The sequence below is a fragment of the Myotis daubentonii genome, chromosome 1 (genome assembly GCF_963259705.1).
Source record: "Myotis daubentonii chromosome 1, mMyoDau2.1, whole genome shotgun sequence".
Lineage (NCBI taxonomy): Eukaryota > Metazoa > Chordata > Mammalia > Chiroptera > Vespertilionidae > Myotis > Myotis daubentonii.
The window spans coordinates 6,892,150-7,178,547 of NC_081840.1; the positions used below are offsets into that span (position 1 = coordinate 6,892,150).

General features: G+C 48.0%; 3 protein-coding genes, 2 long non-coding RNA genes, 1 other non-coding gene and 1 pseudogene across 19 annotated transcripts; 4 read left to right on the plus strand and 3 right to left on the minus strand.

Annotated features, from left to right (window-relative positions):
* The first annotated feature begins 28,974 nt into the window (after positions 1–28,974).
* Positions 28,975–31,234, plus strand: LOC132229997 (uncharacterized). Its single transcript, XR_009451783.1, has 3 exons — positions 28,975–29,051; positions 30,055–30,689; positions 30,994–31,234. It is a non-coding gene; the product is annotated as an uncharacterized LOC132229997 (long non-coding RNA).
* Positions 29,521–55,527, minus strand: LOC132229992 (uncharacterized). Of its 2 annotated transcripts, none has more exons than XR_009451778.1 (3): positions 55,370–55,527; positions 53,953–54,097; positions 29,521–30,013 (listed from the first exon to the last, which is right to left on the minus strand). It is a non-coding gene; the product is annotated as an uncharacterized LOC132229992 (long non-coding RNA). The 2 variants fall into 2 exon arrangements; XR_009451777.1 differs by lacking the exon at positions 29,521–30,013 and adding an exon at positions 30,519–30,628 and having other exon boundaries at positions 53,957–54,097.
* Positions 40,511–41,467, plus strand: LOC132214695 (S-phase kinase-associated protein 1-like; annotated as a pseudogene).
* On the minus strand, positions 48,986–50,747 carry LOC132227660 (eukaryotic translation initiation factor 5-like). The gene is given in 2 exon segments (XM_059683019.1): positions 48,986–50,003; positions 50,005–50,747. Coding segments are annotated over 2 exon segments (1,488 nt in total). The 5' UTR covers positions 50,475–50,747.
* A 206-nt stretch (positions 55,528–55,733) lies between the features above and the next one.
* Positions 55,734–196,079, plus strand: PPP2R5C (protein phosphatase 2 regulatory subunit B'gamma). 13 transcript variants are annotated; one of them, XM_059686663.1, is made up of 17 exons: positions 55,736–55,946; positions 56,856–56,921; positions 73,796–73,958; positions 145,858–146,057; positions 161,984–162,094; positions 163,074–163,166; positions 163,249–163,379; positions 168,367–168,426; positions 170,201–170,309; positions 171,947–172,000; positions 177,191–177,361; positions 179,875–180,002; positions 182,947–183,048; positions 184,295–184,367; positions 189,015–189,131; positions 191,951–192,009; positions 193,718–193,856. In XM_059686663.1, exons 1-16 carry the CDS (start codon positions 55,920–55,922, stop codon positions 191,996–191,998), a joined length of 1,653 nt encoding a protein of 550 aa, XP_059542646.1. In that variant the 5' UTR covers positions 55,736–55,919; the 3' UTR covers positions 191,999–192,009; positions 193,718–193,856. The 13 variants fall into 13 exon arrangements, with proteins under 13 accessions (XP_059542695.1, XP_059542685.1, XP_059542646.1 ...); XM_059686655.1 differs by having other exon boundaries at positions 191,951–192,022; positions 193,718–193,855; XM_059686733.1 differs by lacking the exon at positions 191,951–192,009 and adding an exon at positions 75,481–75,624 and having other exon boundaries at positions 55,738–55,946; positions 56,807–56,921; positions 193,718–196,079.
* Positions 196,080–208,208: 12,129 nt separating this feature from the next.
* On the plus strand, positions 208,209–277,779 carry DYNC1H1 (dynein cytoplasmic 1 heavy chain 1). Its single transcript, XM_059686784.1, has 78 exons — positions 208,209–208,612; positions 222,539–222,626; positions 224,388–224,561; positions 224,792–225,047; positions 225,374–225,560; positions 226,821–227,092; positions 227,183–227,410; positions 231,120–232,196; positions 232,857–233,036; positions 234,758–234,907; positions 236,377–236,523; positions 237,935–238,075; positions 238,605–238,781; positions 238,908–239,018; positions 239,095–239,214; positions 239,756–239,995; positions 241,492–241,647; positions 241,766–241,879; positions 242,092–242,202; positions 242,301–242,510; positions 242,679–242,825; positions 243,017–243,183; positions 243,265–243,438; positions 243,974–244,139; positions 244,220–244,408; positions 244,500–244,694; positions 245,270–245,552; positions 245,787–245,887; positions 246,702–246,861; positions 247,775–248,018; positions 248,180–248,363; positions 248,574–248,786; positions 250,338–250,576; positions 250,723–250,879; positions 252,536–252,763; positions 253,216–253,446; positions 253,572–253,712; positions 253,921–254,154; positions 254,233–254,439; positions 254,516–254,637; positions 255,319–255,484; positions 256,370–256,533; positions 259,021–259,150; positions 261,774–261,907; positions 262,345–262,459; positions 262,553–262,714; positions 262,799–263,013; positions 263,109–263,313; positions 264,324–264,497; positions 264,595–264,714; positions 264,923–265,043; positions 265,929–266,124; positions 266,521–266,638; positions 266,727–266,942; positions 267,474–267,686; positions 267,789–267,916; positions 269,396–269,549; positions 270,017–270,163; positions 270,255–270,405; positions 270,537–270,790; positions 270,868–271,002; positions 271,089–271,183; positions 271,293–271,467; positions 271,616–271,691; positions 272,238–272,398; positions 272,489–272,600; positions 272,696–272,756; positions 272,840–272,963; positions 273,062–273,175; positions 273,885–274,055; positions 274,234–274,451; positions 274,538–274,641; positions 275,222–275,433; positions 275,828–275,981; positions 276,520–276,662; positions 276,790–276,958; positions 277,092–277,219; positions 277,416–277,779. The coding sequence occupies exons 1-78, from the start codon at positions 208,360–208,362 to the stop codon at positions 277,542–277,544; spliced, it is 13,938 nt and encodes a 4,645-aa protein (XP_059542767.1). The 5' UTR covers positions 208,209–208,359; the 3' UTR covers positions 277,545–277,779.
* A 5,321-nt stretch (positions 277,780–283,100) lies between these two features.
* On the minus strand, positions 283,101–283,208 carry LOC132224295 (U6 spliceosomal RNA). Its single transcript, XR_009450641.1, has one exon. It is a non-coding gene; the product is annotated as a U6 spliceosomal RNA (small nuclear RNA).
* Positions 283,209–286,398: the final 3,190 nt, after the last annotated feature.

Below are 286,398 nucleotides of genomic sequence, written 5' to 3' on the forward strand. Positions count from 1 at the left end.
ACCTATTGAGGATTTTGATCATCATCTTAAGAGCAGTGGGAAGCCTGACATTGAAGAGTTTCAAGCAGGGCGGTGCGATCAGAAGTGCGGGGTCTAAACCGCGCTGTGTCTACACTGTGGACCAAGGGGCACCGCTCCGGGGACGTGGACCGGGGAGCGGCTGCCCCTCGGATCCCGCTGGGGCCCGAGGCGCGTGGAGTCCAGCGGGCAGAGGTTTGGGGACTTCAGCATGTCTGGTTTAGGATGTGCCACATCGGAGGTGGGGGTGTCCCCGAGGAGTGGTCATTGAGGCGTGTCCTCTGCGGTTGCTTTAAACTCCAATCCCAGCAGAGGCCGGGCACGATCACCGCTGCACAGAGGACAAGCCACAGCTAGAAGGGCAGCAGCAGCCCAGAGCCCATCAGGGTGAGGGGCGGAGCCGGGCCACAGGAGGGGCCCCTGGGAGGGGCCGTGAGGCCCTGGGAGGTGGGGCTCTCTTCCTAAGGCCTGTGGTCCTCATCCCATGTGGCCCTCAAGGCTGTCTCCTGTGCCTGAGTCCCCTACCCACCCACCTCTGAGTTCACATGAGGAATCCCACCCCTGCCCATCCTGCCAGCTCCCACGCCTGCCCGCTGCTCCAGCCACAGGGGCCGCTTGCTGCCCCTACCCACCAAGCAAGCGCCTTCCCTCCTCAGGACCTCTGCTCCCAGCTCACTGCCCCAGGACACTTCTCCCAGAGCCCACAGCGCTCCCTCCTGCCTCCTCCGGATCATGCCCAAACCGCCACCCTGAAGGTCCCATGCCCAGCAGCCTCCCACCACACCCTTCCCTCCTAGCAGGGGAGGGCTAGGCCTGGGAGCTAGTAGGTGCTCAGTAAACGTTTGTAGAATAAATGTAGACACACAGGGCAACAGATGGCGAGAGGGAGTGGGCGAGCCGACGGCCCACGCTGTTTTCAGCACTTCTCGCGGGGGACGGTGAGTAATTGTGTGTTCTAACCTATACACTGCAGCGCTCTCCAGATTTCCCAGGGAACTAGCATTTCTGTGGAGCCATGCGTTCTTCAGTCATTTGTTAGAATATGTGTTGAGCCCTGGCCGGTTTGGCTCACTGGATAGAGCGTCGGCCTGGGGACTGAGGGGTCCCAGGTTCGATTCCGGTCAGGGGCATGTACCTTGGTTGCGGGCACATCCCCAGTGGGGGGTGTGCAGGAGGCAGCTGATCGATGTTTCTCTCTCATCGATGTTTCTAGCTCTCTCTATCCCTCTCCCTTCCTCTCTGTAAAAAAATCAATAAAATATGTATTTTTTTAAAAAGAGCTGGCATGGTGCTGGCATACAATAAGCACTCAATAAGTGCTGGCTGTTGTTACCCTCACTGACGGTTTAGAGTAAAGCGGACAGAAGCGGATTCAGCACTGGCCCTCGCTTCCCCCTCAGCCCCCACCCTCAGGGCTGTGTGGGGGCCCGTCTGGAAATGCTTGGGGATAATGTACGTCCCGGGAAGGACAGCTGACAGGCTCTGAGCCGCCGTGACAAGTTAATGAATTCGGCCTCCGGTACCCAAGGCGCTGTCTGGGCCAGGCCCGCCTGCCCGCGCACTGACCTTTAAAGGTGAGCGCTCAGCCCACCCATCACTCACGGTCGGATGGAGCAGCGGGAGACGGCACCTGCCTGAGACGAGCCATCACTCTCCCCCGCCGCCCCCGCACCGCAACACTGTCACTCCCGTCTGAGTCATAACGAAACTTTCAGAGCTGTTTGGTTCTCTCCCCCGCCTTCGCCCTGAAAACCGGGGCACTTTCTGATGTGCCCCCTGGTGCGTGCCAGCCTGGCGGGCCTCCTTCACCCACCGGGACCCACACACACCGCCAGGGGGACAGGGAGGTCCAGGCCTCTCTGTAGAGCCATAGCTCGCATTCTGATCCCTTCATCACCTTCTCATTCCATTTCCCATCTACCTGTTGAGCAAACATTCACCGAGGAACACCTCAGTTCAGATTTCTTTGGCTGCAAGAAACAGAAAACAGCCCTAGCTGGTTTGGCTCAGTGGACAGAGCGTCAGCCTGCAGACTGGAGGGTCCCGGGTTTGATTCTGGTCAAGGGCACATGCCCGGGTCATGGGCTCAATCCCCAGTACGGGGTGCACAGGAGGCAACTGATTAAAGAGTCTCATCATTGATGTTTCTCTCTCTCTCTCTCTATCTCTATCTCTCTCTGTCTCTCTTCCTTTCTGGAATCAATAAAAATATTTTTAAAACAGAAACAGAAAACACCACCTCAAGCTGAAACACTGAGAGCAGCAGCATTCTTCGTGCAGCAGGAAGTCCGGAGGCCCCGTGGGTTTCAGGTGGGCCATTCAGCAGGTCGGTGCTGTCCTCAGAGACCCAGGTCCCGGTCACCTCTCTGCCCTGTGTCCCCACCCCTCTCCCCCTCAGCCTTGGTCTTGCCTGCAAACGGCAACCCAGGTGGCGGCTGCCCCGCGGTCATCCTCCCGGGACCCCCATCCCTTCCAGTGACGCCGTTTCTTAGGGAAGAATCCAGACCAGACAGCAGCTCCATAAACGTCCTCCCTGCGGCACGACCACCCTGGCACCTCACACCTCCGTGCAGCCCCTCCTCCGAGAGCACTCCTGGGCTTCACCCAGTGCCAGCGCCCTGACCTCCCCCATCATCCCAGACTCAGGTTACGACCTCAGTTGCCCACTGTTTATCAGTGAATTTCTTTGTTTTGCAAAGATTTAAAAATACTTACTTTTACTTTTGATTTGCTCTTATTTTGCACAATTTTCATTCTATCACCAGAAATGTATTTTTTTTTTCCTTTATCTCAGTGGGGATGAGTTTTGGCATTAGATGTTCCCAATAAGGCATAACTGGCTTTGTTAACTTTCCTGATTGCTTCTTCATTTTTTAATTTATTCTTTGTTTTTTTAATCCTCTCTAGAGGATATTTTTTTATCCCATTGATCTTTTTTAGAGAGAGTGGAAGGAAGGGGGGGGAGGAGAGAGAGAAAAACATAAATGTGAAATAAACATATGGATTGGTTGCCTCCCACATGAGTGAATGTGCCCTTGACTGGGAATCAAACCCGAAACCCTTTCCTGCTCAGGCCGGTCCTCTAACCACTGATCAACGCTGGCCAGGGCTTAATTTATTCTTAAAAACTGACTTTACAGTTAGCCAAAGTCTGATTCTTAATTAAATTTCATAATGAATTATTATTTGATTTTAGAAATTAAGAAACAATGCTTACATGTTTAAAAAATAATAATATAACATACTTGAAGCAAATTGGCTCTTTAATGTGGGCATTTACAGCACCAGGAAATTCCTTTTTGAAATGTATTTGTTATACATTGTGTGTAGGTAATAGTCACATGTTGTGAATTTCATTCCAGAGTTAAAAACAAACCAGCATTTTACTGCATCCTATTTTGTGCACCACATGCTTGAGTTTATTTTCATTTTTACTTGTATTTTTTAACATTTAATAATGCAGACAAACCTTTTTTTTAAACGCTTGAAACCAGATTTTCAGAATCTGCAAAGGCCTCAGGTCTTCCTAAGTACTGCATTGGACGGCCTTTTTTTACAGATATTTCTACTCCCTCCATAACGGATAACATTTTAATTAAAGCCAGAAAGTTATCATGGTCACAAAACAAGCAGTAATCCCCCCTGCCCCTCCCCCAGAAAAAAAAAATCTGAGTCGTTAATTAGGCAACAAAATGATAATTATTGCACATTGCGGGCCCTGTGCCCTGACAATTACCCCCCACACACACCTGCCTAAATGTGCTATTGGTTGGAAGAATTACCCAGCCCTGGCCAGCACCTGACCACGCCATGTTGTGCAGGAGGGCGGGGGGGCCTTGACCTCTTACCAGCATCCCCCAGCGCGAGTCAAGAAAGAAAGTTCTTTGCCGAGATCAATTGCCCCGGCACCTGATGGAGCCCAAGGAGCTAGTTCCAAGGTCGAGCAATTAAGAGCTAAAGCCGAAACGACTCCCATAATTGCGGAATCGCTCATTTTAACAGCCTGATTGGAAATTGTCAACACTGTGTCTGAGACTAATGAAGCAAAGGAAATGGAAAAGGTGACATTTTCGAATAATATTATTAGTAAACGAATTGACGACATGTCAGATAACAAAGACAATTCCAATCCAGGGGTTTATTAAGTCCCCAAAAGTTTTCATGGCAGATTGATGTGTCGAGATATTAACGCCTTCCTAATTGGGCTCCGTTAACAACGCTAATTAGAATCCCTAAAGGAAAGAGCCTGGGGAGGCCCTGTTTGCGCTTTAAAATAGTCCCTAAACAAATGACTGGGAATGAAACACTTAAACTGGCAAATTAATACGTGGAGAGGCAGAGCCCACCATGAAGGCCCTGCCACGGCGTGGACACGCGGCTGGGACGATGCGAGGTGTGGCAGCTCCACGTCCCGGGCATGTTCTGGGAAGCTCTGAGGTCTCGGTACCGCGTGGCGTTATTCACAGCCTCTCCCAGCGAAAGTCTGCGTGCAGAGCTGACATCCCCGGTGAATGACAAGATCAAACGGGTGACTAAGTCCGAGCTGTGACAGCACCATCTGTCTCCGCGTCATGTGGGTGGGAAAATGGCATCAGAATTGGGGGCTCGGGAGTTTCGCCCCCCAAGTGGCTGTCCAAGGAGTGATATTTGTCAGGAGTTTAAGAGTGAAGAGAAGAATCAGGGGGTGGAAAATCGTAAATGACTCACTTAGCCATCTCACGCGGCTTGAATAAATGGTGTACTTAACCTGACAGGGTAGGACACCTACCATGAATGAACGTCACTGAAAATTGCAAAGATGATCAGGCAGAGCGTTCCTTACCGCCCCCCCCCTCCCCCGCAGGCTATGAACACAGACTCCAGAGCGCAAGGACCCAGGGAGTATGCTCTCAAGCCCTTCCCTAGGGAAACTGCTAGAAAGCTGGGATGAGCATTACATACGTGTATTTAATTGTCGGTCTGGAAGAATAACAGGTAAATGTTACGTGCTCTCACAAAATAGGAGACAGGCGATCTGAAGCGGGGCGTCGCGAGAGGGAAAAGAGGAAATGGAATTAACTTGTGGCTTGTCACCTAGGTGTTAGGTGGAAGACAAGGATGTCCCTTAATGCCGACAAACCTATGATATCCGCTTGCACGGTCTGAAATTGACAATGTCTGATCATGTCCGACCTGCAAAAATGACGGTTCTATAGGACGCAAGCTAATTAAACATTATGAACGATACTGGAATAGAAACATCCAATGAAACAAAAACACAGTCGTCCCTAACTTGACAAAGAAATGCAAACACTAAAGCATGTCCCGATGTGGGAGGGCCTTGCCGTGAAGTGAGGCCGGCCGAAGGACAGACACTGCGAGATTCCGCTTGGCAGAGGTCCCCAGAGCAGTCCGGCATAGAGACAGGTTGCCAGGGGCCGGTGAAGTGGGGGGGGGGGGGGGCAGTTGGGGGGAGGTGGGTGTTCTTGCTTAGTAGGGGTAGCATTTATGTTTGGGTTGATGAAAAATGTTGGAAACAGTGGTGATGGTTGCATAACATTGTAAAGGAACTTCATGCTCTGCATTGTACACTTTTAAATGGTTAAAAAGGATAAATTTTACATTACATATATTTTTCTACAGTTTTTTAATTTGTCTTTTTCATTGATTTTTAGAGAGAGAAGAAGAGAAAGGGAGAGAGAAATAGAAACATCGATTACAGAGAAACATGGACTGGCTGCCTCCTGTACCCTCCCTCCCACTAGGGATTGAGCCCACCACCTGGGCATGTGCCTGGATCGGGAATCAAACCAGTGACCTCTTGATTCAGGGGTCAGTGCTCAACCATTGAGCCACACTGGCTAGGCTACAATTTTTTTTAATCTATTTATTTTTCATCCTCACCCGAGGACATGTTTTCATTGATTTGAGAGAGAGAGAGAAAGGAGAGAGAAACATTGGAGTGAGAGGGAGAGGGAGAAACACTACTCGGTCATCTTCTGAACCTGCCCTGACCAGGATGGAACCCAAAATCTTATGTGCCCTGACCGGGAATCACACCCGGGATCTTTCAGTGTGTGGGACAACGCTCCGATCAACTGAGCCACATCAGCCAGGCTGCAATTTTAAAAAAAAATAATTAATAATGTAATATGCCAAAACCCATTGAATTGCACACTTTAAATGCGTGAATTGTATGCTATTTGAACTAGATCGCAATAAAGCTGTTTACCGAAAAGAAAAGGGGGGGGAAAGCATGCTAAGTTATGCTTTAAAAAATAAGAACAAAGAAAACAGATCACCTAGAGAAAGAAATAGAATCACTGTAATGCAATGTACACCGTAAACATTATGCACAGTAAAACGGCAGCACGGAGACCAGCGTGTCAGTCATAGCAATGAATGCAAATAGGCTAAACTCATCTATTCAAAGAGAAAGATTCCCAATCAGCTCGGAGAGCAGCCAGCTCTAATCAGAGTGATTTAGGGAGACGGAGACTCCCGGGACGGGCGAAGGCAGAGCGGGCGATGGAAACCACGCACCCGCGGCGGCTGGACTCAGATATTAGACAAGGGAGAAGCCGGGCCAAAAGCATTTACTGCGACAAAGACGTTAAGTTATTAGGCCGACGGAGATTTAACGGTCAGGAATGCAGCACGTAGCCTTGGCCGAGACAGAGCTCAGGGGGTGTGGGGAGGAGGACAGAACCGCTCTCCGGGTGGGAGACAACGCCCTGCTCCTGGGCAAGTGAACAAAACCAAATCGGGAAGGCCATAAAATAATTGAACACAAGCAAGAAGGAAGGCCTGGCATTACAGCCAAAGGGTTGCCTTCTCCAACGAACGTGCAGCATCCACCGACACACACCACACACACACACACACACACACACACACACACACACACACATTGCCACAGTGCTCTGCGTTAAGCAGACCTGATACAGATCACCGCTGTTCATCACATCGTGGGTTAAAAGTGAGGATTCAAAACAAATTCAAAAAAGCCAGGTTTCTGCCTGGAATTTTGTATTTTTTTTTTTCTGCCTGGAAATGTAAAATGTCTCTCAACAACTCTCAGGTGAAAGGCAAAGTACAAATTGCAGCCGCAGGGTTTCTCTAAAAGCAGGGCGGGGCGGCATCTCGGGGAGAGAGTTAAGACAGTGAGCGGGGAAATCGTGACTTCCAATACCGCTGTCAGCCAACGCAAGCTAATGGAAATGCGTAAACTAAACTCCCAGCTCAGAAGAACTAGGAGCTGAACAACAAAGTCACCAGTAGACTGCACAATAAGGAAGCAGCGGAGACGGCGGACATTCATGAGGCGGGGGCCATGGCGACCCCGCAGCCACGCTAGGGGGGCAGTCCCGCAGGTGCTCGGACGTTACACCCAGAGTCACCCTGTGACTGAGCAATCCCACCCCGGGGATCCGGCCAAGAGAGATGAAAGCACGCCTCCACCCAGCAGCCTGGGCATGGATGTTTATAGCGGCATTATTCATACCAAGGGATGATGACAAATTTTGCATCTAAAGAGAGCGGTGTTTGCACACTATTGTGAATACTAAATACCACCGAATGGTACACCTGAAAGTGGTTAATTGAATGTGATGCGGCTTGCACCTCAATTTAAAAAAAAAAAATTAATGAGGTAGAAAGTAGAAAAAGCTATATAGAACTAATAAATCAAAATCTTGATCTTTTGGGGGGGAAAAAATAACACGCGAGAGAAGCCTTTCATTATCAGGGAGGAAGGGACAAAGCGCATGCATACTGATAGGCTGGGGGAGAAGGTTACGGACGGCTGGACAGGAGCTGTTAAACACCGTAATAGACCACTCTGCCCAGCTCTGTGAAAACAAATGAAAACTCCGATGAAATGGAGAGTTTTCTAGGACGGTGCCGTTTACCAAAATTGGTCCCAGCAAAGACAAGAAATTTAAGCAGCCTATTTTCGCAAGAGAAATAGAGAAAATTATGAAGGTCTGCAGAGAGAAATAGGAAGAAAAAAAGAAACGGCTGAAATTGGTTAGCTCTAAGAGCAGGAAACTTAAATCGATTTTCAAATGCTCAGATTCCCTCAATGTAAGGGAGAACGAGACGTCTTTGAATATACCTTTTCAAATGATTTTGGAGTTGAACCATCTTAATATATTACATATTCATCCAATTCAAGATTTGGGGGTTGGGGGGAAACTCTGAAATTGAATACAAACAGGAGCCCATGGATATAACTGCATATTAGTTTGATAGCATCGCCACGGAAAAGATGCAAGAATTAATCCAAATGCTTTTTCACCCCACGAATCTGCCTGTGTAAGGGTAAGAAGAACTGAAGGAGACCTGGAACTTTCCTGAGAAGTGTATGGCTGGCTGCTGCAACTCGTAAGCTGTTTTCCGTGGACTGCGGCACTGAGCAAACACTAAACATGTGCGTGTTACGGAAAACCAGGGTTCTTTGTAGGAGAAGGGGGTGCAAAGTCCAATAGAGATGGATGGGAAGCACACTGCCCCCCCGGGGGGGTGTTGGGGTGAAATTAGAAGGATTCCTCTGCACTTACTCTTAGTGTGTACTCTCTAGCTCTCTCCACTGAATCTACCCGTAGAGGTTGGTAACAGGCCTGGGACAAGGAAATTCCAAAGTATTTGTGCCAGGTAGTAAGAAAGCATCCAGAACTGATGGAGTCACGTGGAGATTTCACCAGCACCGGCGTGTTTCAGCGGTTCTCAACCTTCCTGAGGCCGCGACCCTTGAGTACAGTTCCTCATGCTGTGGTGACCCCCAACCATAAAATTATTTTCGTGGCTGCTTCATAACTGTGATTTTGCTACTGTTATGAATCGTCATGTAAATATCTGATATGCTATATGTGTTTTCCGATGGTCGTGACCCACAGGCTGAGAACCGCTGGCTTAGATCATTAACACTCAATACGGTGTGAGCTCAACCTGATCACTGTTTTCCGTTCCATCCGGTCTCTGTTCTCTTTATCCTCTTTCTCTGCCCTCCTCGGGGTTACTGAGTGTTTTCCATGGTTCTATTGTATCTCCTATTTGCCTTCTTCAATCCCTTCCTTGTTTTGGTGCTTCCTCGAAAGATCGCAGCACAGACCTTTACCTTACTGCGGTCTCCCCTGAATGATACGCCACTCTGTGTGTAGCAGAGGAAACCTACGACAGCAGCAGACTTCCATTTCTCTGGGCCTGACCTTTGTGCTGCTGCGGTCGTGCGCCGTTCCTTTATAAACGTATGAAGCCAACGGCATGTTGTTCCCCCTTTTCTTTTTAAGGGATTTAAATCATGTTTAAAATCCTATCTGTGTCCCAGTGCTGTTGCCATTTCAGACACATCATTCCTGCCGCGGAGCTGCGTCTCGACGCCTCCCCGTTTTCCTCCCGTTGACATTTCCTTCGCCGTTTCGCCGCAGCTCGGTTTTCGTTCTTCTGAAAAGGTCTTTATTTCACCGTCGTTTTTTGAAAGATATTTTCATTAGCCCTGGGAGTCTAGGTTTTTTTTCCTCTTCATGCTTCAAGGGTGTTGCTCCACTGTCTTCTTGCTTTGATTGTTTCTGATGAGGAATCTGCTGTCATGTTCAGTTTTGTTTCTCCGCAAATGTCTTTTTCCCCCTGCCTCTGGCTGCTTTCACAGTGTCCTCTTTATCACCGGCTTGGGGCAGTTTGATAACGATGTGCTTTCAGATGGTTTTACTCAGGTTTGTTGTGCTTGGAGCTCATTGAGTTTCTTAGGGGGACTGAGTTGATAGTTGTCATCAAATTTGGAAACAATTTTAGCTATTATTTCTTCAAATGCTTTTTTGTGTCTTCTCCCTTTCTCCTCTCCCTCCGGGATTCCAATTACCCGCATATCAGGCAACTTGGAATTGCCTTACCGCTCACTAATGTGCTTGTCATTTTTCATTGCCTTCTCCCTGGTTCCCTTTAGATTGTTTCTATTGCTATGATTTCAAGTCCCCTAATCTTTTCTTCCCCCAACGTCCAAACTTCTGCTAATACCATCCAGTGGGTTTTTCATCTCACAAATCGTGGTTCCATCTCGGAAAGTTTAACTTGAGCCATTTATTTCCTCCGTCTCTGTACTTAACTTTTGGAACATATGGAGCACGGTTATAATAGCTGCTTTAATATCTTTCTCTAACTCTAACATCTGTGTCAGTTTGGGGTTGGTTTCCACTGATGGATTTCTTTCTCCATGGCGGGCCGTACGTTTCTGCTTCTTTGAATGCTTGGTAAATTTTGCTTAAATATCACTCCTCAATTTTACCTTGGTTGGGTGTTGGATATTGTTGAATTCCTTAAATATTCTTTCCTTTATGTTTATTGATTTTGGAGAGAGATGGGAAGGGAGAGCGAGGGGGAGGGAGAGAGATCTGTCGTTCCACTTACTGGTGGAGGCATTGGTTGCTTCTGGTAGGTGTCCTGACCTGGGATCGAACCTGCAACCTTGCTGTCACCAACTGAGCCACCTGGCCAGGGATAGTCCTTAAATATTCTGGAGCTTTGTTCTTGGATGCTGTTAAGGTCCTCGGAAATGGTGTGATCCCTTTGGGTCTTCCTTTAAAAGCAGTGGTTCTCAACCTTCTGGCCCTTTAAATACAGTTCCTCATGTTGTGACCCAACCATAAAATTATTTTCGTTGCTACTTCATAACTGTAATGTTGCTACTGTGATGAATCGTCATATAAATATCTGATATGCAGGATGGTCTTAGGCAACGCCTGTGAAAGGGTCATTCGACCGCCAAAGGGGTCGCGAGCCACAGGTTGAGAACCGCTGCTTTCAAAGGGTTGCTAAGTAGACCAGGGCAGTGGTCAGTCTAGAATTAATTCTTTCCCACGACTGAGGCAAAGCCCTCTGTGTACCCTCCCCATGCCTCGTGAATCTCTGAGTATTCTGGTGTGGCTGCTTGGAGCGGGCTCTGTTCCCAGCCCCTCTGCCCTCTGGGTGGTCTCTCCAAGACTCAGGCAGTTTCTCCTCCGAGCACACGGATCGCTGCTGAGCTGAACACTCCGGAGGGAGACCGTGCTGACCTCTGGGGCTCTGTCTGAGCACGGCTCTCCCCTCTCAGGTCCCCTGACCTGAAGACACAAGGCGCCTTGTCCTCCTGGAGCTCTCCCTCCAGGACCCCACCAAGCTCCACCTCAGAAGCTGTCAAGGCAGCGAGCTGGGCGATAGCACAGCGCACCTCGTTTACTTCCATCGCTTAGGGGTCGCCGACCTTGTGTCCTGACTCTCCATGCCGTGAAAATCATGCTTCATAGTTTTGTCCATTCTTTGGTTGACTCAGGAGGCGGGACATAGCCAAGCCCTGCCATTCTGCGTTGGTTAGCAACAGAAGTCTCTAGCTGTCCAGGTGCCGTGTACCTATTCATCTATTCAGCTTTAAATACACATCATCACTGAGGTATTTGGGTTTAACAAGTCCTTTACACGATCCCACTTGATCTATATTCCTTTTTCTCGCTTTTACGATCTCCTTTCAATGAATTGTTTTTTTATTATTCCAATTTTTTTTGTACTCTATGAGCTTGGAAGTTATGCAGTCTTTTATTATTCTTTTAGTCGTTACCCTAGAGATTATAACGTGCTTCCTGAGTTCATAAAAATCTCACATTAAATGATGCTTTCATGAACAGTGCAAAAATCGTGGCGCATTTTAACTCTGTCTGCCCACGCGCAGATTACAGGCCCACGTGGCCACGCATTTCCAACCTGCCCATGTTTTTAACCCACCAGGGCATGATTGTTGTTCTACACTTTCACCTTTACCTTCTATTTGCCTGTAGATTTCCTGTGTTATTGTTCTCGACACCTCCCTTGCCCTGCTCACCTCCCTCCCCCTGCTCACCTCCCTCCTGAGTTCATCCTTTTGCCTGAAAAACCTTTCAGTATTTCCTCTAGTGTGGCTCTTCTCAAGCCAGACTCTCCCTGCTTCCGTCTGTCGGGAAACGTCTTTGTTTTACCTTCAGTCTTGAAGGCTATTTTCTTTGCATAGGAAACCCGGGTTTGGCAGCTATTTTTCTTGGAGGAGTTTAAAGATACCATTCGAATGCCTCTGACTCCCCTATTCCTGTTGAAAACCAGCTGGAAGACTAAGGAAAAGAGGTGGAACCCTGCCCCTTGCTTTGGTGGGGGCCAGTGGCTGGTGGAAGGGTAACCCAGAATCTGCATTCCAGCCTGTTGGGGTGGGGAAGGAAAATTCACCTTAGTCATCCTGCTCCCTAGGCCCAGTGAGGGCGACCGTGGAGTTCTGGCGCCCTCTGGTGCCTGGAGGGAGACTTACTCCCATGTCTAAGAACTTCGGTAATATGACAAACACAAGGTCTGTCCCCCAATAATCCTACAAAGAGACAAGACCAAATGGGTGGGAAAACAAAACAGTAACAAGACCACGGGCACCCAGGTACGGAAATGACCGTAAACTGTCACCCACGGGTCTGAAAGGAAATATGTTTACGGAGAGCAAAGACGAGATTGAGGATGTGGGCCGAGCTCCGAAAACTGTAGAAGTCGGATTGGACCCTAGGCCTCTCCAGACCAGCGCAGACTCTCAGTCTCGCTCAGCCCAGAGCCTCTGGCCATGCGTCTACTGCAGCGCCCACAACGATGGCTGGGCCCAGGGGGCTCCACCTGACTCCTACCCCAGGTCTTCCCAGTTACCACCCCAGGACTCACCCCGCACTCACATATGTGCAGCACAGGTGGGGTGATCAGCTTTCCCCCAGGGAGCCATTGATAAAGGGGTGGGGCTCTGACTGGTGGGTAAAGGCTTCCCCTCCTCCTGGGAGCGGATGCTGCTGAGACCCAGCCATGTCACAGCCTCTGGGAAGACGCTGCTGAGAGAGGGCGGCCATCACACCCGCCACCAGCCCCATGCCTGCCGGGCCTGGGCGCTCCAGCCCCTTCCCTCCTGATCGCTGATCCCCCTCCATGAGCCAGGGCCGCCCCCTCTCTCCCCAGCTTTGCTGGTTTCCTGCGGCTGCCATAGCCAAGGACCACGACCGACCGGGTGGCTGAAACCGCAGAAATTCACTCTCGCCGCTCTGAGGTCAGGAGTCGGGAACCGAGGTGTCAGCCAGGCTGGGCTTCCTCCAGAGCCTTCGGGGGAGCGTCTCTCCGGCTTCTTCCAACTTCTGTTGCCCCAGGCGTTCCTGGGCCGCCATGCCATCTCTGCTCCCTCTTCACGTGGAGTTGTCTCCTGCACCTTCCCACTGTGCTTGCCAGACTCTGTGTCCAAGTTTCCCCTTTTAATTTTTTTAAAAATATATTTTATTGATTTTTTACAGAGAGGAAGGGAAAGGGATAGAGAGTTAGAAACATTGATAAGAGAGAAACATCGATCAGCTGCCTCCTGCACACCCCCTACTGGGGATGTGCCCACAACCAAGGTACATGCCCTTGACTGGAATCGAACCTAGGACCCTTCAGTCCGCAGGCCGACGCTCTATCCACTGAGCCAAACCAGTTAGGGCCAAGTCTCCCCTTTTTATAAGGACACCAGTCATATTGGATTAGAAGATGTAACATACATATATACACACACACTAGGAAAGAAGACAATTTTGCTATTTGTGACAACATGGATGGACCTAGAGGGTATTGTGCTAAGTGTGATAACTCAGACAAAGAAAGACTAATACCTTATAATTTCACTTACATGTGGAATCTAAAAAAAGAAACACATGGAAACAGAGTTGGATAGTAGTTAGCAGGGACTTGGGGGTTGCGGGGGGTGGCGTGTTAGTCAAAGGGACACACACTTCCAGTTATAAGATGAGTACATTCTGAGGAATTAATGCACAGCATGGTGACTATATTAACAATTCTGTATTGTGTGCTTGAAAGTTGCTAAGATGGTAGATCTTAAATGTTCTCACCACAGAGGGGGAAATGGTAATTGTGTGAGGTGAAGGAAGTGTTAACTAACCCTATTTTGCTAATATTTCTATATATTATACACACACACACACACACATATATATATAATCATCACACTGTACACCTTAAACTTACACAATGCTCTATGCCAATTATATCTCAATAAAGCAGAGGGGAGAAGAGATGCAAAGAGGAATAGAGAGGTAGAAAGATCCACCATATATACACATATGTAAAGAAAACACATATGTAAAGAGGCAAAACCATAATTGAACAGTACTTTAGTGGAACAGAATAATAATTGAAGACATAGTGCCCCGGAATTTACCCAAACAGATGAAAGGGATCAAGCACAGATTTAAGAAAATTGTTAAACCCAAGCAAGAAAAATAAGAGGAAGCACACACCTGGACACATTGAGGTACAGCTGCAGGAAACTCAAGCAGAAGCGAAAATGTCCACTATAACCAGACTGTGAAAGACGTCTCACTTTCAAGGAGGGCACCCTTCCGTCTCTCAGTACCTCCCCCTGCCCAGAATTAGCATCCCCCCTGGGGATACAAGGCTCACCCCCAAAATGCAAGGCTCACCCCCCTGGTTTACGCTCCTGCCAGATTCTATTCTAGTCATTTTTCTCTGCCTCACTATGCCTCCGATACCTTCAAGTTGATTTTTTAAAAATCCAGCTCTTCTTGCTGTCACCCAAAGAAGGGTTGTTCCAAATTACCTGGATTTCAAGATTACCAGAAGCAAGATCCAAATGTTAATGTTTAAAATGTCTAAATGATGGTATCCCCCCCCCCCCCCCCGCAAAAAAAAAGCTAAAGGCCCTGGTGGGCTTACAAATGAGTGCCTGCTAACATTCTCATAGGGGTAATTTCTATGTCAGTCAAAGTATTCCGAGTCATAGGAAAAGTTAGGAAGTTCCTCAGTTAAATTTGTGAAATCAGTGTATCCGTGGCATCAAAGCTTTCTTAAGTTATTCTTTAAAAAGAAAGAAATGAACAATTTTTATTTCTTAAGATGGATGGACAAATAAGTAAAATCTTACAAAATTAAATAGAATTTATATTAAACAAATACAATATGAATTTATTTTTATTCCAGGGAAACAATAGATATTGTTATTAGGTATTAGGTAAATAATAGATATAATTCATTAAAACAACAAATTGAAGGGTTACAAACTAAATTGGAGTAGAGGGAAACTCCTATACTTAATAGACTATTTGCCAAAAGCCCACAGCAAACATCTGATTACACAGTGAAATTCTAAAGCCATTCCTATAAATATCAAGAATTCAGTATCTCCACTGTTATACAATAATGTCTTGGAGGTGGTAGCCACATTACAAAACATGCAAACTAAAACTCAAAACTCTTCTTTTGACATAAGCTTGCAGAACAAATTCTTTGAGGCATAACTGGCCTCACCAAAAACAGGGAGAGAAAGTAGCTATGAACTGAAGCCTGAGCATCAGGCAACCAGGAGGGGCAGGAGGGTTCCGAGGACAGAGAGTGGCAGTGCCCTAGGGATGCGGGCAGACAGGAGCTCAGCCTGGACATCCTACAATGATGGTGGGCCTTCAAGGGAGGGGTAGGTGACCCCAACTTGGAGCCATCCCTTGCCTGCCTGTAAGAGATGAAGAAAATCCTCTCATGAGGGAATGGTCCCCAGCTCATGCCCCAGACGATGATCAAGCCATAAGCTCATAGTCAAAGATCACCAAGCGTGGGGGGAGGCGAGTGGGTGAGTAGAAGAAAAACAAGCAGCACATTGGGACTCCCAGGATATTGGTGGTTATACCAGCAAATCCTATATAATAAAAGCTTAATATGCAAATCGACCTAATGGAGGAATGTCCAGTCGCTATGACGTGCACTGACCACCAGGGGGGCAGGCGCTCAATGCAGGAGCTTCCCCCAGCCCACAGGCCCCAGGCCAGCCAAGGCAGGTGCCAGCGGGGGGGGGGGGGGGGGGGCCTGATCGCCCCACTGGTCACCCCATAGATCAGCCCTGATTGCTGGCCAGGCCTAGGGACCCTACCCGTGCACGAATTTCATGCACCGGGCCTCTGGTAGAAAAATACACGCAAAATGAATAAAGGAATTCGGGCACCATCACAACTAACCAAGGGATAATTGGGACAATATCCACAAAAGAACCAGGGAAATGACGACAAGCAATGATGCCTCTGTGATAGTGAGCACAGCAAGCGTCCAGATTTTGGTTTCTAAATGCCATTTTCCTCCAAAGGGACTTCCTTTGAGAAATAACTGATTAGAGGTCTGGGTAAGGAATGACAAGGTGAGGCTGGGACAGCTGTGCTAAGATCAAGGAAATGCTCAAAAATTATTGTTATTGTCAAAAGATAGAAGCCAGCTGGTGCCGGGAGCCGGTCCATCCTTGCTGTTTCAAGGGACCTGGCATATATGGCATACAGTTCTTAATATGTTTGCTCACCTTCTTGGCGCTGTGTTTTAACCAAAGCCACCTCTCCAAGAAAGGTTGAATCCCCAGGTAGGGATTTTCCCCTGAAGTTAGGGAGGGAATAAAACCCCTCAACTAAGTGCCAGGCGGGTAATTAATCCCTTTAACTACGAACAATCATGCTTAAACTACATAATCTTTTCTCCCTGGAATGGAGATAAGAAACGCCCTAACCTTTGTAATAGAGATTGATAGGATTGAATCAACTGGTATAAATACAGTTGTAACAAGACAGAAACACTCAGAACTTAGAACAGAATCAAGAAGACAGAACCTACACGGAGCCTAGAGACAGAAGAACTTCGCTGGAGAGAGCATGCCGGAGGATCCTGGAGAGGGACTGGCCTCGGAGCCTAGAGACAGAGCCTAGTGGGAGAACATGGCAAGGGATCCTGGACTGAACCTGACTACAGAGATTGGCAGGAGAACCTGACTGGAACCTGGACACTGAACCTGACTGGAGAGCCTGGACAGAACCTGGCTGGAGAACCTAGCGAGGGAACATGGCTACAGAACCTCGCTGGAGATCCGAAGCAGAACCTCCCTGGAGATCCAGACCAGAACTTGGCTGGAGATCCGGGCTAGAGATCCTGGCTAGGCTGCTGATCAACTGAACGCTGTCTCCGTGTCCTTCCTTCTTCGCCGACTCCGTCCACACCTTTGGGGACCCCTGGACCCGCTGGGGCTAGACCCCGGCAAGCTGGCACTACACTGAATATGTTAGTAAATAAAAGTTCCTGTGTTTATATCAACATTCAGAAAAAGAGAGTAAAAGGAGAGGGAATTTCTTACAAAAGAATCCTAACGGGTTCATCTACAGGAAAGAATGGGTTTAGAATATCACAATTTTGAAACCACCAATGAGAGCCCTAGCCAGTTTGGCTCAGTGGATAGAGCAGGGGAGGGCAAACTTTTTGACTCGGGGGCCACAATGGGTTCTTAAACTGGACTGGAGGGCAGGAACAAAAGCATGGATGGAGTGTTTGTGTGAACTAATATAAATTCAAAGTAAACATCATTACATAAAAGGGTACGGTCTTTTTTCTTTTTAGTTTTATTCATTTCAAACGGGCCGGATCCAGCCCGCGGGCCGTAGTTTGCCCACGGCTGGGATAGAGTGTCGGCCTGTGGACCAAAGGGTCCCAGGTTCAATTACAGTCAAGGGCACGTACCTTGGTTGCAGGCTCCTCCCTGGCCTGAGCCCTGGTCAGGACTCGTGCAGGAGGCAACTAATCAATGTGTTTCTCTCACATCGATGTTTCTCTCTGTCTTTCCCTCTCTCTTAAAAAAAAAAACAACAACCAGGAAACTACCAATAAGAGATAGATGGTAGATATAGAAAGACAGATATCAAAAGACAGAGATAGATAGAGATAAAGGTAAAGATACAGGTATAGGTACAGATATAAAAGGAGATTGTTAGTGAGGAATTGGATCACGTGACTCTGGAGGCTGAGAAGTGCCATAATCTGCCATCGGCAAACTGGACCCAAAAAAGCCGGTGCTGTCATTCAGCCCGAGTCCGAGAGGAACACCGGAGCCGACAGTGTAACTGCTCCCGGTCCAAAGGCAGCAGGAGATGAGGTGAGATGTCTGACTCAAGCACTGAGGCAGAGAAAAGGGACAAATTCCTGCTTCCTCCACATTTCATTCTCTGCCCAGGCCCTGAACGGAGTGGATGCTGCCCACCCACACTTGGGAGGACCATCTACGCCACTCAAATGATAACCGTTCAAATGATAACCTGCTCTGGAAACACCCGGAAATGATGCTTCATCTGGGCTCCCCATGCCAGTCAAGTTGACACATAAATGAGCCATTACAGGTCTACCCTTTGTCAGCTTGGCAGCTGTATGAATCTCTAAAAGTATACTTCGTCTCCAAATAAAGAAGACCATAATTCTGCCTAGAAGAGGCAGAAGAGGAGAAAATAAAGACACACACGTATATGCGCACACACACACATATGCACACGCACACACACACATATACACATGCATATTCATCCTATATAATAAAAGCCTAATATGCTAAGTGTCTGGTCGACCGGTCAGCCATTCAACCAATCAAAGTGTAATATGCTAATGATATGCTAAGACCGCTCAACTGCTTGCTATGATGTGCACTGACCACCAGGGGGCAGACGCTCCGACCGGTAGGTTAGCTGCTGCTGGGGTCCAGCTGATGCGGACTGACTGAGACAGGCGGGACATACCCTGGAGCCCTCCCGCGGTTCCTACCCAGCTGGCCAGCCTCCTGCATCTCTCCCCAGCCCCAATCGTGCACCAGTGGGGTCCCTCGGCCTGGCCTGCACCCTCTCGCAATCCAGGACCCTTGGGGGGATGTCAGAGAGCCAGTTTCAGCCCAATACCACAGGCTAGGCCGAGGGACCTCACTGGTGCACGAATTCATGCACCGGACCTCTAGTAGCAAAATAAAGACAAAATACTCGTGTCAATTATAGTCCTCATTTCTGTAACTGGTCACATGGTCACAGCTGGTCACTGTCCCCAGGTAGGCATCTCTCTCAGCGTCCTGACTGCCAACCACCTGGGCAGAGGGGGCATGTCAGCCACCGAGAAGTGGGCATCTTAGCCAGTACCTCACTGAGGGAGACCTCCTACACCCACAAGGGGTTCACATCCCTGACCGGGACCCCTTGCCTGCACCTGCTCTCTTTCTGCTCCCACATGAGCCCCGATCCCCCTGGGTGCTCTTCTCTGCCCATCCCCACCCCAGGATTTGCTCTCTCCTTCTGGTCACACTGAAGTGGCCCCTTCCTGACTTCCCTGGGGCCCTGTGATTCAGCTAGGCCTTCCTGCCCCCATGGGCAGGGTCTGCAAGTCAGGAATGGAGAATCCCAGCCCACGTCAGCCTGGGGGTGACCTCCTAGGTCCAGAGGAACCCTTTGGGCCTGGGTCCATGTGGGAGATGTGGCTGCAGATGAGGCAGTGATTGCAGGGGGTCCCTGGGGAGCAAGGACACTCCCAAGTCACTCAGCACGTGTTCACTGACAACTCCTGGAAGCCAGGCTGGGGACACGGATGGAACCTGTCATTGAGGGGGGCAGAGACAGACTGGGCACAGACATTACCCATCCTTTCTGAAGGGCCCAGGGAAGGGCTGTCCTATAGGGAGATCAGGTAGGCCATCCTGGAGGAGGTGGCACCTGGCCAGACCTTGAAGGATAGGAGAGATTTCGCCATTATTATTGTGTTGCTGCTGTTGTTTGCCAGGCACCGGACAAAGGGCTTCCTCTCCCCTGCAAACAATAAGGGGGAAGGGATCTGCAGAGAATTTAAAAACTGTGACAAAACTGACTAAAAATCCTTCCAAATTCTAAGCATCCCTGATAAAATATTCCCCCAGCTCTCCGGCCACGGGATACGCGTGTCTGGCCAGAACCTGGCCTGTTCTCCTCGTCTCTGTCCTGTCACCTTTGATTCCTGGTGACGGACTGAGTCAGGAGGCCGCTGGGCCCAGTGGAGGAACACCCTGGCCGTGGCCTGGGCCTTTCTGGTCCGGCTCCTCCGTGGACGGGGCAGGGTGCTGCTGACGGCAGTCCTGGGGGCCTCGCAGGGCCTTGTGAGGACTCGGGGGGCCACCTGTGATGTAAGCAGCGTGGGCACGCACTGGGACGGCCACGGGGACATTCACAGCCACAGGGACCACGACAGAAATGGTCCAGGCCTCATCACGGGCCTGGTGACCGTGGAAACGCTGGTGGGAGGGAGTGGGACCTCTAACCCACCCTGGGGCCCGACCGAGCTCCTGGGCCCACACCCAGTGCTCCGATCCCAGCACAGGACAGAGACCCAGGGATGCCTCCATCCAGGGAGACCCCTGGATCAGGGCTTCAGCAGCCGTCTCCCCCTCCTGAACCAGAGCCCCACGTCCTTGCTGTCCCCCAGCACCCGGAGCAGCGCCTGGCACCCAGTAGGACTGCTGTCCAGGGCAGGGCCAGGGTGTAGGGAGCCCCCAGGAACACAGCAGAACCATGGGGATAGCAACAGCTGGGATTAAAAATCGGATGGAGAGCCTGCCGTTCACCCGGAAATGTGAGGGCTCACATACACCCATACACACACACACACACACACACACACACACAGTACTACGGGAGGGAGGGGCCTCACAGCAGACCCCATCTCCAATGCCCTTAACCGTCTGCGGGCCCCTCCCAGCTGCTGTGGGGACAGCTTTGGTAATCAGCCCTGTGAGGGTTCCCCAAGGCTTCGGGGACAGGAGTTCCCCAAAGAGTCCTCTGAAAGTCCAGGACCGGGTGGGAGGGAAGAGGCCTGTCCAGTCAAATCCTCCTCTTTCCTGAGGAGGCAGCGTCTTACAGCAGTGGTTCTCAACCTTGGCTGCACATTCTGTTTCTTTCCGGAGGATGAGGCCCAGAAATCAGGATTTTAAAAAGATTCCCAGGTGATTCTAAAGGATCAAGGCCACAAGTGCACAATTCTCTACCTGGGCACAACCTGGGGTGTAAGGATAGATTTGACCACCAGATGGCGGGCAATGATCATCTTTGCTTTCAGTATCTCAGAAAATGTATGGACCAATGATGGCGAACCTTTTGAGCTCAGCGTGTCAGCATTTTGAAAAACCCTAACTTAACTCTGGTGCCGTGTCACATATAGACATTTTTTGATATTTGAAACCATAGTAAAACAAAGATTTATATTTTTGATATTTATTTTATATATTCAAATGCCATTTAACAAAGAAAAATCAACCAAAAAAATGAGTTTGCGTGTCACCTCTGACACGCGTGTCATAGGTTCGCCATCACTGGTCTAGACTGAAGCAGAAGACAAGGCAAGGCAGGCTTATGTTGTTGGTCATTCCGTCCGTGCGAGACACGATCGCAAGTGCATTTCTGAGCTCATTTGGTCCTCACAAGCACCCTAGGAGTTATCCGTTGCCATTTTACCACATGAAGAGTCCAAGGCTCAGAGAGCTTGAGTAACCTGCCTGAAGTCACACAGCAGTGACCAGGGGCAGGATCTAACCTAGGCCTTGTCTGCCCTCTGCACTCACTATACTGTTTCCCATTTGCCCTGCATGATTGCTCATGCATTCAAGTTCATGTCCCAGCAAATTCTCTCCCCGTGATGCCAAAATAACTTGAAGTGTTAGAGGGGTGCCATGGTGCAACACAGAGAAAGGGCCACTGCGCTTTGGGGCACAAAGAACCCTCCGGGCTCCCTCATGCTGCCGGGGTTCTCAGGGTCCTGGTGGAAGGAAGGAGGGGGAGAGGTGGAGAGAGGGAGGGAGCGAGGCATGAGGCAGGGGGTCTCAGACGGGCAGCATGGTCCACTTAGGGACCTGTGTGTGCTTCCCAGAAGCTGGCATGAGGTGAGGGGGTATAACTGTGGCTGGCAAAGGGCCTCCCAGGAAGCTATGAAGGAGCCTGGTCCCCGCCCCCCACCCCCCACCCCCGCAGTCCTGGAGGGCCTGTCCCCCCTCGAGAGAGATGACTCACATATTCAGTAATTTCAAAGACTGGTTGTTAAGCACAGCCTTTGTTGAAAGTAATATATAATCTTATTAACCGGTGTCACCCCAATAAATTTAATTATTAAAAAGTAAATTATATAAACTTACGAGCAAATTCTATTAAAAACAAAGTTGTAAATATTTAAAACGTATCACCTCCTCACTGTGCTACGCTTTGCTGTCACCTCTGCTCTTGAGGTATTTCCCTCTGTCCACGTGTAGAGAGGAAACGCCTGACCATTGGCTACCTATACCTCTCCCCGCCCCTCTCCCCCTCAGCCTTGGTCTCGCCTGCAAACGGCAACCCAGGGGGCGGCTGCCCCGCGGTCATCCTCGCGGGACCCCCATCCCTTCCAGTGACGCCGTTTCTTAGGGAAGAATCCAGACCAGACAGCAGCTCCATAAACGTCCTCCCTGCGGCACGACCACCCTGGCACCTCACACCTCCGTGCAGCCCCTCCTCCCAGAGCACCCCTGGGCTTCACCCAGTGCCAGCGCCCTGACCTCCCCCATCATCCCAGGGTCAGGTTACAACCTCAGTTGCCCACTGTTTATCAGAGAATTTCTTTGTTTTGCAGAGATTTGACAATATTTACTTTTACTTTTGATTTGCTCTTATTTTGCACAATATTCATTCTATCACCAGAAATGTTTTTGTTTTTTTTTTAACTTTATCTCAGTGGGGATGAGTTTTGGTATTAGATGTTCCCAATAAGGCATAACTGGCTTTGTTAACTTTCCTGATTGCTTCTTCATTTTTTAATTTATTCTTTGTTTTTTATTCTTTGTTTTTTATTCTTTGTTTTTTTAATCCTCACCAGAGGATTTTTTTTTTTTTATCCCATTGATTTTTTTGGAGAGAGTGGAAGGAAGGGGGGAGGAGGAGGGAGAGAGAGAAATATCAATATGAAAGAAACATATGGGTTGGTTGCCTCCCACATGAGCCCCAGTGGGGGCCAGGGATCGAACCTGCAACCCAGGCATGTGCCCTTGACTGGGAATCAAACCCGAAACCCTTTCTTGCTCAGGCCGGTCCTCTAACCACTGATCAACGCTGGCCAGGGCTTAATTTATTCTTAAAAACTGACTTTACAGTTAGTCAAAATCTGATTCTTAATTAAATTTCATAATGAATTATTATTTGATTTTAGAAATTAAGAAACAATGCTTACATGTTTAAAAAATAATAATATAACATACTTGAAGCAAATTGGCTCTTTAATGTGGGCATTTACAGCACCAGGAAATTTCTTTTTGAAATGTATTTGTTATACATTGTGTGTAGGTAATAGTCACATGTTGTGAGTTTCATTCCAGGATTAAATACAAAATCGGGAACAAGAAAATTATATCCACAGACTCCACAAATATGAAAAGGATTATAAGGGAATAGTATGAACAACTTTATGCACATGAATTAGACAATTCAGATTAAATGCACAAATTCCTTGATTGACACAAATGATTAAAGTTCTCTCAAGAAAGAATAGATAAACTGAATTGGTTTATCTATTAACTGTTTATCTATTGATTATCTGTTCAGGGCCTTTGTCTGTTAAAGAAATAGCATTTACTTTGAAAAACCTTTCCTCAGAGAAAATTCCAGGCCCAGATGTCTTCAGTGTGAATTCTACCAAACACAAGAAGAAATAATATTCATCATTAAAAAAAAAAACTCTTCTAGATTATTGAGAAAGAGTGAATATTTCCCAACTTATATGAGATCAGTATTACCTTGATATTACTGAAAAGAAGAAAGGTAGAAAGAAAGAGAGAGGGGGGGGGGAAGGGAGGGAGAAAGGAAGGAAGGGAAAAGGAAGGAAGAAAACTACAGACCTCATGCACATAGACACAAAAACTCAAACAAAATTGTAGCAAATGGAATTCAACAACCTACAACCAAGGAGCATACACGCTGACCAGGGAGGCTTGTCCAGAATTCAAGGTTAAACTACTGATCAATGCTACAACACGGAGGAGCCTCAACATCACGGTGCTGAGTGAGAGAAAGCAACTGTAAAAGGAGTACACAGGGCATGACCCATTTATGGGAAATTCCACATAACACACAGTAATGGAGAGCAGGCCAGTGGTGGCCGGGGGTGGGCGCCAGGAGGACCCCCCACAGACACCAGGAATCCGGTGGGAAGGTGTTACCTTGTTACCTTGATGATGGTGCAGGTTTCCTAGGTGTGTGTCTCGGTCAAAATGTGTGGAATTGTACTCTAAATATGTGCAGTTCATTGCACCTCGTCAGTCGATTAGACCTCGATAAAGCTGTCTGCAAAGATAAGACAAACAATCCAGCACGTGAGCAGGTGCTCGCTCTTCTCTTGTCCAAACCTGCTTCCCTGACTCGGCCCTCGACTGTGGAAGGGCTGGGCAGGCTCAGAACTCCCGGGGCTGGTGCTGCGATTTGGTGTAAGAAGCCGGGAGCTGGTGCTGCGATTTGGTGTAAGAAGCCGGGAGAGGACAGGCCGGGGCAGCCCAGGGCCGGACACTGCTCCTCTGACTTGTGCACTTTCCCTGGGGCTCCCGGTGGCCATGCCCTTCCTCCCAGAGCAATGGGTTTAGTGTCCCCCCTTAAAGAACCCAGGCCCGGATCTTGATGCCATCAGTGATGGCTCCGACCAGGGTTCCCAGGCTTTGGTGACATCTGCATCAGAGGGGTGGCGGGGGGGGGGGGGGGGAGGACACTGACTGATAAAAGCTCCAGAGCAGACTCGGGCACCTGGCTTTTAACAAGCTCCCCCGAGAGATTCTGGCATCCACAATGCTTGCAAAGCCCTGGTTTGGGACCCGGGTGACCACACAGCGTTGTCCCCAGTGCAGTGTGCAAACGGCGGCTCCCGCCCCGTGGCTCAGAGGAGGAGCCGAGGGGGCCAGGGCCACAGTAAAAGGGAGAATTGCTTCCGTGGAGGCCTTTCAGGGGTGAGTCGGGCACAGGGCGTGGACCGGGCGTGTGGGAGGACGATGGGCTTTCCGGCACCCTGGGCGCCCAGCAGGGACCTGCCGCGCCACCCACAGGGCTCAGGACGCGTCCCACTGCCCCCTGCAGCCCCGCCTCACCGGGAATGCCACCTCCACAGTCTGGGCTCAGCCGCCCATCACACAGTCAGACCGTGGTCCTGCCGCAGAGAGACCTCGGACTTTGGGACTTTGCATGCCAGAGGCGGGTCACATTCCAGCGCTATCTGCTCGGCCTTATCACCATTTACAGGCTCCAAGGTGCATTGACTGGGGAGCTAGCAGAGCTGCCCCGCGGGACCCCCGCTCCTGGGCCTCCCTCGACCCTGACCCCCCTTTATCGTCTTCTTCCTTTTTAAAAAAAAAAATTTCTTTTTTAAACGTAGCCGGCAGCTAATATTCTGATTAATTTCAGACATCTCTTAATTAGGCTCCAGCGCATTGGGGGGAAGGATACTTCTTTTTAGATTTTATTCATTCCTGCAGCCTTGGCTGGTATCTTCAGCAAATGCTTAGAAAGTACCTCTTGTTCCCAGCATTTTGCCAGGAGGTGGGGAGAGAGCTTTGAACATCCCTGCACATGTGCAATGTATAGGCTAGTGGCGAGAGCTGGCTACCACTTAGAAAATGTCATCTGAGATTCGAGGAATTAAAACCTCAAAACATGACTTTTTGCTGTGACCATACGGAGAGGAGAAGGGAATTAGAGAAAACTGCTCAAGTGGCTCCTGGTTCCATGAGTAAAAGAGCAGCCTAATATTATACTATTTGTTTCAACAGGGGCTACTAGACGGAAGGGTTAATGGCTAAAGTGATTTGTCCAATTTGTTAAGTACCTTTATCTTCTAAAACAGTGGTTCTCAACCCCATAACAAAGAAACAGAATTTCCGGAGGATGAGGCCCAGAAATCAGGATTTTAAAAAGATGCCCAGGTGATTCTAATGTGCAGCCAAGGTTGAGAACCACTGATCTAAAAGGTGTTCTTTCCCTTTTGTGAAAGCCTCCTGGTGTGAAAGCTTCAGGGCTCAAACTGGACCCGCCCCCGAGGTCCCGGGCCACCTCCCCGGGGTGATCATTACATCCTGGAGGGCTGCTCTAGAATGAACAAGGCTGTGAGGAACCATCGTGTCCCCAGAAGGTGTGAGTGCCGGGGCCTGGTGTCCTCCGGGCACTGCAGCCCCTTGCCCAAGAGCTCCTGCGTCATTCGGGTTCCTCTCTCCACCAGGCGCTGAGAGGACAGTCAGGTGGCTCTGCCCGCACAGCGTAACAGCTTCCGAAGGAACATATTTCAATATTGAGACACCGGTTTTCTTATTGGCGGTGGGGTCCAAATACCAAACACTCAGCCCGCAAAGGGAGAAGACGAGAAATCAGCGGGTTTACTAGTCCACAGATCTCAGGTGAACATGCCCAATAATGCCCGCTTAGCTACATTATCTTTGGGGCCCCAGCTCCACCATGACCTGCATGTCTGTGCACCCCACACCTCCCACCTCAGAGAGTATCACTGTGAAGTGAGCGGGGCAGGTGCAGTTATGTGTCTAATATACAATGTTGCATGTGCGTGTTGAAGCATGTCACATGTCAACGACAATGAGCATTTCACAATAAGTATTGTATTGCATCACACACACACCACCGCCACCACCATTCTGGGGGGCTGACTGGGCTTAGCGGGTGGTCCCTGATCGGGCCCTCTCGTGTGGTTCAGTCAGTGGCCAGGGTTAGAATCATCTGATGACTTCCTCACTTACACGGCTGCTCTTGCTGCTGCTGGAACACCCACACTGGCCTCCTCATGGGCACTGGGCTTCCTTACAGCATGGAAGCTGCTGGGAGAAAGCCGTTTACGACCTAGTCTCAGCAGTCACATAGCTCTACACCCACCATAGTCACAGGCCTGCCGGGATCCAAGGGGAGGGAACATATGTCCCGCCTCTGGACGGGAGGAATGTCATTGTCACGTTGTAAAAAAGAGCGTGGGGGGTGGGAGACCTTGTTGTGGCCGCCTTTGACGCTCCATCTGACCTTCTGAGCACAGAGTAAATCATTACATTCTCCTTTATTTCATCTCTTCAAGGCCTGGTAGGTGGTTCTCTGAACCTGGTTGTCATTGCTGTCTGAAGTATGAACTTGCAGCTAATGAGCATGCATTTCCCTGGACAATCATCTAATTCTGACCTTTTGCTATTCGAAGTCATCTTCCCACTTTCCCCAGTAAACACGGTTCTGCCATTCTCCAAGGCGCGTTCGTCCCCCAGGCATGCTGGCTGCCCCTGAGGCTGGGGGTTTTGCACCACGTAAGAGGCAGTGCCCCAGTCACATGGGTTAGCGGTGGGGGCGGGTGTCTCTGTACGCAGGGAAACCGAACGCAGTTGGATGGAACTCAGTTGCAGTGGCCTGGGGCAGGGGCAGGGGCAGGATTCAGACTCAGCTCATAGGCCACGGCCCATGTGACAGGCAGGGGGTGGAGTGAAGAACGGGGTCTGAGGGAGCCCCAGGAAGTATGCCAGCCCGGGATGGAGAAGGAGAAGCCCCCAGAGTTAGCCAGACGGATGAGGGGCTGGGGAAGGCAAGGGTGGCCTCCGGGGCGGGTGGGGGCTTGTAGAAATCCGGGAAAGGGACTGTGGTGGTTTTATTAAGGCTGGAGTGAGGGTGTTGCGGGGGTGGGGGGAGCCAGGTGGGGGTGAGGGGTGAGACTGAAGAAGTCAGTGGAAGCCAGGCGGCCAAGTGCCTGGGAAGCTGCCAGGGGGCTGAGCTTCATCTTGAAGGCCCTAGTCCGCTTCTAAAGGATTTCAGGAGGAAAGTGACTCGATCAGATTTGAGTTTTTATGGGTGTTTCTGGCTGCTGGGCACAGCGGGATTGGAGGAGAGAGGAGTGAATTCTGGGGCCCTGTGATGGGCGCTGGGAAGCAGAGGGATCCTTAGTTTGAGAAGCCTCCCCCCACCCCATGTGCATCAGATAGGACGTTAACATACACTCACCGGCTACACTTGAAATGCAGTTCCGCCATGCTGTCAGGTGTGCGTGGTCCCCTTATCTGCTCTTTCAGTCCCCTGCAGTCAACCGCAGGCTGAAAATATCACATGGAAAATTCCAGAAGTAAACATTCCATAAGGCTTAAGGTGTGCGCTGTTCTAGGACCACTTAGCTCCATTCCCCCTCCCACTCCCCTCCCCCCCCTCCCCCTCCGCCAATGTGATTTCTCCCTGAGCCCAGGTCTCCGGGCTGCAGACAGCCCTGCGCTCTAGTCACTTAGGGGCCGTCTCAGACATCAGAGCGGCTGTGGGGATCGATCGCACACTTGTGTTCATCACCCCTCCTGTACTGAACAGAGGCCCCAAAGGGCAAGAATGATGGTGCTGGCAATGCAGACCATGCAGCCCGGCCAAAGAGAAGCCGGGAAGTGCTTCCTTTCCGTGAAAAGCTGAAAGTTCTCCACTTACTAAGGAAAGGGGAAAATCGCATGCCGAGGTTGCTAAGGTGTATGGTAAGAACGAACCTTCTGCTGAAACCGGTTTGGCTCAGTGGATGGAGTGTCGGCTTGCGGACTGAGGGGTCCCGGGTTCGATTCCGGTCGGGGGCATGTACCTGGGTTGCGGGCACATCCCCGGTGGGGAGTGTGCAGGAGGCAGCTGATCGATGTTTCTCTCTCATCGATGTTTCTAACTCTCTATCTCTCTCTCCCTTCCTCTCTGTAAAAAATCAATAAAATATATTTAAAAAAAAAAAAGAAAACATCTTAAAAAAAAAAAAAAAAAAAAAAAAGAACGAACCTTCTAACCATGAAATTGTGAGAAAGAATATGTGCAGGTCAATACGGTGTTTTGAGGAAGAGAGAGTGACCACATTCACATCACTTTTATTACAGTATATTGTTACAATTGTTCTGTTTTCTTATTAGTTACTGTTGTCTTTCTGTGCCTAATTTATAAATGAAACCACCATAGGTGTGTACGTAGAGGAAAAAAACTAGTATATGTAGGGCTTGGCAGTATTCGCAGTTTCCGACATCCACTGGAGGTCTTAGGACATATCATCAGTGGATAAGGGGGGCGGGAACTACTGTATTTGAAAGATATTTTAAAGTTTGTTTTTGAAATTCTTTGTTTCTGAGTAGCACATCTCATTGTCTCTGGGCTGTGACTTATTGTGTGTGCCTACAGAGCCCTTCCAGAACTCGCAACGTTGGAGATGTAGGGACTTACCTATTTTCTCATAAACTGCCCCACCTCCACCTTTGGACTCCTGGCCAGTCCCTCCCCACCTTTTCTCCCGCACGTTCACGCCCAACCCCCCCATCACGCATCTCACAGTCTGTTATCCCTGACAGACACCATTCCCACGACCTCAGCCTCAACATGAGCTGCCTCAGCATGTTGGGAGTGTCATGTTGACCCCACTACCTGGACCTCCCCTCCCTGAGGTTCACGCTTCCTCCAGCCTTGCCTCTGCCCCTCTGCCTAGTGTGGGTGGAGGGGCCTCAAGGGACAGTGGGAAAATCTCAGGGTCCCCAACCAAAAGACCCTGATGTAGGCTCATCATAGTCATATGATCTAGACAAGCTGTTAACTCTCTATGGCCCCTGGTCACAAGGTCCCCTCTCCTGCTGTGATTGCCACCCCCTACCCCCTACCCCCTCCCCCCCCCCAAAAAAAAGATGCATTGGAGTCCTGACCCCCAGGACCTCAGAATGTGAACTATTTCGAGATGGATCTTTACAGAGGTAATCAAATCAAAGTGAGGTCATCAGGGTGGGCGCTAATCCAGTATGACTGGTGTCCTCAAAAAGGAGAAATTGGGACCCACCCAAGGAAGACACTGTAGAGACACAGAGAGAAGACAGCCATCTACAAGCCAAGAGAGGCCTGGGACAGACCCTTCCCTGCCGACACTTTGATTGCAGACTTCCAGCCTCCAGAATCCTGGCTGGTGGCACTTGGTTACAGCAGCCCTGGGACACTAACTCCTCTGCCCTGCTGACTTCCTGAAATGAAATAACCTCGTGGAGGTGCTCTGTAGGGGGCAAAGGCTGATGACTCATTCATGCTGTGAGCAATCATTGAGCACTTACAGTGCGCAGGGGCCACGCCCGAGTGCTGGGGGTCAGCATGGCCAACTTGCATACGTCCTTTGTTTCCTTTACTCTCTTGGCCACCTTTTTTTTAAAAAAAAAATATATGTTTTTATTGATTTCAGAGAGAGGAAGGGAGAAGGAGAGAGTGGGTAGAAACATCAATAATGAGAGAGAATCCCTGCACACCCCCTACTGGGGATTGAGCCCACAACCCGGGCATGTGCCCCAACCAGGAATCAAACCGTGACCTTCTGGTTCATGGCTCAATGCTCAACCACTGAATCACACCGGCCAGGCTCGACCACCCTGTAAGTGGAATCCATCTCAAACTGTTACAGTTCTCGCACCTCCTAAATAATCATTACGTGCATAGTAGGTACATAAGAAATGCCTATAGAACTGATTGTGCTTAGGTTTGTAATCGCTGCAAAGGATCCAATGGACAAATCTGTACGTGGGCGTGCTGTCTATTGTCTAGTCTTCAGCAGCATCCAGAAAAACCAATCATAGTTTAGGCCCCAAGTGGCCTCATGTATTTTGCACCATGATGGCCTGTCTCCCTCTTTAGGGCACAGGATCTCAGGCCCTCAGTGACAGCTTCCATTTGCTTTCAGGGCTTCACCCCACCTTGCTGGGCACAGGTCATGGCTTTGGAGAGTGTTTTGAAGTCAAGTCCCATTTTCTTGGTGTCGCCGACTGCAGAGAAAAGGCATTTCATGCATGAAGCATGCAGAATCTTAATAATCCCAATAATCCTGTAAGTCGTTGTTAATTGACCTTTTGAGAGCTCTACTTTATTCTTCAGTAAGAAAGGAAGGGATGGAGGGAGGAAGAAAAAAAACTATTTGGGGCAAAAGCAGTCCCTGCAGTGTATGGACACCCAGTGATGCTGGGCAGCGGGTTTTCAGCATGAAGAGGATGAGAACACCAAGCACATAAGTTAGAATGCCATCTTCTTCCTGCAAACAGTGAGTCATTATAGATGCCAAGAGTCTCAGGGAAGATCTGCTGGGCATATGGTCCTTTTTGTGCCTCCGTGCCACTTTTCTTTGCCCCTTCAGGGTCCAAAGAAACCAGCATGAATTTGCAGCTGGTCACAGCATCCCAACCCATGAGAAATAAATGAGGAACCATCTTCAAGTTCCAGGGGAACATGCTCCCATGTTCAATCCAAAACACATTTACTGAGTGTATGGTGTAAGGAAGGGTCCTTCATGAAAGGAGTGTGCAGCCTTGCCTGACAGCCCAGTTCCACAATCATTTATTGAGTGATTACTGAAGACCAGGCACCGTGCTCAGTTGTGGGATGGGGAGGGGAGGGACCAAGAGGAATATGCCAAGATTCCTACCCCTAAAGGGGTTATAGATTCCTGAGGAATATTCACAGAGTCACATATTTTCTTTTTCATTCTCATAGCAACCTATAAAGGAGGCACAATCATCACACACATTTTACAGATGTGGCAACTGTGGCATGAGGGTCAATCACTTCCCTGTGTGGGGTCAGGAAGTAGATGAGGTGGAGTGTGGCTCTAGCCTGGCTCTACACGTTGGGCTAAAGTGGTAATCCCAAAAGATGTAAGAGATCACAGGGAAGAGAATGGGGGGGGGGGGGTAGAGAGATAAGCAGCCTGCAGGAGAGGACCAAGAAAATGCTTCCCTAGAGGTGCTGAGAGGGAGCCTTTGAAACCCAGAGAAGGAGTGACCCCAACAAGGAGACTGGGAGGCATTAGGAAGGGGGTAGATTCTGAGCTAAGTTTGAAAATTGATGAAGATTTTTTAAATATATTTTTATTGATTTTAGAGAGGAAGGGAGAGATAGAAACATCAATGATGAGAGAGAATCATTGATTGGCTGCCTCCCCTATGGGGATTGAGCCCACAACCCTGGGCATATGCCCTTGACTGGAATCAAACCTGGGACCCTTTGGTCTGCAGGCCGAAGCTCTATCCACTGAGCCAAACCAGCTAGGGCAAAAAAATTGATGAAGATTTTGATAGGCAAGGAGGCCAGGGGAGCCTAGCACAGTTGCAAGCAGGAGCAGAGGCAGGACCATGAGGGCTGGGGGTGCTGGGGAAGATGAGAGGGATGTGGATGGAGCAGAAGCATCACTAAAAATAGCACATTAAGAAAATTATACACCACAACCAACAGGAATTTATTCCTGGAATTCTAAGATGGTTCAGCATATGAAAATCCATTGATGAAATACACCACTTAACAGAATATGGGGAGTGGAGAAGCAAATGATTATTTCAATTGATGCCAAAAATCATCTGATAATATTTAACAACCCTTCATGATATAAACACTCAATAAACTAAGAATAGAAGGAAACTACCTCATCATAATAATGGCTATATGTAAAAAGCCTACAGCTAACATGCTTAATGATGAAAAACAAAGTTTTTCCTCTAATATCAGGAACAAGGAAAGGATGACTGTTTTCACTACTTCTATTCAACTTAATACTTGAAGTGCTAGCCAGAGCAATTTGGTAAGAAAATAAAAAAAAGGGAGGGAGCATCCAAGTTGAAAAGAAAGAAGTTATCTCTGTTTGCAGACAACATCATCTTATATGTAGAAGACCCTAATTATTCCCTTAAACAAGCAAACAAAAAAAAACTGTTAGAATTAATCAATGGATTCAGCAAAGTTGCAAACATCAACACTCAAAAATAAGTTGTTTCTATAGACTAATAATGAACATTGGAAAAAGGAAATTAAGAAAACAATTCTAGGGAGAACCAAGATGGCGGCGATATAGGCAGACGTGTCCCAGGTCGTGTCCCGGAGCAAATGGAAGCTGAAGCTAGTAACACTCACACCGAATTGGCGAAATTGCTCAGCTGGTGAGAGGGTTTGCAGCCTGGAAGAGCAGAACTCCCCTGGTAAGGTAAAAAAAAAACAGGGATTTGGGCAGGAAAGTTTGCCAGACCTCTGAGCCCAGAGAGTCGGAGGGAGACTGCGTGGCAGACAGCCGCGTCCCTTGGGACAGGCACAGCCCCTGACGGGGGAAAGGAGAACTGCGGGATTCCTGGCGCCGCCAGGGAAATTGAGAGCTGGGTTCTGTGATCACGGAGGACTGAGCCTAAAGGGGGCAGCCTGAAGAGCTGACCTGACCATGCAGTCCCGGTAAGAGAAGAAGCTTACAGAAACCAAGCCTTCCCCGTTTCCGCGGCCAGCATTTGTTTGTTTGTTTACACTGAATCCTGTTCATGGGACATTTCGGATACAGACACTCACCTGTGCTGAAGAGAGGGAGAGTGTGCTGAGGAGTGGAATCTGGGGAGAGACTGGGGAAAGAGGGGGAGCCGGGAGAGGTGGTAGTGAATTGAGTGCTGAGACACCCCTGAGGCCAGGACTGGGGCAGCCACCCGCTCCTGAGGGTGAGTCTCCTCCCCCCAGCCCCCAGGCAAGGAGCACAGCCACACCCAGATTCCACCCTGAACAAGATCAAGGATTAAGATAACCTGATCAGTCCCTGGGAGTTAACAGGGTCTGGCCTATAGGGGGATTTTCAATCCCAGCAACAACATAGCGCCGGTAACTAACTACTACGCAGTCAGCTCTGGGCAGTGAACTTCCACTCGACAGAGAGGCCCTATAGCCTCAGAGGCCAACCCCAGAACACTGCCACCCAGAGGCTGACCCACAAACTGACTCTTTGCTAAACACAAAATAAGGCAGTCTGGGAAATAAATGCGGCATGCTTTAAAATAAGGACTGTGGTTTACAACACAGAGGAACAGTATATCGCAGGGAATCTCAACACTCTCCTGAATACCTGGAAGGTCTAAGGCGAGCCACACTGAAGAATAGAAGAAACGAAGGACATTCACTACTGCAATTTTTTTTTCTTTTTTCACTTTTTAACTAAGAAACCAATTTTTTTTTTATTTTTTTTTTCTGTTCTTTTTTTTTTTTTTTCTTCTTTTTCCATCACCTGATTTTACCCTTTTAATTACTACCTTCTTATTTTTAACCAGTATTATTACTGCTACCATTTTACCATTTTTTAAAGTGCCATTTTATTTTTTCTTTATTTTATTTTGGGATTAGTGTTCACCATTCTATTTTCATCGTTATATTATTGGTTGTTTCTAGTTTGTATTCATATCCAGGGAGCTGTTGCTGGAATTTGTTGGGATTAATGGCTGTTCTATAGGAGTATTCTCCTCATATAAAAAGTCTCTTCCCCTCTTCCACTTCATTCTCTCTTTTCGCTCTTTTTCTTTTCTTTTCTTTTCTCGCTTTTATTTTCCCCCTTCCTTTTTCCCAATTTCATTTTTGCACTCCCTTTTTTTGGTCCCTACTTTTCTTTTCCTTTCTCTCTTTTATCTTTTTCTCTTCCTTCTTCCTTATCCCCTAATTCTCTTAATTCAGGTGGTCACCTTTACTTGGGGTTATTAATATCGTAAATATATTTGTGTATAGTGCCTGGTACGTGGTGCCTTGTTGTGTTGTATTTTGTGCCTTTAAATCAACGCAGCAGATCCAAGCAACAGCAACCTCCTGAGCACCACATCCTCTGCTGAGGAACAGCAGCTGTACGTGAAACCTCGCCCCACCAGCCAGAAGAGCCACCACAGCTGTGAACAGCACCCACCAGAGGAGCTGCTGACAACTGAAGAGCAGCTGCTACCGCAACCGCCCGAAGAGCAACCACAGACCAAGGAGTCACTGCCACCAAGGGAGCAACCACTGAACAACTCAACGTCTAGATATGTCATTGAGATCAAACATGGGTAGACAAAGAAACCCCCAAAGGAAAGAGAAGGAGGACTCTCCAGAAAAGCAGCTAAGTAATACAGAGGCATGCAACATGACAGATAAAGAATTCAGAATAAGGATCCTAGAGTGCATAAACCGGATGGAGGAAAAAATCGACAACCTCTTCAAGAAGCAAGAAGAAACAGATGAAAAAATCGATAACATATGGAAGAAGCTAGAAGAAACAGATGAAAAAATCGATAACATATGGAAGAAGCTAGAAGAAACAGATGAAAAAATCAACAACCTAAGTAAGACCCAAGAGGAAATGAAGAGTGATATAGCTGCAATGAAAAACTCCATTGAAAGTATCAACAGTAGACTAGGAGAAGCAGAGGACCGAATAAGTGAATTAGAAGACAAGGAAGCAAAACACACCCAAAATGTACTGCAATTGGAGAAAAAAATTAAAAGACAGGAGGAGAGCCTAAGGGAGCTTTGGGACAACATGAAACGAAACAACATACGAATAATAGGAGTACCAGAACAACAGAAGGATGAACAAGGATTAGAAAACCTACTCGAAGAAATAATATCAGAAAACTTTCCTGAGGTGGGGAAGAAAAAAGTCACACAAGCCCAGAGAGTCCCAAACAAGGTGAACCCGAAAAGACCCACACCAAGACACATCATAATCACCATGGCAAATGTTCAGGACAAAGAGAGAATCTTACAGGCTGCAAGAGAGAGACGGAAAGTTACATACAAGGGATCTCCCATTAGATTGTCAAATGACTTCTCAACAGAAACACATCAGGCAAGAAAAGAATGGACTGAAATTTACAAAGTGATGCAAAGCAAAGGACTGAATCCAAGAATACTCTATCCAGCAAGGCTATCATTCAAACTTGAAGGGGAAATAAGAAGCTTCACAGACAAAAAAAGGCTAAGGGAGTTTGTCACCACCAAGCCAGCATTGCAAGGAATGCTAAAGGGACTGATATAAAAATAAGAAATAAAAAGCTCAGAAAGAAAACAGCCACACAAAAAAAGAAATGGCTACAAACAAGTACCTTTCAATAATAACTTTAAACGTAAACGGACTAAATGCTCCAACCAAAAGACATCGAGTGGCTGAATGGATAAAAAAACATGACCCATACATCTGCTGTCTACAAGAAACCCACCTCATTAGAAGGGACTCACACAGACTGAAAGTGAAAGGATGGAAAAATATCTTTCAGGCAAATGGAAAGGAAAAGAAAGCTGGGGTAGCAATACTTATATCGGACAAAATAGACCTCAAAGTGAAGGCCTTAACAAGAGATAAGGAAGGCCACTTCATAATACTAAAGGGATCAATACAACAAGAAGATATAACCCTGGTAAACATATATGCACCCAATGTAGGAGCACCCAAATTCATAAAAAAACTCCTGGAAAATATCAAAGGAGAGATCGACAACAATACAATCATAGTAGGGGACTTTAATACACCATTGACAGCACTGGATAAGTCCTATAGACAAACAACCAGCAAAGATATAGCAATCCTAAATGATTCACTAGATCAGATGGACTTAATAGACATCTTCAGAACACTTCACCCCAAAGCCAGAGAATATACGTTCTTCTCAGGTGCTCATGGGACATATTCAAAAATAGACCACATACTGGGTCACAAGCAAAGTATCCCCAAATTCAAGAAGATTGAAATCATAAAAAGCGTCTTCGCAGACCACGATGGCATAATATTAGAAATAAACTACAATAAAAACAACCCAAAATACTCAAACACCTGGAAGCTGAATAGCATGCTATTAAATATTGATTGGGTTACCAATGAGATCAAAGAAGAAATTAAAAACATCCTGGAAACTAATGACAATGAAAACACAACAATCCAAAACCTTTGGGACACATTGAAAGCAGTCCTGAGAGGGAAGTTTATAGCTCTACAGGCCTATCTCAAAAAACAAGAAAAAATGGTAGTAAATCATCTAACTCTACAACTCAAAGAATTAGAAAGAGAGCAACAAGAAAACCCCAGAGTGAGCAGAAGGAAGGAGATAATAAAGGTTAGAGCAGAAATAAATGACATAGAGACCAAAAAAACAATACAGAAAATCAATGAAACCAAGAGCTGGTTCTTTGAAAGGATAAACAAGATTGATAAACCTCTAGCCAGACTCACCAAGAAGCAGAGAGAGAGGACCCAAATAAATAAAATCAGAAACGATAGAGGCGAAATAACAACAGACCCCACAGAAATACAAATGATTGTTAAAAAATACTATGGACAGCTTTACTCCAACAAACTAGACAACCTGGAGGAAATGGACAAATTCCTAGAAAAATACAACATTCCAAAACTCAATCAGGAAGAATCTAAAAATCTCAACAGGCCAATAACTATGGAAGAAATTGAAGCAGTCATCAAAAAGCTTCCATCAAACAAAAGCCCAGGACCAGATGGCTTCACAGGGGAGTTTTACCAAACATTCAAGGAAGAACTAAAACCTATCCTCCTCAGACTACTACAAAAAATTCAAGAGGAAGGAACACTTCCAAGCTCATTCTATGAAGCCAGCATCACCCTAATACCAAAACCAGGTAAAGACAACACAATGAAAGAGAATTACAGGCCAATATCCCTCATGAACATAGATGCCAAAATCCTCAACAAAATCTTAGCAAATCGGATCCAGCAGTACATCAGAAAGATCATACACCATGACCAAGTAGGATTTATCCCAGGGATGCAAGGATGGTACAATATCCGCAAATCAATAAACGTGATACATCACATAAACAAATTGAAAGAAAAAAACCACATGGTCATATCAATTGATGCAGAAAAAGCATTTGACAAAATTCAACACCCATTTTTGATAAAAACTCTCAGCAAGGTGGGAGTAGAAGGATCATACCTCAACATAATAAAAGCCATATATGACAGGCCCACAGCCAACATCATACTCAATGGACAAAAACTAACACCATTTCCCCTAAGAACAGGAACAAGACAGGGATGCCCCCTCTCACCACTCCTGTTCAACATAGTACTGGAAGTGTTAGCCATTGCAATTCGGCAAGAAGAAGAAATAAAAGGCATCCAAATTGGAAAAGAGGAAGTAAAACTGTCCTTATTTGCAGACGACATGATATTATACATACAAAACCCTAGAGATTCCATCAAAAAGCTACTAGACTTAATACATGAATTTGGCAATGTAGCAGGATACAAAATTAACCCCAAGAAATCTGAGGCATTTCTATATACCAATAGTGAACTTTCAGAAAGAGAGATTATAAAAACAATCCCGTTTACCATTGCACCAAAAAAATTAAGCTACCTAGGAATAAACTTAACTAAAGAGGTAAAAGACCTCTACTCAGAAAACTACAGGACGTTGAAAAAAGACATAGAGGAAGACATAAACAGATGGAAGAACATACCGTGTTCATGGATTGGTAGAATCAACATCATTAAAATGTCCATACTACCCAAAGCAATCTATAAATTCAACGCACTTCCCATTAAAATACCAACAGCATACTTCAGAGATCTAGAACGAACTTTCCAAAAATTCATCTGGAATAAAAAAAGACCCCGAATAGCTGCAGCAATCCTGAAAAAGAACAAAGTAGGTGGGATCTCAATACCAGATATCAAGTTGTATTACAAAGCCACTGTTCTCAAAACTGCCTGGTACTGGCACAAGAATAGGCATATAGATCAATGGAATAGAATAGAGAGCCCAGAAATCGGCCCGAACCAATATGCTCAATTAATATTTGACAAAGGAGGCAAGAACATACAATGGAGCCAAGATAGTCTCTTCAATAAATGGTGTTGGGAAAATTGGACAGATATATGCAAGAAAATGAAACTAGACCACCAACTTACACCATACACAAAAATAAACTCAAAATGGATAAAGGACTTAAATGTACGACAGGATACCATAAAAATTCTAGAAGAATCCAAAGGCAAGAAAATCTCAGACATATGCCGAAGCAATTTCTTCACTGATACAGCTCCTAGGGCACTTGAAACTAAAGAAAAAATGAACAAATGGGACTACATCAAAATAAAAAGCTTCTGCACAGCAAAAGAAACCATCAACAAAACAACGAGAAAACCCACTGTGTGGGAAAACATATTTGCCAATGACATATCTGATAAGGGCCTAATCTCCAAAATTTATAGGGAACTCATACAACTTAACAAAAGAAAGATAAACAATCCAATCAAAAAATGGGCAAAGGACCTAAATAGACACCTTTCAAAAGAGGACATCCAGAAAGCCAAGAGACATATGAAAACATGCTCAAAGTCACTAATCATCCGAGAGATGCAAATCAAAACAGCAATGAGGTACCATCTCACACCTGTCAGACTGGCTATCATCAACAAATCAACAAACGACAAGTGCTGGAGAGGATGTGGAGAAAAAGGAACACTTGTGCACTGCTGGTGGGAATGCAGACTGGTGCAGCCACTATGGAAGACAGTATGGAGTTTCCTTAAAAAACTGAAAATGGAACTCCCATTTGACCCTGTGATCCCACTTCTAGGAATATATCCCAAGAAACCAGAAACACCAATCAGAAAGGATATATGCACCCCTATGTTCATAGCAGCACAATTCACCATAGCTAAGATCTGGAAACAGCCTAAGTGCCCATCAGTAGATGAATGGATTAGAAAACTGTGGTACATCTACACGATGGAATACTATGCTGCTGTAAAAAGGAAGGAACTCTTACCATTTGCAACGTCATGGATGGAACTGGAGAGCATTATGCTAAGTGAAATAAGCCAGTCAATAAAGGAAAAATACCACATGATCTCACTCATTCGTGGACAATAGAGACCATTATAAACTTTTGAACAACTATAGATACAGAGGCAGAGCTGCCTCAAACAGATTGTCGAGCTGCAGCGGGAAGGCCGGGGAGGGTTGGGGGGCAGGAGGTAGGGGGGTAAGAGATCAACTAAAGGACTTGTATGCATGCATATAAGCATAACCAATGGATATAAGACACTGGGTGATAGGGGAGGCTAGGGGACTGTCTAGGGCGGGGGGATAAAATGGATACATATGTAATACCCTTTGTAATACTTTAAGCAATAAAAATTAAAAAAAAAAAAAAAAGAAAACAATTCTATTTACAATAGCATCAAAAAATAAAATAAAAAACTTAAACAAGGAGGTACAAAACTTGTATTACTGGAAACTGCAAAACATTGCTACAAGACATTTCTTTACTGGTGTCTTCAGACACCAATAAATTAATAGACATCCTGTGTTTGTGGATTGGAAGGCTTAATATTGTTCAGATGTCAAAACTACCTAAAGTAATTTACAGATTTAATGTAATCCTTATCAGAGTCTCAATGGCATTTTTTTTAAGAAATGGAAAAATGCATCTTAAAATTCATTTGAAATCTTAAGGGATCCTGAATAGTCAAAGCAATCTTTAAAAAGACAATGTTGGAGGTCTTCCACTTCCCAACTTCAAAACATATTACAAAACTAGAGTAATCAAAACAGCATGGTACTGGCATAAAGACAGACATTTAGAATCGCAGAGTAGGATAGAGAGCCCAGGAATAAACCCTCACACATACGGTCAAATGGTTTTCAACAAGGGTTCCAAGACCATTCATGGGGAAAGAACAATTTCTTCCAGAAATGGTTTGGAAAAACTGAAAATGCAAAAGACTAAAGTTGGACCCTTACCTTACACCATACACAAAAATTAACTCAAAGTGATCAAAGATCTAATAACGAGAGCTAAGACTATTAGCTCTTAGAGTAAAACACAGAGCTAAGGCTATTAACTCTTAGAGGAAAACAGAGAAAGAGCTTTATGACCTTAAATTTGTCAGTGATTTCTTATATACGACACCAAAAGCATAGGTAACAACAACAACAAAAAATGGATAACTTAGACTACATCAAAATTTAAAACTTCTTTGTATTAAAGGACACAATGAACAGAGTGAAAAGGTAACCTATGGGATGGGAGAAAATAAGTGCAAAAAAATATATATGGTAAGGGGTTCATATCCAGAATATGTAAGGAACTCCAACAACTCAACAACAAAACAACCTAATTAAAAGATGGGCAAAAGATTTTACTAGATATTTCTCCAAAGAGGATATACAAACGGGCATCAAGCTTATGAAAAGATGCTCAGTAAGTGGCCTTGTTCTCCACCTCTTTCTTTTGGTTCTGCTGACGCTACCCGGCTCTCGTCAGCCTCCGGCCCGCTCTCTCCTTGAGACCGAGCACCATGCCTTCAATTAAATTGCAGAGTTCTGATGAGAGATATTTGAAGTTGATGTTGAAATTGCCAAACAATCTGTGACTATCAAGGCCATGTTAGAAGATTTGGGAATGGATGATGAAGATGATGATGACCCAGTTCCTCTACCAAATGTTAATGCAGCAACATTAAAAAAGGTCATTCGTTGGTGCACCCACCACAAGGGTGACCCTCCTCCTCCTGAGGATGATGGGAACAAAGAGAATCGAACAGATGATATTCCTGTTTGGGACCAAGAATTTTTCAAAGTTGACCAAGGAACACTATTTGAACTAATTCTGGCTGCAAACTACTTAGACATCAAGGGTTTGCTTGACGTGACATGCAAGACTGTTGCCAATATGATCAAGGGGAAAACCCCTGAAGAGATTCGCAAGACCATCAACATAAAAAGTGACTTTCCTGAGGAAGAGGAAGCCCAGGTGCGCAAGGAGAGCCCGTGGTGCGAAGGGAAGTGAGAAGCTGTGCCCGACGCTGTAACCCTGTAGGGACTGTGCCAAATACTAGCTGCCCTGCTCTGTTTATAACTGTTACTATGAGGCAACCAGTAGACAAATGCAGCAGCCAATCAACTGTATGAGCAGAATACTGTCTTCATTGCATGTGTAGTTTGGGTACAGATTCCAAACCGATGGCTGAGTTTCTTCCAGTCTGATCAAAAGTATCTTTTCTCTTTGCTCTGAACAAAACTGAATTGTGGGTTCTCTATAAAAAGGAGGAAGAGGAGAAGGAGGAGGAGGGGGAGGAGGGGGAGGAGGAGGAGGAGGAGGAGGAGGAGGAGGAGGAGGAGGAGGAGGAGGAGGAGGGGGAGGAGGAGGAGGAGGAGGAAGGGGGGGAGAAAAGATGTCAGCATTACTACTAATTAGGAAAATGCAAAGCAAACCACAATGAGATATCACCTCACACCAGTTAGGTTGGCTATTATCAAAAAGAAAGAAAAAAAGTGCTAGAGAGGATGTGGGAACACTGGAACCCTGTGTACTGTTGGTGGGAATGTAAAACGGTGCAACCTCCGTGGTAAACAGTATGGCAGTTTCTCAAAAAGTTAAAAATAAAATGACCGTATGAGCCAGCAATTCCACTTCTGAGTATCTATCCAAAAGAACTAAGGGGTAGGGCCAGTGGCTCAATGGTAACCCTTCTGACTATGAATCAGAAGATTCCAGGTTCAACTCCTGGCTGGCTCGAGGTTTCCCTTCGCCATCTTTTCTGGGGAGATGGGGAGCTGTTATTGTATCCAAAGAATTGAAAGCAGGGTCTCAAAGAGATATCTGCATACCCATGCCCCTAACAGCAGTATCCACAACAGCAAAAGGCTGGAAGCAATCCAAGTGTCCCTCAAGGGATGAATGAGTAAATAAAATGTCATCTATCCCTATGATGAACTATTATTCAGCTTTAAAAAAAAGAAGGAAGTGGGTCAGTTGGGGGAAAGGGAGGCATATGTAATACTTCAAACAATAAAAGGGGAGAAGAGAAGGAAATTCAGGCACATGTTACAACATGGATGCACCTTAAGAACATTATGCTATGTGAAACAAGCCAGTCACAAAAAGACAAATACTATAGGATTCCACTTTTATGAGGTACCCCCAGGGGTCAAATTCAAAGAGACAGAAAGTAGAGTGGTGGGTGCCAGGGGCTTAGGAAGGGGAACATGGGAAGGCATTTCAGTTTCACACAACGAAAAATCTCTGGTTGTGAAAATGTGGATATACTTAACAGTATTGTACATTTTTTTAAAAAAATTTCTCTGTGAATAACATTTTCATGTGGATTTCAATCTATTGGAATTTTGGCACCAGACTCAACACCAGTCTATGCCAAAATTTTATTTAGTTTTTAGAAGCCCTAAACATAGTTTCCTTCAGGTTAAACGGAAAACAAAACAAAACAGAAGCTTCTATAACAGAATCTCATTAGCTTGACACTGGGTATGTTGAGTGCAACTTGGTCTGCGCCACCAGTATCTCCTATAGAATTTCAGATAATGAAAGCAACTAGCCAATGACAAAGAATTTGAAACCTAGGTGAGATGTGAATTTGCAAAACCCTTTTCTTTGGTGTGACAAAGCACATTCCCTCCAGATATAGTTTCTGCTTCACTCTCATCAAAATCTATCAAAAGGCAGCTGGAGACTAATTCATTCTCTCTCCAGTAAAATTACTAGATTTTAATTTCTTAAATTGCGGACAGATCACGAGAATTCTCGCTTCATATTACACAGTGCTCTAAGAGTATCATACTTTGATATTGAGGAGAACCAAGATGGCGGCATAGGTTAACGCCGGAGTTTGCTGCTTTGAACAACTACTTCAAAAGTGAAACCAAAAAACGGAAGGGACATCACCCAGAACCACAGGAACGCTGACTGAGTGGAAGTCCTACAACTAGGAGGAAAGAGAAACGCATACGGACACTCAGAGGAGGCGCAGTGCTGAAGTCAAATTCTGAGGTGCAGAGTGCGCGGAGCGGGCTGGCGGCGGAGGGCGCGGTTGTTGTTTTCAATCGGGAGGGAGTCGCAGACTCTGAGCACCAGATCCGGGCGAGCCTTTAGGGACCCAGACTCAAACGGGAGAAGCGGGACTGTCTGGCTTCGGTCAGAGCGAGTGCAGCTTTCTCTCCGAGCTTTGCAGCGGGTGCTGGGACTCAGAGAGGCAGAGCCCCTTGGGACAGGACTGAGAGCCGCCATAACTGCTCTCTCCGGCCCACCCTGTTGATCCTGTGCGACCCGCCCCGCCCAAGCCCTGCACAGAGGCATTTGCCGGATAGCCTCAGGCAAAGGCTAGATTAGCACCTCCCTAGAGGGCAGAAGTTCTCTCACTGCTGACACAGCTGATTCTCATAGCCACTTGGCCTGGAGGTCAAACCCTCCCTGGGATTAGCTACAACAATCAAGATTTATCTATAAGACTGCGAACAAAGACCACTAGGGGGTGCACCAAGGAAGCAGAACAAAATGCGGAGACAAAGAAACAGGACAAAATTGTCAATGGAAGAAATAGAGTTCAGAACCACACTTTTAAGGTCTCTCAAGAACTGTTTAGAAGCTGCCGATAAACTTAATGAGATCTACACAAAAACTAATAAGACCCTCGATCTTATATTGGGGAACCAAGTAGAAATTAAGCACACACGGACTGAAATAACGAATATTATACAGACTCCCGACAGCAGACCAGAGGAGCGCAAGAATCAAGTCAATGATTTGAAATGCGAGGAAGCAAAAAACATCCAACCGGAAAAGCAAATTGAAAAAAGAATCCAAAAATGCGAGGATAGTGTAAGGAGCCTCTGGGACAGCTTCAAGCGTACCAACATCAGAATTATAGGGGTGCCAGAAGATGAGAGAGAGCAAGATATTGAAAACCTATTTGAAGAAATAATGACAGAAAACTTCCCCCACCTGGTGAAAGAAATGGACTTACAGGTCCAAGAAGCGCGGAGAACCCCAAACAAAAGGAATCCAAAGAGGACCACAGCAAGACACATCATAATTAAAATGCCAAGAGCAAAAGATAAAGAGAGAATCTTAAAAACAGCAAGAGAAAGAAACTCAGTTACCTACAAGGGAATACCCATACGACTGTCAGCTGATTTCTCAACAGAAACTTTGCAGGCCAGAAGGGAGTGGCAAGAAATATTCAAAGTGATGAATACCAAGAACTTACAACCAAGATTACTTTATCCAGCAAAGCTATCATTCAGAATTGAAGGTCAGATAAAGAGCTTCACAGATAAGGAAAAGCTAAAGGAGTTCATCACCACCAAACCAGGATTATATGAAATGCTGAAAGGTATCCTTTAAGAAGAGGAAGAGGAAGAAAAAGGTAAAGATACAAATTATGAACAACAAATATGCATCTATCAACAAGTGAATCTAAGAATCAAGTGAATAAATAATCTGATGAACAGAATGAACTGTTGATTATAATAGAATCAGGGACATAGAAAGGGAATGGACTGACTATTCTTGGGGGGGGAAGGGGTGTGGGAGATGTGGGAAGAGACTGGACAAAAATCGTGCACCTATGGATGAGGACAGTGGGTGGGGAGTGAGGGCGGAGGGTGGGGTGGGAACTGGGAGGAGGGGAGTTATGGGGGGGGGGGAAGGAACAAATGTAATAATCTGAACAATAAAGGTTTAATTAAAAAATAAAAAAAAGAAAAAAAAAGAGTATCATACTTTAAAAAGATATTAGCTTGTAAGAACATATAATATGTAACTTTAAAATGCAATGGGTATTTAATTTTAAAGCGTGCCTTTAACATTTATGTAAAATGTTTTTTGTACTTGTTCAATAGAAACTTATCTGGCTACTAGCTAAAGCTAACAATAAAACTACTGGTCTGCAATGTGTTAAAATATCAAGCTAGCAAGATTTTATTATATCAAATGTTTGTATAATTTCAATGTGAAAAAATTTTTACATACATTTGTTAAGGTCTCATTATAATCAGAGGTGAATGAAGAAAGCCCATGTTCCACATAAAACGAATCCCATGATTCTGATTCCCTTAGAACACTTTTAATGGAAAGGAATAAATGCAACAAGTTCTCAAAACTCTTAACAAGTGCATTTAGATGATCTTTGGGGGGCAAAGAATTCACAAGAAGTTATTTCCAAATCTAAAGACCAGGATGGACTGGGCCAGCCCCTAATCACCTGTATTCAGTGGCCATCACCAGACTCATGAGTGTCTAACTATATTCAATGTGAAATAAAAGACACCCAAGTCTCCTGCCAAAATATAGGCTGACTTAGACGTACAATTTTAGTTTTCTTTTTAAATAAGACATTTCTTGGGGGGGGGGGGCGCAGGTAGAAGGGAATCAAGCTTGAGGCATAGCAACACTAATTTTAGCAAGATAGCAGCCAAAACCTATATGTCCAAATGTAAAAGGCATTAAAGAATAAGCCATAGTATTAGGGAAAATACACACTGAACAAAATATACAGTATATGTCTAAACATTTTGAAATTGTTGAAATTGTAATTTAAACCATAAAAGCTGTAAAATTATGCTGTTTTTTTTTGCTAGACATTAAGTGCACCTTTTTCTTCTTCCCCCAAATAAAATCATAGAACTTACTATTTAATCATACCTCAAAGCTTGAGCTTTCTGTCAGCACAAAGCAACAGCTACATAGACATAAAATGCTTATCTCTCTATATAAAAGCCTAATATGCAAATTGTCCCCTCAGGAGTGCCACCGGGAGACCCGGAGTTCGATTGATCACTATGATGTGCACTGACCACCAGGGGGCGGCAAAACAAAAGACAGCCTGAGCCGGTGGCCGGCGGCTGGCAGCCAGGGGAGGGAGGCCCCAGCTGGCAGCCCAAAGACCCTGACCGGCCCTGATCGCTGACCAGGCCTAGGGACCCTACCTGTGCATGAATTTCATGCACTGGGCCTCTAGTTTGTTAATAATTCTCCTGGCTTATCCAACTTGTAATGCATATGACTTCAAAGACTACAATTTGGGGCAAGGGTATGTAAACTGGAAAAAAAATTCAAGTTTTAAAACTTGCTCTTAAAATTATTTATCGGACACTCAGGTCATTTTTACTCTTCTATAATAATAAAAGCATAATATGCTAATTAGACTGGACATCCTTCTGGACAACCTTCTGGACGAAGCTGGGGCTGCGAGGGCCGAGGTGGCCACTGCCACGGTGGGGGCCAAGGCAGAGGCTGGCAGCCGCAGCAGCGGCCAAGCCCCTTGCACGAATTTTGTGCATCAGGCCTCTAGTAGTAAAATAAAGGTGTTGCACTGTCCACCTTGGCATGGTAAGACTCTACATTACCGGATGCCAATTTGAGGGACTAGAGATAAGACTTAAAAAGTACTGTATTTCTTAATGGCTGAATAAGGTAATCTACACTAATAAAAGAGAAAAATGGTAATTGGCGTACGACGATACCCTTTTCATTGGCTAATCAGGGCTATATGCAAATTAACTGCCAACTAAGATTGGCAGTTAACTGCCAACTAAGATTGGCAGTTAACTGCCAACAAGATGGCGGTTAATTTGCATATGTAGGCACAATGCAGGGAGGCGAAAGGGAAAGCAGGAAGAAGCCCCCTGCCACTGACAGTGATCGGAAACCCAGGGGGGAGCTAAGAGCTGGGGGGCAGCCATGATCAGAGAATCAGGTGCCTTTTCTGCCCTGGCCAGTGATAGCAGAAAGTAGGGGTGGAGCCAGCGATGGGAGCTGGGCACGGTCGAAGCTGGCAGTCCCGGGATCTAGGGGTCCCTTGCCTGGGCCTAAAGCGAAGCCCACGATCGCGGGGCCGCTGAAGCTGTGGGTCCCCGCTGCCCGGGCCGAACACCTCAACCAGAGGCATCCTGCAGGGGCAGGGGCGGAGCCCACGCGATCGCGGCGCCCCCCGCTGCCACTGCAGGTCCCCGCTACTCGGGCCGGACGCCTAGGCCAGAGGCGTCAGGCCTGGGCAAGGGGCCGATCCTGCGATTGGAGGGTGATGGGGGTCAACGCCTGAGGGCTCCCAGTATGTGAGAGGGGGCAGGCTGGGCTGAGGGACACTCCCCCCCCGCCCCACACCCAGTGCACGAATTTCGTGCACCGGGCCCCTAGTCCTATATAATAAAAGGCTAATATGCAAATAGACAGAATGGAAGAACAACCAAACAATTGGTTACTATGACATGTGCTGACCAACAGGGGGCGTGCGCAGAACATGGCAGCCATTGGCCACAGTGGGATGGTGGAGCAGGTGAGCAGGGGCACCAGACCAAGACAGGGTGCCAGTCGATGTCATCTGGGTGAGCCTCTGGTGGTTACTGAAAATTCTTTGCTCCCACACACCGCAGTCCCACCTGGCACTCACACCTGCTGCTGACGCCGACCCCGCTCGCACCCACTGCCGGTGCCTGGCACCAGTCCCAATCACTTGGCACCATCAGTGGGTGCGAGTGGCAGCCGCCAGCCCCCATTGCCCCTGAGGGCTTCTCCACCTCCCCCTGCTCCTGAGGGGTGATCGGGGCAGCAGCCACCTCTCGCACCCGCTGCTGGCACCAGCCCCAATTGCTCTGTGCCGTCAGAGCGTGGGAGCGGCGGCATCGGGAGCTGGGCTGCCAGCAGACAGGGGACCAGGGGCTGTGGCAGGAGGGACTGGGCGGGGTCAAGGAGGATGGGTTGAGACCAGCCCCTGTGCCTACCACAGCCTCATGGCCCTAGTGTATATACATAAAAGCCTAAACAACCATCTGACCATTCAACCACCCCACTGGTAGCTATGATGCACAATGACCACCAGGGGGCAGACGCTCAACCCAGGAGCTGTCAAGCTGCAGTGACTTGGCAGCTGCGGTTCTCTAGGTGACCCACCTGGAACCAGAAAGGAGGGAGCCTGATTCTAGGGTGCATCACCCAAGAACCACCCTCTCGCAATCCATGATCCCTCGGGGGATGTCAGAGAGCTAGTTTCGGCCTGATCCCCCACAGGCCAGGCCAAGGGACCTCTAGTTAAAAATAAGTTTATGCTCACATTCTGCTAAAGACCTGTTTATAGCCTCAGCACCTAATAGTGTCTAACCAGCTCCAAGAATCCCTATCAGGTTAAATGATGGTACAGTGTTTTTAAAAGGAGCCAATTGCCCTGACTGGTTTGGCTCAGTGGATAGAGCATGGGCCTGCGGCCTGAAGGGTCCCAGGTTCGATTCCAGTCAAGGGCATGTACCTCGGTTGCTGGCACATACCCAGTAGGGAGTGTGCAGGAGGCAGCTGATTGATGTTTCTCTCATCGATGTTTCTAACTGTCTATCCCTCACCCTTCTTCTCTGTAAAAAATCAATAAAATATATATATATTTTAAAAAGGAGCCAATTGCTTCCTTCAGCAGCTAAAGTCATTCAGAACCAAAAAATTTAAGAATGACCAAAATCAAATCTTTATTTTTATAACTGTATAAATGTGATCCAAATGTGTCCACCACTAACTTTTCGAAAAGAAACCCGCTATAAATAAGCAAACTACATCTGTTCACTGATGTGTGTATGGACTCCTGAGGTGTCTCGTTGGGGCTTAATTACAACAGACCACTCCCAGCAATACGTTTTGAGCAGAAAGTGTAGCACGATGTTAAGCCATTTTAGCTTTTGCACATACACGTTGCACCTCTGGCTGATGGTGCAAAGATTCTCAGCATAACAGATAAGGTGGGTTGCACCACCCCTTTCAATGGCCTCAATATCAAAGCCAGCGTCCTTGTCATCAGACTTCGCAGCTGCAACTTTCAGTACACTGGCAGTTTTCGAACACACCACCCCCATACTCTCATCTTCATCCTCTTCTTCACCACCTGAAGGCTCCTCCTCGGCTTCCTTCCACCACTTTACAAATGGTTCTGCTTTGGCACGACTCTCTTTGGTGAGTTCTTTTGAAACATCTTTCTTTGAGGCCTTTTCTGACCAGCTGATGATGACCTCTCCCTCCGAAAGGTCTGCGTCATACATTTCCTTCAAGAGATGTGGAATCTTGGAGAGGAGCTGAGCTTGACGCACGGCTGCCACACACTCCGAACCACGAAGAAGGCAATGTTGAGCTTTTCTATTGTTGTGACAAAATCGTAGGAAATGGCGCCTGTATTTTTTAATCTGTTCTCTAATCTCATTAGAGAGAACTTCAGTCAAAACAAGACGTCCCATAGCTTTTACATCCAGTCTTTCTGCTTCGGCAACAATTTCTTTGTCCGATGAGTCGATCATACCCCCTTCTTTCCTTTTCTTAACAAAATCAAACAGGATATGGACCCATTCTTCAACAGTTCTTTCCAAATCACCACTGAGTGTTAGAACGTTTGCATGGCCACTGATTTCATCCATTCTGTGCCTCTGAGCTTCCTCAGTGGTATCCTCCCCCCAGTCATCATCCTCTTCTTCTTCCACAGCATGTGGAGGAGGACTGATTTCATTTGATGGTGGTGGTGGTGGTGGTGTCTCTCTGCTGGGCACAGAGCCGTTTTCCTTATCTTTGCCCTTCCTATTTTTATTTTTCTTTCTTTCCTGTATTACTGTCACTGTTCTCAGGTGGGTTTTTGAGAATGAATGTGTGGAGTTTATGATGTGTGTCAAGCATGCCTCGATAACCACAGGCTTTACAATTGGCTATTGTTTGCTTCTTTGGTTTAACATGTAGCTCTGTCTCAGGATTCTCACACTCAGGACAAAGAACAAATTTTTTAATGAATCCGTCCAACATGCCTTGCAGCCTATTCGCCTCAGGAGATCCATTGACAATGAAACGGTCATTCTTAACATCAAACTGGGTCTGTGCTCCCAGCTCACAACCAAAATATTTGGTGGGATATGTTTGAGGACGGTTAAGTGCCTTTGCCACATCAACCATGTTGACCATAACTGTCTTGATTACATTGCCTTTGCCCTCAGCCTTGGCCATCAGGCGGGGCATGTTGTAGTAATAGAACTGGCCTGACACACTGTGGTTGATGTTGACAGACATTGTGGCTTATTGGTGGCTTTATCAATAAGATGAAGAGATCTTTGATTGCAACTTTTTGGTACCTTCCGTCTGGAGAAGAAGGGATGACATAACTGCAAGAGTTCTTGGTCTCTGACAGGAAAAAGTTTTTGCCACTGAGGCTGTAAGCTCCTTGCTTGTATGCGATATTCCCCCAATACAGGTACCAATGGCTGCACAACAGCTTGTTTTCGTCAAATAAAGACATAAACCCAACACTGCTCGCCCAGGACTGGAATGAAGTGAGGCAAGGGTGACCCGGAGTCCCAGGAGGGGCAGCGGAGGAGCACAGCGAGCAGTGGCCAAGCAGGCCCCGAGGAGCAGTGGGGAGGGGCTGCCCCAGCGACATCCCAGGTCCAAACCCATCAGCGCCCGGGGGCTGCCAATGGGTGCCTTCTACGCCAGCCAGCAGCAGGCACTGGGGAGGGGGGGATCAAGGGGGTGAGGAGGACTGGGGAGTGGGCGCGGGGTCGCCACCAAACTGTACATTTTTAAATGGTTAGCAATGGTAGTTTTTATGTTGTATTTTACCACCTAACATAACATAAACATTTGTTTAGCCCTGATCAGTGTGGCTCAGTTGCTTGGGCATCATCCCAGGCACCAAAAGCTCACTGGTTCAATTCCCAGTCAGGGTGTGTGCAGGAGGCAGCCAATCAATATTTCTCTGTCTCCTCTCCCTTCCTCTCTCTCTCTAAAATCAACAAACAACTTTTAAAAAATGAGTAGCATAAAGAAGTTGTTTTTTAAAAAAGTGGTCTTGGCCCTAACCGGTTTGGCTCAGTGGATAGAGCGTCGGCCTGTGGACTGAAGGGTCCCAGCCAGGTTCGATTCCAGTCAAGGGCATGTACCTTGGTTGCGGGCACATCCCCAGTAGGAAGTGTGCAGGAGGCAGCTGATCGATGTTTCTCTCTCATCGATGTTTCTAACTCTCTATCCCTCTCCCTTCTTCTCTGTAAAAAATCAATAAAATATATTTAAAAAAATTAAAAGGTGGTCTTGTTCCCTTGCAGTTATAACTTGGGTGGCAGTTCCTGCCAAAGGCGGTCTTTCCCATCTCCCAGGACAGACAGGATCTGATTATCTGGGAGGGGATTTCGCTCACTGGAGCCACGACCGCAGAGTTCCGTCCAGATGGACAATTCGGGGACTGCAGAGTTCCATCCAGATGGACAAGTCCTTCTTAAAGGAAGTCTGCAGACACAGCTCTGGCCTCACACCCACTCGCTTCTGCGGTGCTCACAGTCACAGAGCGGGCAGGGTGGTGTGTCACAGCATTTTGTACGGGTTTAGACTCAGGTTGCTCCACTCGGCACTGCTAATACCCGGGCAGGAGGATTCGTTGTCGGGGGGCTGTCCTGTGCACTGTTGGATGTTTAGCAGATCTAACCTCTAGATGCCAGTAGCAGCCCCCTCCCCCCCGCGCCCCAGCTGTGACAACCAAAATGTCTGCCGGGTGTCCCCTGGGAGAAAGCATGGCCTCCATTTGAGAACCATTGATTTACAGGGCCAAGGCCACAGAGTCTCCCATGCCTCTCCCATACAGACTTATCCTCCATTTAAGGTCCCCTGAGAGCCACCGCCACCCTTCTTGTCCCTGCTCCATGCCCTGGAGCAGAGCATCCAGGGAACATCACTGGCCTCCTGGCCCTCTGGCTCCAGGTGGCTGGGCCAGTGGGAGGCACAGGTGAGAGAGGAGAAGGGGAGAGAGGCCGGAGTATTTCCCCTCCCTCCCTCCCTCCCTCCCTCTCTCCTTCCTCCCTGCGCACTGGGTCCTGATGGTGACTCAGCCAGGTTCTGGGAGCACCAATGCCTCCCTCTGCCCAGTTAGGCAGAGGAATGGGGCCAGCTCCCAGGCTGTCAGCTCGGTGTACTGTACCCTCTGCAATCATTTGCTTGACCCCTGCATACCTCTGCGCATCGATTTGTCATTAATTACTTCCAGTTAGACCTTCTTGACTGGATCATCTATTTCCTGACTGTTAAAACCAATAACCCCAAGGACTTATATGCATGCATATAAGCATAACCAATGGACACAAGACACTGGGGGTGTGTGGAGTAAGGGCATGTGCTGGGGGGTAGGGGAGGCTTGGGGGGGGGAAAGGGAGACATATGTACTACTATTTATAATACTTTAAACAAGAAAATAAAACATAAATAAATAATCCAATAACCCCAAACTTAGGACAAGAACTCAAACTCAACACCTAGCAGGCTGCAGCTGTGTGTCCAGGCCTTGCTTCCAGCAAGTTTTCTGCCACCTGCCACCCAGGAATGTGCCCTCCCTCCTCGGAAACCTCCTGACCCTGAGTTGATAATGCTCTTATGCTATGTGCCTCCCCACCTCATCCTGCCTTATCCCTGCCCCTGGACATAAGGATTTAGGAGGAAAAGAAAGTAGTTGTATTTCACCCTGTACACATGGACATGGAATTATAGTCTGTGCTGCTTCTCATTTTCTTCAATTCTTGGATATAAGACTTCTTCAAATGTTTTTAAAACATTTTTTAGAACTTCCACAGGTTGTTTTAGAACAATCTATGACATTTCCGCTTTAGAACCTTCGTTTGGTTTTCATAGAGAAAGTACTCCAGGCTTGAGCTGTGGCGTTGGTGTTTATTCCCAATTGGTGGCATTTCTCGAAGCTCTTCGAGGGCCAGGCAAGAGGCTTGCCTTCATCTAATAGAGCTCTCTGGGTGCCCTTGTGCCTTGAGGTGGTGACTTTTGGGTGTTTCCTCAAAAGCGAATAGCACCTCTCATCAAATCTTTGTCCACTGAAGGGCCACGAAATGCACTGAGCACTTGCCGTGAGCCAGGCACTGTGGTCAGCACCCTTTACATGGACAGTTCTATTGGCATGTGGCAGACACAACTCAACTCAACTTGTCCCAGAAGTTGACATTTCCTCCAAAACTTGCTGTCTACTTGAATCCCTTTGTCATCAGTTTGTTGCCCAAACCACAAACATGGGCATTAGCTTTTTATCCTGCATTCTGGCTCTCTCCCGCCTGAGCAAGTCTCCCTCCTGGGCATTTGTGATCCTCTCTCTTCTTACTGCCAGTCTACCTCCTGGGTATTTGTGATCCTCTCTCTTCTTACTGCCAGTCTACCTCCTGGGTATTTGTGATCCTCTCTCTTCTTACTGCCAGAGTTGCCTCTCACACACACACACACACCGGGACCATAACCAGATCCTGGTTCTCTCCTGGCCTCCTACCTTCCCGAATCCCCACATTCCTGCCACTGATGTCTTCTAATGTGCAAATGTGAGTATGTCACTCCCAGTTTAATATCCTTCAATTACCCTTAATTACATTCAAAAAGAAGTCCAACTCCTTGGTAAGGCCTCCTAGAGTCTTAATCGGGAGCCTTTGTTCCTTCATTCTAACCTCCAGCCGTAACAAAACGCTCTTTCATGCTTCCAAGCCAGACCACCCTCACCCCAGTCCTCGGCGACTTACCACGTCATGTTCTTCTGATCCCTTGTTTTCTTGTTTCCTTCCACCCCAAGGACGTGGAATGCTTAAGGATAAGGGTAGTGCCTTGTTCACCACGGGATCCCTTGCACCGTGCTTTGCACATTGTGGGCATCCAACAAATGTCTGATAGGAAGGAAGGAAGGAAGGAAGGAAGGAAGGAAGGAAGGAAGGAAGGAAGGAAGGAAGGAAAGAAGGAAGGAAGGGCTGCATCAGGGGCTGTGATGCAAGAGTATTAGATGCATGGACTTGTCTCTGAGAAGCTCCCAGCCCCCTTAGAGCTTTGTGATCGTAGTTTTAGAACTACTTCTTTTTTATATGGATTTATACTGGGTTTATCATATTGATAGCATGCATCTTATTTTTAAATGAAATATTATTTAATTAACAAGGGCATTGCTCTGCATATCCTGTTTTTTAATTACTTGTTTTGGAGAAACTATTAACCCACTTAAAAGACTAATCAAAACCCATTTCTTCTGCGCATATAGCTGTTCGAGGTTGTGCAGTTTACCGGCAATTATTCCTCTGAAAGCCCACATTTAGACACCTGCAGGCAGAACTTTTACTTTCAGGACCTCCTACGCCACTCCTCACTTTAGGTCTCCTCCCCCGCCACCCCCCCAGCCCCGCCCCTTTTCTGCCTTTTAGCTTTCCCATCGCAGAGCAGCATAGAATAACCCAAAATGCTTTGCCTGGCAACTTTCAATAAAAAGCGAAAACCGGGACCTAAGAGAACGCAATGATTTTCCAAGTGCCCAGTTAAGACCCGGCTCCTTAATCATCGCGGGTGATGCTCCAATGCTTCCCAGAAGTGAAATCCGTTCACTGCTAGATCTTACTGCCTCGCGTGTTTCCTCAATCGCGATGCCTGTCATCAGGTCTCCAATAGGTTTGGCATTGGACAGAACGTGGAGGTACGCACAGCATAGTAAACTCATCTCCCCAGAGTTGTTATTAGCGAAGTAACAACTTAGTCTTGTGACTAAGGTTTCCTCGCATGGCTTATGATCAAGCCCATTAAAGAATAAAATAAAAGCCCACTGGTGCTGCTGAAGCCTGGGGGGGCTGGGGCATCGGTGGGCGGGGCCTAGGCTGGAGGAGGCGGGACCGGGGCTGGTAGGCGTGGCTTCCTCTGGAGGAGGCGGGGCGGATACCGGTGGGCGGGGCCTAACGGGGCCCGCGAAACCGCCGCTCCGGCGACTTCCGGGCCTCCCTGCCGCCCGGTGCACTCGCGCGGGCGCCTTCGAGTGCGGCGAGCACCACAGCGAGGGGGCGAAGCCAGGAGGCCGCCGTTCGCGCCGGTCCGCGCCCCGCCGACCGCGCTAGTTGTTGCCATCCGTTTCAAACGTGCTCTTTCCACGCCTTACTTGCCCCCCTGCTCTCTCCGTCCCGCACCTCCACCGTGAGCACCGGTCCGTCCCTGCAGCCGCAGCCCCACGTCCCCTCCTCTAACTCGGGTCGGCTCTCCGGGCCGGAACCTCGCTGCTGCCGCCGCCGCCACCCGGCCTGAGACTGACGTGAGCCGGAGCGCGACAGTGAAGAGTGAGATGAGGCCCCGCTCTAGGAGCAGGGATGCGGGAGAGCGTTAGGGCACGTGAGGGCGCCTCGGCCAATGGTCGGCCGCCTAGCGGGAGGGGGCGTGGCCTGGGCAGGGCGAGGTGGGCGGCCCGGGATCCACGGGCTGGGAAGGGGCGGGGCGGCCCGGGGGAGGGGAGGGGCGGGGCGGCCCGGGGAAGGGGCGGAGAGACGCCGCCGCCGCCGCCGCCGCGGCTGCCGCAGCCTCTGGGAGCCTGGAAAAGGGGAAGCGGGAGCGAGCGGACGGCTCAGTCCCCGGGGCGGCGGCGGCGGCGGCGGCGGCCGGGAGGGCGCGACGGCCGGGGCGGGGGCGCTACTGCTGCTGAGGGGCCGGCAGCAGGAGCGGCGGCGGCGGCGGCCCGCACCAGCCATGCCGAATAAAAACAAGAAGGAGAAAGTGAGTCGGGGCCCGGGTCACGGGACGGGCCGGCGGGAAGGGGAAGGGGCCGCGCGGAGGGCGGCAGGGAGCTGCCCGGGAGCGGGGCGCGGCGGGGCTCGGGGTCCTGCGCCTGGGACCCCCGACGCCGGAGTCCTGAGGGCTTTGGGGGCGCCGCTCTGCCCGCTCCCGGGGCGGGGGCGGGGGCGGGTCGCGCCGGGGCGGGGGGTCCTGACGGCCGGCGTGGGCACCCGGGGCGGCGCGCGCGGTGGGCGTGAGGGGGCAGGTGCGGTCGCGGAGGTGGTTGACCCAGCCTCGCGTACCTGGAAATGGGGTTTCGGGGTGCGGGCTGCGGGCGCCCGTGAGGGGCCCCGGCCGAGGCGAAGGGGAGCGAGCGGACCCCGGTTAGTGCTGCGGAAGAGCGGTCTGCTCTCCGGAGGGCCGCCCTGGACCCCGAAATGCTGTCATGATCGGGGTGGCGGCGGGGACGGCCGTGAGCGGGTGTGGGTGCTGCGTGTGCGTGGGGGTGGCGGGGTGCTTCTGCTTCAGGTGGAGCTCTATCTAGCGTTTCGGTGTCACCCCAGAAATGCCCGCTCCCGGGGCTTCGCTGGGAGGGAGGAGCGGGATGAGATGGGGATCTTTTCAAAATGCCGACAGCGCTGTGTACATGTGGGTTTACCTGTTTCCGCTTAAAGTTTTCAGCCCAAGTACGTACAATGGGGGTGGGGGGGGGGTGGGGGGCGGGAGGTACGGGGGGGGGGCGTCGCAATACTGTATTTCTAATTAAACTGTGATGGAGGATTTCTGGACGGTGTTGATTGAACCCATTGTAATTGGATGAGTCCGTTTTTAAACTGCGTTTTGATTTATCTGTTGTTCAGCCGTCCCAAACTTGGAGAAGCCTAATTAATTCTGCTTGACGTTTCCCAGGAAGTACCAAAAGCAGGAAAAAGTGGAAGAGGTTCAAAAGAAGCACAAGACACCATAGAACCAGAGGTAACTATTCTCAGATGCTCACTTTCTGCTTTTTCGTGAACAGCTTTGAGCTTAGGCTAGAAAAACCGAGGCTGAGAAAACGTAGGGTTTCGTAACGGTCCCCTATGTGAGATTTTTTTTTTTTCCTAGTGTCTTTCATCACCCTCGTTTTAAGTTACTTTGGTTTTTATTATTCTACGCTGGGTCAATAAGGCTGCTTCTATGACAGTGGGGCGAATTGGTGCTGCTAGTATTTTCAGCTTCGTTCCCCCCACCTCAAGCCTGGGAGCCATCCAGTGGACACTGGTGTCATGGCCTCTCTCCCGCCGGCGGTTGTTCGTGTTCCTTTCAGCTTTCATCCTGCCCCTTCCTTTGCAGGTGCCGGCCCCTCTCTCAGCAGCTCCTTCTCCTTCCACCGCCTTGCTGTGCCGGATGCTGCTGGTGTCCTGGGCCGGCTCTTTGATGTCTGATCCCCTTAGTCTCTTTCCCCAATAGTGTTGCTATATTTTGGTTTATCTGGTTTGGGTATCTATACTAATACAAGAGTTATATGCTAATTAGACCGGGAGACCTTCCGGACATCCTTCCAGACAAAGCCATGGTGGTGGGGCCGAGGCAGAGGCAGTTAGGGGCAAACATGCCGGCAGGGGCGGGGGCAGTTGGGGGTGAGCAGGCCGGCAGGGGGGGCAATTGGGGACAAGCTGACTGGCGGGGGAGGGGGGGCAGTTGGAGGTGATCAGGCCAGCAGGCAGAGTGGTTAGGGGTGATCAGGCAGTCAGGCAAGTGAGCAGTTAGGAGCTGGACATCCCCCAAGGGGTCCCAGATTGGAGAGGGTGCAGACTGGGCTGAGGGACACCCCCCCCCCCCGCCCCGCCCTGCATGAATTTCGTGCACCGGGCCACTAGTATTTATATAGTCTTCTATCTTTCATATTGTCTTTCTGTCTGTATTGGCCAATTCTGACTTCTTTTGCTTCCTGACTTTGGGATCCTTGTGGAACAGCTGAAATGCCCGGAGAAGGTTGTGTCCACCCAGCGAAGTCAATGTAGTCTCTGACACAGTTGTGCTTTGAGAGCATTTGCAGAGCCAGCCCCCGGCGTTGCCTTTTCTTCCTTGTGACTAGGCTCAGGGTCCAGGGAGCTGTCTGGAGCCAGGCAGAGCTAATAGGCCCTTTTGAATCATTGGGAGCAGAGAAGCTGCTTGATGCAGTGGCCTGGTTCTCCTCCAGAGCCGGATCCTGGAGGTCTCTGGTCTCATCACAGATGGCAGTAATTTGGCAGTGTCAGACCCCTTCCTGTAAGCCAAATTAGAGTGAGTTCAATTCTGCGTGGCCATTATTTGCAGTATCCTTTCTTTGAGCCCCAGGTTATCTTGGATGTATTCTAAGCATTCAGCAGGTGGTTTATTCCAGCAAATCTTTTGCCCTCCCCAAATCAAAACACAGAAATCCTAAAGATTCCTTAACTATCTGTAGTTAGGGATTGTCTGCGCCAGTCTTTTCCTGCCCTTTCCTTATAGCAGCCAATCAAGTTTTACTGTTCTCGCATTTGACTTGCTTACTTCCGTGTCACTCTTTTGACTGCATTGACTTAAATGGAATTTAGTGTCTCTGAGAGGGTGCTTTTTGTTTTCTTTTTATTAGTTTGTGGATCTTTCATCAAAACTGCTAAGACTTCCTAGTGCTCCCCAAGCCTTTCTTGCTCACATACCTGCTCCTCTCACTGTTCTCATCACAAAGAAGTATCAGTGGGTATGGTTCTTTTATTCCTATTTTAGTGGAAAGAACCTGGTTATAAGGATGGATAATATGAAGTTTGAGCCTGAAAAAGCCATTAGTAACTGAAAGATACCAAAGCCACTAATATGTAAAATGTTTTTAAGGTGGATTGAGTTCCCAGAATGTCAGGTGAGGAAGACACTTGAGGTGTGGCCTGCATTGTCTGATGTGATGCCCCAGTTGTCTTTTTTTGTATTTTTTCCTGGTGCTACTGTCTTGAGAGGTGGAGCTACAGAGCTTGAAATGACCCCTAAAAAATACTGACCCGCCAGGTCCTTCAATACTTCCTCATAAAGATACCAGAGGCAACATGGCATATTAAGCATGACACTAGCAGATGGCTGTGTGAATTATTTTTCAGGAATACAAATTGAGGCACTTAAGTTCATCTGAACTTTGGAGTCGAACCTTACTTTTTTATTGTTGTTTTCTCCTCTTAGTCTTCATCTCGCTTCTTCACATCGAGTTCCACCCACTTAGCAAATACGATTGACTCAGGCAGGTGAATTAAGCCATTACTGCACACTCTTTTGCTCTCCTGCCTCTCGGTATTACCCCTGAACTTGAATATTTTAACCTGAATGATTTAAATCAGTTTGCCGTTCCCATGTTGCTTTTCAAGCCTTTTTAATATCACATCCTCTTCATTCAGCCCTTTGCTCAGGTTACCCTGTGAACACACTTCTGTTAGGATGGCTACAACCTGAGAGTGTGCAGAACAGGTATCCAGCCAGGTCAGATTGGCCCGATTTGGGTATAACCCCCACAGAGAATATGCCCCAGAACGTGGCCTGTGGTGGAGTTATTACATGGATCTGAATGTGGGAAGATTGACACTATAGTCCTGGCTAGTTATAATCTAGCCTCACAGGAAGAGGAGCCAGTGGCTTACATTGCAGAACGTTTTTTGGTTCAAACAAGGAACATCTGATGGCCTGGGTTTTTAGTAAGGAAATGAAGTCCTAAGGTAAAGGATAGAGTGGTATAGGGAAAGCAGTTCAGCCTGGGGATTGGATGATGAAAATGCTGATCCCTGATGGTTGTAATCTGTGACCTAACTTCTGTGGCCCTGTTTTCCTCACCTCTAAAATGAGTTGGTGAGTTTCAGATTTGGCCATTTTTTTACTATACGGGACTAGGTGCGACCCCTCTTGAAACAAGTTTTCCCTGTAAAATGTGTGACAGGCTATATCTTTCAATGCAACAAAATACCGGTCATAACTACTGCTGTGCAGTTTTTGCCTATTTCTAGAAATTTCTGCTTCTTGAATAAGGTGTATTGGCACATTTTTCTTTTTTTCTCTCTTTCAAATAGAATGTTTACATTTGACTTGCTAGTTCAGCTGTGACCTGTCCTGGAAATAAAAATTTCTGCCCAGTACCTACTGCTGGTTCATTTCATGACACACTTTTAAGGAGTGACGCCACAAATGGGCTCACGGACCACTTGCAGTGGGGTACTCTGGAGGCTGACGGAGAAACTCATCTTTGAATAGCTGTTCTTGGTGTAACACTCACATCTGTGGAAACATAACTGGGGGCATCTTATGCATATTTAGAAACTTAATAAGTTGCCCAGAGAGTCTTAAAGGCCATTTTGGAATACTAGGCCATGCGATGGTGTTTTTGTTTTTTAATTTGTGTGCTGTGCCCAGAGTTATGATTTAAAGTGCTAATGCTTTGCCCAGCCGGCATGGCTCAGTGGTTGAGCATCATCCTATGAGCCAGGAGGTCACGGTTTGATTCCCTGTCAGGGCACATGCCTGGGTTGTGGGCTCTATCCCCGGTGTGGGGCGTGCATGAGTCAGCCAATCAATGATTCTCTCTCATCATTGATGTTTCTATCTCTTTCTCCCTCTCCCATCCTCTCTGAAATGAATAAAGATATATATTTAAAAATATATATAAATAAGCCCCGCTGGCATGGCTCAGTGGTTGAGCATTGACCCTTAAACCAGGAGGTCATGGTTCGATTCCCGGTCAGGGCACATACCCGGGTTGCGTGCTCGATCCTCAGTAGAGGGCGTGCAGGAGGCAGCCGATCAATGATTCTCTCCCACCATTGATGTTTCTATTTTCTATCTCTCTCCCTCTCCCTTCCTCTCTGAAATCAATAAAAATATATTTTAAAAGTATATATATTGTGTTAATGCTTTTTGTAAAGTGATTTGCTTTAAGTACATTAAAGGTTGTACAAGTGTTGTTCCCTAGTTGTGCATTTTACATATCCTGCCTCAGCTTAGTTTTTGTTTGAAAGTCTCTACAGCAACTCTTACATAATATGTGTTGCTGGAAAGAAAGCTGGGCAATCCATTCTCCAACTTGATAGCTCATTTTGACACCTACCTTTGGTAATAACTTCTTCCTCTTTATAATCTGTCTCTTTACATTCCCCTGCCACCCCTTGGTATCCCAGAGACAGGGAACCAGGCTAGCTTAGAGCCCATAGGTGCAGGGCGTGGAGCCATGTTTACAAACTAACAACTGAAATTTTGAAAATATGTATTAACTCATGTAACAATAATAACACCTGTTACATGTTAACATAAATAACATTTTTATGGAAAATACCTTTCCAAGAGAAAGTTTTTGACTTTCTAGTCACTTGTCTCTGTAGCAGGAATTTTAACCAGAGTTAGAAGAGGACAAGGAAAGCCGTTTTGTTGGCAGGTGTGTTTTCTGGGGAGGCAGCTATGACTGTCACCCTGGGAGAGCAGGGTCCCTGATTCCCCGCCCCAGAATACCAAAAGCCACTCTCTGTGGGCTCAGTTCTGAACTCGGGGTTCTGTTGGGGGCCTCCCACAGCACATTTTCAATCATTCTCTTCCCAACTTTTTCCCATACAACCCTAGATTGAACTGTAGAGTAACTCAGAGATGACCCAAGGAATAGTACTTTATATATATATATTTTTTAAGTCATGTGTAATTAATTCCCCATTTTTAATTGGTTCACTACCCCCGGCAGCTCCATTGAGGAAAGATGAGGCTCTGCGGAGAAGACGGTCAGGGATGGGAAGGTATTTGAGTTCGGCGGAGGGGAGCCAGGAGCTTTACCTCCATTGGGGCAATGGGGAAGCAGTTCTTCCCCGAGCTGTCCCCTTTCTAGTGCCCGCTCCTGTCCTGCTTCCAAGCTAGACGTTTGGTAGACCCTGGGTGTCCCTCTGTGAGCTCTGCTGCTCTGGGGCAGGCATCCCACCCTTGGTAACCTGTGTGGGGCCGGTGCTTCCCCGTAGTCCTGTGCTCTGTAGGAAGTTCGCCATTGCCCTTGGCCTTCTCCAGGAGATGCCAGTAGCCCCCCACCTCCTCCAGTAGGACAACCACAAGTGACTTCAAACTTTACCAGAAGCCTCCTGGAGGGCAGAATGGCCCGCTGTAGACATCACTGCTCTAGAGACCCCTCCACAGAGTACATTAGCTTGTAAGTCATGCGCAGCACGTATATGTCTAAGAATAATGTCTCCTTCCTTTCAAGCAGCAGTGCTCAGGCAGAAGGGGTGTCAGCACCTTTACAGTCTTAAAAGTTAGCAAGGACCCAAAGAGCCTTATTTAGTGGGTTATAGCTGTCTGATAGGTTGCATATTGAAATTAAAACAAATGTTAAATGTTCATTAATTCATCTAGTAATAATCTCACACCCATTACATGTTATCATAAATCACATATTTTTATGAGAAATAACTATAAAATTCACTGAGAAAGTGGCATTGCACTGTTTTTGCAAGTCTCTAATATCTGGTTTAATAGAAGAAGCTGGCTTCTCGAGTCTGCTCCTGCATTCAGTCTGTTTTGGTCAGTTGTCTTATAGCCAGTGAAAAATCGACATGATGGTTATAAAGGCAAATCGTGTCTTAGTACTGTCATAACAACAATTGACCCCAGAAGGGGCTCAAGGGGCCACTTTGAGAATCACTGTGGATCCTCTTCCAGTCCTTTGTTCTGAATCCTTTCATCCTCTTAGCTGCAACTCAAGTTCATTTATCCTGAGATTTAAGAGGGATTTTTCTCCCCATTTTGGGTCATATTTTTTTCCATCTTTTAAATATGAGTAGCAATTATTTGCTCTACTGATTATCATTTGTACTGCCTGGGATACCTTGATTTGCCTCCCTAACTAGATTAAGTCCTTGAAGACAGCATTTAACTTGATGCTTCTTAGCACTTGCCATTTTTGTTAGGGCCTGGAGGCAGGAGGTGTGTATAGTGGAGAGGCACCCTGCAGCATCTGTGAAAGCTGGGGGGTCAGTCTGCCACCAGCATGAGTCATTGTGACATTTTCCTAAGTCACAAGGAAATTTCATCTGAACGATTTCAGCTATAAAAAAGCTCCAAGATTCTCTAAAACATTGGGAACCCACCAAGGTCAGGGTACCAGGGTGTCTGCTTCGGCACATTATAGGTAATTGTCTTGCATTTTCTGGTCATTATCTCAGTTTTTGTTCAGCAAAGACTTCCCCGCTTTTTGGTCAGGTTGGAGAGCAGCCTGTGCAGAAGTGCTGCTTCCCAAAACCAAACCCATCTTTGTTTTCTCCACCTGGGGGAGCAAGAGAACAAGCCTAGAGGTTAAACTCTCCTAGAAAGTGCAGTATTGGTTGAGGACATTGGATATTTTGTTTGTTTGTTTTAAGATGAGATTTATTATGGCTCTAAAGGGGAGTTGCTCTGAGCTTGTGCTGTGTTTGCCATTGGGACTGTCAAAGTGTCTGGGAGCTCTGCTGTATTAGATCTGTGCTGTGCAAGACGTCAGCCTCTGGCATGTGTGTCTGTTGAAATCAATGAAAATTAAATGAACTTTAGAAACTCCGTTCCTTGGTCATAGTAGCCACAGTTCAAGTGCTCAGGAGCCACATGTGGCTAGTGGCTGCACTATTGGTCAGCAAATATAGAACATTTTCTGCTTCATAGAAAGGTCGATCAGACAGAGCTGCCTTACACCTAGCTGTGTTTTCCAAAATATTTATAATGTGAGTATATTTAACTTTGTTAGCTATCACTTTTTAAATATGAGATAGCAAATTTAAGATTAAATTTAAAGGAAAAGAAGACACATTGGCAAAGGAGAAGAAAGTGGATAAAATTAGGGAATGGAGGAAGGGGAGAAGAAAAGGGAATTCAGTGGTAAGATGCGAGGGAAGCCCTGTCATCACTTGGTCTGGAACCCCCTATGTCATGAGGCCCTGATACGCAGAAGAAGATCTGCTATTCCCATAGGAGTGGGTCTGGGGACCCAAGGGAAAGTGTCGTCCTCGACTTTCTGTTTAGACATTTTGTCTTTATCAAAACACAGGGTTAAAAAATGAAATAGTTTTGCCCTGCCTGGTTTAGCTCAGTGGTTGGAGTGTTGGCCTGTGGGCTGACAGGTTCTGGGTTCGGTTTCAGGTTCGATTCTGGTCAAGGGCACATACCTCGGTTACAGGCTTAATCCATGCCCCTGTCAGGGTGACACATTGATGTTTCTCCCTCTCTGTCTTTCCCCCTCCCTTCCACTCTGTCTAAAAAGCAATGGAAAAAATATCCTTGGGTGAGGATTAACAAATATATTTAAAAATTAAAAAAATATGAAAATCTATAGTTCCCATGTCACAATCCACTGTCAGCGTATGGCAGAGCAACTTCTTTCTACTGTTGTGCTGATTGGCCCTACATCCAAGACCTCCTCCTCTCCCGGGAAGCAGAGGTGTGTGGTAGAGGGTGGGCTCTCCAGCCAGACTCTCCTGCTCATGGGACTGGTCTTCCTTCTGCCTCTCTGTCACTCTCCCTTTATCTTGGCCTTTCTCTTTCATGTTGCAGATTGTGTGCTGAATGCCATTGTGGGTGCTGGGGATTCGGTGCAGGACAAGGCAGGGTGCCTGAACCCCGTGGTTACTTTCAGTGAGTGCTGTGTGCACTAGTTTTTCTCAGGGGCACTGGTGACATTTGGTGTGAGGGCATCTCACACTTTGCAGAGCAGTAGCTCCGGGGCTCTGGACACCAGTAGCTCCCTCTGGTCATTGTGTTATCAAAACTGTACTCACAAGTTTCCAGAAACCCCTGGTAGGGCAGGACCACCTCTGGCAGCCCCCTTGCTAGAGACCCAGGTGGTCAGAGATGGTCTCGCCAAGATGGTGATGGTGTTAAAGGTGGGAGCAGAATGTGAAGAAGAAGCCAGTGGTGCAAAAATCTGGGAAAGGGTGGTCCAGCAGTGGAAGCAGCTAGTGCAAAGGCTTTGCGGCACACGGGAGCTTGTGTGTCCTCCAGAAAGAAGGCTAACTTGGCTGAAGAGAAGCGAGGGTGGCTCAAGCAGGAGGGGTGAAGTCCAAGAGATGGACAAGGCAGGGTCCAGTAAGATCTTATCAGCAGGGTTTTGGATTTTTATTCTAAGAATGATAGGAAACCATTGAGGAATTTTGAGCAGGGAAGTGAGACAACCTGACTTAAGCATTTAAAAGACCTCTGCAACAGATCCTTTGTAGGAAATAGAGGGGCAAGAATTGAAGCAAGGAGACCACTAGATGACAAGGCCCGCTCAGATGCCTGCTATCTTGTCTGCACCTGCAAAGATGAGGCGCTGGTACCGCTGGCTGTGGGTTCTGGACTTGGATGGCTTGTCAGCTGACTGCTTGCTTTACAGGCCTGATTTGAGAGCTGGCTTTTGTGGCTTCTGACTTATAGAGACCAGAATGCAGAGCTTTGCTCAAAAGGAGTAACGCTCTGGCACTAGCAGCCTTAGTTTTCCCTAAACAGTCTCGTTTCTTTAAAGAATACCTTTTCTCTCTTCATAAACACCTGGTTCACCTGTTGTGCAAATGTTCAGTGGCTATGGACAGGCCATTATTCAAACCAAAGACTAAACTCCTTTTCTGCTCCGTGACTTACTCCATGACTTACTCCCTCCAGAGTTTCTGAGTCCTGAGCCTCTGGGGGCCTCTGTGTGGACAGATCACTTGCCTTCTACACCTCGCCACACCCACCTCTCCGTCTGCTTTCTACTCCCAGACATTTGTTGAATGCTCTTGTCCTGAGGTGCACCAACGACTCCCCATGCAGATTTTTCTTATTGGAGGTTTTAACTTCCCCATTCTTTCATTACCACTTGTAATGGGACTCACGTGGTTTGCTGATTGGTGTGCATGGTCAGTCTTGATCAGGAAAATCTCTGTCCTTCCCTTATTTTCACCTCTCAGCCAGGAATTGTTGGCTTAATGTAGGGGTCAGGAAACTTTTTCTGTAAAGGGTCAGATAATAAGTATTTTAGACTTTGAGTGTCATACAGTCTCTGTTGCAACTACTCAACTCTACTGTTGCAGCAAGTGAATAACCATAGACAACATGTAAACTAATAGCCATGGCTGTGTTCCAATGACACTTTATTCACAAAATAGGCAAGGGGCCAGATATGGCCCATGGGCTTTAGCTTGATGACCCCTGGCCTAGTGGAATCCAAATCAGGTTCAGTACTTAGAGGAACTTTGGCAGAAGCTGGACACTGTTGTTACTTTGTGGGTCTCTGCATGGACTCTTACCTGAGACCAGCAGTGGTTATGCTCTGTGAAAGAAGTATCCCTTTGTTTTGTTTTTTTTTTACTCCATTCACCATCTGGAAGCTATTGAGAGACCAGTGGTTTGACCTGCCTAATCTATATATATATAAAAGGTTAATATGCAGAGTGTCCCCTTGGGATTCCAACCTGGAGAATAGTTCGATCGCTTGCTATGATGTGCGCTGACCACCAGGGGGCGGCACAGAACATGGCGGGTGACCAGCAGTGGCCCTGGGGCACTGAGGGAAGGAGGAGACGGGGAGGCAGGGGGAACCTCTCAGTGGTGGCAGCGTGGGTGAAGGAAGGAGGAGGTGATGGGGGGGGGGGGTGCCTGATTGGCACTGATCTCCGGTCAAGCCTAGGGACCCTGTCCGTTTACAAATTTCATGCACCGGGCCTCTAGTTGAACAATAAATGTCTTACATCTCATTGTGAATATTAGACTTGCAGTGTTTGATTGAAAGGGAAGAGGTACTACTTAGTACAGTGATCCCGTTTATGGGAAAACATATAGAAATGAGGCTTTGTCACAATTACAGGTGCCTACTTTGTAGTTTGAAGGAAATATCTCTAAGTACAAAAAACCTCCCAAACACTTGGGGTGTTTTTTTTCCACTGTGAATTTATGGGGCTGCTATTGCCTGGCTGTATAGAAGGTTGGGGGGTGGGGGTGACTGCCAGGCACTGAGATGTGCAAGTTTGATGCATCTTTTTAGAAACTGCAGTGGGTCACTTTTTCCTGAGGGTGAAGGAAAGCTTCTAGAATCTTGTTCTCTCTGCCTACCAATGTGCAGCCATGCACACTGGCTGCTGTGGAAGAATTGGGAAGATGCCTGGCACCCCTTAAGCCAGAGATAGGGCGCGTCCAGCCTACAGGCTATATAATCATTTGATCTGGCCCTGCCGAGGCATCAGGGGTGAGTTAATTCAATGTTTGACCAAATCTAGCAGGGTTTATTATTATTATTATTGATTTCAGAGAAGAAGGGAGAGGGAGAGAGAGATAGAAACATCAATGATGAGAATCATTGATCGGCTGCCTCCTGCACACCCCCTACTGGGGATTGAGTCCACAACCCGGGCATGTGCCCTTGACCTGAATTGAACCTGGGACCCGTCAGTCCACAGGCCGACACTCTATCCACTGAGCCAAACTGGCTAGGGTAGGCTAATTTTTAAGTTGATAATTTTTTTTAATATATTTTATTGATTTTTTTTACAGAGAGGAAGGGAGAGGATGTAGGAGAGGGATAGAGAGCTAGAAACATCAATGAGAGAGAAACATCAATCAGCTGCCTCCTGCACACTCCCTACTGGGGTTGTGCCTGCAACCAAGGTACATGCCCTTGACCGGAATTGAACCTCAGAACCTTCAATTCCCAGGCGGACGCTCTATCCACTGAGCCAAACCGGTTAGGGCTAAGTTGATAATTTTGTATGGCCCACTAATGAAGTTATAAATATCCGTATGGCCTTTGGCAGAAAAAGGTTCTCCACCCCTGCCTTAGGCAGACAGTGCTTTTGCCTCTGCACCTCCCTGTGGGCCCAGCACTGTGCAAGTTAGTGTACAAGTTTTTGCTTGAACACCTGTTTTTAGTTCTTTTGGGTATTTACCTAGGAGTGGGATTGCTGGGTCCAGACCTGCCAGGGACTGGCCACTTCCCTTCCCCCTCCCCTAAGACCCCACTGCCAAAACTTCAAGGATCCCAGTGCTCCACATTGACAAACCCCTCTATGGAAGGGCAGAGCTCTCACTTCATTGGGATAGCTTCAGTTTGAGTCTCAAACAGTTTTTCAGAACATCCCAAAGCCCCCACATCCGGCCTAGAAAATGCAGTTGCTTCTGAATGTGGTGGGGAGCTGCATGCTTGCTCAGGAAGCCAGGAGCTGCGACTTGCAGTGACAGGAAAAGGTCAGCCATTGTGATTTGGGATTGATACGTAACACTGACTTCGGTAAATAATTCCCCATCACTGAGCCAAAAATAGAGGCTACAGTAGATTCTGAGCATCTGTCACTTCACCAAACGAGTAGGTAGAAACAAAACTGCCAAACGGTATCTCCATTCCAGGAGTGACCAAAAAAGGAAGATCGAAGTCTATTTTAGATTTTACCCAATTCAAGTAGCTAAACATGTTCATACTTTTTTGCAAAACTTTCTTGTCATTTCAGGATAAATAAGCCAGTGTCCATGCTGTGAGTAAACACCTAAACTGGAGCAGCACAGCTGTTGTTTATCATCACTTAGTGTCCCGCCAGCGATCATGCCTCCTCCAGGCTGGGCACATTCGGCCTTCGAAACAGGCATGCTCCTTGGCACCCAGGGCACCTGCCGTTTGCATCCGCCTCCAAGAATGAAGGGGGACAGCGGGTGGCACTGGTTAGCAATGGCAGGCTGGTGCTTCCGTCCTCCGGTGGTTCCTCCCTTGCTGTGTGCCTGGCACTGGCCTCAACACTGGGTTCCTAGTTGAGCTTTCAGCCTCCTGTCAGAGAGGAACCCGCCATCCCAATGTGAGAGAGAGCTAAGGCCACCCAGCTGGTGTGTCTCAGTGCTTGAACTTTGACCCATGAAGAACTGGGTTCTGGATTCCCAATAGGGGGCGTGCAAGAGGCAGTCGATTGATGTATCTCTTTCATTGATGTTTCTGTCTTTCTATCCCTCTCCGTTTCTCTCTTTCTAAAATTAATAAAAACATATTTTTAAAAAAATGGGGGAGTGGGGAATGCCTGGCTGGTGTGGCACAGTGGTTGAGCACTGACCTATGAACAAGGAGGTCGCAGTTGCAGGCTCGATCCCCAGTAGGGGGCGTGCAGGAGATAGCCAATCAATGATTCTCTCTCATCATTGATGTTTCTATCTCGCCCTATCCCTTTCTCTCTGAAAACAATAAAAATATATTTTTTAAAGAAAACAAAAAACGGAGAGAGAGAGAGAGAGCTAAGGCCAATTTAGAGGTCAGAGGGGTAACAGAAGAAGGAAGCTCTTAATTGTGCCTGGGGCAGAGCGAGGCCGGGTAGGCTGGGGGCTTTCCTGAACAAGCTGAGCTGGCACAGATGAAACACTTTCTTATATGCAGTGAAATACACATAACACAGCATTTACCATTAGTGGCATTTAGTATGTTTACAGTATTGTGTAACCATCCCCTCAGTCTGGTTCCAGGGCATTGTCCTCACCCCAAAAGGAAACCCTTACCCATTAAGCAGTAACTTTTCAAGTCCTTCCCCCAGCCCCTGGCAGCACTGACTCGCCTCTTCTCTTTGTGGAGTTGCTTGTTCTGGGCATTTCATGTCAGTGGATCATACATCGGGCTTGTTGTGTCTGGCTTCTTTCACTCAGTATCACATTATCAAGGATCACACACATAGCCTATGTGAGTACTTCACTCCTTTTTATGGCTGAATAATATTCCATTGTTTGGCTGTAACACAGTTGTTTCATCAGTTGATGGACATTTGAGTCATTTCCATCTTTGGTTATTTTAGTACTGCTACTATGAATATTAGCTAGTGTATGAGTTTTTGTTTGAACACCTGTTTTCAGTTCTTTGGGTACATACCTAGGAGTGGGATTGCTAGGTCCTCTGGTAGCTCTGTGTTAAACTACTGAGGAACTGCCTGTTTTCCACAGCAGTCACACCATTTTTCATTTCACCAGCAGTGTATTGGGTTCCAATTTCTCTCCATCCTCCCCATCACTTATCTTCCATTTAAAAAGTATATATTATAGCCACCCTAGTGGTTGCAAAGTAGTATGTCATTGTGGTTTTCATTTTCATTTCCCTGATGGCTAATGATGTCGAGCATCTTTCCATCTGCTTATTGACCATTTTACAACTCCTGAGTCACCATTCAGCATATTCAGACCCCTCTGCTCCCTAATGCACAGACAGCATCCTCTGCCTCTGCTTCCCCTGGTGTCCCGCCTGCTTCCTTCTCCCCACCACACTTTTCTAAATCCTCACGAGAGGATAATTTTTTCCATTGATTTCAAGAGAGAGTAGAAGGGAGGGGGAGGGAGGGAGGAAAGGAGGGAGGGAGGGAAGAGAGAGAGGAGAGAGGAGAGAGACTGATGTGAGTGAGACACATCGATCGGTTGCCTCCCGCATGTACCCCAACCAGGGCCAGGAGTTGAACCTGTAACCCAGGTACCTGCCCTTGACTGGGAATCGAACCCATGATCCTCCGGTCTACATGCTGATGCTCTAACCACTGACCACACCAGCCAGGGCCCTACCACACTTTTCAAAGGTGTTGTGAATACTCTGGGTCTTCCTGCTGCATCCTCCACTCCCTCACTCAGCCCCCACAACCTGTGAGATATGAGTCCAGCAGACATTGGGCGTCAGTGACATTCGGTGGAATTGACCTTCCTCCTTCCTGAGCAGCTCCTTCCCTTTGCCTTGTGATGCCCCACCTTCGTTTGCTTTGCCAACCGGGTCTCCGCAGCGCCCTCTGTCACTTCCTCCTTCACCCCTCTCTGCTCACTTCATGCTCTTGGACTAGGCGTTCTCATTCATTCCCTGACCTCAGTGACCAGGTAGAGAGTTGACTCCAGGTTGACATTTTGGCTCAGAGGATGGTTTCCTGAGTGCCAGCTGTGCAACACCCAAGGTGGAGAAGGTAGATGAAGGCAGGCCAGTCTTCCTGTCTCCAGAGCTGATGGGACAGACAGTACCAAGGAGAATGACACTTGGTATAACAGACAGAGGGGGAGAATGGTGTGGAGAAAGAGGCAGAGAGGTCACTGGAACTCCTCGTCCAGGACACTGGCATCGCCGTGGAAGTACCTCCGACTCAGCACATTCACAGCTTCTTTCCCCCCTTTTCTTTCCTATTTCAGTGGCTTGTCCCACGTCCCCATCCTGTGTCAGCCAGAGGTCTGGGAGGTCTCCCTGACTCCTCGTCCTCTTCATCCCCCACTTCCATTCCATCCTGTCAACTAGCACCTTGGTTTTCCCACTGATTCTCTGCTCTGCCCAGTGTTCCACTTGCCGTCCTCATCTCCTGAAAAACCTCCTGTGGCTCCTCTGCTTCCCTAACCATCGGACCGGATGCCACCTGGAGCCTTAGGGGCCTTTCAAAGGGAAAACGTGTTTGTGTCATTGCCCCACTCAGACCCTTTCACTTGGCTTCAAGTTTCCCTTTAACCTGGGCTGGTGGCTCTGAGGCCACCCCAGCCCCACTCTGTGCTGTGGCCTACGGCTGTGCTGAACCTCTCGGCTCTCAATGACACCTGCCTGGACACTGCTCCACGCATACGCACGCACACATGAGCACACGTGCACACGCTCTCAGAGAGGCTTTCCTGATCTTGCAAGTTCCTTGGACTCCTGTCATGTACTGGGCGGCCCTATGTTTTTCACAGAACTGGACAGTGTGGTGTCTAGGCCAGACAGGCCTGTGCCCCAGGAGCTGACAGTCCTCACTGGGGGAAAGACATCCACCTTGTAATCAGCAAGTGAGCGTAAAGTCAGCGCGTTGGTTACAAAGGAGAAGCCTGAGCTGAGAGCTCCAGGGCGCAGGAAGGCCTGGCCCCACCTAACAGAATGGGGGTCACGAGGGAGATGGGACCAGGTGGCCTTTTCTGGAAGTCACTCTGCCGGCCTTGAGGAGGAATGCTCAGGGGGGGAGACGCAGGAGGTGGGACCAGCAGGGCCTATGGGAGAGGAGATGTGTGGAGTCAGAAGGTCTTGGGGAGAACTTTGTTTTCTCAGGTAGTGGGAGCCTTTCCCAGTGTGTCCCACGATGGGCTGTGGATTCCACAGATTTCGTTCTGTTTTTATGACTTAGCCAGATTGCCACTTCTAGTGTGAAGGCCATTCTGTCCAGGGAGCAGCAGAGAGCTCACCTGTTCAGGTTTGACCCAGTCATCTTCCAAGGTTATGTTGGTAGCACTGGATTCGGCATTACAAAAAATAACAGTCCCATGTAAACTTCCATCTAGACACTTGTGTGTGTGTATCATTTAAAACAAGAACATCTCCTGGGAGGAGCTGTTTGTGACGGGAATAAGTAAATACTAGGCTTTTCTGGGGGCATGTAGAGAGAACCCAGCAGGAGAGTTTTAACCTGGGGAAGCCCGTGGAGGAGGAGAGTGATGGATGGGGTTTTCGAGGAGGAAAGACCCATGCTTTCATGATCATGTGAGAGAATGATAAATGTCAGATAGAGCCCAAGATGCCCGTATTGAGGAAGAAGCTCAGATGGGGGGAGGCAGGGAGCCCAGGCCCTCGTCCCTGTGCAGGTTCATCTGCATGTGGAGCTCTGACAGCTTGCAAGCATCCCGGGCCCAGCATTCTTAAGCACCTTAGTAAAAGGTAAACAGTGCTTACTTCTTAGTAAAACTTTCAGTCAAGGATGAGAGTAAATAGTTAGGGTCTGAGTCGGTAGGTCTGCTCTCCTTGGCCCTGAGTGATTGGAGGGGCTTGTGGGTTTGTGTTCCTAAGGTGAGTTTGATGGCTACAAAGTCCATTTCTCTAGCAGATTGCAGGGTGGGAGAGTAAGCACCTTCGCTGCACACATAACCTGGGTGGTCCATACTCACCAGTGCATCTGTCAGCTGTCATTGCCTTGGCCAAGCACAGATGAGCTCCACAGGGCTCCCTGTGCCAGCTGGTCCCCTTAGGCCTACCTGGAAGATAGAGGGCCCGTTCTGCTGTGTGTGCCCTCAGCATACATCCACCTCTGCTTGAGTATGTGTACTGCCCCTCACCTTGCAGGCGGGCTGCGTGTCATGGGACAGCCCAGCCATGGTGATGCAGTCTGGAGACAAGCACTGTCTCTGGAGCCCGGAGGTGAATGCGAGGTAAGAGCAGCTAGAAAGCATTTTCCGAGGCTCTCCTGTAGCCTCTCCTGAGTCCTGAGGCTGAGGGGTGAGCTGGCAGGGAAACTTGTCATTTATGAGCTGCTCAGCAAATTCGTTTCCTATTGCTGCTGCACCAATGACCACAAACTTACTGGCTTAAAGATCATCAATTTTCTCTCTTACAGTTCTAGAGGTCAGTAATCTGAAATGGGGCCAAAATTAAGGTGTCGGCATGGATAGTTCCTCTGGAAGCTCTAGAGAAGAATTTGTTTGCTTGCCTTTCCCAACTTTTAGAAGCTGCCTGCACTCCGTGACTCATGGTCCCTTCCTCCATCTTCAAAGCCAGCAGTGTGGCGCATGCCAGCCCCTCTCTGACCTCTGCTTTGTCATCTCATTGCCTTCTGTCTTATGAAGACCTGTGTGGTTTCCTGGAGTTCACCTGCTACCACAGGACCCTTCACCTCATCACATCTGCAGAGTTCATTTGCCCAAGTGAGGTCCCGGGATTAGGGTGTGGACATCTTTGGAGGGTCATTATCACCAGCCATTTCATACCAGTCTGTATGGTAAATATTTAAAAGTCAAAAGGAAGATAAAGGAAATTGGGTAGACCTGTGATCTCTCCAAATCGAGCATTGCCAGAGGTGGATGGAGCCTCACAGTCCAAAAACTGTGAGTGGAAGGCACTGTCCCCGAGTGGAACTTTTATACATCTTTTCCATAGTCTAATTGTGCTATAAAATAAAATCATTTGACATATTCATTTGTTTTTGTTTTTATTTTGTAAATAGATTTCCAGCAGGAAAAGCAGCGTTGGTTCTGTCTCGTCTACAGTATCTAGTAAAATTAAGGTGCCAGCCATTCAGCCCATAGTGAAGAAAGACAAACGGCAAAGTTCCTCCAGGTTTAGCGCCAGCAGTGATAGAGAACTTCAAAAACTACCATCTTTAAAAGGTAATTTTTATTGTTTGTTTTTTAAAATTAAATTTTGGCTATTTAGGGAGGAGTAATGTTTTGATAGTTTGCTAGCTTTTTATACCTTTACTGGGTTTATATTCTGTAGGGTCATCCTTTCTTCTTTATGGAGTTTTTGTTTAGATTGAATGCCATTAACTTATTTACCCAACCAATACTTTAAACTCCAGAGCTACTTAAGATAAAAATCTAACCATAAATGTATTGTAGGTATAATATACTAAAAAGTAACAGAGGAAAGACTTAAAAGCTTCTCATATTAATTATAATTAAGCTAGCCAATTTTTCTTTTAAGTAATTCTTCTCTTTCATCTGTCTCAGAACTCTACAGCTCATAAAGTAGCCACCCCAAGTCGAGTAATTGTGAAGACATTGGTAGAATCCCTTGGTTTTTCTGGTGGTGGAGGAATGAGGACTGGAATTATAGTCCTTGATGGACTTCTCCTATGAGTCACTGGGGATTACTCTACCCAGGGATTTCCTGTTTGAGAGGAGTCAGGGAATAGAGCTCTTTGCTCTGAATTTCCCCCAAATGGCACCGTTACCCCTTTCTACCTGAGGGTGTTCAGCCCTAAAAGTGGTCCTCCAGGAGATTCTGAGATTAAAGTCCATAAAACCTTATCAAAGAAAATAGGGTAAGAACCCCAAAGTCAAATGTGAACATCTGGAAATTTTGTATTTTCTAAATCTAAGACTAGTGTAATACATAAAGGAAACATCAGACATTTTTCATATCTCAAGTACATAATAATGGGTCTTTTACAATGAATTTTCATTTCTTATGAACTTAGGAGCTTGGTGCAGATGTGCGGGCCAGTGAGACTCAGAGAGGCAGGGAGGAAAGGAGGGAGTGAAAGGTTGGTGGAGGGAGGAACTTATGGATTCTTGGATGCACTTCCTGCTCCTGGGTTGCTAGGAATCCGCTCGGTGCAGTTTATAGAGCTTGTATCTGACTTTTGTTTGGTTTAGCTTTGTGGTAGATAATATACATCCTGTCATTTTTGAGGAGTCTTCCCCTCCCAAATAGTCCATGCCTTTCTGAGGTTATTCATTCATTTAGCAAGTACTGTATTGAGTAACTACAAAAACAGGCCTTGTTCTAGGTACTGGGGTACAGCATTAAATAAAAACCGGAGTCTGCTCTGCTGGAGCCAACATCCTGTCCCAAGGTGGGAAACAGCCAGTGAGAAAAGGAGGGTGTGCCCATGACTCCTTCCAGTACCCTTAGGACGCTGGCCACCATACATGAGATGTCTGGTGGAGAAGGTGTCCCATAACCATTATTGAGCCGTCTCTGTCCAAGCCCCATCCCTAATACCCATCATGAGCGTTAGGCCTGGCTTCTGTCATTAGGGCTTATGCTCGCCCTCAGGGCACCACGCAGAGGCCCAGCCCTGTGGCTTCCTTTGCTTCTTCCAAGGATTCTCTGCGCAACCCTCTTTCTCCAGGTCTCAGTTTGTGATTCTCAGCCTCCCTTTTCTCTGTTTTTCTTTATACCAAGTAAGAATGGCATGCAGTCTGCTTGCACTATTCCCAGAGGGATCAATTTTCTGTTGTATATCCACATATCCAGGGAATTCATACTGGTCAAGTCAGTTCCCTCCACTGATTGTGTTTGATTAGTCTTTCCTGGCTACTCTGAAACGTAAGTGCTTCTGCATATATGTTAAAATAATTTTGTCTAATTCAGAAAAATAGGAGTTGATTGGAATAACATTGAAGTTGTATGTTGATTTGGGGAAGATTGATTGACATTTTTATGATACTCTTTTCCCATTGAGGAAGATGATATATTGCTTCCATTTTTCTGGGTCTTATGATTTTCTTTTTTCAAACAAATATATTTTATTGACTATTTACAGAGAGGAAGGAAAAGGGATAGAGAGCTAGAAACATCGATGAGAGAGAAACATCAATCAGCTGCCTCCTGCACACCCCCTACTGGAGATGTGCCTGCAACTAAAGTACATGCCCCTGACTGGAATCAAACCTGGGACCCTTCAGTCCACAGGCTGACACTCTATCCACTGAGCCAGACCAGCCAGGGCTGTGATTTTCTTTTAAGTTGCTACCTTTTCATTAAATTTATTCATAAGTACTTTATAGTTTTTGTTACTCTTCTGACTGGGTTGTATTTTTTTCATTTCTGCCTCCAATTAGTTCTTACTAATCCAATGAAAGGCTGTTGGTTTTTTAACATTTTCTTACTTTATTATCTTACCAAATTTTCTTATTAATCTTAGTAATTTTTTTACTACAGTTTGCATATATAGTTCTGTCATTTATAGTTAGATACTTTTATCTTTCCTCCAATATTTATACCAATATATACTAGTTATTTTAACTTTAGCACCAGTAAAACATAGATATCAGAGATGAGAGCAGGCCTCCCTATGGGAGACGTTTTGGTAAAAGGTTTCAGCATTTCCTGGTTCCTTGTGAAAATGGCTCTTGGTTTCTGGTAAATGGCCCCAACCCAGAGTGTGGGTGGTCCGTGGTCTGCCTTCACATGGCTGTTACCGCCTGTGCTGGCTGGTGGGTGCCGTGCACTATTGCTGAGCTTTATCTGATGCCATATGATTTCTCGCCATAAGATGTTAACATAATAATTGTGTGGGGATAGATTTTCTGCTTTTGAACTATCCTTACATTACTGGGATAAACCTCAGTATTGCACAGTATATGGTGACTTTTATGTGGTTCAGTTTACTAAGTTTCTGCTTCTGTATTTATCACATGGAGCTGGCCTGTTTTGTATTACTGTATGTTATCCACGCTAAGATGTGCGGATACTGGCTCGTGTGATCTTTCCCAGAGGTGGCCTGCAGGTTTCCTGCATCTCTCTTACGCTGCTGTCCAATGGCAGGGACTGTTCTGCAGTAATCAGACGTGGAATGACGTGTGTGCTCTTAAAGTCCAGAATACAGGGTTGAAGGTCGACTTAGAACTCAGTGAGCCTAGTGCTTTTCTCAGTGATAAATCTGTATATTTCTTCCATCATTTTAGAGTGCATCATGTGTTAACTTGTTCATTATGTTCTTAACGAATCTTTTAATGTCCTCCACATCCGAGGTGGTAATGTCTCCTTCTGAGATCACTTGTTCTTTTGGTTATTTTGTTTTCAATATCATTCATTTTCACATTTATCTTTAATGATTCTATTTTGCTTTATTTTATTCTTTTCCTCATTTATTAAGTTAAGTACAGAGTTCACTTATTTTAGTTTGTTTTTAATAATAAAAGAATTTAAAGATGTATATTTCTCTGAATATAGCTTCAGCTGTATTCATAGATTATCTTTTTTTCCCAAATCATAGACTTTTTTTAGTCTTATTGAGGCATAATTTACATGCTGTAAAATTCACTCATTGCTATGCAACCATTACCACAATTTGTTTTAGTATATTTCCATCAAAAAAAGTCACCTTGTGCCATTTGCCATCAATCCCCACTCCTATACCCAGCTCCAAGCAACACTGATTGGCTTTCTCTATTGGGATTTGCCTTTTCTGGCCATTTCCTATCAATGAAATCATGCAGTATGTAGTCCTTTACATCTGGTTCTTTCTCTTGGTATTAAGTTTTTGAGGTTCCTCTATGTTGAGTAGTATTTCTTTTTTCTTTTTTAAATATTTGGGTGCTCCTGTATTGGGTGCATATATGTTTACCAGAGTTTTATCCTCTTGTTGTATCGATCCCTTTAGTATTATGAAGTGGCCTTCCTTATCTCTTGTTAAGGCCTTCACCTTGAGGTCTATTTTGTCAGATATAAGTATTGCTACCCCACTGTTTTTTTCATTTCTGTTTGCCTGAAAAATTTTTTTCCATCCCTTCACTTTCAGTCTGTTGAATCCTTTGTTCTGAGGTCATCTCTTGTAGACAGCATATATATGGGTCATGTTTTCTTATCCATTCAGCCACCCTAGAATAGTGTTTCTTTTTTAATGCTGAATAATATCCTATTATATGAACATCTCATCTTTTGTTTTTCCATTCACAAATTGATGGACATTTGAGTTGTTCTTTGTCTATAATAAATAATGCTGCTATGAACATTCATGTACAAATCTTTGTTTGAATATATATTTTCCTCTGTCTTGGGTTGATACCTAGGAGTGGAATTGCTGGCTTGTATGGTAAGTTTATGTTTCATTTTTTTAAGAAACTTGCCAAACTGTTTCCCAAAGTGGTTGCATCATTTTACATTCCTACCAGCCACATCTGAGGGTTCCAGTTTGTCCACATTCTTGCTAATACTTGTAATTGTCTGTCTTTTGGGTTATAGTCTTTCTTGTGGGTGTGTAGTGGTATCTTTTTCCTTATAGTTTAATTTGTATTTCTCTAATGATTGCTAATGTTACACACCTTTTCATGTACCTGTTAGCTATTTCTGTATCTTCTTTGCTGAAATGTCAATCACAGCTTTTAAATTGGATGTCCTCTTATTACTGAACTAGGAGCCCAGTGTACGAATTCGTGCACCTTGAAAGGAACTGTGGGCCGCGAGGCTGTGGTGGGCACAGGGGCGGGTCTCAGCCCATGCTCTGGGCCCCCACCTGGCCCCTCCCGTCGTGGTCCCCAGTCCCCTATCTGCCTGCAATCCTGCTCCCACTGCTGCTGTTGCCACATACTGACGGCACCAGCCCCACTTGCACCCACTGATGGTACAAATTGATTGGGGCCGGCACCAGCAGTGGGTGCAAGCAGTGGCTGCTGATTACAGTGCGATCGCCCCTCAGGAGCAGGGGGAGGTGGAGAAACACTCAGGGGTGATTGGGGCTGGCAGCCACCACTTATACCCACTGACAGCACTGAGCGATCGGGACCGGCGCCAGGCACCAGGAGCGGGTGCGAGCAATGGCTCCAGATCCAGTTGCAGGTGCGAGTGGGGCTGGCGCCGGCAGCAGGTGTGAGCACCGGGCAGGACTGTGGCACATGGGAGCAAAGAATTTTCAGTAACCACCAGAGGCTCGCCCCGATGACAGCGACTGGCGCCCTGCCTTGGTCTGGCGCCCCCGCTTACCTGCTCCACCATCCTGCCTGCTGCTGATGCCCACCATGTTCCATGTGCACCCCCTTGTGGTCAGCACACATTATAGCGACCGGTTGTTCAGTTGGTCTGCCGTTTGGTCTATTTGCATATTAGGGTTTTATATATATAGATTACAGTTGATCCTTAAACAATATGGGGGTTAGGTTTGCCAACCCCCTTGTGTAGTCGAAAATCCATGGACAACTTTCGACTCCCCAAAAACTTAATTACTAATAGCCTACTGTTGACTGGAAGGAAGCCTTACCAGTAATATAAAAAGTTAGTTAACATGTTATGTATTATATACTGCATTCTTACAATAAAGTAAGCTAAAGAAAATAAAATATTATTAAGAAAATCATAAGGAAGAGAAAATATAGTATTTATTGAAGAAAATTTGCATATAAGTAGATCCATGCAGTTCAAACCCATGTTGTTCAGGAGTCAACTATATAACAATTATTTATATATCCTTTATATGATTTACAAATATTTTATCCCATTTTGTGACTTGTCTTTTTGCACTCTTTTTTTAAAATTTTGTTTTATTGCTTAAAGTATTACAAAGAGTATTACCTATGTCTCTTTTTTTTCCCTTGACCTTCCCCTGGCCTCCCCTACCCCCCAGTGTCTTATGTCCCTTGGTTATGCTTATATGCATGCATACAAGTCCTTCAGTTGATCTCTTATTTTTCCACTATTTTGTGTGTCTTTGTAGCATAAAAGTTTTAAATTTTGATGAAGCCCAATTTATCATGATTTTCTTTTATAGATCTTGATTTTGCTGTTGTATATGAGAACTCTTTGCCTAACACAAGGATACAGAGTGTTTTTTCCTGTGTTTTCTTTAGAAGTTTTATAGTTTTATATTTAGGTCTGTGATCCACTTTCAGTATAATGTGAAGTAGAAGTACCATTTCATCTTACTGCCCGTGCAGCTCCAGTTGTCCCAGCACCATTTATTGCAAAAGCGACTCTTTCCCCATGGAGTTGTCTTGGCAGCTTGTCAGAAACCAAGTGACCATAAATGTAAAGGTTGATTTCTCCCCCTTCCCCTTTTTATGGTTTTGCTCTCTGCTCATTCTGGGCTCTTAGTTTTATTCCACGGATCTGTATGCCTGCTTTATATCAGTACCACACTATTTCATTGTGCCATCTCATTGTTTTAATTTGCATTTCAGTGATGAGGTCAGGTATCTTTTCAAATGTTATTTTCCACTGGGCTGCCTGACATTTTCTTAATTTTTTAAAAGAATTCTTTGTTTATTCTGGATATGAACTCTTTGTTGGTTATATGTTGCAAATACATTTTTCCACTATAGCTTGTCTTTTTCATTTTAGCCATTCCAGTGAGCTGGTTTCAGTATCTAGTTAATTGAAGATGGATGAAGTCCAACATCTCTTTAGGTGTATGGCCTCTTCAGTTAACTTCTTTTGTGAAGTACCTGTTTAAGTCTTTGGGCCTATCTTTCTATTAGGTTGTACCATTTCGTAAAAATTAGATCTGTAGGAATTTAGATATAGGTCCTTTGTAGATACAGGAATTTAAAATTTTCTTCTCTATTTTGAATTTTTACTCTCAAAGACATTATCACATTGAGAGAACTTTGTATGTCCTCTTTAATTAATCTTTGCTACAAAGTAATGAAGATGTCAGCCTGTGCCCCCCCCCCCCACCCCCGGCCTAAAACTTTATTTCACCTTTCACATTTAGCTGTACAGTCCATATAGAATTACTTTCGTATCTGTTGTGGTGTTAGAAGTCAGATTCCAGTTTTTCCAGGAGGCTCTCTGTTTGGCATAGCACCCTTGGGGGACAAGATCCTCCTTCACTCATTGCAGTGTTATCTTTGTCTTAACTTAAGTACCAACGGAGTGTGGATTCATTCCTGGGCTGTCTCATCTTGTGTCAGTACAACACTAACCATCCTAGTAAGTCTTTTTAAAAATATATATTTTTTTATTGATTTCAGAAAGGAAGGGAGAGGGAGAGAGAATCATTGATTGGCTGCCTCCTACACCCCCACTACTTGGATCGAGCCTGCAACCCAGGCATGTGCCCTTAACCAGAATCAAACCTGGGACCCTTCAGTCCACAGGCCGATGCTCTATCTCCTGAGCCAAACCAGCTAGGGCCCTAGTAGGTCTTGATATCTGGTAGTGTAATCCCTTCAGCTTTTTCTTCATAATTTCCTTGGCTCTTTTCATTTCCTTATAAATTTGAGAATCAGCCATTTCTCTAAGTCCCGTTTCTTCTAGTGGGGAATGATATTTCAAGACCACAGTAAAGGTGCTAGGATTCTTATTACTATTAGAATGGTCATTTTGTGCAGGTCTTTTATATCTTCTTTTAGCCACCCCAAGATTTCTGGTTCTCACGGACATCAATGATCATAGAACTTAAATATCAGATAATCATTTACTTAAATATCAGATAATCCCATATTACACACAAAATATTCTCAGTAAAATAAAACCAATATAACCAATGTGATGATTAAAAGGTTAAAATTTTTTGCATTTTTAAATTTTCTTACCCCTCCCCTTTTTATGGTTTTGCTCTCTGCTCATTGTCAGACACGTAGCCATTGCAGACTGTTCTCGCCCTCCCAGTCTGTGCAACCTTCATTCCCACCTGAGTGTATAGTTTGTGTTCCACACCAGGCTCGATGCCGACACTTCTCCTCTCGAGTAGGTTTCAACTTCAAACTTCAGAGAATGTCTGGCTAGGAAATCCCGGGCTGATTTTTTCTTTTTATGAGAGTCTTAGGGCTGTCCCTCCATTTCCTCTGTAAGAAAGCATTGCTGTCAGAAGCTAATGTCACTTTAATTTTCTGTCTCTTCCAGGTTACTTGGTCTTTTTGCTTTCATGCCTAAAGAGTCCAATTTCAGACTGTCTCATTCTGCGTTAGTTTCCCTCATGCATGTCATGTCTTTCTATATGTAGTAGCAGATCTTTTTCTTGGATTATTATTTTGAGGATTGGTTCTGTTTTCGTGCTTTCATTTCCTCCTGTGGCGACTCCTGTTGTATAGTGAATCTTCTTTGCCTCTTTTTATTTTTTTTTGTTTCTCTCTTTGTGCTTTTCATTTCTTTTTCCTTTAAATTATTTTTGTTTTTCATGTACTGTTCCTTGTAAGGCATTTTACATTGCGTTTATTGGCTCTTGTATTTCTTGCCGTTAATTTTCACTTCTGAAATTATTTATATTTTATTTTTAATTATTTACAGAGTTATATTACCTATTTCTGAGTTTTTCTATTAAAAATTCATGTTGTCCTTTCACACATTATATTATTCCGTTAATGTCTTTGGCTTGCCTTAAAGCATTAAGTTGTAGTTTTAATATCTTTTGTGGGATGTCTTTCTGACATGCTTTTACTGTCTGCAGAGATGTCAACCTGTTCCTTGTTCTTTTCCTTATAATCACTCTGTGTGGGACTTGACTTTGATCCCTCCTATTGAGAGCGGGGAGGGGATTGGAGAGGAGGGTTGGGTTCTAGAGCTCTAGCTTATGTTATTTTTGTGAAATTTTCAAAAATATGGCAGCTCACTTTCTTAGTGCCCTGATTCAGTCTTTTCTACCTGGACCTACTTTTCCCATTTCCTCTCTGCCCCTGCTGCTCAATTGGGATTCTCTTCCCAGCAGTTTCTCCCCAGTGTGGCCTAGTTCTGAAAGGGAACCTCGGCTGCTGAGTTTGAAGGGTTCCCGGGCTCAGACAGGTTCCGCCCCTTCAGGCTTAGCCACGGCCGTGTTGCTCTCACCCCTGGAGGGTACAGCCGCTTCTGTTTGCAGCTGCTGTTCTCAGTGGGCTCACCCAGCTCTCTGTGTGAGTGTTTTTGCGCTATCATTCCATAGGCCGGCCGGGCTCCTCTGCCATCTTCCTTGCAGGTGCCGATATCACGCAGGTCTTATAGCTGCTGGTAGTCTAGCCCCATATGCTCATTGTCAGCTAATTCTGTTATAGATGTTGACCACGGCCTTCTGGTTTTGCCATCTTAGTTGCTCTAGATGATTTTATGCAAGAATTTGGAGAAATTAAAAAACTATGCCATACTTTTTTCATAATTTCCAAAATTTGGAAGCCACCCTCCAAGATATCCTTCAGGTGTTGAAAGGATAAATAAGCTGTGGTCCATCCAGACAATGGAATGTTGTTCGGCAATAAAAAGAAATTAGCTATCAGGCCATGAAAAGACATGGAGGAATCTTAAACGCATATTACTAAGGGAAAGAAGCCAAGGCTGCATTCTGTATGATTCCAAGTCTATGACATTCTGGAAAAGGCAAAACTATGGAGACAGTAAAAAGATCAGTGGCTGCCCTGGCCAGTGTGATTCGGTTGGTTGGGGTTTTTATCCCATGTACCAAAAGGCTTTGGGTTTAATTCCCAGGTGTGTGTGCGCGGGGGGCGGGGGGGGGGGGCGCACTGAAGGCAAGCAATTGATGTTTTCTCTCACATCAGTGTTTCTCTCTCTGTTCCACTCCCCCTCCCCTCTTCCCCCTCCCTCCCTTTCTAAAATCAATGAGCATGTTCTTGGATAAGGATTTAAAAAAAGAGAAGACAATAGTGCAGGAGAGGTTTGGAGCAGTGAAACTTCCCTGTGATACTATAATGGTGACTACACGGATGGCATTTTGCATTTGTCAAAGCCCACAGAATGTACAACCCAGAGTGAACCCTAATGTAAATCATTTTTAGTTAATAAAAATGTTCATGAATTGTAATGAATGTACCACACTAATGCAAAAGGTTAATAATAAGGGAAACTGAAGAGACCACTTCTTTAAGTGACTTATGGGGGATTAAATTAATTATGGGCTCTATTTCTTGAGGCATTCTCCCTATTTTAGAAAAGAAAGGCCTGGGAGAAGTCAGAGTTATAATAGAACAAGGTAGGACTTAATAAAATTAACTGAAAACCATGGGGAAGAAATTTAGTTGCTAAGTATTTGGTGTTTTGGGAAACAAGTTGCCACATTGTTGGGAGAATTTACTAGAATTTTTTTAAATTGGCTTTTGAATGGCAGTAAAATTTTATGTCCCCCCCCCCTTTTGTGAAAATATAATACTTCAACATCCTTCAACACAACCTTTTTTCTTATATAGTTGAAAGTTTTGCCACCATGTAGATTGTTTTTCTGCCTAAAAATGGATTAGAAGAACTTGTCCTCTTGCCCATTAGTTGAAGAATAACAGAAATGAAGAGAGAAGTTCCCAGAGCTTTCATCAGTCTTTTCTCCTCTGGTCTAGTCGTGTCTTCTGTTGTGTTTTGATTTCTGTGTCTTCTGACACAGTAATGAAGGGAAGGAGCCTTGGGCCTGGTGACGCAGGTGCCAGTTCCCAGCAAATATTTACTGACCACCTGGGTTGTGTGGAACATGGGGTGGTGGTCAGGACAATAATGTACCTCATTCTGGCCCCTCTTGACTGCGTTCTGCCAGCAGCTGGGCAGCAGAGGTACAACCAGGGCTGCTCTTATGAGTAAGTGAGAGGTGGTCTCATGTCTGACAGCCTAGCCCAGCGGCAAGCCATAGCCAGCCCAGCCCATTCTTCTCGGGCCACAGATGTGGCTGTTACTCCAGGGTGAGTCTCAGGCCTCTGCTTGTCATACTCTGCAAGACCCTCTGGGCAGAACCTGGGGTTTGGTGTCAGCTGGCAGCTGTAATCACAAGTTGAATGTTTAACTCAGCCTTCCCTAAACCTCACCTGGATTTCTCCCAGCACCTTACATATTCTCATTCTCTCTCTCTCTCTCTCTCTCTCTCTCTCTCTCTCTCTCTCTCTCTCTCTCTCTCTCTCTCCCACACACACACACACACACACACACACACACACACACACTGTTCCTAGAATGATCCCATCCTCTTTCCAGCCCCTCTGGGACCCTGTGGCTCTGAGTTTCCTTGGTGCCCTGCCTTCCCCAAAGGTGGTCTCCCTGCCGCTGGTTCTGTCTCCTCCAGTAAATATACAAAGCATGATATGTATCATTTTTACCATTCTTAAGTGTTCAGTTTAGTAGCATTAAATATATTCACAATGCCCATCACTGTTGTCTACTCACCATCCTCACCAAAACCCTGTGCTATTTTTTAAAAATATTTTTATTGGGTTTTTTTACAGACAGGAAGGGAGAGGACTAGAGAGTTAGAAACATTGATAAGAGAGAAACATCAATCAGCTGCCTTCTGTACACCCCCCAACTGGGGATGTGCCCACAACCAAGGTACATGCCTTTGACCAGAATCGAACCTGGGACCTTTCAGTCCGCAGGCCAGCGCTGTATCCACTGAGCCAAACCGGTTAGGGCCCCTGTGCTATTAATCCATCACCCTAGCCCCTGGCATCCACCATCTGTCGCTGATTTTGACTTCCCTAGGTCTCTCATAAGTGGATCATACAGTGTTTGTCCTTTGGTGAATGACTTATTACACTGAGCATGATGTCCGCAAGGCTCATCCACATTGTAGCATACAGGGGTCCTCAAACTTTTTTTTTTTTTTCTCTATCCTTTTTTTTTTTTTTTTAATATATTTTATTGATTTTTTACAGAGAGGAAGGGAGAGAGATGGAGAGTCAGAAACATCGATGAGAGAGAAACATCGATCAGCTGCCTCCTGCACATCCCCCACTGGGGACGAGCCCGCAACCCAGGTACATGCCCTTGACCGGAATCGAACCTGGGACCTTTCAGTCCGCAGGCTGACGCTCTATCCACTGAGCCAAACCGGTTTCGGCAGGGGTCCTCAAACTTTTTAAACAGGGGGCCAGTTCACTGTCTCTCAGACCGTTGGAGGGCCGGACTATAGTTTAAAAAAAACTATGAACAAATTCCTATGCACACTGCACATATCTTTTTTTTTTAATATATTTTATTTATTTTTTACAGAGAGGATAGGAGAGAGATAGAGAGTTAGAAATATTGATGAGAGAGAAACATCGATTAGCTGCCTCCTGCACATCTCCCACTGGGGATATGCCCACAACCCAGGCACATGCCCTTGACCGGAATCAAACCCTGAACCTTTCAGTCCGCAGGCCGACTCTCTATCCACTGAGCCAAACCGGTTTCGGCCCATATCTTATTTTGAAGTAAAAAAAACAAAACGGGAACAATGTTTGTATTTGCATGTGGCCCGCGGGCCGTAGTTTGAGGACCCCTGTGTCAGAATCTCCTTCCTTTTTAAGGCTGAGTGGCATCCTCTGTGTGGATGGACCTCATTCATTATAGACACTCAGGTTGCAGAGCAATCTGCACACACGGCTTCGCCCACCACACGTCGTCTGGAGCATCCCCATGGGCAGAGGCTGTCTGCATGTTTGTTGTGGTGCCCACTCCAACATCCGCCAAGAGCCCCAGAAGCACGTTTGACAAAGGAATGGAAAGCACTTCAGGCCCCGTCTGTTCTTTTCCACAGAATTGCTGTGGTGTCCCCTCTCATAGGTCAACTAGAACCCATCCAAGTTCATCACTCCCCCTGCCTCAGGTTCTTTGTAAAACGGGTTTGTCATTGAGAGTTGACACGGAAGCCCTTCAGTCGGTCACGTGTTCTGTCTACTCTGTGTGGGTTTCCCGCCTCAAGACAAGGAAGGACTATAGGGACCTGCCTGACTTTGCAGGTTCCCCAGCCCAGGTCCCCTAACAGCGCTCAGGGAAACTTCTGTCCGTCCACTTCACTGCCTTCTGCCAGCCTGGCCTGGGGATGACCTGGTCCACCCTTCTAATCACTCACAAGACTTTCTCCCATCAACAGGACAAGTGTCTGTCCCTTTGTCCTTGCTGTTGGCATCAGAAAGTCCTGTGGCAACCTTTGAACACGGCTGAATGCCAGGTAGCTTTGACTTGTCTCAGGAAAAAGTCTATTTTAAACTATAAGTGAAGCCAAATTTTTTAGGTTAGATTCTTACCGACAAAACATACATCGCCACAGTCAGAGTTTCCAGTTAAAGCAGTTACAGTGCCAGTGCCTGCGGTTAAGATGCCTGTTGTCTAGGTCCAAAAAGACAGCTGCCTCCTAATGAAACAGCCGTAAAACTTCTCCACTAAAATGGAGCACATTTAATTTGCCTACAGAATTACTGGGGATGTGAAAAATAAAGCCTTTGCTGAATTTAGAAACGAAAATTTGAAAGTTTTATTCCAAAATGCTCCCTAGAAATAAAACCAGTGGGAGGTGTTTATAAGCCATTTGTTTTTTAAATAAAGACCAAAATGAAGTGACAGAGAATAAAGGATAATTCCTTTCTGAACCTTCATTTTGGAGCAGTACAGAGATGCTGTGTCTGTAATGTCCCGTGGGAACACATAATGTCCCATGAGACCTGGGACTGTTTGCCCACCTTCCTTTCTGGAAGGCGCACTGCCTGAGCCATAAGCCCCTGTCCTCAGCGTTAGCTCAAGCCCTTCCCAGTGCGCCTCGCTGAAGGAGGGGAGGGGCTGGTGTCACAGATAGGCGGTGAGGCCACAGAGGGCAAGGAGGGCCCATCAGGCAGCTCCAGTGCACGCTGAGAGACTGGCCCTGGCTTCTGTGTTGGGGGTGGTGGTGCTCAAGGTCATCAGGTAGCACATTTCTCTCAGTTCTGTGCTACAGGGAAGGCATTTAAGAGTAATAAGAGAGCTCTGTAGAGTTAGAATTGGGCATTATTGCTTGATCATTCACTTAGTAACTTTGGTTGCACACTTCTGTGCAGAGCACTGTCTAGGGCCCGGGTCCTCAAACTACGGCCCGCGGGCCACATGCAAATACAAATATTGTATTTGTTCCCATTTTGTTTTTTTACCTCAAAATAAGATATGTGCCGTGTGCATAGGAATTTGTTCATAGTTTTTTTTTTAACTATAGTCTGGTCCTCCAACGGTCTGAGGGACAGTGAACTGGCCCCCTGTTTAAAAAGTCTGAGGACCCCTGGTCTAGGGCCTGGGCAGGGAGGGGAGAGGAAGGCCTCCTGGAGGGGTTAGTCCAAGCCAAGAGCCCTTCGGTGGCTCTGCCACCCCCACCGCAGCCTAGGAGCTTCTAAAGCACACACACCAGTGTCCCCTGCTGCCTGCACTCGCCTGTCATAGCCGGAGTGGCCATGTGTGGTTGGATCCTGCATGCGTCACAGCTGCCTTTTTCTGAGCTCTCCATTTCGCCTCAGCAGAGTTGTATACTCCTAACAAGCGAGGAGTAGGGAGGTCACATAATGAGGAAGGACCTCCAGCCCCAGGGCTGTTCAAGTCGGCCTCTCCCAGTGCTGCGTTCATGCCTCTCCTAGGTGGCACTGCTGAATCTGCTTCATCAGGGAGGGACTGAGCCCTGATAGCCTAGATGAGCACGCAGATTCCAAGCGGCAGTGACAGCCTTGCAGTAAAAGAAGTTGTCCAGTACCTGATCCTTCAAGGCGGAGTTGACATCCTCTAACTTGTTGGTTCAGTTTGTCACACCTGATGAAGCTAATTTTTGTGTTTTTACATACAGGATCTCCTTTGTGCATTACAAAAGATCTTTTTATCCTGTTGCCTGGCTTCCCATCACAGTCCTTTCTCTATTATTAGCCTACTGCTGAGGGGCAGCGGTCAGTGAGGGAATCTCCCTGCTGTAACTTAATCTCTGTTTTTTCAAAAATAACTACTTTTCATTTTCATGAAAGTATTATATGCTTACTTTAGCAATACTGAAAAAATATAGAGGGGTTTCAGAAAGAAAAAAACATTTCTAGCTATAACATTCAACAGTGACTACTGTCGATATTTGGGGAGTATTTTTTATGATTATACTATTTCTGAAAAATTACACCTCACATTTTCATTTTAAAAATTTATAAATATTTTTTAAATATTTTTAGTGATTTCACAGAGGAAGGGAGAGGGAGAAAAAGATAGAAACATCAGTGATAAGAAAGAATCATCCATCAGCTGCCTCCTGCATGCCCCACACTGGGGATCGAGCCCGTATCCTGGACATGTGCCCTGACTGGGAATCGAACCATGACCTCCTGGTTCATGGGTCGGCACTCAACCACTGAGCCACGCTGGTCCCGCTAAAAATTTTTTATGGGTGTAGTTTTTTACTGTGATATAATCCCTTTGAATTAAGGTAGTTTCTGATATTTCAGAATCTTAAATAAAAGTGTGATGCTCTTAAAAAGAATAAAATACTTAGTAATTAACTTAACCAAAGAGGTGAAAGACTTGGACATTGAAACCTACACGATGTTGTGAAAGATATTAAAGAAGACACAAATAAGTAGAAAGACACCTGTGTCTGTGGGTCGGAAGATGAACATTGTTCAGATGTCAGTACTGTCCAAAGGAACCTACAGGCTCAATGCAATCCCTGTCAAAATTCTGACAGTATTTTTTTCCAAAAATAAGAAAATCCATCCTAAAATTCACATGGAATCTCACGGGACCCTGATAGCCAAAGCAGTCTTCAAAAAAGACGAACAAAGTAGGAGGTCTTACACTTTCTGATTTTAAAACTTGCACAGAGTTACAATAATAAAAACAGCATGCATGGTACTGACATAAAGACAGTCATGTAGAACAGCATAGTGGAATAGAGAACCCAGAAATAAACCTTCTGCTATATGGTCAAATGGTTTTCGGCAAGGGTGCCACTCATTCATGAGGAAAGGACAGTCTCTTCAAGAAATGGTCTTGAGCTCAGCTAGTGTGTCTCAAAGGTTGAGCATTGACCCATGAACCAGGAGATTACCGGTTCAATTCCCAGTCAGGGCACATGCCCGGGTTGCAGGTTCAGGAGGCAGCTGATCAGTGTTTCTCTTGTCATTGATGTTTTTATCTCTCTCTCCCTTTCTCTAAAATCAATAAAAGCATTTTTTTAAAGAAATGGTTTTTAGAAAATTGAGTATCCACATGCAAAAGAATAAAGTTGGGCCCTTACCTTACACCACACACAAACACTATTTCAAAGTGGATCAAAGACCTAAATGTAAAAGCTAAGACTATGAACTCTTGGTGGAAAACAGAGGAAAAACTTTAGACATTGGATTTGTCAATGATTTCTTGACTATGACACCAAAAACATAGGCAACAACAACCAAAAGGATAAATTAGACTACATCAAAATGTAAAACTTCTGTGCATCAAAGGACACAATCAACAAAGTGAAAAGGCAACCCACAGAATGGAAAAAATATTTGGAAATCATTTATCTGATAAGGGATTAATATCTAGAATTTATAGAGAACTCCTACAACTCAACAATAAAATAACAAATGATCCTACTTTAAAATGTGCAAAGGACTTGAATAGACATTTCTCCAAAGAAGAAATACAGATGGCCAATAAGCACATGAAAAATGATCAACATCACTAATCATTAGAAAAATGCAAATCAAAATCACAGTGAGATACTTCACACCCATTAGGTTGACTATGATAGATAGATAGATAGATAGATAGATAGATAGATAGATAGATAACTAAATAGTACATACCAGGTACATACATGCTTTGGCAAGGATGTGAAGAAATTTGAACCCTTGTGCACTGTTGGTGAGATTGTAAAATGCTGCTGTGGAAAACTACATGGTAATTCACCAGAAAATTAGAAATAGAATTACCATATGATCCAGCAATTCAGTTTCTCAGAATGTACCCAAAAGGATTGGAAGCAGGGACTTAAATAGTTTTTGTGTACCCAGGATATAACAGTATTATTTACATTAGCCAAAAGGTGGAAGCAAACGAATGTCCATCAAGGATGATTGGGACAAGACGGGGTCCGTCCATCTAAAGGCATATTATTTGGCCCTAAAAGGAAAGAAACTCTGAGAATGTGGATGAACCCTGAGGACATTGGGACATTGGGCTGAGGGAAATAATCCCATCACAGACGACCAATTCTGTCTGGTCCCACTCCAATGAGGTCCTTAGAATAATCAGACTTAGACAGTGAGATGGTGTGGGGGGCTGCGAGAGGGGGTGGGGAGGTAGTATTTATTGGGGGACCAAGTTTCAGTTTTTCAGGATGAAAGTATTCTGTGGATGGATGGTGGTGATGGTTACACAACAATGTGAATGTATTTAGTGCCACTGAACTGTGTACTTAAAAATGGTTAAGATGATAAATGTTATGTTTTGTGTATTTTAGCAAAATTTTTTAAAGTTAAAAAAATGTGGTGCTCACTCATGGCTACTGTATTTCTAGAATGAATTCCCAGAAGTAAAATTACTTAAGGAATCTTGACACATATTATCAAATTATTTTCCAGAACAATTTATAGATTTTTTGGCAGGGTTCAAGCTTGCTTTTCCCAGTATTGAGTAATTATAATTCTTAAAAATTATTGCTGATTTGATAGGTGAAGAATTACTTTTTCATACAATTCTTGATAATAGTTCTTTTGTGAACTAAGTCATTTAAACATTGAGGCCTCAGTTTTTTTCTAACCAGTTATAGTATATTGTTAACTCATTGCATTTGTAGCATTTATATTTCCTTTTGGTGTTCAGAGGAAACATACAGAAATTTGAAACTTTTTAATGTGAGCAATATCCCTTAGGGGTTCAGTGTTTTTAAATGTTCATTTCTGCTTGAAAATTGATGTTCACTTCCCTTTTCTTCTAAAAGCTATGGAGACTTGGGGTTGTCATTTCCATTTATTTAACTGCTTAACCCAACTCAGACCTTATTTTGGTATGAAATTAAGACTTAAGTTGATTTTCCCTCACATATAGCCAACCAGACATCCTTGATTTGAGATTAATTCTTTATCATAATATTACACTTGTATAAATATATTTATCAGTTTGGGGCTGTTGCTTCTGTCCCATCAACTTGCCTCCTAAGCCCATATCACACTGTCATTAATTTATACACTTTATAGTTGGTAGAACTGGCCTTTTCTATTAGAAGTGTCCTCATTCTTCTTGCTTCTTATTTTTCCTGGTGAACTTAAGGATTATTTTGTCAAGTTACCAGGAAAATAAAGAGACCCAGGTGAATTTTGACTATAAACCAATTTTAGGAAGAATTAACACCAGCCTATTTATAGTATTTACTAGAGGCCCAGTGCACAAAATTCATGCACTTGGGATGGGGGGGTCCCTCAGCCTGGTTTGTGCCCTTTTGCAGTCTGGGAGCCCTCTGGGGATGTCTGACTGATGGCAGGAGCAGGAGCGGGCCTAAGCTGTCAGTTGGACATCTTTAGTGCTGCTGCGGAGGCAGGAGAGGCTCCCACCACTGCCGCTGTGCTTGCCAGCCGTGAACCCGGCTTCTGGCTGAGCAGTGCTCCCCCTGTTGGAGTGCACTGACCACTAGGGGGCAGGTCTTGGCGTTGAGTGTCTGCCCCCTGTTGGTCAGTGTGCATCATAGCAACCAGTTATTCCACTGTCAGGCTGAAACCGGCTCTCCGACATCCCCTGAGGGATCCCAGGTTGCAAGAGGATGCAGGCCAGGCCGAGGGACCCCACCAGTGTACAATCGAGGACGGAGAGGGACGTAGGAGGTTGGCCAGCTGGGGAGGGACTGTGGGAGGGCTCCAGGGCATGTCCAGCCTGTCTCAGTCCCAATCAGCCGGACCCCAATAGCAAACTAACCTACCGGTCAGAGCACCTGTCTCCTCATGGTCAGTTTACGTCATAGCGATTGGTTGACTGTCTGCCCCCTGGTGGTCAGTGCACAGTCATAGCAAGCAGTTGAGCGGCCTTAGCATATCATTAGTATATTATGCTTTGATTGGTTGAATGGCCAACCAGACACTTAGCATATTATGTTTTTATTATTTAGGATGCTTCCAGTCCAGAAACATACCTTATCTTTACTTGTTCAGGGTTTTTTCCTTCCCCATATTATTGATTTTTTTGTTTCTCTTTTAGAGTGTGTTTCATTGGTGATTTCCAGATCACAGTCTTAGTTCTTTAAAGAACTTCATATGCATAAGGCTCAAAAGAGTCACTAAGAAAGTTGAGATCCTTTGATCTAAGACCATTAGGGAAAAATGCATCAGGAAATGTCTTCACTTTTTCTTTGACTTCTAATCTGAATGTTTTATATGAAGAGTAGGGGCCCAGTGCACAAATTCGTGCACCTTGAAAGGAACTGTGGGCCACAAGGCTGCGCTACCGGGCGGTTCTTGGCCCATCCTCCACACACCCACCTGGCACCTCCCACCTCGGTCACCTGTTCCCTGTCTGCCAGCAGCCCCACTCCCGCTGCTGCCACTTCCATGCGCTGATGGCGCAGAGTGATTGGGGCCAGCGCCTGCAGCAGGTGTTACTGGCAGCTGCTGCCCTGATCACCCCTCAGGAGCCGGAGGAGAAGGAGAAGCCCTCAGGGGAGATTGGGGCCAGCAGCTGCCGCTCACATCCACTGATGGCACCGAGCGATTGGCACTGGCACCAGGCACCAGCAGCAAGTGCGAGTGGGCCGGCTGTAAGTGTGAGCAGGGCCAGCCCCGGTATCGGGTGCGAGTGGGGCTGTCACCGATAGCGGGTATGAGAGGCGGTTGCCGGGCCCGATTGCCACTTAGGAGCAGGGGGAGGTGGAGAAGCCTTCAGGGGCAGCTGCCCATATCACACATAGACAGTGTGTGCTGCTTGGACCCCCGGATGGCACTGAGTGATCAGGGCTGGTGCCGGCAGCAGGTACAAGTGGGACTGGCGCTGGCAGCAGGTGTGTGCGACGGGTGGGACCATGGGGCACAGGAGCAAAGACTTTTCAGTAACCCCCAGAGTCTCACCCAGTTGACAGTGACCACTCCCCATCTTGGTCTGGCGCCCTGCTCACCTGCTCCACCATCCCATTGTGGCTGACGCCCGCCATGTTCCATGCTTGCCCCCTGGTGGTCAGTGCACATCATAGTGACCAGTTCCACCTTTCAGTCTATTTGCATATTAGAGTTTTATATAGAGAGATTCTAGGTGGTATTTCCCCCCATATTTTGCATTCTGATTCATTATCACAATCTTAGGACAGGTACTTGCCTCATCTTGTCTCAAGTGAAAAATTAAAGTATTTGAGGGCAGGTCTCTATCTTTTTAAAGTACAGACCTGCAGTAAGCATGTGCTTCTGGACCCATTACCAAGCCCCCTGTACCCCTCATTCCTAATTGTACTTAAGTCTGAGTTCATCTGGCATTACTCCGTGGTTGAGGGGGGTGAGGGGGAGCCATTTCACCCACCTCCAGCGAACCCAGAGGGTCAGCACCCAGAGTCTAAATTCACATCACCTGACTCCAAGCACAGGCTGTTTTTGTTAAGCCACGACTGCTGTTCAAATGGCAGAGGAGCCAGGCAGGTGTGAGGCTCCCTCGCCGGTGCCTGCTCCCTGTTGCTCGTTATAATTTCGTGGCCAGCTATAGACTCCAGCAGCATCCTCAGCTCTGTGGAAAGGGCAGGGGGGGTAGGGGGAGGATTTGGTGTGTTTTTACTTGTTTATTTGTTTTTAATTCTCACCCGAAGATACATTTTTATTGATTTTGAGAGAGAAAGAAACATTGATGTAACAGAGAAACATCCATCAGTTGCCTCCCATTCTCACCCGGACCAGGAATTGAACCCGAAATCTAGCTATATGTGCCCTGACTGGGAATTGATGTAACTGCCCACCCTAGTCGTGTTCCAGGTGTTTCTCCTTAATAATATATTTAAGAACCAAAGGGTTTTTACATTCTTGTTCATAAGTGAGCACGAGGGGTAGGGGGAGTTGTGTGAGAAATTATAAAAAGAGGTATGTGGTTCAGACAAACTTAGTTGTACATGTGAAGAAGTGAGGAATTTCTTAAGTCCTGCCTGCCAGAGAGATTATTCTTAGAGTTTACTTGTTTTTATTTGGTGTTCATATATTTCTTAGTGTAGGGAATCTGTTCAACCCTCCCCCACCCCACCCAGGATATTCCAATTTAGAAACTATGTCTTTCTCCTTGGAACAGCTTTTTCATTAGCCTTTTTTATAAATAAAAAAATTAAGATCTGAGCAATAACTTTTAATACTAGCCCCATAAAAATAATTTTAAAATATTTTTAATTTTAAATATAAACAAAATATCTAAAACGTAAAAGTATCTAATATGTTGACATCTTTACAATACAATAAATACTGCATTTTGTTTTGTCTTTTTTAACTCCCACTTTCTAGCTATTAAAGTTTTCCATATAATCTAATTTTTTTAAGTTTTAACTTAATTTTTCCAATAAAAATTAGAGCTCAAGAAGAACCAGTGTTTGATGATTATAAGTTTATAACTTGGTGGTAGGAGAGGTTGTCAAGAGTCCAAATTTATGAATTGGGACTGTGTAATATTTGAATAGCTGTTTGCTTTAAAAAAAAACACACCTGGATCGCCAAGATGCTAAATAAAATACAGACATTAAAGTCATTAGAACTAGAAAATAGAAGGCGGCCAGTGGGTATAAAATCCATTGACTTTGGGGTACCAATTAGGGGACTACTGAAATTTCAGGTTCCGGTACAGATACCCACACACACTGGTTTTGGTAGCTCTCAGTCATCTGTTTACAGTCTGGCGGGGTTATGGCCTCAATCCTGCCCCCTTAGAGATGGGATCTTTGCCTAAAAGTTATTGAAATGAATACTGCAGAAAGCCAAAAATGCCCTGGCTTCCCGTGCACGCTGACAGCCAAACTGAAGGCTCTTTCCATTTGCAGGTTTTTTTTAGTGTCATTTTAAGTTGCAGCTTCCGGCCAATCAGCGGGCTCCGTGCCTGCTGACATCACGCGGCAGCCAGTTCCCTCCAGCTGCAGAGCTTCAGTTTGTCTTTTTTTTAAAACTAAAATGGAGGCTGCTTTCTTGCCTTAAGGAGTCCATTGCCTTCCCCGCCGAGTCTAGATGTTGACATGTAATAAAGCGGGGGGCAGGATGGTGGTGGATGCGGCCAACTCCAATGGGCCTTTCCAGCCCGTGGCCCTTCTCCATATTCGAGGTAAGTTATTGTGCGTTTCACTGAGTCGGAACCTTCTGTGGCTAGTTAATAAATGGCTATTGTGCTTCAGATAAGACCAGCAGGAAGTCCTTTCCAGCAGAATTCACGGTTTCACTGCAGACTTAACCAGGGGCGGCTGGGCGTGTCCCTGCAGTTTGGCTTTTTACGGTCTACTCACAGAATTTGAGTCTTGAGAGAGGCCTTGCATGCATAGTTCAAAGCTGGTTTTTCTGCTTTCTGCTCGCTCTCCCATCCCCCTTTCCGAGCTGTGCTGATGTCAAAGGATGTGAAGTCACCGCCTGGGGAAGGTGTTGGGTGGGGGGAGGAAGGGGAGGCGGGTGGCAGTGCCTGGCCAAGTTGTCTGTCCGTCCGCAGAGTTTCTGTTACATCTGTGTTGCTTAATACTGCACAGGTTTCATCGGGGACACATCCCTGAATTAAAGATGAATTGCAGTCAGAAAATGTGCAGAAACCATTAGAAAAGAACTTCCTTTGAAAGGATTGTTTTCATTCTTGCTGTGGAGCCTAAAAGAGACATACACTCCTTCTCTGAAATATTCAAATCCATTGTGGGTCCTAATTTCTGAAATGTTATTGCTTTCGTAGACACTTAGGACATATTTTGCATTTAAATTGGCTCTGTCTTGCCATCTGACTTTAATATTTAACATGGCAACAAGTTTTCAATGTGTGTATAGGTTACTTTTAATAATTTCAGTTTGCCTCATAATTTATACAAAATTTGGCTTAAAAAACACAAACTTAGCTTAAAAGACAATTCCTATAGTAATTAATAATAGTAACATTAAAATGTGTCCGTGTAGTACTATGCTTATTCTTGGTATTTTAAAATATTTATTATGCAGATTTTTTGTTGGGGTGAAATAGAACATGGATGTCAAAAGCTTCTTACAAGCCTTTCAAAATGTATATCACAGCTGTGCCTGACAAGACCATTTGACCTGTCAGAATCCCCTTGAGGAAGGGTGGGGGCACGTTTTCTAGGTGACTAGTTTGTGTGACTAAAGTGCAGGGCAGGCTTTTTCAGAGCCCAGGGTGGACCCGGGGATGATAAACGCAATCAGTTGGAAGAAAATGGGTGTTGCTGTTCTCTCCAACCCTCTTTACTGAAGCTGGTGGGAATGAGTGTCCAGTGACCAACTTACAGGTCGGGCTGTGAATTCGCCGTTTTGCTGTGTGCCCAGGAAAGAGGGAACGCCGCCGAGCGTGGCATGTAGATAATTCAGCTGTAAGAGCCAAGTGGGCAAAAACAAATGCAATCGTGATTTAAGTTGGCAGTACTTATTTTGAAGTATCTTATAAATAATAGACATTTTTGATTTGTGAGGTTTCTGATTTTATTAGACACTTGTGTAGCAGTTATTTTTTGAACTATGAATTGATTCTGAAATGAAATAAATTTATTTTTTATCTTATACCACATTGATTTTGTTTTTTTAATTCCAAAACTTCGTTATGGCCTATTTGTACTTTCTGCTGTTGGGTGAGTGGTTGGTTGTTTGCTCTCTAACCTCAGAGGGAAAGGAGTGGAGTGCATTAACTTGAAGGGACTTGAGTTGTTAAGAAGGGGTCACCTTTAGGGACCGAAAACTAATTTCTAATTCAAACGGTGGGGGTACTTTCTAATTTCAAAACTTGAAGAATGCTTGATTTACTGGCAAGGACTTTTTAAGAAAAAGCATGTTAATGAGAGGTTTAGCGAAGTGTTTTATTTATATGGGCTTTGAGAGTCTTGATCAGTTTAACATCCGGTTAGCAGCTATGCTGTGTGTTCAGTGCCGAGGGTCATTAAACTTGACTGAGAGACAGCCCCACCGAAGAGGAGCCCAAGTTCAGTAGAGAAACCCAGCAAGGACCCTGGTGCAGGAGAGACACCTGAGGAGCCAGCTCTGGGCAGGTGCACTAGAGAGCGGGGCCTGAGGTAGTGATGCTGGGGAAGGGCCCAGGGGCAGCACTGAGGGGCTCCTCTCACCCTGGAGCACCATGGTTCCCACTTAGGGAGCAGGGTCTCCCACAGGGATGGGAAAAGAGCCTGCCCAAGGTCACACAGCCTGTAAGTGGCAGGGCCAGGCCTCACACCTGGCTACGTTTAGATCGTTAAAAAAAACTACCTCATTTAAAATTGAAATTTGGGCTGTTTGTAGAACCTTTGCCACAGGATTAATAGCAGTTCTTTCCAAGGCCTTATCAACATCCATCTGTTTCAGCAGCCTCTTTTGTATGACAGTTTTGTGCCCAGGACTCACTTCTTCATTTATTATACAAATATTTGTCCAGTCCCTGCCTCCTCCTGCCAAGCAGGACCCTATGAAGCAATGGCGATGGCCCAGCTTTCCTAGAGTTTACAAGAGGGGGCCGGGAGGGGGGAGCAGACAAGTAAACAAATCAGTACTATCACTACACTGATTAGTTGTCCCAATTGGCTTGGTGGTTTCCTTCTATTAGATAGTCTAGCATTTTCCATTAATATGGTGAATTAGCATATTCTAAAAAGTTCAAGTGTGAACGTGACATACTACTGAACACTTCTGCCTGTAGAAGGAGGGAGGTGCCTGGACCCCAATGGCTGGAAATTTAACTTGATGATTTAAATCCTGTACTTCTAGTGCTGTCCAAGAGAACTGCTCGGTGTCGGGAATGTTCTCTGTGCTATCTGTCCACTGCCGTGGCTCCTGGCCACATGTGACTGTTGAGCACTTAAAATGTGACTAGTGCAACTGAGCAATTGAATTTTAAATGGTATTTTATTTCAAATTTAAATAGGCACATGTGTCTAGTGACTGCTATATTGGACAGCACAGCTCTGGATGGGGATTGACAATGTTTTCAGTTTCTAGGCAGTCACTGTTTTGGCCGTGATGAAAGCAACCATAGACATAAGTAAACGAAGGGGCGTGACAGTGTTCCAGTAAAGCTCTATATACAAAAGCAGGGGGCAGGTTAGATTTGGCCTCTGGTTCGGGCTATTGCTTGAATTTTTTTACTAATCCTTACCCAAGGATGTGTTTTTATTGATTTGGGAGAGTGAGAGAGAAACATCAATATGAAAGGGAAACTAATCAGTTGCCTCCCGTACAGGCCCCAACTAGGGATCGAACCCTAAACCTTTTTGGTGTACAGGACCAAGCCACCCATCTAAGGCTATTGCTTGAATTTTTTTTTATATATATATTTTATTGATTTTTTTTTTTACAGAGAGGACAGGAGAGGGATAGAGAGTTAGAAACATCGACGAGAAAGAAACATCGATCAGCTGCCTCCTGCACACCCCCCACTGGGGATGTGCCTGCAACCAAGGTACATGCCCTTGACCGGAATTGAACCTGGGACCCTTCAGTCCGCAGACCGATGCTCTATCCACTGAGCCAAACCGGTCAGAGCTTGCTTGAATTTTTTAATTGCCTGTTAAGCATAGTAAAATAGCCCTGACCGGTTTGGCTCAGTGGATAGAGCATCGGCCTGTGGACTCAAGGGTCCCAGGTTCGATTACAGTCAAGGGCATGTGCCTTGGTTGCAGGCACGTCCCCAGTGGGGAGTGTGCAGGAGGCAGCTGATCGATGTTTCTAACTCTCTATCCCCCTCCCTTCCTCTCTGTAAAAACCCAATAAAATATGTTTAAAAAAAAAATAGTAAAATAGCCCTAACAGGTTTGGCTCAGTGGATAGAGCATCGGCCTGTGGACTCAAGGGTCCCAGGTTCGATTCCGGTCAAGGGCATGTACCTTGGTTGTGGGCACATCCCCAGTGGGGAGTGTGCAGGAGGCAGCTGATCGATGTTTCTCTCATCGATGTTTCTAACTCTCTATCCCTCTCCCTTCCTCTCTGTAAAAAATCAATAAAATATATTAAAAAAAAAAAAAAGAATAGTAAAATAGCCCGGCCAGCATGGCTCAGTGGTTGAGCATCAACCTATGAACCAGGAGGTCACGGTTCGATTCCTGGTCAGGGCATATGCCCAAGTTGCCAGCTCTATCCCCAGTAGGGGGCATGCAAGAGACAGCTGATCCATGATTGTCTCTCATTGTTGATGTTTCTCTCTCTCCCTCTCCCTTCTTCTCTGAAATAAATAAAGTCAATAAAAAAATATATTTTTTTAAAAAGGAATAATAAAACAGGTGTCATGTGGTCTTCCCTCTACTTGATGGCTTGGTGGGGTTTGGAGAACTGGGCCCTCCATAGATAGAACCCACACTTATGCCTAGAGCTGGGCTCAAAGCAGAAAGAGCCAAGCCAAAATGACATTCATGGCCAGAGAGGAAGAAAGCTATCTGATCCTTTTCCAGCTGGCTGTTATTCTGGCCTCAAGAAAGTTGTTAACTGCTCTAATCTTGTTCTAGTCCTTAGCAAGCTCACCCATCTATGAGTCTGTCTTTGAAAGACTGGTAGGGAGCCAGAGAGCAAATTACTCTTTTTGTGTAAGCCCATTCTTCCTGGGAAATGGAGGTCTGATGATAGAAAGGTTTAGTTTCTCACGGGTCTTCCTGGATCACCAATTAAATGGAAATCTTCACCTTAGAGAAGAGTGTGCAGGAGGGCTGTGTGGAAGTTGGATTCCCTGGTGTCATTTCCTGCTATACTCAATCTAATGGCTTAGCCGGTACTACTAGTAAAACCTGTACACACGCACGTGGGTTCCTAGATGGAGAACACACCTGCGTGATGTGCAGTCAGTAAATACTAGTGAGGACGTGCCTAGGATGATCCTCACTCCCCTAAATGAGGAAGGAAAAGTGTTTCGGTGATGACCAAAAATAAAAAACTCTCCAAAAGATCAAGCCAGTGACTCATTCCCTGAATAGTGCGGCAACTCAGGATTACCTCACAAACAGCTGTGTGTTGTGCAACTGTCGCACTCTGCCTTGACTTTTTAGAAATGTACCTTCGAAGCTCACTTGTAGTGACCCTCTATGTAAAGATGTTTGTGGTCCTCAGGTGTGGAATTTAACCAAAGTACCACAGGGGAGGGGGAGTGCATGTTTGTGTAAAGCCTGCGCATCATTGTTAATTGGTCTGCCCTTGAACTTGGGTACAGTGTCTGCTCAGGTTTCTGGTCATGATTCCTGCCTTGCAGCAAAAGCTAAACTCTTGGAATTTTTTAATTAGAATATGTTACTTGTGTTGAAGAATAAAAGAACAATAAGAGGAAAAGTTAGTAGTCAAGAAAAATGGGTACGTTTTTAATCCTAGGAAAAGGACAGATACCTCACAGGCAGCGTGGTTGGGATACATGCTACTTCTGGCTCCATGGCAGGTGGTTTCTCTAACGCAGTGATGGCGAACCTATGACACGTGTGTCAGAGGTGACACACGAACTCATTTTTTTGGTTGATTTTTCTTTGTTAAATGGCACTTAAATATATAAAATAAATGTCAAAAATATAAGTATTTGTTTTACTATGGTTGCAAATATCAAAAAATTTCTATATGTGACACGGCACCAGAGTTAAGTTAGGGTTTTTCAAAATGCTGACACACCAAGCTCAAAAGGTTCGCCATCACTGCTCTAACCCTACAACACAGCATACTGACAGGTGAGCAGGATGGGTCCTGCTCTCTCTCCCCCCAAGGTCACCAGCCTGTACAGACGAGTCCAGGCCCCAGCCCCCTGCCCCAGTGGTGTCCCAGGAGGAGAGGCAGTGTGTATGGAGCACTTCAATGTGCGGGGGCCAGGCCAGGCCTCCCCCTCTGTCCTATCACTGAGCTGCCTGCACTGTGAGACAGTGTTACTGGCCTGTTCTAGTAAAGCAGGGGCACCCTCTTTTGCCCAGGGCCACAGCGATGAATGAGTTGGAGTCAGCCCAGCTCCCTTGGCGCCAGGGCAGGGTGTTGAGGGGTGGCTATAAAAGCTCCCATCATGTGTACCTTCTGGTTGTTATGCTTTCTATACTGTAATATATTTCAGTATCTGGAGTTCAAACTCATCTCGGGTTTAAGGGAAAGTTGGTGAAGCTCCGAGCATCCATTCATTAAGTGAGGGGGAAGTTGAAGATGTCCTTCCCTGCTGTGCCATTTCACTTACCCAGTCGGCCAGGTATTCATCGCTGGTTTAATTTTATTTCCTCCATGAATCGTAAGTGTCCTAAGGAAGGTCGTGGTCAGCTGGTTGTTTTTCATGACGTCTGAGACCATCTCTGAGTGTAAGCACTGGTGGATTGAAAATAAAGAGTTGTTTCTCTGAATGACCACTCAGAGAATAGTTACTGGTGTGTTTCTTAGCTAATTACTTGGTCAGTCAAATAGTACTTGTCAGTCTCATGAGAAGCTGTATGAGGGACCTGGTTGAAAAAATTGACCACAGGTAACCACTCTGCCTCGCCCGCCTGATCTCCTCTTCCCTGTCAGATGGAAATAGCCCCACCAAGGCTGTGGAAACAGGAAAACTCTAAAACAGGGCACGTCGCTACTCTCGTGATGTACTTAAAAGTCTTTTGAATCTTGAAAACACATTGGCTCGAGCGCATGAGGACAGACTGCTGCTACAGCAAGTGAGGTCTAGTTTTGCTTCAAGCCCTTGAATTCATCATCCACAAATCGAAACCCCTTCAACTTAAACAACAAAAAAGATGTAATAGTGAAATACAGTGAGCAAATCTGTATAGGATCCTTGTTTTAGAAAGACAAAATCAAACCACAGAAGACCTTGCTGGGGCAGTCGGGGGATTGTGATCCTGTTCTCTGTGCAGGTGTGGCAGAGGCTGTGCTGCCAGGCTGTCCTGCTCTGGGGGCTTGCAGGAGGATCCTGGGAGGGCCCCTAGCATGATCTCTACAAGCACTTGAAACATCAGAGAAAAGTCACTGAGCCCAAGTGTGCTCAAATGCAGACACCTGCCAGTTCTAGGACAGTGGGTATACAGGTGTGTCCTGTAGGTTTTCTGTAATGTTTGAGAGAAATATCTTTAAAATGTTCTGCTTTAGAAAAAGTGTGCAAAGGAAATGGCATTGCTTAGAATTGTTTCCTTAATTGTGAGCAGCAGCCTTTTATGTTCAAGCTTCAGCCTTTCCTGTGTTTTCCTTTTTATTTTGATGTTGACAAATTAGCCATCTGGGTGGGCAAGGTTGAGACCCAGCCGATGCTGGCAGCCTCACAGCAGGGGTGCCCCCACCTGCTGGTACAATCTCCTCCTTGCTAACTCAGAGTGGCTGCATAGACCGCTACACCATCTTACCAAACAGTGTTGGGGGTGTACACCTTTTTTTAATGTTTATTGGCATTTTATTGGTCTTTTAAAGAGTAACAGCCTTTAAGGCACACTCTGAGAGAAAACCAAGGTTCCCTCTGAACTTGAGAAGCAGGGTGCTTGGTGGTTGAGGGTGGGGGAGGCGTTCTGAAACCACAAGACTGGGGTGAGCTTCCTCACCCACTCCACCCCTGCTCTAGTCTTGGGCAAGGGACTCAGATCTCTGGGCCTGAAAACAGGAATGACATGAGAACAAGGTGACCCACCTCTGGGTTCTGTGAAGTATAAATGAGTGTGTGTAATCCGTGTAGAAAATGGTGCCGGCCACTGTGTAAGACTCGGAGTGTTAGTGGTCGCCGAGGTCATCCCTTTTCTAGGTCACGTGTGGCACTTCAGAGCCCAGTGCCTTAACCACACTCACTCCATTTATTTGTATTTGTTCCTCTTGTCCTTCACCTCCTGAAGAAATTAGTGCCATCATAGTTCTGGAGTGTGTGCTGTGTGCTGCTGGTGGGTTGTGTATGGAATGTCCTCACAGGACGAGCCCAGACTCAGTCTCCAGGGCATCTCCAGAGTGTAGACTGCTCCCGTCAGTTCTCTGGGCCCATCTGTTAAGTAAAATAAGAGACCATATTTATACACATTCCTCCCCTCCCCATTTTAGCTCTTGTGAAAAAAAGAGTTTTCTCATTATATGAGAAAGAGACATTGTATGTGATTATCACAAATAGGATGACTTCACTTGTCACATCCCTTTAGTTGTTTTTAATACAGATGTTACTTTCTGTGCATTAGCAACTTGACTTCCCAAAACATACTGTCTTATTGTCAAATTAGAGGCCCAGCGCACGAAATTCATGCACTCGGGGCAAGGGGGCCTCAGCCCAGCCTGTGCCCTCTTGCAGTCCAGGAGCCCTCGGGGGATGTCTGACTTCTAAGTCAGCAGTCGGACATCCTTAGTGCTGTTGTGGAGGCAGGAGAGGCTCCCACCACCGCCACTGCACTCACCAGCTGTGAGCCTGGCTTCTGGTTGAGCGGCGCTCTCCTGGTGGGAATGCACTGACCACCAGGAGGCAGCTCCTGCATTGAGTGTCTGCCCCCTGGCCGTCAGTGCATGTCATAGCGACCTATCATTCCACAGTTCGGTCAATTGCATATTAGCCTTTTATTATATAGGGTCCCATAATATTAAACTCCTGAATTCCTTTTTTGTGTTAAAATTTTTTTAATTGGGATAGTATTTGAACTAAGTGGGATCTCAACTGTAACCTTAAATCTTACTGTTTTAAGTTTTAATGCTGCGGTATTTTTCATAGAATTTGAACTTAAACACTGTTTGGGTTGGTTTTTCCATCTCTGTCATTGATGTTTGTGAACTTTTAGTGCAACATTTGGATTCTTTTTTTTTTTTTTTAATTGATTTTAGAGAGAGAGGAAGGGAGAGAAAGAGAAACATTGATTTGTTGTTCCATTTGTTTATACATTCATTGGTTAATTCTTGTATGTGCCCTGACCAGGGATCGAACCCACAACCTTGGGGTATCGGGATGATGCTCTAACCAACTGAGCTACCCCGTCAGGGCACAGCATTTGGATTCTTGTCTGTGGTTGTGTTACTCATGAGCAGTATGCTCTAATTACAGTATTTTGACTTATAAAACTATGGAGAAGAGTAATGTTTTGCTCTGGGAACAAACTCAGTTCTTTCTATGTAGCTGGTCCCTAATTCTTGGTGGTGAGTGTGGCACATACTTGTGTGTTTGCGGTTGTCCATCATGTCTATACATACAAAACTGGAAGTTGTTTTCTTCACCTTTATGTATAACCTGAGCTTATCCAGGGGCAGCACTTGCTGGCCATGTTCCCAACTCAGAAGCTGTGAAGGGGTCCTCAGTCTTTACATAGGGCAGCGTTCACAGTTGAATCCCAGAGCCACTTTCCAGGGATCTGCAAGGCCACAACTGTCTTCATAAGAATACCAAGGCCTCAGCTGCCTTTTCACTGTGTGGCCATTTGCCTGCATGGTGCCAAGGCAGCAGTAGCTATGTAGGTTACCTCCTTACATAGAGCAAGGCAGGGTGTGCAATTAGCAGCCACTGTGTGCTCCACCAGGTGCATGCCGGTCTGACCTAAGAATTCTGGGTGAAGCATGAGGTGCTTGGTTTTATTAAATCTCGACCCTGCATACTTAGCTTTTCACATTGTATGATGACGGCAAAGTCCACATAAAGCCCTCAGTATGCCGGAGCACAGTGCTGTCTCCAGGGGAACTGTGCAGTTGTTTGAGTTGCAAGCTAAACTAGCCACTTTCTCAGGAACATCATTTTTACTGGAAAGAATGAAAGTCAGACAAACCGGGTATTAAGATTTGAATATTTGACAGCCATTTCCTTAAAAAGGAACGAAGTGAGGCTGTCAACTCAAGGGAAACAACAGTGACACCATCTGTTGCACGTGATAAAATTCAAGCTTGCAAGAAAAAAATGTGAATTTTGGAGAACTTGAATCTGCCAATGTGAGATTGACCACTGCCAGTGGTGAATGGGTGATGTGGACAAATGGGTTTCTTGACATGGACAGGAAGGAAAATCTGCCTGACTCCTCGCCAGCAACAGCCAAATGCTGCCACAAAACAGGCGTGGGCAGAGGAGACATTCAAGTGCAGGACACACCCAGGAGTTGACGTAACTGAAACACCCACCAGCACGGTTTCAGATTCCATACTGCAGCCAATCTTTGAGAAACTACCACTTGTCAAATCTTAATGTAGAACCAAAGAACATTACTTTTTTTTTTTTTTTAAGCCATTGAAATACCTTCCTTTTGTAACTAAACATGTCTGTATAAGGCTGGCTTTTTGCTCAGTAACTTCAACCAAAACAGCATATCAAACAGATATGCGAGTCTCATACAGAAGCAGAAATTCGAGTGTCCCTGTCTTCTGCCAAGCCAAACACTGAGAGATGTGCCACAATGCAAAAGAGTCCCATTCTTCCTATTTTTCAATAAAGTTATTTTCCTAATGTTACTTAAGTTAGCATGAAATGAGCCTCTTGTTATTTTTAATGAATTAGTAAGTAAATATTTTAAACATTCTCTAATCTGGTTAATGTCATAGGTATAACCCATGTAACCCAAGCTCTTCTGGCTCCTCCATACTTTTTTAGAGTACACATGGATCCTGACACCGAATACTTGAAAATCCTTGGCCCAGGAAATCTCTCTAGTGTGGGCAAGATGTGCCCCTGACCCTGTTTTCACAAGCCTCTGTATTTTTTCTCTTCCTCCCTCCAAAAAATTTTTTTTTGCCTAAATTCACTAGTCAGTTAATAATGAAAACAAGCCTCAGGGGCCACAGTGAGAGGCAGTACCTGCATCCGGCGCCTGTGGGGCAGGCAATAGAGTCACCTCAGGACCCTGAGCCGCCCCTTCTGTCTTAAGTCAGCTACCTTTTATCTTTTTACAAAAATCTGTATGTGAAGATAATCACTTTTAAATTTTTTAAAAATTACAAATTACTAAAATTCTCCCTGGCTTTATCCTCCAAATCAGTCTCCTGTCTTTCCTGGCCATCTCAAAGTGAATCATTGGGAGTTTGCTGTGTATCATCCCAGACGTGTGTGTGTGTGTGTGTGTTTTCACATATATATTATATACATGCATTTATTCAGAGGAAGTATATAGTAGTTTTTGTTTAAGAAAAAAATTGACAAGCGCAGTTTTCAAAACCTAAACATTTTACATATTTTTAGTATCCTGAGAGTGCTCTAAAATGATTCATGATGCTTGAGCTAATATATATTATATACATGCATTTATTCACAAAAAGTATATAGTAGCTTTTGTTTAAGAAAAAAATTGACAGCAGTTTTCAAAACCTAAACATTTTACATATATTTAGTATCCTGACAGTGCTCTAAAATGATTCGTGATGCTTGAGCTAAGTTGTTACATTGTGTCATCCTGTAATGTGCTATATATACATGGGCATGGCATCAACTCTTAGTGTGTCCTCCCAAGTCTGCTAACTTGATTTAAACTCTCAGACTACAGTAAGTGGGCATCTGGGAGGAGTGGCTAGTGGAGCACCTGCTCTTGTGGCGGGGATGGTCCTAGACACCTAACTTCCACAGCCTGGCACAAGAGAAGCTCCATGCTCAGTTTTACTGTTGTCTAAATGAGTGTCCACAAGTGGGCCTAACCAAACTGTGAGTGACGAGGCTAGCAGAAACCTGGTGCTATCTGGCTGAAATTTAGGCTTCCCCTGCTACTACACCAGGCTGTGGGGAACGTGGCGTTTTGTTTCCCTGTGCTTGAGACCTGGTCCTCAGGAGATTTTTTTACTTCAGATTAAATCAGTGACCCTTCTGTACCTGCTTTTAAAAATATTTTACTACTAGGGAATCTAATCTAATAAAAGACAAACATGCAAATTGATTGTACCTTCGCTATGCCTTATGCCACTCCCACCAGTCAATCAGAGCGATTATATGCAAATTAACCCAACCAAGATGGCAGCCGGCGGCCACGGAGCTGGAGCGAGCAGGAGGCTTGGTTGCTCCAGTGCTGGAGGAAGCCAAGCTTCCCGCCTGCCGCAGCCAGCTCTGAGCTCCACTGAAGGCAACAAAGTTTCAATTATAGAAGGTAAATAAATCCCAGAATAGAAAAAAAGGAGAGGCTGGGAGCTTCCGTCGCCGGGGGGCTTGGCCAGCCTGAAAACAGCCCTCAGCCCCTCACCACCCAGACTGGCCAGGCACCCCAGTGGGGACCCCCTACCCTAAAGGGGCTGTGGCCAGCCTGTAAACAGCCATCAGCCCCTCACCCAGGCTGGCCAGGCACCCCAGTGAGGACCCCCACCCAGAAGGGGGTGTGACCAGCCTGAAAACACCCATCAGCCCCTCACCCAGGCTGGCCAGGCACCCCAGTGGGACCCCCACCCTGATCTGGGACACCCTTCAGGGCAACCAGCCGGCCCCCACCCATGCATCAGGCCTCTATCCTATATAATAAAAGGGTAATATGCAAACTGACCCTAACAGCAGAAGGATTGGGAATGACTGGTCACTATGACACACTGACCATCAGGGGGCAGATGCTCAATGCAGAATCTGCCCCCTGGTGGTCAGTGTGCTCCCACAGGGGGAGCTCTGCTCAGCCACAAGCCAGGCTAACAGCTGCCAGTACAGCGGTGGTGGTGGGAGCCTCTCCCGCCTCCTCAGCAGCACTAAGGATGTCTGACTGCAGCTTAGGCCTGCTCCCCGCTGGGAAGTGGACATCCCCCAAGGGCTGCCGGGCTACCAGAGGGATGTCTGATTGCCAGCTTAGGCCCAATTCCCCCAGGGAGCGGGCCTAAGCCAGCAGGTGGTCATCCCCCAGGGGGTCCCAGACTGCAAGAGGGCACAGGCCAAGCTGAGGGACCCTCTTCCCTCCTCCCCCCCCCCCCCAGTGCACAAATTTTTGTGCACCGGGTTTCTAGTATAGTCAATAATAATGTAATTATTATGTAGGGTGTCAGGTGGATACTAGACTTATGGGATGATCACTTTGTAAGGTATATAATTTGAAATCACTGTGTTATACACCTGAAAGTAATATAATATTGTGCATCAACTATAATTGAAGAACAGATTTTAAAAATATATTTTACTAGATTTGAAAACATTGAGGTCTTGTTAATTTAGTGACCCACCTCTCCCCTCTTCCCACCCCCTACACATACCCCTTCCTAAATTAGATTCAGTCACACCACAATCTGGAGCTGTCAGATCTGGGTTTAAGGCCTACCTAACAGTGTCCCTTATTGGGGTCCTTGATTAAGTCTCCATCCCTTCCTGAACTTGTGGACATTTTAGTAAATGACTTATTTTCAACGGAATTGGAAGGAAGAAGCTTAGATTGCCATTCCTGGTGTCCCTAAGAACAAAAGGCACAGTGAGAATGCACAGATTTCTCCCTTTGTTTTATCCTTAGTTAAGAGAGAGAATGCCAATAGAAACCTGAAGTGACTGTCCAGTGAGTGAGGGTTTCTTTGTAAAACAAATAAATTCAAAAGTTTTTTTTCTTTGCAAATGAAGTCACAAGTGACATATTGGAAAAGTAAGAAGTAACCATCTTAAACAGAGGTTAACTTCAATTTACACTTTAAGCCACAGTTAAACTTATGATGTTCTGAAATGTTTTACTTCCTCTCTCTCTACTTCCTAAGCCCTTCTTTCTTATTTTATCTCATTTATTTTCTAGGTGAGGCCTTCAGGTATTGAAACTGACCATTTCTAAAACATGTGAACTCTCTTATTCAAATAGTGCAATGTCAGTGGTTATGAGACCTGCATTTTCATTAAGTTTTGTACATTCATTAAATGCATATTAATCTTGAATTTTTGCATTTCTTATATGAGTTGCAATTATAGGTATCTAATTAAACAAATATAGATTGTCCTGCCTCCATGGGTTAGAAAAATATATTTGGGGGCAGTACATGTGTGTGCATGTTGTGTTTATGTGAAGCCAGATACCAACTTATAAAAACCAGTTCAGTCTGTAGTCTTATTTAGTATAATTGATGGGCTTCAGCATGGTTTATTTGAGCCTTTTCTCTATTTAAAAAAAAAAAGAAGAAGAAGGAAAGTCTTTAAGTGTAATGTAAGATAGATTTGGAGTCCCTAAAATAATTTTTACACTGTACTTCACGTTTAAATGTTAAAAACAATAATAAAGAGAAATTTAAGAAGCATGTTCAGTAAAGCGTTCTTTGGCAGGAAACAGGAACTTACCAGCCTAATAGCTTTAACTGTGGCATCCATAGTAACTACAACATGCTGCCTGAGTAAATATTTACACAGCTCAGTGTGTGTGGAACTGAGGCGGGCAGCCCAAGAGCTGATCAGCTCAGTGTCTGCCATCTTGCAAGTCTGCTGCACCAAGCCTGGCTGTCACTCATTTCTCCCAGTTTTTTACGGTTGTTTGAGAAGAGCAGATTACTGAGGGCACTTTGGTACTCCCAGGCTTCCGCACAGTGGACGCCCAAAGGAGAATGCTTGGACGAGTTTGTCATTAGCACCCAGGAACCTTCCTAATCTTCAAAGCTCCTTGCAAGTGTTCATTAACCGTCCTCTTTCCTATGAGTTGCAAACAGGTATTGTTAGTCCCCTTTTTACAGTTGTGGAAACCAAAGCAGAGAGGCTCCCGACTTGCCTGAGGTCCCAGGAGGAATTGGTGACTGAGAGCAAGTGAGCACTGGGTTTTCTGACTCAGGCTGTGGGCTCACACCTCTGAGCGTGAGCACGCACCAGCTGCTCCTGCAGGTTCCTTTATCACAGAGATCTAGCCATGCAGTACTTTGTGCTCTCGGTTTATACAGCCGTGTAGAGTGCAGTGCAGCTGAAACCAGGCTAGTTGATCTTATGGTGTCATCTAGAACAACAAGAGATGCAGATTCTGGGTCACGAAGGTAAGGCTGTACCTTGGGGGTTCGTGGTTATGGATGAAATTAACTCAACTGAGCCTTACATTGTCTAGCAACCCGAAGGGCCCCCTTGTCCCTTAGCATAGCCCAGCAGCTCTGAAGACACACGGCCCTCATGACAGTGTTGCACTTGGGTTAAGGATTTTGGACATCTTGAGGGAGTCATGTTGAAGTTGCATTTTCAACATAGCCAAGGAGAGTATTTCAGTGCTAAACATAACCTGGCTGCTACTAAAGGTTCCTCATGAGTAATCTCAGTTTGGTTAGATATATTGCTCTGTTGGTGGGAGGCAGTAGAGAGCTCTTGGGGAGCCAGGGAGAGAGGCATTCTTTATCTAAAAACTGTCTGTTTTAAGAGAGGCATTTGTCCAAGGGGAGCCGGTACTAAACAGAACTATTTCTTGATGCTGTATACAACTGAAGGATTGTTTACACTGTAGTAAAAAAGGTCTATGATCCTGTTTCTGATTTACATAAAGCTTTACAAATGTTCCCCTTCCTCGTTCTTTGCTTCTGGGCACTCAGCATGTGTGCTCTTGCTGATTTAAGCCCTGATGGTATAGTAGCCCTACACTCTTTTTTGTGCCAGATAAGGTCAAAATTAAGACCCCAAATTTTTAGTTAAGCTGGTATGACTAAGTGGTTAGAGCGTCAGCCCTCAGACTGAAGAGTCCCGGGTTCCATTCCGGTAAGGGCATGTACCTAAGTTGTAGGCTCAATCCCCGGCCCCACCCGGGGAGCATGCTGGAGGCAACCAATCAATATGTCTCTCTTACGTCAATATTTCTCTCTCTGTCTCTCTCCCACCCTTCCACTCTCTCTAAAAATCAATGGGAAAAATATCCTCAGGTGAGGATGAACAAAAAAACACACAAAAACAAAAAATTTAGTTAACTGAATTCATCCAAAAGGCAGGAAAACTTTGTGGAATATACTGAACATAGAAAGGAGAACATAGTTTAGCTTTGACCTTCTGCCTTACAAACACCACCGAAAGCTTTGTTTCATTCCTTTAACACATATTTAGAAGTCACTGCCTTGGACGTTGGCTGTGTTCAGCGCTGAGCATCTGTGCCATCACAGACACTCCTGCCTCACAAGGCACAGGGGTGACAGCAGCTTGTGGGCAGGGGCGGGGCCTCCCAGGAGTCCCACTCAATCAGCTCAGTGGTGGGTCACCTCAGTGGTGGTCCCAGAGAGCAGTTGGGGACAGGGGTGACTCAGCAGGCTGGGGAGTGTGTAGTGTGGGTATGGCAAGAAGAAACCCTGGAAAAGGGTTTATATTGAGTAAACGATGACTCTTTATGGACTTGCAGCGTCAGGGAGCAACTGAGTGGAGCGGGTGGGGTGGGGGTGCGGAGTGGGGACATCTGGCCACCTCGTCACTACAGGGGCTGGAGGGACATGTGTTAAGGTTCTAAGTGAAACAAGACAAAAAAGAAATTAAAAGTGATCCTGGAGGTGGTGGGATGGAGGATTATCACTGCATGTATATTTGGCCGGGTGAACATATTTTCTATTCAAGAAATTAAATAAGAAGGGAGAGCACTCAAAGTCAAAGGCGTGACCTGATGGCTGGTCCTCAGTCAGAGCCATGGGCTGCTCTCTCTGCACATTTGAATTATCGCTGTGCTTTCAGTCAGTTGGCTGGCTAGAACACAGCATCGAAAGGCCGAGAGCTTGGGCTTGGATGTGAGACCTGGCCAAAGGTGAGCTCTGCCCCTTCTTACCCAGCACTGGCTCCCGCTCCTGCCCGGCCTGGTCAGGTGTTGCCTTCATTTAAGAGGGCGCCATACGCAGATGCAAGGGGACAGGGCAAGGCAGTCACCCCATAACATTATACTCAGGGCCTCACTCAGATGGGTATCATTCTGGTGAAGCTGACCTGTCATTGTGTGTCATTTAGTCGAATGAACCAGTTTTGCTATGTTTCAGACATTGTCACTCTACAGCAAGCATGTCAAACTCACGGCCCGCCAGCCGCCAGTTTGACATGCTTGCTTTACAGTCAGCCCTGTCCCTTTCTCATCTGTGAATTAAGGCTGTGAAAACCAGGTCTGCTGAAAACCAGAAAGTAGAGTGTCATCTTCAAAAGCCGAAAGGGTTTTCACAAGTTTCTGGGGCAGGAAGGGATTTAAAAAGAAAGTTGGTGAGGGTAGGGCCTAATTGATTTGTTTTCCTAGAGGGGAGGCCTGTGCAGAAAATTGAGGAGGGAGGTGAGATGGGAAGTATGGAAAACGAAGAGGGAGCTGACCAAAGACGGGGGAGTGTGGAGTGGCCTGAAGGGCATGATCAAGGGTGGCGATCGGGACATCGTCACAGCTAGTCGTCAGGGTGAGGCAAAAGTAGTTTACAGTTGTTTGTATAGAAAATGGTACAATAATTAATACTAATACAAGAATAAACTGTTTCATGTACTCACAGCTGTAAACCTAATTTTGCCCCACCCTGAATCTTGATGCCAGTCCCTTATAGATAAGCATAGAAAATATTTTCTCCAATCTGTGGGTTGGTTTTCACTTTCTTGATGGTATCATTTGCAGCACAAATGTTTTTAATTTGGATGAAGTCCAAGTTATCTAGTTTATCTTTTGTTGCTGTGTTTTTAGTGTCATATCTAAGAAACCATTGCCTAATCCGAAGTTTGCTCTTATGTTTTCTTTCAAGAGTTTTATAATCTTAGCTTTCATATTTGCTCTTCAATCCATCTTGAGTTAATTTTTGTATATGGTGTTAGGGACAGGTCCAAGTTCATTCTTTTGTATGTGGATATCCAGTTTTCCCAGCAGCATTTGTTGAAAAGACTCTTCTTTCCCCAGTGAATGGACTTAGCGCCTTGTGGGAAATCAGTGGGCCATAAATGTACAGATTTATTTCTGGACTCTTCTACTCCTTAGTCTGTATGCCTGCACCAGTCTTGATTACTATAGCTTGGTCAGAACTTTTAAAACTAGGCAATGTGAATTCTCCAGCTTTGTTCTTCATTTTCCAAATTGTTTTGGTGTTCACTTCCCTGGCATTTCCATGTGAATTTTAGAGCCAGTTTGTCAGCACTCCTGGCCTCTTTCTGGAGTCCCATATGCACTCAGATTGGGTAGATGGGGACATTGTGGCCCAGACTCTCCCTGGCAGAGGCTCTGACTGAGAGGAGAATCCTTCCTGTAGGGAGTCGGGGCCTTGGCCCTTTGTGGTCTGTTAAGAACCCCCAGAACCTGTGTTTCTGAAATCTCAGGATTTGTCATTAAAAGTGAATTGAGCCCTGGCCAGGTTTGCTCAGTTGTTAGAGCACCAGCGTGAGCACCAAAGGATCGTGGGTGCCATTCCTGGTCAAGGGCATGTACCTTGGTTTCAGGATTGATCCCTGGGCCCAGTTGGGGCAAGTGCAGGAGGCAACCGATTGATGTATCTCTCTCACATCGATGTTTCTCTCTCTTTCCCCACCTCTTCCCTACCTTTCATTGTATTTGAAAATCAATGGAAAAAACTATCTTTTGGTAAGGATTTTTTTTAAAGCGAATTGAATTTTGCATTCTATTTCATAACTATTATAGTTTAATGTAAAAATACTTAACATGATTGAACTGCATTGTAAAACTAGTATTCTAGGAAGTGTATCACGTTTACCCTATGGCTTTATGTAACCCCCAGATGCATGTTCTAATTTAAAATGCCCAACTGGGGAAACCTACCTCTGAGAGCTCTTGTCCTTGTAAAAGTAGGTTCTTTGACCATTGCCATCTTGCCTCTCCAGCCCCCAGGCGCACACATCCATACCGACAAGTAGTAAGTCCTGACTCACACACAGATGTTGGTATCTCTAGTGAAGCTGCTATCCTTTCTGTGGACTCAAGATAGGCTTAGATCCTGTCAGGCTTGGCCATCAAAAAGATTTCATTCTTATGGGATAAAGTCCATTTTGTTTCAAAGTTATCTTTTTTTGGAAAATCAAAGTTCTTGGCCAGGGAGCACACTTACTTAGCTTATCTACGTGCAGGTGTACCAAAGGTGGTCCAGGGTCAGACATCCCCAAACACCTGTGTGCTCTGTGGCAATGCTTTCACCCATCCACAGCAAACGTAGAGGTGATGTAGTGTGTTTTTTTCACAAAGCTGAATTTACTTCGTATATAGGACTACTTTTTATTCTAAGATTGTCCTTTTTATAAGTACCGCGCGCTAACCGATTGCGCCACTGGAGCTCCTAAGATTGTCCTTTTTAGTATTAAAATATCCTTGTGTGTTTTTTAAATGTTCTTATTTGTTAAGGTGGTAAACCAATGTCCATCTTTAAGATTCTTTACAAAATTTTACTATCTGTGAAATCCTAACTCCAGAACAAAATTTTAAACCACAAATACCAAATTTTTACCTTGTTTACATTTGGAATTACCACATAATATTTCAGACCTCTTATATAACTTAAAATCCCATTTTTTATTCCTTTTATATGAAATGTCCAAGATGGGCTAATTCATGGAGACAGAAAGCAGATTAGAGGTGCCAGGGCCTGAGGGGAGGGGAAGATGGGGAGTGATCACTTACAGGGTGTTATTCTGGGATAAAGAAAAAGTTTTGAAACTAGAGAGAGGTGGTGGTTACACAACATTGTGAATGCATTAAGTGCCACTGAATTGTGCACTTAAAATGGTTTATTGTGTATTATGTGAATTTCACCTTTTTTTTTCAAGCCCGCTTTATTCACTAGTATAATTATATATACTAGTATATATGGAGTGGGAGGGGGAGTGTTTTATTCAGGTTATATAAATCCAGGTGAGCACACGATATGTGCTTATACACACACTACACATACATTATTCACTTGTATCTCAAAGCATAACCATTAGAAGCTATTAGGTAGACAGACTTTCTGCTTTGGAATAGCAGGAAGATTTGTTTTAACATTCTACTGAGACTCAAAGATTTCCCTGTTCTCAACCTCAGAAACAATACACATCCACCAACATTTTCCAGCCTCTCACACTGGAAAGTTGAAGTTTTGAAATCACCTTTTGAAATCTGTAGTTTCTCTTCCCACTCTGTAGTGGATCTGTGCTCCTTGTTTACTGGGACGCTGGCCACCAAGCTGAGGGCAGGGAGCCAGCCAGCTCTGTTCTGTAAATGCTGAAAGGCAGCGTGAGCTCTTTCCTCCCCTCCCCCCAAAAAGAAAGGAAGGGAAAAGAAAAAGACCCTGCATTATGTGTGAGTAAAATCTTTATTATGAATTCTGAGGGGAGCATTTTTTAGACTTTCTCTCCCTGCTGCATCCAGAAGGAACCCATAAAGGGGAAATGCTGGGTTAGGGCCCCACCTGGATTTGGGGTTCAGGGCCGATCTGAACATTCATTACTGTTCAGGTTTCTGGCTAAAATAATTGAGCTTGTCACCTTAACTTCACCTAAAATACTGATTGTGTTTTACTTTCCGTAGAACATTAAGATCTCATAATATTTCATAAAGTTGGAATTTTTTCAAGAAAGATTTTTTTTTCACTTAACTTGGATAGCGTTTGTAAATGTGTTATGTGTTGTCTGTGTTCAGATGGTTTTCTGTGTATGGACCCTAATCACAGGACAGTCTTGCGTACCCTGGTCACACAGGGATGAATTCAGACAACACAGCTTCGCGTGCTGGCAATTCCTGGCTCCCAAGTCTCATCCCATCACCTTTAATTGTGCCTTCAAATTGCATTTCCTCAGGGGCAAGCAGTTCGGTCTACTTTTGTTGTTGTTTTCCTTTTTGCAGGATTGAAATTGTGCTCCTAGAAACCGAACACTGGTTTAGTGTCCATAGTGATAAACAAGAAAAGTTTTCTGAAGTTGTCTCTTCAGTCCCCTGCTGCCACAGCTGGTTGCTTGGCATTCTTGCCTCATAAGAGCTGGAACTGAAATTAGGACATGCATGGTATTATCTGAACCTCACAATCTGCGAGTAATAATTTTGTAAAGAACGCATCTGCGTTTTCAGGCCTGTCATTGAGACAGAAGATCTTAGTTAGATATATTTATGACAGAGAAGCACTGAAGTATAATTCCTAACAATGCCATAGTGTTCTCCCAGTGTTCTTTTTTCAAAAATATATTTTTATTGATTTCGGAGAGGAAAGGAGAGGGAGAGAGAAATAGAAACATCAGTGATGAGAGAATCATTGATCGGCTGCCTCCTGTAAGCCCCACACTGGGGATGGAGCCAGCAACCCAGGCATGTGCCCTTCCTGGGAATCAAACCATGATCTCCTGGTTCATAAGTGGGCACTCAGCCACTGAGCCATGCCGGCCACACTCTCCTATTGGTTCTTGAAGATTCGTTGTGCTTATTAGTCCGTAGGAGAGAGAATTTCCAAATCCATCAGCTCAGGTCGCTGTTACAACTCATATTCACAACCCCTGAAACACGTATTTCAATGCTGTCTTCAGTTATCACAGGGGAATTGCACAGACCTCTAACTTGACACTGCTCTCACCAGAACCAAAGGCAAGTCCTCAGTTGTGGCTTGAAGGTTCTGACCCGATTTGGCCCTGCTTTGAGGCTGACCGGGTCAGTGGAAGTTGGAGCAACAGAATGTTGCCCCAGCTGGGGTTCCTGATGGGGTGTGTCTGGAAGGGACCTGGCAGCAGTATGTCCAATGAGGTAGATCATTCTAGCAAAGGTGCTTAGTGAAAATTCAGCATATTTGTGTTATTCTGTTAAACACACGGTTTCTGTTAGGTTGGCTGAAATGATAGGTACTTGAGTTTAAAGGTGTAAAAGAAAAATTCAAGAACATAAAGTAAAAAATACAAATATAATTTAGAAAGCCTGTCCTCAGGAAGTTTGCAACCCAAGTGACTAGAACAGTGATGGCAAACCTATGACACGCGTGTCAGAGGTGACACGCGAACTCATTTTTTTGGTTGATTTTTCTTTGTTAAATGGCATTTAAATATATAAAATAAATATCAAAAATATAAATCTTTGTTTTAGTATGGTTGCAAATATCAAAAAATTCTATATGTGACATGGCACCAGAGTTAAGTTAGGGTTTTTCAAAATGCTGACACGCCAAGCTCAAAAGGTTCGCCATCACTGGACTAGAAGGACACAAATATCAATAGTGGAAAGTCAGATGGGACCAACTAGAGGGGCAAAGGATGGAGAAATGCTAAGTGTCCCTGCAGGATTGGGCGTCAGAGGACCAGGCAGGACAAACTGCGTGGACAGACAGGGTTCTAGTAGTGTGGCACATTGAGCCCTTGTTTAAGTGTGTTTGTTCCACGCATGTTTCTGAGCACTTGGTGTCTGATAGCTGTCACACAGGTGAAAAGTGTGAGGCCTACAATCCATGTGCGGAGAAGTGTGTGTGTGAGCACAAGAAGCAGCTTGTGCCAGGGTGTCAGCCGAGCCCGAGGAGGGCGCCACGCTCAGCTCTGCTCTGGGGGACGAAGTGCTGCTTCTTGTTTGTTTGTTTGTTTGTTTGTTTGTTTGTTTCACCACAATTGAAATACAGTTCTTGTTGGCACCTATGATGTCTTACTGTTTAACACATGCTATGCATTTATATAGGACATTATTTATATCTTGGCTACTTCCACAAAAGAATTTTGATATGGCCTAAAATGGTAGAATATATGCAACATATATTAAAAGAAAAAAGCTTACTAAAAACTAGTTTGGAGGGCCAGTTGGAGTTTCAACACAGTTTCAGAAAAAGTGTATGCTGCTCATGGGCCAGTGGACACAGCATCTTCTTGGCTCCCTTCTAGTTTGTGATGCTAAAACCATTGCGCAAAGGAAGATGCTCACCTCCTGTGTGACTTGGGATGGGACATGCTACCTTCATTGTACATTCTTATATAAGTGAGAGAATGAGCCTGTTAAAGTTCAGTTTAATTTGTCCAAAGATACCCTTAAATTAGCAGCAATATTACAATGTAAATATGAAGGCAAAACTGAAAAGAATGAATTGATAGCCTGAGATTGGTGGAGAGATTCCTACACTGGGTTTCTAAACAGTTTCATTTTATAGCCAGAGAAACAGAATGTACAATAAGGGGAGGATGATCTTGATCCTCTTTTAGGACAGGCGATGAAGACTCCAGATCCTGCACTGTGTCGACTGGTAATAGTCAACAGAGAAATCTACGAATTAGGGGAATTAGGGGTTCTTGTTCTTTATTCAGTGGGTGGCCCCAGATTCCCAAGGATGGGCGCTGCTCCCCACCAGGGGTACAGGAGATGATTTAGTGATCAGAGTTGAACATTGTTTTAATATTTTTCTATTGATGAATATAAATTATATAATTAGCAAATCAAAATCATGATTTCTTGGATTACTATTGCTTAGGTCAGAGCTTAGTAAAAAGTGTGTTCATTTAAAGAAAAGCACCAAGTAAATAATAGCACAACTGGTCACAGTTGTGGTAAAAATCAAGAAGCCATTGGTGAATGCCTAGTGTGGGGAGCCCTGCCCCCCGACCCCTTCACTCCTTGAAGACTGTTCTGAAGAGCCTCTCCAGTCTCGAATTTGGTTCCAAGCACAGGAGCCCTGCAGCTGCACTTGGAGGCTGACAGCCAGGATCCTGGCAGCCTGGGGGAGGGGCACTGGCAGCGCAACTCACAGCTCCCTCCCTCTTTGTGGCTCTATCCCTGCCCCTCCACCTCCTGGCAATTCATTCCCCTGGTAATTTCTCTGCCTGTCTCTTCACTTCTGCTCCACGGTATTATGGCTGGTGCCAGTTACTTAACCTGCTGAATACCTGCTTCTTCATTTGCAAAATGGGAATAATAATTCTCCCCATGGAATAGTTGTGTGTTTTTAATGAGATGAATGGGAGAGAACTTGGCACAGAGTCTGGAACACACTAAAATCCATAATGTTAGCAGTGACAATGGATGATTTGATCTGCCTGATTCTTTCCATGTTTCCAAATTCAGATTCCAGTTAGTGAAAACTGATGGTTGATAGCTTCAGTTTTCAGGAGAAAAGCTTCAATTTGGCCAAAACATTGCCCTCTAATCAAGTTGTTTGTTTACTCTTGGCCCAACCTGCCTGGTAGGGAGGTCCAGGTGGTGCAAAAACCTGCAGCTGGGCCTGCTCCTGTGCACAAGGTGGGCACCACTGCTAACTGGCTAGTGTTGGGGCTCTCATTAGCAATGGCAGGGAGGGGGACTCCTGCTCCAAGGCGGCCTCCATCCTTCTGGTGTGAGCAGTCTTGGCCAGCTTGGTCTGGCTGGAGCGATGTTTGAAGGAGACAGGTTACTGAAGGTCAGCTAGTAGATTCCTAGACTCAGAAAGTTTTGCACAAGTTGTTACGGGATCACCAAGTTGCCTAAAACAACTGATTTAATTATGTGGTTTATTAATTCTTCAGAAACTACCACAGTGCTAACCCACTGTGCTTAATTTTGCATTCATTCTTGGCTCTGGTCACCCAGCCCCAAAGCGCCCTCCTCCCTTACTTACATTTGGAGAGGACACAGTGTGATGGAGTGGGAGGACCTGAGTTTGAGCTCTGTCTCTCCCAACTATTGTCCAGTGAAGTAACTGTTCCAAAACGGCGTTTTCTCATGGGCTTGTGAGGAGCATCAGGCAGCATGATGTTTGTAAATATGCTGTCTAAAGCATTGAAGCACTACAAGTGGTTTTCTTTCAAATTTTCTAATACAGCTGGGAGTGCTTTGGCTTAACTTCTGTCTTCATTGATTCCAGAGTTTGAATGGTCTAGTCCTCTGATTAACCAAGTGGTGCAATCAGGACAGTTATGTCACACATGAGGCTAGAAGCAGTGACAGTGATACTGAGGCCAGTTTCAGGAAGAAGACGTAGTCTTTTAGATCTATACAAAAAATAGTCTTCACAGAAAAAGGAGATGAAGAAAGATTACGACATGAAATGATCCTGATAAGGCATCCAGGTGTAGCTGTTGACATCTGCGCCCACCAGTAATTTAACCTGGAGAGGTATTTTCCTCTGTGGTTCAGGCGACAGTTCCAGGACACATGGCTCAAGGGAAACACTCTTCCCAGACTCTTGTAAGTGAAACGTCAGTCCTGGCATCCAAGTCCCTTCAATTATGAGGTCATATAATGGCTGCTTAACCTCACAGGCTGTCAGGTTGCTTCGAGCATTTGTGCAAAGGATTTATGCATAAGATGCTAATTTGGTTTATCAGGAGTCTGAATGGGGATTAGAGGAGTGAATCTTGATTGTATGCTGGGAAAGTCAGAAATTAACACTCTAGTAGACTGCCACTAGCCTTTCCTCTTCCAGGGTGACTAGGCCAAAAAGCTCTGAGAAAAAGTCCTCAAATCTTGGAGATTCACTTTCTTAAATTCAGCTCCTGTGAGCACGTGATAAAAAAGCCTCAGAGAGCCCTGGCCAGTTTGGCTCGGTGGATAGAGTTGGCCTGCGGACTGAAGGGTCCCAGGTTCGATTCTGGTCAAGGGCACATGCCTGGGTTGCAGGCTCGATCCCCGAGGGCTTGCAGGAGGCAGCCGATCAATGATTCTCTCATCATTGATGTTTCTGTCTCTCTCTCCCTCTTCCTTCCTCTCTGAAATCAATAAAAATATTTTTTTTAAAAAAAGCCTCAGAGAAAGGTTAGGTCTGGCAGGGGCTTCTGTTTTGCTTCCCTTTCTTGCCAGGTTCCTGGAGAAGCGTGTTGCTCTCAGGAGTGTGTTCGACCATGTGAGCAGTGAGGAAAGCATGGCCTTTGTCCTTTAGGCTTGGGAATCTCTGATTCCGCCTGCTGATGGCCTGGATCTGTTCCTTACAGTCCAGGGACCGTGGCTCTTTGGCTGGGACCATCCAAGGGAGACTGCCTGGCACATGCAGGAATAGCGATGTTCTTAGCCCTTAAGACCAAAATCACAGCTTCTAGAATCTCACACACGTTCATAGCTAGTTTTTGTGACGTTCCATCCTTATTGTAAACTAGTGCCCCAGCACGTGGATTTATGCACATTGAAATAAAATTAATTAGAAGGTGGCCAGCAGGGTGGGACTGGGCAAGACAGGCTGGATACAGCCTGGAGCCAACCTCCCATGGTCCCTCCCCGGCCAGCTGCACCTGGGGCGGGGCTGTGGCTCAAAGGGTGTCTGTGGAGTGGGCGGGGTCCTTCCAGCAGGTGGGATCCCTCAGCCTGGCCTGTGGAGATCGGGCAGAAACTGGTTCTCCGACATCCCCCAAGGGGTCCCGGATTGCGAGAGGATGGTTCTCAGGTGATGCACCTCAGGTGACGCACCTCAGAATCGGGCTCCCTCCTCTCTGATTCCGGGGTGCGTCACCCAAGAACCGCCACTGCCAAGTCACCGCAGCTCGGCAGCTCCTGTGTTGAGCGTCTGCCCCCTGGTAGTCAGTGTGTATCATACCTATCAGACAGTCGGACAGTCACTTAGCCTTTTATATAGATAGATAGATGACTCATTCTGCAATTTGGAAATTTATATCTCAAGGATCTGAAGATCTTTTCAAAATGCTATGTAAACTGAATAAATTTATTTAAATATAATATCTAATGAAATATTAAATACATTTTTTAAAGGCTAGCAAAATTTAAGGATTACTTCCATAGATTTAAGTTAGGTTTATCCTTATATGTGCACTACTATATGTAACAAATTGAGTAAATGTGGTTCAGACTTTGGCCTTAAATCCTAAAATGAAGTGGGTAATATGCACAAGGGCATTAAAAAGAATATAGAATAAATATGGAAATGAAAAAGGAAGTATGCTAAGCATATTAACCTGAAAATAAAAGGCCTTTCATAGTGGGAGGCAACAAATATTTATTTGAGATCACGAAGAATAGCTTTTCCTAACACACTGACTCAGGCATAAGGCCAAATAGTGTTCTGATGAGGAGACAAAGGCAAAGGGAGGGAAAACAATTATATCCATAGAAGAAGGCATTTCTATTGGTGCAGATAAAGCTAACACAGTGATGCTAATTCTAAACAATTTAATTTTCTGTCCAGTTCTCATCAGTCCAGTAGTTGTAATATCTTTGCAAATGGTTCTTTGGGGCACAAAGTTGTTTTGGCCCAGTGCAAAGGTTATTTTGCCTGCTTTAACATCCTTCTGGCTTGGCAGCTCCGGCTCCATGTTAAAGTGGCCCCGTGGGCAAAAGAAAAGCAAAGGCCAAGACCTTCATTCTGGGCAAAGGTGAATTCAAAGCAGAAAAGATTCAGACAGTCAGGAATGCTTCCTCACACTAAAGCACAGTCCACAGGATGACAAAACAACCATGAACATATGTGGCCTACTGATTGAATGGCAAGAGCTGGAGGGACACAGTCCCTGAGGCCAGGGGTGGAGGGAGACATGCCCACTCCCAGAGCGGATGGTGACCAGGAGTTATTAAGTGAAATGGGGGACTTCCCCAAACAGATGCTCACCAGGGTTTTAACATACAATCGTTCACAGAGAAAGACTGCAGTTTCTCAAAATTTGAAATGAGTGGAAACCATATTCTCTCATGTAATGCAGTAAAAATAGGAATAAATGCAGAAGTAGAAGCAGGCCTGCTGGTGGGTGCTGGGCTGCCTGGCTGGAGCTTCACAGGCATGACCCTGCTGGTTCCTCTTTATCTTCCATGTTTCAACCAGACCCATCTTCAAGGACAGGCCCCTAGCCCCATCCAACCCATCCCTAGGATTTCTTCTTCCCTGAAATTGTTTTGTTGGTGTTTTGGTTTTGTTTTCACTTGCTTGTCTCCCCCCACTTGAGTATACCCTCCATGAAGGGTGGGACCTTTTCTGTTGGGTTGAAAACTTTATCCTCAAAGTCTAGATCACTCCCTGGCCCTCAGTAGACTGAACAATGTCATCAGATGAACAACAATTAGTAAACATTCACTCCAAAGGCGGCATGGCCAGTGTCCCCATTGTCCCATGTGGAGTCGAAGCCTAAGCACAGCCAACTACTCACAGAGTGACAGCAGGTGAGCCAGAGGACTGAGGTCTGAGCAGGGCTGCCTGACATGGGCTGTGCTCTCGGATCCCAGGCCAGCCCTGTCTCCGTGAGTGACTGTGAGTTAAGGTGACGTCTTACAAAGGTAACATGTAAAGATAGTCCTATCTAATAAAAGAGAAAAATGGTAATTGGCGTACGACGATACCCTTTTCATTGGCTAATCAGGGCTATATGCAAATTAACTGCCAACTATGATTGGCAGTTAACTGCCAACTATGATTGGCAGTTAACTGCCAACTATGATTGGCAGTTAACTGCCAACAAGATGGCGGTTAATTTGCATATGTAGGCACAATGCAAGGAGGTGAAAGGGAAAGCAGGAAGAAGCCCCCTGCCACTGACAGTGATTGGAAACCCAGGGGGGAGCTAAGAGCTGGGGGGCAGGGCAAAGGCGGCCCTGGGGCCGCCTTTGCCCTGCCCCCCAGCCATGATCGGAGAATCAGGCGCCTTTGCCGCCCTGGCCAGTGATAGCAGGAAGTAGGGGTGGAGCCAGCGATGGGAGCTGGGTACGGTCGAAGCTGGCAATCCCGGGAGCTAGGGGTCCCTTGCCTGGGCCTAAAGCGGAGCCCACGATCGCGGGGCCGCTGCAGCTGCGGGTCCCCGCTGCCGGGGCCGGACACCTAGGCCAGAGGCGTTAGGCCTGGGCAGGGGCGGAGCCTGCAACCGCGGGGAGCTGGGGGTCCCCTGCCCAGGCCTGACACCTCTGCCGGAGGCCTCAGTCCTGGTCAAGGGGCCGATCTGGTGATTGGTGATCGGAGGGTGATGAGGGTCAACTCCTCTGGCCGAGGCATCAGGCCTGGGTGGGGGGCAGAGCTGGGGATTGGGGGGATATGATGGTCCCCTTGCCCAGGCCTGAAGCCTGGGTCAGAGGCGTCAGGCTTGGGCGGGGGGTGGAGCAAGCGATCAGAGGGAGATGGGGGTCCCCTGCCCAGGCATGATTCCTGGGCCAGAGGCCTCAGGCCTGGGCGGGGGCCAGAGCCAGTGATCAGGGGGAGATGGGGCTCCCCTGTCCAAGCCTGACACCTCTGTCAGAGGCGTCAGGCCTGGGCAAGGGGCCGATCAGGCGATCGGAGGGTGATGGGGGTCAATGCCTGAGGGCTCCCAGTATGTGAGAGGGGGCAGGCTGGGCTGAGGGACACTCCCCTCCCCACACACACACCCAGTGCACGAATTTCGTGCACCGGGTCCCTAGTTATTAAATAAGGATGAGAAGAAATCATCTAAACACTTTTTTAAAAAGATAGGAAAGGACCAAAATAAGTTAAAGGATTTCTGTATTCTATAAAGACAGAAGGAGAAATAAATGAATTAGGAAACTGAAAACAAAAAAGGATAAAACCAAAGAACCAGTTTGGAAAGGGTGGGTGGTGGAGGAAGGGCAAAGGCAGGCACAGAAGCCCGTGGTGGAAGTCACCGCACAGTGTGTCACAGTTCAAAGGAAAGATGGAGGGAGCATCTCCATAGATCTGAAGGTGGCGTTTGGTAAAATTCAATGTCCATTCCTTAATTTTGAGGTATGATTGTTTTTAACTTTTTGAAATAATTTCAAATGTATGGAAAGTTGTTGAAAAGTACAAAAAAACTTTATCAAGTTTCACCCATTTGTCAGTGTTCTGCCACATTGATCCCAAATGGGACATTGGGGACGCTGGCCGTGCCTCCTTCTGCCACATTGTCGTTCTGCTCATGTACAGATCTACCTTCAGGGAGATTGGGGGTCCAAGCAGCCCCTTCAGCCTTCAAGGACCCTGGGTTCCTTTCTGCCTCAAGAAGGGCGGGGTGACCCCAGGGCTCACCCCCTTGGTTTCTGTTGTCTTTTCTTCTTGACCCTATGAATCCTCACTATTTTGTGAATTTATTGGTGCCTTTAAATACATTGTTTTAAAAATATTTTCTCAAGTTTTTCTCGCTGAGACAAGAGACCTTATTAGCCTTTGTAGTCATGGGGAGGGGATGGAAGCCAAGAGGTCTGCGGAGGATGGCTGTTAAGGACCTTTCCCCCAGTCTGCTGTCCACCCCCCTGCAGCCTGCTTTGTGGGGCCTGTGGTCATTCTTATCAGGGCCGTTGGGGCCTCACCAATGTGTTCCAAGTTGCTTCCCTGCCACCCACAGCCATACCGTGTCCTGTACCCCTCTCCCTGCTGGCCAGCCAGCCTCCCTCCCCCACCTGCTCTCCGGCCAGCAGTCCCATTGCCTGGAAAGTGTGAGCCCTTCAGCGTTCACTGTCCTTTTTAGTGAGGTTTTAGATGGGAGTAGTACAACTAGATAAGTGTGTTCCATCTTCCACCTGTAATTACAAATTAAAGCATTATTTGTAACCTTTTTTAAAAGAACACTGAAAAAACTAGTTTGACTTGTTAAATTATAGCACACATATACAGTGAAATTCCAAACAACGTTGGATGATGTTGGTCTAGTTATTGATCTACGGGACATTCTTGAAGCAGTTGAGGAAGGCAAAAATGGGGCGTTAGGACGCCTGATGCCCAATAGCTTGTTGACACAATTCAGCATGTGGTGGATGTGGAGACCAGGTAGGCGTTGTCAGTGGGCAACAGCCCTTCTCTGCATTTCCCTTTCTTTGTTGTTTGGATATTTTTTATCCTCACCAGAGGATATGTTTATTAATTTTAGAGAAAGAGGAAGAGGGGAGATAGAGAGAGGGAGGGAGGGAGAGAGAAACATCAATCGTTTGCCTCTGATATGCTCCCCAACTGGGATCGAACCCGCAGTCTTTTTTTTTTTTTTTTTTAATATATTTTATTGATTTTTTACAGAGAGGAAGGGAGAGAGATAGAGAGTCAGAAACATCGATGAGAGAGAAACATCGATCAGCTGCCTCCTGCACATCTCCTACTGGGGATGTGCCCGCAAGCCAGGTACATGCCCTTGACCGGAATCGAAACTGGGACCCTTCAGTCCGCAGGCCGACGCTCTATCCACTGAGCCAAACCGGTTTCGGCATACCCGCAGTCTTTTGATGTATGAGACAACACTCTAACCAACTGTTTAGATTTTTTTTAATTTCGCAGTGAACATGTATCATTTTTCTGAAAACAAAATTTTTCAAAAATATGTAATACATGTGAATATATCATATATTAGCAATTAAGTCCCAGTTTTATTGAAAGACCAGTTATCAACCATACGCAAAGAGAAAGATAGGTTTATGCCCTTGGCTTTTTATGTTTCCCGCTGTGTTACCCACTATCAGTTCCTGTCCTGGATTTAAAAAAGAAAAATCACACGGTTCTTGCCCTGTTCCTATCTGGAAACCCTGCTGTGTTTTTATCCTGACTGCTGCTGGCACTCTGGTCTCTGAGAGGAGCGCCTTCAATCTCCTGGAGACAGGCCCAGAAATCTCAAGGAGCTGGGCAACTGGGTCACCTCAGTGTCTCCTGCACCCTGGTCTGTTGGCCACTTTCCACACTTTCCAGTTTTATTGATCTTCTTATCCTGTTAGCTTCTAGCCCTATTCTCCTCCCCGCCCCCCCTCCAAAAAAAGCTCCACTATAATCCTTTTATAAGCCTATCAAACTTTAAGGATTTTTTCCATTCAAATCTAGTTATGCCACAAATGGATCGAATGGAAATGTCTGTGAACTGGCGGAGGATTGGCTCCTCGGTGACCAAGCAGACACGTGTGCTATAATTGGATTTGATTCGCTCAGTCTTTCGCCACGTTTAAGTAGCTGCCCTCGCGCTGCACCGCTCTAGAACCAGAAGAGCAAAGCGGGTGCCTATGGTCTGTGCCGACACAGCCACGTAATTGAGTTACGCACAGCCAGACACTGCCAAATCGAGAGCCCACCTTTCATTAGGGACGAGTTTAGTGGCTGAGTACAGTGCATTGGTGGCCTGTGTGGAAATGCCTGGGGAGGACAGATGGCGTTGCCTCCATAATGAACATTATTTTAAGGACAGAGCATAAACAGTATTGAGTAGAAGCTAAGAAGCTAAGAAGTCTCCTGATGCGCAAAAGCAAAAACCTGTAGTGTTTACTGCAGACATATTCTATCTGGGGCATTGCTCTGAGCACAGCACATTTGTTAATTCACAGGAACCCACTAGGGACCGCGAATCCATTTTCCAATTGAGGAAACAGGCCCCAAAAAAGTAAAGTACCATGCCCATGGTCACCAGAGTGGTAACAGGTGGAGCTGGGATTCCAACCCAGGTATCCCCACATTCCCACCCAAGTTCTGACCCCTTTGTTCTGCTGCCAGTGTCTCAGGGACTCTGTTAGTGTTTGTAAGTGAAGGAGTCGGCATCAGAAACCAAGGGGCAGTTATGGCCTCGGAGTGCCATGAGCATATGTTGTTTTGATTTAACTATAAATTGTGGGCTATAAAGAATAAGTTTTTCAAAATGCTTTTTACAGAGTCATAGAATTTATAGAGGACTAGACCATAGAGATTTCCTGAATAGGCACCAGCTTAGATCACCCTATTCAACAGGCAGCTTCAATGTAGAGCTCAGGGCAGCATCCTGCTCCAGATCCCATAAATGTGCTCTGTGTCTAGCCGGGCACTGCCACTGCTGGGTACACCAGCGTGGTGTTCCGTTTGTAATAAAACCCTCTGGTTTCAAACACAGAGAGCAGTCTGGAGTAAAGGTTTCAGGGGGGGCGGGGGGGGAGGGATCGTTGGCTGCCAAGGGGGGAAACTTTGAGACCAAGGGAGGCCGCAGGCCAGGCCAGGAGCAGTGCCTGAGATGGCCAGGTGACCCAGAGGCTGGTATTTCCCAGGAAGAGCACATTCAGTCGACCATCATGTTGTGCCCACCCTGTCTCAAAAACCATTGTGGCTACAAGCTCCCAGGGGAACGTCTTGTGTACGGTTCCTCTTGGCACTGCTAGAAGGTTGGCACTGCCTGTAGTGGCTGCCTCCTGCCATCCCCACAAGAGAGTGGACAGTGGAGCTCCTCTTCCCAGGACCAGCTCACATAGCCTGAGGCGGAGCCCCATTGTACCAGCTGACTTAACCCTTACCAAACCCTGCCTCCTCAAGAAAGGAGGAATTGAATGGAAGTGTGTACATATATGATTTGAAGTATAATTTCAATTTCTTTTGCAATTAAAAAAATTTTATTGAATTCATTGGATGACATTGGTTAATAAAATTTTATAGATTTCCGGTGTACAATTCAATAATACATCATCTGTATACTGTATTGAGTGTTCACCACCCAAAGTCGTTTCCTTCCATCACCATTCATTCCCCCTTTACCCTCTCCTACCTGCCCCTACCGCCTTTCAGTTTCTTGTGCAATTTGGGATAAAATACGCAGAAAAGGATTAGCTAAATGTCTTTCAACAGATACCAGAACACTAGAGTATTTCTTGTTTTAACTAATAATAAAAACATCAGATGTTAAAGTGGCATGTTCTTCTCCAGGGTAGTGGGCCCTGCGGTGATACACTAAATGGATTACAGTTGTGTGTGATTTGGGCGGCATGAATGTGCTCGGGCCCTTTTATAAAGTGGCGAGCGGTGGGTGTCTCCAAGGTCAGCTGGGGAGCCGCTGCTGGAGAGTTTCCTAAAAAATAGCAGTGAGCTTCGCTTTTGTCCTCTCTGTGTGCTCCATCCAAGGACCCACCTAGACTCGGCCTCAGAGCCATGACTCCCCCGTGACAGGAATGTCGGGGAGGGTTTCATCACAGAGCAGTGTCACCACTAATTACCCCTGCCATAAAGAGGCCTGCTTTGGGGGGTGCAGGTGGGAGTGAGCAAAGTGCTGGGTGTCTCTCCCAGGATTACCCTCCAGTTTCACAGACCTGGGACCAGGCCCTGGCTGGTCACACTTGCCCGGCATAGGAAGACCTGCTGTGGGCTTGTCTTCCTGCCAGGGCAGCCTTGCAGTGTTTCTGTCTACTGTATCCAAGCTCTGAGTTTAAAGCCTTCTCTTTATAATTTATGTATTGAGATAGTAAAGTGGCAGGCGTAAGCAGTGTGAAGTTTCCATTTAGTTTATGCCTCAGGATTCTTTCTTGCCCTCTACACTGGGCAAGGGGTGAGGGCGCCCTGTCTAAGAGGGATGCCTTATGCAGGAGTGTGGAAATCACTGGTTATGAACACCTGCAGTTTTGTCCCATCAGCATCATTAGTTTATGTGACACATTTGTTGAGCACCTGTCATTTGCTGGGATACAGAGGAGGTGGAGGATGCCATGCCCCCTCTGTTCCTCCTAGGATTACAGTGAGAGTCAGGAGGCCCCGGGGAAAGCTTGTCCAGTCCCCAGGAGGCCATAGGCCACTCCCCACCACCAGGAAGAACTATCATTTTTCTTTATTGGCTTGTATCTTTACACTGTTGGCCTCCTACCAGGATTAGTTGATGACCAGGTGAGGTATAGAGTGTAACCCAGCATAGGTTAATATTAACACTATTGCCCTAGCCGGTCTGGCTCAGTGGATAGAGCGTCAGCCTGCAGACTGAAGGGTTCTGGGTTCAGTTCCAGTCAAGGGCATATGCCCGGGTTATGGGCTAGAGCCCTAGTAGGGGGCATGCAGGAGGCAGCAGATCAATGATTCTCTCATCATTGATGTTTCTATCTCTCTCCCCCTCTCCCTTCCTCTCTGAAATCAATTTTTTTTAAAAAAAATGAGCACTGTTAACTAATACTAATCCCACAGGGGTGGAGATGAAGAGGTCAGCAGATGCTGGGAATGGGGACTAGAGGGATTTAGCACCGATTTTCATCTGCTCCACCTCCCCATGAGAACACATGTGCATACACATGGTCCCTGATTTTGTGGTTCCTTGTGCATGTCATGATGCGTGTATCGCTTTAGGGCCCTGAGTCCCAGGATTCTCTCCCAGGTCTTGGCACACAGGCCCTGAGGCTTATTTGACTGTGTTGTCCCTTGATTCCCCCCTGCTGCAGCCCTGGGTCAGACGTCATGTGTTAAGAGCCCAGAATTCATCATAAAAGAGCTTGTGTCCAGAAAGAACCCCTTGTATCTGTCTGAGACACAGAGAAAGGAAAAGGGGATATAACATAGGAACTGAGAAGAATGTGTGCATATTTCCAGCATGTCCTTCCCTCAGCTCTGCATTGTTGTGTCTGCTGGCAAACATATTCAAATTTTCAGAATCTTCCTTTGGCAGCTCCTTGTTCATCATATGTGATAAAATCAGCCATTTTTCCTGAAATGGTACCTGTCCTTATGCTTTAGATAATGAGCTATGTTGGTAACTGGTCACCATGTACATACAGTAAGATTAATATTTAGTGTTTCACCAAAAGTGCTAGTCTAAGTGGAAGATGAAGTGATATGGATCCACCCAACGTGTTCAACGCACTTGTCCTAATGGGGAGTGTCTAGCTGTTCCCATAAGGCATTCCAGAAGGAGGTCTAAGCAGGAAACAGGGTCCTTGTCAACAAGTCAGGCTGTTTGGGGATTTATATCTTTTTTAGAGGCCTGGTGAACTGATTCATGCATCAGTGGGGTTCCTCGGCCTGGCCTGTGGGGATCAGGCCGAAACTGGCTCTCTGACATCCCCCAAGGGGTCCCAGATTGTGAGAGGGCGGTTCTTGGGTGACACACCCCAGAATCGGGGTCCCTCCTCTCTGGTTCTAGGGTGTGTCACCCGAGAACTGCCGCTGCCAAGTCACTGCAGCTCAGCAGCTCCTGCGATGAGCACCTGTCCCCTGGTGGTCATTGCACATCATAGCTACTGGTCAGACAGTCGCTTAGGCTTTTATGTTCCTAGAAGTCTGACATATCTTCATCTTTACTTATAAAAAAGCCAAGGGTCCTAACCGGTTTGGCTCAGTGGATAGAGCGTTGGCCTGCAGACTCTAGGGTCCCAGGTTCGATTCCGGTCAAGGGCATGTACCTTGGTTGCGGGCACATCCCCAGTAGGGAGTGTGCGGGAGGCAGCTGATCGATGTTTCTCTCTCATCGATGTTTCTAACTCTCTATTCCTCTCCCTTCCTCTCTGTAAAAAAATCAATAAAATATATTTAAAAAAAAAAAAAGCCAAGGCTTCAAATTCAACTAAGATCACTTGAGTTTCTCTTACATGTCAGCTGTCCCAGGAGGTGAGGACATGTTTCTGAACATACATGTGGGTCCACAAGAGTCATATAGCTTCAGGAACCTGGGGCTTAGATTGCCATGACTTCACCCTCTTTTTACTATAGTGGAATCTAGACCAGAAATCATTTGTTTCTTCCAGGATACTTCTTCACTGAAAAATTCACTTGCCCTAAGAACTTTTCTGCGGAAACCAGTCTCTCCTGGCCTTCTCTTATCTCAGTGTGCCGCACTGCCTCCCCACCCAGTCCCTGGGGAGGATGCCAGTTCTCAGGGGCAAAGGGTGGGGCGAGCTAGACCTTGGCTCCAGTCACTGTTTTTTGAAATGGAAGTATCTGTCTTATAAAATTACACTATAATTTTTGAGAAAGGGACGGGGTGGGAGTTGGCGGGGGGGAAGTTGTGAGGAAAGTGAGTATCACTCCTTTCTATATGTACAAATAAAGGCGAGCTGAAGAATCACAGAAAAGCCGAAAGGGAGGGCAGATCTCTAATGTCCGAGGAGAGAGGAGAGAGCTTCAGGTTTGGGCAAACAACTTGGCTGTGGGATCTACACAAGATCTGCTCATCCTGAGCTGGTTTCCACCCCAAACTTGGCCCTTGATGGACTACAGAGTTGGGTTTAAAGGGAACACTCAGTGGATTTTTAGCTACTGGTTGTCTCTAAGAAAACATTATTTTAAGACGAAAGTATCCATGTAGAAACTGCTGGCCAGCCTTACATTGTTATCATGTTTCTATGCAAATTAGCTTAGTAGGCAGGACACCTGGGAAAGGGGCCAGAGTGCTGGGAACGGAGGAATGCTCCCTGCTTCTGACTCTCTTTTGGAACACTGGCTAACAGAAGCTCCATGCAGGTAGCCAGCAATGGCGTTCTTCAACAGTGAGCACTCCTGTCTGTTTTGAGTCACCACTGTCACTCCATCTCTTTGAAATTAGGTCCTGCAGACAGTGCTCAGGGGCTCAGTGTTTATGAAATAACTAGAGGCCTGATGCACGAAATTTGTGCAAGGGCCTTGGCCCCCCACCATTGAGCTTTGTCCTGAAGGAAGGACTTCCGGAAGGACATCAGGTTTAATTAGCATATTACACTTTCATTATTATAGACTAGAGGCCTGGTGCACAAAAATTTGTGCACTCGGGGGGGGGGGGGAGGGGGTCCCTCTGCCCGGCCTGTGCCCTCTCGCAGTCTGGGACCCCTCGGGAGATAACGACCTGCTGGCTTAGGCCTGTTTCTGGGTGGCAGAGGGCAGGCCCAATCCCTAGGTACAGCCTCTGGACGGGCTCAGAGCAGGGCTGATTGGGGAGTTGGGGCGCCGCCCCCTGTCATGCACAGAGCAGGGCGGGTCAGGCGGTTGTGGCGCCACCCCCTGTCACGTTCAGGGTAGGGCCAATTTGGGGGTTGGGGCACCGCCCCCTGTCATACTCAAGGCAGGGTCGATAGGGAGGTTGCGGCGCCACCCCCTGTCACGCACAGAGCAGGGCCCATCAGGGGGTTGGGGTGCTGCCCCCGTCACGCACAGAGCAGGGCCCATCAGGGGGGTTGGGGCTCCGTACCCTGTCACGCACAGAGCAGGGCCCATCAGGGGGGTTGGGGCTCCCCCCTGTCACGCACAGAGCAGTGCCGATCAGGGGGTTGAGGAGCTCCCCTGTCACTCACAGAGCAGGGCCGATAGGGGAGTTGGGGCACCGCCCCCTGTCACACACAGAGCAGGGTGGATCAGGGGGTTGGGGTGCCGCCCTCTATCACCCACAGAGCAGGGCCGATCAGGGGGTAGGAGCGCCGCCACTCTCACACTCAGGGCAGGGCCGATGGCGAGGTTATGGCTCTACCCCGTCACACGCAGAGCAGGGCCCATGGGGCGGGGGGGGGGGGGGGGTTGGGGTGCTGCACCCTGTCACACACAGAGCCGCAGGGCGATCAGGGGGTTGGGGAGCTCCCCCCTATCAGGCACAAAGCAGGGCTGATCAGGGGATTGGGGCGCCTTCCCCTGCCACGAACAGAGCAGGGCAGATAGGGAGATTGTGGCCCCTCCCCCTGTCACACACAGAGCCGCAGGGCAATCGGGGGGTTTGGGCGCTGCCCCCTGTCACACTGATCCCGGTGCTGGGAGGCATATTACCCTTTTACTATATAGGACAGTGAATGATGAATGGGTGGGGGCTGGCTGGTTTGCCCTAAAGGGTGTCCTGGATCAGGGTGGGGGTGCCCACTGGGGTGCCTGGCCAGCCTGGATGAGGGGATGATGGCTGTTTGCAGCTGGTCACACCCCCTTCAGGGTGGGGGTCCCTACTGGGGTGCCTGGCCAGCCTGGGTGAGGGGATGGTGGATGTTTGCAGCTGGTCACACACCCTTCAGGGTGGGGGTCCCCACTGGGGTGCCTGGCCAGTCTGGGTGAGGGGCTGAGGGCTGTTTTCAAGCTGGCGGGTGACTGAAGCTCCCAACCGCTCCTTTTTCTCTTTTTGTTTTTTTTTATTATGGGCCAGCTTTAGCTCTGGCTCCAGCTCTGAGACCTCTGCTGCTGAAAGCAGGTTTGTTTGGGTTCTATAATCTCGAAACACTGTATCAACTCCAGCTCTGAGATCCCAGCTGCTGAAAGCAGGTTTCTGGGGTTTTGTTTAGCTTCTATATTTGTAACTATGTTTCAAACTACAAGCTCAGAGGCCGGCAAGGCAGGCGGGGAACGTTGGTTTCCTCCGTCACTGAAGCAAGCAAGCCTCATGTTAGCTTCCAGCTGCTTGGCTGCCGGCCGCCATCTTTGCTGGCAGTTAATTTGCATATCTCGCTGATTAGCCAATGGAAAGGGTAGCGGTCGTACGCTAATTACCATGTTTCTCTTTTATTAGATAGGATAACTGCTGAAGCCCAACCACAGTGTCTCCTCAAGTCTAAGTGCTAACAAGCAGAGGTCAAACCATTCTAAGGGTTACTAAGAAGGAAGGAGACAACAGCTGTCAAATGAAAGACACAACTTGATTTGGGGGGCGTTCACTTGAAAAATGTGTGTTAGAACAGACAAACTGATACTTGCATTTTGACATTGAGAAGTTTATTGTCATTTTGCAGACCACTGAGTTAGGAATAGTTGAGTTAGGAATTAACTCAATTTTGAAATTATGTGGATACTAAGGGTCAGAGTAGAAGTTAGTCTTATTGCTTCAAATACATAAAGTGAATATTTCATTTAGTCATGTTCATCTTGCTTTCAAATTGTAGACGTTTAGATTTCTAAGGTAGGAGTTCGTTGTTACCACACCTGAGGAACCAGAGCCCAGGCATCATGGTTGCCTCCTAAAAAGACTGGGAAACTGGTTTCATGGACCAGCCTTCTCTTTTAAAGTAGCTCTTCACGCTTCCAGCATCTTAATTTCAGTCCCTCAGTCCCTTCGGAACAGATCTTTCTTATTCCCAGGTCAGGTTGTATTGCTCATCTGTTAGAAGCCCTCTGTGATTCGGATCTCTCTACCCCTGGTACTGCTCACATTTCTCTATCTAAGTGCCTCTAGCTGTGAGATCCAGTGCTAAAATGCCTGTCACCAGCAGTTTCTTTGAAGACCTTGGTTTTATCTTGAGTTTTTGTAGACTTTGCATTCTACTCTGATACTTGTGAATGTAAATAGGTTTTAAATTATGCGACCTCTTCTTCATTAAATTACCTGAATTTGTTTCCTTCAGATTGATTTGTTCATTCAACAAATATTTGAGGTCCCACTGTGCTCAGCCCGTGTTAGCTATGAAGGCTAAAGTGGTGAATAAGACAAAGACCCTCCTCTGTGAGAATTTCTGATTAAGGATCCTGTATTATTAATTTAGGCCTTGTGAAATAGAATCAGTAGTGTCCTAATTTAAGGTTCTGTCTTTTGGGGAGGAATCGATTTTCCAGGAAAAAGCACCCTATTTCATTTGTCCCATAACTCCAGGGCCCTCTGGTTTGAGAAGTGGGCTCCTATAGATAACATCTTACCCCTGAGGGGGCTTCCAGTGCCTCCACAGCAGGCCTCAGCCTCTTGAAGCTGATGTGGCTCCTGCTCACTCTCCTCCAAAGCCAAGCTCAAGGGACCCCAGGAAACGCTTCCCTCAACCTGTATCCCTGTCCCCCAGCCCCTGGATCCCTACTGTACCTCACATGTCTCGGTCATAGCACTTCTCACAGATTTTAGTTGTTTTCTTTTAGATCAAGTACAGTCATTCCTCCTTACCCACAGAGAGTATGTTCCAGTATCCCCAGTGGGTGCCTGAAACTGTGGCTAGTACTGAACCCTACCTATACTATGTTTTTCCTTACACCCTAAGAGATTAATACTAGTGAATAATAAAACCGAACAATAATAGTATACTGTAATAACTATGTGAATGTGTTCTCTCAAAATATTGGTATTGTACTTTTCTCACCCTCCTTGTGATGACATGAGATAGTATCTATGTGATGAGTAGAAGTGCGAGAATGATGTGACACTGTGGCATCATGTTAGACTACTGTAAAGCAGACGAACACCAGCTACCTCGACACCACAACAGTTCATTTGATAACTTAGACGGCGCCTAAGTGACCAATGGGCTGACAGCATATACAGCGTGAATATGCTGGACAAAGGGATCAGTCATGTCCTGGATGGGACAGAGTGGGACAGCGCAAGATTTTATCATACTACTCAGAGTGATGCACAATTTGAAACATGAATTGTTTTTTTTGTGTTTTTTTTTTTGTTTTTAAATATATATTTTATTGATTGATTTTTTACAGAGAGGAAAGGAAAGAAATAGAGAGTTAGAAACATCGATGAGAGAGAAACATCGATTCAGCTGCCTCTTGCACACTCCCTACTGGGGATGTGCCCGCAACCAAGGTACATGCCCTTGACCGGAATTGAACCTGGGACCCTTCAGTCTGCAGGCCGATGCTCTATCCACTGAGCCAAACCCGCTAGGGCTGAAGCATGAATTGTTTAATCTCCGGAATTTTCAACAATATTTTTGGACCTCAGTCAGTCACAGATAACTGAAACTGCAGATAAGGGGGACTACTATATCATGGTTTAATTTATCTCTGTGTTGTCAATGTCTAGTAACAGTGCCTGGCATGCATGTTGGATAAGTTTTTTAATTCCTTATGTTACAGGCTACATACTCAGGATTGGAGCCTACTCAGACCTGTTTTCATGTCTCAGTAGCTTCACACCAGATGCATTAGATCTGATAAGCAAATCATACCCCCAATTTATATTATACATTTGGGATCATAATTGCTTATCTTTTCTAAGAGAAAGAGGAAGAGGGAGAAACTTTATATAAATAGAAAATAATTAGAGATCACTTAGAACTTCACCTTGATTGGGAAATTTTTTTCACTTAAAAATAAAACACAACAATATCCAGAACTTAAATTCTTCAACATAAACACTAGGTAGAGGAAGGAACGTTAGAAAATGTGTTGGGAGTGCACATGTGTGCATGTGTTTCAAGGTTAGTTTGGAGGTTTTCAGTGTTGATTCATCTAGAGCAGTGGTTCTCAACCTTCCTAATGCACGACCCTTTAATACAGTTCCTCATGTTGTGGTAACCCCAATTTCATTGTTACGGATTGAACATAATTAAAGCATAGTGATTAATCACAAAAACAATATGTAATTATATATGTGTTTTCCGATGGTCTTAGGCGACCCCTGTGAAAGGGTCGTTCGACCCCCAAAGGGGTCGCGACCCACAGGTTGAGAACCGCTGATCTAGAACATTGTGGAAAAGGCTTACATGTACATACAGTATGCCTGGGCTGTGGCATGGAGCAGCTCTGGGAGGACACTAACTGGTGACAGTGGATGCCTTTGGGAGAAAAGAGGGTGTTTTGGGGGGTTTTTTTGTGATATGCACATATTATGTAGCTTTTTTAATTTGAAATATAACACATACAGAAGCATATAAAACAAGTACAATGAATAATTATAAAGTAAGTGCTCATGTAACCACCAGCCAGACCAGGCACCCAAAAGCCCCCTCTAGGTACTGTCGGTACTGTCACAATGTCCACGTCATTCTCGCACTTCATCTCATCACATAAACACTATCTCATGTCATCACAAGGAGGGTAAGAAAAGTACAATACCAATATTTCGAGAGAACACATTCACATCGTTATTATAGTATACTATCATTGTTCTGTTTTCAGGATGCCATTTTGATGCTTTATGTAAATGAAATCATACTGAGTTAATCCTTTTTATCTCCCCTCTTTCACTCAACAGTGTTTTGTAAGATTTATCCTTATTGTGTATAACTGTACTTTATTTATCTCCGTAGTTTTGGAATATTATAGGGTATCCACTACTGATGGACATGGGCTGCTGCGAACATTCTCTTACCTACGTTGTTGAGCACGTGTGTGTGAGCCTCATTGAGTGGGTTACGTGCCACAGAGCACGTGTCTGCCCTGCACTCCACCCGACCTGCAGCCGCTCAGCACTGTGTGAACTCCTGCTCAGCGCCTCCCAGCACTGTGCATCCTCAGACTGTTAAATGATTGTCGATCTGTTGGGTATCTAATGGCATCTCATTGTGGTTTCCATTTGCATTTCTCTAGTTATTAATGGGTGACGATCCTTTCATATGTGATTAGCCATTTGGGTACATTTTATGAAGTGCCTGGTTATGACTTTTGCCTACTTTTCTCTTGGTACTCTGGATTTTTCTTACTGATTTATTGGAAAAGTTAATATATTCTTCATATGAATTCGTTGGCTATATGTATTCAGGTAGTTCCCCTACTCTGTGGTTTGCCTTTTTATTCTTGGTGGTGTCTTGATGAAAAAAAAAAGTTTGATTTTTTTATAATTCAATTTAGCAATCTTTTAAATTTTCTGTTTTTATTCTTAAGTTCTTCTCTACCTCTTTTTTTACATAATGATTTCTCTATATTATTTTCTAAAAGCATTCAAGCTCTGTCTTTCAGATTTAAGTCCTAACCTTCCAGAAGCTTATATTTTATTTTTATATATAACTAGAGGCCCGGTGCACAAAATTCATGCACTGGAGGGAGGGGGGGTCCCTCAGCCCAGCCTGCGCCCTCTTGTAGTCCCGGACCCCTCGGGGGATGTCCGCCTACTGGATCCCCCTGAGGATCGGGCCTAAGCCGGCAGGCGGACATCTCTGTCACAGACCGGGGTCCCTCTCACAGTCTGAGACCACCTCGCACCTTACCGCCCGCCTGCTTACTGCTCCTTACCGCTCAGCTTGCTGTTCTTTAGCGCTGCTGCGGAGGCGGGAGAGGTTCCTGCCACCGCCACTGCGCTCACCAGCTGTGAGCCCAGCTTCTGGCTGAGCTGCGCTCCCCCTGTGGGAATGCACTGACCACCAGGGGGCAGCTCCTGAGTTGAGTGTCTGCCCTCTGGTTGTCATTACGCATCATAGCGACTGGTCATTCCGCCAGTCGGTCGATTTGCATATTAAGGTTTTATTATATAGGTTGTAATCCAACTTTTCTTTTCCTTCTCCCCCTCACCTCTCCTTTCCCCTTCCTTTTTCTCCCCTTATTTCTTTTCTTTCCCTTCCCCTTCCTTTCTCCTTTCTTTTCATCCCTGGGTACCTGCTTGTTCCAGCACCATATATTTAAAGACAGGCCTTTTTTCGCTGCTCTGTAATCCACTTGTCATAAGTCATGTATCCACATGCACACAGGCCTGTTCTGGACCCTGTTCTCTGTGGCATTTCAGGCTTGGCTGTTTTCATTAGTGAAGCTTTACAGTTAGCCTAGATTTCTGGAACAACAACCCCCCCCCCCCCACCACCACCACCACACACACACACACACACTGTTGTTCTTTTGCCAGAGTCCTGGCAAGTGTTGACCCTTTGCATTTCCATGTACATTTTAGAATCCACTTATCCAGTTGCATGGTCTCTGTTGAGATAGGGATTGGGATTGCACTGAATCTGTAGGTCAGTCCCTTCATCTGGAAAGTGTTAATCCACAGAGCCCTAGTGCACGCATCGAACTCAGTGTTGAAGCAGTAAGAGCTTCCCTGGAAATGGGCAAGAGGTGAGGATGCTGCTCTGGCCACTTCCTCATAGCTCAGGCAAGCAGCCAAACAGTGGTGGCATTTGCAGATGAAATGACAATATACACAGAAAATCAGAGGATTGACAGATACTTCTTAGGATTAAGGCTAAGCAAGCTAGCTGGATACAAAAGTGATAACCAAAATCATTTTTTTTATATTGCAGCAGCTAGAAAATTGTCTTTTTAAAGATACTCTATTTACAATAGCATCAGAACATAACAGATACCTAAGAATAAATCTAAAAAATTATGTGTTGTAGGAAATATAAAAGCCATGAATAGTTGAGACATGGAACAGAGCAAGGCAAAGGGCTGAGTCTAATAGGCAGTAAGTCTTATTCTAAGGCTCTGTGGTACAGGTGCGGGGAGCAGTGACCACTACCAAAGAGTGCCCACGCCTGCAGACATGTGTCTAGGCCAGAGGACACACAGGAAACGGGGAAGTGGTCAGTACATAAATGGTGGGTGAATTTTCTCTTTCATAAACAAAATCATATTGCCAAACATTGTTTTCCTAGTGGGGGAAACTTGCCATCTGCTAAGTTCCCTCATATAGGAAATGAAGTTAAGTGGAACTTAGTGCATTTTAATGAAGAATACCAAATTTACTCCAGACTGTTAGTAGTTGGATATAACTTTATTCCTGTTCACTTTGTACTAAGAATAAATGTATTAGAAAAACAAGATGACACACAGCTGAAGGTTTGGCTCTTTGCTTTGGAGAGATTGCTCGTTTGTTTTCCTTTACTGTCAGAGGCCCCACGCACTGAGCTCTTGGGAAGGCAGTGTGAACACTCAGATGGTTTGGTGACACGTGGTCTCCGTGAAAATCGAGCTGCTTCCGCTGCTTAGCCAATAGCATGTGGGTGAGCAGGCAGCGTACCTGTGGACATCTCCTGAGTTGGCATCCTCTAGGCCTGTAGTGTTTGCAGCTCTGTCTCTGTTTCATTGGGGTCATGGTTATTTGGGGAAAGCCATCATCTCTGTACCAGAACAGCCTGGTTCTGTTATCTTTGTGCAGCTGTCCTGCAGCGATCTGGTCCTTTTGTATCTTGGAGTGTTTCTTTTCATCACCAAAATTCATCATATGGAAGTGGGCGTGGCTTTTTTTTTTTTTTTTTAATTCTGTCACAAATGGAGTGCGCATGGTGTCTCTTCATATATACCGGCAGTTTGGTAATTCAGCCTTATCATATTACGGTGTCTTATGTCATGTCTGTCAGTCCCTCTGGAAGTGGTGTACACATTGCTTGCAGCACCTGTGCAGATGGTGTGATATGATTGGCCGTTTTGATTGCCGTGTACAAACTGTGAGGCTCCTTACTGCCTCTCATGGTCTCCAGACTCGATCGCACATGCTTGGCTGCAGAGCAGTCTCAAGCACATCCCTCCGGCATGTATCAGTTTATATTGTAAACTAGTGGCCCGGTGTCCACATAGTAAACTAGTGTGTTGTGGGGGCTGTCCCTCAGCCCAGCCTGCACCCTCTCCAATCTGGGATCCCTCTCGCAATCTGGGACCGCTGGCTCCTAACCGCTCACCTACCTGCCTGCCTGATGGCCCCTAAGTCCTCTGCCTGCCGGCCTGATCAACCCCAACTGCCCCCCCCGCCTTTGCTGGCCTGATCACCCCTAACTGCCTCTGCTTCTGCCCTGCCACCATGGCTTTGTCCAGAAGGTCTCCTGGTCTAATTAGCATATTACTCTTTTATTAGTACAGATGTTAGCACCTCTGACTTTATTTTTTGTAGCAGAAAAAAATAAAGTGGAAGTTTGTTGTCACCTTGGGTAACTGGAGCTTGCCCCCACCTTGGAGGTCAGAAGTCAGTGGAACAAGCCCACTCTGTGTAGCTTTCTCGGTGCTACGATGCACTGTGGGACGAGGAACACCTACCGAGCCAGAAATGGGTGCTCCCTTCTGCTCTAATGGTAACACCTTCATTAAGCATCCGTTCACCATTTGTTAACTACAGGATTCCCTTTAGTAAATATGTTTTTAAAAGAATATACGTGCATTCTTAAATCCACTTTGTGTTATCTCCAGTGCTATGGTCAGTCTTCTTCCCTTCCCACCCTGCAGTTTTTGCACAGGGATGCCCATACATTTTGCTCCTGGTATTAAGGATTGGCCTTGAAATAATTGGAAAGTATCCCAAGTTCACTGTAGCAAATCAGTGAAAATGCCAGGGGTGGGAGGGTAAAGAGACTTGTACAAACCTAAGATGCTTGTGGTAGTATTTGTGTAGAAGAATTTTACAACTCTTAACTTTAAAAATAATAAGAGGAAGTATTAATTAATATTGAGACTATTAGCCTAACTGTGATAGCCTCTTTTATGTTCCTCTTTCTGTAAAAGCAGTAATTTCAACACAGTGTTGGACTTTTGGTGGTGTCATGGGACTTTTCCTGGCAGGTGTCCTTTTTACACCCCTTTCTAGTTCAAGAACCTGTTTGTGAGCCACTCCAACAGGCTGCACTTGAGTATGTTTTGGAACAACTGTGTCAAGGTTATTACTCTGTGTACAATTTAAAATTAAAGTAAGCCACTATTATTCATGGGAAGAATTTAAAATTCATTTTTTAAATTCTGCTCCAAGAGGTAATTGGAAAAGTTGGGTCAAATCTTACGGTCATGATTGATTATATAAGAGTCAGGCAGTCTTGGATACCAAGCACAGAAGTGTAATATACCAAGTATCAGTCCTGGTTAGTTTCTCTCATTTGGTTCCCATAACATGGGTCATCAAAGGAGTCGAGTACAGGTTATATTCTGCCATACCTCTCTACCTCCTTCAAGATTAGCAGTGCTAACTTACAAAGCTTTGTTTTTTAATTACAGAAATAACTCATTTATACTGTTAAAACATCAGAATACATTAAGGCCGAAAGCCTATTCTTTCACCACCTGCACTGGTTTTTACTCCCCAGTGGTGCAGTCCTATTAACGCAGCAGAAAGTAAGACTTTTTCAATACACTGACCAATAAGAAGCTAAATTAAGTGGCATTCAGAACACATATGGAAATATCTAACAGGGATTAGGGATGTTATTATCGTTGTGCTCAATTTGATTATTGTGATACAGTTTTTTTTTAAATCGTGAAATTGTAAAAAATAGCCAAATGAGGTTTCAAAAAGTAAAGCGAGCCCATGAGATGATAATCACAAACTTTGATAAACTATAAACAAAAATAGTACAGTAACATCTTCACTGTTTGGAACCTTGGAAAAGTTTATATAATTTCTACAAATTTGATATTTTCTTGCCTTTTTTGAGGAATTTTAAATACAAATTTTATGGGGGACAGGAGGATTTTAATCTGCTCTATTTCTTAATTATAATGGATTTGTTTTAGTGTTTTGGTGACAACTGAGTCTCTTTTTGTGAATGTCGGTTACTGTCCTGTGTTTAAAAGTGGCTGATGCTTTCAGGACCTTTTAGTGCATGTAAGACTTAGATGTCTGAAATGACCCCAACATCATCTTGCCTTCCGATGCCCTTGTGTTAGAGTATATTGTACAGTCACGTCTGTGCTGTGCCACTTAGCGATGTGGTGGCCGTGAGCACGGCATTTGGGCTCTCAGTGTGTGTGTGCTCTCATCTCCACATGGTAAGCGGTGTCTGCCTGGCACTATCCTTATAAGGCCCATGGAGTGTGCTTAGAGGGCTCACCTGTCACTTCTTAGAAGCCACACTGAGAATGTCATGGGTGTCAGGGTGGCCCTTAGGGGTAAATACAGGCTTCCCTGCAGTGCCAAGAACGTGAGAATACCCAGAGGTTCCAAATATACCAGCTGTGACTACAAAATGAGCTCATAAGGTAATCCTGCAAACTGGAGACTGAACAAAGGGTATAAAAGTGAGTGAGGGTTGAAGTCAGGCAAGGACGCCATTCAGAAAATGAAAGCTTTTCATTGGAAAAGGCTGGATGTTTTAATGTTAAGAGACCAAAACAAACATTATAGTGACGTTACTCATTTAAAATGGTTAAATGGTTGCATAGTCACTGAGTAGTTACAGTATTTATGAATCAAGTTTTTATTCCCATGGTCTTCTAAGTATCCTGTAGGCCTCAATACCCTTGCCCTGCTGCACGCAGTACAGGAAGTAAGGGAGCCAGAGTTGCCCACAAAGTGGTTCGATTCAGGCTTGGGCATGAGGGGACAGAGCTGAAAAATATCATAACCTGGCACCTGCCCTCCAAAAGGGTCTAGTTGGGGAAGATAGCCACCTGTTTAGAGCACCAGGAAGTGCTGAGTGGCTAGCTCCGAGTAACACATCTGGTCTAACTTGGAAAGAAGGAGAGGCCTGTAGAAGAACCCTGAGCAGGAGGTGGACAGTTAAGGTTGGAAAGAGGAGCCAGAGGGCTCGGTGGGAAGAGGTGGTGATCCCAGCGATGGAAGCCCTGTGGGCATGCCCTGGGCGCAGGCTGGTGTGGGCCAGTGGTCTCAGCACCTTCCGTCTCAGGACCCCTTCACACTAGGGAAAAGTATATAGGATTCCAAAAAGCTTTTGTGATGTGGGTTTAGCTACCAATATTGACCACATTTGAAATTAAGCCACACAAAAAAAGTTTAAGCATTATTCATTAATTCATTACTAAAATAACTAACCTATTGCATGTGAACAGAAATAATATACTGTTATGAAAATAGCCATGTTTTCTAAAACAACTCTAATGAGAGGGCAGCAGTTTTTTTGTTTTTGTGGGGGTTTTTTTTTTCCAAATCTTTAATGTCTGGCTTCATAGGAGATAGCTGGATTCTCCTGGGTGCCTCTGAGTTCCATTTGGGTAGAAGTGTAGGAAGGCTTGACTGGGAAGAGGAGTATTTTAATAGCCTGTTCAGATTGTTGTGGATGTTTTCTTTGATATTACACCAAAGCTTAACAATAGGTAGTTTCTTGAAGGAACCTGCAATGTGGAATCTAAAACCATATTAATAAGCTATCTGTACATGTCATCACATTAAAATCCAGAGGACTATCTTGCACTTTGAATGGCTCTTTTGTCCTTGAATGATATTGAAACACCATTTATTGATCCCTTGGAAAATACTGGTCACTGAGTTACACAAATCTTCTAACAGTTGGCAAATCATGGATAGATTTCAGTGCCTGTATCAATAAACCCCATTGTTAGTATCCCCCTGATCTCATCCTCATCCCGGGAAGCTGTCAAACTCGCCCTGGCAGATAGCTTTCCAAGCTTCCCGGAATTCTGGAGACATACAGAGCTCCATTACTTTCCAACCCTACATTGACCCTCTAGACCAGGGGTGGGCAAACTTTTTGACTCGAGGGCCACAATGGGTTCTTAAACTGGACCGGAGGGCCGGAACAAAAGCATGGATGGAGTGTTTGTGTGAACTAATATAAATTCAAAGTAAACATCATTACATAAAAGGGTACAGTCTTTTTTTTTTTTAGTTTTATTCATTTCAAACGGGCCGAATCCAGCCCGCGGGCCGTAGTTTGCCCACGGCTGCTCTAGACCTATTTCTTAATCTTCTATCATCCTAAAGGATAAATAGAATCAATGTGTAAATACGTGGAAAGCTTTTAGATGGCACCTGACCCAGGTAAGCACTCAGTAAATAGTAGTGATTGTTGTTATTTGCACTTTTCTGTGTCGCTGTCATCATATGTAACATGTGTTGACCATAGCCCAAAAAGAGGAGTGGAAGGTGCTTTGTGGAGCACCAGGGTACAGGCTCCTGCTGGGTGTGTGCAACAGCTCATTTGGGCAAGCTTCAGACTTCCCCTGTAGGTCACAGCAGCAGCATACCTGAGGGAACGTCTTTTGTCTTTCGTGTGACCTTTTCTTACCTTGCCTGCACCTGTGATCAGTTGTCATGTTGGTGTGAATGTCCGTGCCCCTCACCGCCTCCTCCTCATTTGCCTCTTGTTCCATTGCTCACATGGTACTGGCATGTGGTGACTGGTGCTCAGATAATATTCAAATGAATGCATTTAGAGGGAATTGGTTTTGAACAGCAATCAATGTGGTTTTAGACTTAAGAAGTATAGAAATTTTATCATATGAAGCATATGATCTGAGCAGTGACTAGTGTGTTTTTTCTTCTTCTCATTTATTTAAGGAATATTTAACCTCTATTCACCGCATCCCATCTCTTTTTTTCTTGAATATCTATTCAGACTGAAAATAGTAAACAGCTTAAAGTGTTTCACAGTAATTTGGGGTTAAACACTTTTGTGATCAATATACCTTGCTTTCTGCTTTTCAGATGTTCCTCCTCCTGAACAAGAGAAGCTTTTTATCCAGAAGTTACGTCAGTGTTGTGTCCTCTTTGACTTTGTTTCCGATCCACTAAGTGACCTAAAGTGGAAGGAAGTAAAACGAGCTGCTTTAAGTGAGATGGTGGAATATATCACCCACAATCGGAATGTGATCACAGAGCCTATCTACCCAGAAGTGGTCCATATGGTAAGTGATTGCAGCCTAACCAGCGTGTCCCAACCCTGAGCTACGCCAGGACTCTGACATCTTAGAATAAGCTGAGATACTGGAGCCTAACACAGCACTTCCCACAAAGAAGTCCTCCTGTTCCAGAGTTTGTACTTGCACCTTGAAGAATGGAAATCTTTGCAATGTGCCCTGGATTATCGTGATGATAACAGTGAGGGAAATAGGGTGCCTTCTAGGGACCCATTGAAGAGTTCATTTATTTAATCCTCACAGTCACCAAATGGGGTAGAAATGTTAGAATTTTTATTTCTACTTACTATGTTATCCTCTTCAAATTTTTGTGTGTTTTAGCATATATAACCTTAGTATAATAATGCCCGTACATAATATAGAAGTAAACATGTTCTCCATACATGTACAGGAAAATTCTAGTGGTGGGTTCAGTGCAGATAGTGATAGGACCCAGCTGGTATCAGGATAGTCCATCCTGATTGGCTGAGCCGGCCTCCATCTGTCAGTGCCATGTCAAGACACACCCAACTCTGTCCTACAGTTAACGAATGGCTGGTTTCATTCAGCCCCCAAATCGCAGTCCTCTGCTGTCTCCTACTTTACAGCCTGTTTCAGGTTCTTTGCATTGTCTCACTGTGACCTCAGTGGGTACCACCTGGAAACATTTCATATGAGGCCTAAAGTTATTAAAACGTACTGTTTGGCACTGAACTCGTTTCTCATTCTTTTTGAATTATTGGTATTTTATCTGCCTTTGAAATTAGTCCTCAGTTATTAGGGAGTCCTTGTTGCTTAAGATAAAATTTTAAATTCTTATTTTCATTGAACTCCTTACATTCACTGATTCTCTCCCCCCTCCCCACACCCAAAGCTATATATTTCAGAATTGACTAGACTTGTTGACCTAAAATGTGTTTATTTCTCACTTTTGTATGTTTGCTTTGGAAAAGATGAAAGTAATGTTCTTTTTGTACTTCACAATCTATTATGTCAGGAATTGAGATCAACTTGATTATCCTATATAATAAAAGGGTAATACATAGGTCCTCGGGTTACGTCGGAGATCCATTCCTACGGCTCGACTTAACACGATTTTCGCCGTAAGTCGGAACCCACCTACATAAGCACCTACGTCACTCACATGGAGCACATACACAGCAGTAATGAAGTGAAACAGTAAAAAAAATGTAAAGGAAAGAACAATTCCTGACCTTTACTTGTAGTAAATAAATCATAAAAAACATAAAGCACATATGTACATACGTTGAAATGATGGAACTTTTTTTATTTTTATAAATAAATGGGAGATGGCGACGTAACCACAAAACGATATACGTCGGGTCGAACATAACCTGAAGACTGTATGCAAATCGAACGAACAGGGCAACGACCAGTAGTTATGATGTGCATGACCACCAGGGGGCAGACACTCAACACAGGAGCTGCACCCTAGTGGTCAGTGTGCTCCCATAGCGGGAGCACCGCTCAGCCACAAGCCGGGCTGATGGCTGGCAAGTGTAGCGGTGGGTGGTAGGAGCCTCTCCCGCCTCCGTGGAAGCGCTAAGGATGTCCAACTGATGGCTGCTAGACCGTGAAAGGGCGCAGGCTGGGCTGAGGGACCCGCCCCGGCCCCCCCACCCCTCCCCCCCCCCCCAGTGCACAAATGTCATGCACTAGGCTCTAGTTTTAATATATTATTGTTAACTCTTTAAAGTTCCAAATTTATCAGTGTATTCTGTGAAGGCCGAGTAGGTTCCTTCCCCAAACTCACACCTAAAGAATAGTCACAGGTACATATACTGAATGGTAAATACTCTAAAACCTTACCCATTTACATTAAGGAAAATTGGGGAATATCTTTTTCTCTTATTAATTTCAATTCTCAATTACTTTGGAAAGCCTCCTAAACTCCAGAATCACAAAGAAAAATCTCTGATATTTTCTACTCATACTGTTATATTTTCTTATTCACAATACACTTTATAATCCTCCTGGAATTTTTTTTTTTAGATAATACTGTGAGTTTTATTTATTTTTTTAACCTTTTTTTAAATTTTTTTTTTATTTTTTAATTGTTTTATTGCTTAAAGTATTACAAAGAGTATTACATATGTCTCCTTTTTTTCCCACCCTTGACAATCCCCTGGCCTCCCCTACCCCCCAGTGTCTTATGTCCATTGGTTATGCTTATATACATGCATACAAGTCCTTCGGTTGATCTCTTACCCTCCCCTCCTGCCCCCAACCCTCCCCGGCCTACCCGCTGTAGTTTGACAGTCTGTTCGAGGCTGCTTTATCTCTGTATCTATTTTTGTTCATCAGTCTATGTTCATTATATTCCACAGCTGAGTGAGATCATGTGATATTTGTCTTTCTCTGACTGGCTTATTTCACTTAGCATAATGCTCTCCATGTCCATCCATGCTGTTGCGAATGGCAAGAATTGTGAGTCTGATCCCTGGTGTGAGGCGTGCAGGAGGCAACTGATCAGTGTTTCTCGCTCTTGCTTCTCTCTTTCTAAAATCAATAAAAACATTTTTTTAAAAAGATAGAGATTAGTCATTACCATTCCAATAAAGTGCTATATGCTACTCCTTTGTAATCAGGCCTTCCCCTTCTCCATTATCCCTGACCACCACCCATCTGTCCTCCAGTCCTGTCATTTTGTCTTTTCCAAAATGTCATATAAATGGAGTCTGGCTTCTTTCACTTGGCATAATGTGTTTGAGAGTCATTCACGTTGTTGATGTATAAATAGTTCATTCCTTTTCATTGCTTGGTAGTATCTCATTTTATAGAAGTACCAGAGTTTATCCATTTTCTAGTTGAGGAAAAGTTGGATTATTTCGAGTTTTTGGCAATAAAACTATTATAAATATTCATGTATAAGTTTTAGACATAGGTTTTTATTTTACTTGGGTAAACAAGAAGGTGTGGGATTGTTGGTCATATTGTAAGTGTATGTTGAACTTTCTGAGACACCACCAAACTGTGTCACAACGTGGCTGTCCCGTCTTTGCACTCCCACCCGCAGTGTGTGAGTTCTGGTGGCTCCACAGCCTCGTCACCATTTGGTGTCATCAGTCCATTTGTTTCAACTTGGCTTTCATTTACATTTCCCGATTTATTATTGATGCTGGGCATTCTGTCCTGTGCTTATTTATCATTTGTTTATCTTCCTTGGTAAGGTGTCTATCCAGATCCTTTGCCGGGGTTTTAATTAGCTTGTTTTCTTTTTACTGAGTTTGAGACTTCTTTACATAGTCTGGGTAGAAATTGTTTGCTAGTTATGTGATTTGCAAATATTTTCTCCATCTGTGGGTTGTCTTTTTACTTTTAACAGTGTCTTTTACAGAGTTTTTCACTTAAATAAAGTCTAATTTATTATTTGTTTCTTTCACGAGTAGTACTTTTGTTATCACATCTAAGAAGTCTTTGTCTAACCCAAGTTCACAAAGATTTTCTTCTAAAAGTGTTACAGTTCTGTATTTCACATTTAGGTCCATGATCCACTTTGAGATTCATTTTTTTCGGTATGTGGATGTCCAGATATTCTGTTTGTGGAAAACTGTTGAAAAGTTTAACCATTCTCCTTTGAATTGCCTTTGCACCTCTCTCAACAATCATTTGACCATATTTGCAAGTTTTTATTCTGTTCCATTGATCTAGGAATCTACTCACTGATACTATATTGTCTTCATTATTGTTCTTTATAGTAAATATTGAGATCAGGTAGTATGAATTCTCCCACTCTCTTCCAAAAATGTTTGTCTATTCTAATTATTTTAACTTTACATAGAAATTTTAGAACCAACTTGTCATTGTCTACAAAATATCCATCAGGGGTTTTGATTGGATTGCACTGAATATGTAGATTTGGAGAGAATTGAAGCTTAACAATATTGAATCTTTCAGTCTATGAGCACAGTATATCTCCCCATTTTGCTCTTCTTTGTTTTATAGTTTTCAGCATGCAGATCTGACATGTATCTTTTTAGACTCATAAGTAAGTTTTTTTGTTTTTTGTTTTTTTTAAATATATTTTATTGATTTTTTACAGAGAAGAAGGGAGAGGGATAGAAAGTCAGAAACATCGATGAGAGAGATCGATCAGCTGCCTCCTGCACGCCCCCCAGTGGGGACGTGCCCGCAACCAAGGTACATGCCCCTGACCGGAATCGAACCCGGGACCCTTGAGTCCGCAGGCTGATGCTCTATCTGCTGAGCCAAACCGGTTCGGCCATAAGTAAGTTTTTTATTTTTGGGTACTGTTGTAATTGAGGCTGTTTATTTTCTATTTCTGATGGTTTATTGTCTATTTTTTCTTGAAGTCCTATCAGGTTTTACTTCATGTTATTTGGTATAAATATTAGTATTATTTATTAGTTGAATTAACTCTTTTATCATTATACAATGATCTTCTTTATCCCTGATAATATTATTTACTCCAAAATCTATTTTGTCAGATGTTACTATAGCCACTCCAGCGCTCTCCTGACTATTGTTAGTGTGATATGTCTTTTTCCACATTTATTTTTTTGGTTGGGTGTTGCTTTTTCATTCAGTCAGACAATCTCGACCTTTTGATAAGAGCGTTCAAGCCATTTACTTTCAGTGTGAGTATTGATGTGTTGAGTTGAAATCTGCCATCTTGCTATATTTTTTCTATTTGTCCCATCTGTTCTCTGTTCCCTTTTTCTTTTGTTCTGCTTCCTTTTAGGTCAGCTGAGTACTTCTTATGATTCCATTTTATCTCCTTTGTTGGCTTTTTAACTATAACTGTTATTGTTTGATCTCATTTATTTAACTTTTCTCGAATACATCTTTAACTTCCCTCAAGTCATAACATACTATTTCACATAGAATATAAGTTTATGACAACACACTTCCATTTCTTCTCTCCCAGCCTTTTTACTATTGTTGGCATACATTTTACTTCTTCATATGTTATAAACCCCACAATACATTAATTTTTATTTTTAAATAATTATCTTTTAAAGAGATTTAAGTAATTTTTAAAACGTATTATACTTCCCAGATACTTCCTTTTTCAGTGTTCTTTTACTTTTTAATATGTTTTTATTGATTTTAGAGAGAGAGGAAAGAAGAGGGAAAGAAATATCGGTGAGAGAGGGAAACATCAGTCGGCTGCCTCTTGTATTCCCCCTGCTGGGGATCCAGCCTGCACTCTGGGCATATGCTCTGACCAGAGATGAAACCCACAGCTCCGGGCATATTGAACCGGCCACCTCAATGCACAGGACGATGCTCAACCAACTGAGCAACACTGGCCAGGGCCATTTTCAGTGTTCTTCACTCCATTCTCTGAATCCAGAAACCCACCTGGGATTAGTTCTCCTTCTGACTGAACGACTTACTTCAATATGTTTGAAAGGTCTTTCTTTTGCTTTTGCTTTTGAAAGGTGTGCTTATCGAGTTGAGGGGGGCCTCTGCAATCTCAGTGTTCTCTCTCTGCAGCTCTTTTCTCTCTGGGCCTTTGCCTTGCAAGTTCTAATCACCGTTGTCTGCTGGGCTCTCCCTGGGTTCTTTCTCCCTGTGCTGCAACCTGGAAGTTCTATCCAGGCAGGAATCTGGGCAGTCGTAGGACTCACCTCACTGTTTCCCAGTTCTCAGGGTCTCTATCCTTCACCTGCAAACCAGGGTCTTGAAAGCCATAATTCCATATATTTTTCCCAGGTTTTTGGTCAGGAAGTAGGGTAAATCCCATCCTGTTACTCTTCAGTGTAAGTCTCTGCTTTATTTATAATAATCAACACAACTCCATGCAGCAATGATTCTAAAAAGATATACTGATCAAAGGCTACTTGTATCATTTGTAAGTCCATAACTATATACATATAGTATATGGTTAGGGACATAGCATGAAAATGGTTGGCTATACATATATGACTGGGTAATTAGTACTTGAGCTCTGAAACTTCCCTTTTCAGTTTATTTATATCATGTAGGCTACAGAATATATAGTTTTGCTATTCTAAAGTATTCTTAAACTTTCTCACATTTTACTGCAAAAAAAAGATCAGAATATGTGGAAAGCAAATACATTAGAGTGTAAATGTAAAATCTAACTGGTAGCTACATAGCTATTCTCTATAAGATTAAACTTTTTTGATTGGTATTTTTCATAACAAAATGTTGGGGAATATACATCATTCAGAATCTATGCAAAACTAACCTTTGGTCCTGAGTAAATCACCTAAGAGAAACTTCCAAATTCAGTGTTATCTTTAACACTAATTGAATTAAATTGAAAGTACCTTAAGTCCTCAATGTCATCAATAGGTTCCTGGAAACTGACCTTAGTGAAACAATGTAGTATAACAAAAGCAGTTGTACCCTAGGCTAATGATAAAAGCAAGAGTTAAGTTCCTGTGGCATATTTCTAGTCACAGAAACATCACCAGGTTTTTAAATGAAGACCCAAAACATTTCTAACATTACACATTGAAATAAATGTGAGCTATACAGACATCTAAGAATGGTGAATAAAAACAAGTAAGATAATTATTTTTTAACCTGCAAATTCCAGTTCAGGGCCACAGGTAGCTGGAGTTTATCCTGGCTGATCAGGGCACATAGACGGGTCCACTCTGGGTGCCCTCCCATCGCAGGTGACCTCACACCCACTCACACTATACTCACACTGGGACTGTGTAGACACACCATTCACCTCCCATGCACAGCTCTGTGATGCAGGAGGAAACTGGAGTTCCTGGAGAAAACCCATGCAGATCAGGAACACCAGGCACACTCCACAGACAGTGGCCCCGGACAGGAAACAGTGTTGTTGTTTTTACTCAAAAAAATTATAACAAAACAATGTGGGACAAAATGATGTTATTGAAGGAACTGCTATATTACAAGTCATTGCTTATCTTGTGCAAGTAATCTAAGTTTAAACTCAAAAATTAAAAATAAAGAATAAACATAAAAATAATTATAAATGACTAGCATATTTTCATGCTTATCTGAAGACCAGAGGCTCAGTGCACAGATTTGTGCACCAGTGGGGTCCTCCCTCAGCCTAGCCTGCAGGGATCGGGCCCAAACCGGCTCTCTGACATCCCCTGAGAGGTCCCAGATTGTGAGAGGGCGGTTCTTGGGTGACACACCCCAGAATCGGTCTCCCTCCTCTCTTCTCCCAATATTATGTCACTTTCTCTCTGTATCTGAGTTGCTTCTTTCATCTCACTTTACCCTAAGCTTAGCAGTAACTGACAACTTGTGGGCATTTAGCTGCAAAATGCAATTATTTAGCAAACAGGATTTACTTAGCCTAGAATCTAGTCAGCCTAGGGCAAGACCCTGCTCAGTGTCAGGTTCCCACCCAGACCTTCTACCCAGGCAGAGTCCTGTGGCAGTGGGAACCTCCTTCCCACCTGAGCTTCTCCTTCGTCTCCTTCCCCTCCCGGATTGCAAGAGGGCAGTTCTCTGGTGACGCCCCCCGGAATCGGGCTCCCTCCTCTGTTTCCGGGTGCATCACCTGAGATCCACAGCTGCCAAGTCACCACAGCTCAGCAGATCCTGCATTGAGCATCTGCCCCCTGGTGGTCAGTGCGCATCATAGCTACTGGTCGGATGGTCGAATGGTTGCTTAGGCTTTTATATATATAGGTGGTATTGTACATTTAGTTGTGAAGTAGTCATAAAATTAAAATATTCTTTGTTTTAAAAAAGATTAAATTTCCTTTAATAGGGTTTTAGGGTTTTTTATTTGTAGGCTTTTTATTTCTACAGTATCTTTTTATATATATATACTAGAGGCCCGGTGCACAAAAAATTGTGCACGGCGGGGGCGGGGGGGGTCCCCTCAGTCCCCTCAGCCCGGCCTGTGCCCTCTCGCAGTCTGGGACCCCTTGGGGGATGACCACCTGCTGGTTTAGGCCCGCTCCCCAGGGGGATTGGGCCTAAGCTGGCAATCAGACATTCCTCTGGCAGCCCGGCAGCCCTTGGGGGATGTCCACTTGCCAGCGGGGAGCAGGCCTAAACTGCAGTCAGACATCTTTAGCGCTTCTGAGGAGGCAGGAGAGGCTCCCACCACTACTGCTGTATTGGCAGCCATCAGCCTGGCTTGTGGCTGAGCAGAGCTCCTCCCATGTGAGAGCGCCCTGACCACCAGAGGGCAGCTCCTGCATTGAGCATCTGCCCCCTGATGGTCAGTGTGTGTCGTAGTGACCAGTCATTCCCAGTACTTCTGCTGTTAGGGTCAGTTTGCATATTACCCTTTTACTGTATAGGATAGAGCCCTGGTGCACGGGTGGGGGCCGGCTGGTTTGCCCTGAAGGGTGTCCCGGATCAGGGTGGGGGTCCCACTTGGGTGCCTGGCCAGCCTGGATGAGGGGATGATGGCTGTTTGCAGCTGGTCACACCCCCTTCAGGGTGGGGGTCCCCACTGGTGTGCCTGGCCAGTCTGGGTGAGTGGCTGAGGGCCATTTTCAGGCTGGCGGGCAACTGAAGCTCCCAGCCTCTCCTTTTTTTCTGTTTTTTTGTTTTGTTTTGTTTTTTTATTCTGGGATTTATTTACCTTCTATAGCTGTCACTGGAGCTGAGAGCCGGCTCCAGCTCTAAGGCCCAGCTCCAGCTCTGCGGCTGGCTGAAAGCAGGTATCTGGTTTGTTTAGCTTCTATAATTGAAACATTGTTGCCATCACTGCCGCTCTAAGCTCTGAGGCTGAAGCTGGCTGAAAGCAGGTATCTGGAGCTTGTTTAGCTTCTATAATTGCAACATTGTTTCTTAGAGTGCAGCTCAGAGGCCGGCAGCGGCAGGCGGGGAACATTGGCTTCCTCCATCACTGGAACAAGCAAGCCTCCTGTTCGCTTCAGCTGCCTGGCTGCCGGCCGCCATCTTGGTTGGCAATTAATTTGCATATCGCCCTGATTAACCAATGGGAAGGGTAGCAAAGTTACGGTTAATTACCATGTTTGTCTATTATTAGATAGGACTAGTGGCCCGGTGCACAAATTTGTGCATAAAAGAAATTAATTAGAAGATGTATTTTAATATCGCTATTTGCCCTTTCTCTATAATAGAAGTGTCAACCAAATTCACGATCAACAAGACAGATCAGCCGAACCGGTTTGGCTCAGTGGATAGAGCGTCGGCCTGCGGACTCAAGGGTCCCGGGTTCGATTCCGGTCAAGGGCATGTACCCTGGTTGCGGGCACATCCCCAGTGGGGGGCGTGCAGGAGGCAGCTGATCGATCTCTCTCATCGATGTTTCTAACTCTCTATCCCTCTCCCTTCTTATCTGTGGAAAATCAATAAAATATATATAAAAAAAAAAAAAACAAGACAGATCAAAACACACACGTGCAATTAACGCCAGTAAGAGCTTTATATATATATATATATATAAACTTGCTTAAATAGACCCACTTTCTGATTTAGCCCAGTGAAGCACCCCAACTTCTCTTTGAGGTAATTGTCAGCAACACAGCAGTAAATGTCAACATGAGGCAGATTATTATTGTAGATCACGCAGGGAGAACAAAGGGTAAAATATTTAACTGCAGCAGTGTTTGACTATATTCTGCGCAGTGAGAAAACCTGAAGTCATTTTCAAGGTCCACCATTTCTTACTTCTTTTCAGTTTGGTCAAGTTTCTAAGCTTTCTAAATCTCCATTTTCCCAGCTAATGAAAAGAAAATAGGATTCCATCGAGTCTCCTATCTACCTACTTCAGGACTTCTATGAGGATCAAATGAGATGAGGCATGGGAAAATGATTCACAGACATTTGGTTAAAGTGTAAAATGTTTCCACCTGGCTATAAAGCAAGTCGTGTTCCTGGACTGAAGAAACTGGAAGGAGGCTAGTTGCTAGGGAGAGGAAGCCGGGCGTTGGTATATGACGTCAATACCCAGTGCCCACAGCCACCATTTCCAGGCTGGACTGGGCTGTGGACCACATTTTGTGCCATGGGGTCTCAGCAGTGTTGGCTACGATTTGGTGGGGTGTTGCTTCAGGGTGGTGGCAGGTCCTGTGTCCCACTTGGGGGAAGCCAAGTGTTGCTTTGTGGGCGCCAGGTCCACAGTGCCATTTATTGTTAAATGGCCTATTGCTAGGGAGAAGAAGTCGGGGGTTGCTACGTGACATCATTACCCGGCACCCACAGCCATCGTTTCCAGGCTGGGCTAGGCTGGGCTGGGCTGTGGGCCGCATTTTGCACTATGGGGTCTCGGCAGCGTTGGCTGCGATTTGGTGGGCTATTGCTCTGGGGTGGTGGCAGGGCCTGGTTCCACTTGGGGGAGGCTGAGTGTTGTTTTGTGAGCACCAGGTCCGCAGTGCCATTTCTCTGTAAATGACCAGTGTGCATCACGGCAGCTCCTGTGTTGAGCGTCTGCCCCCCTGGTGGTCAGTGCATTTCATAGCGACTGGTCAGATGGTTGGACACTTAGCATATTAGCCTTTTATATAGAGAGAGAGAGAGAGAGATTTTTATTGATTTCAGAGAGGAAGGGAGAGGGAGAGAGAGACAGAAGATGAGAGAGAATCATTGATTGGCTGTCTCCTGCAAGCCTCCCACTGGGGATCAAGCTTGCAGCCTGGGCATGTGCCCTTGACCGGAATCGAACTGGGGACCCTTCAGTCTGCAGGCCGATACTCTATCCACTGAGCAAAACTGGCTAGGGCTCTACAATATCTTCAGCTGTTACTTAAGAACATAGTTGAATGATTATAAAAATAAGCTATTCAAAATAAGAATTTAATAATAGTTCTTTTCTTAAATATCACATTCTGGCATCTACTTGGAGATAAACTATGTGATTTGAAGGCTCTTGCCCAGTAATTTGTTATAAAACATACCAATCAGAAAGTGGCCATGTTGCTTTAGGAAAAGGGGGACCCTGCTTCACCCCCTGTATACTGAGTGCTCATCTGTGCCACTCAGGCAGTATGATGACCTGGAAGGTGGCACTGGAGAAAGACGTTAAACCAAGAATGACCCAGCCATCTGGTTATATTTGAGACAAATGTCAGGAAGAAAATGTACTGCCTGACAGGTGAGCTTAAAATCAGAGACGCAATTACATCTGGCTTGGGAAGGGCTCCCTGACAAGCGTTGCCTGCACCTGGGATCTTAGGTGTCAGCGGAAAGTGGTCACAGGTTTAGTAATTATGTGGCATTGCAGTTAATAAGGTGAGTGGCAGCAGGTATTTGAGGACCTCATAGGTGACGCCCTGCAGCAGTGAGTGAATTGTGGTGCGTGTCCTCAGGATGACAGCTGAACTCAGCCGGGAAAGCAGATTTGGACTAAGTTTACAACTAAGAAAGAGACAGTCTCTCTCTTTAAGATTGCTGCTAGGACTTTTATTATCCACCTAAAGTTTATATTACATCCATTGAGTTCATTAAAAAGCCTCAATAAGAATTGTGTTTAAGATTGTATTTGGTGTATGAGCTGCCTCGCGGAGAAGTGGCATCCCCCCACCCTAGAGAATGGCCAGTCCCTCCACCAGTTGGGGAGCTCTTCAGTGCCCATCGCTAGGCTTGGTAACTAACTGGCCATTGTAGTGGCTGTGTCCTTGGATACTCCTATCGGTTATGTTTTCATGTTGCTTATTAGAGGTGAGGTTGTTGCCATTAGGTTTGTATTTTTGGTTTTTGTTGAGTTTGCATCTGTGGCCCTGCTGAGATACTCTGTCTGTTGCCTCCCTCTGTTGGTTTTACACATACGTTGTACTATTTATAAGTAAATATAACTTTTTATTTAAAGAAATTGTAGATGGGCTTCCACTGCACCCCCCCCCCGCCCCAAATGTGTCTCTTAGCAACCTTACTTGGAGCTTAGAATTCCTACTACAGGAGGAAGTGTCTGGAGGAACTACAAGTTGGGCTTTGGTGAACTCACCTTTATAAATCCTACTCGCGTGCATAAAACAGCATCACTATCATAGCCCTGGTGGTTGTGAACGAAGAACTGAATAATCAACCTTCCCTTCCTCGTCACCTCTGAAATTAGATTAGCAGTGTTTTCTGGAGTGAATCCCTTTCTATCTCACACCTCCACGTGTGCCCTGTGCTGCAGTGACCTCTGATCTGAATGTGTGAGTACTCCCCCTGGTAGTGACTGTTACAGTGATAGAAAGGCTTCGTGACACTACAGAATCATGAGGAGTTTCCATAATTTGATTTGCATCTAATTCAGTAAATGTAGCAATTTGGTTCTGATTTTAAGTACTGCAAGTGGGAGTTTCAAGAAAGCTGTAAAAGCAGGTGCTTCCTCATATTACAGAGTGAGTCCACACCACCACAGTGGCCATGTGACCACAGGCGTGCGTCCACCCATGTGGTGACTCTTCATGCTTAGTTCTTTTCCACTTCACCTGTGCCCAGTGCAAAGAGAATTTACCCTCTTTCAGCAGATGAGGAAACTGAGGCTTGGAGGGCAGGATTTTCAGTCTTTGGTCCTGCTTCTGGGTGGGAGGAGGCCTGGGGGAAGCTCTCCCCCACGGCCATGCTGCTCTGTGTGACCTGACTAGCTGCAGCAAAGCCCCTCAGCTGAGCAGGACAGTGGACCTGTGTGATCCCATCAGACTCCCCAGACCAACAGTAGACACAAGGTTCCCTTTGGCTTCCATGGCATGACATTGACGAAGGTCACCTTCTGTGTTTCCCTCAGACAGAACTCTGTGCATCTGGACAGCACACTCCCTTCGAGCACATGGACATCAGCACCACGGCACTCAACAAATTTGACCCCCATAGCTTTTCTGCTAAGAAATGTTGCTAGGCTAGAAACCCAGAGTAACTCCAAGTGGCCTCCTGTTTTCCTTCTTCTCTCCTAACCTTTTCTAGAGATGAGCATTAAATTAATGCAGTGTAGTGTTGTCGGAAAGGGTGGAAATTACGGTGTGAGTGAGATTTGTTGCCTAAAATAAATAACTTTTTATCAATTAGAGTTGGCTAATAATGACACTTCATGGCTCTAGGGTGATCATCCTTCAAGAATACCAAAAAAGGGACTTCTACATTAAAAGCAATTTGGTCCATGTCCTCTTGCAGCCTCCTAGCTCAGCATCTAGAGCTCAGTGAAGGTACAGGTGCTGGGAATGGGCCAAGGTTCTCAGAACGCTGGGCGTGGGGCCTCACCCTGAAACTAGAGCCAGCCCACCGCTGAGTCTGTCAGAGTGCTGCCAGAGAGCAGACCAGCGGGGTAGAGACAGAGAGATTGATGGAGCATTCAGGGAACTGTCTTCCACCTGTGGAGGTGACGGGGCGAGGTGAACGCCGTGGGGCAGGGCCAGGCTGGACTAGGGCAGGGCTGACAGCTGTTCACGTGGGATTCCTTCTTCCTCGGGGACCACAGTGTCACTCCTAAGGCTTTTCAACTGGTGGGTGAGGCTCACCCATATTCATGAGGGTGATCTCCTTAAAGTCAGCTAATTGGATGCTAATTACTACCTCCCTCCACAGTGACGCTCACATTACTGCTTGATTGAATAACGGGGTACTCTAAAACTGACCATTGTCTTTAACCATGACTTGTGGAATCTTTTTTTCTGCCCCTTTTTTTCATCTTGGTTATAGCTGTTTTACCTAGTTTAACGCTTTAACCCTAGACTCCAGACTCATCTGTGCCCTCCGGTGAGCAACTTGGCAGGTGAGGCACCTAAAGTGGGTGAGGCAAGGAGCGGGATGTCTGTGCTCTGGAGACCCCTCCAGAGGGGCAGCCTTCTCCCCTTTTCTTCAGACCTCTAGCCCCCATCTGGGTGAACTGACCACTCCCTAGGCAGCTCCTGGGCATCCCCACTGCTCCTCTTATCCCTCCACCTGTGTTCCCGTCCAGGTGCAGTGCACCCCGGAGTCACGGGCTGCCCCAGCACATCCCCTGCCTCTGAAGGCTTTGAGAGGCAGGCAGTGTGTGTTCACAGACACCTCTGCCACCAGGGACACTGAGCCTGCGGCTGTCATCCACCAGCCCCCAATCTCTGGGTGACTCTCTTGGAGTCCCCCAATCATTTGGCTTTGAGGGAGAGGTTAGAAAACCCCAGATCACAAATGACACACGCCTCATAAAGGTCACAGCCTCTGCCTCTCCTCTGTGCTTTCTTAGCCCTAGAAGGCACCCCCTGGAGGTGACGGTGCCCACCCAGGGTGTGGCCTTTCCTTTGTGGGGGGGCAGGGGTGGAAGCTCTCCACGGCCCCTTATTGTCTTGTGCAGGCTTTGGGATCAGGGTGCCTAGAGGAGTACCCTGGGGCCAGTGATTGAGGATGTGCCCACTACCTGGTAACACCTGTCACAGCCTCTGTTCGTTAATCACCTGTTGTCTGGGAGGTCCTTCCTGAGCCCTGTACACAACCTGTTCACAGGTTCCAGACTTCTTTCTCTTTCTACTGTATCTTAGGAGCTTTACTCATTTTTTACTGCAGATGTGTGTGTTTTTGTTTTTAATATTTTTTATTGATTTTTTACAGAGAGGAAGGGAGAGGGATAGAGAGTTAGAAACATTGATGAGAGAGAAACATCGATCAGCTGCCTCCTGCACACCCCCTACTGGGGATGTGCCTGCAACCAAGGTACATGCCCTTGACTGGAATCGAACCTGGGACCCTTCAGTCCGCAGGACGATGCTCTATCCACTGAGCCAAACCAGTCAGGGCTACTGCAGATGTTTTACAACTATTAGTTTCTAGATTTCCAAACATTTTTTTCATCCCTCCCCTCACCCCCTGTCCTGTCTCTGTGCCCCATCATAGTTGCTCTGCCACAGCCCATCCTCCAGATGACACAGAGAACAAACTTGGTGCTCGGGGCTGTTATAGCAATGGCTAAATGAGCAGACATTTTTCTTCATGAAAAATGATGTTACCGTTTGGGGTTCAGAATCAGTAACAGTGAAGACAGGATGAGCTGGGTGGTGGCACGTGCTGGACTCTCCTCCACAGATACCTTCTAATTGTTGTCATGGAGTCGGACTCTGGCGTAAGGTCAAGTGTTTTGATTTTGTGCTTTGGGGAGTGGGGCCAGGGCTTTTTCTGATCACCTGTAAGAGCCCAACTCTGTAACTGGCAGGTGGTAGGTTCAGACTCCGTAAGGTAGCTGGTCACAAGTGTGTCAATTATGTTGTGCTTTATTTAGAGAACTAACTTTTCATATTAACCATACAGGCAGTAAAACACCTATGCTCCAAATAACCGTAGACTTAATACAGAAAACATCTGTTCTAACACACATTGATTCATTTTTATGAAGTTGAAAATAAACGAAGCCGGGATAGGGGACTGGTGAAGGGTGATATGAAGATGGGGATCCAAGAAAGGGGTTAGGAGTCCTATGAGGAAACCATCCAAACCCCAGAGAATTTTCTTCTTAACTGTCAGGTCTCTGGGCACTCAGCCAGGCTGTCCTGTGATGATTCTTGCAGCCTGCCTCTGGGAATGACTTTCTAGCCGCACACTCAGAAGTCCCCCGTCTTGACTGTCGCCATCAGTGTTGATTGCAGAGGGCTCTTCATCAGTCACAGGGCGTCCCAGCACAAAGTGGCATTTGCCATGTATCACTGTCTTCAGTTCTTAACCCCTGCTGCACGTGGTTTGTTGTTGTTGTTGTTGTTTTAATCCTCATTGATTTTTAGAGAGAGAGGGAAAGACAGAGAGGAATATCGATGTGAGAGAAACACATCGATTGGTTGCATCCTGCATGAGCCCTGACCAGAGCCTGGGCCCGGGAGGGGCCTGCAACTGAGGTAATGCCCTTTGGTCCTCAGACACTCTATCCACTGAGCCAAACTAGCTAGGGCTCCTGCTGCAGTTTTGACCAGAATCTCGTTGGGGGCCCACACTGCTTCTGAATTTTGAGAATTCCACTGGAATCAGCTCTCTTTAGAATTACTTACGATTTTTTTTTTAATGTTCTTTGTAAATATTTTTAATGTCCTGGTTATAATTATAGACTATGTGGATTTTAGTTTGCAGTTAATATGTTTCGAACATTACCACCTTCGTCCAATCCTACGGGAGCAGAATTTGACCCAGAGGAAGACGAACCAACGTTAGAAGCAGCCTGGCCTCACCTACAGGTACTGAACTGGGGAATGGGCCAGAAACGGGTGTAAATGAGATGTATATGTGCGTGGGGTCTTCCTCTGACGCAGGTGCGCTGGCCTGAGGGCCTCATCCAGCTGGTTGCAGGTGGACCTCTGATCATACTGGCATAGGCCTTGCACACCTATATGTACATGAAAATGTTTTAGCAGAAGAGAGAACGTTCAGTGGCTTTTCTTTGTGTAGATACTGTATATCAACTATAGAGATAGGGAGTTGTCAGCATGTCTTTGATGGAAATGATTACTTTGCTGACAGCCATTGAATTGAGACCTGGAGGACTCACATGGCATTTCCCAGTTTGGGGTACTTAGATTTAATGTGCTCCTGCTATGTGCCCCAAGGCTCACCTGCTGGCGAATGCTTTAACTGCTTTCATAGCTCTTGGGAGCATGCCTGTGGGAAGGCACTGAGCCCACTCTGAGCAGAGCACTGGATTGGGAGGTCTGGGCGGTCCTAGGAGGGGAGATGGGGAGATGAGAAACCCAGGAAGGAGCCAAGCGGGGAACAGACAGAAAAGGAGGGCTGTCTCAGCAGCAGAGCGTTCCCGCCTGTGGCATCTGGGACATCTGCTCACCAACGAGTCCCAGCTTCTGCCAGCCTGCCTCTCCCAGGGCACTTGGAGGTGATAGGCTACAAATCCCACCCAGAACTTGGTCCCAGCCCGGCTGTGGCTGCTGTGCATCGGGGTCTCTGAGCAGCGTAATTTAAGCACGGGTGACATCCTTTTGTTTAAATGCCATTTAAGGAGATAGTCTGTGGTTCTTAGCAAAAGAAAACAGTTACCATCATCAGTTACAATTAAATTAAGCCATGTAATTTAGCATTAAATCTACAGATACATGGCTTTTTTAAGGCTAATATACGAAGACAAGATTCAACTCATGGTGTATTTTTAATCTCCATTTAGTAAAATACCATGTTTTTTGACTCATTTTTGTTTTTCCCTCCTAGCTTGTTTATGAATTTTTCCTAAGATTTTTAGAGTCTCCAGATTTCCAACCTAATATAGCGAAGAAATATATTGATCAGAAGTTTGTATTGCAGGTAAGGCACAAATTAGCTGAAACCACAAACACCCTGCTTTACAGAGAACCCCAGGTTACTAAGTGTCTTTTTTTTCTTGAAGCTTTTAGAGCTCTTTGACAGTGAAGACCCTCGAGAGAGAGATTTTCTGAAAACGACCCTTCACAGGATCTACGGGAAGTTCTTAGGCTTGAGAGCGTACATCCGAAAGCAGATAAATAATATATTTTATAGGTAAGTCCGCACGGTGACAGTTCTCTCTTCGCAGGGTGATGTTTATTTGCATACTTAATGCCCCCACTTCATCATTCCTTTGACAAGTGACCAAAGAGCACTAGTGGCTGTTTCTGAGCAGCCAGCTGGTCGTGTCCAGGTGGCTCCAGCCTGCACCTGCATCTCCGTGCCAGGCTGGGGCTGGCCTGTCCCCCTTCTCCACCCCTCCCCCTGGCTCACTCCCAGCATCTCACCACACACCCTCCTTTATTTCAGTTTTTACTAAAACCAGTGGTTCCCTCTAGAGTGCGGATAGAGTGATCTGTCCAAAGCTGGCTGTGCCTTCCTCCTGCCCTTCCTTCATTCTTCCCCATTGCATCTCAGTGAAAGCAGGAGTGAGGAGTGGATCTTGAGGAAATCTGAGACTTACATTAGAGGTTTGGGAACTGCCCTGTGCACCCAGGGAAAAGGCAGCCCTGCTGAGAGCAGCGTGTGAAGACCTAGCAGCTTTTAGCGGTCACAGCCACCCCCATCTCTAGGCCTGCAGGACCATGGAAACTGGGAAGCTGGTCACAAGAGTTTATGAGGAGGAGGGCACAGCCCCGAGGCTCACAAGAGAATGTTCCAAGTACAGTGTTCACCTTGACCCCAGCCCTTCCCATCCCAGTTTCAACACCTTCGTCTCTGCTGCTGCTGCCTCTGAGTCATCTGCTGACCGACACCCTTTGGGTGAACAGGTGTTAAGTCCTGGGTGGGGCCCTGGGCGTCACAGGTCTGGCTCCTCATAGCTGGCTCCCTGCTCAGCTTCGGCTCCTTCCACACCACCACCTGGCAGCCTTGTTTGATCCTCCATGATGTTCTTTTCCACCAGCCCTTCTCAACCTGCCAGGCTTCTGGAAACATCTGCTTGCCAGGAAAGCCTCCCTGGCCTGGCGGATGGGTGCGGTCTCCCTGTGAGGGTAGGCTTTGTGTCAGCTGCTCTGTCACACACCCAGTGCCAGCTCGTGCCCAGCCATGGTGGCACCAAATAAATGTTGATGGATGAAATACTTAATGCAGTTTCTTATCTGGCCCTGGGAGGCTCACTAAATTAGTAGTTTATTCTGTGAATTGTGGCTTCTCAGGAAGACTTGCCCTAAGGCCCCCCCAACTCCAGGATGGCTCAGTGACAGGTCCTAGTGGGGACAGGCACAGTGTGCACATCCCTCAGTGAGACAGTCTAGCAGCAGTGCCAGAGTGAGAATGCCCACCCCGCCAGAGCACTGCCCAGGCCAGGCAGGTCCCTTAGACACCATGACCAAGCATTGGGGGAGAAAAGGGCCAAGGGGGATTGGACAGATGGAAACCAACAGTCTCTCTGGTGTTTCTGTCACCGGTTCCTCTCGTTCCGTCACCAGCCTGGCCCTAGTGTACCACCCAGTCCTTGAAGTCTCCGTGGCCTGCACTTCTGCGGTCATCAGGGTGTAATCCTCTCCCTTATCTTCACACTCAGTACGGCACTCCGAGGTCAGAGCTTCCAGCATGGGTGGGGCTGCCCTCTGAACTCCTTCCAGGTGCCCTGCGTCCATTTCTGTAGCAGCCCTGGGAACGGCGACGCACCCAGAGGGTGATGTGCTCTTGTGCATGTTCCTGGTTTATGTTCTTGGTGTCACACCTCCTTGTTAACAAGGTCGTTACTTGGCTAGTGTACTTATCTATCAACATAATAGCCATTATTTAAACAAGAGGTGCAATTTATAGTCCAGTCTTTTAGGTCTAAAAGTAAGCTTCACTGAAGTGGGTTTTTGTCCTTAAATGTAGGTTTTGTTTGAATAACAATCACAAATAACACCCACATTAAAGAAGTAAAAAATGTCTCATATCTTAAAGAGCTCTAATTTAGAACTGAAATACTTAAATAGGTTATTGAGCCCTAACCGGTTTGGCTCAGTGGATAGAGCGTCGGCCTGCGGACTGAAAGGTCCCAGGTTCGATTCTGGTCAAGGGCATGTACCTGGGTTGCGGGCACATCCCCAGTAGGAGGTGTGCTGGAGGCAGCTGATTAATGTTTCTCTCTCATCAATGTTTCTAACTCTCTATCCCTCTCCCTTCCTCTCTGTAAAAAATCAATAATATATATATATATATATAAAATAGGTTATTGAAAAGTTACTACATAGTTTAGTTCAGCTCTCACTAAATGCTCAGTGTGAGAGTGTGGTATTTTTTTTCAGTTATCTTTTCTATAACTATAATTATTAATACATGCAATCAAAAATAAGCATATCATGTAGATTCCATAATTGTTTGAGTCTCCACCCTCAATACCACTTCCTCATCATTTCATGTGAGAAAACAATTAGAAAGGACCACCTTGGGAGAGAGATTCAGCTCATCGAAGTTCTTCCTAGTATCTGATAAGAAAAAGAATATGTCAAACATATTTGCTTCAACTTACTCAAATGTGAAGTTCCTGCTTCTATGGTTTCTCATTCTCATCAGCATTTCGGAGATGTGGTTTAGAGAGAGCTGTAGATAGCGGTAACACCTGTTTGGGCAAACAGTGGACCCGGAAGGCTAGGTGTCTGTGGTGGGGCCAGGCTTCAGTCCCCGACTGCTAACAAACCACCCCACATCTGAGCGGCCAAAAACCACAATGTATTCTTTCTCACAATTCTTACACTGGGGCACATGGTGTCCTCGAGGGCTAGGATGGCCGCAGTGGCTCAGGGCAGTGCAACCTCAAGGCCCCAGCAGCTCTCAGGAGAGGGAGGGGGGCTGCCAGGGCTTGAGGGTGTGGCCGGAAGTGGTTCAGCCCTCCACCCTGTGTTTTGGTCCCAGCCGCTCGTGCCAGGACTGGACAGCACAGACTCAGGGGCAGGAAGTGGTTCCACCTCTTCACAAGAGGGCAGGACTTACCCTGCAGGGAGGAGAGGAACCCATGGGTTTAGAGAGTCCTAATCCCATTGTTGCTGAAAGAGTGGACAACCCCCGTACCCCCCTGCATGGATCTCCCTGGCTTCCCTCCTGTTTTACACCCTGTTTTTTGTCTCCCACTGGAAAAGTAAGAAGGAAAACTACTTTTCTATTTTTGATACCAATTTCAAACCAGGTTAAAGTAATGAGAAATTAAGAACTGACCAATAAGAAAATATTGTTGACTTAGGAAAACAAAATGGCTCATAACTAAAAGTCGTCCCTATTTAAACACTGAAGCTGGTGGAGCCAGATCAGAAGCGGTGCAGGGGCGAGGGGGTGGGCAGGCTCCTCTGTGTCTCGGGCGGGCTGGGGCTCCTCCCGGTCTAAGTGAGAGGAGTTGTATCAGAAGTTGCTAGGTGGTCCTATATGCAAAGCTGTAGCTTTGTGCATTTAAACTATTTTGAATATTTCAAACCAGTGACGCAGAGGGAGCTTCATGAGGTGGTGGCAGTGAAGGGATATATCTGCTGGTGGCTCAGCCGCTTCCTTCCCGCCCTCATTCCCGCCCAGGCTGCCACGTTCCATTCGTCACTTCCCTGCCCATCTTCATGCTGCCACTCGATCCACTTCCATCTGTGTCACTGTTCTGCTGACCCTGCCACTGTGGCCTCAGATCCGAGTGGGTCTGAGCTGGCCTCCAGTCTCCATGGACCCTGCCCACCTTCCTGCCAGTTGGCCGCTACCCGGTCCAAGTCACAAACCATTGTTCCAGCCAAATGAGTTCTCTCCCCACTCCATACCCCTATCTTTAAAAATCTGTGGGAAGCCTACCTCGGGGCTCAGTTCAAGAACTGACCCCTCAGTGGACTGGCCATCCAGTAGTATATGGGGTGGGCAAAAGTAGGTTTACAGTTGGTAAGGTGGAAAATAATACAATAATTAATACATAATACAAGGATAAATTGTTTTGCATACTCACAACTGTAAACCTACTTCTAAACACCCTGTAGATGTGTTAGGCCCATCCTGAAGGATATATTTACATCCTGTGGGTGTTCGGCCAAGTTTCCAAAGACAATAAAATTGGGAGTCACATTCTTTATAAATCACAAACTCATTTTTGGCTTAGAGCATATCTAAACTAAGTTTCCATCTGGTAGGCAGGAACCGTTTCTTAACTCCTCACTTCAGCCGAATCAGCCCGAATGTTGGTGGCAAACTTTTTTTCTGCCAGGGGCCATTTGGATATTTATAACATCATTTTGACCATACAAAATTATCAGCTTAAGTGTTAGACTGTTATTTTGGTCAAACATTTAACTCACCCCTAGTGCCTTGGCAGGGCCAGACCAAATGATTTCTCAGGGCCAGCCGTTCCCCATTCCTGGTTTTGACTGACTAACCCCAGGTGAACAGGTGTGAGTCAGGGGCCGGTGGTTCCTGAGCAGATCCTGTGGGGAAGAGACATCTTCCTGTTTTGTGTCCCTGTTCCCGCTCATTGCCCCAGTTTATTCGGTGACGTGTTTGAAGTATCGGATGGACGGATGGCAGGCTGGGTACCAGCAAGAGGATCGAGGTCTTCAGGTTGCCCTGTGCAGGAGGTGCTGCAGGGAAGCAGCGCAGGGGTGGGGCGGGGCAGTGTCAGAGGAAGCAGCAAGGCGGCCCAAGTGGTCAGGAAAGAGCTTCTACCTTTGTAGAGACTGAATATTGGAGGCATCGAGATTAAGATGTCCACTTATGTTGAAATGCAGCAAAAAAAAGAAATGAATTAATAGAGGTGTGAGTGGGTGGATCTGATAAGGCAAACATCAAAATGTTCATTGTAAAGTCTGGGTGGTTGAAACACGGGTGCTCACTGTAAAATTCTTCCAACTTTTTGATTGAAAACTTTCAGAATAAAATGTTGGGGGAATTTTTGAGTGGCAGGCTACAAGGAGTTTATTGATGACAAGAAACAGTGCCCCTGGGATGGTTTTATAAAATCGATGTGCTTATTGTTGCCTGGCTGCGTGATTTCCCCCCTAAAAGCACTGTTTTTTATTCAGAGGATTTTAGTCTTCCCAGCCGTTATTTCACTGTCTAATTCTACATGACAAATTGCCTTTTCCAGGTTTATTTATGAAACAGAGCATCACAATGGCATAGCAGAATTACTGGAAATACTGGGAAGGTAAGTTGTCTTTGTGTTATTGGTAGCGATTGGCTTTAGATGGAATTTATAGCAGAATGATCCAGTTCATTAAATTCAACCACCCACTCCCCAAAGCAAGAAAACTTAAACCATTCTCTAGAACTTAAACAAGATCTCACTTATGGAAGAGTTCAGGAGCTCTTGGATGAGAACAGCTAGGTGACAAGTGTCTTCCATTTGTGTGGTTCAGTATGTAGACTCCACCTCCTACACCTCGGGAGCATTCTGTGGAAACACAAGTTCAGTTGTTTCCTCAAAGGCAATGCTAAAAATAGTCACATTAAGGTTTATATTTGACAGAAGAATAGATCATTTATTATACATTTGAGGAACTGAGTAAATACTAATATTTCAGATTGTTTTTGGTTTATGAATTTTTCATATATACTTACAAAATAATTAACATTTTGTAAACTTTTATCTTAATGCAAGTAAAGTTCTTGCTTGCTGTCATTTTTTACGTTGTTGACTATACATTGTGTGGCAGGCCTCCTAACCCACCATTTCCCAGAGTCCTCAGGGTTCAGTGGCTCCTCTCTTGGGGATTCCATGCACATTGACAGGTAGAGGTTCTGAGGAGTCCTGCAGTGAAAAGTGCCTGTAGGTTTTTGTTTAATGGTTTCCAAAACTACTAAGAAACTTTTCTCAAAGAATGCTGGTCATCCTGTGGCTCTGTGGGCCTGCCCTATAGTTCTGAGAAAAATTATACTTGCTGTTGTAGATATAATTTGAAAAAAAATGTTAGTCCTCATGGAGATTTCTACTTCGACTAGTGTCAAACACTAGGTGGGTCTCTCTCCCTCGGTAGAGCATAGTGAGCGGTTAGGTGGGTGTCCCTTACAGGTTGTATGACCTTGGCAAGTTACTTACCACTCTGCATCTGTTTCCTCATCTGTGAAATGGGAAGATAAATTTTATTCACTTGCTGGGTCGAGAGGCAAGGTGAGCTGTCTGCGGTGTCTAGCGCAGCGCACACAGGCCTCCGTGCCCCCCACGGTTAGGCTTGACTACTCTATCCTTCCAGAGGAGGCATCTGATCTTGAGGGTCCCCCCAGGTGAAGAGCATATCGTCCTCGATGGCCACTTAAGACTAGCCCTGCCTGCAGGGCCCCTGTCCCTGAGGTTCATGAATGATGGGGGAACAATTTAGAAAATGCTTTAACTGCTTTCATAGCTCTTGGTAACATTTACCTGCAGCTGCGTAATTATAAAAACAAGTGGATAAACTACTTGATGTTAGAAACAGAAACTTTGGTTTGCAGGTTAAGAGTAAGACCCTCCTTTCTTTGCAGAAGGGAACGAGTTTCTTGCTGATTTTTAACCAAAACCGTTCTGTGCACTCAGCGTTAGAATAATGAGCCAGACTTTCTCCTGAAAGTGAATTCCTAAGTATGGGTGAAGGCGAAGGGAAGGTTCTGGGTGGGGGCACCCTGAAGCTGGGGGTGCCAGCTGAGCTGCCTGGTCTTCGTGGCCTAAGGAAGGAGGTTGTATCCCCAGAGACTCCCACTGTTCTGGGTAACACCCTGTAAATCCAGAAATTTAAAATTGCCCTGTAGTTACAGAGACAAAATTAACCTTGCAGGTATTTAATTTTATTTTAAATTTCTGCTGATACTCTCCTTTTTTCTGAAACGCATCTTTTTGCTTGCTGGTTTTCATGATAAAAACCAAAACGGGGGAAAAACAGCAAGGTACTTTTTTTAAATCTGGAATTTGTAAATATTCAAACTGTACATGAATTCTGTTTTCACAGTATAATTAATGGATTTGCCTTACCACTAAAAGAAGAGCACAAGATTTTCTTATTGAAGGTGTTACTACCTTTGCACAAAGTGAAATCTCTGAGTGTCTACCACCCCCAGGTAAGGGCCTCAGTCGTGCCAGGGGCTCGGTAACAGGCAGTCTTCCCAGAACATTACTGAGCCCTGAGACTGAGTCCATCCTGTTAATTGGGAGTGCTCCTTTCTTATATCACATTACTGACTCAGGTACCAAGGCTCTGGTGGTAAATGAAAGAACAAGGGGTAAAGAGATTCCTTTTAAGAAAATCAGAAAAATCTCAGGAGTAGAGAATTTCACAATGAGTTTTAAGCATAGGAAAGGGAGGAACAGGCTTGAAAAGAGTCGAAGAAGACTTCTCAGAGGAAATTTGTCTGTAGTATCATTTATAATCTAGCACCTTAAAGGAAAATATACCTGTACATAGCACCTGTACGCCGATAGCCACAACTTCGTAAAAATCTATTTACAGTTATACTGAAAAGTAGGTCCATATGTGGTTACTAACCACTGCAGGTACCCAGGAGATCTGGTTTTTCCTTCACTCTTATTCTTCTAAGGTCCGTGTAGACAGACCTCAGCGAGGCTGATGGCAGGGTGCTGGATTTGGGCACTCCCACCTTCAGTAGCCAGTGTGTTCCAGAAGCTCTGCTCTGCAGGGCCCCACTTAGGGAGTTTGCAGTGAGGGATAAATTGCAGAAAGAACTGTTGACCCCTGAACAACTCAGGCTTGAACTGTGGGGGTCCCTCGGCTTGGATTTTTTTCAATTGACTCACATAGTTCAGACCCATGTTTAAACTGCCACGCATCCAAAACAGAAACCATCCCCTCACACCACGATATTTTGAATTTAATTTTTAAAAAGTCAATTTGCAATGAATATTACAAAAATAAATATATATGACAATTCGGGTGTTCTTGAATATTTTCAGCTGAAAATTCTCATGAAAAATGATTTTAAGTTGGTCAGGGCTGCCACTTAGGGAAAACATTTTTTTTTATAGACGCACGGGCGTGTGAGGAAGGTCTGCCTCTTGCATCTACAGATGCTGATGGCAGACAGTGGGTAAGGGTCAACTGGCAGTAGGGAGCCCGCGTGTGCGGAGAATCCACGTGTGCGGGGGGCTGGCTTGAGTTACACGTGGATTTTTGTGTGCAGGCATTGGCCCCAGCCTCTGCGTTGTTCAAGGGTCAACTGTATATTCTTCAGGTGATTCTAATGACATTGGCCTCCTGGGAAATATTTTGCTTAGAGTTTTGTTTGTTTGTTACTAACTGGTAAGATCTTTACATTCAGCCCCGTTGATGTCATATTAATTGTCCTGTATTAGAAATCAATATACTTCAGAGATTGAAGGTGGAACCAGATTTTAATTTGGTTTTTCCCATTTGTCATATTACTTGTTCGTTAGTCTCCAAAAAACCACAGGAAAAATCCCCATCAGACTTGGGCTGACATATTGGTGTTAGCCCAAAAGACAGCTTCCTGATTTTCTCAGCTTTCCGTTGTACCCTCTGCAGTTGATGAGGGGGAAGAACCTATGCTGGCCTGCAGTGGGGCCCATCCCACCTGGTCGGGGACACCCTTGGGCAGCACCTGAGCGTGTCAGACCCTTGTCTCAGCAAAGGAAATGTTCACAGTGATGCTAGGATCCTAGAAACCTAGCGGCATTTCCATGTTAAAATGAAACGTTAATTCTTTTCTCCTTTACTTGTCAGCTGGCGTACTGTGTCGTGCAGTTTCTGGAGAAGGACAGCACCCTCACGGAACCAGTAAGTGGTCCTGCGCTACCCTGTCACCAAGCGCCCCCACACACACAGTGTACTCAGTGTCGACACCCCACTGTCTGCTCAGCACACAGCTGTTCAGCTCTTTCCTCTTCAGCTATAGGCCTAATGACACTGAGTTCACTCGGTGTTACGGGTTTTCCAGGTGTAGTCCTTTAGTGACAGGTCCCTGGACTGTAGGGGATTTATGCCACAATGTCACCTTGTCCCTCACTGTACTTGGAACTCAGAGTGCTGGGCAGTTGTCACCAGTAAGTTGTATGCAGCTTAACACTCCCCTCTTGGTTTAGCAGCACATGTAACTGACTTCAGTCAGAGGGACTATATGAGGGTTCTAGTGCTGTTGTACCGAAGAGGCTTTGCTGTCAGTAACAGTCTTTCCCCATAAGAGGGTAACTGTTTCCTGATCATTGCTTCATAAGTGAATGCACATTGCTGCCATTCATTGCTTAGATTTCTCAATTTCTTGGCATTTAATCTCTATTAAAAATACAAAAGCTATTGTAGCCTAGATTAACATAATCCGGCATGTCAGGTGTCAGGGGAAGCGTTTGAAGAAATTTTAACAGCTTTGTTGAGATATAATTCACATACCACATAATTCACCCATTTAATATATACAGTTAAGTAGGTTTTAGTACATTATGCTATTAATTTTATTTTATTTTATATATATATACTATAAGCCCGTTGCACGAAGATTCGCGCAATAGGCCTTCCTTCTCCTGGCTGCCGGCACTGGTTTTCCTCCAGCACCCAGGACCCAGGCCTTTCATCCGGCCGCAGCAGAGAAGCCAAGCCTCGAGGCTAGGCTTTTCCCCTCTAGCCGCAGCGAGGCTTGGCTTCTCCCTTCTGGCCGGAGCGGAGAAGCCAAGCCTCTTCAGTCTTCAGTCTTCAATCTTCACTCCTGCCGGAGCCTTCAGTCTTCGCTCTGCGCCTGTGTATGCAAATTAACTACCATCTTTGTTGGGTTAATTTGCATAGTCACTCTGATTGGCTGGTGGGCGTAGCAGTGTGACATCAATTTGCATGTTTCTCTTTTATTAGTGTAGATGTTCATAGTAGGAGCCTCGTGCACATAATTCATGCACTGGGGAAGGGGGCTACTCACCCTGGCCTGCGCCCTCTCACAGTCCAGGATCCCTGTCACAGTCTGGGGCTCTCGCAGTTCAGGACCCCTTGCTCCTTACGGCCTGCCTGCAGCAGAGGCAGGGAGGCTCCCGCCACCACCGCTGAGCTCGCCAGCCATGAGCCCAGCTTCTAACTGTTTTGAACGTCTGCCCCCTGGTGATTAGTGCAAGTCATAGTGACCAGTCGTTCCACCGTTTGGTTGATTTGTACATTAGGGTTTTATTATATAGGATTTTGTTTTTTCAGAAAAGAAAAGAGAGAGAAAGAGAGAAAGATAGAAACATCAATGATGAGAGGGAATCATTGATCAGCTGCATTCTATATGCCCCCTCCTGGGGATTGAGCCTGGCATGTATCCTGAGCAGGAATTGAACCATGACCTCCTAGTTCATAGGTTGACACTCAACCACTGAGCCACACCGGCCGGACTGTTACTAAGTTTTTATAAATTGAGATAAAATACATATAACATAAACTTTGCTGTTTTAATTGTATAATTCATTGGCATTAGTGACATTCACAAAGTTGTGCAATTTTCACCATTGTTTCCAAAACTTTGTCATTACCCCAAACAGAAACTCTGCACACGCTCAGTACTAACTCCCCATTCCCCTCCCCCAGCCTCTGGTGACCGCTGTTCTCCTTTTGTCTCTATGAATTCCCCACTACAGGATTTGTCCTTCTGTGAGGCGGTTTCTCTCAGCATAATGTCATCAGGGTCCATCCGTATTGTAGCAGGTGTCAGAATTCCATTTCTTATTATGGCTGAATAATATTCCATTGTGTGGATGGACCAGTTTTTGTCTATCATTCATCTTTCAGTGGCTACTGTGAATAATGCTGCTATGAACATGGGGCATACAAATAACTCTTTAAGTGCCTGCTTTCAGTGTCTGTGTGTGTACACCCAGAAGTGGAATTGCTGGATCTTATGGTAATTCTAGGGTTGGGTTTTTGAGGAACCACCAAACTGTGTTCTCCACAGCGGTACACCATGTTACAGTCCCATCAGCAGTTTCTCCACTGCCCATTCTTTTTTCTTTTTGGTTTTTTTTTAATAAGACAGACCCTGCTTTTTGTTGGGGTGGGGGTGGTTTCTATGTTTTTTTGTTATTATTAATCCTCACCTGAGGATACGTTTTCCATTGCTTTTCAAAGAGAATGGAAGGTGGGGGGGGGGGGGGGGGGAGAGAAACATCTATGTGAGATAGACACATCGACTGGTTGCCTCCCCAACTCATCCCTATCAGGGGCAGGGAGCAAACCCAAAACCCAGGTACGTGCCCTTGATCGGGAATTGAACCCTCGACTCTTTGATGCACCGGCCAATGCTCTAACCACTGAGTACACCAGCCAGGGCCATTGCCCATTCTTTATTTGGGTCGTTTTTTAATAGTGAGTAACAAAGTAAAAGGTATTAGGTGCAGTCTTTTAGTTTTCTTGTGAAAAGACATGAAGAAATCCTAATACTGTGTTCCTGTGTGAAACTGACTTCTGATCTCTGCTTTCTTTTAAGCTTCTAAATGCTGTGTGTAGACTCCCCTACCTCACCCACGAATTCAGGGCCAGCTCTGATCACGTCCCTCAGTTGCTGCCTGTAAAGGTGACAGACAGCCCCTTTCAGAGTGACTCGTCCCTGCACTGTCCTCCCTGGAGTCTTCTCACACCTCTGCCTCAGCTCTGAGATTCTGGAAGCTCCCAAGGAAATGTTCAGACTTCAGAATTTTTCTTTTCTTTTGTTTGTTTGGGGGCTCCAGAATTCATAAAGTACAACCCATTTAAAAGACATTTTTTGCTCCCATTTGTAATCTATAATAAATACTTTTTATTTGCAACCTATATACAGTGCTCAAAAGTGTTCTGGGCACGTCGAGCACGTACAGTATTGTAAGAAGAACAGAAACTCATCAGGAAGTAAAATCATGTTCTTGTTGCCCACCTGTCTCTTTAGGCCTCTACAACCTGGTGAGAGCTCTCTCTCTTTCCCTAATGTGCCAGGTCAGGAAGGGGACTCCCCAGGAAGCCAGGCAGGGGCCACTGGCACACACCCCAGGCTTGCCAGTCCTCTCCAGAGAGCCAGCAGCCCATTGAGTTTGCCAAGGAAAGCCCCGTTCTTGAAGTGTTCCCAGCAGCGAGCGGCCATTGTCGCCTGGTATTAGCATTCCCAGAGCAGACATCCTCTTCTGCAAAAGGCTGTTGCACTCTGAAACAGTTGGTTATTTATCTGCTCATAGGTGGATGCAAATAGTGTGAAAAGTCAGGGTGTGACTCTGATTCCAGAAATAATACCTTTCCAGCGACATGAGTAGCTACATCAGCTTTCCTGCAGCTCGAATATTAACGTGTTTCTCCCATAAAATTCCATTTGTCAAATGACTAGGAGCTGTGGGCTGCGCAGTGATGTGCATCTGCTATACTCTTAACAGTGGTTCCCATACATCCAGGCTGTAGTAGGTGCTTGATAAATGTCTGTTAAGTTATTTTGAGCAAAAAGTAGGAGGAAAATCATTAAGTGATGCATTTTTAAAAATAATTCCTTTTTAAGATAATTGTGTTGTAAATTATGTCAGACAGACCTCCAAACTAGGAGTGCTTTCTTTTTTATAAATTTTGGAGTTTTATAAAGTGCAATATCAAAGATTATCCAGAAACCTAAATGCCACAAGCATCAAAACAGAATTGTTCTATATGGATGCTGCTCAGAGGCCACCATGACTCTAACCATGGTGGTGAGTAAGGGGCTGGCTTGCTAAGCAGTGACTTGTGTGGTCTTCAGGCTGGAAATGACCAGAGGTGGGACCACCAGCCAGTACGCACGAGCCATGATGACTTAGCAGCAGTCCTAACGCTAGCGGCTGGCTGGTGGTTCAGAGGCTAAACAGAGCTTTCAGGTAGTAGGTTATAGTCATTCAAGGACGTGTGCTTACATGTAAATGCTGGCTCTGGGTTGTTGTGCTGTTTTAGACTTAAACTGGCTAACCTCCAGAAGCATTATTAATACTTACTGGTCTGATTGTGGTAGGAAATTTGGAAACTATAGGAATATGATAAAAGAAAGATTTCCCAGCAGAAACTCTACCTGTCTGACTTGGGCAAGGAATGGGACATGTAACATCCACAAATCAGGAAGCCACTGCCATGGGACTGAATGTGCCTTCAAGGGCGCTGTCTAGGTGGGGTTCTCACTACGGCCACACCGACGCACGCCTTCTACGGGCCAGCAGTCCCCAGGCAGCCGTGTGGATTTCAGGGTCTGCTCCCCACAGCGGCCCCAGGGCAGAGGTTGTTGTACCCCTCGTCTTTGATGAAGGCTCTGAGGCACCAAAGGATTGGTGACCAGTCCAAGGTCATGCACACAGAAGGCAGTGTGGGCCCCAGCTCAGATCCCTCTGCAGCCTCATGAAGCAGGAGCTAATAATACCAGCTCATTTTTATCTCTCTGATAACTTTGCACCACTGAAAACACCATACATAACCACACACATGTGTGTGTATAAATGTATATGAATAATCAATTAATTTGAGAAAGAAATGGATTCTGTACATGTGTATGTGTCACCAACAATTTTAGAACTGGCCACTTGGACACTGAGACATGTAGAATTCATGTGCTCTGAGTTTGTCCATTGGCCTTTTCTCTCTAAGCTCTCCTAACTGCCTCTTTGTTTGTTTTCACTTTTTTAAAGAAACTAACACTGAAATGTGTCAGTAAGAGTGAGTGGGTCACATACATTGAAATTGTGGTTCTAAAGTGTATAAAATTCAATAGAATGGCAAAGGTCTGGGGCGGGGTGGAACCGTGTGGAGGGGGCAGTGGAGGAAAAAAGAGGGACATCTGTAATACGCTCCACAATAAAGTGTATAAAATTTTACCTGTTTCTCTAATTATAAAAAACTCAGCTAGTAATCGACTGAATCACTGTTTCTCCTATAAGGAAAAAAGCACCACCTTATCTTGTTGCTGTGAACGGGGACTGAAAACCAACTTAATTAACGGATGTTGGAGCACCACGGACATCACACTGTGTGCTCTTTCTTCTGTAGGTGGTCATGGCACTGCTCAAATACTGGCCAAAGACTCACAGTCCAAAAGAAGTAATGTTCTTGAATGAGTTAGAAGAAATTTTAGATGTGATTGAACCATCGGAATTTGTCAAGGTCATGGAGCCGCTCTTCCGGCAGTTGGCCAAGTGCGTCTCCAGCCCCCACTTCCAGGTACGGACTCGGCGGAGGGTGCAGAGGGCGGTGAGCAGCTGCTGGGTGGGCTCCTGTGGGGGTGACAGATTTCTGGGTGTGGCTTCTCATGTTGTGCTTCTCATGTGATTTGAAAGTAAACTTCAAGTTTGCACTTTAATTGCACCTCAAAATAAGATGCTAAGACTTTAGTTCTGTAAAATATACTTTAGTATCTTCTTCCCATCACTGACAACATTTCTCAATAAGAACATTTTTTTAAAAAAAGAGCAATTAAAAATGGCTTTTCTGCCCTAGCCGGTTTGGCTCAGTGGATAGAGCGTCGGCCTGCAGACTGAAGGGTCCCAGGTTCGATTCCGGTCAAGGGCATGTACCTTGGTTGCGGGCACGTACCCAGTAGGGAATGTGCAGGAGGCGGCTAATCCATGTTTCTCTCTCATCGATGTTTCTGACTCTCTATCCCTCTCCCTTCCTCTCTGTAAAAAAATCAATAAAATATATTAAAAAAAAAAAAAAAAAAAAAAAAGGCTTCTCGCCCTGGCTGGGTGGCTCAGTTGATTGGAGCATCATACCAGTGTGCCAAGATTGCAGGTTCAATCCCCGGTCAGACACATACAGGAGTCAGCCAGTGAGCCCATAAACGGGTGGAACAGCAAATTAATATCTCTCTCTCCCTCCCCCTCCCCCTCTCCCTCCTCCTCCCTCTCTCCCTCTCCCTCTCCCTCCCTCCTCCCTCCCTTTCTCTTTCTCCCCCTCTCTCTCTAAAGTCAATAAAAGTTAAAAATAAATAAATAAATAAAATCAATAAAAGTTTTTAAATGGCTTCTCTGTAAAACTATCTTTGTGTTCAGCATGTTCCAAAATGCGTAAAACCCTATTTTCCATAATTGACTGAGTAATCGCTATCTATAGGTACTATGATGATAAAACCTTCAGCTCTGGATTCTTTCCATAAAGCTCTTTGTTTCTGACATCATATAAATTCATCTCCCTTCACCCTTTAGAAAAAATTAATAGTCCTGATTTTTGTCACTACAGAATTCTCAATCAAGTCACTTTCCGCTTTCTTTTCCTGATTTCCTTCTTAAACCCTTCAAGGCTCTCAAAGGTTTTCCCCAGTGGCTTTATTCGGCTTCTCTGCCACCCCATCCTTTTGTGTCGTTGAACAGACATTGTAAGTTCATCATGAACAGGGTAAAAATCTAGCCACAAAATGAGTAAAACCTCATGGTCTCCAGGGAGTTGGTAACCCAGCAGAGGAGGGAAAATGTGCCAGCACAGCTCCACGTGACCTGTGTCCATGTTGCCCCAGCCCCTCCCACCCCTCCATCTAATTACTCCCGCTGCCCTCAGCCAGTGCCCTCACCTCCCTGGGGGACCTGCTCCATGACCACGTCTCCCCACGCGCACACAGCACTCCATGTCCCCTGTCCCACCGCTGTTCACCACATGATGTATCGCTTCTAATGGATTAAATAATTCACCCACCAAATGCCTCATCCCTGCTGAGCTGTGTGTGCATGGGCGGCAGGTAGCAGAAGGATTCATTTGACGTGTGTCCCTCAGCATATAGCCCAGTGTCTGGCATGAATGTTGAGTAAGCTGTGCCAGTGTTCTTGGTGCCCAAGAAACCATCTGCCTCTTTGTTGAAGGCTCGTTAGGGTTACAGTCTAGAGCAGCAGTTTTCAACCTTTTTCATCTTGAGGCACATAAACTAATTGCCAGAATTCTGCAGCACACCAAACAATACAGTATTGCCTTAACTGGTTTGGCTCAGTGGATAGAGCGTCAGCCTGCGGACTGAAAGGTCCCGGGTTCGATTCCGGCCAAGGGCATGTACCTTGGTTGCGGGGACAACCCCAGTAGGAGGTGTGCAAGAGGCAGCTGATCGATGTTTCTCTCTCATCAATGTTTCTAAATCTTTATCCCTCTCCCTTCCTCTCTGTAAAAAAATCAATAAAATATATTTTTAAAAATATGGTGTTTGCTGATCTGACAAAAATTAGATATAATTTTAATTGATTTACAAAAATGATAGTAATAATAATAGTAATTGCCTACCCTTTTTGCTCCAAAGTGAGGTTTTTAAACAATCTGGTGCCTCTACTTGTATATAAGTATTTCTGGTACCAAGAATTAACCAATCAGATGTAACTTTTTTTATATTTTACAAATTGATGAGACCAGTAAGATGCAACCCTATAATATGACCTGTATATCAGTATTTATGGTTCAAGACAGGGCATTCACACTGGTGGCCACTGTGTGCTGGATGTTGTCTTTTTTTTTTTTTTACAATCTAAGGGAAAAGAGGTCAATGCCCCTGACTAAATAGTCAGGTATTACATGTTTTAAAAATTCTGGAGGCACAGTGGTTGACAATCGCTGTCTAAGGTTTTGTGAATTTGTAAAAATAATCATAATTTTCTAAGGCAGTATACCTCATTATCCTACTCACAGGTGTAGGATGGGGGATATTTGCTGAATGATTTCAGTCATGACCCGGAACAGAGCATGCACTTCCTGTCTTCCAGGTGGCAGAGCGAGCGCTGTATTACTGGAACAATGAGTACATTATGAGCCTCATCAGTGACAACGCAGCCAAGATCCTGCCCATCATGTTCCCGTCCTTGTACCGCAATTCAAAGACCCACTGGAATAAGTAAGCAGGCTGCCATCCTCACATCTACGTGTTTTTATTTATTTGTTTTTATTTTATTTCTCAATTGCAGTTTGCACTGAACATTATTTATATGAGTTTCAGGTGTAGTATCTATATATTTTTACATTTGTATATTATGCTCATACTTCAAACCAGTTAGAACTGAAATCTGCCGAAACCGGTTTGGCTCAGTGGATAGAGCGTCAGCCTGCGGACTGAGAGGTCCCGGGTTCGATTCCGGTCAAGGGCATGTACCTGGGTTGCGGGCACATCCCCGGTGGGGGATGTGCAGGAGGCAGCTGATCGATCTCATCGATGTTTCTGACTCTCTCTATCTCTCTCCCTTCCTCTCTGTGAAAAATCAATAAAATATATTAAAAAAAAAAAAAGTAGAGCTTGCATGTTGAAAGTTTAAAAAAAAAAAAATGAACTGAAATCCAAGTCTGAAGTATCAGTTAAGGAACGAGATATTGATGTCTTGTTGGACTAGTAGTTAAGTGGAAGTGTGTCTTTCATTTGCCTCCTTACCCCGGTCCAAGCCCACATGTTCACGGCTGCCATCCCTGGCCGTGTGAGGGGCAGCATCTTGTTAAGTTCCCGCCAGAGGAGTCAAAGGTCCCATTAGAGCTCCCGGGGCACAGCCCCGGCAGGATGGCCACTCCATCCTTGGGACCCTCGAGCTCTGCTGTCACACACCCTGGGAGTATTCCTCTGTGACCTAGAACCACCCACTGTGCTCCCTGCCTCTAGAGCAGGTGATCTAAACCCGCCTGAGGAACCTCACATTTGCTCTGCTTCTCCTGTCCATTCACGGAAGAGCAGGAATGGACTGATTTTCTCCAAAAAATAGAGAATATTGTCACCCAGCTGAGTGTTTTGTGATGACCAATCAAGACAATGTTAGTAAACAGGCACACCTTGCTTTACTGCACTTCACAACGTGTTTTTTACACATTGAAGGCAGGCCCTGGCCAGTGTTGCTCAGTTGTTGGATCATCAGCCCAAGCACTAAGGGGTGGCAGGTTTGATTCCTGGCCCAGGCACATATACTGGGTTGAGGATTCATCCCTGGCCCTGTTGGGGCACATGCAGGAAGCAACCAATCATCGATGTTTTTCTGTCTCTCTCCCTCTCCCTCTCGCCCTTCTTCCCTTCCACTTTTTCTAAAAATCAATGGAAAAAAATATCCTCGGTGAGGACTAACAACAAAAATGAAGGCAGGACCCTCCTCCCGCAAAAAGATGACTACTTGCTCTATGGTTGTGGTCTGGAACCAAACCCACCATATCACCTAGGTGTGCCCGTACACAAAACACCCTGCTTTGCAGGTGACCTTCACCTTGATGTGATGGTTAATTAAAGTGAAGTTAACAAGTCATAGTGCCTGACCACACCCATGACCGCTCACTGCAGTCTTGGGGCTGGAATTGTCCTTGAGTTGTCTAGTCATTGTTAATATGTTGACTTTTTTTTTTTATTATTATTGATTTTTTACAGAGAGGAAGGGAGAGAGATAGAGAGTCAGAAACATCGATGAGAGAGAAACATCGATCAGCTGCCTCCCGCACATCCCCCACTGGGGATGTGCCCGCAACCCAGGTACATGCCCCTGACTGGAACCGAACCTGGGACCTCTCAGTCCGCAGACCAACGCTCTATCCACTGAGCCAAACCGGTTTCGGCAATATGTTGACTTTTAACGACCTCTTTGTAGCATCTGTTTTTTTCTTCTTTTATTACTTTTTTTATATGTTTTTATTGATTTCAGAGAGATGGAGAGAGAGGTAGAAACATAAATGATGAGAGTCATTGATCAGCCACAACCTGCATGTCTGCTACTGGGGATCAAGCCACAACCTGGTCATGTGCCCTGACCAGGAAGTGAACCATGACCTCCTGGTTCCTATGTCAACACTGAACCATTGAGTTTAGCGGGTGGTAACAAAGTTCCTGTACATGATTGAGCATGATTCCTGCCCAGGGCCAAGGAAGAAAGGTTCTTCTAAGTGTTGTCTAATTATGATTTGGGTTTATTATAAAGTGAATTAAAAAGTAGTTGTGATTTGAAAGTTTAGTATTTGGCTTGGGTTTTGGTTTAACTCCTATTTTATTGTTTCTCGCAATTCCTTGGTTTGTAAGGCTCTGCTGCGCAGTTTCTCTGCCATCACTGGAGGGTCGCTTCTGTGGCTCCACAGATGGCAGCTGGGACTTGAGTCACGGGGCTCTGCTGGGACGCAGAGCAGCTGGGCTCCCCTTCTGTGTGTCAGAGCCTGCAGCTAAGTTTGACTAAGCAGCTCTGTGGTAGTTTTATGTTCTACCTACCAAAGCTCTACAGGCATTATTAAAATTAATTTTTCTGTCAGTGAATAAGATAGAAAGGAAACTAACATTTATAGGAAATAAAATGTTCACATTATTGTCTCCTATATAATTAAGCTTGTCTTAGTTACACTTGTTCAAGTTCCAACATTTTTATTCAGCTTGCGAGTAAGGTGGCTTTTGGTTCCCGAAGGATGTTACAGGCTGCATGGCAGACTGCAAGAAAAGGAAAGAAAAGGAACAAATGGCCTGGCTAGTGTGGCTCAGTGGTTGAGGGTCAACCCATGAACCAGGAGGTCACAGTTCAGGGCACATGTCCGGTGTGGGCTCGATCCCTAGTAGAGCGCATGCATGAGGCAGCTGATCAATGATTCTCATCATTGATGTTTCTATCCCACACTTTCTCTCCCTTCCTCTCTCTGAAATCAATTTTTAAAAATTTTTTTTAAAGAAAAGGAACAAATGAATCAAAAGCAGCAACTTCTTTACTTTAAAGTGCAGGAAACTTGTGAAATGAATATTGAAATAGCCTGATAAGTTTGGATGAAAATAGATTGTAGCCCAGGGGAGGGAGAGGGTAAAAAAGATCATGTATTCTGAGTTTCAACATGAGTTTTACATATAGGACAATACATGGCTTGATATACAACGCACTGAAACTCTTCATGGAAATGAACCAAAAACTATTCGATGACTGCACCCAACAGTTTAAAGCAGAGAAGCTGAAGTAAGTGGCTCTTTTCAAAAGTTACTCTTTCAAGGATTTTTCTCCTTAACCCTCAATAAACCTCTCCCATTAGTTTGTCCTAGCATGTTATCTTTCACGTCAAAGCAAATCAATCCTTTCATACTTGGAAAGCAAATAAAAACTTCATTATGAAAACTTATTTTCAGAGAACACATTTAAAGTTAGCTGTTTCCTCCATTCTACTAGTTTAATCATTTAACTTTCAGAATTTTTGCTTTTCTCAGGGACCCTTACCGGCTATAATGTGTAGTAATTTTTCATGTTTATAAGCCAGGCATTTGAATTACATTTTGTAAGGTTTGTATGAGAGAGCAAGAATCTTCATCTCCACAGGACTTTGTTCTAATGTGGTAACATCCGTGCTGTAGGCATTCTCTGGAGTCTCACCTGTGCCCGCAGAACCAGGGCCCTGCGCTCACACTGCCCAGGGAGAATCTAGTGACAAGGCACTGTCTCAGTGGTTAACTAGTTACACCCCCACTTCAGAGTCCAGTATGAACTGTTAGCAGAGTTTATTCTTGGCTTGTCACTTAAAACTGGCTCAGGCAGATAAACTTGACTGAATGTAATTCACATGCAGTCTATATAGCCAGTGGTCACGTTTGTTCTATATACAGCATGGAAGTGTTTACCTGTATGCCAGGCCCTGTCTTAGGTTCTGGCAACACAGCAGTGAGTAAAGCAAACAAGACCCTTGTCTTTGTGGGATCTGTGTTCAGGGCATTGTGGAAAGAGAAAGACCGCCAAGTATAAACACATGAGACGTGGAGTGTGAGACGATAGTAAACAGCAGGGCAAGGCACAGGGGCTTTCTTTACCCTTCAGGCTGCCTGGTCCCTTCTTAGCTCAGGTGAACGCAGTGTTCAGATGTGAAATATATAAACATCAGGCTTTTCTGATGGCACACCTTCTCCCATAGACTATCACAGTTTCTAAAAGGGAACCTAAAGATCTTTTTGCACATTTTGTGGATTTTCAGAAAAGTTGAGTTCAGTGATTGACTAAAGGTCATGCTGACTCATTGTCAGTGGACATGTTGAAGTTTTAGCATTTACTTTCATCTTTTTCCTCTAAGTCTTGTTGTTTTTGCATTTTTTCATGTCCCATGTATTGTAATCCCCACTGTGAATGAGACAGGACTATGTCACTGCCCATTCAGTGTTTTCCCCTTTAACTGTTTCTTGAATGTAATTCATTTCTCTAATTACATTTTACTGTTTTTCAGAGAGAAGCTAAAAATGAAAGAACGAGAAGAAGCATGGGTTAAAATAGAAAATCTAGCCAAAGCAAACCCCCAGGTACTACAAAGAGAGTAACGCTTCTTGAAACCGTCTAGGGTGTGACTGAAGGTTTTATGAGTTAGGCCTGTGGCTTCGTCATGGGAAGGAGGGGAATCCATTCACTAACATCGTTTATGAAAATATCCATGAAAGAAAAATACTTTCCAACTTTTGTATAGTACTTCATTTGCCCCAAAAAGTTTTTACCACAGGATTGACACGTTTTCTTCTGCTTTTAAAATAAGATATGAAATTGATGAATATACTGTGGTAAAAAGAAAACCAGGATACAGCCTTTATTTTGGACCAAGATTGTAATTTGCTTTCTCTTGCAAATATCATAGATGCTGTAACTCAAACTATATTTCCTTCTCTTTAGTATCAAATTCTAAAAGAAATTAGATTTGGAATAGATTAAGTATAAAGTTTATGTCCTCTTTCCTAAAATTAAGCCTTTTGTCCTTAAATTTGCCTGACTTCTACCATGTGAGCACCTGCTCTGAGCCAGGAGGGCCCTTGCACTCTGTTGGTGGGCACAGGTGCCCTGCCTTCCAGAGTGGCCAGCCATATCCTACGTAGCACTAACTCTTGGGCTGACTCCCAGGGTGCCAGGCTCTGGGGCTGGAGTTGTGGTCTCTGGTTTTCCGTCTGCGGGTCTGGATGACTGGAGCACTGTCTCTGCAGACATTCTCCTGTCAGCCATCACGGGGCTTGGCGGTCATCACAGGGTCTGCACTCCCTGAAAAGCGTTTGTGTGGGTCTTTGCCACGTTGAGAATTCTCAGGCTTTCTCCAACTGCCCAGAAAATAAAATAAAAGATTTTCCTTTATGAGGAGAGCTGCTCAGCTTATCTCCAAAATCCTAGTAGGTTCAGTAAAGTGAACTAAATGATAAGTCATCTATTCCCTCTGATGAGAGGGGCACATAAGTAATTATTATCCAAGTTGGTGTGTAGTTTTTAAATCTCTCACATTTAAAAAAAAGCAATACATGAATACAAAGTTACATTCTGTCACCTATAGAATCACATATTGATTTGTATTCCCTTTGCTAAAACTACAGTCAAAAAACCTGAGCCATATGAAAACTGACATTCTTAAGTGAATCCTGATTCTGCCTAATACCAGTAGCCAGCCTTATGCTACCAGCACATACCCCATGCTTCTGCAGCGAGTGCTATTTTAAGATTACTGTGGAACTGTGTGGTACTTAACTTAGGTAGATAGCTATGGGTATCTACTTTAAAGAATGGAATTTATGCCCTAGCCAGTTTGGCTCTGGATAGAGCGTCGACCTGCAGACTCAAGGGCCTCAGGTTCAGTTCTGGCCAAGGGCACATGTCCTGATTGCAGACTTGGTCCCCAGTAGGGGGCATGCAGGAGGCAGCCGATCAATTAATCTTCTCACTGATGTTTCTTTCTCTCGCTCCCTCTCCCTTCCTCTCTGAAATCAATAAAAATGCATTTTAAAAAAGAATGGAATTTATGTTGAAAGTAAGGTTAAAATACTGACATTTGTTTTAAAGCACAGGAAAACCATAAATCTGGGCAGGTGTAAGTGCAAAGGACAGTCAGCCCCGGCTGGACTGTCAGAACCTAACCCTGACCCTAACCTAACTGTCACATACTGGAAACCAGCACCCTGGAAACATATGACATGTACAGATCAGAGTGTCTGATCCAATTGGTTTTAGCTGGAATCTAGAAATAACCTCATGGGAAGTTGCATAAACTTGAGCATTACGAAGGGGGAGTGCAGGTGATTGTGTTACCAAGCTGTTTCACCTTGGAGCTGTAACAGATTTTCCTTCTGAAATATGGATTGTTCTGAACTCTCTGGGCTTTTTGACATCACATTTCTGTTCCCTGCTCTCTTTACAAATGTCTTGGTGACCAGGACCGTGCACGCACTGGGGACCCGCACTCTGGTCCGAGCACTGTCCTGACTCCTCATCTCTGTGTCTACACCATCTGTGACTCGACCCCAACAGACCTGTCTGTGTGCAAACGGAAAATACTTCATGACCAATCTCAGGGCTAGAAATCAGGCCTTCGAATTTGTTTTACTTCTAGAGAGAATACTTTTCTGAATTCTAATCACTGCTTGCCATTCACAGCAAAGAGTAAATAATTTATTTCTTATCTCTGTAACAAAAATAGTTGGGGTTTTGAAGTTTGGTTCTTGATCTCAAATCTGCCTTTTTGAGAATTGATTTAATAGCTTCCTTTTTTAAGGTGGATTCCCAGTAATTCACTGTCTGTTTACTGACGTGTATCAAGAAGTCTTCCGGACGGTCCCTGTTTTTTACAAACCGTGTATTTGGAGTTCTCACCAAAGTGTGCGCCGTGGGACCTGGGGAAGGGTTCTCAGCCTGTCGCCCTGGCAGTGGCAGCAACTTTGTGGGGGGTTTATTGCCATACATGATTCTGCTTTTTAAATCATGAGATGGTGAGGATTTCTAACATAAATGTGTCTTTCCTCATTTGACTCCTTATTTCTCCCTGACTTTCATGGGCCTCATGGGAAGTGACGACAACTCTGAATTCTTAGTGTAACTGGTGTGCGACCCTTCACCCTTTGTGCCTTGATGGGGGTGTCTGTCCCTAGTAAGGACCCTGTCCTGCCACGGGACATTGGTTTGGCTGTGAACGTTTCATAGCACCTGGTTGACACTTTTCTCTGCCTTGGGCCCAGCGAGGACCTTGCCAGGTTCTGTGGAGCACACTCCGTTTTCGCTCAGCGCAGGCCCTGCGCCGCCCGGGTGTTGCAGTTATTGTCACTTCTGTCTGGCCCAGCGGCTGCGAGCCCCGAGAGGACGAGGCCCTGTGCTGTGTCCCTAATCATGGAATTTCCCCAGTACAAAGATGAGAACAGGGCACAGCCCCCGGCTTCAAGGAGCTAACGGCCATGAGGGGGCCAGGCAGGGCCAGAGTTCAGTTCAGGCGGTCAGATGGTAACATGCCGAGTGATGATGGCGGGAGGCTGGATCCTGCCTTCAGCGGGAGGCACATGAAGAAAAGATGCAGGTGTGGGAGGCCATAGTCCTGGGCTTAACCATTCTGAATCCGGGAAAAACACTCAAGTCAGAGAGAGGACAGCAGGGAAGCCTATCTGTTCAACACAGGGGGCCTCTGGGCGATGGAGGAGGCGCTGACTGCTCCATTCCAGGGCCAAAGCTGGAGACGGAACAGAAGTGTGGGCTTTGTTCCCAAAAATGTGTGCAGGTGTTAGTGTCACGAAGAGCAAGGTGGCCCAGTCTGACTTGCAGTTCAGAAACTCGTCTGGTGGCAGTGGAGGGGCCTGGAGGGTTGGGCACTTAGGAGGGGCTCCGCTGGGCACCGAGGGGACCCGGGAACCCACTGGTGTTGAAGAAACAGCGAGGATGTGGTCCGAGGAGTGAGTGAGCGGCCATTACAAGGACAGGGTCTAGGCTAGGGGGACAAGGGAGGCACGGTGAACAAGGTGGGGTTGAGATCCCACAGGACGCGTGAGGCAGGCAAGCACTGGCATCCAGAGACAGCAGGAGGGGAAGCTTCGAGGATGGTGGTGGTCAGGTCCAGGAGGAGAGAAACGAAAAGCGGCTTAGCAACCAAGAGATGGCACCACTGACAGCCTGGTGACTAAGGTCCCATCACAGAGCTGAGGGCTCAAAGCAGGTGGTGAACTGGGGGGTGGGGGGGAGGAGAGAAATAAGGGGGGGGGCCCCGAACCTCATTCCTGGAAGTTCACTGAGGTGGGAGGGAGGAGATTAAAGGCCAGAGGGCAGGGGACCTCCCCTCCCTCCCCGGGCAAAGCGTTGGAGGGTGTGTGATGGAAGGGCAACAGCTGCCCCTCACTGCCCACTCAGAGCCTCAGTCCTCGTCAGATGGGCCATGGCACCCACTTTATGGGTCTGTCACAAGACATGGAAGCCCCTGAAATAGCACCACTCGGCAGACTCCTGGGTTTCCTCCCCGTGTCCTCACCCTCACAGAGAAAGTGGACACTAGATGCTCATGGTAATCTGGCTGTTTCAAGTCTCTTGGCTCAGTAACAACCCTCTGATCTTAGCCCCGTGTTACACTCAGATGAACAGTCTGAAAGACGTGTCTGCAGTTCATACCAAGCCCAGGGCCAGTGGGGAGGTGACAGGGGGGCCGCTGGACAGGAGGTCCTGAACTTGGGGGTGCACTGGTGCTTCCCTGCAGTGCCAGCTCAGGCAGCAGCTGTGCATTCTGGGTGTGGACAGAGGATGTGGTCCATGGCGGGGCTGAAGCAAGTTAGGAAAATGGAGTAAAAGATCCAGAAAGGAAGATGGGAAAGGGTGCACATCACCGATCAGCAGGTGGTGTGCAAAGGTTGGGAGGTTAGAGGTGGCGGTTTCAGTGTGAAACAGGCCCTGGTGACCAGTCCAGGTTGTGCCCTCACTGCTTATGTGGGATCAGGACAGCAAAGGCTGTAAGGCAGGTGTCGCCACCGGCCCCCAGTCCCAGGGTGACCACTGACACCAGCTCTGCCCTTCACCTGCGTGTCCCCAGAACTGTAGGCATTCCAGGTGGCCAGCGGCCGGTGGAGGCCGCAGAGGGCCCTGGGGAGTGTTGGTGGGAAGTTGTGCCCAGCCAGGAGGAGACCCTGGCGTCGGACCCCAGGCGCTAACAGAGAGTGATTCCACACTTTGCATTGCAGTATTCAGTACATAGTCAAGCGAGCACCATGAGCATCCCGGTTGCAATGGAGACAGATGGGCCCTTAATTGAAGATGTGCAGATGCTGAGAAAGACAGTGAACGAAGAGGCTCGCCAGGTAAAAGTGCGCAGAGCTCAGCGGAGAGGCGCTCGCTGTAGATTTGCTTTGAAATGCACATGATTGTGTAGGTGAGGTGCTGTCCAGCAGTCTTTGCGAGCCAGTTAAAAATTAAACTTTGGTAAACTTACAGGAGACATTTGTCTGTACATCTCAGTGATCCGTTTACTAGAAACAGTTTGTAAGAGTGAAATATGTGCCTGCAATTTGTCTATTCATTTATCTTAACAGTAATCCCCACCCTTAAATGTCTTTCAATGTTAACTTGAGCAAAAAGTCCAAAGCTTCGCAGTAACGCCTTGCCGCTTTTCCCTCTGCCTCCCTCCAGCTTCTCTTGGTCCCCGTTAGTCGTCGTTACGGCCGAGCTCAGCAGCCCGGACACCAGGGTGGAGCCTTGTCTCCCTCCCCTCGAAGAACCTCAGGGTCTGTGAGGCCTGTGCAGGGCCCGGGCTCTGTTGGGGTTCCCAGGGCTGTGGACTCTGTCAGAACCACCGCACGTACTGCCTCGCTCGAGTGGTTTTGTTTCCACTGTGGTGGGAATACCTACTTAGACTCTACTGGTCCAAATATACTCTTATTACTGAAGAGGGAATATATGCAGCGTGGGCGACTGAGGTAACGCACCCGCTCCCGCCTGCGTGCGAGGGCCTTGCGGTGCGTGCCTCTCTGTCCATGGAAGCTGATGTGGTCCTGGCCGGGCTGGGGATCTGGGCTGGCTCTGACTTTGAACTTTAATCCCCTCCGACCAGCAAAAGAGTTTCCAAAGACACCAGCACCGGGATTCTGACACGTGAAAATTGAGCGGCTGGAGTGACACCGTGCACTGTGTGCAAATGGCTCATAAGTGCGAGTGCCATTCCGAACACAGTTAAACAGAGGGGGGGGTGTTAATCTGTTTGATTTTAATTCAAGTAAATTGTATTTCCCACCTGGTCAGATAGGATCAGACGTTTCCCAGAGCGTACGGTCCAGATCATCTGACTGTGCTGTCCTACCCACAGCCACGTGGCTGCACACTGAAATGTGGCCATCAGCACTGCGTGTGCCGTCACTCAAGCTCAGGAATTCCCAGGCTTACTGTGAAGGAAAGAATGTAAAAACATTCCATTCGTCATTTTTTTTTTTATTGATTATTTGTTGAAATTATAATATTTTTAATATACTGGGTTACATAAAACATTAAAATTACTTTCACTATTACTATTGCTTTTTACTTTTTTGATGTGGCTACTAGAAAATTTAGAATTACATATGTAGGTGGCATTACCTTTCCATTGGGCAGCCCTGGTCTGGACTCCTTTTCTTGGTGCTGCAGAAGGAGGTGCCTGTGCTGACCACGGTCACGCCGCTTCTGCCAGCCAGCTCCTGGCTGTAGATTAAAATAAAAAGCAGGTGAATTCGTGCTTCTTTCAGCTCATCAAATCTTGGAAATACTAAAAGTACAGTGGTAAAATTCACTAAACCCCTAGTAACATTTTTTTACTTAATCTAATCGCATACCATAATTTCCTCACAATTAATATTTTTACCAATGAAATAGATTTAATAAAAAGCATAAAATTCTTATATTTTTCTCTATTTGTGGGAGTATTAATTTTCCTACTTGATTTTTTAACTTGTAATTTGAGGTCCTCTTTTTTATTACTATTTTGGTTCTACGGCTTAACGTGTGCTAAGGACAGGACAGCCAGCCTGTCACCTGCACACATCCAGAGGAAATCACGCCAGTCCCCTCCCTCAGGGAGCCTGCCTGTGAACTTGTAACCACATGTTCATTTGTAAGTCCATATAAAGTTGAGAAGGAAACTGGTTTAAAAGCCAGTTCTTTCACATTAAATTTTTAGGGTTGGAGAATTGTTCTTTTCAGTACATTCTCTGACTTGATAATTAAAGCTGGGAAAAGAGCAAACAGTGCCCTAAATGTAATGAACATAATACATAATTGTGTAAGTTACGGGCTTCTTTATGATTTAGGGCCTCCTCTGTAACATGTTTGTTTTCATGACCCTTGAAATTAGATTACATGACTCGGTGTTTTGTGTGATTGACATTCTTACAAAAATTATTCCCCCCACCCTTACCTTTAGGTTTCTATGGATCAGGTTGAAAGACTTAATACCATTAGGATGCCAGTTCTCCCCAAATTAACACAATCTCAGTCAGAATCCCAGCAGACTTTTTTTTTTAGAAATTGATGAGCTGATTCTAAAATTTATATGGTAATACAGAGGACCTAGAATAGCCAAATTAATGCCAATAAAAGAATAAGGTTGGAAGATTACCATTCCCCAATTTCAAGACTTACAAATGTGTATGGATCAATTGAAACCCCCTCCCAATCTCTATCTAGATGAAGATATTTTTTGTACAGTCTCTTAGGTATAATATTTGATATGATAGACTGTTCTTAATTTGAAAATGTTTACAGTCATATTCCTGAAATTCTCAAAAACACTGTTGTTAAAGCAAAGAGGAGATACCGAGATTCAAGGAAAAAATGTATGTGGGTGATTTGGATACCAAATTGACATAAGAAGCTTTAGCTAAAAATGACTCAAGTGCTGGTTTGGTGTGACACGTGAGGCAAATGACAGCACATTGCAGGAGGGGAGGGGGGGAGGTTCTAAGGCAGTGGAAGGTAGCTGGTTGGAATATTGTGGAGGAAGTCAACTGTATGCTTACCTGTCAGACTATATTCGCATTTCTTTTGAGAAACTTGTATAATTCTATATAGAGCATCCTAAGAAAACTAGTAAATTTCATGTGAATGACATTTCTACCAGAGACATTTAAAATGTTTACAATTCTCATTTTAACAGTCGGTCGGGAGAAAAGCAGTGCCAGCCATGCAATTCAGGAAGGTGTAGAAAGACGGAAGGTGGGAAGTGCAGGTACTCTTTACTCAATCTATAGAGTATTAAGGCCTTTCTGTTGAGGAAAAGGAGTGACAAGCTAATGTGTACATGAAGTATTTTCCCTGTCATTCCAAGAAATGTGCTCCTTAAGACATTTTTATTAGTTCTGCCCTCATTTGAGTAAAACCATGCGGTTATGTGCGCCCAGCCCCTGGTGCTCTGTGACCACTCACTATGTAAATGCAGCCCCTTAGCTCTGCCATATGCTGAGGAACAGGCCGTTTCCTCCAGCTGCACCCATAGCGGATGTCACAGTCATGCCTCTCCAACTGTCTGTCTGTTCTGTGTGTCTTGTATGTTCCATCCACAATCAACATGTCCGCCAGCATGTCCCCTTCGCCAAACGTTACTCACCTAGGTGACCCTCTGCATGGTGCCTCCTGCTCTCCTGCTCCTGTTCCTCTGACCTTTTCCCCGGGGGGGTTGTGAAGTTATTCTCTGCTTTACACACCAATTTACCAAGCCTGCGCGGAGCGGCCCGCTGCGCCAGCACACCTCTGCCCTTTCCTTTCAGAAGCCCAGGGTCTGTGTTCCCAGTTTGCACCTGCTGTTCCAGGCCACGGTTTTTGCTGTTGCCTTTTTCTCTCTGGAATGCCTTTCTCAGCAATCAGGAATACTTCAAGTATAGAAAGTCTTGGTTTTGTTTGGCTTTGCTTTGCGTTCTTTTACAGCTCACCCTGGAATGGACATAAAACTCAGGGTAGTTTCCCACAGTTCGAAGGCAAATCCACTTCACAAACAAAAGCACTCTTACAAGTACTGTGACCGTGACAGGCTGGTGCCCTCTGTCTCTGACGTGTGTGGCTTTCCTGAGCCATCTTACACAAGTTTCCAGGGGAAACCAAAACTCCTTCCTTTACCATGAATGAATATTAATATTCAGATAACATTTTAGAAATAATCTAAAATGATGTCACACAAAATTCTTTCTAAACTCTAACAGTATTGCTGTTTCCGTAGATAAATTTGCAAAGAGCTCTGAGACATTAGCTCTGCAAAAATGAACATTTCATGTATGACTTCTGCAGGTCCTTGAATTTTCATTTAAGTTAAGTATACTTTACAGGCTATACTGTAAGGTATCTAGAAACTATGAGAAGTTTTACCGTTATATTCTTTTTGTTGTCAAATTACTGACATAAAACATATTTCCTCTGGTAGACGCCTGTTCACCACCAAGTGACTTATCCTCTGTAAATACCGTCTTCTCTTTGATGGAGACACTTGATAGGAAGAAGGCTTGGTTCAGGTTCAAGTTTCTGACCGACAGTCCTCTGTATATACATACATGGTGTTTGGATGAGATGGTTTGTTGTCGTATTTCCAAAATACTGCTGTCAACGCAGTGGCCCTGGGCTTTTGACCAAAACTGGTGGATTTGCAAAACAGAGGTATTGAGTAATCTGTGCAAACCTATGCATTTTCAAAGACAGAACAGAATTGTGTGCACACCGTCCTTCACACTGGTCATGAGATTGTTTTTAATAGACGTGGCATTTTGGGGTAGTTGCCACAAGAGGAAATACTTGCCTCTTTGCCTGTCCCTTAGAGTGCAGAGGGGCCCTGGGTGTGTGCTGCCACCGCCGCACAGCTGTCCTCGGCTGATGAAGCGGATGTGCCGCTGTGGGGACAGTGTGGTTTATAGTCCACGCCCTGCGTTTGTCATTCCAGGCACAGAAGGACCTGAAGAAGGACCGGGCTCTGGTGCGCCGCAAGTCCGAGCTGCCTCAGGACCTCCTCACCAAGAGCGCCTTGGAGGCTCACTGCAGAGCCGACGAGCTGCTGTCCCAGGACGGCCGCTAGCTGCCCGCCTGCCAGCTCGGTCCCGGATTCTGTAGAAAACACATACTTTTGTGCCATACAAATCAGTTACACTCAGAGTCAGAGCTTTCTTCGCCCCCATCCTGTAGGCAGTAATGCACTCCGTCCCCAGCTCGAGATTAGGAGTTCAAACAATGGTGACTCAGACCCAGGCAGAGCCGGCCACGGTGTCCCCGCCACGGTCCCAAATATGACAGCGAACCAAATCAGCACCCTGGTCATCACCTTCACCTTCTACCCAAATGGAATTGGTGATTGTTTAAAATAAATAGTTCTAAGAGTATCAATGTTTTTCGAATCAAAGAAACACTTAAATATTTCATATTTTTAAGACTTAACAACCTTTGAAGTTGTTTCCATGTGATTGTTTACACCAGCAATGTCTTTCTGTTTTTGATGTGTTTTCTTTCAATTTCATTAAAATGATTTTTTGCTGTCATTGTTCTAACACAGGAAAAGTGACAATCCTCAGCCGCTGTTTCTTCCTGAGGTGTCCTTCACTTTGAGCAGCGACATGTACATCATGTCTGACTTCTTTCGTGTATTTCTAAAGCCATATTTGCCCGTTGGTGGTCCGGCACCAGGACTCCAGGAGTAAGCTCATAGGAGAAATTTATTTTACAAAGAGCTCTTTCTGCCTCCCGTGGCTAGAATTGGAATTTTTAAAACAATGTGTTCATTTTGGGGTTTGCAGATTTTCTTTTTCTGTACTTACACGTTGTTGTCCTTTAGCAAGGCTCTTGAATTAATAAAATTAGAGTCTCTAAGAATTCCACACTTGATAGAAGGCTAGAATGAGAACATTTTGCGTTAAGCCAGTTCTTGGCCGGCAGCTGCCTTTGGGCAAACGTAGCCACACCGTGCACGCCAGGCGCTAGCGTGACACTCATTATTGTGTGACGAGGTGCTGAGAGGCGAGGGGGGAACAGGCGGAGGGCTTCAGGTGAACCCCTGTGTGGAAACGAGCACACATTATATGCACTTCTAAGGAAAGGACCGTGTCTGAGTTTTCATCAAATGCTGCTATATATTTCCCAGACTTCCTTGCATGAGTTGAGCTTCTCGTTTTCGATGGAATAGCACGAGGAAAATTCTTTAAACTTAGTGCTTTGTATGTTTTATTTCTCTCAGGGTGGCCAGTATCTTGACTTATTTATCTGCTTGAAAGCTATTTGAGATGTGTACTGCTCTCCTAAACAAGTGATTCTAGGGTGTTTTCGTCTCCAGCATAAGATTATATAACTTAATGTTAAATGTCTTTATGCATAAAAGATGCAACGTGGCTTCTTTTAAGATTTGTCTTCTATTCGAGGTCTCGGTATCCACTCATTGTAAAAGCAGACTGTCGTTCCCTGCCACTTAAATCCACAGACTATGTATGTCCCGCGTGTTGGAGAAGACTCGTTTGGGGGGAGGGGACTTCCTGTGTGGAGCACGCGTGCTGGATTCAGAGTGGAAAGCCCGCTGCGTGAGCAGACACACTTCCTGAGAAACTTGACAAGTATCGATCCATTTTACCATTATGAAATTTGCGATTAAAAAAAAAGTTTAGATGCCTTCTCCTTTTGAGGGAAAAAGGGTGCTTTTTATTGTATAAAGCAGCATCTTATGTATTTTGATATACCATTGTTTGAACTTCCGTCTTTGGCTGACAGATGCTCAGATAGCCTTGATTTTGGATGTTCAGTATGTTCGTGAGAGAGCTTTCTGGAAGACTCCTTTGCCCTAAAAAATAGCAACATTTCAATGTTTGGGTGGTTGTGTAAAGCTCAAAGTATAAGAACATCTTTTGTCTAGGTTTTATTTCTGCTCTTTATTGAAGACAAACATTCACCAAAAAAAGGGAAAAAGCGTTTTGAGAGAAACTAATTTTCTTTGACAAGAGTATTATTTAATATTTTGGCCTATTAAAGTTTTCCTAGTTAGTATTCAGATGCCCTGTGCTAATTGTTCAACTTATATATTATTATATAGATACATTGTTTATTCTGTACCAACTGATTTCAAAAGTACTACATTGAAAATAAACTGGTGACTGTTTTTCTTCATAAAGTTCTGCGTTTGGCATCTTCACTCTTTCCCAAATGTCCCTGTACATCAGAAATGTCACTGTTCCGAGTGTCTTTTTAGTGTGGCTGTAGTATGGCTTCCTTTTAATATTGTACATACATTGTATCTTTGTTTTATGGTAATAATAAAAATGTAGACTTCATATTTTGTACAAAATGTCCTATGTACAGAATAAAAAAGTTCATAGAAACAGCAAAAATAGGTAAGTGGCACAATTATTTTTCTTTAGAAAATATCTGTACCTTTATGCTTTAGTGAAATGTTAAGTACCTACATATTTTTAAACATTTTGTAACTCAAAACTTTTTGTTTTGACATTGTTTATGAAGAGAAACTTCATACACTTGCCATTTAATATGCTCTTTTATCTAATTTTTAAAAACTCTAAAAATGGTGTATTATATGGACTAAATAAAGAACATGTGGATTTTAATGCTCATCATGAAACTAAATGTAGCCATGGTGTTGGGCCAGCTGCTTCTGACCATTAATCAAGTCACTGCCAGGGCCAGCCTAGCCCAGGACACTGGCTGGAAGGTGGGCAGGCGTCACTGGTGCCTGCTGTGCGGCCCATGATGGCAGGTCCTGCCCCAGCGTTCAGTAAACTCATTTTAACTTCTCTACGGGCAGAAGTAGAGGTGTTTTCATACCGACCACCTCTCTGAGCCAAATGTGAATTGGGACACAGTTTGTGGAAATGGATTATTCGAGCCCTGATCATGTTTAGAATGATTCTTGAAACGTCTTGGAGATAAGAGTAGACTCACCGAGAATAGGAATGCGGGGTCTTAGGTGACCCACCTCCTGTGTGGTGGAGCTCATGTCCTCACCGAGGCTGCTACTGAGAGGCCGTGAGAGGAGACATGGGGTGGAGGTTTCATCGCCTCCACAGTCGCGCCTGACCGACATTCCAGCAGGTGAGTTGTGCCTGTGACTCCTCCGCACAGTGGAAGAGGTCACGCTGGGAGCTGGGGTGCAGGAAAGGGACCGGGACCTCCCCGAGTGTCTGTGGCCTGAGCGCCTGGTGACCCGGTGGGGGAGTCTGGGAGCCGCACAGCCCCCGCTTCCACCGGGGAGCAGGGAGCGGTCTGCTGCAGCTCCCAAACGCCGTCTCCTCAGGTGCAGCCTCCTCGTCTCCCATCTTGGAATTGGAAGAAGCCGCAGTGTTTAGCAACTTCCTTCAGCTCAAGAAGAATTCTCCAGAAAACTTAGAACAGAGGCATGCTGCTGGTTAAGTCCAGCTTCTTGCTGCACTTGCTTTACGGTAGCAAGAGGCCTAAAAGCGAGGTTGAACCGGCTTTGTGTCTCCTTCCATGAAGATTGGTCTGACGCTCAACAGTAATGACAATAGCTGCTTCCTTACCGCCGCCTTTGTGCCGAGGCTGTTGTAGGCGCCTCATTTTCCTGTGTCGGTTCATTCTCACAGCGTGTTGACAAGTGAGGAAACTGAGGCACACAAGGGTTAAGTCCCTTTCCCAAGATCACACAAATACTGAATGCAGCCAGGTTTCAACCCAAGTGGCGTAGCCCTGGATTCCTCCCCTCACCACTGCAGACACTGTGGAAACACCTAGAGCATTTTAGGGGAAGGCCACACATGTGAGGCCCCAGGATCGCCAGAGAAACCTGCAGTGTCAGGGTGGCCATGAACACGGGAGGGCTTCTGACCTAGAACTAGAACCTCAGACACCATCTAGTCCAGTGGCCGCACCCACACTTCAGAAGCTGTTTTTATGTGAATTACATTCTGTAATATATTTTACTTTTAAAAAAAATTATGTGATATACCACATTTCAACACTTTGGAGACCAGCAACTCATTAGCTTCTGTTTTCATTTAACTTTGTTACTAATATGAACCTATAAAGTTTTCAAAAATTCAGCTCCTATTTGTTTAATAGACATGTGGTTTCTATAAGATTCATGGGGGGGGGGGGACAGAATGAGTTTCACTACCACAAAATTTAAAATCCACTAAGAACACTTTTTTAGAGAAAGAAGTGGTTCCTAGGGGTGAAGAGACGAGTGTCCCGTGCGCTCCCTCTCCCCCACTCTGACGTGCTGTCTCATGTTTTTCTGCTTTTTCCAAAAGTATTATATAAATTCCATAGACTGGGAATGGGGAGGGGAGTAAAGAAACTAATTCATCTTTTCTGTCCAAAGCTTTTCCTGACCACATCCAGGAAAGTGTAGGGTGAGCCGCAGAGCTGGGACAGCTCCCACTCCATAGGCATCTAGGATAGTCCGGTTGGCTCGGACATGCTGGTAAGTGTAGTGACTCAACATACACACCCTGAAGTGATTACTACAGTAAGTTTACTTAACTTCCATCTCATAATTGCCATAAAAGTAGTTCCTGCAATAAAAGCAGCCAGTCGCAGGCACTCTGGGTAACTCAGCACAGTTGGGATGGAAGGAGAGCAACATGGACTGTGAGGGGCTTTACCCCAGACTCGGGAGCCCCCATGGACCTCCTGGAATTATGTCTATATCTTTTCTGCAAGAATAGCTTTTATCAAATGGGTCTGTGTACCAGAAGTTTTGCTTCCCCATACACACACACCATGACCCACATGCACGCACAATAAGCATAGAATACGGATTTGAGAGGACAACGAGCAAAGTCGGGTGGATCCTCACACTAAATTGTGATAGCAATAAGTCTGGTCTCACCCTAGCTGCTTTGGCTCAGCCGATAGAGTGTAAGCCTGGGCACTGAAGGGTCCCAGGTTCCATTCAGGTCAAGGGCACATGCCCAGATTTCAGGCTCAATCCCCAGTAGGTGGCATGCAGGAGGCAATTAGTGATTCTCTCTCATCATTGATGTTTCTATCTCTCCCTCCTCCTCTCTGAAATCAATAAAAATATGTATTTTTTAAAAGGCTGATCTCTCAGGTGTGGTAGCTTCATTAGAGTCTACATTTCTGTCTCCTCAATGTGTCTTGTAGAAATTGGCCTCGAGGTAGCTGTAAAGGTCAGGGCACCAGGCCAGTGACCCTTTCCTCAGGGGTCTCCTGGAGCCCCAAGTTCCCCAGACAGGTGAGGGGAGCCCGGGGCACCTGTTCATCACACACTTGTTTAGAGGGTGTTTAGACCTTATTGAAAAGGGCTCTTCCATCCGAAGTTACCCAGAGCAAGCGTTATCACCAGAGGGGGGCCACCTCCTGAACAGAAACAGGGCCTTGCAAACCCCCATGTTGGGCACCGTGTGGACTTTGCCACAGACCCACACAATCCAGACCCCCCACGGCCATATCACTGGCTGGTCTTGAGCTGAAAGCAAATAATACACCAAGTATGACTATTGAATGAGTTGTTTTAATGCTTTTTCTCAGTGTTGTCAAAGTCCAGATGATTCTAGAGTGACAGTTCCTGCAAGGAAATCTAGAGGTTGCTTCCTCCAGAACTGATTCTTCGAGTTTCAAGACCGGAACAAAACGCCTACTGACCGAAGGAAACCAGTGAAGCACAAACACTGGAGTGGGCAGAGGAGAGACGCAGGCGCTCGAGGGGTGTCAGTGGGAACGGGGCTGCCTACTTCAGGATGCCCCCAAGGCCACCCTCAGGTTCAGTAATTCCCTAGGAAGCACATGCGGCTACGATGCAGGAGTGAACGGGTACAGATGAAGTCAGCAGCCAGAAAAGATGCACAGGGCAGGGGCAGGGTGACCAGTCCCAGAGCTTCCAGGTGTCCGCTCCCTGTGGAGTGCTGTCACCCAGGGAAGCACACCCAAGCCCTAGTGTCCGCAGTTTCATTGGAGGTCAGTCACATTTGCATGGCTGCCCTTAGTGTCCAACCCCTCCAAAGGGTGAGTGGATATTGTGCAGCCCAAGACCCAGTGGGTAAATCCCACTGTTGGTATTGACTTTCGAACATGGCCCAAGGCCCCAGGTACACAGACACTCCTATCAGGGTTCAGGGGCGACCTGCCAGGAGCTGGGAGCAAAGGGTGGCTCTCTCTGGGCTGAGTGAGTCCTTCACTGTCTAGCAATGAAGAACAGTGCCTGGGCTCGTGTGGTTCACTAGTCTCCAGTGTCTGGCGCTGTGCCCGACTCCTTCACCCCAAGCACATAGGCTCAATCGGTATTTGATGGAAGGACGAATGAATGAGCATTCCGGACCGAAAAGCACGACCCCCGTAGGGAGGCGTGCCATCAAGTTGCGTGCAGGTAATAGCAAGTATTCCTGCAGGAGCACGCTGAGGTGAGTGCAGTGTGCTTGGGAGAAATAACGTTAGCATGTTCTCCTCGGCCTAATAAGCACGTCTTCGAACACCTGTGCCAGGCCCTGCTCAAAACACAGACCTCGAGGGGCCCTCATAGTCCCGTGGGGGTTCTCAGCAGAGTCCCATGAAAGCCTCTCCCACCCCAAGCCCACAGCTGCACCTACACACCCTATTCTGCATATAATTTGAAGGGGTCACAGCCCCCGGAAGCCCAGCCAAGGACCACGGCTTAAATATCCCAAGTCTAGCTGCAACAAGAGCAATCCAGCGAGTGCTTGGAAGGCGAGCCAGCCCACGACAGACGTGAGGAAGGAACGGAGGGCTGCAGAAGCCGCGGGGACAGGGGCCTGGAGGCAGGAAAGGACGGCGGTGGGAGGCCCTCGCGTCCACGTTATGAAACTTGTCCCAATTTTCCATGCAATGGGAAGCCGAACCAAGGTTTCAGGACGACAAGCGCCATTAATTCAAGGCCGACTCAGAAAGATGACGCAAGCGGCGCGCGAGGCGGCCCAATACGCGCTGCCCCACCCCTTCCCGGTGCATTGTGGGGTTTAGAGTCACCAGCCGGGCCTCGGGTCTCGCGAGCGAGCGAGAGAGATTCACGCGGATGACAGCACTGGGCCGGGAGGGGCTGACTATGTTTACCCCTCCTCGGAGCAAAGCCCCGCCCCCTGGCAGGGATGGGCCAATCCTAAGGCCTCCCAGTCCTAGCCTTGGCGATTGGTCCGAGCGCTCACATGACCGAACGGGACACGTGACCAGGGTGGCGGCTTCCTTGAAACCGGTATCTATCTGTGGCGGGAGGGGACTGGAGAGACCTAGACCCCAAAGCGGGGCTCGGGACGGTGAAGCTCGCGGCTGCCCCCCGGCTCCGGCTTCCGCACGCGGCCGTCTGCAGGGCGGGTTCGTCCACTTACAAAGTAAGAAGCCCGCCCTCTGCGTCTGGACCTCGGTTCCCTCGGCTGTGCCGCGGGCCCAGTGTTGCCCGAAGAACAAGGTGGCCCGAGCCTACGTGAGGCAGGGTGCGTGGAAATGCGCTGCCGAGTGTGAGGCGGGGACCCGCGCCAGCTGCTCGGAAAGCCGACCGTGAACCAGGTGGTTGCGCAAGGCAGAGCCCCTGCCCTTGGCTGACTTCAGCGACCAATCGTCGATAGGTACGTGGCGGTCCCGCTCCCTCTGGGTGAGGCCCAGAGACTGGGAGAGACTTGGCTGAGGCCGCCCAGCCTGGAAGTGGAGGAGCCAGGGTTAGACCTGCTCACCCCGCAGACACTCCGCCAGAAGGCTCTTGCACCCTGAAAAGTGAGGGTGGGCGAACCACCTGGGAGCACACACGCCCTCTTTTCGTGCAGAATCACCCACGTCCCGATGACATACCCTTTCCCTACTGCTTCCTGTTCAAAATTTGGTGGCTGGAGGATGGAGCCAACAGCTTCCCAGTGTCCCCTCCCCACCGGGCAGAACTGGTGTCAGGCGCAGCAGAGGCAGCTGGGTGTCAGGCGGCTCCAGGAAAAGAAGCGGAAGGAGGGAGGAGCCCGGAAGCCAGAAGGGGAAAGAGGGGGGTGAGAAATGGGACAAGGCCCAAAGAGAAACAATGACCACAGCTTAGTTCATTCAATTCAACAAGTGCCTGTTAAACACCTCCTGGGGGCCAGGCACTTTTCTAGGCACTGCAGGTCTAGCTAAACAAGAGAAGTAGAAATCCCTGCCCTCAGAGAACTTACCTTCTACTGCAGGAAAAAGACAATAAGCAAGATCAACAACATTCATACTGTATTAGAAGTGGTAAGTGCCACCGGGAAAAACTAAAACTGGGGAGAGGAATAGGAAAGGTCTAGGACAGGGGTGGGCAAACTTTTTGACTCGAGGGCCACAATGGGTTCTTAAACTGGACCGGAGGGCCGGAACAAAAGCATGGAGTGTTTGTGTGAACTAATATAAATTCAAAGTAAACATCATTACATAAAAGGGTACCGTCTTTTTTTTTTTTTTAGTTTTATTCATTTCAAACGGCCGGCCCGTGGGCCGTAGTTTGCCCACGGCTGGTCTAGGAGGTGCGGACAAATTTACATAAGGGGCAGGTGAGGCCTTACTGAGAAGTTACTTGGAAGGAAGTGAGGGAAGAGCGTTCAGGCAGAAAAGCACAGCACATGCGAGGGCCCTGGGGTAGGAGGGAGCCCGCAGTGGAATGGGAGTTTGCACAGTAGGAAATAGAGATACAACTGGTGGCCACAAAAAGACTTGGAATTTAATTCTCAGTCAAATAAGGCCTTTGTAGGATTGTGAGACAGCCTTCCCACCACCATCCCCTGCAGCCTCTTTGCTGTGCTATTCTTAACCAAGCTAGACACACCCCATGCCAGGAAGGCAGTATGCCCTCTACTCCCCAACCCCACACCTCGCTGGCATCTCTGTCATCTTCACCCGGGGAAAGGGAGCAGCCCCTGCTCATGATCCCAGCACCCAGCCCTCATCCTTCCACTTTGGCTCTCCCATTGCTGATCCCCACCCCACCCTGTGGCATCTTCATGGGGGAAACCTGGCCCTGACTGGTGCGTCTTCACAGCCCAGGTCTCTGAGCTGCAGGCTGCCACACAGAGTTTCCTAGGTGCTGAGATGGCCAGTGGGGATACAGTCACAGCACTGCGTGTCCTAGTGGGGCTGCTGCACACAGGTGCCATTTTCACCGCACAGAGAGGGGCCTTCGGTTTTGCAGACGAGGCGCAGCCAGTTCGGAACTCCCTCTCCCCAAGTCCCAAAGCTACCTGCCCGCCCCATCAGCCCATCAGCATGTCTGGTCCTGAGGTTCCTGATCTGGCAAGTTCTTCATCAGGGGACAGAAGATGAAGTCTTTCCACCTGCACCTGCAACTTCTGCTACATTGTCAGAGGCACCCAGCAGATGAAGCTGTTGGCAGGTCTCGCGCATCTAATGACAAGACTGTATGCCACTTCAGCCCTGGCTAGTGTGGCTCAGTTGGTTGAGCGTCATCCCGTGCACCAAAAGGTTGCCAGTTGGATTCCCAGAGTCAGGGCACATAACCAGGTCAGGTTCGATCCCCAATTGGTAACCGATCAATGCTACTCTTTCACATTGATGTTTCTTTCTCTCTCTCTAAAATCAATAAAAACATTTTGAGGGGAAAAAAGACTATATGCTGCTTCAGTATAAAAGTGAGCCACATGATGCTGCATTAGAGCACTGAAGCCAGTGTGTTGCCGTTGCTCACACGAGGGATTTGCCGAAAGTTTATCTTTGTGCCACATCAGACGCATGGGTGTTTGGCCCACGGGTTAGCGGAGGACTTGCCAATGGAAGTCTGAGACAGCTTCATTTTCTGGCAGATGGGGTCTTAGTTCCCTTCCGCCCCAAAGTCCTGAAGCTTCCAGGGTGCAGGAGTTGGGGTGCTGGGCAAGTTACTAAGCCGTCTGTGGGACACCAGTACTTTCACCCTCCGGGTCTGCTGTAGTAAGTTACCCCACACTGGGTGGCTCAAACAGTAGAACTTACTCTCACACAGTTCTGCAGGCTAGACCTCGGAAATCCAGGCATCAGCAGGGCTGCTTCCTTCGGAGGCTGAGGGAGAGTCCGTTCCAGGCTCCAGCTCCCGGCGTTGCCAGCAACCTTGCTGTCCTTGGCTTGTAGAGCTCTTCCCGTGTGGGCCTGTGTGTCTGGGTCCAGATTTCCATCTTACAAGCACACCAGTCAGAGACATTGAAGCACGCAGCAGACTCACGCATTTCAGAGGGAAAGGGGGGAAGAGGTTAACCAAAGAACTGACATGCATATATGCATAACCCCTGGACAGACAGTAGTGCAGTGAAGGCCTGGGGAGGGGACGGGAGCGGAGTGGAAGGGACCAAGGGGGGCGAGGGAGGGGGAGACATCTGTAATACTTTCAACAATGAAGATATATTAAAAAAACAACAACACACCAGTCATTGGATTTAGGTCCTGCACTAAATGTAATGACATCTTCATTACATCTGCAAAGACCCCTTTTATAAATAAGGTCACATTCACAGGTACCAGGGATTAGGACTTCAACATTTTGGGGGACACCAACCCACAATGTGACATCCAAATCCACAGCTGTCCAATGCAGTGACTTCATGAAGGTGCATCAAGAACTTGGTACGTAAAAAAAGAACTTGGTACGCGTTTCCTCTTCTCAGTCTTGAGGAATGAAGGGGTGCATTGTGGCTGCCATTGCGACCATGGATGGTGATAAACTGCAAAGGCCTGGGAAGGATTAGACAGGGATGCATGTGACTCAAGGTGCTTAGTGCAAGTCTGTAATATCATAGAAATAAGCCGGACTGTTTCTTTATTAATTGGCTTTGATGCCCTGGCCAGTTTGGCTCAGTGGATAGAGCATTGGCCTGTGGACTGAAGGGTCCTGGGTTTGATTCTGGTCAGGGGCACATGCCCAGGTTGCAGGCTCAATCTCCAGTAGGGGGCTTGTAGGAGGCTGCCAATCAATGATTCTCTCTCATCATTGATGTTTCTATCTCTCCCTCTCCCTCTCTGAAATCAATAAAAATATATTGTTTTTTAAAATTGGCTTTGATGTGTTTATCTGTAACTTGGTTGCTGAATAATCTTTTCATTTTTAAAGTTCTGTCCTTTTAGAATTACTCTGCAATTCACCAGGACAGGAGTACTCTGTTTACTGGATTTGGCCACGGGAAGGCGTGGGTGACCTCCACAGGAGCACCTGCTCAGGAACCTGGGGGTGGGCTCAGAGCACCCCTGGGTATGTTCAAGGCGGGTGAGAGGCAGGCCCCACTTGGACTCATTTTCAAGTTTTGCTGAAAAGGGCAGGAAGGTTTGGCAGGGTTTTCTCCTTTTCCTTTTTAAAGAAGGGATGCACTGGACACCGTGGGGAAGAATTTAGGGGCGGGGGGCAACATTTGGGAGCAGGAGGAGAATTTCAGAGGCGATGTCCATCCATGAGAGGGGATGGGGGCCAGCGCTCTCAGGGTCCCAGGGTGGCCTTGGCGGGGGACAGACACAGTTCTTACATAAGAGAAGGAGCCAGGGCACTGTCGGGTTCAGAGACCCTTTACTAATGGGCGGGCGGGGGGATGCAGGCTGAGCCACGGGCTGGCATTGCTCTGGACGAGTGACTCAGGTGACCTTGGGATGGGTAGGGAAGCCGGCTAGGGAGGGCCCTCCTGCCCCGGGAGGAAGTGCCATTGTGCGCGTGCTCCTCGGCGCCACCAGAGGGCGCCAAGACACCGCACCGTTCTGGTCGGGGTCCCTTCCCCTCCAGCCCTGCAGCCGTGGGCAGCGGGGCTCAAAGCCTCCAGGGTTCCCTGTTTGGCCCCAGCCTTACCTGGGGTTCTGGACTGGGAACCAAGACAGAAAAGGGGGTGGATCCTGGGAGGAGCTTCGTCAGAAAGCACCCTGTAACCCGGTGCCCTATAGGTGGGTGGAGCCCCACGCTGGCAGCTGCTGGGAAGGTCAAAATCCAGTGTGCCCTGCAGAACAGACCCTGCTGCCACCGCCAGCACCGCGTTTCCCGGGGGAGGGCATAACCAGCGCCCATGGGATGGATGGATGGATGGATGAGAGGGCCAACCCAACCCAATGTGGGATTTCGAGGGAGGGGAGGGAGAGCCTTGGGGCAGATCCTGAAAAGCGCTGGGCGCTCGGGCCACCTGGTTTGGGAGTGAGGGAGGGAGAGGGAGGGTGGAGGTGAGACTGAAAGACTCGGACTTGGAGAGCCACCAGCGCAGTACTTTAAAGAGTGGATGTGGCCTCCTCCGTGTAGACAGCTCATCTCCAATTTCCGATAAAATACAAGTGCCTCCCTAGCAGCCATCATTTCCCATCAACTTACAGTGGTTCTCAACCTTGGCTGCACATTAGAATCACCTGGGAATCTTTTTTTTTTTTTTTTTTGCAAAAGAAAACATTTATTCTTTAAAAAATGTATATACATTGCCACACAAAGATACTCACCTGGGAATCTTTTTAAAATCCTGATTTCTGGGCCTCATCCCCCGGAAATTGTTTCTTTGTTACTAATGTTGTGGCCCTGTGCACTTTGATACAAAGAAACAGAATTTCCGGAGGATGAGGCCCAGAAATCAGGGTTTAAAAAAGATTCCCAGGTGATTCTAATGTGCAGCCAAGGTTGAGAACCACTGGCTCAGAACGAATCCCGTCTCCAGCACCTCCGGTCCACTGCCAATTAAAAGATGATTCCACTAGGGACAAGGGACAGCTGAGATATCCAATCCACTAAGCAGTGGGAGCGGCCAGGTTTGGGCTGCAGATCCGGAGGCTGCGGCCCTGTTGCCTGGCGGGGGTCCAGGCTGCAGATGCTGGAGTCGCTTGGATGCTGGAGGTGCGGTCTCCAGGTCGGCGCTGACTCACCGTGCAGCCCTCAAGCAGCCTCTCCCCTCTGCCAGGTTGCTGCTGGATTTCTGGGCTGAGACGGTGTGCAGTCAGTGACATCGGAACTGACCTGCACCTAAAAGATTTTCCTCTGTCCCTGTTCCTACCCCAGGGACATGGGGTTGGGAGAGAACTCAGCAGAGTGCCAGAGCGCTCGGTGTTAGCTGTTGGTGGTGTGATTATTCATTACCATTATGATCATAGTGCAGACTCGCCGCAGCTGCTCTTATTGTTCCCAGAAGGCTTGTCTATCTGCTGGGGCATACTACCCAAGGGTGGACTGCAGGGCAGGGGAGCGGGATATTAATCTCTCCCTCCATTAGCTCCTTAACATCAAGAATCTGTTTAGTCTTCATGTTCCAGCAGCCGCTGGGGCCTGGCACCTGGTGATGGAGCAAGGATAATTTTATGTCTTGAAGTTTTCCAATGGTGATTTGGGGAAATCAAATCATCCTTCCACCAATCAGGACTCAGAGAGCTGAGTCAGGACTCAGCTCTCTGACTGTGCACTTTGATACAAAAATAATGCCTTTGGCTTCCCTTCCTTCATGCAATTTAATAAGCAAGTTATGAATTTGAACTATCAAAGGCCAATTAAAAGAAGCTGTCATCTCTAATGCAAGAACATGTAACATACAAACAAACAAACAAACAAACAAACAAACAAATAAACCAAGAATGCAGGCCACCTAGATTCTGGGCCTGATGTCATTTCAGTGTAAGGAAGGAGGCCCAGGTGGATGGGAGCCGGGGACCCTTAGCCGGCAGGCCTCTCAGCCCCGCCTGGTGTGGACCCAGATGCTGAGGCCCACCAATGACAGTACCAACCCCCCCACCCCTGCGAGTGGAACATCACTGTTCCGGGTGGATGCTCTCACATAGGTCTCCCTCTTGGTCCTCACAGCACCTTGGGGGGAATTATTTTGTCATTAGTAGCCCAGGACCCACAGCTTGGCTTTACCCTGCCGGTCAGGTGTCATCGCTCAGCTTCACCTAACATTGCCCCTGCAGTCAGGGCTCCAGCTGCAACCTTCAAGCCCTCTACCCTTGTAAAGGCTCTTTTCTTTGCTGGGAGTGCCCCTCCCAACCTCCCTCCTTCCAGCCTAGCCACCTGACTCGGGTCCTGACACGCCCCTCATCTCCCCCTTCTGATAAATGTCCTCACCCTCCCAAATATATCTAATTATACATATGTCATGACTACATATTTTAGCACTTAGCACATTGTAGCCATTCATTTGTTCAACGAAAGAACACTGGCAACGTGCTCAGAACAATGTCGGGCACAAGCTCAGTGCTCAAAAAACGTTAGCTCTCGTCATTAACACCATTCCTTCGTTCATTTAATATTTGTGGAGCGTCTCGGCTCTCCGCTGTTCGCAGCAGCCACAGCAGTAAACAAGAAAAACCGTAGCTCATGCCTACCCGACACCGACCCCTGCGCTAAGAAACCATTCTTAAGGGCTGGAGGTGCGGGACGCTGGGTCCCGCCCAATGCTGGGACTACAAGTCCCAGAAGTCTGCGCATCCTCGCCCGTGGGCCCGCCTGTGCGCATGCGCTACGTCGTGACGCCAGGGCCGCGAGCGGGCGCCAGTGGCTGCGGCAAGAGGCGAGCGGGCGGCGGGGCGGGGCCGGCGGGCGGTGGCCTTTAGGGCGGAGCCGGTGCTTGCGGGTCTCAGTCGGCCGCGGGTTAGCGGCGGTCGGCGTCCGGTGCCCGTTTCTCTGGTTCGCCCGCTCTCGCGCGGAGTTCAGCCGCTTTCTCTGCACTGCCCGCGGGTCCCGAGCGCGGCGTCATGTCGGATCCCGGGGGCGGCGGCGAGGACGGCTCGGCCGGCCTGGAGGTGTCGGCCGTGCAGAACGTGGCCGACGTGTCGATGCTGCAGAAGCATCTGCGCAAGTTGGTGCCGCTGCTGCTGGAAGACGGCGGCGAGGCGCCGGCCGCGCTGGAGGCGGCGCTGGAGGAGAAGAGCGCCCTGGAGCAGATGCGCAAGTTCCTCTCGGACCCGCAGGTCCACACGGTGCTGGTGGAGCGCTCCACGCTCAAAGGTGCGGCCCGGCCCGGCCGGCGGCCGGCGGAGCCCGGGTGCCCCTTCCGGGTGGCGGGGGGAGGAGGGCGTCCCTGTCTCGCCGTCACCCCCAACAATGGCATCGCTTTGTCTGCCGGCCTCAAGATGGCCGAGTTGGGTGGAGACAGCGTCTCCGGGCTGAGCGCGGCGGGCGGAGGCCGCATCCCGGCCTCCAATGTCACATGAGCTTTTCGGTTTCGATTTGTGTCCCGGCGCCGGGATCTGGGGAGACGTGGGCAGCGGGGTTCTGGCCCTTTCGCGGTCCGGGCGGCCGGAGCCGGGGGAAGCGGCGGCCGGCGGGCATCCCCGCCCGGGCCTGGTGCGGACCCGGACGCCGGGCCGCCGGGCCTCTCGGAGTGACAGGGCTGCGAGCCCGGCTTCACCTCTGGGTGGATGCGCGCCCCCAGCTCCGCCTCTTGGTCCTCACAGCGTCCCTGCGGAGTGCGTGTATCTCCCCATTTCCCACGCGAGGAAACTGAGGCTCCGGTGACGTGAGCCAAGGTCACCAGCCAATCCCCGTCCTTAGACGCAACGGCTCAGTTTCCAGCCCACGCTAATCATACCTTATAATTTGTGTGATGCCTAGAGGTTGCCTGGGATATTTGAGTCTATTGCACAGATTTTAGAAAAGAAAGATTCGGGTTAGGCAGCTAGTGGGGAGAGGAGGCAAATGGTGACCTTCCAAACGCCCGGCTTGATTGTCTTGAGGGTAGAGCTTGCCTGCAGGGAGCGCTTCCCGTGGATTCTGGAAGACCACTTTAGGTAGAGGGCGGCGACAGGGCACCACGCGGATGGGTGTGGCCCGGTCCATCGGTCCATCTGGGAACCCAGGGATGACGTGCAGGCGTCTTGGAGCGTTAGCACCAAGGAATTGTGCATGGTCAGAAAACCTCCCCCAGCAAGCTGCTTGTAATCTCAGAAGGCTGCGTGGTCTGTTAACAGAGGGCCTGTGCGATGGGCCTCACCCGTTTGTTTCTTTGTGATAATTTGTTTTTTTCAAAGACTAGTGTTCTCGGGAGATGCTTCATTATGGCCTCTGCTTCTGCAGGAGGGTTGAGGGTCAGAGTATGAAAGAATAATGTTCTTAGATCCACAGGGAATGTTAAAGCAAAGAAGCCATTCGGGCATATTTAGGTTATTAATGTTTAGGGTTTTCTGTTATGGTTGAGTTTATGTTTTACCGAATGGAAAGCCACTAGTGTTTTTTAAAATATGTTTTCATTGATTTCAGACAGGAAGGGAGAGAGAGAGAGAAACATCAATGATGAGAGAGAATCATCCATGGGCTGCATCCTGCACAACCCCCACTGGGGATCCATCCCACAACCCGGGCATGTGCCCTGAAGGGGAATTGAACTGTGACCTCCTGGTTCATAGGTCGAGGCTTAACCACCGAGCCATGCTGGCTGGGCCCCACTAGTGTTTTTTACTAAAATACATTTAACTCATATACTCTTTTTCAAAAAGAGCACATAGTCATGCTAGAAAAATTTAAAATAATACAGATAAAATTAGAGTCACCGTCAACCCAGCTGTAACCACTGTCAGCATTTTTGGTGTCAGTTCTTCTGGTCTTTTTTTCATTGAATGCACATTATTTTATTAAAACATTTTAATCTTAGTTGTTTAAGTTACTGTATATTGAGTTCTTTGACCTTGGCTAATTCTTGATAATATTTTCATTGAACAGTTGATTGAGATCGGTGATTTCCATGTTGAGTCTTTAATTTCTTTTAAGTTGCGTTGTTCTTTGCTTCTAGAGTGCTCATAAGTACTTCACTTTTCTCAAACATCTTAGGATTGGATGTTGCTAATTATTAGGTGGAACCCTATTCCTCTTGTATGTGTTCTAGTTTGTGCAGATTTTGATGGGCACATTTTCTTCTTTCAGCAAAGCGAATATCTAGGCATCCAAATCTTGCCTCCATAATGACTTGCACTTTTGAACATTGACTAAAGAATGAGGCAGGCTAAAATTGAAATCCTACCTCATTCCTTCGTTTATAAAAATCCCTGAAGCCATGCCTGGTGTCGCTCAGTTGGTTGGAGCGTCATTCCACACACCGAAAGGTTGAGGGGGGTGGTTGCCAGTCAGGGCACATACCCAAGTTGCCAGTTTGATCCTCACTCGGGACACATACATAAGGCAATCAATAAATGCTCCCTCTCACTTCTCTCTCTCTCTCTCCTCTTGCCCTCTCCCTCTTCCTCCCCTTTCCTCTCTCCATCTCTCCCTTCCCCTCTGTCTAAAATCAATAAGCATATCCTTGAGCGAGGGTTAAAAACAATACATAAATCCCTGAAGTATTTAAAGTAATTCAGCCTGCCTGTAATTTATTTTCCACTTACAAAAAGCCTGAGGAAAGCTAGGTGGTACCATTAGTCTTGTTAGCATCCTGGCTACACTAGCCTAATTGAGATAGACGTGCAGTCCCGGTCACTTGGTGAGAGGGCTTTCTTCCAGGTGGTTTTGTGAGTTAGCTTTGGCATTTGTACATTTAAGTAAATATGAGCATCCTGTAGTTGTGTGAAAAGGTAGGCTTGCATTATAATATGGAAAACAACCTGGAATTATTTAAACTGAATAAAGGCCACCACCGACAATGGAGTCATATAACTTATTTAATGAAGAGGACAAATTTTGGCACTTAACACATTGAAGAAGTGCTAAAATTTTATGGAAGAAGTTTTCCAAACACTTGTGATTGAATATAGAAGCATTTTTACATGAAGATCTCTATATGTTTTTTACTCGTAACTACCCCAGATATATATATATGTATATGAGAAAGTATTTTTTGTTGTTGTTAAGGTAACATTCCTTAAAATGTAAAATAAAGGCTGTGAACTAAACAGTTTATTTTGATAGTGAAGAACTGGAGAGTTTGTGGGAAAGGGAAAGTCAAATTGTAGCTCCTCGTTAAAAAGAGAAATCTCCTGTCATCTCCGGCATGTAGAACCTTGTTTTCTTCCTTTCTTTTTAACATCGTTTTCCTCATTGTGTGCTTCTGGAATGAAGACCCGATGGAGCCCTTTGCGGAGTAGGCGTTTTGGAGTTGGGGGTGCCTTCGGCGCTGTGCTCTTCCCGGGGGAGGCTGGGTGGTGGCGGGAGGAACAGCCGCAGGTGCCGCTTGCAGTGGTGGAGCTGGGGCCCCGGGACCTGTGTGCGCGCCCCGCTTGTTAGCGACCAGGCCGGGCTCAGGTGCTGTGTGTGTTTCTGAGGTCTAAAACTTTAACTGAGAACTTGAAGACTGAAAGTAGTGGCTGCCTTAGCCAGCACTTGCCCTACCCTTAGAATTCTACTTCTCCTGGGACACAGATCGAGGGCCCACCTCCTCTCGTTAGTGCGGAGGCAGGTAGGGACTGGAGTCTGAAAGCAAATAGTGCCTTTGACCGCACCCGGCTTCTTAGAGCTGCAACAGCCTAGAAAGTTGTATGAGGAGCGTGTGGTGCGTGCGTGTGCGTGTGCGTGTGTGTGTGTGTGTGTGTGTGTGTGTGTTTGTTTAAAAATTATTTGAGGACTTAATTTCCCTAAAGCACAAAGAAATGAAGTAGATTGATGACTAAAAAGTACTTGTTTTTGGCCTTTGCTTAGCTCCCCCCGCCCCTCCACCAAATGGCTAATAAAATAGTTAATAAGTTAACAGGAAGAATTTCCTATGGCACCGTACTGTCTTGGCACTCAGGCCAGGAGTCCATCCACCTGGGCCCTTATAGATGTCCTGTGCTGTGACGTGGTAGGCGGGGCCCAGCACCCTTCATAGGAGAAACTATCTGCAGAAGATGGTTTGAATGCAGTGTAGCAGAGTAATAACATTTATGAACAGCAAAGGGAAAATGGCCAGCACTTCTTTTAAACAGTTAAGTTGGGTGGAAGTTCTGTTTATCAGCAGAACTTGGCAAGTTGGTCCAGCCTCCTCTGTCTTCACTGAGAAACCGAAATCGAGGCTTTGAAGACCCAGTTGAGAAAAAGATGTTTTAAGAATTCAATTCCAACCTGGTGGCTCAGTGGTTGAGCATTGACCCAGGAACCAGGGGTCACGGTTTGATTCCCAGTCAGGGTACATGCCCGGGTTGCGGGCTGGATCCCTGGTGGGGGCCATACAGGAGGCGGCCCATCCATCAGTGATGTTTGTATCTCTCTCCCTTCCTCTCTGAAACCAATAAAAACATATTAACAAATAAAGAATTCAGTTGAAATAGGAGAGTTTGTTTTCCTTTATTTCATACTAGAGGCCCGGTGCACAAAAATTTGTGCACTGGGGGGAAGGGGGGTCCCTCAGCCCGGCCTGTGCTCTCTCGCAGTCTGGGACCCCTCGGGAGATAACGACCTGCTGGCTTAGGCCTGCTCCCGGGTGGCAAAGGGCAGGCCCAATCCCTAGGTGCAGCCCCTGGTCAGGCTCAGAGCAGGGCCGATTGGGGAGTTGGGGCGCCACCCCCTGTCATGCACAGAGCAGGGAGATTGGGAGGTTGTGATGCCACCCTCAGTCACGCTCAGGGTAGGGCCGATTGGGGGGTTGGGGCACCGTCCCCTGTCACACTCAAGGCAGGGTCGATGGGGAGGTTGCAGCGCCACCCCCTGTCACGCACAGAGCAGGGCCGATCAGGGGGTTGGGGCACTGCCCCTGTCACTCACAGAGCAGGGCCCATCAGGGGGGTTGGGGCTCTGTACCCTGTCACGCACAGAGCAGGGCTGATCAGGGGGTTGGGGCACTGCCACTCTCACACTCAGGGCAGGGTCAATGGGGAGGTTATGGCTCTACCCCGTCACACACAGAGCAGGGCCCGTGGGGGGTGAGGGGGTTGGGGAGCTCCCCCCTATCAGGCACAGAGCAGGGCTGATCAGGGGGTTGGGGCGCCTTCCCCTGTCACACACAGAGCCGCAGGGCGATCAGGGGGTTTGGGCGCTGCCCCCTGTCACGCTGATCCCGGTGCTGGGAGGCATATTACCCTTTTACTATATAGGGTAGAGGCCTGGTGCATGGGTGGGGCCGGCTGGTTTGCCCTGAAGGGTGTCCTGGATCAGGGTGGGGGACCCCACTGGGGTGCCTGGCCAGCCTGGGTGAGGGGCTGAGGGCTGTTTTCAGGTTGGGGGTGACTGAAGCTCCCAACTGCTCCTTTTTTTCTTTTTTTTTCTTTTTTATTCTGGGCCAGCTTTGGCTTTGAGGCTTGGCTCCAGCTCTTAGGTTTCTGGCCTTTGCTTACAATGTTGCCATCCTGCTGGCTGAAGCCGGGTGGTATTTGTTACAGAGTTTCTTAAACTGCAGGCTCAGAACGTTGGTTTCCTCCGTCACTGAGGCAAGCAAGCCTCCTGTTAGTTTCAAGCTGCCTGGCTGCCGGCCGCCATCTTGGCTGGCAGTTAATTTGCATAACTCGCTGATTAGCCAATGAAAAGGGTAGCGGTTGTACGCCAATTACCATGTTTCTCTTTTATTAGTGTAGATCATTTATGTCTTTTGAATTAGCATTAGCTTAAAAATATTAAATCTTGCCACTCTCCCTCCCACCTGTGCCTTTCCCCTTTCCAGGGCGTTGTTTTCCTTGCACGCACACGTGTGTGTGTGTGTGTGTGTGTGTGTGTGTGTGTGTGTGTGTGTGTCTGTCTGTCCCTCTTTTATTTTCTCTCCCTCTCCTAAGCTCCAAGGGCCCTTTTGCTTCTGTAACTTGTTTCCTGAACCCATTTCTCCTACGGCCAAGTTTTTCTACCTCTGTAACTTTCTAAATAAAGTTTCTCTTCTTTCTCTGGCTGGTGTGCTCAGTGGCTAGAGTGTCCGCCCATGTACGGAAAAGTCACTGGTTTAATTCCCAGTCAAGGGTCTGTACCTGGTTGCAGTTTGCTCTCCAGTCCCAGTCAGGGCATGTGTAGGAGGCAAACAGTGGATGTGTCTCTGTCACACACACACACACACACCCCTTCCTCCCTCCTTCCCTTCCTCTCTTCCACTCTTTCTAAAAATCAATGGAAAAAATATCCTGGGGTGAGGATTAACAAAAAAAGAGATTAAATCTTAAGTCCCTTAGGCATTAGTAACTTACTAGTTTTCAGTTCCTTATTTCTCTTTTATTTTTCTGGAAATATCAAAACGAGCCCCAGTTTTACATTATGTCCAAGTATTTTGTGGGGTTTAGCCCTCTACATTCCTAACAGTGTCTCAGAGGGAAGGCTTCGGGTTGAAGGGACCCTCAGACTTCCTCCCCGGCCTTCGCCTTGTCCGGGAGCCCGGAGTGGCTGTGGCAGGGAAGTCACAGCCCCTCGGGAGGATGGAAGGGGCCGTTGAGGTGACAGGAGAAAGCACCAGAGCCGGGAAAGGGGAACTAGAGCCGCCGCCTGAGGGGAGGGGAGGACATGTGTGGTCGTGAGGGACTGAATCACGGGGCACTGGCACGGTTTTGGTTTTAAAGGAAAAGAAGGTGCAAGACAGAACAGGAACATGTAACAAGTAACTTGGTAGTGTGTGCAGGCCCATTCACCGCTGGGGAAGAGACTTGTCCTGTGGCTGGGAGGAGGCTGGGAGGGAAGCGTGAATGAGGGAATGCCCACGGTGCAGGGAGCCAGGCAGCCTCACCCTCCTTTACCAGCTTAGCTTGCTTTAACTTTTTCCGGCTGTTCGTCCACCACACTGTGGCATCATCCCGTCTGCCAGGGGAGGTCGTTGGAGTCTTAAAGGTCATTGAACGTGCACGTTTTCCTATTTCATTAAGCAAGGCATAGTGCTCGCCTAATGTGCAGTGTAATGTTATGAATCACTCGTGGTTTGCCCGGCCAGTGTGACTCTGGTTGAGTGGTGATCCATGGCCCAAGAGGTCACCGGTTTGAGGTCTGATTCCGGGTCAGGGCATGTGCTCGGGTTGCAGGCTCAATCCCCAGTAAGGGGGGGGGGGGGTGGGGGGGGGAGGTGCAGAAGGCAGCCGATCAATGATGTGTCTCTCTTCCTCTCTTGAAAAATCAATAAAAACATGAAAAAAAATAAATCAATCATAGTTTAAAGTAAACTAGTCCTTCAATAAAAGCATACAGATGGATGCTAAATGACACTGTGAACATCTCTAGAATTTTGGCAGTCTCAGAAGTTAGCCAAAGAAATGCTCACAGTTTGCCCTTAGGGGCAGCCCAGCACGCCGGGGTCCTTCCATTCTCTGACTGTCTTAGCAGGCAGTGTCGTGTCGGTCATTGTGTGTTAACCAGTAGTACTCAGCAGCTCTAGGAAGCTGACTCAAACTTTACTGACAGACAGTACCTGATAAAACACGCAGTTTGTGTTTGTATACAGGCTTCTAGATATAGCAGGATTAATAGCCTCCTTGTTATTAAGAATTAACTATCAAGTGTCTTTCCTCCTCCAAACAATTTTTAATATTTCTGCCGAAGTAAAATGTCAAGTTGTTATTTAGAAGATGGAATCATTTACAGAGAGACACAAAGGTTAAGTTATTGGATGGCAGTTTATAAAACAGCCATAGATTCTTTAATTCTGTGGGAATCAGACATACTCAGACTTCATTTAATCTCTGTTTATGGGGAATAGGCATTTAAAAATGATTCCAAAGTGCACTCTGTGAGCGATTAGTAGCAACTTCCGTTAGTTATTGTCATCGAGAGGAGGTAGGATTTCGCAGAGCGTTGGAGAAGACCCCCTTGCATGTCCGTGTCTGGGGATTACGTCAGCGGGTGTGCCTGCTGAGCCCAGCTGCGCTCCGCCGCACTGCAGTGTCCCGTGGGAGCCCTGACTCAGCCCCTGCCTGGCCTGCTGCCCGCTTCCTGTAACCCGGCCCCTTGGGAGGTGCAGGCAGCATCCTTAGATGCGGCGTCCAGTCCAAGTCGTTTTGTTTGCATAGATGAGGAAACTTGAGCTGGGAGAAGAAGTGATTCCAGGTTACCATGAGGTGCTTGCTTTTAGTTATGTCAGTATCTCCTTTGGTGGGTTCTAGAATGTGACTTTTCTGTGTGTGGTTTGGGTGTTATTTTGATAATGTATTTTACATAAATTATAGAACAGCTTAAGGAAAGTTCAGAAAGTGAAGAGAGCAGATCCTTCACCATGCGGCCACCTGACAGCTGTTTGTCCGGATTTCCTGCTGCTCTTGGTCCAGGTGCTCGCACAGCACCGACTGAGTATGCGTGTGGCTGGGCAGCGTGGCTTCTCGTACCTGTGGGGGAGCCACATTTTGGTAGCCAGAACACCCAGCTGATTTGTTCAGTTGGTTTTCTGTTTTGTTTTGTTTTTAGTCATTTTTAAAAAACAACTTATAAGTATCTGGCATACTAGAATGTTCTGCCATTCTTCCCCTTCCTAAAATTATACCAAAAACAGTATTTTGAAAGAGTCATTGTCTTATTGACACAGTAATATTTTATACACTTGAAGCGTGGGTTTTGTCTCGTGTGAAAACTAATGAAGCAGGGCTTTTGCTCAGGCCCTTTACGCTGAGATTTCCTAGTGTTTAGCACTTAAGGAAACGGGACATCTCATGTAGGCCACTTGACTGACTACCCCACGCCCTGCTGCCCGTGTCACATCATGAATTTGAAGCCCAGAGGAGGAAAAATGGCCTTCCCAAGATCACTTAGCTACGTCTGCTGCCTATGCTGTTCCATCACGGAGGTGAAAGGGAAGGCAGACCATGATAACTTAATCCTGGGATAGTGATTTCACATACATACTGTTAATCCTGGGATAGTGATCTCACATACATACTGTTAACTTAATCCTGGGATAGCGATTTCACATACATACTGTTAATCCTGGGATAGCGATTTCACATACATACTGTTAACTTAATCCTGGGATAGCGATTTCACATACATACTGTTAACTTAATCCTGGGATAGTGATTTCACATACATACTGTTAACTTAATCCTGGGATAGCGATTTCACATACATACTGTTAATCCTGGGATAGTGATTTCACGTACATACTGTTAATCCTGGGATAGTGATTTCACATACGTACTGTAAACTTAATCCTGGGATAGTGATTTCACATACATACTGTTAATCCTGGGATAGTGATTTCACATACATACTGTTAATCCTGGGATAGCGATTTCACATACGTACTGTTAATCCTGGGATAGCGATTTCACATATGTACTGTTAATCCTGGGATAGTGATTTCACAGACGTACTGTTAATCCTGGGATAGTGATTTCACATACGTACTGTTAATCCTGGGATAGCGATTTCACATACGTACTGTTAATCCTGGGATAGTGATTTCACATACCTACTGTTAACTTAATCCTGGGATAGCGATTTCACATACATACTGTTAACTTAATCCTGGGATAGTGATTTCACATACATACTGTTAACTTAATCCTGGGATAGCGATTTCACATACATACTGTTAATCCTGGGATAGTGATTTCACATACGTACTGTTAATCCTGGGATAGTGATTTCACATACATACTGTTAACTTAATCCTGGGATAGCGATTTCACATACATACTGTTAATCCTGGGATAGTGATTTCACATACATACTGTTAATCCTGGGATAGTGATCTCACATACATACTGTTAATCTTGGGATAGTGATCTCACATACATACTGTTAACTTAATCCTGGGATAGTGATTTCACATACGTACTGTTAATCCTGGGATAGTGATTTCACATACGTACTGTTAATCCTGGGATAGTGATTTCACATACGTACTGTTAATCCTGGGATAGCGATTTCACATATGTACTGTTAATCCTGGGATAGTGATTTCACAGACGTACTGTTAATCCTGGGATAGTGATTTCACATACGTACTGTTAATCCTGGGATAGCGATTTCACATACGTACTGTTAATCCTGGGATAGTGATTTCACATACCTACTGTTAACTTAATCCTGGGATAGCGATTTCACATACATACTGTTAACTTAATCCTGGGATAGTGATTTCACATACATACTGTTAACTTAATCCTGGGATAGCGATTTCACATACATACTGTTAATCCTGGGATAGTGATTTCACATACGTACTGTTAATCCTGGGATAGTGATTTCACATACATACTGTTAACTTAATCCTGGGATAGCGATTTCACATACATACTGTTAATCCTGGGATAGTGATTTCACATACATACTGTTAATCCTGGGATAGTGATCTCACATACATACTGTTAATCTTGGGATAGTGATCTCACATACATACTGTTAACTTAATCCTGGGATAGTGATTTCACATACGTACTGTTAATCCTGGGATAGTGATTTCACATACGTACTGTTAATCCTGGGATAGTGATTTCACATACGTACTGTTAATCCTGGGATAGCAATTTCACATACGTACTGTTAACTTAATCCTGGGATAGCGATTTCACATACATACTGTTAATCCTGGGATAGTGATCTCACATACATACTGTTAATCTTGGGATAGTGATCTCACATACATACTGTTAACTTAATCCTGGGATAGCGATCTCACATACGTACTGTTAATCCTGGGATAGCGATCTCACATACGTACTGTTAATCCTGGGATAGTGATCTCACATACGTACTACTGTTAATCCTGGGATAGTGATCTCACATACGTACTGTTAATCCTGGGATAGTGATCTCACATACGTACTGTTAATCCTGGGATAGTGATCTCACATACTTACTGTTAATCCTGGGATAGTGATCTCACATACGTACTGTTAATCCTGGGATAGTGATTTCACATACGTACTGTTAATCCTGGGATAGTGATTTCACATACGTACTGTTAATCCTGGGATAGTGATTTCACATACGTACTGTTAATCCTGGGATAGTGATTTCACATACGTACTGTTAATCCTGGGATAGCGATTTCACATACATACTGTTAACTTAATCCTGGGATAGTGATTTCACATACATACTGTTAATCCTGGGATAGTGATCTCACATACATACTGTTAATCTTGGGATAGTGATCTCACATACATACTGTTAACTTAATCCTGGGATAGTGATTTCACATACGTACTGTTAATCCTGGGATAGTGATTTCACATACGTACTGTTAATCCTGGGATAGTGATTTCACATACGTACTGTTAATCCTGGGATAGTGATTTCACATACGTACTGTTAACTTAATCCTGGGATAGCGATTTCACATACATAAGGTTAATCCTGGGATAGTGATTTCACATACGTACTGTTAATCCTGGGATAGCGATTTCACATACATACTGTTAACTTAATCCTGGGATAGTGATTTCACATACATACTGTTAATCCTGGGATAGTGATCTCACATACATACTGTTAATCTTGGGATAGTGATCTCACATACATACTGTTAACTTAATCCTGGGATAGTGATTTCACATACGTACTGTTAATCCTGGGATAGTGATTTCACATACGTACTGTTAATCCTGGGATAGTGATTTCACATACGTACTGTTAATCCTGGGATAGCGATTTCACATACATACTGTTAACTTAATCCTGGGATAGCGATTTCACATACATACTGTTAATCCTGGGATAGTGATCTCACATACATACTGTTAATCTTGGGATAGTGATCTCACATACATACTGTTAACTTAATCCTGGGATAGCGATCTCACATACGTACTGTTAATCCTGGGATAGCGATCTCACATACGTACTGTTAATCCTGGGATAGTGATCTCACATACGTACTGTTAATCCTGGGATAGTGATCTCACATACGTACTGTTAATCCTGGGATAGTGATCTCACATACGTACTGTTAATCCTGGGATAGTGATCTCACATACTTACTGTTAATCCTGGGATAGTGATCTCACATACGTACTGTTAATCCTGGGATAGTGATTTCACATACGTACTGTTAATCCTGGGATAGTGATTTCACATACGTACTGTTAATCCTGGGATAGTGATTTCACATACGTACTGTTAATCCTGGGATAGTGATTTCACATACGTACTGTTAATCCTGGGATAGCGATTTCACATACATACTGTTAACTTAATCCTGGGATAGTGATTTCACATACATACTGTTAATCCTGGGATAGTGATCTCACATACATACTGTTAATCCTGGGATAGTGATCTCACATACATACTGTTAATCTTGGGATAGTGATCTCACATACATACTGTTAATCCTGGGATAGCGATTTCACATACATACTGTTAACTTAATCCTGGGATAGTGATTTCACATACGTACTGTTAATCCTGGGATAGTGATTTCACATACATACTGTTAATCCTGGGATAGCGATTTCACATACGTACTGTTAATCCTGAGATAGCGATCTCACATACGTACTGTTAATCCTGGGATAGTGATCTCACATACGTACTGTTAATCCTGGGATAGCGATCTCACATACGTACTGTTAATCCTGGGATAGTGATCTCACATACGTACTGTTAATCCTGGGATAGCGATCTCACATACGTACTGTTAATCCTGGGATAGTGATTTCACATACATACTGTTAACTTAATCCTGGGATTGTGATTTCACATACATACTGTTAACTTAATCCTGGGATAGCGATTTCACATACATACTGTTAATCCTGGGATAGTGATTTCACATACATACTGTTAACTTAATCCTGGGATAGCGATTTCACATACATACTGTTAATCCTGGGATAGTGATCTCACATACGTACTGTTAATCCTGGGATAGTGATCTCACATACGTACTGTTAATCCTGGGATAGTGATCTCACATACGTACTGTTAATCCTGGGATAGTGATTTCACATACATACTGTTAACTTAATCCTGGGATAGCGATTTCACATACATACTGTTAATCCTGGGATAGTGATTTCACATACATACTGTTAACTTAATCCTGGGATAGTGATTTCACATACATACTGTTAATCCTGGGATAGTGATTTCACATACATACTGTTAACTTAATCCTGGGATAGCGATCTCACATACATACTGTTAACTTAATCCTGGGATAGTGATTTCTGCTAGCACACGTTTCCGTGTAACTTACTGCGGAAATAATTGACTAGAGCATCCAGGCCTCTGGTGGGTTAGTGCTACACCTACAGGTTTGCGTTATTTCCGTTCTTACACATTTTTTATTTTAATTTTTCTGTTTTGATTTTCAGCCATTTAGAAATTGTGCTCACACGTATCTTGAGCTATCTTACTATTAAATCCAGTCAGCTTTTCAAAGGGCTCCTGGGCATCAGCAGCCCACCGTCGGGGAGGAAGTGCATCCTCCCTAATCCCCCAGCAGGCCATGAGAAGTGCTCCAGGAGCAGAGGGGAAGGCGAGGGGAACACCTCTCAGGGACCCTGGGGTGATGCTAGACAGCAGTTTGCCCTGGGGGCCTGGATGAGGGAGGGGCAGCCTGTGTACTGGTAAGGACACTGGGTTTAGAATCACTGACTTCTGAATTCTTAGGTTGTCCCTTTCCAGCCACGGTCTGAGGACAGTTTGCTTACATTCCTTACCTGGGAAACAAGGATAATGACAGCCATGCCAGTCCCCATAGGTTGTAGTGAGGGTTAAAGACATGTAGCTAAAGTACTTAGTAAAATGCCTGTCATATAGTAAGTGCTGAGTTAGCAGCTGAGCAGAATGGGGGTGAGGGGCAGGGAGAGGAAGGGAAGAGAGAGGTAACTTCTGTGTAGGGAGCCAAGGTGGGAGTGGGTGGGGCCTGGAGAACTGGCTGTAAGGCATCCCCGCTCCCCTAGTATAGCACGCCTGCCCACCTGCAGCACTGCCCAGCAACAGCTCCTTAATGTGTCCAACAGCCCAGGCACAGAAACGAGGCCCAGAGAGGTTCACCCCCTTGCCCAAGATTATGCAGCAAAGGAGGGCCCAGGGCAGGAGTCAGAAAAAAATGGGTAGGAAGGGAGAATAAGTAGAGCTGACTCAAAATTGGAAATGTTGACAAGAATGTGATACAATATTTATTTTAATTTGTAGAGGATGTTGGTGATGAAGGAGAAGAAGAAAAAGAATTCATTTCCTATAATATCAATATAGACATTCATTATGGAGTCAAGTCCAACAGGTGAGTAGTGTGACTGTAACCATAATCTCGGGTTCTGAGCTTGCGAGAATTAAGCATCAGTCTTAACTGACTCAGACAAAGACATTAAGAAAACACTCAAAAGATTTCTACTCTGCAATTTCAGTATCTTATCTTTGATTTCATGAATTCAAGTTAAGAGGATTTCCAAATTAAGATAAATTCTAAAATATTTTTACTTTAATATCCATGTCATGGCACCCATTGTAACATATCTAATAATGCCTTCAGATTATATCTGAATCATCATTATTATAAACTAGAGGCCTGGTGCACGGATTCGTGCACCGGAGTGGTCCCTCAGCCTGGCCTGCACTCTCTCGCAATCCGGGACCCCTTGGGGGATGTCGTACTGCTGGTTTTGGCCCAATCCCCACAGGCCAAGCTGAGGATCTGGTGAAACCGGCAGTCCGACATCCCCTGAGGGATGTAGTAGTGCATGAATCGGCAGGTGGCCAGGGAGGAGCCCGAGCCCGCGCTGGGTGCCTGTTGGTGCGCTGAGCGACCAGTGCTCCCGCTGTGGGAGCACACTGGCCATCTGTCCCCCGGTGGTCAGTGTGTGTCATAGCAACCGGTCATTTGGTCGCTTAGGCTGCCTGATCGCCTCTAACCACTCTGCCTGCCGGCCTTCTCACCCCCAACTGCCCCCCGCCTGCCGGCCTGATTGCCTCAACTACCACACCCCTGCCAGCCTGCTCACCCCCAACTGCCCCCCCCCCCCCCGCAAGCCTGCTCGCCCCCAACTGCCCCCCCTTGCTGGCCTGATCGCCCCCAACTGCCCTCCCCTCCTTGCCTGATTGCCCCCAACTGCCGTCCCCTCCTGGCCTGATCGCCCCCAACTGCCCTCCCCTCCTGGCCTGATCGCCCCCAACTGCCCTCCCCTCCTGGCCTGATCCCCCCTAACTGCCTCTGCCTTGGCCCCGCCACCATGGCTTTTTCCGGAAGGATGTCCCGAAAGTCTCCCAGTCTAATTAGCATATTACCCTTTTATTAGTATAGATAACTGGTGAACACTGTTAGGTACAGGTCTGAGTCTGTAGGACAAATCCCTAAAAACAGTGTCACAGGTTCAGACGTGGTGCATTGACATTTTCAATGTGTGTTACCAGATTTTCCACCTTCTACAAATTAGTGTAAGGTCAGGTTTAAGTACACTATGGCTTGTAACCTGCAGTTGCTAGGAAGGTTAGTGTAAATGAGGCCAAGGTTATGAATGTAACCCATTTATAAGACAAACAAATTTTGCTTGGTTTCACGGTCCCTTGCTATAACCATAACCTTGATTTGGTTAGTTCTCATGTGAGTAAAGATGAGCACTGTGTTTCAATATTAGAAAAGCAACAATTTAGTCTATTCTTAATAGGATTTTTAAATTGAAACAGTCAAATGAATATTTTTGTTTGTTAATCCTCACCATATATTTTTTCCCATTGCTTTTCAGAGAGTTGAGGGGAGGGAGGGGAGGAGGGAGGGAAATATCAATGTGAGATCTCACAACAACTGGTTGCCTCCCACAAGTTCCCTGTCTGGGGATGGGGAGCAAACCCGCAACCAGATATGTACCCTTGACTGGGAATCGAACCGGAGACCTTTTGGTGCGCAGGTTGATGCTCTAACCACAGAGCAACACCAGCCAGGGCCAAATGAATTTTTAATTTGTATGCAACACAGAGAAGGCCACAGTTGTCAAGACCGATTAGGAACGAGACTTTGTGTTCTAATTTCTTCTTTGCTTTCTTGTAGCTTGGCATTCATTAAACGTACTCCAGTCATTGATGCAGACAAACCAGTGTCTTCCCAGCTCCGCGTTCTCACGCTCAGCGAGGACTCCCCATATGAAACCTTGCATTCTTTCATTAGCAATGCAGTGGCTCCTTTCTTTAAGTCCTACATCAGAGAGTCTGGCAAGGCAGACAGGTAAAAACCATTTTCCCGTTGTTGGTTTGAATCATATTTCACTATGTCTTCACAAGACATTGGAAAATGATGTAAAATTCAGGAATCGGGAGGTAGAGCTAACAACCAAGAGGATGTAAATCTGTTGTGTTAATAAAATGTTTATTATTAATATTTGACAGATCTGAAATAAGAGCATGTCTTGGAGACCAGTAGTGCACTAAGTTTTGAAATATTTTCTGTCTTTTTAGGGATGGTGATAAAATGGCTCCTTCAGTTGAAAAAAAGATTGCAGAACTTGAAATGGGACTCCTTCACCTGCAGCAAAACATTGAAATTCCAGAGATCAGCCTGCCAATTCATCCAATTATTACAAATGTCGCAAAGCAGTGTTATGAGCGTGGAGAAAAGCCCAAAGTTACAGACTTTGGAGATAAGGTTGAAGACCCAACTTTTCTCAATCAGCTACAATCCGGAGTTAACCGCTGGATCCGAGAAATTCAGAAAGTAAGAGCACAGGCTGAAAGTAGTTGTAAAGGCTTAACGCTCTGTTATCTGTGAGGTAAACTCTTGGGTGACTGTTGGCCGTACCTGCCCTTGGTGCCGGGACTGCCCAGCAGGCCTGCTAAGCCCGGGGAAGTGGGAGATGCGCACCATCACCCTGAGCCTTCGTCTGACCTCTTTCCTACCTGTGACAAGTTCAACTACTTGTCATTTACAGGCAGGAAATCCACTTGAAACATGGAAATTAAATTGTAATGCATGTGTTTAGTTAATGATACTTTTTCCACCTTTAAATGTGAATACCCTTCAGTGTTATTTTATGTTTAAAGGTGACCAAACTTGACCGAGACCCTGCTTCGGGAACGGCCTTACAAGAAATCAGTTTTTGGCTGAACTTGGAACGTGCGTTGTACCGCATACAGGAGAAGCGCGAGAGCCCCGAGGTTCTGCTCACGCTGGATATCCTGAAGCACGGCAAGCGCTTCCATGCCACCGTCAGTTTCGACACTGACACAGGTAAAACTAGAACTGATCATCGATCAGGCAGTTAATCTGCCTTTTGTGAGACCTTGCTGGTAATTGAGATGAAAGTTAATATATGCACCACCTTTCCTTTTCCTCTCGCATCTTGTCTCATATTTCCCCCAGTCCTAGGTAATGAAAGTGACTTTCCACATACCTCCCGTTTCCTCCCGGGGTTTTGAGGACACAGCCGGTTTCTAGGCCTGAGTGTCGGGAGCCGTGGGAGTTCCATCCTGTTCCTGTTACTCAGTCCCCTGGGCAGGCTGTGCTTTCAGTGTGAAGTCAGTGTGCCCCAGACAGGCAGCAGGAAGGCGGTTCACAGAAGCAGCAGTTACTTGCCTGCAGGGCTGGGGACAGAGAGCTGCTTAGTACTTCCTCTTCCTCCGCTCACCTGCTCCGTCCTGTTCTCTGCTCCCTTCCCTGTTCTGAAAGGGGGTGAGGAGCCTTTAGTTTTCTGCGTGGTCCGCAGTGAGTGGTGTTTCGTTAGCACCCAGTGGGCACACGAACGTTGGAGCGCTCCGGCACAGTTAGCATGTGTGTACGACACCATGCCCATGAGGCCCGTTAGAGCCAGCAGCTGGACCACAGTCGTGGCAAATGTTAGAGGAGATTTTGGGTGGAAATCGTCCTATTACATTAATCACACTGTACACGTTACCTGGGCATTTACTAATGTGGAAAAGTATACTTGAATTTTCTGTAACACCTCCGAAACCATTATGTCTTTCTAACATGTTTTTAAAAATCTTAAAAAAAAATAAAAATAAAAATCTTGTGCCAGAGGAAGTAAAAATCTAGACTAGGATCCAGGTGTTTCTGTGATTGTGTCAATAATGTACTCACCTAACTTGTGCCATGGGCATAAAATTTTAATTCTAGTGTTTTTAAAGATGATGAAATTCTAGTGTTTTAAACTTGTTTTTAGTAGGACATTTAGATAATCTAGAAAGCAAAAGAAGATGAACTATGAGGGTATCCCTGATGCTCTTTAACAAGTGAAAATGAAGCTGTGCTGGGATCATCCTATTAACGAGTTTTTTTCCCCAAATATCAAATAGTTTCTTTGTCACTAAATCTTTTGCAATATTCAACTGTCCCATCATGAGGACACATTTCAGTTTACTTTCCCAGTAGTAGGCCTGTACGGAATATCCTGTAGTTGCATTACTTTTCAGTTGAGGTAAGATTGACATCTACCATTGTGTTAGAGTTGTTTTACTTTGTATGAAAACGATTAACTGTCTCTTAATCTAGGTCTAAAACAGGCTTTGGAAACCGTGAATGACTACAACCCTCTGATGAAAGATTTCCCTCTGAACGATTTGCTGTCTGCCACTGAGCTGGACAAGATCCGGCAGGCTCTTGTGGCGATCTTCACCCATTTGAGAAAGATCCGGAACACGAAGTATCCCATCCAGAGGGCCCTGCGCTTGGTGGAGGCCATTTCAAGAGACTTGAGTTCCCAGTTACTCAAAGTGTTGGGCACTAGAAAACTAATGCATGTTGCTTACGAAGAATTTGAAAAAGTACGTTTTCCTATATCAGAAAGCAACCTCGGGGCATTGAGACCAAACTGCACTGTAATAACAAGCTTCCTTTCTTCAATTACATCCTAGGTTATGGTTGCGTGCTTTGAAGTGTTTCAGACTTGGGATGATGAATACGAGAAACTTCAGGTGTTGTTGAGAGACATTGTCAAACGGAAAAGGGAAGAAAATCTGAAGATGGTGTGGCGAATCAACCCTGCCCACAGGAAGCTTCAGGCTCGCCTAGACCAGATGAGGAAGTTTCGACGGCAGCACGAACAGCTGAGAGCAGTCATCGTCAGGGTCCTGAGGCCACAGGTGTGATTCCCATTCCAGAAATTCACGCGTGATTATTTCAGATGAACTACTTGTTTCTGTTTTGCATTATTACTCCTTTAGCTCCGTCTTGTTGCTGTCATCCTTAAGATCTAGTGATTCTGTATTATATTGTTTCAATCCAAATCTTTAACGTTCTCCACCCATTCATTCCTACCCTCAAATTGCATGGACCCTAGAGCCAGAACCTGCAACCCACTGCTGAACTAGCTATGTGACTTGGACACATTATTTAACCTTTTCTCCAGATTCCTCATCTGCAAAATCTATATTAATAAAAGGATAATATGCTAATTAGACCAAGAGACCTTCCAGACAAAGTCATGGTGGCGGGGCCAAGGCAGAGGCGGTTAGGGGCCATCAGGCCAAAAGGGGAGGGCAGTTGGGGGTGATCAGGCTGGCGGGGGTGGGGGCAGTTGGGGGCAAGCAGGCTGGCAGGGGGAGCAGTTGGGGACGAGCAAGCTGGCAGAGGGGCATTTGGGGGCTATCAGGCCGGCAAGGGGGGGCAGTTGGAGGCAAGAAGGCCGGCAGGGGGGGCAGTTGGGGGCAAGAAGGCTGGTGGGGGGTGGGCAATTGGGGGCGAGCAGGCCAGCAGGATGAGTGGTTAGGGGTGATCAGGCAGGCAGACAGGTGAGCGGTTAGGAGCCAGCAGTCCCGGATTACGAGAGGGATGTCTGACAACCGGCTGTTGGACATCCCCTGAGGGGTCCCAGATTGGAGAGGGTGCAGGCTGGGCTGAGGGAACCCCCCCCCAACCCCGTGCACAAATTTCGTGCACGACTCATTTTCTTCAGACATCCTTTTTTCTCTTCTCAATTCAACATTTTCTTCTCTTCATCAGTGCTTTTCTTCCCTTAAAAAACCCAGTCCAGAAATATAAGGTGCACTGAGATATATAGGTAGAGGGATTGACTGGTAAATGAATCGATATATGATAAAGCCAATATATAGCAAATGTTAATTGACTGAGTATTAATTAATGCTAGGTGTGTGTGTAGGTGTTCAGTCCATAAATCTTTCAACCCTCCTGTAGTTTGAAAATCTTGTAAAAAAATGTTAGGGGAGCTCCAGTCTGGAAATTGTGCGGTCTGGGAAGCTTCACCACTGATCGCGGTGCCTGCTGTTCCGGCTTGAGTACTTGTTAATAGTGAATCCTCAGCAGCTTTTCACTCGGCGTGGTACTAGTGTGTGTACGTGTGTGTTGGCATTTAATAGTCACCCTTCATTTTACCCGGAGAGTTTTGAGAATAGTGCCGAGTCCTTCTAGCCTAGGGTTTCTCAACTTTTGCCAGGTATCTCCTCTCAAATATCATTTGTTAAAGAGCATTGTACGTTTTCTTTTTGTGTGTAATCATGTCCACATTCTTCGGCTCGGTACAGTTTGTAATAAATGTGTGTATGATGCGTTCTCAGCATGTTTTATCACTATGTGTAGTCTGTTCACTCAGTGCAGTTATCGATGTGGTTAGACTCACACCTGCTGTTTGCTCTTGTCCACTTGTCTCATTCTTGTTCCACCCTTCCTGGCGGCCCTCATTTGTGCTGTTTTTAGTATATCACTTTAATTCCTCTGTAGACTTGTAGCTGTAGTTCTTTCACTTCTTTTTCTTAGAGATTACTCTTGGGATTACAATGTTCATCTTTAATGTATCGTGACGTACTCAACACCGACTTCCAGCAGCACATTGGGAGAGAACTGAATGGAGGTTCTGATGTTACTCTAGCACTTTAGTCGTCCCTCTGCTGTGTGCTTCCTGTGGGCTATAACCTAGAGTTTTAAGACTAAGAAAAGAAAACTGTTGGACACTGAGTTTGTACGTAGCACTCCTTTGAATTACTACACTCTTATAGATGGTTCTAACTGCCAATTAAACATTGAAAAGGGAAGTACCCCAAATCCAGGTCTAACACATGTTAATTTCACTGCTTAAGCAGAGAGACTACATTGTCAGAAAGTCTGTGCAGTGCAGAGTTAAAATGTACTATGTCATGTTTTACGTGGCTTTGCTGAGTCAGGGCTATAAAATGTTTAGTCTTGCTGGGATGGCTCAGCTGTTGAGTATCGACCCGTGCACCAAGAGGTCACTGGTTTGATTCCTTAATTTCTAATTGGTCCTTTTTCATATACTTGAGGGTCTCACTAAATTTCTCAGAGGTTTCTAGGAGATTCTTGAGTAACCTTATAACCGTGGTTTTGAACTCTATATCCAGTAGTTTGCTTTCCTCTATTTCTTTCATTTGTGACCTGTTTCCTTGTCTCTGCATTTTTTATGCTTCCCTGTGTTGATAGAGTGGCTTTCTGTGCTAGGTGTCCTATAGGGCCCAGTTGCTCAGTCTCCCTAGTCATCTGAGGTGGACGCTCTTGGTGCACCCCTTTGTGGGCTGTGTGCACAGTCTTGTTGTAGTTAAGCCTTGATTGCTGTTGGTATCACTGGGAGGAATTGACCTCCGGGCCAGTGGGCTGTGAGGACCAGTTGTGTCTACAATGGGAGAACTGCTGTGCTAGAGACACCCTTATGGGGCAGGACTTGCTTCAGTGGGGTTTTGGTGCTCACTGAGTCTGCCCCTGAGTATGTCTCTTATGGATGTGAAGAGTTGTACTCTGGTATGGTCTCACTCTGACCACTGGTTACACTGGCTCTTGGATCTCCAAGGAGGTGCAAAGTCAGCCACTGCCTGAGGCTACCCAGCAGGAGTTACAGAGAGAGCTGCAGATTCCTCCTCTTTGTTTGAGGTTTGGAGGTGCCCAGATGAGGCCAAGCTGTGAAGCAGTGTAGGCTGCTGTCGAGCCTTGGGCCTTCTTTTGGAAGCTCTGGGGCTCTATGACCCAGCAGCAGTTAGGTTTTAGGTTGCAAAAGGCCAGGCCATTCATATGCAAAAGCCTCTGTGCACAGCTTGGGTGGGGTTTTAAATTGGGTGGGGCGGGGTCTCAGGGAATCACCAGGGAAGAGCAAACCTTCAGCCCTGCCCTGAAAAGTCCCTGGGTCTCTGGGTCCCGCGGCCCCATGCAGGAACAATGATTGCTGCAAGCACCTCTGAGAGAAAGCCGCCCTCATGTTCCGGCCCGATGCCAGACAGTCCAGTTTCTCCCCGTGTGAATCTGGGTCCGCAGAGTCTTGCCCGGAACTGGAGTTCAGAGCAGTCAGGAGCTTATATCTCCCTCCCAATTCAAAAAGACAACAGCGTACCCAATTGCCAGCCCGTTTCTGCGTGCCTCCATACCTCCGCACTTCTGCACCTCCGCACCTCCTCCCAGTCTCAGTGTGCTTTTCTCTTTCCTTCTAGTTGTATAACTTCCACTCAGCCAGCCTTCCCATGGTTCTGGATGATACCATTTTGTCTTTTAGTTGTAGTTTTGATGTAGTTTTGCTGTGCGAGGCAGCAAGTTCAGGCGTTTACCTATGCCGCCATCTTGGCTGTCTCCTGGTTTGATTCCTGATCAGGGCACTTGCCCACTTTGCAGGCTCCATCCCCAGTAAGGGGCATGCAGGAGGCAGCCAATGGATGATGTTTCTCTCTCATCATGTATATCTCCTTCTCCCTTCCTCTCTCTTAAAAATGTTTTTTAAGTGTTTGACTAGAGTCAAACAAGCGTTACCAAGGCTGACTGGTAATTTGTGTATGTGCTCTGCTGGTGTACAACAGAATACAGCCTTCATTGGTAACCTGATCACGAATTCTTCCCTTTCAGGTCACAGCGGTTGCACAGCAGAATCAAGGGGAGGTCCCTGAACCCCAGGATATGAAAGTAGCTGAGGTTCTTTTTGATGCCGCTGATGCGAATGCTATTGAGGAGGTAAACCTCGCCTATGAGAATGTCAAGGAAGTGGATGGACTGGATGTTTCCAAAGAAGGCACAGAGGCGTGGGAGGCCGCGATGAAGAGATACGATGAGAGGATTGACAGGGTAGAGACCCGGATCACTGCTCGCCTTCGGGATCAGCTCGGCACGGCCAAGAATGCTAACGAGATGTTTAGGATTTTCTCCAGGTTCAATGCACTGTTTGTCAGGCCTCACATCCGCGGGGCCATTCGTGAATACCAGACCCAGCTAATCCAGCGCGTGAAAGACGACATTGAGTCTCTTCACGACAAGTTCAAAGTCCAGTACCCACAGAGTCAGGCGTGTAAGATGAGCCACGTGCGCGATCTGCCGCCTGTGTCTGGGTCCATCATCTGGGCGAAGCAGATTGACAGACAGCTGACGGCCTACATGAAGCGTGTGGAGGACGTCCTGGGCAAGGGCTGGGAGAACCACGTGGAGGGGCAGAAGCTGAAGCAGGATGGCGACAGTTTCCGCATGAAGCTCAACACCCAAGAAATATTTGACGACTGGGCCCGGAAGGTGCAGCAGCGGAACCTGGGCGTCTCGGGGCGCATCTTCACCATCGAAAGTACCCGGGTTCGTGGCCGATCCGGGAACGTCCTCAAGCTTAAGGTCAACTTCCTCCCCGAGATTATCACACTTTCAAAAGAAGTTCGAAACCTCAAGTGGCTTGGTTTCCGAGTCCCACTGGCAATTGTGAACAAGGCTCATCAAGCCAACCAGCTCTACCCGTTTGCCATCTCCCTGATTGAGAGCGTGCGCACCTACGAGCGCACCTGTGAGAAGGTGGAGGAACGGAACACCATCTCTCTGCTGGTGGCCGGCCTGAAGAAGGAGGTGCAGGCCCTGATCGCAGAGGGCATCGCCTTGGTGTGGGAGTCCTACAAACTCGACCCGTACGTGCAGCGGCTGGCGGAGACTGTCTTCAACTTCCAGGAAAAGGTGTGTTCCGAGGCAGTCCTCTCGTGGCCCAGGACAGCTGGCTCACCATGTTGGTCTCCCGTGGCATGCGGGACTGATACACAGGAGACGTGGGAGCTGAAAGGGAGAGAGGGCCACTGGGCTGTTTGACGGGATGAGGGCTTTAGGGGGGCCCTTGAATAACTAACACCTGAGTTTAGAAATCAGTGGAGAGATGACAGGCACAGGAGTCGAAGAGCGAAACGAGAGCTTTGTTCCTGATAAAGCTGCCTGGAGAGGCGCTTGCTGTCACTCCACCCCGACCTAGACAAACTCCACTCCGCCCAGGCCCCCGCACAGCTGGCCAGTGGAGGTCCTGCGCCTGCCGCTGCAAGCAGGCCAGAGTGCGTGCGTCTGTGCACGCTGGCTCCCGAGGAGAGGACGGAAGCCAGAGTGGAGCCCATCTTACTTCTGCTCCCAGACTTATCAAGCAGAGGCCGTCCCTCCCATGAGCAGGAGGGAGGGGGGCAAGCTGACAGTCTCCATACATTTCCCTTCCCTCTCACCCAGTAGGATTAGCTGTTTATGGAAAACCTTCTCTGCCTCGAGCATTTGTCAATTGAGAAGAATGTACATAAAAATTAAGGGATGGAGTGAGTAGAGTGAGTAGATGTTTTAAATATTAAATGTACTTCCCTTTAGGTGGATGATCTGCTGATTATTGAAGAAAAAATAGACCTGGAAGTGCGTTCCCTGGAAACCTGTCTGTACGATCACAAGACTTTCTCAGAGATCCTGAACAGGGTCCAGAAAGCTGTGGACGACCTGAACCTGCACTCGTACTCCAACCTGCCCATCTGGGTCAACAAGCTGGACATGGAGGTGAGGCTGGGCACTGAGCGGGTCCTCACTGACATGGAGGTGAGGCTGGGCACTGAGCGGGTCCTCACTGACATGGAGGTGAGGCTGGGCACTGAGCGGGTCCTCACTGACATGGAGGTGAGGCTGGGCACTGAGCGGGTCCTCACTGACATGGAGGTGAGGCTGGGCACTGAGCGGGTCCTCACTGACATGGAGGTGAGGCGGAGAGACAGAGACACATCGATTGGTTGCCTCCCACACACAAGATCGATCCTGCAACCGAGATACGTGCCCTTGGTGGGCATCTAACCCGGGACCCTCAGTCCATGGGCCAGTGCTCTATCCGCTGTACCAAACCAGCTAGGGCTTTCCCTCCCTTATTTTTATTCTTTTATTTTATTTTATTTTATTGATTATCTGCCTCCTGCACACCCCACACTGTGACCTGGTTCGTAGGTCGATGTTCAACCACTGAGCCACGCCAGCCGGGCATGCTTTCCTTCCCTTTTAAAAAGGGTAAATCGGTGGTGTATTCACACAAAGGGAGACCAACAGAGGGAAAGCTGACAAAGCCCACTCTACTGAGTCCACTGACAGCCTCAGCCTTCCTCACGGCCGCCCTCACAGCATCCCAGGCAGTCCCATGGCCAAGGCCGACTTTTCACAAAGACACACAGGCGTCCTGTTCGCAGAAACTTGTCTCATTCTGGGTCAGAGAGAAGATTTTGTTCTTCATTTGTAACAGAAAGTGGTCAACATGGAGGGTGATATATGTTGATCAGACTATTGTGATCATTTTGCAACATATACAAATATCTAATCACTGGTGGCCCAGTGTATGGATTCGTGCACATTGAAAGGAAATTAATTAGAAGGTGGCAGGCGGGGTGGGACTGGGCAAGATGGGCTGGACATGCCCTGGAGCCAACCTCCCCGGGTCCCACCCCGGCCAGCCACACCTGGGGCAGTGCTGCGGCTCAAAGGGCGTCTCCGGAGTGAGCGGGGTCCCTCCAGCAGATGGGGTCCCTCGGCCTGGCCTGTGGGGATCAGGCTAAAACCGGCTCTCCAACATCCCCCACGGGGTCCCGGATTGCAAGAGAGCGGTTCTTGGGTTCTCACCGAGAACCACTGCTGCCAAGTCACCGCAGCTCAGCAGCTCCTGTGTTGAGTGTCTGCCCCCTGGTGGTCATTGCGTGTAATAGCTACCGGTCAGGTGGTTGGATGGTAACTTAGCTTTTACATAGATATATTATGCCATGCCTAAAACTAATGTAACGTTATGTGACAATAATACCTCAACAATAAGAAAAAGAAAATGGTTTAATTTTCAAACTAGTTTTCTAGTTTTATCTCTATGGCGACCAGGAAAACACTTGTTTTGTGAGTTTTCTATTATATTAAACAGTATCAGGACCTTAATTGCATGTCTGAGTTTGTGTTACTCTCCTTACCACATGTATTGGCGACTTGGCCCTCAGTGGGACAACACAGTGAGCTTAATGGAGATAGTTACCTAAGGCTGGGAGGATGCACCGGAAGCGAGACTCAGAATGGGGGGGGGGGGGGGGGCGGTTACAATGAACGCTTTAACCTAAAGCCTCTGTTTTCTTTTCTTTTCCTTTTTTTTTTTTTTTGGAGTAAGGAAGGGCTTATTGATCAAGAAGGTGCCTCTTTCTATTTAACGTGCTCGGTCAGCTCCAGTTTAGAAGACTCACTGTTCTGCAACACTGCTTTCTCTGCAGATTGAAAGAATACTGGGTGTCCGCCTGCAAGCTGGCCTCAGAGCTTGGACCCAGGTACTTCTTGGACAAGCTGAAGATAAATCAGAAGTCGACATGGACACAGACGCGCCACAAGTCAGTCACAAGCCTGGTGGAGAGCCAAAGATCAAGGTGAGTATTTCCCAGAGCATCCCATGCAAGTAAATAAACCTCTGCCCTGAAACGTACCAATGAAAAGGCCTCTCACCATGGACACCTGACAGACATCACCTCACCCGGTGACCCAGGCCAGCATCCCCCATGATGTTGTGTGGGATCGTGTGCGGTGTGATCAGAGGGTGCCTCGCCCCCAGGATCTCGCCCAAATCACTCCGCTGCCTTGAGGGTCATTGGCACAATGCCTGACCAGTGCCCAGTCAGGAGAGGGAGACAGGGGAGACTGGGAAGAGTCGTGGGGTGGGCTCTGGATGAGAGCCTGCACGTGTGACAGCCTGTGTTCCAGGTCGGGGTGCTGGGTCAGTGTTAACTTCTTTGCTGTGGTCATTGTGCCATAGCCGGCTTCACGTCAGAGCAGGCTGGTGAAGGGCTCTTGGGAACTTCCTGCTTTCTTGGTGACTCTCCTGAAAGTCTAAACTTAGTTTCATTTTTAACAAATGAAAAATAAACGTACACAGAAAAAAATAACCCTCTGCTTTCCAAGCACACATGCAAGAAATCATTTCAGCGACTGAACGTAATCTCCAACTGGACGTTCAGGCTGTGACACTGACCCGTCCCTGTCTTTACATGAATCTGGGTAGGACCTGCATGGATGAGTCGGTAATAGCTCGGTGGTCACACCCTGGACACAGTCTGTCTCCAAGCGCCTGTTCGCATTCCTGTGCGACGTGGTCAGTGGATCCTAGCAAGCTTTCTGGAAAATTCTGTTAATTCAAACTGTGCTAATAGGCCCTGTCTCCTGATATGGAGGTGGTCGGAGAGATGCGCACCTCACAGGAATTTCCTAAGTGCCGTGTTGTTTTATGTAGTTTGTGTAATTATCAGTAAGAAAGGTATCACAAATCAGAAGCCTAAAAGAACTGCAAGTAAAACTCTGACCTGGGAGAAACATTTGGCTTTTTTTTTTCTTCCCAGACTTTACATTCTTAGTTTTTTTTCTCTTAATGCTTGAAAAATGTTTTCACTTTGGAATATTACGGGTATTTATCCCCAGAGCATATTTTTTTAAAATACTGAGATTCTGGAAAGCAAATGAGTGTGTCCAAGTGATAGAGTCAGGTGGAGATGGGCGGGAGTACCTGACCAGCTCCCAGCACCGGCAGGTGGCACAGGCAGACCTGCCTCAGTGAGCAGGAGCCCAACCACGAATGCCAGCTCATGTCCCTGCTGCAGCCATGCTGGGCTCAGGTACATGGCCCAGCAGGTGGTACCTCATTGAGCACCCAGGCATGGGGCACCTTCGGGAGGTTCAGCCTGCCCTCCGACTTGCATCCCTGGGGAGGGCCCAGACCGCAAGCATGGCACTGCAGAAGGTCGTGGTTCAGACGGAAGCAGTCTAGTAACTTAGAGAAAGGGTGATGCATCAAAACCATTCTGTTGAAGCAGATCTCGGAGTAAGACATGAAATCTTTCCTTTTCAGAATGTCATTCACGAGCTCAGAATAACCAATCAGGTCATCTACTTGAACCCGCCCATCGAAGAGTGCAGGTACAAGCTGTATCAGGAGATGTTTGCCTGGAAGATGATCGTGCTGTCCCTCCCCAGGATTCAGAGTCAGAGGTACCAGGTGAGCCTCCTGGCCAGGGCGCCCCCTTTCTGCGACCGCCTCTCCCCGGTCTCCTTAAATACAGCTCTTGGCATCTTTTCAACTCCTGGCTTCAGGCCCCGCTCTCTAAGGGGAGAAGCTTGTGTGCCTGACTTTTCTCGCAGTAGTTACTTTTCCCAGTCGTTGCGTTTGCAGTTCAGGTCTCAGTGGCTCTTAGAAAGTCCCTCCATGAACTTGGGGAATTTTACTTCCTGCTTCTTTTCCCCACCCCCACGTTTTATTATGGGAGTTTGCAAACATGCGCACAAGTCGGGGGAATTTACATCACCTTGCTTTATTTATCAACACGTGGCCAATTTTGTTTCATTTGCATTCCCCTACACACACCCCACCAGATTATTTTAAGACAATTCCCATGTATAATACAGTCTTCTAGAGCAGCGGTTCTCAACCTGTGGGTCACGACCCCTTTGGGGGGTCAAACGACCCTTTCTCAGGGGTTGCCTAAGACCATCGGAAAACACATATATAATTACATCTTGTTTTTGTGATTAATCACTATGCTTTAATTATGTTCAATTTGTAACAATGAAATTGGGGGTCACCACAACATGAGGAACTGTATTAAAGGGTCGCAGCATTAGGAAGGTTGAGAATCACTGGTCTAGAGTAAAAGGGAAACTCTACCGACACTTGGTCCCGCCTGGGCCTCTAGGCACCTTACTTCTGAACAGGACTGGTGCTGTCAGATAAGCAGCTCCCACAACCTCTGCTTTGACAGGCTGTCTAGAGTGTAGTGGTCCTCTCAGGAAGTGTATCTCTTTCCTTAACTTTGAACACAAACTCAGTTTTTCAGAGATTTTTCTGCAGTAGCAGCTGCCCGTGGGCTCACAGTCTCGGCAGTGTGGGCCCAGACGTGGCGATGTGCACCTGGGGGGAGCGAGCTGAGGGTGGTGCCTGCCCCTCGGGTCTGTGCCTGTGGTTCCCCTGCCTCCCGCCAGCACACTGTGTTTGCAGTTCTCCTGTTTGTCTCCTCTGGAACACACTAACGCCAGCCCCTCTTGAGCACTGATCCCTGTACCCTGTGGCCCAGCAGTTCCTCCCTCTCTTCTCAGTCTTCCTGTCAGAGAATAAACTTGACCTCATCCCCCTCCAGCCACCTAATTTCCCTGCTCCTCTTGGCAAACATGGAAGAGCTGCCTACATGGCTGCTCCTGGGCCACTGCCCCTCAGGCGTGGTTGATCTCTTCCTTTTATTGGCTTGACGAATTAAATATAAGTAGGCTTCTGGTCACTTGAGACTGGTAAGTAGATGTTGCCCCTTAAATGCCATTTTATCGTGGGCTGGTCTTTCAGTCCATTTTTACTGAGAGGTGCCCCTGAGGTGAACAGTGTTGCACACGTGCGTTCATCTCCGGCTTTGCTTGGTCAGGTGGGCGTACATTACGAGCTGACGGAAGAGGAGAAGTTCTATCGGAATGCTTTGACACGGATGCCGGATGGTCCCATGGCCCTGGAAGAGTCCTACTCTGCAGTCATGGGCATTGTAACTGAAGTCGAGCAGTACGTCAAGGTAAGAAGCTCCCAATTTCCATCTTAGACACTTAGGAGCTTGAGATATAATGGATATGAAGCTAAAAGGTCTTGACTAAATATAATATGATTCAGTAGATATTTGCTATTTTAATGCAAAGAAAAATATTGGACAAATCTTAGAAGGTATTATCATTTTGGAAGATTGTAAATTTTATTAATTTTTTAAAATATAGTTTTATTGATTTCAGAGAGGAATGGAGAGGGAGGGAGAGAGAGACAGAAACATCGATTATGAGAGAGAATCATTGATTGGCTGTCCACACTGGGCATGTGCCCTGACCAGGAATCTAGCTGTGACCTCCTGGTTCGTAGGTCAACACTCAACCACTGAGCCAAGCTGGCTGGGCAGATTTTATTCTTTTTTGATGTGAAAGTTCTGAGAATTTAAAGTGGGAATTTTTTTAATGGTAATGAATGAACATGAACCTTTTTAACAGAACATGAAGATATGTATCAACATTCTACAGAATGAAAGGCCAAACTGTAGTCTGTGTTCTTGTCTGCAGGTTTGGCTCCAGTACCAGTGCTTGTGGGATATGCAGGCCGAGAACATCTATAACAGACTCGGGGAAGACCTCAACAAGTGGCAGGCTCTCTTGGTTCAGATAAGGAAGGCCAGAGGGACCTTTGACAACGCGGAAACCAAGAAAGAGTTTGGGCCCGTGGTCATAGATTATGGCAAGGTGAGCCCTGCTGGCTTGTTGAAAGGTGCCGGTCGCTCTAAAGGGGCCTCTGGGTCTGGCTGAAATGGAGTGGGACTGCAGCATGCCTCTGAGGCGGACGCTCTGTCTTGTGCTCGCTCACTGCAGGTGCAGTCCAAGGTGAACTTGAAGTACGACTCCTGGCATAAGGAGGTTCTGAGCAAGTTTGGGCAGATGCTTGGCTCCAACATGACAGAATTCCACTCGCAGATCTCCAAGGTGAGGGGACGGGACTGTCGGCGCAGGGGTCTGCGGGTTGATCTCGGCTCCAGCTGAGCGCTGTGCTCTCTCGCAGTCTCGCCAAGAGCTGGAGCAGCACTCGGTGGACACCGCCAGCACCTCGGACGCGGTCACCTTCATCACCTACGTGCAGTCTTTGAAACGGAAGATCAAGCAGTTTGAGAAGCAAGTTGAGGTGAGTTCTAGGAGTAGTTAAAATTCTCACCGAGGGCTCTGACTCACCACCAGCCCTTGAGGCGCGGCCACCCATTGTCACCTTTGTTGTCACCACCTGCTGTGCTTGTTAATGTGCACATGTGGCATCCAGGCATCTGCATTTTAGAGAGCTCTGTGGGGGTTTCCTCTGCACACCAAAGTCTTAGAACCACTGGCTGTTGATCTTCAAGTCATCAAACTTGAGTTTCCTTTTTATAATTTGGGAGGGGGTGGGGTGGAGCAGCATGCAGAGGCCCTCTCCAGGGCCTTCAGGATGCAGCTAGGTACGTAGTGGGACTGCCAGGGAGGCTCTCGGGGCACTGCCTCTGATCACAGCACCCAGGTGACCACCACCCAGGTGACCGCACACTCGGGGCGGGAGGCTTCTGGAGAAGGGCAAACGTATTGATGTTTTATATTCTGTTGCCACTGACTTCTCTACCATAGACCCTGACGGTAGTTTATTGTTATTTATTATTGTCATGGAAGCAAAAATTTAATTTACTTCTTATCTCTCAAAGCTCTACCGCAATGGTCAGCGCTTGCTGGAAAAGCAGAGGTTCCAGTTCCCGCCCTCCTGGCTTTATATTGACAACATCGAGGGCGAGTGGGGGGCCTTCAATGACATCATGCGGCGGAAGGACTCTGCCATTCAGCAGCAGGTGGCAAACCTGCAGATGAAGATCGTCCAGGAGGACCGGGCCGTGGAAAGCCGCACCACCGACCTGCTGACCGACTGGGAGAAGACCAAGCCCGTCACGGTGAGCCTGGCCCTGAGAACCCGTAAGCCAGCAGCATGATCTGGTGTCCGTCTTTCAGACTAAAAGGCCTGGCCCTGGCTTTGCTTTCTGATGATGAAGAGTTTTTCTTTTGTCATTAAGAAAGCAAAACTTATCAGATAGGACGGTTGGAAACTTGAGCGCCAACTTCCATCTCTTGACCCAGAACCCCTCCCTCATGACAGTCCCCTCAGTCAGGAGATGGTTTTAAAGATTTTCTGTTCTTACATTATCCTCTGAAACAAACTCAAAAATTGGAATTTAATTTCTCTTGGACACAGGCCGAGCCTCATGCTGCTGCAGGCTCTCTGTCTCTGTCATCGACGTCGCAGTTAGTAACTGTCTGTACCCGAGAGGCCCTGCCATCTCCGGTCCTCTTGGCTCGTCCAGTATTTGTCGAGTTCCCCCTGTGTTCCAGGCGTCCTGTGGGCATCGGGATACAGCAGTGAACAGAAAGATAGGAACCTCCCTCTCGGAGCCACGCTCCCGGGGGAGAAACGGATGATAAATCCTGGCAAGGAAGCATGTACTTAGTCTTGGTGCCATGTGCTGTGGGAAGGTGGGCCCATGGGAGAGGGTGTGGGTGGTGTGCTGCTGTCAGGGGAGGTGCCATCTGCGGGGAGCCCAGATGAGGGGAGCTGGCAAGTCCTACAGGGGTTAGGGGTCCAGGCTGAGGGGAGCACATGTGAGGCTTGGTGAGGATCACAACGGAGATGAAATCTCACTCGTTTGGGAATGTAATGTGTGTAAGCACAGACAAGAAGGGTGTTAGAGTGCCCTGAGTGTTAGCCTGGTCTCGTAGTGTGAGGATACAGGTTTTCCACAGCAGGCCTGCCTAGTGGCCGGGGTAGCCTCCCACCATCCATCAGGCAGGGCTCTCCTGCCCTCAGCCCTGTCCCAGCAGATGGGCCCAGACGTCCTTGCTTGTGTTTGACTGGTTCAGGAGCCCTGGTTCTGAGGACTCTGCAGAATGCTGGTTCTAGTGAGGGAGTGAGCACTGGTCACCAACACCTGAATGGCTCTCCCCGTCACCTTGCTGGTGATGTGTCATAGTCAGGACTGTAACGGACGTTTTAGTCATTTCCAAGGTCATTAACGTGGAAGGAAGTGTGTGGAGGGTGCGAATGCTGAGCGGAGGCCGTCCCATGGAGAGCGATGCATGGTTTCTCAGGCTTCTATCAGGAGCCGATGGGACAGCTGCCTGTCGGGGAGGGTGTGGCTGCAGGCCCCTCAGATCCAGTGTCCCCAGGTCAATCTTCTCTCCCATCCCCCAGGGCACGTCGTGAGCTGATGGCTGAACTGAGAGGCGTCCCACCTTCCTTCCTCACATTTTTATTTGTCAGATGTGGGTGTAAGCATGGCACTCAGAACTGTAACCACAAGTGTCCAGGACTCCAGCGGCTCCCTGCCCACCTTTGAGCCGCAGCGTCCATCTGTCCTGGACACAGCCTTCAAGTCCCTGTTCTGTCTGCTTTTAGGGCAATCTCCGCCCGGAGGAGGCGCTGCAGGCTCTCACCATCTACGAGGGCAAGTTCGGCAGGCTGAAGGACGACCGGGAGAAGTGTGCGAAGGCCAAGGAGGCGCTGGAACTGACGGACACGGGACTCCTGAGCGGCAGCGAAGAGCGCGTCCAGGTACGAGCCACTGCGGAGAGGCCGGGACGCGGCTCGTCCTGACACTGCCCTTGACCCGCTGCATCCTGACACGGTCTCTGTTTCCACAGTCTCACTGCCTTACTGTTCTTACTCACAGGTGGCCCTCGAGGAATTACAGGACCTCAAGGGCGTTTGGTCGGAACTCTCCAAGGTCTGGGAGCAGATTGATCAGATGAAGGAGCAGCCGTGGGTGTCGGTGCAGCCTCGGAAGGTACATCTCAGTAGTGTCTGTGTGTGCCTTCAGGCCCTGGGAGTTACTGGTTTCCGTAGAGACCCACCAACAAGGAGCTCACAGGAACTCACCTAACCCCTGTGTGTCATCTGCACTGCTCATCCAGCCTAATCTGATGTTTCTTTTACAACCATCTTTAACACGTAGAGGAATGCTGGCTAACTGGGGATCATGGTTTTTTCTCGCGACAGCTTCGGCAGAATTTGGATGGCCTCCTGAACCAGCTGAAAAACTTCCCCGCCCGCTTGCGGCAGTACGCGTCCTACGAGTTCGTCCAGCGGCTCCTGAAAGGCTACCTGAAGGTGGGTGACGGGCGCTGCAGTCGGGGGGGGGGGGGGGCGGTGTGGGGGGGAGGCCCACTGGGAAGCGCTGCCCCGGGTGACCTGCTGGCTCTCCACAGATCAACATGCTGGTGATCGAGCTGAAGTCCGAGGCCCTGAAGGATCGCCACTGGAAGCAGCTGATGAAGAGGCTGCACGTGAACTGGGTGGTGTCGGAGCTCACCCTCGGGCAGATCTGGGACGTCGACCTGCAGAAGAACGAAGCCATCGTGAAGGACGTGCTGCTGGTGGCGCAGGGGGAGATGGCGTTGGAGGAGTTTTTGAAGCAGGTGAATTCCGGGACTGGCCGCGCCTCGTGTCACGTTTCAGGCTGCCGCGTAGACTCGCGCCGTGTAACAACGGAGCCCCATCTGGGGTCCTCTGTCCCTGCCACGCGGTTGCCGTGCAGGTGGTGAGTGCCCACACAGTGATGACCTGCGTCTCTGGTTTTGGTGCAGATAAGAGAAGTGTGGAACACGTACGAGTTAGACTTGGTTAACTACCAGAACAAGTGCCGCTTGATTCGCGGCTGGGACGACCTCTTCAACAAGGTCAAAGAGCACATCAACAGCGTCTCTGCCATGAAGCTGTCTCCGTACTACAAGGTACCGTGTGGGGAACGTCCCCTCCCCTCAGGCTTCCCCTGCTCTGGCCCTGCAGTGCCTCAGAGGCAGCCTGGCCTGCTGGTACATGAGCCCGGTAACCGGGCGGGTCTCGCCCTGCGTTCTCCGTGAGGCTGCGTGTCTGCTGGGAATGGGAGTGAGTGGTTGAGCTCTTCCTTCCGTCTGCCCACCAGGTTTTCGAGGAGGACGCCCTGAGCTGGGAAGACAAGCTGAATCGCATCATGGCCCTCTTTGACGTGTGGATCGACGTGCAGAGGCGCTGGGTCTACCTGGAAGGCATCTTCACGGGCAGCGCGGATATTAAGCACCTGCTGCCCGTGGAAACCCAGCGGTTCCAGAGGTAGGGCCTCCCCATCGGTGAGGCGGGGCTGGGAGCCACTCCTCACACCAAGGCTGACCTCGGCTTCCACCCGACTTACAGCATCAGCACGGAGTTTTTGGCGCTCATGAAAAAAGTATCCAAGTCTCCCCTGGTGATGGATGTTCTCAACATCCAGGGGGTGCAGAGGTCCCTGGAGAGGCTGGCAGACCTGCTGGGGAAGATCCAGAAAGCACTGGGCGAGTACCTGGAAAGGGAGCGGTCATCTTTCCCCAGGTAAGCCTTCCGCTGTGCTGCTGCCGGCCCTCCCCTCCCTCTGGGCCTGTGGCAGTCACTTTTGATGTCAAGGGTTTTGTCACCGATCATCCATTTAATCAGTACCATTTCCCTTTCACGCACTGATTCCTAAGTGTAACAGATAATCCTTCATTTCCTACCTGGATTTGTTTACTAGGCTTCCTTTAACCTTCTCCACCTTCCAGGCAGCTTGCATCACTTACAGGTTTAGTGCTGGTTATTTTCTAAGTGGCATCCCTTTTCTGAATAATGTGCTTAGCGTAAATCAGACAGGTTTTTAAAAACTGAGTTTGTGAAGTAAGGTACATGATGTCAGATTTATTGAATTCCTCTTTGGTGTCTTATTAGGTGAGGGTGGACGTTTGCTGGGGGCAGGGGGAGTTTGGGTGTGACCAGTCCAGGCTGAGGCTGGACAGCACCTGCAGACACACCTGCAGTCTGGCCTTGTGCCCTGGTTCCCCTTTATTAGTCTCTGTGTAACATCTGAGGAATACGGATGCTGTTTCCATTCTAGGTTCTATTTTGTGGGTGATGAAGATTTGCTTGAAATCATTGGAAACAGCAAGAATGTAGCTAAGTTACAGAAGCACTTCAAGAAAATGTTCGCCGGCGTTTCCAGCATCATCCTGAACGAGGACAACTCTGTCGTCTTGGGCATTTCATCCCGAGAAGGAGAGGAGGTAGTTCGCTGGGGTCTGCCTCTTAGAAAGCTTCTCTCCCGTTTTTGCACACCTTAATTCTTAGATTTCACTTATTTCAGGTTATATTTAAAACTCCCGTGTCAATTACCGAGCATCCCAAAATCAACGAGTGGCTCACGCTGGTGGAGAAGGAGATGAGAGTCACATTGGCCAAGCTCCTGGCGGAGTCTGTGACGGAGGTTGAGATTTTTGGTAAAGCCACTTCAATCGACCCCAATACCTACATCACTTGGATCGACAAATACCAGGTAACACAGTGTGGACGTGGGGTGGGCTATAGGTGAGGGCCGGCTCATCTCTAAAACAACCCTCTTGGACCTTGTGTCTTGTGTCTTTCAGGCCCAGCTTGTGGTTTTGTCGGCCCAGATAGCCTGGTCTGAAAATGTGGAGACAGCCCTGAGCGGCACGGGCGGGAACGGGGACACAGCAACCCTGCAGTCGGTGCTGAGCAACGTGGAGGTCACCCTCAACGTGCTGGCCGACTCGGTCCTCATGGAGCAGCCCCCGCTGCGCCGGCGGAAGCTGGAGCACTTGGTCAGTCCCGTGCCCGACTCATTCCCTCCCCGTTTGGCTCCGTGCCTTCAACTCAGGCAGTTGAATCCTTTTTGGAAAATTTTCTATTTCCACTAGGGAGAACAGTAGTTAGCAGACGGGGTGGGTATAGGGCTCTGTGTCCCCCCCTGAAAATAATCTGGGTGGAGCACAGGGGTTATATATGCGACATCCTCCTGGTGAAAGGGAGGTGGTGCCCTTGACCTGGGTCTTGCACTCCTCGTCTCCTTCCAAGGAGGCGCAGAGGCAGTCGGCAGGCCCGGTGAGGTGGGCAGGGCTCTGCGCCCCCAGTGCAGCAGAGACGGCTGGGACAGGGACAGCTGTTCTCCCGATGGGGTGTACGCTGGTTGCAGAGTTTGTACTTAGCAGGTGTTTCGTGTTCGTTGCGGCTGTTGACTCTAATCACACTGATGACCAGCGTTTCTGAAAGTGAATTAGCACCTGGGAGTGTAGTGAAGACAAACTCGGCTCTGCGTGTCGGTCTCCCAAATAATCCACACGCCCAGAGGGCGCAGCACTGCTCAGCCATGACGAGCTCTCGCGGGCTCTCTCTGCAGATTACAGAGCTGGTTCACCAGAGAGACGTCACCCGGGCCCTGATCAAAAGCAAGATCGACAACAGCAAGTCCTTCGAATGGCTCCGCCAGATGCGGTTTTACTTCGACCCCAAGCAGACGGACGTGTTACAGCAGCTGTCCATCCAGATGGCAAACGCCAAGTTTAACTATGGCTTTGAGTACCTGGGAGTCCAGGACAAGCTGGTGCAGACGCCCCTCACTGACCGCTGCTACCTGACCATGACGCAAGCCCTGGAGGCCAGGCTGGGCGGGTCCCCGTTTGGTAAGTGACTCCACCATCCTGGACGTCATTTTTAAAGATTGAATGATTTCAGTGTATTTAAATCATCACATGTATTTCCTAATCACGTGGCTACTGTGTTCTAAAAACTAAATTTGTCTTCATTTTTTACATCTACTTTTCAAAATGAAGTGCTTTTTACAGTTGTCTTAAAGATATAGCTGAGTCCCACTGAGTGATGGACTCAGGCACTGAGTCGCCTTCTCCCTGTAACAGGGCCTGCGGGGACCGGGAAGACCGAGTCTGTCAAGGCCCTTGGCCACCAGCTGGGACGCTTTGTTTTGGTTTTCAACTGTGACGAAACCTTTGATTTCCAGGTGAGCAGCTCTGTGGGGTCCACGCAAAATTGATGCCCTGAGAGGGTCAGGTGGGGAGACCGTGCTTGCGCCTCTCAAAGCTGACGTCCTTGTTGCCCAGCGGGGCCTCCCAGGCCTTTGGGGACGGGAGCTTGCGGTCCCCGCCTGTGCTTCGACATTGAGCTTCATGTTTTCAGAGTCCCCTCATTAGTGCAGCATACCGCTTTTCTTAAAGAAGGGGTCCTAAACACCGTTATGCAGAAAGTTCTTTAAGCCCTGGCTGGCTTGGCTCAGTGGATAGAGCGTTGGCCTGTAGACTGAATATTCCCGGGTTCGATTCCAGTCAAGGGCATATGCCTGGGTTACGGGCTCGATCCCCAGTGTGGGGCATGCAGGAGGCAGCCGATCAGTGATCTCCCCTCATCATTGATGTTTCTATCTCTCTCTCCCTCTCCATTCCTCTCTCAAATAAATAAAAAAAATATATGTTTTTTAAAAGAAATGTTTTAAGCAACAGAAAGTGATAAAGGACGAATGACAGCTTTGTCATTAGGACTTGGGCACAAGAGGAAAAGGTGTGATGGCCCCTCTGTCCACTAAGGACCCCTCTTGTTGATGAAGCTCTTGCTGTGGTAGGCGGGCCCTCGCCTCACTGTGAGCCTGATTACATCTTCACAGCCACCTTGGGCGGGAGGTGCTCTTAGTCCACGTCAGAGATGAGCAGACGTGGGCTCCCAGATGGCGCTTGCCCAGGACCGGGTCGCACAGGTCACCGCAGGCAGGATTTGAGCCAGCGCCGCGGCAGCTGGTTTTAGCGCCCTTGTTGCTGTTTCAGGCGATGGGACGCATCTTTGTGGGCCTTTGCCAAGTGGGAGCGTGGGGCTGCTTTGACGAGTTCAACCGCCTGGAGGAGCGGATGCTGTCGGCCGTGTCCCAGCAGGTGCAGTGCATCCAGGAAGCGCTGCGGGAGCACTCCAACCCCAACTTCGATAAGAGTAAGGCTCCCCTCCTCCACGGCCACTCGGAATGTGGGGGGAATGCCACTGGGGACGGCTTTGATCCGAAGTGAGGGAGCATTTCATTCGCCCCCAGGACCCACTGTTGCAGGCAGGGTGCAGATGGAAGGGAAGCCCGGGGCATCTCCGCATCAGCAGTTTGCATGGCTGGTCCCAGAGCAGCCCAGCCCGAGCATCCCCGTGCCCCTCCCACAGCGTGCCTGTGTGAACCCTGGGTGCTCCCCCTCCCTCCCTGGAGCCAGCCTTCCTCGCCACCTGTCTGGCCAGGGTTCCATGGAGCTGGGGGAATGAAATGAGGTCATGATAGGAGCGCCTCAGAGCTCCGAGGGCTGCATCACTGCCGAGGGAGAGGCCCATTGGGATGAGTGCACCCACGTGGCGATGTTGGGTAGTTCCTGTGCACAGTTGAACTTGCAGTGTTTCCTTTTATCCCAGAATAACAGTAACTTGTCCTATGAAACAATGTCCAGACCTCCTACATAAAGCAGATAGAAGCAGCGAAATCAGTACCTGGCGCAGGTGCATGCCGCCCCGCAGGCTCGGTGTGGGGTGCCTTTAACGACCCTCAGAAAGGGGAACCGGTGACTGAAGGCAGCCAGGCGTGTCACTTGGGTTGGTGTCATTTCTGCAGCCGTCCTTAGCATCGCTCGCCGAGCGTTGACCCGTGACACACGGTGTCACACATCTAGAGCAGGGCCTTCTGCCTGGGGTCGATCTGTTCCACAGTCGGACACGGCTGTGGGTGAGGTGTGGGGAGATGGTGCCTGCGGAGATGCCTCGAGCGGCACCCTGCAGCCCTGGGCCGGCGGGGAAATGGTGCTTTGTAATTTTAGAGAGATTTTTATGTAGTTTTTGAACATCATGAGTCTTGACGCTCTCCCCCGATTTTCAGCCTCTGCCCCCATTACTTGTGAGCTGCTGAACAAACAAGTCAAGGTGAGCCCGGACATGGCCATCTTCATCACCATGAACCCTGGCTACGCGGGCAGGTCCAACCTCCCAGACAACTTGAAGAAGCTGTTCCGGAGCTTGGCCATGACCAAGCCCGACCGGCAGCTGATTGCCCAGGTCATGCTGTACTCGCAGGGCTTCCGCACAGCCGAAGTCCTCGCCAACAAGATCGTCCCCTTCTTTAAGTGAGTGACTCAGCGATTCATAATCGCATTTCCAGCTGGTGCCCAACGTGCCCGTTTCAGGTTTACCTCCAATTACGGGGCATCTTGCATAGTCTCTCACGTTCCCTGACTCGGCACTTGTTGCGGAAGTGCACGGTTTCAGAAGCCGCTTTCTCTTCTAGGCTTTGTGACGAGCAGCTCTCTTCTCAGAGCCATTACGACTTTGGGCTTCGAGCTTTGAAGAGTGTGCTGGTGAGTGCGGGTAACGTGAAGAGAGAGAGGATTCAGAAGATAAAGAGGGAGAAGGAAGAACGAGGCGAAGTAGTGGATGAAGGAGAGATTGCAGAAAATCTGCCTGAACAGGAGGTTTGTCCACATGTCCTCTCAGCCACTGAAACCTTGGGCACTGGTTAAACTTTCCTTCCACCTTGAACCACGTGGGAGCGCTTGGTGCGATGCACTGCAGGGGCGGGGAGGGGGCGGGGAGTGGGCGGGGAGTGACGTTCACAGGGTGCCTGGCTGTGAGGGGCTCAGCCAGACGTGCAGTGCGACGTGCTCGCCCCTTCTCCCGCGCAGATCCTGATCCAGAGCGTCTGTGAGACGATGGTGCCGAAGCTGGTGGCGGAAGACATCCCGCTGCTCTTCAGCCTCCTGTCGGACGTGTTCCCCGGCGTCCAGTACCACCGCGGGGAGATGACCGCGCTGCGGGAGGAGCTGAGGAAAGTGTGTCAGGAGATGTATCTGACCTACGGAGACGGGGAAGAAGTTGGCGGAATGTGGGTTGAAAAGGTACCTGGGCTTGTTCCGTTGGTGGGGTGGCTGCAGCCATGACAACTGCGGGACACGCACACGAGGACGTTAGAGCTGTCAGAGGCCAGGCCTGCGGGCTTATGGCTTGTCCCCACGCTTGTGTGGACTTTATCTTTTCTTTTTTTAGATTTATGTTTATTGATTTTTTTTTTATTGATTGATTTTTTACAGAGAGGAAGGGAGAGGGATAGAAAGTTAGAAACATCAATGAGAGAGAAACATCGATCAGCTGCCTCCTGCACACCCCCTACTGGGGATGTGCCCACAACCAAGGTACATGCCCTTGACCGGAATCGAACCTGGGACCCTTGAGTCTGCAGGCCGACGCTCTATCCACTGTGCCACACCTGTTAGGGCTGTTTATTGATTTTTTAGAGAGAGGAAGAGGAGAGAGAAACAACAATCACCTTTCTTCTGAGTGTCTGGGCCTGCCAGGGACTGAGCCTTTTGGTTTATGGGACCAGGACCAACCCACTGAGCCACACCCACCAGGACTGTACTTTTTTCTTAACTTAAATGTAGAGAGAGCAAAACTTACCTGAGAATTTTACTTATGTGAGATAGTTCATTCTCTGAAAATACTGGCTAAGGGCGTGATTTACAACAGAAAATGTTTACGCCAATGAGAGTTTTATTTACAAGACTTTCTAGTACCAGGACTGACAGCGTAAGTCTCTAGCCAACTCGTGACTGACATACTGCATTGGCCTCTTCCCTTCCTCTGGGAGGCTCACATGAGGAAAAGTGTGCATGTGCCTGAGCGCACTGTCTGCATTGAACACCCGTGGTCTCCCCTCCTGGGGCGTGGGGGGGCTTTGGTGTCTGTCGGGCAACTGGGTCAGCGTCTCCCATTCCACTGGCTCCCACCTTCCTGACTCACCGAAGGGCTCTCCACAGTGTAGTTAGAACCCTTGTGAAATAGTTTTGCAGGTGTGGCCTGTGTGACTTATCTCTGGTTAAAAAGTTTCAGTGCTGCTCTAGCTGGTTTGGCTCAGTGGATAGAGCGTTGGCCTGTGGACTGAAGGGTCCTGGGCTCGATTCCAGTCAAGGGCACATGCCAGGTTGCAGGCTTAATCCCCAGTAGGGGGCTTGCAAGAGGCAGCCAATCAATGATTCTCTCTCATTGATGTTTCTATCTCTTTCTCCCTCTTCCTTTCTCTCGGAATTCAATTAAAAAAATATTTTAAAATAAAAGAAAAAAGTTTCAGTGCTGCCCTGGCCAGGTGGCTCAGATGGTTGGAGCATCATCTTGTAAAACAAAAGGTTGTTGGATCCATTCCCGGTCGGGGCACATGGAGGCAACCCATTGATATCTGTCTATCTGTCTGTCTGTCTCTCTCTCTCTCTCTCTCTCTCATCTCCCTCCTCCCTCCTCTGAAAACATATCCTCTGGTGAGGATTAAAAAAAAGAAAGTTCTAGTACGTACCTTTAAGAAGCCACACCGAACATTTCTTGTAGTTGACACGGGAAGTGGCTGGAGAAGCTCGCTCCTCTCTCTGGGAAGTCACGTGCTGGGTGTCTGCCCGCAGGTCCTCCAGCTCTACCAGATCACCCAGATCAACCATGGCCTGATGATGGTGGGGCCCTCGGGGAGCGGGAAGAGCATGGCCTGGCGCGTTCTTCTCAAGGCTTTGGAGAGACTCGAGGGGGTGGAAGGCGTGGCCCACATCATCGACCCCAAGGCCATCAGCAAAGACCACCTGTACGGGACCCTGGACCCCAACACCAGGGAATGGACCGATGGGCTGTTCACACATGTCCTGAGAAAGTAAGTCGCTCGGTCAGTGAGTCCCAGTGGGACCTGGCGCTCTGCAGCCTGAGTCTGAGGCAGTTACACAGTCAGCTGAGAAACCGTCACAGGGCGAGCATGTAAAAGCTTAACCCGAGTGAGTCCCCGCTGTGACCCTCCCACAGGATCATCGACAACGTGCGGGGCGAGCTGCAGAAGCGCCAGTGGGTCATCTTCGACGGCGACGTGGACCCGGAGTGGGTGGAGAACCTGAACTCGGTGCTGGATGACAACAAGCTCCTGACTCTGCCCAACGGCGAGCGCCTCAGCCTCCCGCCCAATGTAGGCACTTCCTCTGTCGCGGCCCGTCCCATCCCGTCCCAACTGCAGACCGGGTGCCCGCGGAGCCCGGCCCTGGAGACGCTTCCGGGGGGAGCAGCTGGTTGTGCAGATACCTCAGTCAGCCTGCACGCTGGGTTATTCACGCCCAGGGCTAGTGAGAAGCCTCTCACAGGGCTTATACGTAACTCTCCATGATCTGAATATTAAGCACATTCAACCCGTCCTACGACCCCGTGAGTGGAGTTGGAGGTAGGGTTGCTGAAGTTACAGTTTATGAGAAGGTGGCACCTGAAGGATTCAGATAGCAATGCTGTCATGGCCGTCCCTGGGGGTGAGCATTGGATCAGGCCCTGAACACACTGTCTGCAGACGTGGAAACGTGGGCAGGCCTGGCGGGGGTTCACGTTCATTCTTGACCCAGCGTTTTTGGAGCCGTCGTGTGTGGCCCGTTCTAGATGCTGAGCGTGCAGGAATAAGGAGCATGAACAGAACCCTTGTAGTCCTGGGGCTCACAGTCTCTGGGAAGACAGATAGGCAGGAGAAGAGGTGATGGTGTGAGCAGAAAGGACGCTGGGAGAGGGCGGGCGGTGTTGGTGGCAGGTGGAGGCTGCCCTGTCGGCTGGGGCGGCCAAGGCATCACTGGGAAGGTGGGTCTTAGTAGGGATTGAGGGGTGTGAGGAGCCTTCTGGGTGTTCTGGGTGAAGGGACAGATGGCAGGAGAAGTGGCAGGTGCCAGTGTGTGCGAGGGAAGCAAGAGGCAGCAGCTGGCGTGGAAGAACGTGGGGAGAAGGCAGTGAGATCACAGAGGACATGGGCCTCTGGGTCCGTGTGAGGACTGAGCCTGCCCGCTGGGTGAGCTGGAAGCATGGGAGAGTCTGTCAGGAGAGTGTCACTGTTGGTTGCCAAAGACCCCTCTGGCTGCTGGTTGGAGGACAGGCTGGGAGCACGGGGACCTTTGGAGGCTGCCTGGCACCAGGCAGAGCCATGGGGGTGGGTCGGAAGCGAAGGTGTAGGGAGTGGCCGATGGACCACCAGAGGCGGGTGTGAGAAAGGAGGAGCGGTGCATGGCCGAGGTGCTTGGCCGCAGCAGCTGTGCCCACTCAGACGCGTCTGGATTTGACTAGTCGGGTGTTTTCTCAGAGCGCATTGTCCAGTAGAGTCTCTGTTGTCGGAGCGGGATTGCTCTCCCGGAGGCAGGTGAGCACCGAGGGTGAGGCTCCGGAATCTGGGCATCTGGTTTGATCTCCACCTCACCATCTGGTGGCTGTGGGACCTGGGAAAGCCTCAGCCCGTCTGTAATGTGGAGACGCTATGTGCCTGCCCCGGGCACTGGTGAGGGCCGAGCGGGTTCCAGCCGGGAGCATGGGGTGCTCACTGCTGGCGTCCCCTTCCCGGAGCCGTGGCTTCTCCTCCAAGGGCCCGTTTTGTCGGGTGTCACTGCTCTCACCACCACACTTTTCCTGCCCAGATTCTCACGGGGAGAGGTTAGTGGAGGTTGTAGTGATGCAAACAAACTACAGATATTTTTTCTTGTAAATGAAGTGCAGAAAAATTGGATAGAAATCACTCTTTCAGGGCATACATAGGAAAGAGAACCTTAACACCCAGTTTCTACCAAACCTGCATCGTTCAGCCTGCTTGGTGTTTTCCCTCCAGGTGCGAATCATGTTTGAGGTGCAGGACCTGAAGTACGCCACGCTGGCCACGGTGTCGCGCTGCGGCATGGTCTGGTTCAGTGAGGACGTGCTCAGCACAGACATGATCTTCAACAACTTCCTGGCCCGGCTGCGCAGCATCCCCCTGGACGAAGGGGAGGACGAGGCCCAGCGCCGGCGCAAGGGCAAGGAGGACGAGGGGGAGGAGGCCGCGTCCCCGATGCTGCAGGTAGGCACCGCGAGCTCGGGTCCGAGGGCTGTGTCTCCCCCTCCCCCCGTCCCACACACACACACACATGTGCGCGCACACACTGCGGGAGCCAGGCAGGCACTCTCTGGAGGTTTGTGTTACACCCGCCCCTGAGGAAGCCCCGCCTCTGCAGCTGCCAAAGCTAAGGCACGCAGGAGAGCGAGAAGAGCCCTCTGTCTGCTTCCTTCCCGCGCAGACTGATGGACGTCTGCCCTTTCACGTCGCTGGAGGGAACCAGTGTTCCCAGGAAACAGGATTTTTGAGAACCGTCAGGATGAAGGGATGAGAATTGGTCATTTGAGCTCATCCTTCATTTTTTAATTCAAAATATACTCTCCCTAGATCAAGTGACCCGCCCGGGCCTAGATTAGAAGCGCTGAAAGTGCCCAGGCCCTTGAAATGAGTTACGCGGCATTTCCTTCCTCTCGCAGATCCAAAGGGACGCGGCAACCATCATGCAGCCGTACTTCACGTCCAACGGCCTGGTCACCAAGGCCCTGGAGCACGCCTTCAAGCTGGAGCACATCATGGACCTGACCCGCCTGCGCTGCCTGGGCTCCCTCTTCTCCATGCTGCACCAGGCCTGCCGCAACGTGGCCCAGTACAACGCCAACCACCCCGACTTCCCCATGCAGATCGAGCAGCTGGAGCGCTACATCCAGGTCGGGAGCGGCGTGCCCTGCGTGTGCTCTGAGCGTCCAGGAGCCACTCAGGGTTAATGTTGCATGGACGTCTGCTTTGTTCTTGTGGGAACTTGATGGAAAACGAGTTGCTTCTCTTTCCACAGCGGTATCTGGTTTATGCCATTCTCTGGTCCTTGTCTGGGGACAGTCGACTGAAAATGAGGGCAGAGCTGGGCGAGTACATCAGAAGGATCACGACCGTGCCCCTGCCCGCTGCACCCAACATCCCCATCATTGATTACGAGGTCAGTGGGCTGAGGCGCAGCCTCCCCCTTCAGTGCAGCCTCGCTGTGGACTCGGACTCCCCTCTCCACTTCTAGAAGCAGCTTCTCCTCTTCGATTCATGCTGTACAAGGAGCACAGACTAGCTTGAAAGTTCTGATTTGTGTGAAACTGTGTCTTGTGAGGAGGCACGGGGCCCCGGGGTGACTGCTCCCCCGTCTCTCTGTGTAGGTGTCCATCAGTGGAGAGTGGTCGCCGTGGCAGGCCAAGGTGCCTCAGATTGAAGTGGAGACCCACAAGGTGGCGGCCCCAGACGTCGTCGTGCCGACCCTGGACACGGTCCGCCACGAAGCCCTCCTGTACACCTGGCTGGCCGAGCACAAGCCACTGGTCTTGTGTGGCCCCCCCGGGTCCGGCAAAACCATGACGCTCTTCAGTGCCCTGCGGGCCCTGCCCGACATGGAGGTAACGGGCGGGAGGTGGGCAGGAGGCTGTCGTGGTTGGGTCGGCCCTCTGATACTGATGGTGTCGTCCTGTCTGCAGGTTGTGGGTCTGAACTTCTCGAGCGCCACTACTCCAGAGCTGCTGCTGAAGACCTTCGACCACTACTGCGAGTACCGGCGCACGCCCAACGGCGTCGTCCTGGCTCCCGTCCAGCTGGGCAAGTGGCTGGTGCTGTTCTGTGATGAGATCAACTTGCCAGACATGGACAAGTACGGGACGCAGAGGGTCATTTCCTTCATCAGACAGGTTTGTTTACGCCCGCGGGCCCTGCTCCCCGGGTTCGCACGCATCCTCCTAACGTGTCCCCTCCTGCTTCCCTCAGATGGTGGAACATGGAGGCTTCTACCGAACCTCAGATCAAACCTGGGTGAAGCTGGAGAGGATCCAGTTTGTCGGGGCTTGCAATCCGCCCACGGATCCTGGGAGAAAGCCTCTCTCTCACAGGTAATGCCAGCTCTGCTGACCTCACTGGCCTGACACACGAATTCCAGGGTGGCTTTATAGGCAGCACAACAAACATCTGGTTTAACTGTAAAAAGGTAACAAAAGGCTGACATCCTGGGGCCCCTCCTGGGCTCCTGCACTGCTGTGCGCTGGGAAGCACTGGCGGTAGAAGCATCCACTCCTCGGGCAGCAGTGATCTGCCCAGACTGTCTGCAGGGCCAGGAAAAGGCTGAAATGAGCCTGCACTGTTGTGTGTGTTTTTTTTTTAATATATTTTACTGATTTTTTACAGAGAGGAAGGGAGAGGGATAGAGAGTTAGAAACATCGATGAGAGAGAAACATCAATCAGCTGCCTCCTGCACACCCCCTACTGGGGATGTGCCCGCAACCCAGGATGTGCCCTTGACTGGAATCAAACCTGGGACCCTTCAGTCCGCGGGCCGACGCTCTGTTCACTGAGCAAAACCGGTTAGGGCAAGCCTGCGCTGTTTTAATTCTCAAGTGCTTTGCATCTACTGTTAGGTGTCAGGCTCAGACCTGAGCTGTTTGGTGTGAGCTCAGGTGACTGGCGTGAAGCCTGTGTAGGTGGGTTAGGGAGCAGCTTGGGGTCCAGCCCAGGACGGGCGCCGCGCTGGGGCACCGCTCCTCACCGGGAGGCTGAGCCCGCGGTTTTTGCACAGATTCTTGCGTCACGTGCCTGTGGTGTACGTGGATTACCCGGGACCCGCCTCGCTGACGCAGATCTACGGCACCTTCAACCGGGCCATGCTGCGGCTCATCCCGTCGCTGCGCACGTATGCGGAGCCGCTCACCGCCGCCATGGTGGAGTTCTACACCATGTCTCAGGTACGCGGGCTTCGCCACCCCTCTGGTCATGGGAGGGCTCTGCTAGGAGACAGCTTTATTCCAACCCCTCGTTTAGCCAAGAGCCTTTCTCCAGAGTCTGCCACCCAGCGTTCCCTTGCGCAGGTCGTGACTGCCGAGGTTTCTGTGCTGCTTCTTGCCCTGCACTGTTTCCCTATGAGGCCGGGGCTGTGAGCGGAGCCTGTCTGATTAGGCCGCAGTGTCTGTAGCGGCACCTGCTGTCTCACTGCTCTCGGCTGGACTCTCACCCCCACCTGCAAGGCCTCTGCCTTTCCTCGTTAGCATCTTAATGTTTACTAGAAGCGTTCCTTTGCCACTGGATGAGCCCAGTGGTTCTCCCTGAAATCCCTGGGGCAGCCTGCCTGCCTGCCTTTCCCAGGGCCGTGAGAGAACACCCGCTTCTGTGCCTGGCCATTGTCCATCTTGCTCCAGGCCTTTGGGAGCGCTCCCGGGCAGGTTGCAACAACTTCCCCAGTTTTTAAAATTGTTTTTAATTTTGCATAATTGTAGTTTTTTCCTACAGATTTATTGTTGTCATCAATTGTAAATCTTTTTCTTTGTTTCAATTGTGGTTTTAATGAAAATCATGCCTAGAAAGGCTCAACTTAGGAATTTCATTAAAAAAAACATTTTTAGAGGAATATTTTGTAGGGTTGTTTTTTTTTTCTCCAACATAAAATGAGCAACTTGGATCTAACTTAGTTCTGGACAGTTGTCCAGTTGCTCCAACACTATTTAATCCATCCTTAAGTGTTCTGGGGCTAGGTTCTTTTTTTAATATAAGAATGTTATACAGCATTTGGCCTTTCGACCACTTTTCATGTCTTAAGGTACTCACATGTAACTCCATTTTCCCGGTGCCCGCAGGAGAGGTTCACCCAGGACACACAGCCCCACTACATCTACTCGCCCCGTGAGATGACGAGGTGGGTGCGGGGCATCTTCGAGGCCCTGAGGCCGCTGGAGACTCTGCCTGTGGAAGGGCTCATCAGAATCTGGGCCCATGAAGCCCTGCGTCTCTTCCAAGACAGGTAAGGCCACGGATCCGGGCAGTGTCGTCCCCCCACTTTGAGTCCCTCTGACCCTCTGAGTGGGGTTCAGTGAGGCTTGCCCGCCCCCTGTGAGCCAGGCTGAGCTCTGAGCTGGGAATGGAAGGAACGGAGGCGGCCAGGGCAGCCTTGTGTCTGGGATTCATCATGCCCACCCCTGACAGATGGGTGACAGTGCACTGTGGCTGCCCACCCCTGGTTACCTGTGACCTTGGGGAGGCACCTTACCCTCTGTCAAGTGGGCACCACACAAGGTAGTTACCTGTGATGACCTGTCCAAGCGCAGAGTTCACCGGTGAGTTAAAATGCCTTCTGACACGATGTGGCGTGCGGCCTCCACAGCCACCCCCTTCCTTGTCCCCCGTCTTGGTTCTCATCAGGGGGCTGCAGCTGCGTCTGAGGCATTGGTTCTCTCCCACTGTTGGCCCCTTGTGTCCGCTGTTGTCTTGTACGCTTCGTGTTTTCCTTGTTACTTCGGGAAGGGAACTGCTAATGACTGTGGGGATCAGTATCCGTCACAGCCGGTTGTGGTCCGAGTCAGACCAAGTGTCACAGTAAAAAGTTGAGTCTTTTTCTCATTTAAGGAATCTTGAAAGTTACTGACCTTGTAAAATCAGGACCTTTTTCTTGCCTTCTTTATAATTCCGTACAACCTTTGTTTTACAATAAATTCCTAATGTTTGTGTCAGTTTTTTCTTCTTACAGTTTTAATTTTATGTATTTCAACACTGCAATTCTTCACAGAATTTTAGGCTCATTTTAGGTTAGTGAGAAAAAGTTAAATTTGTGTTGCCTTAACCAAACGTTTAGTGAACAATAGATCCTAACTGACTTGGTATTTAATACAGCACCAAGTTTCCTATTGCATGTCATTTGGGGAAACGTGCCCATGAGCCAGATCTCACCACGGACAGGGAGGGCTCAGAGCAGATGCCCGCAGGGCCAGGCCCTCGCCCTCCCAGGTGGCCATCTGCAGCAGGACCAGGTGAGCTCCTCTGGCCACCGCTAATCTCAGCTGCTGGGAGTCACTGGCAGGTAGTTAGCAGTTACTCCCCTGGGAAAGCCTGGCCAATAGCTGCCTCCAGACTGACGGACTGAGAAAGAAGCGTTTGGCAGTTCCTCCTGGAGACCAGTGTCCTGCCCCCAGGCAGCTGTTCTCATCCCGGCTTGTTGGGGTCTTGGTGCTGCCGTATAGACCCATGGTTTTCAGGCCAGGCTGAGGGCATCTCTGGGGCCCACGGGCTGCCTTACTGAGAGCCTGGAGCGAGGTGCGTGAGGCAGGGCTGGGGAAGCAGCTCATGAGCCCTGGCAGCTCTGTGCTTTAAAAATGCAGTCTTTTCGTTGTTATGTGAGCTACCTTTGCTCTCCCCCCCACACACTTTTTTTTTTTTTTAATGTATTTGTATTGATTTCAGAGAGGAAGGGAGAGGGAGAGATAGAAACATCAGTGATGAGAGAGAATCATTGATCGACTGCACGCCCCCTGGAATTAAACCTGGGACCCTTCAGTCCATAGGCTGACAGACATTTATCCACTGAGCCGCGCTAGCCCGTTTGGCTCAGTGGATAGAGCACTGGCCTGCGGGTTGAAGGGTTTGATTACAGTCAAGGGTACATGCCTGGGTTACGGACTCGATCCCCAATAGGGAGTGTGTAGGAGGCAGCCTGTCAGTTATTCTCTCTCATCATTGATGTTTCTATTTCTCCCTCTCCCTTCCTCTCTGAAATCAGTAAAAAATATTTTTTAAATGAGTTTTGAGCTGTAGTGCAATTTTCACAGCTTTCCCAAAATACCAGAGAAAGGTTTTGTTTAGATTTGAATGTAGGCATAGCCACTGTGCATCTCAATTCTGATTGACTGCAGTAACTCCGTGACATGCCTGCTCAGTGTAGTCACCTCCCAAGGTCCCCTCCCAGCTGTAGGGACAGGCACAGCTCACCTGCTTGCTGTTTTCTTCACGAGCCTGCACCTCCAGAGCTGCACACTGCGGTTCCCATCTGTCCTCAGCACCTGCGCTCAGAGCGCTGTTCAACAAGCTGAGGCCCTGGACCACGGTTTCTTCTTAAACCACATGGTGAAGCCTTTCTAAGGGAGTTGTTTCCAGTGTAGGGCCATAGGTCTCAGGGTTTTATATTTAACTAGAGGCCCGGTGCATGAATTCGTGCATAGGTGGGGTCCGGCTGGCTGGGGGGAGGAGCCGCGGGCTGTTGGCAGGCTGGCCCGGTCCCCTGGTGGAACTCCTGATTGAGGGGACAATTTGCATACTGGCCTTTTATTATATAGGATGTTAAAACTTTGGATTGCTTAAGCATCTTGACTTCAGAGTCTCAGGTTTTTTCCATTTGTAGAAAATGAAAATTTCTGGGAAAGACTGATCTCAGCCCTTGGAGTCACCCTTAACACACAACCTGGTGTTCCCCTCCCACCCCCCCATTGGCCTCCGGACTCACACGCTGCTCTCCTGGCAGGCTTGTGGAGGACGAGGAGCGGCGCTGGACCGACGAGAACATCGACATGGTGGCTCTGAAGCACTTCCCCAACATCGACAAGGAGAGAGCCATGAGCCGGCCCATCCTGTACAGCAACTGGCTGTCCAAGGTGACCAGGCCCTGCAGTCAGCCATGTCCCTCCTCTGTGACCCCTGACCTCTCCTCTGTGACCTGGCCCTGCAGTTAGCCCTGCTCCCGCCTCCTGTCAGTCAGCCATGCCCTCTTCTGCCTTCCCGTCGGTTAGAATGATCCTCTGACAAAAAAACGTGTCTGTCTGGAAGTGCGCTGTCAATGAAGGTGGTTACACGCGTGACGATGTGCCAGGGTCCAACCCCAGCAGGTCCAGGGGTCCCCAAAGGTGTGGACGGAGTCGGCGAAGAAGGAATGACAGAGAGGCAGCGTTCAGTTGATCAGCAGCCTTGCCAGGATCTCTAGTCAAGTTCTGGTCAGGATCTCCAGCGAAGTTCTGGTTAGGATCTCCAGCCAGGTTCTGTGTCCATGTTCTCTTGCTAGGTTCTCCAGCCAGGTTCTCCAGGTTCTCCAGCCAGGTTCTGTAGCCATGTTCCCTCGCTAGGTTCTCCAGCCAGGTTCTGTCCAGGTTCTCCAGCCAGGTTCAGTCACCAGGTTCTAGTCAGGTTCTCTTGCCATGTTCTATCCAGGTTCTGTAGCCAGGTTCTGTCTCTAGGATCTTCAGCCAGGTTCTCTTGCTAGGTTCTGTTGCCAGTTTCTGTTCTGTCTCTAGGTTCTGAGGCCAGTTTCTGTCCAGGATCTTTTGCCATGTTCTCTCGCTAGGTTCTGTCTCTAGGTTCTGTGGCCAGTTTCTGTGTCTAGGTTCTGTCTCTAGGTTCTGTGTCCTGTTGTCTTGTTACATCTGTATTTATACCAGTTGATTCCAATCCTATCAATCTCTATTCCAAATAAACAAGGTTAAGTGTATGTGGCCGCAAAAAAACAAAGCTTCAATTTTCATAGAAACGTAGGTTTATTTCTATAGATACATGCTGAAGACAAAGGGCTGAGATAAATGAGTCATCGTTAACATAAAATAATAGAACATTTTAATAAAAAATATTTTTTATTGACCATTAACTCATCAGACACTGAATAGCTGCACAAATTAATAAGCGTAACACAAATAAGCCTATTTTTCTTGTTCTCTGAAAGCAACATATTTCCTGTTGCGCACAGCAAACAAGTCAGTCCAAGACTAACATGGCCATCAGCTGCTTAAATATTCACTGCTAGTATTAGTGGAGAGAAATGGTGCGCCTGTGCATAAGGCGTGTAAGGGAAATGAATGCAACACAATTATAGTAATCAGTCATTAGCAAGCATTGTAGTTCGTTATTAACAATTATGTATAACAGGATATTGTAAGAATTAAGCTAACAAAATTTTTGTTTAAAATGTTTCTTATATACCGTTATATTGGCTGGGGAGTTTGACATGCTTGTGCTAGAATCTGCAGTTTACTTCCAGACTCGAGATGCTAATCCTTCAGTTAGAGGCAGTAGCTCCTCCCAGTGGCTTGTCTTTTCACTCTTTGGTGGTTTTTGAAAAACAAATGTTTTTTGTTGTTTTTAAATATGTTTTTATTGATTTTAGAGAGGAAGGGAGAAAGGTACAAACAGCAATAATGAGAATCATTGATCAGTTGCCTTTTGCATGCCCCTTACTGGAATTGAGCCACAACCAGGCATGTGCCCTGACCGGGAATTAAACTGGGACCTCCTGGTTCATAGGTCGAAGTTCAACCATTGAGCCACACCAGCCGGGCGAAACAAATGTTCTTATAGAAAACACTATTGAAGTCCATAATTCATCAGTAGTTTTGTTTGTGTATGGAGTGAGCTATGGACGCATTTTCTTTCCCATGAACATCCACGGTCCCAGCACCGTTTGTTGAATGACCTCTACTCTGCAGTGTCACTATCAAAATGGACTTCTGTGTGCACGGGTCTGTTTCAGAGTTCCATCCTGTCCACTGATCAGTTTGTCGCTTCCTGTGCACAAACCACATCCTCCTGAAGACAGTGATAAGTCTGTCTGATCTAGGGCCTCACCCTTGGCTCTTCTGTAGGGAGGTCCTGACCCCTTTGGGCCTCTCCTCTCCAAATGACATAGAATCGGTTTTCAGGCTGCAGCAAAACTGCCACCCACTGCTGTGATTCCGGCTGGGATCCCATTGATTGTCTGTGGGTGGGAGTGACCTGTGCACTGTCGGTGCTTTTTCTGCAGGACCGTGGTTCTCTCCACTCACATAGGTCTCCCTCGTGTCTTCAGGGAGTCGGCCTTCTCTGCAGATTCTCCGTGTTTCCAGATCTAGTCCCAGTTACCTTGTGTTTTTCCTTGGCTGTGTTGTAAATGACATCTTTTTTTTTTTAATTTTTATTTTATTTTATTTTATTGATTTTTTACAGAGAGGAAGGGAGAGAGATAGAGAGCTAGAAACATCAATGAAAGAGAAACATCGATCAGCTGCCTCCTGCACATCTCCTACTGGGGATGTGCCCGCAACCCAGGTACATGCCCTTGACCGGAATCGAACCTGGGACCTTTCAGTCTGCAGGCCGACGCTCTATCCACTGAGCCAAACCGGTTTCGGCGTAAATGACATCTTTTATTGCATTTTTAACAGAGGGTCATTCAATAATGTGGAATTATAATTGACTTTGGTATAATAACTAAGATCATTTCTTCTTAGTAATTTGGGTCTTACCTTTTTTCTCCAGGATTACATCCCAGTAGACCAAGAAGAGTTAAGAGATTATGTCAAAGCAAGGCTGAAAGTCTTCTATGAAGAAGAACTTGACGTTCCTCTGGTCCTGTTTAATGAAGTGCTGGACCACGTGCTCAGGATCGACCGGTGGGCTTCTTGTTGTCACAGCTCCCCAATCACCTGAGCTGCTCTGGGGGTGGGGGGGTTGGTACAGGGACCGGTGCTCTTCTCACGACTGACCCTCCCAAGTCCCACCACAGCCTCCCCGGCCAAGGGACTCCCCACTTCTTTATGAGTCCCACTTTTCTGTCCCCCACTTGCCTGCTAAGCAGACCTCCATCAGCTCCTCCTAATTCTGCACACCTGTGCTGACAGCCCTTTCCTAGACCTGTCTCCCTCGTGCCATCGGATCTTTTCATCGCACTGGACGTGGCAAATAAAAATGTTAAATTGTTATTTAACAAATTCAAGTTAAAACACATTAGAAATGTTGTAGACTGAATCCTAGAAAAGTGCAGAACACGAGTATCAAAAGGGGAATGCAGCATAAAGCCTTAAATGTATTCTTTCTGGTACTGTTTCAGAATATTCCGCCAGCCTCAAGGCCACTTGCTTCTGATTGGGGTCAGTGGAGCGGGAAAAACCACCCTGTCCCGATTCGTGGCCTGGATGAACGGTTTGAGTGTGTACCAGATCAAGGTGGGTCTCCGTAGGCTCTTCATCCAGCAGTGGGTTCTGGTTCCTGCTCGGAGCTCCTGGGGTGAGAGGGCTAACCTGCCACTGCCCCCGCAGGTCCACAGGAAGTACACGGGGGAAGACTTTGACGAAGACCTTCGGACAGTGCTGAGACGTTCTGGCTGCAAAAATGAAAAGATAGCGTTTATAATGGACGAGTCCAACGTGTTAGATTCTGGATTCCTGGAGCGAATGAATACGCTTCTGGCCAATGGAGAGGTGATGCAGTGGCCTGTTGCGCTGGTGGCTGTTCCGTGGTGGCGTCACCAGGACCCGCCGGGCATGGTGCTGTTTATCTCGTAGGTCCCTGGTCTGTTCGAAGGCGATGAGTACGCCACCTTGATGACCCAGTGCAAAGAGGGGGCCCAGAAGGAGGGCCTGATGCTGGACTCGCACGAGGAGCTGTACAAGTGGTTCACCAGCCAGGTCATCCGCAACCTCCACGTCGTCTTCACCATGAACCCGTCCTCCGAGGGGCTCAAGGACCGCGCGGCCACGTCCCCGGCTCTTTTCAACAGGTACACGGTCTGCGCTCAGCTCCGGGCCAGCACGTGGTTTCCCTCCGGGGCTAACCCTGCCTTGGCCGCCGTCTGAGACTCGGGCCTTCCCGCAGGTGTGTGTTGAACTGGTTTGGGGACTGGTCCACGGAAGCGCTCTATCAAGTCGGCAAAGAATTCACCAGCAAGATGGACCTGGAGAAGCCGAATTACATTGTGCCCGACTACATGCCGGTCGTGTATGACAAACTGCCGCAGCCACCGTCACACCGGGAGGCCATCGTGAACAGCTGTGTGTTTGTCCACCAGACTCTTCACCAGGTGGGTCACAGAGCGGGGCCCTGTGGTGCTTCACGGTCGCCCCTGGGCTGTCACCGCAACAGAGATACCCTGCTCTTCTCTTTCCTCACCTCTGTCGACATCTCCTTGTCACCGCCCTTTCTGGCCCCCGATTCTCCCTACAGTGTTCTCTGCTGTGCTCACTGACGCCTGTGTCCGGGCTGTGCTCTCCTCACCCAGGGCCGCACACTGTTTCTGTAAAGGGCCAGACAGTAAACGTCTCAGGCTTTGCGGGCAGACAGGGCCCCGGCTCTGCCCTTGTAGCACTGAGCCCCGCAGTCCCGTGTAGACGGATGGGCGTGCTGTGCCGCCCGCTTCCTGCACAGGAACGTGCGGGGGCAGGGCTTGCCTGGGCCTGGCTGCTGACCTTGCTCCTGACTCTGGTAGAAGCGTCCAGTCTGCTTCCACCTGAAAAGCCTGTAAAAACCACTCTGAGCTGTGGGGGTTCTGGCAGCCACTGCCCTGCCCTCCACACCCCCATCACACCTGCGGGCACCTCCATGGCTTCCAGAAGGCCGTCCAGCCCTGGCTTCCTGCTGGCCGCAGGTCCTGCCACTGTGCGCCACACGTCCCCTCTGGCAGAGGGGAGCATGGTGACGGGGAGCCTGTGCTGCCTTGCCCGGGGCCGGCTCTCATGGTGGTGTCCACAGGAACAAGCAGCGGGCGGCAGAGGAGGCATAGCTAACCGTAGCAATCCCGTTTGTAGTTCCACAGCGACCACACCGCCATCACCCTCCCCAGGAAGCACGTCTGAGGGTGTCAGAATCCCCTTTCTGTCTTAGAGGAGCTTGAGGAGAAAGCTGAGGATTCAGGGACTTTCAAGGCCTCGCAGGAGGCTGAGCCAAGGCCCCAGCTCAAGTGTTGTGGCCCCTGAGGGCTGGGTACCTGCCAGGTGTCACACTGTGGCCAACAGGCAGAACAGGAGGGGTTTTTGAGGTTAAATCGCAGAGAACGTCCTGAAGAGTGAAAGGTTTAACTTTATTTTCTAAAAGGCTAATGCTCGGCTCGCCAAGCGGGGTGGCAGGACGATGGCCATCACGCCTCGCCACTACCTGGACTTCATCAACCACTACGCCAACCTGTTCCACGAGAAGCGCAGCGAGCTGGAGGAGCAGCAGATGCACCTGAACGTCGGGCTCAGGAAGATCAAGGAGACCGTGGACCAGGTACTGGCCGCACAGCCATGTTACACGGCGCACGGCAGGGAGGGCCTCCAGTAGTTATCCACGGTCCTCCCTCCCTGGCGTGGATTTTGTGTTTCAGGTAGAAGAGCTGCGTCGTGACTTGAGGATAAAGAGCCAAGAGCTGGAGGTGAAGAATGCGGCCGCCAATGACAAGCTGAAGAAGATGGTGAAGGACCAGCAAGAGGCCGAAAAGAAAAAGGTGAGTTTTCATTTCAGGATCTGCAGCCCTCGTGAGCCGGGCGTTTTCAGTCTCTGAGGAGGGTGGGAACTGCGGACTGAGGTGGCTTTCGGGGTTTAACAGGTTAATGGGGTGGTGGTGCTTGGGTCAGGGTGAGGAGTGCAGCTCTAGGAGCCACTTGGCAGGTTACCCGTCCATAGTCCAGCGCTGAGCCGGCCTTCCCTTCCAGGTCATGAGCCAGGAAATCCAGGAGCAGCTGCACAAGCAGCAGGAGGTCATCGCAGACAAGCAGATGAGCGTCAAGGAAGACCTGGACAAGGTGGAGCCCGCCGTCATCGAGGCCCAGAACGGTAAGGGCTGCCTTCGGCCCTTAAAGCAACGTTCCCGTCCAGCGAGGCTGCTTCCACCTTAGCAAAGCCCTTCTCATGAGGAAACTGACAAAACAAGCTTCGTGTTGATACAAATTTTCTAAAGATCTGGTGATTACTTAAATAGGCCATTTGTAATTCTGGCTTGAATTTCAGCAAGAAAGGCTCTGAAGTGTGCAGCGTTGCCCTCTTGTGGTCATGTCTGAGAGTGCTCTGGTCGTGGCCGGCGGCTACTGATTTTTAAGTGGTGACCACAGTGCTTCCCATTCCTTCCACCACGGCTCACGCCCTGTGAACCGTGGCTGCAGGGGGCCAGCCCTGCTTTGCTGGCCTCTCCCCTGTGCCCCCTGCCTGCTCGCTAGCATTGAACTTGTTTCCGGTAACTCGTTAGGTCGTCTCCACATCACACCACAAGGTAAACTCACAGGCACCGTCCAAACTATACATTTTTACTCATAGTTGGACGTAGGTGAGAATTTAGTTCTCCTCTGCTGAGTAATCGCTTAAAAAGTGTTTTAAATCAAGTTCAGGCTGGAAAACTGCCTTTCAGCTTGTGGAAGGCACTGGCCATTTCTTAGGCCTGTTGGGTCCATGTCTTCACGCAGCAAGTCAGGCAGCTTCTAGACTGGCCGGTCGAAAGCCTCTGCTCTTCATAGTGTTGCAGTTTGTGCTAGTTCAGTAAGCTCTCCACGACTGGTTAAAAGACCGGCTGCTGAAGCTGTTCTGGGGTTTAAGGACAGAAACGCAGCTGTTCCTGAGCAGTTGTCCTGTTCCGATTGGAGTCATAGTGTCAGGCTGTGGTGTGCTCCCTTCTCACTGCCATGCTCTCTCCTCCCCCCAAACCTCTCCCGCCTCCGCTGCGCTCAGCCGTGAAGTCCATCAAGAAGCAGCACCTGGTGGAGGTGCGGTCCATGGCCAACCCCCCTGCCGCCGTGAAGCTGGCGCTCGAGTCCATCTGTCTGCTGCTGGGCGAGAGCACCACGGACTGGAAGCAGATCCGCTCCATCATCATGCGGGAGAACTTCATCCCCACCATCGTGAACTTCTCTGCCGAGGAGATCAGGTGAGCGGTGCGGGGGCCGGCGGGGACTGCAGGTGTCGAGGTGGTGGTTGCTCTGGCGCAAGTTGTGTTAGTCACAGAGATGCCTTTCCAGGCCACTTCCGCCGCCAGGAGTCAGGTTTTTCCCACGTTCCTGCCGGGCTTTTCTGGTCCCTTCACCCCTCTGAGCCAAGCCCGGGCTGCAGAGCTGGCCCCAGCCTGTCTCCTGTCAGGGAGGCGAGAGGCCAAAGGTCAGAGTCCTCAGCAGCTGCGTCCACTGTCACCTAGAACGAGGGTCGAGTGGCCCGTCCTCCGTGGTCACTGGGCAGCGGATGGGAACTGGCCATCCCATTGGATTTCCTACAAGCTCTGCTTCACTTTGCCTGGCACGTACTTAGAAGCACGCCTTCTCTGTTGCAGTGATGCCATAAGGGAGAAGATGAAGAAAAACTACATGTCCAACCCGAGCTACAACTATGAAATTGTGAACCGGGCCTCCCTGGCCTGCGGGCCGATGGTGAAGTGGGCCATCGCACAGGTAAGGAGCCCAGGAGCCCAGGAGCTCCCGTGCGCAGCGACCTCCTGTGCAGTCGCTTGTGAGTAAGAGCTCCGCCCGCCCTCCTCAGCTCAACTACGCAGACATGCTGAAGCGCGTGGAGCCTCTGCGCAACGAGCTGCAGAAGCTGGAGGACGACGCCAAGGACAACCAGCAGAAGGCCAACGAGGTGGAGCAGATGATCCGGGACCTGGAGGCCAGCATCGCCCGCTACAAGGAGGAGTACGCGGTGCTCATCTCCGAGGCCCAGGCCATCAAAGCAGACCTGGCCGCCGTTGAGGCGAAAGTAAGTCCTCGGGGACCCGCGACCTTTCTGCCCACCCCCGGATTCTGTCTCGGCGTCAACACCCATGAATACGTGCTGCACGCACCACCTTTGTCTCAGCGACTTAGCGCTGTCATGGCTGAGAGGGTGCTGGGACTCTGAGTGGCATTTAGGTAGATGCCCCTGGGCTGGCTAAAACCATTGCACACACACACCCCCCCACCCCAGCTCCAAACCTGTTCGTTCTCCAGTCACCGAGGGCCTCCTTGTCAGGGCCTCCCATCCACTGTGTCCCCATCATTGCTCACACCCGCCCTCTGAGTCCTCAGAATACTCTAATCTCTGCCCCCGCATCTTCCCTGCAGGCCAGCCCTTTCCTACTGTCCCTTCCACTGTCCTTCCTGCCCCGTCTCTGCTCACGCACAGGCTCATACACCGTCTCCTTCGGGCTGTGACCTGGAGCCTGCTTGTATTCCCAGCCCGCCCCCAAGCCTGCACACTGTGGGGAACGGCGTGCACTGCCCTGTGTAGACCCTGCTGCTTGTCCTCTAGGTAAACCGGAGCACTGCCCTTCTGAAGAGTCTGTCTGCTGAACGAGAACGATGGGAAAAAACAAGCGAAACCTTCAAAAACCAGATGTCGACCATCGCTGGGGACTGTCTCCTGTCGGCGGCGTTCATTGCTTACGCGGGTTACTTCGACCAGCAGATGCGGCAGAACCTGTTCACCACATGGTCCCACCACCTGCAGCAGGCCAATATCCAGGTACAGCCCGGGAGCTTCCTGGGGGGCGAGCCTGACCGGGTCCAGGAAACGGGCCCCGCCCAGCAGCGTGCAGCGGGGAGCGCTAACCGCCCTGCCCCTCAGTTCCGCACAGATATCGCCAGGACGGAGTACCTTTCCAATGCTGACGAGCGCCTCCGCTGGCAGGCCAGCTCCTTACCTGCCGACGACCTGTGCACAGAAAACGCCATCATGCTCAAACGCTTCAACAGGTATGCGGGTTGCCAGGTGGTATGTGGGCCCCATTTCCAACCCTCCTCCTCCGTGGGCAGGCCGTGCTGACCGGTCTGTGCTCCCCTCCGATGGCGGGGGCACGTCCTTCTGTTCGGTCTCGGCGTCTGCCTCGCTCTGCAGTGACTGTTTCTGCTCTGACCTGATGAAACTGAATGGCCGGGTTGTGTGCCGAGTGGACATTGAACAGACCAGACCCTCTCCTGAAACGGAACTGAAACTACTCAGCTTGCAGTAGTGTCACAGGAGAAATGGCTGCCAGAGTGAGACATGGACCGTGACTCCCCGAAGGTGGGCTAGACCCTGCCGGTCACAGAGCTCTCAGGCGCGGCCCTCGGCGGCTGCTCTCGCACCCGGTGTCCTCTCTGTTTTCTTTAAAGGTTTTTAAAATTGATTTTTAGTGAGAGAGAGGAGGAGAGAGAGAATCATCAACGTGAGGAGCTAAACAGCTATCGAGTCTGCAACCCGGAATCAACTGGCACCCTTTTGTTGTGCGGGACACCGCCCAACCGAGCCACACCGGCCCGGGTTGTTGTTTTTAAAACCTTATCCTCAGGTTTATTTTTAACCTCATCTGGATGTGTTAGAACCTGTGAGCCCTTGCTGTGTGCCAGTGGTCCAGGGACACAGACGGTGAGACTCTGCCAGTGTTGTTGGAGTTCAGGAGCAAACCCTCAGGTCCCATGAGCATCTCGGATGTTGCCCCGTCTGTGGGGTGTGGAGCTGGATCTGCTCATGGAAAGCACACACGCTTCTAGGTGTTGATTCGATAGCTGGCACGTGGGGCCAGAGTGCGCCAGCGGAAGGTGGGGTGCCGTGGGTGCCCTTGTTAGGCCCATGCACGGGGAGGCCGGGGATCTTTGCCAGCCCGCTGTCCACACAGAGCCGTGCACGCACCAAGGGGGCTCGGGCAGACGGGGTGAGGCCAGGAGCTGAGCAGGGGGGTGCGCTCCCCCTCGGACACACGTCTATAAACGCCTAATCTTCTTCACACGGACCAACCAGAAACTGGGGGCTACAGGAGGATTCTTCTCACTTTTGTAGCTTCTGAACTTTATAGAAGCATATGTGTGTGTGTATTACGTTTTAAACTTTGTCTTAATTGGCTGTGCGACCCTGAACAGATTTTACCCTCTTCGTTCCTCCTCTATAAAGCGGGTGTGAGAACATCCCTCATGGGATTATGGCTGACAGGTGCAGCCATAGCACTGACGCCCTACCCACGAAGGGCCGTGACTAGTGCACAGAACAGTCATTCTGGCCGTGTGCTCGGCCGAGAGAGGGTGTAACTGCAGCCCCGCTCAGCATCTCTGTCCGGTCACCGTGGTCGTTAGTATCTGGAAACCACACCTGAGCGGCAGGAGCCTCTCCACCTGCCTTGTCTGGCTCGGCCACCCCCCCCCCGCCATGTTCTTGCCTTCCTGTTGCCTTCCCCGACGGCTCCTCCACCTCGTCCTCAGGTACCCGCTGATCATCGACCCGTCGGGACAGGCCACGGAGTTCATCATGAACGAGTACAAGGACCGCAAGATCACGCGGACCAGCTTCCTGGACGACGCCTTCAGGAAGAACCTGGAGAGCGCGCTGCGGTTCGGGAACCCGCTGCTGGTCCAGGTCTGTGGCCTCTGAGCTCTTCACATCCTGCTTCCGAGAGTGAAGTCCTGTTAGGAGACGTTCAGTTGTTTCAAACACAGAAAGTCTGTGTGAAAGACACCTGACTGACGTACAAAGGGTCAGGCGGTGAGCTGTGTGAGCCTTCCTGTGGCAGAGCAGGAAAAGCTGAGAGTGTCCTGTTAGAAAACAGACCCAACAAAAGCAGGGCTTGCACGTAGATGCCCCTTAGCTGGTCCCGTCCCCTGGCAGTGACGGAGATGCCCGGCCGTCGTGGGCACGTCTGGCTAACGTGACTAAGGGACGGAGTGTTTTCAAAGCAGCCGCTGCGGCTCTGGCTCCGTGTTGCCGGTGCCGGTCTGAACGGCTGGTGCGCCGGGAAGGTGTGCTCACCGGAGCGGGACGTCTGTCGAGGCAGCCCCACCTGGTGCACACAGTGCTCACCCGGCCATCTCCACCTGTGTCTGCAGGACGTGGAAAGCTACGACCCGGTGTTGAATCCGGTGCTGAACCGCGAGGTGCGGCGCACGGGAGGGAGAGTGCTGATCACCCTCGGGGACCAGGACATTGACCTGTCCCCCTCCTTCGTCATCTTCCTGTCCACCCGCGACCCAACCGTAAGGAGCGAGGCCCTTCCCGTAGGCACATGGCATAGTGGGGTCGAGGCTGACGCATCAAAGCAGACGGTCCCGTTACCACTTCCGGCAGGTGGAGTTCCCTCCAGACCTCTGCTCCCGGGTCACCTTCGTCAACTTCACCGTCACCCGCAGCAGTTTACAAAGCCAGTGTCTCAATGAGGTGCTCAAAGCAGAAAGACCTGACGTGGATGAGAAACGCTCCGACCTTCTTAAGCTCCAAGGTACGTTCCTGGGTGGGGCTGGAGGTAGGGGGGCTGGGCTTCGAGGGGCCGATGTTGCGAGCGGGCGCCGGGCTGGCAGAACGTGTCCCTTAGCCAGGGAGCGCTGCCGCAGACCCCGCTCTCGGTTCCAGGGGAGTTCCAGCTCCGCCTGCGGCAGCTGGAGAAGTCCCTGCTGCAGGCGCTCAACGAGGTGAAGGGGCGCATCCTGGACGACGACACCATCATCACGACGCTGGAGAACCTCAAGCGGGAGGCCGCCGAGGTGACGCGCAAGGTCGAGGAGACCGACATCGTGATGCAGGAGGTGGAGACGGTGTCCCAGCAGTACCTGCCGCTGTCCACCGCCTGCAGCAGCATCTACTTCACCATGGAGTCCCTGAAGCAGGTGACCCCGCAGGGGCCGCGGCCGGGCGAGGGCACGCGGTGCGGGTGGGTGCTGACGGCCCGTCGCCTCTTCGGCAGATACACTTCCTGTACCAGTACTCGCTGCAGTTCTTCCTGGACATCTACCACAACGTCCTGTACGAGAACCCCAACCTGAAGGGCATCACGGACCACACGCAGCGCCTCTCCATCATCACCAAGGACCTCTTCCAGGTGCGGCCGCTTGCTGTCGGGCGGGGCGGGGCGGGGCGGGCAGCGGGGCTCCTCGGAGCAGCGGCATTTCCTGCTTTGGCCCCCAGGTGGCGTTCAACCGGGTGGCCAGGGGCATGCTGCACCAGGACCACATCACCTTCGCCATGCTGCTGGCCAGGATCAAGCTGAAGGGCACCCTCGGGTAAGGCGGCGCCAGCCCACTCCATCCTGGGCGGGCACTGTCCTGTCAGTCGTGCGACTCTCGGTGACAGGGGCGTCTAAGACACCTACTAGCCCACCACCCTTTGCAGGGAGCCCACCTACGATGCGGAGTTCCAGCACTTCCTGCGAGGGAAGGAGATCGTGCTGACGGCCGGCTCCACGCCCACCATCCAGGGCCTGACTGTGGAGCAGGCGGAAGCCGTCGTGAGGCTGAGCTGCCTCCCTGCGTTCAGAGACCTGATCGCCAAGGTTCAGGCCGACGAGGTGGGTGCTGACGTTCCTCCCCCGGGAAACGCACCGCGAGTGTGTGGTGCACACCAGAGCCTCCTGCCTGTGTGCCTGTGGTACCAGGGCCCCTGTGCCCACGAGCATGGGCTCTGCTCGCGGTGACGCTCCCACTGTGTCTCCACAGCAATTTGGCATCTGGCTGGACAGCAGCTCCCCCGAGCAGACGGTGCCCTACCTCTGGAGTGAAGAGAGCCCCGCAAGTGAGCCCCGTCAGGCCCCGTCACCCCCTCCTGGGCTTCGCAGCCACTGGTTCCCGAGAGCAGTGTCTGTGCTGAAGCTTTAGGAGTCGGCTTAGCAGTGGGAGAGCAACCCTTGCTCATGCCTGTCCCCTCTCATGCTTCAGGACCCAACGAGAAATGATAGGAAGGCCCTTGCCCAGCATGGAGGGGAGATGGGCTGTTACTGTGTGTGGGGCCAGCCAGGCCCCTAGAGGCACGGGGAGGGCTGGTGATGACTGCCCTGCTCTGTAGACGGAGGGAGGATTCAGGGCTCTATCTCCACAGTGAGCGGGTACAGTGGGTCATTTAAAATCCTAAGTGCCCAGTGCCCGTGAAGGTGTCCTCCTGTGTCCAGGGGCTCACTGAGGACCAGGACGGGGCAGTTCTCCCGGGCAGAGAGGACCAGAGGCAGTGTCGCGACTTCTGAGGGGCCGTTTGCTGATTAGAGACTCCTCCCGAGAAAGTCCAGGGGAGTCAGCTCAGTCAGTGCTGTCACCAACTCCCACCCTTCGCACGGCCTCGTTTCAGCGCCCATCGGGCAAGCCATCCACCGCCTGCTCCTGATCCAGGCTTTCCGCCCCGACCGCCTGCTGGCCATGGCCCATGTGTTTGTCTCCACGAACCTCGGGGAGTCCTTCATGTCCATCATGGAGCAGCCGCTCGACCTGACGCACATCGTGGACACGGAGGTGGGCCTTGTCGCAGGGCTCTCCTCTCTCCGCACGGGGCCACGCTGTCCGCTGGGCGCCCGGGCTAAATCCCGGCTCCTTCATCTGCAGGTAAAGCCGAACACGCCTGTCCTCATGTGCTCCGTGCCTGGTTACGATGCCAGCGGGCACGTGGAAGACCTGGCGGCCGAGCAGAACACGCAGATCACATCCATCGCGATCGGTAAGGGGGCGGGGGCGGGGGCCTGGTCACGTTCCGGGGGAAGCCCCCCGCGCTCCCGCCTGCGGCCCGCGTGCTGACTCAGCTTCTGGCCCCAGGCTCAGCAGAAGGCTTCAACCAAGCGGACAAGGCCATCAACACGGCGGTGAAGTCGGGCAGGTAGGCCCGTGTGCTTGCTCAGGACGCCTGGCTCCCAGGGGCCGACGGGGGACTGAGCGTGGCGGCTCTCGCTCTGCCCGCAGGTGGGTGATGCTGAAGAACGTGCACCTGGCCCCGGGGTGGCTGATGCAGCTCGAGAAGAAGCTGCACTCCCTGCAGCCGCACGCCTGCTTCCGGCTCTTCCTCACCATGGAGATCAACCCCAAGGTGGGCGCCGGGGAGACTGGCGACATCCTGCCGGGGGGTGTGGGCGCCTGAGCCGCAGTGCCCAGCACCCCAGAGCGGTGACAGGCCCCTCCCCTCAGGTGCCCGTGAACCTGCTCCGAGCCGGCCGCATCTTCGTGTTTGAGCCGCCCCCGGGGGTGAAGGCCAACATGCTGAGGACGTTCAGCAGCGTCCCCGTCGCGCGGATGTGCAAGGTGAGGCCTCCCTGCTCCCCGAAACCCAGCAGGGCCCGCCCGCAGGGGGCTCCCTAACTGCAGGCAATCCGCATGCGGTAGGAGGTTAAAGGTGCACGTACTCCTGTGGGGGCAGGGCTGTGACACGCCCACGGCAGTCCTGGAACCCATTTGTATCCCAGATGCTGGGGATCATCGCTCCCGTCATGGGCGCCCCGAGGGGTGCTGCAGTTGACCTGGAACAGTGGCCTCTGCAGCCAAAAATCCGCGGTCACTTGCCTCCCCGAAAACCTCTGCAGTCAGGGTCTGGGTGGGGCCAGGATCCCGGGGGATACCGAGTCCATGCTGCTCACGGCCCCTACGCAAACGGTGCAGAACAAGGCATGTCACCAGCCCCCCACCTCTGGGGCAAAGCCCAGCAATAGGAAGAGCTGACTCTTTATTGAAAACAAGTCCACGTGTACGTCGACCCGTGCAGGCCAAGCCCACGTAGTTGGAGGCCAGCTGTGTTCCATGTTGGGCCAGGACGCACCGTCCGCATCACTGTTGGCTGAATCACCTACCTCAGCGGCGTCACGAACCACCCTCTCGTTCGTGTTCACCTGCCGCCCCGTGAGCCCTGCAGCTCATGGTGGTTCTAAGCCTCGATGCCCACGAGGATCGGCACTGTTTTCCTAGACCGGAAGGGCTGCTTTCCGGTGACCCGTCCTCGGTAACTTTCCTCCCGTAGTCTCCCAACGAGCGTGCGCGCTTGTACTTCCTGCTGGCCTGGTTCCACGCCATCATCCAGGAACGCTTACGGTATGCTCCCCTGGGCTGGTCCAAGAAGTACGAGTTCGGGGAGTCGGACCTGCGGTCGGCCTGCGACACCGTGGACACGTGGCTGGACGACACGGCAAAGGCAAGTGTGGGCTGTGCCTGGTCAGAGGGAGGGGAGCCTAGAAACGTTCCCGGCTGTGAGGGCAGCTTAGAAACCAGCGGGCAGCGCCAACGACCTGCTAGGTGTGTGTGAGGCAGGACCCTGCAGAGGGGCCCAGGGCGTGCCCCCACCCCCTGCTGACCGGCCTTTGCTCGCCCAGGGGCGGCAGAACATCTCGCCGGATAAGATCCCCTGGTCCGCACTGAAGACCTTGATGGCCCAGTCCATCTACGGCGGGCGCGTGGACAACGAGTTTGACCAGCGTCTGCTCAACACCTTCCTGGAGCGCCTGTTCACCACGAAGAGTTTTGACAGCGAGTTCAAGCTGGCCTGCAAGGTTGACGGGCACAAGGACATCCAAATGCCGGATGGCATCAGGTACGACCGCTCCCTGCCCGTGCGGTTGGGACGCCAGGCACTTTCCCGTTGCGCGTGACAGCACGTCCCGTGTGCTGGTTTTCCAGGCGAGAGGAGTTCGTGCAGTGGGTCGAGCTGCTCCCCGACACCCAGACGCCCTCCTGGCTGGGCCTGCCCAACAACGCCGAGAGAGTCCTCCTCACCACCCAGGGTGAGTGCCCGGTCCCCTCAGGCCTCCCACGCCTGCTCCCGGGGCAGCGACTTCACCCCGGCAGAGTCCTGCAGCTCAGGCGGGACTGGGAGGCTGTGTCTGTGCAAGTGAGGGGGTCAGTCCACACTCAGACGACAAGCTGAAATGCTTTCTGAGAGTTGGCAAGTACCCGGTACTGAGGGATGTTTTAAACCATCGGTCTCTTACTGGAATGTTTTTAGAATTTTTTCACTTGCCAGATGCTTTCCCAATAAGCATCTGATCCAGTGGTTTTCAAAGTGTGGTCCCCAGACCAGCATGGGCCTCGCCTGCACATTCTTAGAAAGGCAGGTTCTCAGGCCCACCCCACACCTCCGGGCTCAGAACTGGCGGCTGGGGGCCAGCCATCTGTTTGGGGGAGGGGGTTGGTTTGTAATGTCTAGAGAAAGAAGGAGAAACATCGATGTGGGAGTGCGACGTGGCTGGGCTGCCTCCTGCACGCCTGTGGGTAACTCACTCTGTGACCTCACGTTGAAGTCCTTTCTTCCTCTGCTCTCCCTGTTGCCTCGCTGCCCCCTCCGCTGCTGGGACTGTGGCCCAGGCGTGGACATGATCAGCAAGATGCTAAAGATGCAGATGCTGGAGGACGAGGACGACCTGGCCTACGCGGAGACCGAGAAGAAGGCGCGGGCGGACTCCACGTCCGACGGGCGCCCCGCCTGGATGAGGACGCTGCACACCACCGCCTCCAACTGGCTGCATCTCATCCCCCAGACGCTGAGCCATCTCAAGCGAACAGTGGACAACATCAAGGTGGCCGGCGGGAGGGGCGGGGCCACCCGAGTCCAGGGGCTCGAGACGCTCTTAGCCAGTGGCCGGCGGGAGGGGCGGGGCCACCCGAGTCCAGGGGCTCGAGATGCTCTTTGCCAGGTGGCTGGTGGCAGACTGTGCTCAGTGCTGTCCCAGAGGCACTCGCCCAAGCCAGACGGGAGGCTGCCTCACTACACGGCGAGTCCCGAAGGCTGTCCATCTCCCAGGAGCTGGGGACCCTGTCAGGTCCCACCAGCACCATGGAGGTCGGGCCCAGATCGTGCTCGGGCAGCTATGGGCACCTGCACGGTGCTGGGGTCCTGGGGCTGGTTACTGGGGAGGCGGCCTCTTCTAAACCCTCTTCCCTTCGCTCTGCCTTCGGTGCGAACCACCTTAGGACCCTTTGTTCCGATTCTTCGAGAGGGAAGTGAAGATGGGCGCCAAGTTGCTGCAGGACGTCCGCCAGGATCTCGCCGACGTCGTCCAAGTGTGCGAAGGGAAGAAGAAGCAGACCAACTACCTGCGCACGCTCATCAACGAGCTGGTGAAAGGTGTGCTCGGGGGCTGGGCGTCGGCCTCTGTGCTCAGAGCGTCGGCAGGTCCGCCAGGTCTCGCACCCCGTCCTCTGCTCCGGCTTCTCCGGCCGCTGGGCCCCTCACTCTGGCAGCCTTAGAAGGGAAGGCCAAAGGCATTTGTTTTCCTTTTGTGCTGGTCCGTCGAACAGGAACTAAAAGCTTTATGCAACTTCTGCAGTATGTGGGGGGGGGGGGGGCACCGCAGGTGCAAAGACGCAGGGCAGCCTAGGTGTCGCCCAGCAACCCCAGGAGCCCGCATCATGAGGCCTCCAGGCAGAGCTGTGGGTTAGAGGTTGTGGCTGTGGTGTCAGGTCCTCCAGACACGCACCCTCGGGTGCACTGAACTGCTGTAGGGCAGGCGGAGCCCTGGCCGGGCGCATGCGGTGCCGCTGGGGGGAGGGGGCGGAGTGTGCCTCTGTGGACACCCTCGGGACCCAGGTGAGTGCCAGCAGGTGGCCCAGCCTGTGCCGGGGGCTTGTGGGCACTGATGCCGGCAGCCTGGGTCTCCTTGCAGGGATCTTGCCGCGCAGCTGGTCCCACTACACGGTACCTGCGGGCATGACCGTCATCCAGTGGGTGTCCGACTTCAGCGAGAGGATCAAACAGCTGCAGAATATTTCTCTGGCGGCTGCGTCTGGTGGCGCCAAGGAGCTGAAGGTGGTGATGGCGCTCCTGCGCGGGCTGGGGGAGGGGGTCAAAGGGGGGGCCGGGCAAGCAGAGGCCCAGCTCTGACCTGGGAGGGCGCGGGGGGCGTGCTCCTCACCGGGGCTGCTTCTCCCCACAGAACATCCACGTGTGTCTGGGTGGCCTGTTTGTGCCCGAGGCGTACATCACCGCCACGAGGCAGTACGTGGCCCAGGCCAACAGCTGGTCCCTGGAGGAGCTCTGCCTGGAGGTCAATGTCACCACTTCGCAGAACACCACCCTGGACGCCTGCAGCTTTGGGGTCACGGGTGAGTTGGAGGGTGTGGACCCAGCCTCCGTGTCGCCCCCAGACGTGTGGAAGGAGGCCAGAGGGCCAGGAGCTTGAGCTGGGCCGCGGGTTCCCGGGCTGTCCCCACTCTTCACGGCTGGTCCTTCCTGCAGGTCTGAAGCTGCAGGGGGCCATGTGCAGCAACAACAAGCTCTCGCTCTCCAACGCCATCTCCACGGTCCTGCCTCTCACACAGCTGCGCTGGGTCAAGCAGACAAACGCGGAGAAGAAGGCTAACGTGGTAGGTGGCGCCTCCTGGCCGCTGCGGTCGGGGAGACGACCCCGTAACCAGAGCGAGGTCACCTCCCCTGTCCACCCGGAGCGGGACCCGCCCCTGGTCCACGGCCCAGGAGCCCCACTTCCCTCAGGAAGGCCCTTGGCGCCTTCGCCGCCCCTCCCTCTCCCTCCGCCAGCACTGACCCCGCCTTTCCTCGCAGGTGACCTTACCTGTCTACCTGAACTTCACCCGGGCAGACCTCATCTTCACGGTGGACTTTGAAATCGCCACCAAGGAAGACCCTCGCAGCTTCTACGAGCGTGGGGTCGCCGTCCTGTGCACGGAGTGAACCACCTTTCCCAGCTCCCCGTCTGTAGGGGACGATGCAATATTTAACACGGACTCATTCTCATTCTTAAACCTTCGAAAGGCATGCACTTGTCGGAGCCAGGTCGTCGGTTTGAGGCTGGAGGAGCGTGAGGACGGACGGTCAGGACTGGTGGGAGGTGAGGTGGACGGGCCCAGGCACGTGTTTTGAGGGTCGATGGCATGGCTTGTTTTATTAAATAAAACACTAAGCATGACCCGGCCCCCGCCTCTTCTGTCTCAGCACCGCCTCGGGCACTGAGCTCTGCTGCGGCCGCTGAATTACAAGCCTGGGTAGGAACCCCTCGGGACACCGAGCAGCCAGGTGTCCTGGATCAATAACTGATACCTGAGCCCGGCCAGTGTGGCTCAGTGGTTGAGATCAACCTATGAACCAGGAGGTCACGGTCAGGGCACTCGCCCAGGTTGCGGGCTTGATCACCAGTGTGGGGCATGCAGGGGGCAGCCGATCAATGATTCCCTCTCCCTTCCTCTCTGAAGTCAATAAAAATAAATAACCGATACCTTAGCCTGTACAGCCCCTCGTGGGGGAGCGGGTGCCGAGGCGCTCGTCTGGCTCTGCCACCCGTCCCGTCTCCTCCCAGCGTCTCATTCCCGCAGATCCTAGGGAGCGGCCGGGAGAGGCAGCTGGCAGTCTGAGTGCTGCTCCTGTTCAGGGGGACGTGAGGGCAGCGTAGAGGGTGTGGCCTCCCTTCTGGAACAGGCTCTGACCTTCCGGGTCCCTGCGAGAGTTCCCAGGGTTGAGTGGGGAGGCCCCAGCAGAGTGAGGGTCCGACCCTCCAGCCCACCCCACGTCACCCCACTTACGGGCGAGGGTCCCGAGCACAGAAGCTGATGTGGCGCCAGGTGAGGGTCCAGAACAGGAGAGGAACTCGCCGTGATCCAGAGGCCCCGCGGGAGGGAGCGCAGAGCAGCTCCCCACAGGGCGGAGGACTTGGCTGCAGCCACTCAGCTACCGGCCACCCAGCCACCCCTGAGACACCATCTCCCGCCTCAGTCCCGCAGGTCCAGGGTCCCAGCTCCCCGCTGAGGACTGCCCAGGAGGAGTGCCCAAGCGCCTACGGCCTCCCAATCCCACGCCCGAGGTGACACCACCAGGGCAGGGCCTCCAGCCTTGCCCCACCCAGCCCCTCGCTGACTCGGGACCTAATCTCTGGGACCACCACTGGCCCTGCCCCTGGAGGGTCCAGCTGGACAGTGGCCACAGCCCTACCTGTTCTCACTGGCTGAGCTGGCAGAAGGGGACCTGAGGGGCCAGGGGGCACATGACAGCACCCGCCCGAGGAGCCAGTCCACCACACAGGCCACCAGCCCAGGCTGCCCTGGAGAAGCGACTCCCAGGGCCCGGGCGCCAAAGGACACGCAGCCCTGTCCTCGGGGGACCCTTTATTGGCACTGGGAACAGCGTGGTCCCGGGGCTGCGGGCAGCGGCCGGCAGAGGGCGCGGAGGGCGTGCGGTCGTTGCCTGCGAGGAATGAAACACTGTCAGTCGGGGAAGCAGGAGAGCTGCCGCCCTGCTGTGTTCAGATGTCACTGCCTTGGGCCCATGCTCGCCCCAATGAGCCGGCGAATGAGCCAAAGCCGCCCTCGGCCGGGCTGGGCGGCTCAGCGGTTGAGTCTCGACCTAGGAACCCAGAGGCCATGATTCGATTCCCAGTCAGGGCACATGCCCAGGTTGCAGGCCTGATCCCCAGTAGGAAGTGTGCGGGAGGCAGCCGATCAAGGATTCTCTCTCATCATTCATGTTGCTTTCTCTCTCTCTCTCTCTCTCCCTCTCCCTTCCTCTCTGAAGTCAATCAAAATACACTTTTTAAATGTTTGCCAAAAAAATAAAAATAAAAAAAGCCATCGGCTCAGATGTCCCTGGAGCGGCACAGGTGAGACAGCAGAATGAGATGGGGCTGTGTTGCTCCTCCAACAGCGGGAGCTCCGCCCGGGTCCCGCCCCCCTCCGCCCCCCCTGTCCCCCCAGCCCCCGCTCACCTGGGTCTAGGCCGCGTACTTCTTCCTCCTCTTCCTCTTCTCGGGCTCTGACAGCAGAAGCTCCAGTTTCCTCTTGGACAGTGAGAGCTTGGGCGCCCTGTCCTTCTCACTCGCGAGTCTGGGTGGCGGCCGTGACACTCTGGCCCTGCCCTGCAGGCGCCGACCAGTCTCGGGGGGCTCCCTGGCAGGGAGGAGGGGCCCCCAGTCTTCCTCCGTCATTTCAGCGGGCTGCATGTCCACATCGTTGTCCCCCAGGGGCGCGGGAGCCCCGCCGGTGGCTTTCATGGCTGGGCCTTCTGACAAGAGGGAGTCTCGGGAGTGGACGTCTGGGCTCCCGGGCGTGGGTGTGTGCGCAGGCCCGTGGCCGGTCACGTCCCCTGGAGAACAGTCCTTGAAGCCACAGGCCAGGTGGGCGGGGGTGTCCTCCAAACCCGCGTGAGGATCTAAAAACTGACGCCAAAGCCCCTGAGCCCCTCCCAGCAGCGGGCCGGTGCAGCTCCTGGTCTACAGCCATGCTCCCCTCACCGATGCCGGCAAAGTTGGCGTGACCTGCCTCCCAAATAGATCCTTTAAACTGCCTCAGTCACATGGCACCCAACGCGCCTGAGGGACCACCTATGGGGCGCGGCCACAGTGTTATGGCCAGGTTCAAGCCTCGGACTAATGAAAGGACAGGGTCCTCTCACTGCCACGTGCAAGTCCCAGCTGGAGGGCAGGGCCCCCCCAGCACAATCATAGCCAACGGCTGTGGCTGTAAGCTTGAACCTGTGGTCCGAACACGTGCCTGGTGGTAGAGTTCGGGTGCATGTAGTTGAGTGAGGTTGGAACTCACGAGAATGCTGTAAACAACGTGATCACGCCCCTACTTTGCCTCGTGGCATCTGCTATAAAATAAAGACACGGCTGTGGGCGCTGGCTCTGTCTCCTCATCAGGGAGGCAGCGTCCCACCGAGACCCGCTATTATTCTCTTGTCTGTCTTTCCTTAATCCTTTCACCACCCCTCCCTCCCCGACTCAGTTTACCTTTGGCCGCAACAACCACTGTTGCCGCGGCCCCGGCCAGGCAGAGCCCTGTGATGAAAGCCCTCGTCCAGCGCTGTGTCGGGCCCCTGCTGGCTCCGTCCACGGGGCGGCCTACCACCAGGGGGCCTGAGCCCATCCCCTCCCAACACCCCCTCCAAGGCACAGAGTCCCTGGTGCAGGACAAACTCGGCCCTTCCTGCGCCCTGACCAGGCCTGCACAGACCCCCCTCGCTGCCCACCGCCCTGGCACAGTGGCTGAGAGAAGCTGAAATGAGCCCTCAGGTCCAACTGCTCCCAACTTTGAAAGGCGCCGTGGTCTGTTCTCCACGCCCCTGTGCAGCACCTGTGAGCCGCAGGGTGGGCCACAGTTCAGGCGCCACCCCCCGGGCCGCCACCACGGCCAAAGGCTTTGGAGCTTTTTGGACGACTAGTAGCAGCCCTCCTCACCCCTGACCTTTGGAATTCATTTTAATTGAGAATTTTGAAATTGATGAATTGTAAGCTGACACTTGTCAACTGTCCAGACAAAAATACTTTGAGTCTTGTTTTTCCTTATTTAAAATTTTTTTGAAAGAGTAAAAATAATTTAAATATCAGAATGAAGTTTTTCCTAAAATATGTCACCAGCACCGTGCAGGAAGAGCCTGTGAGCAGGCGGAAGGCTGCTCCCCAGGTCAGCTGGCAAGGCTGGCCCCGGGCTCGCCCTGGGGGCTGGGGTTTCAGGACGGCTCCCGCCATCCCCTACATAAGGGGCTGCTGGCGGCCCTGGCCAGGCGGCTCAGCTGGTTAGAGCATCCTCCCGATACGCCAAGGCTGCGGGCTCGGTCCCCGGCCAGGGCACATACAAGTCAACCGATGAATGCATAAACAGGCGGAACAATACATTGATGTTTTTCTCTCCCCACTTCCTCTCTCTCTCTCTCTCTCAAATTAATAAAAAAATTAAAATAAATAAAACTTAAGAGTGGCTGCCAGCTCATGGTCGAACGTACCTCTCTCCAGATACCTTCCACGAAGTCCACGTGGTTCTTCCTGTGATTGACCTGGGGAAAAGGGGTTGAACAATCCTTCCAATCAAGGGAAGCAGGCGGCTGCTGAATGTTCAAAGGCAAGAGCACAGGTGCCCACTGCCCGTGCCCATGGTCTCTGCCAGGGGCGGGGACTGGCAAGGAGGAGCCGGAGCAGGGACAGCAGAGCCCTTAGATCAGGGGTCCTCAAACTTTTTAAACAGGGGGCCAGTTCACTGTCCCTCAGACCGTTGGAGGGCCGGACTATAGTTTAAAAAAAAAAAACTATGAACAAATGCCTATGCACACTGCACATATCTTATTTTGAAGTAAAAAAACAAAACGGGAACAAATACAACATTTGTATTTGCGTGTGGCCCGCGGGCCGTAGTTTGAGGACCCCTGCCTTAGAGGTTTGGCTGAGGGACTGAAACGCAAACCTGGGCCTCCCCGGACCAGGAACCAGGAGCGCAGGAGACAGACCTGGCGGCGACCACCCACCCGCGAGCGCACTGGGAAGAGCAAAAATGCCCGGGGGACCCGCCAGGACGGCTGCACTCCCTCGGGGAGAACCAGGCGTCCACCAACCCTTCCCTGAGGATGCAGACGCTGAGGTCCGGACGCGGCCAGGCCTTGCTCGGCAGACATTCTAGAACCCTCCCCAGCAAACCCAGGCTGCCGGGAAAAGCAACTCTTCCGTTTTTTTCTTAATCAAAAGACAGGCTCCCTAAGGACAGGGATGTGAACACCTGACTCAGGGAAGAGAAAAAGACCTGGGAGGATGACGCCAAGCACCTGTTTCTCAGGCAGCCGGGCCCAGGACAGGGGTTCCGGGTCTCGGGCACACAGGGTCCCCTCGCCCACCCCCCGCCCCCCCCACTCCCGGGAGAGGGAAAGGCTGCGGGAAGCACCTTGAGGCGATGGAGCGCGTTCCTCTGCCTCCTGCGGAGGCCAGCCCTGGTGCTGGTGGCGCTGAACGCGGCCCGGATGCAGCTGGGGCGGCTGGACCTCACACTGGCCATGGTCCGGGCGGAGATGCGCTGTTCACGTCACTGAGAGCACCCGGTGCATGGGGACAGAGCACAGGTCAGGGTCACAAGGTGGGTGAAGCGCTGACCGCACAAGGACGAGGGGACTTTCTGCAAGCAGGAAACCGTCCTGTCTATGGTGGTGGTCGCTCCACCGGGCACATTTGCCAAAGGTCAGAGCCGTGGGCCCAAAGGGTGACCGTCACCGTAAGGTGTACATCGGTCGGACAAATGTAGTTTTCAAAAATTTTCAATCAGAAGAAAACCCACAGGCAGCTGGCGGCCTGGGAAACGCCACACGCATTAACATGGAAAGTTCTAGAACACTGCAGTGCAGCGGAGGCCACGTTCCAGCCCAAATGGCCTCCCTGCTTTGCTTTAACAGATAAAGAAATTTAAGCCCAGGCTGGGGACTGACTCGGCCAACGTGACATAAACTCAGAGCTTTTCCTAGAAAGTTTGAAGTTGTTAAAAAAAAAAAAAATTTTAATATGGAACGCTTGATGAATTCGCGTCACCCTTGCCCAGCCGCCATGCTAATCTTCTCTGTATCATTCATATTTTTTTTCTTAGTGTATGTGCTACTGAAGCAAGCACAAAAAAACAAAAACAAACTAACTAACTAACACTATACCCCAAACAACAGAGAGAACATCCACTCTAAACACACACACAGCCCGGCCAGCGAGGCTCAGTGGTCGAGCGTCGACCTATGGACCGGGAGGTCGCGGTTCGATTCCCCGTCAGGGCACGTGCCCAGTTGCAGGCTCCATCCCCAGTGGGGGGCGTGCAGGAGGCACTGGATCAATGATTCTCTCTCATCACTGATGTTTCTATCTCTGTCCCTTTCCCTTCCTCTCTGAAATAAAAATAAATGAAACAAAACAAAATAAAATAAAAACAAACCAAGAGAAGAAGAGACTACCCACCGCTGTGGAGTTTCATGTCACGGTTTCCGCAAGGACCCGGGGAGGCTCCGCGAGGCCTGTGGGAAAGTGCCCGTCACTAAAGGCACCACCTCGACGGGCTTTGCCCGATAAACGCAAGCTTCCCAAACTGGGCTCCTTGGCACACCAGTTCCAAGGCCTGGAAAGCAAAAGTCCAGAGAACCACGAAATTCTACACACCAGACCCGAAGGCAGTGATTTTCAACCTTTTCCATCTCATGGCACATAAACTAATTACTAAAATTCTGCGTCACACCAAAAATAGACATATTTTCTGCCGATCTGACAAAAAAAAAGGTATGATTTTGATTCGTTCATACCAGACAGCTATTGATGTGTTGGCTGTTATCATTTTTTTTAACTTGACAATCGAAGCGAAAAGAGGTCAGTGCCCCTGGTACACAGTCAGGCACTGCCTGTTGTAAAAATCCTCCCGGCAGGGGGCCAGGGAGCGGGGTGGGGCAGGGCCCAGGCACACCCTCCCGTGCTGGGTGGCTGCAGCTGTGCTGTTGGTTGGGTTGGAGGCCAGTCCTGCCTCCTGCCGCAGAGCTAGTCTGGGCTGGTGTCGCCCTGGGCAGGTCAGGGTTCTGGGAAGAGCAGTGATGGCTAATTAAAACTTCAACTCAGGAGGCCTTCTTGGGCAGGGGATTGCTTTAGTCAGGTCCCTTGGGGAGAGCCCCTGATTGGGCCTCTGGGCCACAGTAATGATGGCAGCTCCCCACGCAGAGGGTAACAGCGAGGAGGGAGGGGAAAAGGGGGAGGAAACAGGTTGGCAAAAAAATAAGTCCCTCCCCTTGTGAGGGGAGTGACTTGGGAGTCCCCAGGTTGTCACTTAATTGCTGTGTAACTTTGGATTAGTTTCTTGGCTTCTCTGAGCCTCCATTTCCTCACTGAGAAGTGGAGATAATAAAAACGCCAGCCCTGGAGGGTAGCTGTGAAAAGGTACGCATGAGCCTGGACAGTGTGGCTTAGCGGCTGACTGTTGACCCAGGAACCAAGGGGTCATGGTTTGATTCCTGGTCAAGGCACATGCCCAGGTTGTGGGCTTGATCCACAGTAAGGCGTGTGCAGGAGACAGCTGATCAGTGATTCTCTCTCATCATTGATGTTCCTCTCTCTCTCCCCCTCTCCCAAAAAATCAATTAAAACAAAATATATTTTTTAAAGTGTGCATGAAAAGTACCTAGCACAATGCCTGGCTCAGAAGTAGGGGTTCATGCCTGGCTGGTGTGGCTCAGTGGTTGAGCATCTCGACCCAGGAACCAAGAGGTCATGGTTGGATTCCTGATCCAGGCACATGCCTGGGTTGTGGGCTGGATCCCCAGTAGGGGGCGTGCAGGAGGCAGCTGATCAATAATTCTCTCTCATCATTGATGTTTCCATCCCTCCCTCTCTTTCCTCTCTGAAATCAATAAAAACATATTTTTAAAAAGAAGTGGGGACTTAAAAAAATCCTCATGGCACTCCGGTTGAAGATCGCTGCCCTAAGGCACCCTCACTGTGTGCAGTACACACCTGCAGTTTATTTTTTTATCTTTATTTTTGTTCTCTCTCTTGTAAACTATATCTTTATTGATTTCAGGGGGGGAGGGAGAGAGCGCCTCTTTCCGCACTGTCCTCCTTGGGAAGCCGGCGCCCTGCAGCCTCACCAGGAGCAGGGAGGGCCCCCTCCCACCAGCGGGGCCTCACATGTACCTGGCTCTTGGGCTACGACCCAAGACAGCGTCATTTCCTTCCTCTGCTTTGTCCGGGACTCGCTCTGTTGGACCCACGTCCCTCTAACAGCCAGGCTGACGTAACCGGGACCCCCAAGGGGCACTTGTGTGCAGCTTAGTCCTCCCCCCGGGCCGAGTTCAGGCAAAAGCACCAAGAGGTGAAGTTACAACCAGCAGAGGAACCTGACCCCCCGGGTTCGGGCCCAAGTCAGCACCAACCCCACGTTTTCTAGACCAGGGGGTGGGCACCAGGTTAAAGGACTTCTTACCCAGTTTTCAACCAAAGGCGTCCCACACACCCGGTTAAAACGACTGTTCAGCCCTGGCCGGGTAGCTCAGGTGGTTGAGCGTCATTCCACACACCAAAAGGTTGGGGGCTCCATTCCCAGTTGGGGCTCATACCCAGGTTTCAGGTTCAATTCCTGGTCGGGCCGCATATGGGAGGAACTGACTGACGTTTCTCTCTTGTCCTCTCTCTAAACATACCCTTGGGTGACGGTCAAAAATAAACCGAACTATTCAGTCACACACAGTAAGCACACGCGCCCCCCCGCCCCCCCCACCCACCCCCGTGCCTGCTCTGGGGACCACGCTGGCTGTGCTCCAGCAGAAAGTCCTCAACCCCAAGGGGCTGCAGCTGCTTCTCCGGCCCCCACAGCTCAAGGCCATGGCCCAAGGGGCTGAGGTTCCAGGTGAGCACCCAAGGCTGATGAGGGAGGCACGGGGCGGGGGGTAGGGGAGGGTGGGGGGCATGAAACGGAGGCTGGGGATTGTCGGTCCTGGGGCTGGGAGCACGTTACACGGTTCTCTTCCGCTGTATGTTTGAAATGCTCCATGAAGAGTTCAGAACTCACCACCTCAGCCCGCAAGCCACCAAATCTCTACCTTCAAGCCAGTTCTGTCCATGGAGCTCTAACCCGAGTGCCAACGCCCTCATCCGGCACCGGCACAGGTGCACGTGTGAGCACATGCATGCACACGCACACACATGCACACACAGACATGTGAACACACCGTGCACACCCACGTGTCATCGGCCCCAAGGCTCCACCCACCACCTCGGATGACCCAGTTGTCATCTCCCAGCTCCTCACCCCCGACCCACTGGGGTCTC

Excerpts from the sequence above, each read along its gene's own strand:
- PPP2R5C (XM_059686645.1), top strand. The coding sequence starts at position 55,920 with ATGCCGAATAAAAACAAGAAGGAGAAA. Across the intron at positions 162,095-163,073 it reads CAGCCTGGCCTCACCTACAG|CTTGTTTATGAATTTTTCCT; the intron begins GTACTGAACTGG and ends TTTCCCTCCTAG. Across the intron at positions 183,049-184,294 it reads TTTAAAGCAGAGAAGCTGAA|AGAGAAGCTAAAAATGAAAG; the intron begins GTAAGTGGCTCT and ends ACTGTTTTTCAG.
- DYNC1H1 (XM_059686784.1), top strand. The coding sequence starts at position 208,360 with ATGTCGGATCCCGGGGGCGGCGGCGAGGACGGCTCGGCCGGCCTGGAG. Across the intron at positions 239,996-241,491 it reads AGAAGACCAAGCCCGTCACG|GGCAATCTCCGCCCGGAGGA; the intron begins GTGAGCCTGGCC and ends GTCTGCTTTTAG. Across the intron at positions 264,498-264,594 it reads TCAAGGAGACCGTGGACCAG|GTAGAAGAGCTGCGTCGTGA; the intron begins GTACTGGCCGCA and ends TTTGTGTTTCAG.